The 229574-nt window shown below is 39.9% G+C and overlaps 16 protein-coding genes and 2 long non-coding RNA genes across 58 annotated transcripts; 8 read left to right on the forward strand and 10 right to left on the reverse strand.

Annotated features, from left to right (window-relative positions):
- Nucleotides 1–376: 376 nt before the first annotated feature.
- Nucleotides 377–9537, reverse strand: LOC108621342 (putative 2-oxoadipate dehydrogenase complex component E1 homolog). The gene is made up of 12 exons (XM_018018605.2): nt 8726–9537; nt 5320–5449; nt 5019–5190; nt 4684–4903; nt 3302–3463; nt 3106–3179; nt 2274–3044; nt 1755–2172; nt 1372–1695; nt 875–1063; nt 684–769; nt 377–612 (listed from the first exon to the last, which is right to left on the reverse strand). The coding sequence occupies exons 1-12, from the start codon at nt 8847–8849 to the stop codon at nt 508–510; spliced, it is 2775 nt and encodes a 924-aa protein (XP_017874094.1). The 5' UTR covers nt 8850–9537; the 3' UTR covers nt 377–507.
- Nucleotides 9538–10638: 1101 nt separating this feature from the next.
- mesh (sushi domain containing 2 mesh) lies at nt 10639–32421 on the forward strand. Of its 3 annotated transcripts, XM_089462523.1 has the most exons (16): nt 10639–10780; nt 11096–11670; nt 16371–16606; nt 16667–16854; nt 24298–24475; nt 24809–24946; nt 26110–26278; nt 26346–26940; nt 29062–29184; nt 29309–29467; nt 29533–30277; nt 30343–30761; nt 30827–31014; nt 31102–31344; nt 31414–31464; nt 31543–32421. In XM_089462523.1, exons 2-16 carry the CDS (start codon nt 11175–11177, stop codon nt 32028–32030), a joined length of 4416 nt encoding a protein of 1471 aa, XP_089318649.1. In that variant the 5' UTR covers nt 10639–10780; nt 11096–11174; the 3' UTR covers nt 32031–32421. The 3 variants fall into 3 exon arrangements, with proteins under 3 accessions (XP_089318649.1, XP_089318648.1, XP_089318647.1); XM_089462522.1 differs by having other exon boundaries at nt 31102–31464; XM_089462521.1 differs by having other exon boundaries at nt 31102–32421.
- bnk (bottleneck) lies at nt 12775–14088 on the reverse strand. The gene has a single exon (XM_018018612.2). It carries the CDS (start codon nt 14052–14054, stop codon nt 13125–13127), a length of 930 nt encoding a protein of 309 aa, XP_017874101.1. The 5' UTR covers nt 14055–14088; the 3' UTR covers nt 12775–13124.
- Nucleotides 16848–18710, reverse strand: LOC149270275 (uncharacterized). The gene is made up of 3 exons (XR_016268610.1): nt 17571–18710; nt 17242–17477; nt 16848–17174 (listed from the first exon to the last, which is right to left on the reverse strand). It is a non-coding gene; the product is annotated as an uncharacterized LOC149270275 (long non-coding RNA).
- Nucleotides 32422–32758: 337 nt separating the features above from the next.
- On the forward strand, nt 32759–35365 carry LOC149270276 (uncharacterized). Its single transcript, XR_016268609.1, has 2 exons — nt 32759–33605; nt 33973–35365. It is a non-coding gene; the product is annotated as an uncharacterized LOC149270276 (long non-coding RNA).
- Nucleotides 35366–44555: 9190 nt separating this feature from the next.
- Nucleotides 44556–96321, reverse strand: Gycbeta100B (guanylate cyclase soluble subunit beta-1-like). 7 transcript variants are annotated; one of them, XM_089462528.1, is made up of 18 exons: nt 96083–96321; nt 94729–94853; nt 93361–93548; nt 91483–91556; nt 75159–75259; nt 74916–75034; nt 74130–74279; nt 73758–74052; nt 72675–72929; nt 72490–72601; nt 72203–72368; nt 71783–71865; nt 70340–70510; nt 70052–70123; nt 69180–69345; nt 68716–68853; nt 63451–63608; nt 44556–45029 (listed from the first exon to the last, which is right to left on the reverse strand). In XM_089462528.1, the coding sequence occupies exons 3-18, from the start codon at nt 93361–93363 to the stop codon at nt 44702–44704; spliced, it is 2391 nt and encodes a 796-aa protein (XP_089318654.1). In that variant the 5' UTR covers nt 93364–93548; nt 94729–94853; nt 96083–96321; the 3' UTR covers nt 44556–44701. The 7 variants fall into 7 exon arrangements, with proteins under 7 accessions (XP_089318654.1, XP_017874097.1, XP_089318652.1 ...); XM_018018608.2 differs by lacking the exon at nt 94729–94853; XM_089462526.1 differs by lacking the exon at nt 94729–94853 and having other exon boundaries at nt 93361–93654.
- stops (SOCS domain-containing protein stops) lies at nt 48690–63712 on the forward strand. 3 transcript variants are annotated; one of them, XM_089462531.1, is made up of 9 exons: nt 48690–48833; nt 49385–49780; nt 50618–50717; nt 51966–52075; nt 52145–52248; nt 55836–55931; nt 59066–59222; nt 59960–60078; nt 63020–63712. In XM_089462531.1, the coding sequence occupies exons 2-9, from the start codon at nt 49562–49564 to the stop codon at nt 63414–63416; spliced, it is 1302 nt and encodes a 433-aa protein (XP_089318657.1). In that variant the 5' UTR covers nt 48690–48833; nt 49385–49561; the 3' UTR covers nt 63417–63712. The 3 variants fall into 3 exon arrangements, with proteins under 3 accessions (XP_089318657.1, XP_089318658.1, XP_017874100.1); XM_089462532.1 differs by having other exon boundaries at nt 48744–48868; XM_018018611.2 differs by lacking the exon at nt 48690–48833 and having other exon boundaries at nt 49205–49780.
- Nucleotides 76932–142110, forward strand: LOC108609340 (putative peptidoglycan muropeptide transporter SLC46). Of its 3 annotated transcripts, XM_089462529.1 has the most exons (11): nt 76932–76975; nt 139335–139511; nt 139570–139679; nt 139745–139895; nt 139954–140137; nt 140266–140900; nt 140980–141116; nt 141179–141368; nt 141425–141472; nt 141534–141642; nt 141699–142110. In XM_089462529.1, exons 2-11 carry the CDS (start codon nt 139385–139387, stop codon nt 141754–141756), a joined length of 1749 nt encoding a protein of 582 aa, XP_089318655.1. In that variant the 5' UTR covers nt 76932–76975; nt 139335–139384; the 3' UTR covers nt 141757–142110. The 3 variants fall into 3 exon arrangements, with proteins under 3 accessions (XP_089318655.1, XP_017856602.1, XP_089318656.1); XM_018001113.2 differs by lacking the exon at nt 76932–76975 and having other exon boundaries at nt 138493–139511; XM_089462530.1 differs by lacking the exons at nt 76932–76975; nt 139335–139511 and having other exon boundaries at nt 139737–139895.
- LOC108621260 (adhesion G protein-coupled receptor G2-like) lies at nt 101263–103913 on the forward strand. Its single transcript, XM_018018472.2, has 2 exons — nt 101263–102593; nt 102658–103913. The coding sequence occupies exons 1-2, from the start codon at nt 101417–101419 to the stop codon at nt 103800–103802; spliced, it is 2322 nt and encodes a 773-aa protein (XP_017873961.1). The 5' UTR covers nt 101263–101416; the 3' UTR covers nt 103803–103913.
- LOC108621348 (uncharacterized) lies at nt 104831–106466 on the reverse strand. Its single transcript, XM_018018613.2, has 2 exons — nt 105722–106466; nt 104831–105658 (listed from the first exon to the last, which is right to left on the reverse strand). Exons 1-2 carry the CDS (start codon nt 105758–105760, stop codon nt 105254–105256), a joined length of 444 nt encoding a protein of 147 aa, XP_017874102.1. The 5' UTR covers nt 105761–106466; the 3' UTR covers nt 104831–105253.
- LOC108621344 (uncharacterized) lies at nt 117214–120060 on the reverse strand. Its single transcript, XM_018018606.2, has 2 exons — nt 118722–120060; nt 117214–118668 (listed from the first exon to the last, which is right to left on the reverse strand). The coding sequence occupies exons 1-2, from the start codon at nt 119971–119973 to the stop codon at nt 117467–117469; spliced, it is 2454 nt and encodes an 817-aa protein (XP_017874095.1). The 5' UTR covers nt 119974–120060; the 3' UTR covers nt 117214–117466.
- Nucleotides 142111–142438: 328 nt separating the features above from the next.
- Nucleotides 142439–144254, reverse strand: LOC108621267 (uncharacterized). The gene is made up of 2 exons (XM_018018485.2): nt 143646–144254; nt 142439–143581 (listed from the first exon to the last, which is right to left on the reverse strand). Exons 1-2 carry the CDS (start codon nt 144252–144254, stop codon nt 142439–142441), a joined length of 1752 nt encoding a protein of 583 aa, XP_017873974.2.
- Nucleotides 144255–148999: 4745 nt separating this feature from the next.
- Nucleotides 149000–156603, forward strand: LOC108609285 (uncharacterized). Its single transcript, XM_018001040.2, has 5 exons — nt 149000–149454; nt 154375–154836; nt 154942–155029; nt 155124–155406; nt 155933–156603. Exons 1-4 carry the CDS (start codon nt 149325–149327, stop codon nt 155317–155319), a joined length of 876 nt encoding a protein of 291 aa, XP_017856529.1. The 5' UTR covers nt 149000–149324; the 3' UTR covers nt 155320–155406; nt 155933–156603.
- Nucleotides 156604–165226: 8623 nt separating this feature from the next.
- Nucleotides 165227–185185, reverse strand: Sox100B (SRY-box transcription factor 100B). The gene is made up of 3 exons (XM_018018951.2): nt 184320–185185; nt 169230–169376; nt 165227–168252 (listed from the first exon to the last, which is right to left on the reverse strand). The coding sequence occupies exons 1-3, from the start codon at nt 184505–184507 to the stop codon at nt 166995–166997; spliced, it is 1593 nt and encodes a 530-aa protein (XP_017874440.2). The 5' UTR covers nt 184508–185185; the 3' UTR covers nt 165227–166994.
- Nucleotides 185186–188985: 3800 nt separating this feature from the next.
- On the forward strand, nt 188986–198431 carry dco (discs overgrown casein kinase 1). Of its 19 annotated transcripts, none has more exons than XM_089462975.1 (5): nt 188986–189159; nt 190069–190151; nt 192970–193134; nt 193230–194633; nt 195156–198431. In XM_089462975.1, the coding sequence occupies exons 4-5, from the start codon at nt 193332–193334 to the stop codon at nt 195258–195260; spliced, it is 1407 nt and encodes a 468-aa protein (XP_089319101.1). In that variant the 5' UTR covers nt 188986–189159; nt 190069–190151; nt 192970–193134; nt 193230–193331; the 3' UTR covers nt 195261–198431. The 19 variants fall into 19 exon arrangements, with proteins under 19 accessions (XP_089319101.1, XP_089319108.1, XP_089319095.1 ...); XM_089462969.1 differs by having other exon boundaries at nt 188987–189159; nt 192967–193134; XM_089462971.1 differs by lacking the exon at nt 188986–189159 and adding an exon at nt 189179–189312 and having other exon boundaries at nt 192967–193134.
- Nucleotides 198432–198738: 307 nt separating this feature from the next.
- Nucleotides 198739–200002, forward strand: Chchd3 (Coiled-coil-helix-coiled-coil-helix domain containing 3). Its single transcript, XM_018018953.2, has 3 exons — nt 198739–198891; nt 198991–199146; nt 199308–200002. The coding sequence occupies exons 2-3, from the start codon at nt 199026–199028 to the stop codon at nt 199853–199855; spliced, it is 669 nt and encodes a 222-aa protein (XP_017874442.1). The 5' UTR covers nt 198739–198891; nt 198991–199025; the 3' UTR covers nt 199856–200002.
- An 81-nt stretch (nt 200003–200083) lies between these two features.
- On the reverse strand, nt 200084–205450 carry Alp4 (Alkaline phosphatase 4). Its single transcript, XM_018018949.2, has 3 exons — nt 205068–205450; nt 202517–202758; nt 200084–201600 (listed from the first exon to the last, which is right to left on the reverse strand). Exons 1-3 carry the CDS (start codon nt 205222–205224, stop codon nt 200239–200241), a joined length of 1761 nt encoding a protein of 586 aa, XP_017874438.1. The 5' UTR covers nt 205225–205450; the 3' UTR covers nt 200084–200238.
- A 1735-nt stretch (nt 205451–207185) lies between these two features.
- On the reverse strand, nt 207186–215566 carry CanA1 (Calcineurin A1). 11 transcript variants are annotated; one of them, XM_089462966.1, is made up of 13 exons: nt 215424–215566; nt 213951–214395; nt 211988–212319; nt 211802–211913; nt 210970–211115; nt 210643–210860; nt 210437–210530; nt 210054–210179; nt 209887–209968; nt 208980–209054; nt 208692–208776; nt 208533–208630; nt 207186–208013 (listed from the first exon to the last, which is right to left on the reverse strand). In XM_089462966.1, exons 2-13 carry the CDS (start codon nt 214153–214155, stop codon nt 207712–207714), a joined length of 1875 nt encoding a protein of 624 aa, XP_089319092.1. In that variant the 5' UTR covers nt 214156–214395; nt 215424–215566; the 3' UTR covers nt 207186–207711. The 11 variants fall into 11 exon arrangements, with proteins under 11 accessions (XP_089319092.1, XP_089319091.1, XP_089319087.1 ...); XM_089462965.1 differs by lacking the exon at nt 215424–215566 and adding an exon at nt 215024–215398; XM_089462961.1 differs by lacking the exon at nt 215424–215566 and adding an exon at nt 215024–215398 and having other exon boundaries at nt 213951–214401.
- Nucleotides 215567–229574: the final 14008 nt, after the last annotated feature.

The following is a 229574-nucleotide window of genomic DNA, read 5'->3' on the forward strand; positions in this document are numbered from 1 at the left end:
CTAGATACTAGATACTAGATACTAGATACTAGATACTAGATACTAGATACTAGATACTAGATACTAGATACTAGATACTAGATACTAGATACTAGATACTAGATACTAGATACTAGATACTAGATACTAGATACTAGATACTAGATACTAGATACTAGATACTAGATACTAGATACTAGATACTAGATACTAGATACTAGATACTAGATACTAGATACTAGATACTAGATACTAGATACTAGATACTAGATAATATACCTAGATACTAGATACTAGATACTAGATACTAGATACTAGATACTAGATACTAGATATTAGATATTAGATATTAGATAGATATGTTCAAGTCTATCAAGTGCAGATTAGAGCAAAATAATTTGTGTTTGCTGTTCTTTAATTTCGGCAGTTTTATTGAGCTAAAGTACTTTGTGATATATTTACGGGCGCATGGCGCGGGGACAACAGAGGAGGGGAGGGAAGGCCGTGTCCGGCAGCGGCGGCATCGTACTAAAGTTCAAATGGAGCTGCAACAATTTCATCAACTTCCCGTTTATGCACTTTGCCAATGCCCGTGGCGGGCGTGGGCGCCTCGCAGCGGCCGCAATAGTGGAGCTGTGGGCATGTGTGTGTTTAAATATGTATATATGTATATGTAAATATGTATGTGTGTGTGGGGGGCTTACTTGCTTGCCAATTAAATTTTCAAAGCGTGGCCGCACAAATGTCCAAGCGCCCATGTTACGATGCTCTTCCTGGCTCCAGACGAAACCTGGGTCAAAGAGCGAGTGAGAGAGAGAGAGACACGGAGACAGGGATAGAGAGAGGGGGCTTCAAGTCACAAACTTATTCCCTGCAAGTTTATGTTCGCACTTACTCTGCACATTGCCATATTGTGCCAGCTGGGCCTGCAGCTCCTGCACTGGGAATGGGCAGAGGGACTCTAGGCGCACAATGGCCGTGTCCTGAATCTGACGTTTGGCGCGTTCCTCGACCAGATTGTAGTAGTGCTTGCCACTGCAAATGATGACCTTGCGCACCTGTTCCGGCTGCACAGTGCTGTCACCTGGAAAATTGTGAGAGAACATGGGTCAAAGCGAGTCAGGGCAGTAAATGTGCTCTCTGACTCAGAGTAAGCTACTTTGAAAGATGAGGCATTTATCATACGCTACCTGTAGGTAAAAAGTAATCATACTATTGAGCAACACGAATAAAATATAGAAAAACATACAGACATACAAATAGGCGCCCAGATATGGAGTTAGATGTTCCTAATCGAAATGATATGCTCTTTGTGGTTAGCCCAATTTCCCTTTGCTTTATTCACTTCTCACCCGTTTGCAAAGATTTCCGGATTAAAGCCTCCACACTCACCTATGACATTTTGGAAGAGCGTGCCCGGCTGGAAGTCCTCGTGTGTGGAGGTCGCAGCTGGCAGACGGAGCAACGTCTTGGGCGCCACCACCACCAACGGCTTACGGAAATTTCTCGCCAGCTGGCGACGCAAAACGTGGTAGTACTGAGCCGGTGTCGTGGGATTAACTACATGAATGTTGACGCCGTCGCCATCTGGAGCTGTTTCCTTGGAGTCGCAGAGCTGCAGAAAACGTTCAATGCGGCAGGAGCTGTGCTCGGAGGCCGCCCCATCGTAGCCGTGTGGTAGGAGCATGACCAAAGCATTCGATTCCATCCATTTGCCTGTTTATGAAGAAGAGATTAAGCCAGTTTTAGCTTACTTATGGCCATCCCAAACTCACTCTCGCCGGAGACTATGAAAGTATCGATGATTATTTGGGCGCCATTGGCAAAGTCACCAAACTGCGCCTCCCATATAATCAAATTCTGTGGATTATCTATGGCCATGCCGTACTCGAAGCCCAGTGTCGCCTCCTCGGACAAAATGCTGTGCGCCAGCTCTAGTTTGCCTCCGTTGCCGCCTTCCATATGGTTGAGCGGCACATACATCTCATTGGTCTGCTGATCCACCAGCATGGCATGGCGATGCGAGAAGGTGCCACGCCCCACATCCTCGCCACTAAGGCGCACATTGTGACCCTGATATATCAGACTGCCAATGGCCAGCGCCTCAGCCGTGGCCCAGTCTATTTTGGCGCCAGCCTCCAGTTTCTTGAGTCTGCCTTGGACAAACGTTTTGAGCAGATGTGGATGAATGTTCTGAAATGGGGAATTTCCGGTCAAATCTGAACGACTTCTTTAAAATGTTAAAATCCTCCCAAAATGCAATCGGCAGTCTCTCTCTGTATTCTACTACTCACAAAGTCATCAGGGAAGGCGACGCTCTGCTGGCCAATCCAGTGCAGTAGACCGTAATCCAGACCCGTATCCCAATAGGTGAGTTCATTGACGGGCGCCAGCTGCAGTCCCGCCCACTGCTGCTCAAAGTAGCTTGGCGGCGGCTGATAGCTGGGCGCCAAGGACAATTCCTCGTTCAGATAGGACATGTACTGCTCCCGCATTTGCTTAGCTTGCTCGACGCTGAGCACGCCCTGCTTGGCCAGCTCTGCTGCATACAGGTCTGGCACGGACTGGCGTTGGTGGACAATTTTATAGACCAGTGGATTGGTGAAGGTCGGATCGTCTAGCTCGTTGTGGCCCCAGCGGCGATAGCAGTTCAGGTCAATGAAGACGTCCTTGCGGAATTCGCGTTGATAGCGGAACGCGAGGTTGGTAATGCGTATCAGTGCCTCTGGATCATCGCCATTGACATGGAAGACGGGCGCCTGAATGGTCTTGGCCAGATCGGAGGTGTATTCGGTGGAGCGTCCGCGCTCTCCGGGTGTGGTAAAGCCCACCTGATTGTTGACAATCAGATGCAGGCTGCCGCCCACCTCAAAGTGCGGCACGTAGGCCATGTTGAGGCATTCCTGATTGATGCCCTGACCGGCAAAGGCTGCATCTCCATGGAGGATCACATTCAAAACATGCTGGCCAAAGGGTTCGGCGCTCTCCGAATCTGTGTTGAAGGCGCCTTCCCTGCGACTCTGCTGCTTGGAGCGCGTCTTGCCCATGGCCACGGGATTGGCGGCCTGTTAAAGAGAGGCAAATGGAGTTAGGGGCGTCTCGACTTTGCGTAGCACTACGACCCACCTCCAGATGTGAAGGATTTCGCACCATGCTAAAGTTGATGCTTTTGCCAAGCACTTGGAGCTGCTCCGAAACATCTGCGTAAGATGTGGGTTTGATTAAATTACGCATACGTCGCGTCTGCCCGAAGAGCACCCCCTCCCTTCGCCATCGTCCCCTCGGCGCCCAGCAATCCATTTCTAATAAAAGTTTCACTTACGGAAGTGAGTTATGATGTCCGACATGGCCTCAATGTCGTCGGCAAACTCCGAAGCGCCGCTGAGTTTGCGAAAAACTTTTGCCGGCCGCATGTTCAGCAGCACCGCCTGCAGGGAGGTGCGTCCGCGGTGGGGCATGGCCAGCACCACATGCTCAATGTTAGCTGTTGTTGTTATTGTTGTTGTTGTCAGCGTAGGTGGGCGAATGGCAATGGAACAAAGTTTTTGGAAGAAAATCGGATTAGGGTTAAAACAAGCGTGCGGCGAAATACGCGTATGTGAGTATTTCACATTCTGCTCCTCATGAGCAGAGCATATAGATGTGGATTATATCATAAGCACGTACATAAATTTATAAATATATATATATGTAGGTTTGTATATGTATGTGTAAATGTTATTGTTATAACTACGCAACAGATCCTATAATAAACTGGAAACTGAACTTGGCTACAAACTTTTGCATGGATATTGCTTTCTACCTCTAGAAGTTCTTAGGACTTTGATATATGTACATGTGCTGTCCGAATGCCGGAAATGATATGTTAGGCAAGGATAGGAAAATAGATCGATGGAAGGGCAGAAATTTGTTGAGAGTTGATGTAGTTTAGCAGCAAGAAGCTGTCTGTCGACCAGTAATTTTTGTTTAATCGTTTGTACATAGGTCTGTTTATATGTAATTTTTAATTGCCAAGAATTCTAAACAGTCTATGCCGAAGCATGGCGAAATGCAGTCGAATCTTATTATAACGACTCCGCTTATAGCGTCTGGTTATGGTTATTGTCTGAAAAATTCTGATCCTTGAACAAACTTACGTTTGTTATAGAATCCGATTCTACTGTACTTCCATACATGAATGAAATCCATCTGTGATTTACTAATTTAATTATTCAAAAATCAGAAATTCGATTTAACCTTTTTCTTTGTCGTTGTCTCTACACTACTCTTCATACTAATTTCATATCATATCCACTCATCTATGTCATAAATTTCCTAATGCAAAGGCTTCGAGACATCTTCCTGCTTCTTCATTAATTTCAACAACCTCAGAAACTGTTTCTTCATTGACACCAGTGTTTAAGCTAAGTTAGGATAGTTCTTCGGTTCTTCTTAGTTATTCTCTTAAGTTCATTAAAGATAAGTACAGGTGAAACACTATTTAAATCAAATCTATCAAAAAAACATCGTGGGTCACATAGATAGACGTTCGAGCTATGTTCTAGTTGAATCCCCGCAGGAAAGTAATAAACATTTTCAATTGCCCCAAATTTTCGACTTGTTATGCATTATCCTCAATTATTGTTGACATTTTCTGTTAGGGTCCGATGAGGTGAGGCACATGTATTTAATTTTGTCACCGAATTGGGAGAGTGCTGAACTGACCTTGAACGCTGTCGCGCAGGAGTTGCCAAAAGAAGGCCAACATGGACTCGGCGCCCTCGCCGCTGTAGCGCTTGACCGTGGGAAATTTGAGGGCCATGAAATTATCCCATGCCTGGGACTTAATTAGCAGCTCGGCGATTTCGCAGCGCTCCGTCGACTGCAGCTGGCGCTCGGACAGAGACTCAAAGTTCTTGGCCAGCCATTCGCGCTCCTCGGTGTCCTGTCGGGCAGGTTTATATTACTTTTCTTTCGCTTCGCTTATTTGACTTTTCTTTTTTTTTCTTTTGTGTATAGCTGTCTCAGCAGTTTTATATATGAAATATACGAGTGCTTACCTCAACGTAGGCGAACTCGGCGCTGGCCGAGCTGCTGCAGTAAATGTCGCGCAGCAGCTGCTCCAGCTGGGCAACGTTCTGGGCATTCGCCGGCGCACTGAGGAGGCCAGCGGTGCGCACCGTTTGCTGTGTCTGCAGTCCATAAAATGCGGGATTTAATTCCTGCAGCTCGCTGCAAAAGGCCACATAGCACATTGACAATACAAAGGAGCCGGCAAGCGAATATACAAAATTATATGATACTTAAAATGGATCCCGGCTCGAGTTGGCTCGGCACGGCTCGATTTCCCGCATTATTTACCTTTGGCCGCCGGACACTTTGATGCTGATGGGATTTACGGCTGCCAATTTGTGCCCGTGCTGGCGAAATGCCTCCACCCAGCGGTAGACGTTGGCCTGTGCATTGCGCGACTCCTTCACCTCCTCGGGCACTGAAACACATGCGTAAACAATATATATATACATATATTTTCATTCTCAGTTGTAAATTATTAAAAAGTAAATGCACAGAGACAATGAAAGAGAGAGTGAGACAGAGAGGGAGGGAGAGAGAAAGAAAGAGCGAATTGTATTGCCAACGTGTGTGGCCTTTGCGAATTTATTGGCTTTTTATTTTTATTGCATAAACATTTGGGCTTAGGTTCAATGCGCGGCTAAAGTCAAGACGGGCATATTAGCTCTTGCAAGTCTTATGAAAAAAAAAAAAAATTATACAAATTATATCCAAGTGTATTTCGAAATTAATGTTGATGCGTATGCTAAAAATGTGTTTGTTTAAATTAAATTAAAAATGTCGTTCTATTTTGTTACATATCTAACTCTAAAGAGCATTAGAGATTCGTTGTTAAGCAAATAAATGTTTGGTTTGCAGCTATATTTAAGTGAGATATGGCATTTGGTGTGTGTTTTTTATGGGGTTCCCTTTTTATGGTATTTTTTTTCGGGGGCTAAGCCGTTGATAGCTCGTTGCTGCTTAGGTGTTTATGTGCCAAAGTGTTATCCTGCTTAAAGGATGTGTGAGTGTGCGTGTGTATGTGTGTGTGCACTCTAAGTCGATTACGAAGTGCTTGACGCAGGCAGGCAGGATCATTTGACAGTTTTCCGAGCACTTACTTGAAAATGCATTAAAACGTAATATGCTTTAACAATTTATGCAATGCGTTGACAAAATTACATTCCTTTTTGCCATTTTTTTGGTTGGTAATAAATCAATTTATTGTGGCAGGACATGCAGGTTCTGCCGCTGCTGTTGCGCAAGTCAAGCACACAATGAATGATGAATGATATTTGTGGCGAAGATATTTCATCTTGAGCGTGCAAATATTATTGAACCAACGAGCAGAGCACAGACATAATGGCAAACCTGACAGTTATATATGAGACAGATAGACAGAGAGTGAGAGAGAGGTAGAGAGAGTCAGAGGGAGAGGGCGTACAATAAAAAAGTGCAAGCAAGTCCTTGATCCCATCCATTGAGCAATGGCTACTAGGTTGTTGGATGAGAAATCCGAGCCGATGTTGGCCGTTTGATTGGACGCTGTCAACTGAATTAAAGAAGAAGCTCGCAGCGTGCATTGTGCAGCTCGCAGCTGGCAGCTGATGTCATACAATAAACTGGCATCAAGTCCACAAGCAATTGAGTCATGTCGTCGTGGTCCGGCAGGTTGTGCAGGCCAAGTGCTCAAAGGAACTGCCAAACAACATTCCAGTTGACTTCAGTCAAAGTCATGCCATTGTTCGCCGCTATTTGATCAAGTTGGCCACCGTGAACACGTACAGATAGAGAAATATCCGGGTGGGTTCTGCTCATTTCCAAAATAAGATGGGGAAAGGTGAGGGGTTAAGGAGGTAAGAATAGCCTAATTAGTGAAGTGTCCCAACTTAAGTTTGTTATCTAAAAAGTTGTAGCTGTACTGAAAGGGATTTTATTTTTTGGTTAGGTAAACCTTTAACTTGGTCAGATATCTTGATATATCTTGAAGGGTTAGCAAGTGTTGAAACCAGACTTTACATTCTGCATATACAATATACGCCAACTGTAAGTATGTACATACTTATCTTTTGCCTCGATTCTATCAAGGAATGATTGAGCTAGGCATTTGCAAAAACTATACCAAAACTAATGGACTATATCACATACTAACGTTTGTGCTATTTATGAACAAATCTGCATAATCTGCATATGTATTATCTAATACGGAAGCTGACTCTAAGCCGATTAAAGTTGAACTTATCAATCCATAAGCTTCTGAGTGTAAGAATCCAGTTTCTTTTCTGTCATATTGCGTGCCTTTCTCATTCTCATTCTCCCTCTCTCTCTCTCTCTCTCTCTCTCCATCTCTCTTTGCATGTTAATAGAAATTGACTTGCCTCGTGTTGATAAGAGTCCTCACCTAGCCCCTTCACACCTTTACACCTGCCCTCATTCACTGAGCACTGCCAATTGTGTGGCTCTTTCTAAGTCCTGGCTAGATGCTCAGAAGTCCAATTCGCAATTTTTGGGCTTTTGTTTGCACAACTTTGTTATTGTGCTGTGCACACACGCACACACACACGCGCACAGGCGCCCATACCTACGCATACACAGGTACACACGCATGTGTATTCATGTGCGTACGTGTGCTTTGCTTAGCTGGCCATCGTTTTTGCAACTGAAAATCGTTTTAATCATGGGCAAGCCCGATGGCAGAGCCTAATGATTGACTTTATTGGCAAACTCGGTTGCTGTCATGTTAGTTTTCCATTTAAAAATCTTAGCTCAGGAAAAACTGTTTCCCTGACTTCGAAAAGATTTGCTCTTATGTGAGATGGATAAATTGAAATTAGATTTTATAGATTTTCCAAGATCGATGCGGTCACACATATGGAGAGATGGACGGATAAACAACCGGTCAGACTATGCTAAATCGACTCAGTTCGTCGCCCGGACCTAGAATATATATTCGATGGGGTCAGCCACGTCTCCTCCAGCCTGCTACACACACTTTAACAAAACAATTATACCCTGATTTTCAATTTTCCATGGGTTCAGGGTATAAAAATATAAATTTTAAAATTACTTTATAAATGAGCTTATTTTATTTTATTAGTTTCTTCTTTGTTTTAAAGGCAGATTTTAATGAAGGGTTTTTTTTTATAATTAAACGTTACTTTAAATTTGTAAATTTTTTTTTGAGCAAACTTAAACAAACTGCAACAGGTTGCTGCACACATGTTCGATGTGCGTATGCAAAGTGTTCGAGCTTCGAGCCGATAATTGCATGCGCATCGAACATGTTTGAGTTGCGCGGCCGCTGTTTGTATTTGGTTTGTCCACAGCAATTCGCATTGTTGTCTTTGTCGCTCTTATTGTTGTTGTTGTTGTTGTTGTTGTAGGTGAAGGGTTTGCGGCTGCACTCAAACACGCATTGATAAACAGACAAACACGACGGTCAACAGAACTGGTCAGAGGTTGTGGACAGCGCCTGCCAGAAAAATATTTTACAACACAATTACTTTTAGTTTTTAGCTTCGTTCGGCTTATCAAATGCTAAAAAAATAGACGATTGTTATCTCAGCACACTGGAAATTTTATACAGCCAGATTATCAAGGAAGCAGCTGCAATCTTTTAGCTGTGAGCTGATTACACTTCTAAATTCGTAGCACAATTCACTTTCAGGTACAAATGTATAAATCGTCGCTTTATTATGTTTGTTTGTATTAATACCTTTGAAGACGCGCCTGGTCACTGGCCGATAGCCCCAGACGCCCACTTTGCTGTGATAGTTGCGCTGTGGGCGTGGCCAATTACTGGCCAGTTTACTTCTCGCACTCGCAAAGTTTCGCAGCATTTTATTGATTGTTAGTAAATATTATGTAGTATTTATTATTTTATTAGTTTTTTTTCTCCAGCTGATTTTATGCCCGTCGTCAACTGCCGTCGCTCGCGTTCGACCCAGAACTAAAAGTCACTTCACTCGCTTGGGACCCCCTTGGGCTTCTGCTTTTCTGATAAGCAAAGCGATCAGCGGAGCTCTTTTATATAGAGACAAACACATCAATATGCTCTCTTTTCTATTTCAGTTTCTCAGTCACTTTGCTTAGTTGGCGTCCAGCCTGGAAGTATTGCTCTCTCTTTCTGCCTTTTCTGTGGCAATGTTCCAGCTGAGTTGAGTATATACACAAATCGTGGTTAAATTTTCGTTGCATACTCTTAGGCCGTCAATGAAATTAAATATTGTGAAGCCAATTGGAGCTTGCATGTTTGATGAAACGGATTGTGTTAGATGGGATCAAACTAATTAAGTTTTTGTTATATAAGTGAGATATTCTGACTACTCTCCAATTTAAAGTGTTTAAGCGTGTACAGTGGGTTTGATGATATGTTGGGATATGAAATGATTCAATGTCTGCAAATGCGGTGTTGTTGATTCGGTTGAAAGTAGGGCTTCATTGGGGTCTCGCCCCAAAGCTTAAAGTTCAGACTTGTGTGTGCTAATTCAATAATTGATTTTCCTTTTGTACAACTGTATAATGTGCTATGTCATGGCCTCCTTAAATGTACTATGACATCCTATGTTGTACTTTTTTACGTATTACTTCTCTTAGTCTAATCTAGCCGGAAATTTATCGTTTATAGTTCAATATTTCAACTGCAATCTTCTACACCGAATGCAATCTATTCAGATTGCCTAATCTAGCGTTGTACTTGATATTGAATCTGGAAATGTCTATTATTATTTTATCAATTGATGAATATAAGTTTTTATATATCAGATATTCGTTTAACAAGCTAGTGTAGAATATGGATGAACATGTCTATGTATATGTATATGTATATATATATATATATATATATATATATATATTTTTTTTTTTTCAAATTTTTTTTGCTCATAAAAGTTAAATTAAATTTAATTGTTGTTTAATACGATTTTGGTTGTCGGTAATGAAACTTTTGGCTTATAATAAAACTTTAATTAACTGAGCGCATTCATCTCAAAATCAATTTAAATTATTTTTAAAAATTAGCTTATAATAAAATATTAATCAACTGAGTGCATTTATCTCAAAATCAATTTAAATTAATTTTAAAAGTTAAATAAATGCCCACGATTAATCAAAAACGGCTACATACAAATAACTTTAAAACGGTGGCAAATTTATGCGATTTTCATTGTTTGTTGAAATGAAGTGCGTTTGATTGTTGTGACGTTGATTTCATTCATAAATGGACAGGAAATGCCAAGTTGTTGTTGCTGCATGGCTCATTGTCTATAATTATATTAGCGGGCTAGAGGCTGGCCATAGGAGTAAGGAATAACGGTGATTAACTGTAATGGCAATGAATCATAAATCGTAATGCCATTAAAGTCAACGAAAGCTGATGCAAAAAGATATGAAGGCACCCAGAGAGATCAGGAGAGCGAGAGAGAGAGAGACTGAATCACTTCAATGAGAGAACATTGAATAAACAAAGGCATTTTGAAACGAAAAACACTTGCACAATAGCCCAGGCGATTCGACCTGGCCAACATAATGTGGAGCGCCGAATAGCGGAGGAATGCCTTATCAGTGCGCGGTGGTTTTACCTGATAAGATAACGCACGCACTAGCTATGGAGCATAGGAGATAACGGTGTTCCAAGATTTCACAATCGAAAAAATAGAAAGACAAAAAACACTGACAGGTGTAGGCAGTCGACAGGTTTTGGCAACGCCCCGACTTCAGTCTTAACTGAGCGTGGCGCCCTAACGAACGTACTTATTTAGCTGTCTATAAGGTTGGTAGTGCTGTAAAGTGATATGGGAATAAAATATATATAAATATATGTGGCTGATAAGAAATTGCTGATGATATCATCAAGTGAAAAAATGGTTTCGAAATAAGAATTTGACAGTGAAAAAACTGAAAATTAAATTTAAAATTATTTTTCGTATAATAATTACATTAACTGGCTGTACTTTAGTTTGGCAGTGTTGTAAAATGCGCTAAGACTGACTGTCTGTTGATGATGTCATCAAGTGAAAAACCTATTTTGAAAGTGCAAGGCTAGATAAATCAATTATCCTTTCCGCCCATGTGTGTTATTTTTCAGTACGAAAAACGAAAATCGAATTACGAATCGAGCGAATCGAAAATATAAGCAAAAGGTGTTTGGCGCAGCAGTTGTGAAAATGCGCCTCAAACTGTTTGTGGTCTGTGCGCTGGCCTGTGGCTTCATGGCCTATGTGCTGGCCAATGAGAATATCTCAGCGGAAGTGGAAGATCAAATTATAAATGCGCCAGCAAGCGCGAACAAAGCCCCCAAAAAGGCGCAGCCAGTGGAATTTGTGGAAATTATCGAGCCACCGCCGCCGCCAGCACCAGCGCCAGCCGCAGCAGCAGCACCAGCAGCACCAGCAGCACCAGCAGCACCAGCAGCACCCGCAGCTCCCGCACCAGCCGTCAAAAAGGCAGTCGCTAAGCCTGCTGCCACGCCCAGTCCGGCGCCCGCAGCTAAAGCCAAAGCAGCCCCCAGCCCGGCACCCGCCGTCGCCGCCTCCAAACGCGGCACCGATGACATCCTCACCGTGGCGGGCCTCAAACCGCAGGCCAAATCCGGTGCACTAGTCATGCCCTTTGACTATCTGGGCGAGCTGTACGATTTGGATTCCACTGGCTACAATTGGGGTAAGTGTAACGGGCCAACAGCTACCAGCCGCTGCTGATTCAGTTCATTATTACTCATACGCCGCGTTGAGCGTAAAACTATCTTATCAGCGAGCAGCGAGCAGCGCGTTTGGCTTGCATGCCTAACCAATATTTGCTCGATGCTTGGTTGTCTCTCGGTAGGGCGGACGGACGAACGGTCGGACGGCATCAGTCTTTAGTAGCAGATAAGATAAAGCTAACAGTATAGGTATTTAAAGCTAACGATTGTTGTGCCATTGCTGGGCAAACAAAACAAGTGAAATCAGAGAAGAGAGGGAGAGAGAAGGAGGGAGAGATAAAGAGAGTGAGAGAATCAGAATTTGTGCAGGTTGATATAAACAGGTGTGGCTTATTATATACATTTTCAATGATTCAGTTTACAGCGGCTCTGATAAGTTGTAATCGACGCTGATAATATATATGAAAGAGAACTGCTTTTCCAATACGTTAGTCATATCTGGTTACACATTATGACTAAATTTTCTTATATAAATTTTACCTACGTCCTTAACCTATATAGAGCTAAAGCTATGAAGGTGACCTGTATAGTATGTACATATATTCGGATATTAAATATATATACAATAATTTAGCCAAATTTTTAATTAAAGAAAAAATGTATTCAAGTGCAGCATGACAAAATTTCTCATATATATAGTATATATTATACCAATATATGGGATATATAAAACCATAAAAAAATGTCATTATGACTTAAACTTTTTATAATACAGTCAAGTCCCGATTATTCGATTTTCGATTTACACAGAAGTTCAAATTATGGAGAATTATCGAGAATGATTTTTTCAAGGAGATGTTTTTTTTTTCGATTAATCGCGATTTTTATTTAGTGGGTTACAAATTATCGAGTCTCGACTGTATAAGAAAGGTAACTGATTGTTTACATATAATTATTTGATATAAATTTTTACATGGTAAAATGCCCTCAAAACCCGACAGTACTGTACTGCATATCATATATATCATATATTATATGCAGTGCTTCACACACCCCTAAGTGTGCTACGCCACTGATCCTAGTATCTACCATAATCAGATTAACAATTTTCTACAACTGAAATCTGTTTAAATATCTTTTATATTTATTCGAATCCTGATACAAAGTTCTATAAAATTCTTGTATCAAATTCATATACATTTTTAATGTTTTTTCTTATTCTTTATATTTTTTTTTTTAATTTTATTTTATTTATTTTGTTATGTTTTACATTTTAAAATTTCATAAATTTATATTTATATATATGTGTGTATATTCCTATGCATATGTTGAACACTTGGCTATGACTAAAGAGCTAGTTAATAGTTAATCCTTGGGAGCTTGCACTAGTTTGACCCGTCCATCCAACATGCCATAGACTCAGATGGGTGTGGGGGGATGTAGGGCGTGGCGTCATTGGCTTCATTCCTGTGCACTATGCACTCATCGAGATGCGCTGCTCGTACTCGGCAATGCGTAGCCGGACGGGCACTACGAGGCTCAGGTCCTCCATCATGGCATGTCGTTGCGGTCGCAGCGTTGCATTTGAATTCTGTCGGGCAATGGTGGCTCGGGATTTCTCCACTGAGGGCTTGCGGCGCAGCGAGCTCTTTCGTTGTATGCTGCTGCCTCCGTTGCTGGGCGGTTTGGCAGTGGGCGTGGCAAACAGCGAATGTTGCGCCGCTGTGTTGTTGGGCGTCGAGGGTGTGCTGCCCAGACGCTTGGGCTTTGGCGGCGGCACCACACCATTGCTGCCCATGGTGGCCACGCCCTGTGGGCGGCTCGATCGCAGCAGCGATATGAAGTGATTGCTGTTCTTGCTCGAGCAGTGGCCACTGGACGATTCGTAGGTGTTGGTTAGCCTGTTGAAGAAGTTGATTTTGTCGCTGACGCTGCGCGTGATCACCGCTGCGGGCTCATCGGGCTGCTCGCTGCTGGCGCAGAATGTGGCATTGCAATCCGCTGACAGCGGCTGTGGCTGCGGCTGCGACTGCGGCTGCGGTGGCGACGACAGCTTCTCATCGGAGGCATTGTTGCGCTTGGACATTTCCAGGACTTTTTCACGCAATTCCATGGACCAGCGCTTCTGCGGTCGATGCAGCTGCGGACGCAGCGATGGCGTTGGCGTTTTGCTGACATCGGGACTGCCGACTGCCAAAGACAGCGCGCTGGTGTAACGGGGCTTGGCGAGCGGCGCTGGCAATGGGGTGGATGTAATCGGCGGCGGCGTCTGCTGCAGCTGCTGCTCCTCCTCCTCGTCAATGTCCATTTCCAGCTCGCTGAAGCTGTTGGCCGCATTCAGCTGCGGCATCGCGGCAGGCAGCTTGTAATTGTAGAACTGAAAGTTAAATGTGCTGATGCTCATCTTGCGTCGAGTGTTGCGTGTTGAATGTGCTGCATGCGACCGTGTTGCAAGTTTATATAGCGCAATGTTTAGCTACCTGGCAGCTGCCACAGTGTGGGGCAGCGCAGCGCAGCTGGCCACAAGACTTCAGGTACTTAACTATAAAGTTGCCCAGATTAATTTTGGTCACTAAATTTGACTTGCCTGTAAATGCGAATTCCGGCAAATGTATCAGCAAAAAAAGAAAACCCGTGCGAGATTTCCCTCGAACCGCGGACAGCGCACGCGAATTTTGCGTATTTTCCCAGCGGCCATAAATCAAGCTCTAATCCCGCCGCCCACAACCACCTACCTGAGCGACGAGTGTTTTTTTTTTCAACAGCAGCTACAGCACTCATCATAGTGTTGCCCGAAAAGGATTAGTGCCGGCAGGATAACATTTTATGGCCTGTCAACTCGACACTGATTCATAAATAGATTAAAAACTGATCCATTCTGCGACAGCTGCGCGAAAAACAGTTCAAACAGCTGGAACAAACTTGAAAAGGGACGCGCACCTGGCCCAAGCTTAGGCAGCCGTCCTCGCTGACTATTAATTAGCCACAACTGCCATCAACAATTATCGGGCATTATACTACTTATATATGTATCATCATCATCATCATCATCATTGAAATGCACTTAATAATTGTCTGCCCCGCCGGAGCAGGGCACGCCAGAGCTTAATGGATGAATAAATCGTTGCCTCAGTGGGAATCGATGTATTAATTGGCCACTGAATGGTTAAGCCCTGCTCGGGGAATAACTCTCATTGAAGCGTATAGGAAATCTTGATAGCCTCAATTAATAAGGATTTGTCAAAGGTGAAATTCATTTGTTTATTGATTATTATAAAGGGAAGACGCAATTAATTAAAAAATATATAAATAAAATGTGCAATATATAGCAGAGCAAGACCCAGAATTCATTTAGTAATTATATTTTAATATGCATATTTAATATGGTTCCCAGTGCGGTGCTCGGTTTAATAAATACTATGTCAACTCATACAGTGCTTTATACGCTTTTATATAATAATAATATTATATTATTATATAATATTTTTGTTATGCATCTGGATTTATAAGCGATGCAATGATCAGAGTGATTAGGTAATAAGTATATAATATATATATATATATATATATATATATATATATAATATTTAACCAAATTTAACAATAACTTCATTTCTATGCCTTAATCGAGTTACTCTTATGAACATGTTAGATATTCTTTTTCAATAGAGCATCCTAATCAATATATTTCTCATGGAATATTCTTCTAAAAACGATTCCCCAAAAACTAGAAAAAAATAACAGATAACAGATCTATAAAATTCCTTATAAATATACAAACTCTTGTTACTCTCCATAAATGCAATTGCTCTTAAAATTTAAAGGTATTATCTAAAATACAGAAAATAGTTTCAGCTACAAAGTTCTCAATTGAGAAGATATCACCCAAGGGTTGAAGTTGCAAACAGGCAAAAGCCACAGACAGGCTTTTGCCTACGAGCGATTCACATCCTTTGAATGTCCTGGTCTAAGGCCCTTGGCTTGCTGTGGCTGCTTTTTGTGTCCCTCAAACATTAGTCGGCTTAAATTGCTTTAAGAAGACAACGCGGAGAGCAAATAAAAAATAAGAAAAGAAATTACGAAAAACTGCCTGAAACGATGGCAAAAACGAGTGAACACACTCCAGACGGGTATAAGTGGCCGCTTAATACTTATAGATATATTAGAGGGAGTATAGCTTAGAATACAACTATAACTAGAGATAGAAAGCGGAAGCCTTAGGTGAACTCAAGGAGTTAAATCTCTTAAGATGCAACTGATCTCGAATCTAAAACAAAAGCAATATGCCCCGTAGGTTTTTGTGAGCGAGTACAACGTTAAGACGGAGAGAAAGTAAAAAAGGGAAACACCAGTGACCTTTAATGGCTAAGTGCAGTTGGGAGCGAGGCAGCAATTTTGTAAGTGAGTCAGCAGAAAGAAGCTGCACGAGGCTGCAGTTAGGCACGTGGCAAGTGGCAAGTGGCAAGTGGCATGCGGCTGGGCGTAGATTGCAATGCAAGTGCAAAGTTATTCAGTTTATGTGGCGAGCGTTGCATGCGACGGGCCTAAATTGAAATGCTGCCGACTCCTCCTGCAGGCGCTGGCATGGGCAGAAATTGAATACGTAATCTCCCAGGATTAGCTGCTGAAATGTGAAATTATTATAATGGCTTGCTGCAGACTTGACTGTAATACTAATATATCTATGTATATGTATTTCTTTTTTCATTATGCCCGGCAGATCCCAACAATAATGTGGCGCCACCGGACACGCCCTCGACGGCTGCCGGCGGATACACCATCACGCCCGCCCGCCTCGCCGAGCTGCGATCCACCTTCCTGTACTGGTTCTTCGACAAGGACCAGTACGGCGGACGCGGCGATTATCAGTTTGATATACACGCCTCGATGACGCAGCTCCACAAAAATCTGAACTTCCAGATGCCCTTCTACGGCTTCCGCTTCAACTATACTCGGGTGAGTTGACAATTTGCTGCTGAGTCAAGCAATATTATATTTTTCTATTCGCATTTGCAGCTCTCGCTGAATGGATACTTGGAGTTCTCGGACCCACCCGAGTATCTGACCTATCCCTTGGTCTTCCCCATCAGGGATTGGCCCAACAAGCGTGATCCCTCCTTCATTGGTATCTTCTTCAGCAAGTGCCGCGTGGGCCGCCAGTATCCCTCGGACCTGGACCAGCGCACTCCTGGCGTCTATTTCCGGTTAGTTTTGATTCACTTTGACCTTGTATATTTTACTCTGTTTACATTTTGCCATTTCTAATCACAGTTATTGTTAGTTCCTTATGCCATTTGCATTTTTAAAATCACTTTCCATACGTGCACTTCCAGTTATACTACATTTATTATACTCTACTCTTGAGACTAAAGTGGAGTATATTGGATTTGAGTTGAGAGTGTGAGCTAGATTTATTCCGGTCAGAGCTGATTAGATCTCTTCTTGTCGACTTGATTAGCATAGTTTTGATACTAGAGATATCATCTTTAGTATCTTTATGTAGAAGTATCTTCAAGTGGAACTCCTAATTAGAAGATACATATATATACTTAAAGAGGACATTCAACAAGATATATCAATCATTTATATACTTCTCTTCTACTGATCCAATAGCATTCCATTTAGTGTAGAGTACCTATTGCTTTTCCTCAACTATATTAGCTGCCCAGCTAGAGCATGTCATAGTCGTGCACAGCCTGTTGGCACGTCCTGATTTGTTTTAAGCACAGATTGTGTGAGGCGTGTTTGCCAATGCGAGCTCTCCATATCCGATTGCACATGGTTTACGTGTGTGTGAGTGCATGTTTTGCATTCATATTGTATATATCTATATATGTATATGTGTGTGCTGTTATTGTTGCTGACTAGTTAGTGTCATTTATTGCCGCATTTTGCATTGTTTGCACAGCTGCGTTGTTACCTGTTCGCTCTTACCAGATCCGGTTTTTGCTCGGTTCGGCTATCTGGCTCTGGCTGCCATTTGTTACCCATTGAGCTGTCACTGTTGCTGATTTCAGCATTCATTTATGCGTGCATCCATTTCAAAATGGCGGCGAGAGCAACAGCAGTCAGCAGCCGGCAGCCGGCAGTCAGTGTTGGCTAGTTTACAGCCAAAAATATAGCCAAAATCAAGGTATTCTAGACAAGATCTGCAGATTATGATAGCACAGCCCGTTGAGATTTTATCGTATGTAATTGATTTGAATGCATTATTCTCATTGTTTGCATCTCACTCTATCCACTTATCCGCTTACTTCTTTGAGCGCCTTGCACTGCGGCATTCGAGCAATGCCCGTCCAGGCATGCTTGCAACGCTTCTCTTGCTTCTCTCGTTGCTCGACTTATTGCATTCCTGCGCGCTTTGCTGTTTGTGTTTTACACTCGCTCTGCTTTTCCCACTGACCTTGGCACACGAAGGCGTTTCTCGGTCGAGTTGTTCTTCTCGCTTCTCCTCTTCACTTTTGGCTAGCATTTATCCTCCGGCATTGGCCAAATTGTCATCTCTATTTCCACCTGATCTCAGCGCGTGCCTATCGCACACGAGTCAATTTCATAATGTCGCCAGGGGGGGCTGCTGTTCGGCTTCGTATTGCATTTTTGATGGCCTCGAGGCACAGCAGAGCCGCAGCCCCAGCATAGGTAAGGGCAGGTAAGCGACAGCGTGCATGCAATATATTGCAGATTCGCTGCGCTGGCATTTCGCTATATTTTTTCGCATATTTTATTCATATTAATTTCGTATAATTAAATTCACAGCATTTTTTTATGAATAAGTTTTCATCACTCTTTTTGGTTGTTGCTATTTTTGCTGTTTATGCAAATTTCTTTTCAAACTTTGCGAGTTGCTGGCTTTGGATTGTAATTACCAGAAATATAACGCATTAATTAGCCGCCCTGTTGTCCACTGCTGCCATCCACTTAGCGTCGACCTATGCATATATAACGAGACTCTGCCGCCCACACTTCGAGGCTATATGCAAAGCATTTTGTGTATTTGCCCAAACAATGTTTAAACCAGACAGATACAACTAGGGCTGCTTATTTATGGTCGCCTCGCTCTAGATTGTTGAGGCTTGTTTAAATTTCCGACGTTCGTTGCTGACGGACAAAAAATGCGGTTAAAAAATAGCACATAGACCACATAAATAACATCCCAATTGCTGAGAGTGAGACCAAAACTGGGAAAGCGATGAGAGCACGTACATATATGCAGTCATAGGGGGATTTGGGAAACTTAATATAGAGAGTGCAGATTCGAAAAGTTGAATTGGATCAATATTTCTGGCAAACAGCTTAGTGATATACACTAACTATTATATTTATATAGGTATATCGATAGATATAATCGATATTTGATTCGATAGAAATTGTTAACTCCTTTTTGTCTACTTTAAAGTATTGCTCTTTATATATTCATACTGTTAAGTGAAATCTATATTCCTTTATATCGATGTATTTCGATACAATCTGTTTAGCTCTCCTCTCTGCCCCTCAAGAGATTTATGATTATATTTATTTTTGTGTAAGTCGATATGCGCAAATATTAATGTTATAGATTATTAAATATAGAAATAGGTTAAGTACTTTCTGGATTCCTGTTTATGTAATTTTAATCATTTATTTATTGGCTTCTAGTGCGATCCATAATTATTGTTTTAATTGTGAGTGGCTAACGATACTTAGATGATATATTTAATTATAGACTTTTTGTCATTAAAGCATGACTATTAAATTCTTCCCGTTCCCTATTTCAATTTCAATTATAATTCCAAGTGCTGTAACCAAATATAATATCTCTAAGTTGAGTGTTTTTAATGTGCTTTATGCTCCGCTCTAGCTTACGTTTCCCGCAGTCTCTCAGCATGTCCAGCAATGTTTGTCGCCCTTTGGTTTCAGTGTACTTTGGCACAGTTTGACAAATTGGTGCCACAAAGCAATTAACGGGCTGTAAAGCGCATTTATTGCGAGCAATTTAGTGAAAAAGAAAGAAAAACACGCGCATACACACATTGAGGAATGAGAGCGAACTGCGACCATACGCCTTGGACAATGGCTGTGGCACGCCGTATGCATTTCCATTTCCATTTCCGTTTCCGTTTCCATTTACATTTTCATTTTCATTTCAATTTTCACTTTGACAGTTTTCAGTCAGCTCTGGACAATATGTCAAAGATGCATCAGCTCGAGGACTCGCTTATGGGTTAGTCGGACTCCAGCGAGAGAGCGCTACGTCCTCTGACATTTAATTGTCCTGCACAAAAAAGAAAAAAAAAAGAAAAGAAAATGCTGGACGCCACTTTGAAGTGTGTGCGTGGGTGTAACGCTCGTAGGAATTTAATTTAAATAACTCGACTGAAGAGCTGAGCTGAAGCGATGTAGCAGCGTCAGTTCGACAGGCATGCTATGTAAATTCCACTTGCTTAACAGCATTTGGCTTTGCTTACACCCCTACTCACACACAAAGATAGTGGCACAGACACCCACACACACTTACTCATTCACCCACTCACTTTTATGTGCGACTATCAATTTAATTACATGCTTATAGTTAACACTCTACCCGGGATTAGCTGAAGTGTGAGTGTTGGAACTGGGGAGGGGGAAGCATGTGGCTTACTGCTGGCAGCTGCATTACGCATACGCCTCGTGAGTCGCTTGTTCAGTGCGAACTTCATTTGCAGCAAAATACCTCAGTTCCTTCTCACTCGCAGCTTGACCATTAAATTTGTGATGAGCGCAGGTTTAATTACACACATACACACACGCACACACACATGCATACATAAGCACAAACTCACACTCACAATTATATGCGCAAATTGTTGGCTGCGCAAATTAAACAACAATAAAGTAGAACGGCTTCTGTATAGGCAAAGTTTGAATGCACTCACTGTAGAATATTATAGGGTATAAAATAAGAAATGTTTATAAGATTTTATTTTATTTTACTTAAAAAAAAATTAATATTAATATATAAGACTAACTACAACTACTATTTAAGACTGATCTTATATAGATCCTTAACTGATATCCTATTGCCACTCCTCAAATATTCGCTTTGCCATTCCAAAAACGTTACACATTTCTGCTGAAAATTAATATGCCCGATGTTTTTTAGGGTATCATCTGAATGAATGGGGCTGTTTGGTAGTAAAACTTCCTCAAAAGTGTTTGCAAAGCTTTCAAGTGTGTAAATCAGCAGCGCTGAGCGTTTAATTGTTGTTTGCCAAGGGCAGCTACAAGTGTGGGCGTTGCTGCCACAATTAAAACATTAATGGGCCAGTGGGCGTGGCTTCAAGAAATATACAAAAAATAAGTAAATAAAACCAGAAAATCCCATTATATTTGACCTCATATTAGTCAGTTGATATTTCCCATTTGATTGATTTTTAATTCACTTGCTTAAACTTTGGCGTCGAGTGAAGTTGATCAAGTTTTCGACTTTTACAACTTTTGTGGAAATGTTTTCATTTCACAATATAGGAAATTGAGTTGTGGTTGGTCCGAGGCATGCGAAGGATACATTCAGCTTGCAGCTTGCATACAATTTTCGCCATTTTCGCCATTTGCTTTAAGTGCTGCCATTGTTTCACGTTCATTCACATACACACAGAGAAAGAGAGAGAGGGAGAGAGTGGGAGAATCCAGGCCAAAAGAAAAGTCAGAGATGGTGATGTGGAAGCAGCTGGCTGAAGGCGGGTAGAGCAGAGCAGAGCAGAGCCATGGAGCAAGCATTTCAACCCAAAATGCAGACAAAACTGTGGCGCCGCCGCCCAAATGTATGCAATAAAGTACATAATGGCGCAGTTCAAGAGCTGCGGGGAGAGGAGGCGCAAGGCGGTGCTGCTGGAGCGAGTTGACAGGGCGTAGGTGGGCTGGCCTGAAGCTGACGCTGACGACTAGCAAAGCGAGCAGTACGACGCGCTCTTTACATATATACTTTGTCTATATATAATATATATAATATATATATACATACATTCCATTACTGTTGTTACACTCATTCACAGCTGTGTCTATCTGTGTGTGTGTGTGTGTGTGTGTCTGTAGCTTTTTGGCTTACTTTCACGTGCAGAGCTCGTTTCGCTTTTGGCTGTTGCGCGCGCATTTTTAGGCCGTGTGACAATTTTGTGCTTTATCTTTTTATTATTATTGTTTTTTTTCTGTTGGTCTATTTTGGCTTGAATGTCAATTGCAGACATTTAAAGTTTCATGGCAAAAGCGCACAGCCGCCTAAGATGGAGGCAGCCTGCACAATGGGCATGGGGCTGTGCATAAATGATAAACTATGCAAGTGCAAGTGCAGCTACATCTGTGTGTGTGTGTGTATGCGTGGTGTGGTTTTTGCATGTCTGTGTGCAGTTGTCTCTTTGTGGCATGAGGTTTCTACTGTGCGGTTTTTTTGAACATGCCGTTTTTTGCATTCTCTTTTTTTTTCATATATAAAAATGTATATGCGCTGCTTTAAATGCAAGTTGCTCAAGGGGTATAATACATAGATATGACAAGAAATATTCGGGATTATTCTTTTCATAAGAATCGTTGCACATGTATGCCTAAGCTGGCTTCAGTAAATTTAAGAATATTTATATAGTAGTTTTAAAAATATTTCTATGAATTCTTTTTTTTATGCATTTATTTTCAAGTCTAAATCAGCTCAATCGACTAAATAGGCGGAAAAACATAACTTATTTAGCAATTTGATTCTATACACGCTGCCTGCAGCTTAATCACTAGTTTCTTGCCCTTAAAGCCTAGAATTTTCCATCAGTCCAACTACCTTTTCAAAGCTCCAATCAAATTGGAAATTCTCTAAGTATTAAAGGTGAGCTGTGATAATTCCTTTTATCAATTTACTGCAAATAGTAGTAGTTGAATTATATTAACATTTTGTACTTAAGTAGTTAAATTCAAAATATAAGTCAATAATACTTTTATAGACTTATATTTTATATTAACAAATATAATTATCATACGCGCGTCTTTTAAAAGTACATAAAATATAAATATATATATTTTGAATTTCTTTCTTAAATCTAGTTTAGTAAAAGTAGTTAAATTCCTCTTCTTCTAGTATATGAAAGCTATTCAACGAATTTCTCCTTCCTCCTTTTTCCAACCTCCAGCAGATTTAGGCCATTAAATTAAAAATGCTCTTGCAAATTTCAAGAAATGCTGTGTGCAATTTATGCAAACTTCTTTCGGGCCCCTACTAGATATCTGCTGGGCGCATACTGCCTGCTAGTTATGGCATCTATTTTTACATGCTGGCATTTCCGGCGGCTGCTGTTAGCCATTTTTCGCTTGTGTCTGTGTGTGTGTACGTGTATGCTTTTTTTGGGCCATGTTGGTAGCTGGTTGCGCTAACAATGTGGACAGCATGTGTTTTCAGTCAGTTGAGGCCGAAATGCAATTTATTTTCGATTGCCAGCTGCTGTCAGTTATAATTTATGAGAGCCATAATTGCATCAGCTGTATGCGAGTATGTGTGTCGGTGTGTGTGTGTGTACAATAGACATCGGATGTGCGACATAGAGTAATAGGATATATGCTAATAAGTTCCTTATTCTCATGTGCATTTGATGTGCATTTATTGCATTTTTACAAATTATTTGCATTCTGTGAACGCGTCGATGTGTTAATAAATAAACATTGCTCATACGCCGCCTGCGCCTCGCAGCTGCTCACATGCGTGATGAATGCATGTTCATTCATGGACACGCTGCACACCCAAACAAAAAAAACACAAAAGTGAATATCGGCCCACTTTGTGCCTGTTGTTTACATGCAGCACAATGTCGAGCGGCTGCTGCTGTTTAAATCAACAAAATCAATAAATTGTTGCCTGAATGCAAATCGCGCAAACATTTATCAATGATGGCGCCGTTGCTGCCGCTGCACAAACATTTCATTTCTTTTGGCATAAATATTTTGAGTTTCATTTAATTGCAATACAGTTCGTTTATCAGCTTTTTACATTTGTCTGCCATCCGAATGTCGAATCGCAAATGCTTCAAATTTAAATAAAATACCCATAAAAAGTTGTATCAACCATTAAAGAATTCATACGAAGCGCTGAGCGTACACAAAAGCAATTAAGTTTAGACATTCTGCGAGGCATACTAAATAGAGAGAGCAACCATTGTATACCAGGCCAAAACTGACTTCATAAATAGAACAGACCGAGAGAGAAGCATCAATGGAAATGATTCCGAGTATATACGATATGAAGGCTAAAGAAATTTCATTGCAATTGGCATCTCTTAATTGTCTTCTCGACAGAAAATGATTCTGTTTTTCTTTTATGCAAAAAATTTAAAATGGAAGTTGAAAACAAAGGGAAAATGCTCATTCGCATATACGTAATGAATAATTAAGAAATATGAATCATACGCCATGGTGGTTGGCCTCACATTTGAAAGCTTTAACATAACGAATATAAAAACATTATATATATATATATATATATATATATATATATGCTGATTTATATGCCAAACATCAAATCCATTTTTCTTCTTGCCTGCCAAATCCAAATAGCATCTGCTCTGCCCTGTTGATTTGATTTCGGCCCATTCAGCTGTTCGCTTATTACTTTTGCTCACACATTCGCATTCTTATAAATTCATATTTATTTCTGTTTGCAGTGTGGTACGTGATCTGATGGGACGCACGGACCGCTTCGGCGTCGAGGTGCGTGAGCGCACAATGTGGGACATACGCACGGGCGTTGTGGGCGCTGACACCTTTGTGCCCAAGCACGTGGTGATCGCCACCTGGAAGAATGTCTCTTTTGCCGGTGGCATTGATAACTCACTCTTTACGGTAAGCTGAGCGAACTTATACAAAGATTACTCTCTTATATATTTACATATATTTAAACTCTTTTACAATGAGATTCCTTAGCACTGCAATGAAAATTTTTCATCATAAAGATAACGGCTATAATTACTTTAAGTTATTTTTGCTAGCAATTGCATTCAAGGCAATTTCACAAAAAATTTCATAGCATACTTTTCTGCGCGAGTTAATTGAGTGCGAATGGCAGAAAGAAAGCTAATGGCACTCAGCTATGCTGGCTTATTACAATTATTATTTCTTTTCACTAACAACATTCTTTCTCTTCTCTCTTCCTCTTGCCCCTCTCGACGACTGCAGACAAACACTTTCCAAATGGTCCTGGCCACCGATGAGGTCTACACCTATGTCATCTTCAACTATGCAGTTCTCAATTGGCTCTCGCACACTGAGGCGGGCGGCGATACGACCAAGGGCGAGGGCGGTGTGCCCGCATTCGTAAGTCTCGCAAATAGGATAAATTCTATTGAAGCACTCTAATTAAACAACACGCTTTGGCATGCGTTTCGGTCGCACCTAATTAAGAAATTACATAATGAAAAATTTCCACAAATTTTCGCACACGCACAGATTCTAAGCTACAAGCGACGCGATTTTAATTAACGGCTGCCAAGCAACGGTAAAGTTTTCCATTGCACTTTAGGTGCACGTTGGCAGCTTTTCCCTTTGTCGAGCGCTTTCATGTTCGGCTTTGCTAACTGAATTTTCGCAGAACATTTTTTCTCAGATATTATAATATATATGCTCATGCATATGCTGGCCTTCTAACTGAAATTATGTGGGCAGGCATTTCGTTAGAATGCTCAAGCATGTAGCAGTTAAATGTGTGTGTGTGGGTGTGTATGAGTGTGTGTGTGTGTGTGGTTATGTGAGTTTACATTCAAATAATTTCTAGTTCAATCGAATTGTTTCATGAAATTCAATTCCATTGCCAAAGTCTACTGCTATGAATAGCTTGCAATGATATTGCTATGCAGTGCACATAGATAAGGCTCAATAGAAAGGGCATATTAGTTTAATGAATTTAGCTAGGTTGCAAGTAGATGGAAGGAAAAGAGGGGAATTTTAAGGCAATTGAGTTGAGTATAAATGAAGATGGTAAAGTAATGGCAGCTAGTGAACTAATATATATAGATATATACATAGATATAGATAGGGGATATATATATGTATCACAAAAAATGAGAAATATAATATAATGAATGAATATAATGATTTTTAACTGCTTCAATATAAATTTAAATCTATATTTCATATGCATATATAGATAGATATATATGTATATAGATATATGTATATGTATACATATATATCTATATATTTCAATCATTTGAGAGTAGCGCATTGCTTAGTCATCGTAGGCAAAGCTTTCTGCACTCTACTGTTTACTTGCTGTGTGAATATTGTTGATGGCAACTTACAAATTATAATTAAACGCACTTTGGCAACTTTGCCTGCATAATGGCCAACAAGTTGTTGGCTAAATTGCTGCTCTTTGGCCAAGCGTTACACAAACTCGAATCGAGCTGTTCGAGTTGGCTACTAATTACAATTTAATTGCGGCTGGATATTAATATCGATTTGCATATCTGTTCATATAGGTCGGCTTCAATGCGGGCAACGGCACTCAGGCCTATGAGTACAAGCCCTACAGCCAGAACATGGTCATACGGGACTTGGCGAATCGGGGCTGGGGCAATGGATTCCCTGGACGGCATATATTCCGCATCGACGAACAGATTTTGATTGGGTCGTGCAACAAGGATATCGGTGCGTATGATTAATGGCCTTTGTCGATTTTGGGTTTCACTTTAATTATGGCCTCTACCTACGACAGATGCCGCGCTTCTGCCGCTGACATTTGCACCCGAGTCGGGCAACATGCTGGGAGGGCAGGTGGTGAACATAACGGGACCCTGCTTTGACCCGAACATACGCGTTACCTGCCACTTCGACACGGAGTCTGTGCTGGGCACCTATGTGGATCGCAATCGTGTGATTTGCGTGCAGCCCTTCCTCAAGGCCGAGGGCTACATCCGCTTCCAGATCTCCGTGGGCACGCAGCGCTTCAAGTGGCGCGGAAAGTACTTCGTGGAGACACCTGCCGCTGCTACCGAGAAGATCTTCTTTGCCACCGACGATGTGCACAAGCGCAATCCCAGCGAGATTCGTATCAGCTGGAACGCCTTCAATTTGACCTCTAATCTGAATGCCAATGTCATGATCTCCCTGTGGGGCTACCGCGAGACCAAGATCGAGCCGCAGCTGGAGTACATTGATGTGATCGAGGCCAGCCTGACCAATTCCGGCAGCTATGTCATCACGCCTTCCAACTATATAAACCGCCACAACATCAACAACGACATGCAGTTCGGCTTCCTTCAAATCAATCTCACCCAGCCGGCTCAATACTCCAACCTGGCGCTCAGTCCGTAAGTAGTTGAAATCTTTAGCTTAAATTGTTTAAAAAGAAAGGGAATCAACATTTGCCCCATCTCACTAACTTTTCTTTATATTCAAGAATTCAATTTCGAGTTTTTTATTTTTAACCAATCGAATGATTTCGTTTTTATATTTACATTAACTAATGGAAATTTCTGTTATGCAGCAAAAAGCCGTCTAATTCGATTAGTTAAAAAATGTGGCAAACCGAGTTTGAATCTCTGTCTAGTCTTTAAGTGCTGTCTCTTGTTGCTCATACGCTCCGTTGGCTGGCTGGGACACTGTTTATTATATTTTAATTGACTTTCAGTTGTGTCAGCTGCTAGCTGGCTTCGACCCCTCCCCAGTTTCGCTCGTATTTTTATTCAATTTACCACAGCAATTGCAGAGTGCTGTGTGCAGCCACATAGCTCGTCCTCACGTCTTTGGGGACCAATCAGTAACCACTGGCATTGACTCCGCTTCTGGCTCTGGCTATGGCTCTGGCTTTCGACTGTGGCTCAGTTGGCTCAGTCATAGATGGCTTATTATGACACTTTGTAATTAGACGAGATGGCTAATCAATAGCTAAGTGAAATGTGTTCACCATGGCCACAGCCAGCTCAAATTGTTGGCTTCTTTGACGAGCGCCCGCTCGCCCGCCCACTCGGCCGCTCGATTTTTGCTAATTTGCATAGCTCTGTTTAGCACAAAACTCCCTGTGCTAGATGCATACCCTGTAAACACAAAAGTATAGCCTAAGGAGTTCATTTTTTCAAGCATACTCTGTTGTCTTTACTATATATATGATACAGAGGGTGCAGAGCATAGACTTCCTTATAGTACAGCAAGCAACAGGGTATCTGCCAATCGGATACACATCATCCACAGCTTTCGTACTTGTTTTTGCATTACGCCCTTGTAATTATTTCGCACTTAAGCCTGAAGTATTTGCATCAGTTAAAAGCTCACAAAAGACGCTCGTAATAACATTTAAGAGGCAATGAAATTTCTGAAAATGGTCGAGTTAATCGCACTGCAAGTGAATTACGGCGAATTCCAACAATAGCCAGGTACTCCGACAATACCTGGAAGTGTGTCAATGGATTAGACCCGAGCCGATTAGATCTATAATTATTTCAATACAGATATTTCGCAGCGTCTTGCTTAGGCATCTTAGTTGAAAGCGTATCTCAAGTTATTATGATGCTATGAATTGTGTAGGTCAGTCAAGGAGAACTGTTTGATGGCTTTGTCTACAAATCTTTCTTTATAGTTGTAGTTTTAGATTTGTCTAACTAGCTTGAAGCTACTTAGTTTTTGTGAGCGGCTTACCTTTTATTCATTTGCTTTTGCTTTCTTTATTTCAAATGAATTTCATTAAGCAGATCTATGTAAATTTCCTTCCTCCTTTGATTTCATATGTTAGAGTGAGACAGCTCTAGTCTAGTTTAGTCTTCAACCATTGTTAAACCTAGATATGACACTGTTAACTATATAGTGATGACAGTGTGAGCGGAATATTAGAGGTATTGATATCGGAATGCAACATTTATTATTAAACTTAATGCAAAAATTTAATTTGTAAAAAAAGTAGTTCAATATTTATTTATTTTATTCAGCATTTTTTTTCCATGAGGATGTTTTGTTTACAATCCTAAGCAATTGATAAGGTTTAACATAGCAATTGCAAAGTCAATTCCAATTCAAAGAGCATTCATTCTTCGATTCGCTAAATATCCCACTTCTTTTTTGGTCTGCTTTTGTTTTCTTTTCTTAGGGCGCTTTGGTTTATGATACCTTTGGGTGTCGTTAGACTGTGCTACAGTTTCAATGGGGCACGTGGCAACAGCCCATATCTCATTTCATTTTAGTTGCAGCTGTGTCTGTGTGTGCGCGAATTTAATTTACATTTGATGAGCGACACGCGCGCTTATAAATTTGAGCTGTTCGCATCGGGCCATTGTCTTGTGAATGGAATCCTATTAAGCAGGACTCCTTAATTGGGTGTTTCGCGCATGCACACATATGCAATTAGCATTTACAGTTGCTTTGTCAATTGCTGACAAGGCCAGCAGGACGTATGAGCAATGCGAGTGCTTAGCTAATCAAACATTGTCTCACTCCCGCAGCATCCTGTGGTCTCGCCCGATTCCATTGGCCTGGTACATGGCGCCGCAGTGGGAGCAGAAGCATGGCAAGCGCTGGCCTCGTGCTCTATGCGATAATTGGATACGCGCCGACAGATTTCTCAGGTAAGTCATGGCAACTGCAGCTGCTCATTAAAAGCTGAACGAGTTTCGGGAGAGCTCTGCTCCCATCTCAGCTCAGTTTAGCTTCTGGCTCAGGTAAAATACTAATCGAGATGTCAAATTGCAGAAACTTTGCCGCCGACCTGCCGCTGTGCCCCTGCACTCTGGAGCAGGCGGTGTTCGACCTGGGCCGTTTCCGACCGGACCGTGAGTGCGACAAGGACTCGAATCCCAGCTGCTTGCGCCACAGTGGTGCCATTCATTGCGTGGTCAGCGGAACACCAGTGTAAGTAGTAATATATTTTTCCACTCTCACAATCCACTTCATCAATGTCCCTTCTCCCCCTTAAGTGCCCAAGGTGCTGAGCAGCAGTGCTGCTACGATCGCTACGGATTCCTGATGCTGACCTACGACCAGATGTGGGGCTCGCGGCCACGTCGTATCCACAACCTGGGCAAGATGCCCTGGAATGAGGCTAGCAAGGTGCCCTCGCTGTCCATGTGGTTCCATGACATGCGTCCGTTCTACTCCTGCTGCTTCTGGCAGGAGGAGCAGTCCGTGGGCTGTGAGACCTATCGCTTCGAGCGTCGCCCCTCGCAGGATTGCGTTGCCTACCAGGCGCCTGGCATTGCTGGCGTCTTCGGTGACCCCCACTTGATCACGTTCGATGGCACCGCCTACACCTTCAATGGCCTGGGCGAATTCGTGCTCGCTCGCAGCACGGACCAGAGCGAACATTTCGAGGTGCAGGGCCGCTTCCAGCAGCTGCCGCCCAACTACTATGGCCAGGTGATGGCCACCCAGCTGACTGCCGTGGCCATGCGTGGCAATACGACAACCACGATCGAGGTGCGTCTGCGTCCGCTGCACGCGCGCTGGCGCTATCGCCTGGATGTCCTGGCGGACGGACGCAAGGTGTACTTCGATCGCGAGAGCTTGAAGTTCCAGCACTTCGATGGCGTCACGGTCTATACGCCCACCTACCTGCTGAACCAGTCGCAGGTGGTCGTGCAATTCGATGCGGGCATTGGCGTGGAGGTGGTTGAGAACGAAGGCTTCATGACCGGACGCGTCTTTCTGCCCTGGAAATTTATTGTAGGTCGCTCTCGCAGCAGAGAGGAACATCCCTATTAATATGTGAGTTTTTGCTGTTGTTGTAGAATAAAACGGCTGGCTTGTTCGGCAACTGGAGCTTCAATCCCATGGACGACTTCACGCTGCCCAATGGCCAGGTGGCCTCGATCAACGTGAACGACCAGCGCAGCTTGTACAACAACTTTGGCCTCAAGTGGATGCTGACGGATCGGGATGTGCCCAATGTGGGCGCAGCGCTGTTTACGCGCGAGTTCGGGCGCATGGCCAGCTACTACTCGAATGCCACATTCCAGCCGAACTTCGTCATGGATCCCGCCGACTTCCTGCCCAGCAATCGCAGCTATGATCTGGAGCGAGCCGAGGAGCTGTGCGGCGAGTGCTCGCAGTGTCAATATGATTATGCGATGACGTTGAATCGGGACTTGGCGCACTTCACCAAGAACTACTATGACAGTCTGGTCAACATGCAAGCCGAGAACGCCAAGTGAGTGGAGCTCAAGATATACTTTTGGCTAGAGGGAATCTTTACTTTACGAACTCCTCTTTCAGGCGCGTTATCTCCTGCGGCGTGTTGCAAACGCCGCGTTTCGGACGCAAGCTCAGCTTTGACTTTATGCCCGGTGCGAAGGTCTCCTTTGAGTGCAACGAGGGCTTCATTCTGATCGGCGATCAGCGACGCGAGTGCCTGGCCAATGGCCTCTGGAATCTGCCCGAGTATGGCTATACGGAGTGTCTGCGTAAGTTTTCATATTCCTGCTTGCATCTGAGTGAAACCATTTTGCCTTTGAGCCGCTTGAGCTGACCTTGTCTTGTGTTGCGCATAGGTGAGGTGTATTACACGCGTCGTATCGCATTCATTGCAATTGGCATTATCCTACTCGTTATATGCCCATTGATGCTGTGCATCGTGTGCGGCGTCTATCGCTATCGTCAGAAGCAGCTGAAGGAGGATCCACATTGGCAGATGACCCTGCCCCGCTCCCGTGCCGGTTCGGCGCGCAATTTGCGCGTGTTGAACTACGATCCCGAGGACGATAGCGATACCGATGCGAGCACGCTGAAAAAAAGTAGGTCCTACGATAAAGTATATCGCACGAACGAACCATTACCGGGCAAACCGCAAATTGATTTTCCAGCTAAGAAATGGGATCTGGACATGCAGGACGAGGATGTGACCTCATCGGAAGGTAGTGATAATAGAACTAGCACAAAACTAGCCAAGGATATTTCCTACATTAATCAAAATAACGTTGCCCACGCAACAGGTGAGAAACCCAAGCAGACCGGCCGTCGCTCCCTGCGCTCCGCATCCGGCACCGAACTGGACCAGCACCAGGAGGGTCAGCGCGAGCCGGAGGAGGACGATGACTTCGACGAGGCCGACGTGCACACTGGCCAAATCCATCCGGCTGGCTATCACCAACCGCTCTCGCCCGAGGAGGCCGACCAGCTGCACCAGCAGCAATACAGTCCCACGTTCAGCGGGGTCGACAGTCGCACCAGTGCAGCCAGCTCCATCAACTACACGCCCCAGTCGGCGGCCCAGAATCGCTTTGGGGGCGTGCCCGTGTTGCCCAGCAACACGCAGTACTACAATAGGCCAGCCTCGGGTGTGCCGGCGGCAACAACAACAACTGCCACGCCTCTGCGCGTAACGTCCGCAACAACACTGACGCAGGACAGCGGGTTGCCCTCGCCGCCGCCCTTCACCACATCCCCAACACCATCGGTGCAAAAATCCACAGAGGTTTAGCACACCAACACACACTCACACACACACACACACACACGCACACAAACATTTGCCTTCCCTGCACAGGCTAAAAAGTTCAAATTTTGTATAACTAATTTCATATATCGTATATATAACATGTATATTTTTATCTAAACTTAAATAATTATTATACACACTGCTAATTGCCCCACCTGTCATCAAAATACCTTTATTAATTTTTTTGGTTTGTTGTTGTTGCCATGACCTTTAAGCAAATACCTCCCACGCTGTGCTCAAATAGCCCAGACCGCATATAATTTGTATTTAAATACCTCATGAATAATCGGCTTAAGCGATTACAATAATGTGTTTCGTCAATTTTTATGCAACTTTCATCATTTTATAAATAAAATCTTTGTTAATAGACGTATTTTTCACTCTTTATATCTATAGCTTATAGCGTGCTCGGATAATGCCAATTGTTACATGAATCTTGACACTTCGCACCACATCTCTCGATATCAACTCAAAAAATTATATAAATTCTAAAATTCTGCTAGCTGGGTTAAAATACCTGTCTTAGAGCCAACGAGCGCGAATCGCATGTCAATTTTCTGTAATAATTTGCATAACGAGCGTTGCCAAATTGCATTCCCTACTTACACTAGACAGCAAAAGAAAGAAATGATAGTTGAACAAATATATATATATATATATATATATATATATATATATATATATATATATATATATATATATATATATATATATTTTTTTTTTTTTTTTTTTTATTTTTTTTTTATTTTTTATTTAATATTATGAGAATGAGTTTTAAAATTAAAATTCGCTTCATTTTACTAACTTACATATTTTGTATTGATTATTGTATTTAGTATTTTTTAGATAGATAGATGAAAGTAGATCAGCCATTATATTGAACCTTCTATCAGCTTATAGATTCTCTAAATTGATTATTAAGAGTATAAATGTAAAAAAAAAAAACGAGTAAAGCTGAGTCATCGAAGCTCTTAAAGAGAATAATGCTCGCTTGATAGTTAATATCTCCTCCTATTCACACTCTCAACAGTAGCAATAATAAAAACAGGCTAATCTCATCTCATTAGTAGGATCTGTATTTTGTTGCATAGTGTATTATGTGCATTTGCAGTGCAAAGAAATTGCTACGAAATTTATAACGAAGCAATAGGGTCAGAGCCAAAGACATTAATCTTGAGCCAACTGTCACGTGCTTTGGTGTCCGCCCTGGACGTAGCCATGACACGTACCCATTCCCTAGCACACACACACACACACACGCAGGGCGTACAGCCACGCCTCTTGGCAAATGTATTGTGTGCATTACGCTGTTGTCAATCAATCTTGAGCAAATTGATGGACAAGTTGCCGTTAGTTATCTCCGAGTGAGTATGTATGTGTGCATGTGTGTGGGTGTGGGTGTGCATGTGTGTGTGCTTTGGCATGTGTGTCTTGCCTGTCATGGCTATGAAGCACTCGCGAACGACAGTTACGCTCAAAAGTAGGCAACTAGTTAGAATCACTTGGAGCACTAATGGATGATACGTCTGAATGGTTGTTTAATTTTTGAAATATATAGTGAGTATATTTGTTTATAATTTATAAATATTTAATATGCTGGAAAAACTTCAGCAGCGGAGCAAATTTATCAAGTAGTGAATCTATGAAACTCTATTCTATAGTGTTTCAGATCCAAACAAAATATTCAAGTAATGGACATCGAGATCAGAGATTAGAGATTAGCATATTTATATAAAATAATATAATCAAAGTAAATTAGTTCATTATATTCAGAAACTACTGGGCCTTGCACACGTTAACCGCAATCAGGTGTTTTCCACTAGCCTTTATATTTAGCCAAAAAAATACAAAATGGTTTCAGTTAAGGCCGCCATTTTTACCATCAACTTTCGTTTTTTGACACCATTTGGCCAACATCTTACAGGTCACGAAGAGCACGCCGCACGTGTGGCAAGCATCTCGCTGGGCATGGTGCTGCTGATTGTGATACCCAGCCTGCTGCTGGTGGTCTGTGGGGCCAGCTATTGGATACGCGAAAGAATTGCCAAGGAGGAGGCGGAGGCAGCTGCCGCTTTGCTGCCGAAACGCCCCAAGCGCGTGCTGAGGGGGAATGTGGATGGGAATGGGAATGCAAATGGAAATGGAAATGGGATTGCGAACGAGATTGAGAATGAGCAGATTTGATTAGCACGCTAATGAGGCGTGTAACGCAAATCGTGTGATGGGATTTATCTCTGTGGTTGTGTCAGCTGTCGACTCGCGATATAAAATAAATTTAAAACACACATCAAATGTGCAGTATTTATTATTTATGTAGTTGATAGAATGTTTAAGATTGTAAAAAATATAAATATATAAAATAAATATATTTAATCTGAAATTCTTTTTGGGTAGAGAGTAAATATAATAAATAAAACATTGTTATAGGATATTTCATACTATACAATTTATATAATGTGTAAAGCAGACAAATGTATGAATAAGCTATGATAATTAAACAAAAGTATTTCGATTTTTTTTATTATCATATTAAAATATAAAAAACAACTTTCATAAATTTCAGGGTTCAATTAGATATTTTTATTAATATTTAGTTTAGGCTACATATATTCATGTATATATATATATATATATATTTATTTATTTATTTATCATTATATTATTAAAATATTTAACATTTACACATTAAGTAGGGCAAGAGAGTGAGAGACAGAACGAGAGACTGTTGAGAGAATAATTAGAGACAGAGATACCGTTTCAGCTTTACCTGCATAATTTACAATATATAGAACTTGCCACGAACTCTCTCAAACTGCGCCCAACTCTCTCTATAGAACACGTGCAACAAACGAACAGCTCTATGCGATCTATGGCCATAACTATATATTTCTTACAGGACTTACATAGAACTCTTTCAGCTGAACGGTTTAGTATCTAATGGATGCTTTATCTTGTATATATGTATATATATATATATTTTGTTTTCTTATAAATATATCTGTTTTTCGCTTTCTATAGCTGTGATTACACTGTTGATATTTCGGGATTATAATGCTTGCGTATTTCTTGTATCTCCTCCTCGAATCGGCTGGCTTAAGAACTATAAAGCTATTTTCAGTTTAAAGTATAGTTTTACTCGTAGAGATTTGTCTTCATAACACTTATAGATGTATATTGCCAATAGTTTAATCAATGTACAGGAAATTTCACAAATAATATATTTAGTATTTTAGTATATTTACTAAGGTATTTTTTCATTACTGGTTCTGGATGCGCTTTATTTAGTTTTTATATTCCTTTGGTTAGCTTTTTATTTACTTAAGATATTTTTATTATGGTTTGCTGTCGATATTACATACATGTATGCATCTATTTATATATATTTTGTATTTATTTGGTATTCTTGTATATAGTGAGTATTTATTTGGTACTTCATTTGGTATTTAATTGGTACTTTATTTGGTTATCTTGTGAGTTACTTGATTACAAGTTTCGTCTTTGGTGCATTTGAGTTAGCTAACATTTGGTTTTCTGGTCAGTAGCCCTGTATAGAAGTTGGGTGCAAAGCCATTCCATAGATTCCATGTATATAGCATTCAGCATTCAGTGTATTCAGCATATTCAGCATTAGGTAACCATCGACTGTGCTACAGTTGCTAACGTACATTTGGTGCCTTGTGGTATACTTAAGTATTAACAAGTTAAGTTTCGCTTAATTAGTGTCCAATGTGTGGATTAGAATATTTGCCTTACTCGACGGACTCATAGACATGTTTATACAGTTCTTTTTGCATATGAGCTCTTGTTCTGCATTTTCAATGAAGTTCTTGTTAAGCATACTTATACAGAGTTAGAGTTACATATATGTATGTTTGAGTAGAGCCTACATAAATTACACCTATAGTACAAAGCACAAAAAGTTCAGCCTAAGAAACCATCACAAAGTAGAAAAATAAATATAAACTCACGTCTCGAGCTTATTCACAAAATACACTCACAAAAGCCTCGACGCATAAATACATGTATATATATTTAACTCATTTATAATATCTTTCCTTTCTTGTTTTTGTTTTGGTTTTTGTACAGTTTGAAATACTCGTTCACACACACAAAACACACACACACACACACACTCCTCTCTACTTACTAATTACAACAGACGAGTAGTTACAATAAGGGCTCCCTTAATCTGTCGATTGCTGAAATGAGAAAAGAGCATATATGTATATATGAAATAGATATAGTCTATATATAATAACTGTATATAATTGAAGCCTTGTGCAAACGAAAAGTTCATAAAGTTTTTAGCTTGGCCATAAATGCGGTTAAATTAAAAATCAAAACCCAAAACGACATCACCTTTTATTTGCGCTCTATTGGGTTTTGTTTGTTTTGGCTTTGGTTTTTATTCTTTGTTATACCCTCTAGAATGGGTAAGTGGGTTAAGGGGTATCAGGGTTTTGCTGGAGTTTATGCAACAGGTCCAGAGAATTAGTAGAAAAAAACAATGTAAATTATTTTATTTATCATATAATATAGTTTAATATAGCTTATATAAGTTCTTAGGTATTATATAAAGATTACCTTGAGAAATATGTCTGCTTAATGATAGATACCCTTTGTGCTAATTGCAGAGCACCGTCTAGTCAGTCATGTTGCCTTGTTCTCAGCTCGTTTACCTATTTTTTCTGCTTCTGGCTTTCTATGCGCTTACAATTCAATTTGAACCCTTTACGGCCAATTACGTTGCCAAGCCGAGCCGAGGCAGGACAGGCAGGCGAAACCGAATTGAGCCAAGCAAAACAGAGCCGGGGCAACAGTGTCAGTGTCAAAGTTGAAACCTGGCCGCAGCGTGGCAACTTTTGTTGTATGCCTCGTTTCGTATGCCAACGGCGTGGCCCGAACAACAACTACAACAACAACAAACTACAAAGGCTCTAAACAACTTTTGTATGCCAAAAATAAAAAAGTAAAAATAAAATAAAAAAAAAAAAACAAGAAGAAGAAAGAAAAGAGTCAGTTCAAACAGAGCATAACGTTATCTTTATTTGCGTCCGTCTCGTCGTCTGACGGTCGAAAATTAAAAATTGCAATCACGTAAAGTTTCACTACAGAAGCCAACGAAAGCTCAAAGGTCTGCCAAGAGACGTTTATTTATACCGTTAGCCGAACAGTTTTATTGGCCAAAATATTTGATTTCTTACTTTTTTCTGCTGGCTGCCAAAATGTCTTTTATCTGCTCTGGCCAAGTACTAAATATCAAATATATATGTATTTGTTGAGCGGTAAATTAAAATAGAAAAATAAACTTGAAGGATTTTGGGGAATATTAAATGAATATAAACAGATTTTCTCAATTGTCTGAAAGGGGGGAAGGAAAAATTTTAAGAGATGTCAGTGGCACTCATTGCTCTTTCTCATTAGCTCCCTCATCTATAAGTTTATATATTTAGAATTGTTTCTAATGTCAAACGGAAGTTATTAAATTTGCAGTAAAGTTCACTGCGAACAAATTGTGCGAAAGCGTTTAAATTTTTAATGCATGACAATTGCTGGGATTGAAAATACTTGGGCGGTATGACATGGGGCGGTGCCTGAGTGGCACTGAGTGGTTGATCGTAATTGCACATGCATGTAAACCGTAAGCCGTTGACAGGCGAACACACACACACATGCGCAGACAAACACACGCAGACATACATAGTAAGAGAATGACACGCTAAGCAATTTAACAATTTTACAGACAATTAAACAACAACACGATGCTCGGGGGTCCTTGCGGACGGCATGTGTCCTTGGGCTGAGCTGTCATTGAATTGACTGGCCCGCTCTCCATTTGGCTTAAATGTACTTGCATCTAAGGCACATAAACTATCGATTAGTCGAATGCGCAAAAATAGCAGCAGCAGCAACAGCAAAAGCAGCAGCAAGTGACTTGGGCGGACAGCTGGCATTCGTGGAGCTTGGCCTGAGTTGGTTGGACATGGACTGCTGTGGAGAAAATTGAATTAAAATTGTAAATATCACAACTCGGGTGCGAACTTTATAGCCCACAAATCAAATGCACGCGCCGGGACCCTGTCTGACTGCACAGCGCTTTGGCCTTTTGGTTCATGCCAAATGTTGCGCATACGCCCGGTTGTGCGGAACTTTAGCCGTAAACCTGTAAACCTGCCCTCATTGTGGCTGTGGCCGCTGCTCTAGTTTTTTTATTTTATTTTTTTTTTCACTTTTACAATCTATTTGTGTCTGCTCTCTTTTATTGGTTGGTTTTTGTGTCACGTCGCTTTTGATGCGGACCTGAAACAAAAACCAGCGCAAAGATATCCGCTATCTATAATGCAATTGTGCACAAATAAATTAAATTGTTTTATTTGTTCCGCTATATTGGAATTTGCTTTGGATATTTTATGCTGGCGAATTGAAAGAAAATATAATGAAATTATTCTGCAGGCAGCTCATCTCATCTAATTAGTTTGCTTTAGCCTTTTGTGTGGTTTTTAGGTGAATGTGCATTTAATGTTTATTTATCAGCATTTAATATGAATTTATTAGGAATGTTTAATAAAAAAATTTCATTAAACTGTATAAAAAAGTGAAAATTCCAGTGCGAATTTTTAACAAATATAATTGTAATATTTCCCATATTATGCTTTTCATTAAATTGTGTATTTATTGCTCGGCAATTCCTGCATTTATTTCTCATTTTAAATCTCTATGGAATAAAATACAAATACAGAGAATTTAAGAGCTAAGCATTTTGTTTTTTGCTGAAATATTTTGCTCTCAGCTTTAATTAACTTTTCAAACGAAAATGTTTCTGTGCAGCTTATTGTTAAAACCATTTTTGTCTATTGTATAATATATTTAATTAATTTGCCACAGCTTTTAATTTGCATTTCACATTTAGTTGAGAGCAAGCAATTTGTAAATGCATTGCCATAATAATTATGGGTATACAGGTGCAAGCAGCAGCTATGTAAACCCACAAAGAGCGTTTAGAGCAGGGAGGGGAGGCAAAATGGTGGGTAAATTTAAACGCTAGTCGAATTGATAGTCGGAGCTGCCTCAAAGCTGGATTTTATTTCATATTGTTTTTATTGCAGTCATGGGACATCCATACTGCCAATTTTGCGCAGTGTATGCCAGCTGGCGTGAGCGCACCACAAGCTGGGCTGGCTGGGCGTAACAAGCATTGTAGTTCAATTAAATATGCTAAGCTCGAATCAAATTGATTTGTTGTAGGCAACATTTCGTGGCAGCATTCACTTGCAACGGGTGTATGTGTGTGTGTGTGTGTGTGTGTGTGTGTGTGTTTGTGGCAGCTGCAACAAATTGTGGCATAGCAATTGCAGCAGAGTGGGGCAGAGAGCGCTGCATGCGCATGTCCTTGGCAATTTATGCAAATGAAAGGCGTCTGTTTGTCGACTGTCTGTCTGTCTGTGCGTTCGTCTGTTTGTCTATGTGGTAGAGGGGCGGGCCTGAGTGGCGTTTAGTTAATGCTGTTGTTAAATCGTGCATTGTCGCCGGGCGGGTGTGCGTTCCAGTGTGTGTTTGCAGGCGTTTCAACTTTAATTGAAATTAGTGCCGAGTTTTCCATTAAGTCCTGACTCTCATATTTACACAGAGATTCAATGTAAGTGTGCGTAAGCCCACTGTTGTCTGTGAGTTAATTTGAATTGTGGGACAATCGCAATGGGAACTTAAGTTTGATCTACTGTTCGGCCACACACACACAAACACACACTCATACACCCACACAACTGTATTTAATGGAGTTGGGAGCAGGACTGAACTGAGAGACGCTTTATGGACACAGCTAGGTATCATTTATTAATGCTGCAGAGTTGAAGCCATAAAACTTTTCGCTAGCAATAATCAAAGGGGACAACTTTGGGACCAAAACTAAAAATGTGGCCCAAAAGTTTTTGCCCACGATTGCACAAGTGAAATGAAGCTATGGTACCTGAGTGTAAGGTAAATAGTAAAGGGCCTTAAGTTGCGTTGGCTCTCTCAAGAACGACATCAAAAATAATTCAATATGAAATGTGCCTTTGAGCTTCTTTCCGGCAGAGCTTTCGGGTCACGCAGCGGTGCCAACGTGTGAGTTATTTCTATTAGAATGCGCAACACATGCGCCAGATGTTTGTCGCCACTTACAGCCCTTTTTTTTTTCTTCTCGTGTTCATATTTTGGCATTGCACACACGGCGTATGCGTAATTTTTCTCTAAAAAGTCATGCCTGCGCGTGGGCCGCACCGGATGAAGCGCTCGAGCACATTATCATCATTGACATAGTCGTTGTCATCAGCATTAACGTTAGACATATTATTATCTGGCTCAGCTTTTGTGCCTTGCCGTATAATGAGTGGCTGCAGTAGGGCATATTAGTTATGCCAAGTTGTCTGCTTGGCAGGAGATAGAAGAGACCCTGACTAGAAATGAGATAAAAAAAAAATGTGCTCAAGGTTCCCTTGACTTCCATCAATATATGCCCAATAGAAAATATGCAAGGTTTGCCAATTGAATGTGGAATAATTGTGCAAAAAGAAAGCTTATTGTGGAAATCGAGAATCTGGTTATTCAACTACAAATTCATGTGAAACATTTGCATAAGAATGCCAGGGTATTTAAGGGTAGCTAGGGTAGCTATTCAATGGCAATTTTTCACAATTTTTTGTTGCTGTTGTGTGCCATCTGCGATTCTCGCCTGCCTCTGGTCTACTGAAAGGCAGCAGCATTGCCTCTGACATTTTGTCGTTGGCGGCTCATCGCAATCATAATTTCCATCTTTATGAATTTTTAATGAGAAAAACCCAACTCGAACTGGAGGACGAAACAGAAGTATAAGCAGCATCAGCGGCAGCCGCAGTGGCAGCGGCAGTGGCAGTGGCAGCCGCTTAGCCTGTCACTTGCAATTTAAACTAAATTTTTTATATGGCTCGACCTTGAGCTGAGAACTGGAAGGCTGCGTGAGAAGATGTTGTATTTAGTTAGGCAAATATTTATTTGATTGGTTTCGGGATTTGCATTTGAGTATTTGAAATGTGAGCGACGCGAACACACGAACACGAACCAAATTGTGCGCGAAAATAAAAAGGAAAATAAAGTAAATATAGAAATGCTAGAGTAAAGTACCTATATATATGTATATATAAGTCCATGAACTGTAATCAGCACGGAAATGTAAAGAAATTATACTATAAATTTTTGTAAGTATTTATATTTGAAAACAGGTAGAAGGATTATAAATGAGGGAGGGGCAAGCGGTTCGAAGACGCGCAAACCTAATTAAGAGCTCATTAGAGTGTTTTTGGTTTGCGCATTCAAAGCGAATGAATAATGCTGAATAAGTAAGTGCATTCAGCTAAATTAATTACATCTACAAAACTGGAGTGTCCAAGGGCCGACAGCATTCATTCACATCGAAGGCCCATCAAAAAATACAAGGATTGAAGCTCTTCGAATTTAAAGAGGCTAAAAGCGGACAACTGGAGTCAACATCCTGGCCAAATAAGCCGGATGTCAAATATATATACAGATATATATGTATGTGTATATATAGAAGAAATATGAAAAAAGTGCCGTTATTAGAAGGTAACAGCAAGCAGTAGCTGGGGGCAACCGGATGCTTGGAGCAAGCAGCGTGACGAAAGTGTTGCAAGAATTTTCAGGCAACGAAGCATATTTAATATGGTTTCCTGCTGGATAGACAAGCTTACTTATGCCGTGTTTCCCTAAGAAACGAGCAGGTGTATATTCGATTATGCTCATCCAAAAAGAGACACACTCTTTAAGTGAAAAGTTGTTGAGTCTATTAAATTTTTATTGAGTCTCTACCAATATTAAAGTCGATTGAAGTATTACTCATACTTATAAGAATGAAATATTGTATGACAGAATGAAGAGTTACTTTTAAAGACCTTCTCAATATAAGAAGTATTTTAATTAAGCAATCAGAAGAGGTTCGAATAAGGAAGTAGCTCTCGTACAGGCAAATCTAACTTTGTAGCTATAATAAATTTTATTTACCAACCGAAAATACCCGCTGTTATCACTCAAAGTTTTATGTTCAAGCTTAATAACTGATTTTCCTTATAATTTCAGTTTGCATTACATTAAAGTCTCGTTAGAAATTATACAGACAGGCAGTATACGCATCGCATATTTTATGATATTAAATAAAAGAAAATGCCAGGGCTTATTTTTGTAGCCTAATCCAAGTTAGAGCAGGCCGTTGCGCAGCTAAAAACTTTCTTTGCCCAAAACCAATCCCATTTCTGGCTAAAGACCTTAATTTGAATCTTTTGTGCTGCCTGCATTCGTTATGAATGTAAATGAGCTGCTGACCGAGACGGAAATGTGATTTATATAATTTATGTGAAATGTGCTTGCCAAGCATTTCTTTTACCCTTCTAATTATTGTTTGTGCGCTAGTAAAATAAAATATGTATATAGAAAAGAGAGAAAACTGCGACAACTAATCAATGTTAATCCATTTCTAACGAGGCATCGTTAGAGACACTCACACACACACACACGTCACACACATATTTGTTTGGCATCATCATCAAAATGCCTTCCAGCCTGCAAGTCATCAAATTGCATTATTGTTGCTGTTATTATTATTGTTATTGTTGGTATTTAACGATAATGTCGGTATATCGAGGCCATAAACAGACATTGAGAGCCAATATAAAATGCCACGCCCACACACGGAGACTCTCTAAACAAATCTGTATGCAAGTCTATGAGCAACTCTCGCCAAATCTGTCGCCAGTATTTGCCAATGTATCTGTGTATCTGTGAATCTGTGTATCTGTGTGCATGAGCCGTCTTTTGGGCGTTTAATGCGATTTGTTGTGCCTGTGTCTCAATGCCCATATACATTAACAAAGTTTTGTTGGCTTCAAGATAAACTTGAGTTACATGACAGCGCGAGGGTCGCTGACATTTTCCAGGCTGCCATTTGTCACACTTTTAACATAGCTGTTAACATAGCTGTTAACGCATAAATAACATATTTGATTTGTGTGCGTTTGCTAGATACGTGACATGATTTTGATTAAAGATCAATTCGGTTTTTTTTATTTGGCAAGGAAATAGATTTACGTAACGCAATATCCAATTATTATCATAGGGAGAATCTAAAAGAACTTTCTAAAATATAATCTGGGCCTAGGTCTGTACTAGAACCAAATATTTCTTTGAAGGAAAACACGTAAATTAATTACAAATTCCCTTTAGCATTTTTTTTTTATAATTTGAAAGTCCCAAGACGGGCTCAAAAGGGTCTAGGGATAAGTCATAACGGATAATTGAAATATAATATAGAAATTAATTTATTTAAAAGTATTCAGAGCATTCCATTATATTTCTCTCTCTCTCTCTCTCTCTCTCTCTTTCTGTGGCTTTCGGTAATTAGACAAACTTTGCTGTTTGCATTTCAATTATACTCTATAATTGGCAAGTTGTCGGGCAACCCTCGCAAATTTATATTTTTTTGTTCTGTTGTTTCTTGCATGGCAGCCTTTCTGCGTCTGCGGTTGTTTGCTCATGCCAAATATTTGATATGAAAATATGTGTTAAATTCCTAAACTTTGGTGCTCTTTCTTTCTAGCTCATGGCAAGGCTCATTTTGTTGTGGTCTACTGCTGATATCCTAAGTGTATAGATATATATGTATATATATCACGCTTGCAGTCACAGGCGCAGAAAGAGGCTAGCCGAACTTTTGTAAACAAAAAACAAATACACACACCCACACACAGACAAGATAAATGCAAACATTTCGCTCGTTGCTGTTGACAATCCTTTCGGCTGCTCCGCAAAGTATGCTACAAAATGTGAGAGAAGCGTGTCGTGCCTTGGTCCCGGCAGCTGCTACTGCAAAGCAGAGATAGACATACAAATACATACATATATATGTATGTGTGTGTATTTAACTGTTTGCCATATTATGGCTTTTATATTGAGTTGTTTTGGACTTATCTAGTTTACGGCACAAGCGGCGGCGTTTGGGCAAACAGCATGAAAACTTGTACAGGATGTGCTTCGCTTTTATGGCCCGGCAGCCAATCGCATAACACTTTAACTAATGGCCACAGTCACGGAGTGCGCCGGCATAGAAATGATACATAATGCTAATTTTGTAAACCAGATAGACGCCTTTGATTCATGCAGTACAAATAAGCCTTGTAAATATGCCCATAAATTACGTATACGCAGCGTAATCGCTGAAGAATTGTAAATCATTTGTAAACTAGCTTGTGCGAGCGCCACCCATTGACTCTAGCGCTCATTCCATATATCTTTTGTGTAGTGGTTACAGTTGTTAGAGCATTAACATAAATTACCTTGCACAGCGATCCATCCACAGCATCCACAGCACATCCCGATGCCAGCTTCTTGAGTCGTAGCCAGAGCCAGAGCCACAGCAGCAGCAGCAGCAACAGTCACACACAGATGCACACACACGCAGAGGACAAATGCATTGAAATGAAGTGGTTAAGTGGCTCAGTCACACACACACACACACACACACACACACACACACACACACACGCACACATCCATATACACATTCAGTTAGATAGTCGCTTGGCTGGTGAAGTCAAGGAGTTGCACGTAGATTTACAGTTTATTTGCATTTCCTATGCATCTGGTGGCACCACAGGACCCGTTGCGGCTGCACCGCCGCTACCACCGCCACCACCGCCACCGCTGCCGCTCGCCGAGGACGTACGTGAGACTGGGGCATGCCCCAAGCCCATCATCAGGCGCTGCGATGTGGCCGTTGGCGTTGTGGGCTGCAGCTGCGGCGAGTCGAGGCTGCCGTTGCCGCTGCTGCTCGCATTTAGCGCGCTGCTGGCACGTGTCAGGAACCAGCAGTCCATTGGCGTCGGCTTGCCTTTCATAATGACCGGTCCACGATATTCCAGATTAAACGAATCATCCTGGTTGATCTCCTGGCACAGCAGGCTACAAAGAGAGAGAGAGAGAGAGAGAGAGAGGGAGTGAGATAGAGATAACAATTTCCAATCAAAAGCTTACTTTAACTAGAGATAAGAATATGATTTAGGGACATTCGCTTAAAACTAGTCCCAGCGCTCGGCGCCTGCTGAGATTTAAATTGCGAGCACTTCATATTGACTACGTTTGAGCTTGGAGGCGGCTACAATCGTCTGCAATTTATTACCGGTACTTGGCTAATGTATGTCAACATTGAGAGACATCCAAAGGCACATACACACACCCACACACACACACACACACAGAGGAGCACTTGAAGCCACTTGAGCGTGTCCTGGCCATTGCACATAGTTGGTAAATGATTTCGGAAGTACTTCACAATTTACTGCGAGCACATTTTATACAATGCTGAGAAGCAGAAGAAAAATGATTGCTGTTGGATGTATGTACATATATATGCACGCCTGGTATATGTGTTATTAATATATGTACATATAACTGCGGTATATATATTTAAAGTCGTAAATGCTGCAGCCAGAGCAACACAAAAAGTTTTTGATTCATGGCTTAAAATTTACTCAATATTTATAATTTATTATTATATAAATTATTATAGACAAAACAATCAAACCTAAATTTATTTACGTAAAGCAGTATTTGATGGCATTTAAATTGAATACTCAAGTCTATTGCTGTTCATTTGAGATGAAGGGTTGATTACTAAGAAAAGCAAATTTGCTATTTATATATGTAGTAGAGAGCGGCATGAATGCCAGCAAAATAACGGGATTCCAATTAAAGAGTGTGCTCGTACATGACTCAGAGGCAGAATATTCAGCTGAGCAAAAACAAATTGAAGGAGTGGAAGTGCGAGCTAATGAGTTGAGTAAATGAGTTATCAAGTTCGCATATGGGCAAAATGATGTTTGTACATGAAGCACGGGACTGTAAGAGAGTGTGCATGCTCGTCGTAAGATCATATTCTTAATGCCCATCAATGCTTTTATACCCTGCCCACAAATAATCATGTAAACTCAAACATTTTGCATGCGCATAAAAAACTCTTACAAGAGTATATATAATTCTCATTGAGAAGGAACAGAATATGATCGTTGTGCACATAGAGGGAGTGAGCAAAGGGCGATAGAAAGAGTAAGAGAGAGAGAGAAAGAGAGAGTGATCATTCCTGTTTGAGTGCACTCATTTTGTCGTGTCTTATTATCACTGCTCGAGCCTCAAGCAGCCGAGCCGAGTGAATGCGAAGTAGTAATACGAAGTAGTTAATGCATGCAAAAACTCAAGTGACTCCACTGACGCCTTCTCATCTTTTTCATTTCGTTTTAAGAATTCAGTTTTTCTCGCTTTTTTTAGTGAAGACTCTAAGCCATTAAGAGTCATAGCCTAGAGCCTTCAGTAAAATGAGCGAGCGCTCTAAGAGCGCACTCAAAATTCAACTCACTCCAAATTCAACTCACTCCAGACGTTTTATGCCTTTTCCTCGTTCATTCGACTTCATAGCGAATGGACTCTATGTGACGTCTGTTGAGAGTGAAGTTAGGCATGTCATGTTGCTTGAAGACACAGACTGACAAATATGAATCAAATGTATTAAAAAAAAAAAAAAAAAATGATTATGAAATTAATAAAGACTCAAACTATATTCTCGGAAGAGTTGAGGCGAATTTTTCAGGATTGGCAAAGTTTTTTTTTTTTAGTTTAGCACATCCTGTTGTTTTCGTTAAAATTTTGAAATTATTTAAACTATAACAGCAAAATAATCATATTTGTTTCTTTCCAAAGCAACACAAAATCTCTAAAACTTTTCACATTTCGCTAGTTTTGCTGTCGCCAAGTGCAATTTATTTGTTTCCCGTCACAAATTTATGTAAATATCTGCATTGTGTGTTTTCCCATTGAATTTATTACGCACACATTTCTGCTCGATTTTTCAGATTTCAATACATTTCTCTCTCAGTTTTTATGTCTTTTTATTATATTTTGTGTATCTGCATATATTGAATTTGTCTGGCTGCGTACGTGGCGCTTGTTGTGGTCGCATTTCCGTTTCCGTTTTCGGTGCAGTTGCACCACAATTTATTTGAATACCTCACACAACAAATGTGTTCATGTGTGAGTGTGTGTGTGTGTGTATGGGATGCCTTGCAGCATCTAGTTGATTATAGTGCTCAATACCTGATTGCATGCACATTTAATTCAATTTATTTTACCGTTCGATACGCGGTTTACATTTCGGACACAATATTCGATGGGCCACCCCTTAAATGGAACAATATAATAAAAGTCACAGGTGAAATTGATGTCTTTTCACTTTTTAATGGACTGCACATTATAAGATCTTGCGATTTTATCAGCTGAATACCCCGTACGAGGACATATGTAGAATGGGGTATACTGTAAATTGTTGGTAAATTCATGAATTTTGTCGATTTTTCTTGTTATTTTGCATAACTTAGGGTTAGGCATTGAATTATTTGGACTCTAATGATTTTTAGCATCTAATATCCTCCTCATAATTAGTGTCTTATTTATCTACATTTATCCTTTGTCTCGGTTTTATTTGATTAATGAGTATATTTACGTCTGATAATATAAGCTTCCATGTATATAATTAGCTTCTCCTTATATATCTAAAATTTGCTTGTTCTTTTCATAAGGATATACCACTTCATACCAGATTACAGGGTATTTATTGTGTAACTTGAGTAGATTCAATATATTTCTATATCGTCTTTTTGTTTAATTAAAATACACATTTTTTGTTAAAAGCAAATCCCACTGTTAATCTGGGCTACAGGGTATATAGCAGTCGTGCAACTGTCACTAACGTCCATTCTTAATCAACTCCTGTTTATTCAAGCGATTAAGGAACCGCCTTCAGATGCAATCAGACAGTAGTAATGAAATGCTGCACGTGCCTGGCCCGTAACTGTGATTGGATTTAATTAATATCTTCATTAAAACGCAAATTTGCACAGAGTGTAATTTGCTGCGTAAATATTGAAGATATCGCGTGTATACATTATGAATATTGAAGCGGTGTAATTGATATGCAGGCACTGAATATGCATATATCACGATACATTACATTATGAACATAGCCATAAATAAATAACATTGAAGCGTTTCTCCTTACTCATATTCGAGACCCTCGAATAAACTGTGAAAAATGAGAAACTGAAATTGAATTAACATATGCAAATAAATTAAATTATCAGCCAGACAGGGCAAAAAAAAAAAAAAAATTATTGAATATATATAAATATATCAAAAAAATGTCTGCATTTCAATTGCATTTAATAAAATATATCATAAATATTTTGCGAGCTGTAAAACACTTAAAGCACTCTCAGAAGCCACATTTCAATTGAAACTATTTCCATACAAATTATGTGTGGAAGAGGGGGGCAATCAGAGGAATTTTCACAAAACTGTAATTACATATAAGTAAGTCGATTGCAATCTCAGTTTCAAACTTGATAGGGATTCCAAAAATTTAATTCAATAATAAAAACGAACCTTAAAGAAAAGAGACGAGAGTGAAAGCGAGCTGAAATTTAAGTACGTGTGGGTGAACCATCCAGAGAGACAGAGGGAGAGAGAGAGATAGAGAGAGAGAGCGAGCGGCGAGCAGGTAAAAACAGCTGAGCATTTGATATGAGCATTTGTTGGTTATGTTGTTTTGTTCAGTTCAGTTGCTTGTCGGCGTTTGAAGAGCTCGAATTATTGAATTGAACGTAGCGTGTTGAGAGTGAAGTACGGCAAATAATTTGGCTAAATGCTGCATGAAGTGATGTAAGTTGAAAGAAAACTGCAAAGGGACGCAAAGTGTAAGTTCCACCTGTTCCTGCATGAAATTCGCTCAGAATCACATATAAGGCCAAACAAATTACAAGTGGAATATAAAACTTGACTCAGCTCATTGCACGCTATTCCCTCAATTAATTAAATGCAAATAAAATGTGAATAGTTTTGTTTGTTTACGCATTGTTTTCGTTTGCCGTTTTGTTTTTGTTGTCTTCTTTCGTATCATTGCCAGCATGAAAAAATCAATAAGGAGAGCAGAGAACGCGTAGAGCAGAGAGTTGACGCTCACATACATTCGCTCACTCACGCTCTCTCTCTCTTTCTCTCTCTCGCTCTCACTGTGTGTGTGTAGCTCACCCCCTAGAAGCGAACTGTCGTCCGTCTCTCTCGCCCGCGTAGTTTTTCTTTCATTCAACTTCCGTGTGCCGAACTTTGTTTAACGTATTTTGGTGTTTTCGAAATTGGCCCATTAATTGGCCGGAAATTGCATTTGTTGCATATTAACCGTTGTGATTTGATTTGCTAATATGTTGTTGCAGCTGCTGTTGGCATTGCAGCAGTACGTAAGTCAATTAAAACGACAATTGGCTTCGCTGTGGCTGGCGACATTGCCGCAACATTTGTTTGGCTTCCGGCTATTGGTCGGCCAGCCCCGGGTGGCGAGCAGCCGAGCCAGTTACCAGCGCCACGGACAGCTGCCGCGACGCCGACTGGTCATGGACTACATCTTCGAGTGCTTCTTCAACGACACCTTCGAGCACATCACCCGCAACGGGCTCCAGGACCGTCAATCGCGACGCGACGTCCTCGATCACCTCAGCGCCATTGTCAAGGGCTGTGCCGATGGCCAGAATGTGGCCACCGATGAGGCGGCCAGCATAGCGGTCACAGCCGCCTTGCGGTTCCATCGACTGGCCAAGCAAAACAATGGAAATGTAAGATTCAAAAATCATTTGCAATATTTTAATGTACAATTTTTGTCATTCTTAGATTCCCATATCGATTTTAAGAGTCTCACTTTTCTGCATACAGTTCTTTATATGCTATTTTTAAATTTGATTAACAGTAAACTCCACAGGCAACTTAATAAAAGTAATTAATATAAAAGCATAGTCTCTGATATTTCTCAATATATGCTTGAAATAAAATCCTTATAATAGTAGTTTAAGTATTTCAAACTGCATATCTGTAATGTAGAGAAACAAAAGGTCAAGAGAAAGTAAATATATATGAGGAATTTAGAAGGAATTTAGATTTAGTTTCTCTTCAAGTATTTCAGCCTATTTTATTTCAAGACTTTTATAGCCAAAAGACGAGTATATTCATTTGCTTTTCTTGAAAATGTTTTCACTCTTATAGAACTTTACCAATTTCAACTTTCTTAAGAGCTATCAGATAACTCAAGTTAGCATTTTCTTATACCAATATTGCAAATCAAGTTGAAACAATTTTTTTGACATTAAATACCCAAAAAATTCATTTACATATTTGATGGCAAGCATCTAATTTATAACACATAACGAAGAATCAATATATCTATGTAGCCAAGGTATATGTTTCATGTAAGACCCGGTATTATGCCAGACACATGTACACAGCTAAGATTAATGCTTAGCTCTTAAGCCACGCCCTAATGCCAGCGTAATTTGTAGCACATGGTCCGAAAGCTTGGCTAGCATTTCATTTAAATTTAAATGCACTCTATGTGAGAAGACAACAAAAAAGGAACTTTTTTATTTTTAGATGAATATGTAAACGTGTCCTTTTTGCAGGTCTGCCTCATGGGAAAATATCACAACATTTTGTATATTGCGCTGCGCACCTGTTGGGATTGGGGTGTACGCGATTCTGAGGTTGTGGTTCAACTTCTGGGTAAGTCAAAGGCACAAACTTAATAATTTAATACCTACATATGCAGCTATGTGTGTGTGTGTGCGTGTGTATATGCTTTGGGGTCTGGCCTTTTATTTTGCATATTTTAATGAATTTTATGACGTCGCATCAGATTATGAAGCTCGCACATAAGCAGGCGAATCTCATTTAATCACGTGTTTGTGCTAATTGCGAGCCGGAATTACGTTAAGTTGATACAAAGGTGTTGCTAATGCGGCTGCTCCTGCTCCTACTCCTGCTGCTGCTCCTGCTTGTTTGCTTGTTGCATCGTAAAACTTGTTAAGTGCCTTAAAGTGTTGCAAGCTATTTGGGCCATGCCTCCAGAGGCTGCGCGCCTGACTATGTGGATATGTGGCGTGTGTGTGCATGTGTGTACATGTGTGTGTGTGCATGTATGTGTGTGTTTTCTCTAATTAAAATGCTGCGTTAAACTTGACAGCCTGAAGACGAGCGGAATTAATGGTATGCCAAGGCTGCAGGCCAACTGCTGTGTGTGTGTGTGTGTGTGTGTGTGTATTTTTGTGTGTGTCTAGCTTTCAGCAAGCGTTAAAACTTGCGTTTCTTTACCTATCATACCATGAGTATTGCTAAAATAATGTTTTAGGTAAGGTAGATCGATTATTGCATCAGAGAGTCTATCAAGCAGTGGAATAGGATATCTCCAAGTCAAGCAGCTCTATATCCTGCACTATTTAGCTAACAAAGAAAAGAGCTATTGCAAGTTATCCAGCTAAAAATAGAATAATTTCTAGTGCCACATGATCTATGCCCCGAGTTCAACTTTCTCGCATACAGGGTATTTGCTAGTCCTGCACTCGCCAGCGACACACACCTCACATGTTTTTTTTTGGGACATGCAGCAGCAGTCAAAATGTTGTCAACAGTCCTTTGCCTCGCCTGCGTGCAATGCGGCCCGCTCTTAGCCCAGTTAACTCGAGACCTGTGCTCGCTTTTACACACAAAATTCTGTTTTCTGTTTTCATTTTTTTTGGTTTTTGGCTGCTGACATTTTGCAAGCTTCCGTTTCACTATTTCCGTTGCGACTCCATTTTGTGGTAGTCGGAAAAACTGTAAAAGGGTGCGGAAGGGGCGAGCTGGCAACAAGTGCAGCTGGGTAATTGGCTCTTTTCTTTTTTTTTTTTTTTTTTTTTTTTTTTTTGAGGGAGATGGTATGTGCTGCAGCCTGTGGAGTTGAATGTTCTAATTGCCTCTCTTGCTGCTCCACAGTGTCGATTTTTGAGTGTGAGAAGACGTTCGAGCGCATCTTTTTGGGCGCTCTCTTTGGACCACACGCACCGCACTTCATAGCCGGCTGGCGCAGCGATTTTCGGGATCAGGTAAGCACTTGGAACATATACATACATATATATAAGTATGTACTTCATATCTTTGCCTTTGCTCAACAGAACGAAAATGTGCGTGCCATGGTCTACTTCCTGAAGCATGCCACACGCGAACAACTGACGCTGCCCGTATGGATACCGCGCTTCGAGCAGGAGCGCCAGCTCAGGTAAGCTGACAGTTCTCGCCAAATTTATGGCTGGCAAAGAGCAGAGCAAAAATAAAATATAAATGTATATGTATGTGCTCTGCAGTTGGCTTCAATCGAATGGGAAATACTCTAGAGAAAAAGCAATTTCAATGAGTCGAAAAGCTTTCGCCTCGTGACTTTTTAATTGATGGCAGTACATGAAAGCCTTCAATTTGGGATCATAAATTTCCCATTGAACTGTGCTGGAATGGGGTGTGGCGTAATTTATATCTTATCTATTAGGCAAGAGCATGGGCTCGTTTTTTAATTATCATTTAACTTCTGATTGAAAGCAATTTATCTAGAGCAAGTCTAGAGTGGACCAAAGTTCTTTACACTCAGCTTCATATTCTGCAGAAAGTCGTGAAAACCTACCACGTAGCTATGCTCTAAGTGCCGCCAGTGCTAGAGGAGTGACTTTCAAGTTGACAATGGCAACAATGTTTTGTTGCTTGTTGTGTTGCGTGTAGTCGGATGTTATTGCTGTTCAGCGCGAGTGCCTGAAGGCAGCCAGCCAAACTAGTTTTCAGGTCGTGTGTGCCAAAGTCTATGCTATTTTTGTTGTTTCTGCCTCGAGGCGTCAAGTTTTACGCAGGTTAATTGAAAACCAGCCAAACCCCTTTACATTCAAAGGTAAATCAGACAGTACCGGAATTCAATAGAAAATTAGAGAATTACTTGTAATTAAGTACAAATTCAATTGATTCACTAATTGATGCGGAATGCCAGAACGGAATCGTTGCTGATAAAGCCTGAAAAATTGAGGCAAATTTAATGAATCTGTCTGCCTTGGAAGGCGGGCAAACAAAGGAGCTGCCTGTTGCCGGCTGCCTGGTGGGAAAGCGAGAGAAAATTACAAATAAAAAGGATTTTAATTAAATTAATACATGCTGCATTGTTTGAGCGCTCGGCGCGTGTTTGTCGCCGTAATTGAGTAAAAGATGGCGACACTTTACCAGCGCGCATACACATACATACACACACGCATATATCTGTACATGTAGACACGCAGACACTGTCATTTATTTGAACAATGGTCGCTGCGGCTTTCAATCTGAAACTCGCCTGGGCTGCTGTTGGTGTCATGTATAATTAAGATTTTCGCTTCTAACATGAGCTCAACTTGCTGTCTCTCGCATTCCTTGTTTGTTTGCTTGCTTTTTTTTTGTCGTTTCTTAGTTGCCACAGATTTATGTACATGTGTGTGTGTGTGTGTGTGTTGCTGGCTGTGATAAGCTGCAAACCAACTGGCAGCAATGTAAACCTTTTGTTATTTTGGCTTTGTTTGCCAGCACTCTGGAGGATTAAAGTCAAAAATGCGTGTAATAAGCGCACATAGCCAACACTCAAGCGCTGATGCACACGCCCACACACACGCCCACATAGAGAGAGAGTGAGAGAGAGAGAGAGAGAGAGAGAGAGAGAGAGAGAGAGAGCAGTGAAGCTGTCTGACAAGCATAAGAACATTTATGCTGTCCTCCCGCCAGATCTTAAACTGTGTCTTCTCCAGCCAAACATTAACACAAATGAATAAGCATTAATAGCTGGCTCGATGTATGTGTGACTGTGTGTGTGTGTGAGCGACAGTAAAAGCAAGCAATGTGCCAATAAACATTGCTGTTGAGTGTCACTAAACTTGCACAAATCAGCGTCACAAACTAACATAAAATGTGTAATAACAAGAATTTCATGTAGAGCATAAACCTATATATATAAATAAATAAACAAAAATCTGTATATATATATCATAAAGAGATTAAGGCTGTTAGAGAAATTGTTTAATTTTAGCCGAGCTTAAAGATCTAAGGACAGCAGCTGTTAAGTATACGCAACGTAGGCCCATCGCATGAATGAAAATTCATTTTATGTTCAGCGCTTGAAGGCAGAATTAGCTCATAGCATAATGTGTGAAAATAGTTAACGAAGCTAAAAATAGCTATACAGCTAAAAGTAGCTAAACAGTAATTATTGCCTCAACTTAAGCGTAAAGGAAGACGAATGAACTTTGATATTTGATATCGAATTGCAACATTTCGCTGGAAATTTAATGTTTTTGAATTTGGAAGCTCAAAGAGGAAAACACACCAGCTTTAACTGAGGAGCTTTATTTGAGGCAGAAGACCTGCAACCGCATGTACCATAAAGAAATCATGCCATGTAAATATCCTCTGCAGTCACAGTTTAATTACGCTCATATGTGTGTATATATAAAGCATCATATTCACAGTTTAAAGTGCTGTTGCTTTTAAAGTTTATTGTGCACTATAAATGTAAATTGTAATTCCGTTATCATAAACGTGCTAAAGGACCACAAATTTGATAGACAAACTGGACTTTTGTTATTTTGTGCTTAGCTGTAAATTAATTTGCACAGGATTTTACAGCACAGGCAATGTAAAATGGGCAAATGCGCTTATCAACTGCGCAACAGCAGCGTGTGTGCGTGTGTGTGTGTGTGTGTGAGTATATCACCTGCATGCGGGCTGCTGTCGCTTTATTGTGGTTTTGGGCCCACTTTTATGCGCAGGCATAAAAGCCAACAGCAGCACACAAAATGCCGCACACACACACACACACTCAGACACACACACACATAGGCATTCACACACAGCTGTGTGCCATTGTGTCGCATGTGCCGCAAAGTGCTTCAAGTGCATATGCTGTACAAGGTAATGTCTCAATGGAGCTAAACGCCTTCTAACAACGCTGCGTATACGCAATATTGAAGTTGTGCACTCTAAGAGCAGGCTTTCGCCAGAGCTAACAAAGAACTATTTAGAGAGCATGAGAGTAATATGCGCGAATTAGATACCCTTTCAAATGATCAAATTATATATAAATATATATTACTATGTATTATATTATATATAAAAGTATTATACATATTCCCATATATGATTAATCTATGTTTATAGAAAATGTTAATAACAATATGTTACCTTTATAAAAATCTAAGCGAAGTTTTTATTCACTTGCATATTGTAGTTAACAAAATCATATTTCATATTAAATTTCAATAGCTGTCCAATTGAATAAACTCCAACTTGTTTCTAGTCTGTCCTTGAATGCATTGTGCCAGGAATTTCCTCGTCACAAAGGACGTTTCGTCTATCTGCACACATGCCAGCTGCATTTTCAAATACAATCAGTTGAGTTTGTGGGAAAATTTCCTGAGCTTGAGCAAACACAACTTTCAAAGCTGAGAGACTTATGTGCCTGCCGATGAGTGCCTCAATGTTAGATTACATTCCTAAAGCCCACCGCAGGCGCATAAGAGAGCAGCCCTAAAAGTGCCCAAATTGTGTCAGTAGACAGCAACAGGCAACAGGCAACAGACAACAAACAGCAGGCAGCTTAATTTCCTTTTGGCAACGCTCTGCTTTGGGCTAATGTAGTGGAGCCATTTGACTGGTAGTTAGGGACAACGCAGGGCGTGGCACGCATTAGGGTTGAGTCACTTGCCTTGGTCGTTCTGCTCACATTTCAGAGAATTATCTACGAATCCACTTAGTGGCATTGTCAACTAACTGTTTCACTTGATTTGTGTTTTTTTTTGTCATTTGCAGATTCATTGATGTGCCCATTGAGTCCTGTGGACGCTCGTCTCCTCTACGCATTGCGCTGCAGGCAAATGCTCCAGAACTGCTGCTCATTCTGCTCAGGTAAGCAAGGGCGGGGCCCTGGTTGGGTGCACACTTCAATTAGCACAAAAAATATGCATAGTGCCCTGGCAGTGGTGGCGTCATCATAATGTATGCAACACAAAACTCTATGCGGCGCTTAGCATAATCAAGTGGTACAACTGACAATGGAAGGCCCCCTTCGCCTGGACCCCTGCGCGGCACCCTTGACAGGCGTAACGGCTCTTGAGCGAGATGCAAATATTAACATTAAATATGAAAGTCGCTGCCAAAGCGAATTTGCATGACAAGGCGTCTCCGCTGTGTCTCATGGCCAGCAGAAGAGGCAGCCACAGCTACAGCCATAGCCAAGCAGCCTGCCACAAACTTGCGAGCATGCACTCAACAGCAGCAGTAACAGCAATAACAACAACAATAATATCATTGAAATATTCATAAAATTTATATGTAAACGCTTGCAGTTTCAACTAGTTTTAGCCCGCACAGACGTTGTCCTTGGAGCTGGTTCTACGTAGTTTTTCTTTTTTTTTGTTTTTTTGTTTTTTTGTTTTTGGTTTCTGCTTGCGGTTGGCAATTTATTGTTTTAGAACTCGATATTGGCCAAGTTGTTGGCCGTTTCCTAAACATTGTTGCTGTTGTTGCCACGGCACGCCCCAGTGCTCAGCGCCGCCCCTTGGCACAGGCGCCTCTCGTTGCATTTCTTGATGCAGCGCCAAAAAGTATGCGCATATTGATTGCCAGCCAAAAATCGAAGAGCCAAAGCGGCTAAAGGCAAAAAGGCAAAGATTGCAATCAAATCAGAGCCGGCCACTAGATATAACAATTTATGTCCAATTGCACGAAATGCAAATGCTCTCAGCAAGTGCCATAAAGCGTTGCAACCAAGAGAGCTTCCAAACCATTCAGATTCAATTGAACTATGCGAACTGATTATTATTAGGGCAAGGTTATCCTTTAGCACTGCATAAATACATTTTCAATTTCTAGATATGAATGTGAACGCAATGCAAGTTATGCTAACGATGATAATAACAATGAGAGTGCTTATGATAGTGGTGCCAGTAATATAAGCAGCCATAGTTGGTTTCTAATTTGACATTTGAATTAACTGTCGTAGAGTAAGCGCTTTCATAGTTAGTTAGTTTGTGAAACTTTTGCTTCGCTCAAGTTTCGTATTGCACAGCAGAAACATTTTCATAGCATACTTTTGTGCGCAACTGAAAATCAATTTCTTTACTATGTAATATTGCGCGAGATGATTGATAAGTTATAGAAGGCATTTTGTATCAGATTCTGCGAATCTGCCTCTCAATACTACTTGAACTGCGAGGCAGATAATTGCAGCAAAGCAAGCGAGAGTTGAAATCGAACAGAGCAAAAAATCAGAGGGAGGGAAGGAATGAAAGCGTTACGGTCGAACAAACAGACAAATCTCGGCGAGCTTGACTTAGAAGGCCAAGGAGAGCAAGGAATAATTATAATTAATGACGGACGAATGTAGTTAGATTTAAAAAAAATTGTTTTTAATCGCCTTTTTATGCAGTTTTTATGAATTCAAATAAATTTGAATTGATCAAATTTTAGAATTTTGAATTAAATGTTAAAATTTTTATAAAAATAAAAAAGAAAAATAATAATAATAATAAAAATATATTAAAATAAAAAAAATACTCTTGTAAATTGAAGTTCATAACTAAGAATAGCTATAATTTCGTTGCGTATATTATAACTAAAAATAGCTATGATTTGATTAAAATCTGATTCAGATCTCTTAAGCAAAGGTTAATATGATATATTAATATATAATATAATATAATACATCACTATTAGAATTCATCATGCACCTTATAAACCAGAGATTGCAAACGTTTTCGTCTTCTAGGCTAAGCATCCATGATTGAGCTCTCTTTTACTCGGATTACTCTTTTTGCTTCTTCATCTATTTTCCCATCTCAATTTAATGGAAATGCTTAAGCACATCACTTATTCATAATATAAATAGATACCAAAGCACCGTCTCAGACTGCATTCAGCTCTGGAGAGCTGGCTGGCTTATTATGACAAGAATTGTTAAGGGGACGGGGCTGGGGGGCTGTGTTGCTTTGTTTCTGATTTGCGTTCAGTCTCGTTTCTCGATTGATTTCGCTGATGATGCGGTCATTGTTTGTGGGTTTCGATTGTTTACGCTTTTCATTTGTGTTTGGCTTTTCGCTTTGTTGCATTTTCAATTGAAATTGGCCATGAAATATGCAAATTGACGCCATTCAACTACGTTTTGCCGCGCACCTGCATACATTTTCAAATATTCATGATCATGGTACTTCGCTTTGTGTGTGGCTGTGTGTTCGATGTGGTGTATGTGTGTGTGTATTAGTGTAAGTAGAGTAAATGTAGACAAGTTATTATATCATGTTATAGTTATTATAGTTAATGCCATAAATGTGTTATTTTTGCACTTAGGGAAAGTAAGAAATTTGTCTTGAAATTAAATATTTTTTTTTTGTATTATGATTTTTTTTTTTTTTTTTTTTTTTTTTTTTTTAACTCAACTTTAAATAAAATTTGCCTCTTGTCGCTTTTCCTTTTTCTGTCTAAGCACTTAAATATACATTACACAGCTTATCAGAGGGAAATGCAAATAGAAGAGTCGACGCAACGACTGAGACATTTTGACAAACATTTTCAATTTAAAATGTGACAGAGCCCTGATGCCCTTCGCCGTTGAACATTTGCCGTTTGCTGCCAGCTGGCAGCTGCTGCTGCTGCCACAGCCTTTGCTGCTTCCGCATGCCACATTTGCACTTCATTTGCAATTTACCACACATATGTATGTGTGTATGTGTGTGTGAATATGACAGGACGTCGACTACATGACCGCGAACCGTGTTCTGTTCATTATTTCATTAGCACATACTGTTTATCAGCGCTTCAAAGCTTTATCACCCCTTTCCTGCCGTACACGCCCCGCTAGCCACGCCCCGATTTATTGTATCTGCATTGTGCTGTTAGTGCAGCGTGAGCAATGTCGTCAACAAATTACAGTTAAGAACCGCAAGCATTTGCGCCGGCTAACCAACTACGTGCACCCAGCACATTGCACGTAAACCACAACTGTGACCCGTGACCCATAACCCGTGACCCGTCTTTCATTTCAGATACGGCGCCGCACCACAGCCACCCGACGGCGGCACCTCCGTGATAATTGCGCTGCTCGACAAACTCATCGAGAATGGACGCAATTATAGCTGCGAGCTGGTGCTCTGTCTCCAGATACTGATGCGCAATGTGCCCATGATTGAAATGCCTTTCAAGGTGAGTAGCAAACAAGCACTCAGCTGACACTCGTCGTGTCCGTCTTGCGTTGACTTCCCTGAGAATGTTCCCAGAAACAGTTTCTTCGATATTTCGAAAAGATTTTAACTAAGTAATATATGTGGAAATACATATATACATATAGTAAATATTAAATATATATTTTGAGCTTTATATAATATTAATGTAAATAATTTAATGCTAATAGTCATAATTTAAAAAAGAAATAATATTTACGTTACTTATAAAAAACTTAAAATTTAAAACATATATATTTGCATTAATTACTTAAGTATTTTTATAAATAATATTACTATATCTAATTTAATCAGAAAGGTTGTATTGTATAATAAAAATAATTAAGTAATTAATGCAAATTTGAACTTTAAGTTTTGAACTTTATGAATATAAAATATTAATAATTTAATGCAAATATTCATAATTTATATAAGGAATATTATTTTTAATACTTTTATAAAATTCAAAATTAAAAATTTAATATTATTAAAGATGTTATACAGTTTTAGGCCATCTCTTAGCTCTGTTAAGGGTTAAGAAATTTTTGTTACCAAAACTCAAATGAAAACTATTTCTGGGAACTAGGAGTTGTTTGTCTGTTTGTTTGGCTTGGCAGATGAAATGCGGCCAGATGCGGGCAGCCAGAGCTCTGTGCGTTTATCGGCCAACTGTGCTGCTTGCTCACTTTTAACTTGTCGCCCCCTCTCCACTCTTTGCAGCCGATGGTGTACGGGACACGCCGAGAAATGTTCTTCGAGCGCTATGGACGACTTCTAATGGACAAAATCGTGGGCAAGGAACAGGTCTATGGTGTGCCGACGCTGCGACATTTGTGCCGGTAATTATCAACTGGGAGCTGAAAGCGAACTTTGTTCCGCATAGGGGCATGGGCCGCGTCTACTACTGTCCACTTGTCTTTGAAGTCCTCGGCCTGAAAGGATGGCTGCTGGGTCAGGCGGGCTTGACAGGCGACAGGCGACAGGCGAAAGGCGAAAGGCGACAGGCGAGGCTGACGTTTGGCAGTCGAGTTCAACTTTGTTTTTTATTCAATTACTTTGGCTGAGATTGCTGCTGCTGCTGGCGCTCCACACTCAACTGTCGACGATAAGCCCGGAAAATTTAATAAGTACAAAAGTCGCAGCAGCAACGGCAGCAGCGGCGTTTGGTCCTGTCTGATTGACAGACAGTTTGACAAAGCATTTTGTTGACGCTCTTCTTTTGCTGTTGCGCCTGCCAACTGGCCTTAAATTTGGCTGCTCTTTGTTTTACTTGGGCTCTGTGTCGCTTTAATGACTTGGCTTTGGGGATGGGCGCCTTCCTCTTCCTTTGTCTATTATGTCAATCTCGAGGCCTTAGCGAGCTCTCAGCTTTGGCGCCGCTTCAGGCCGACTTGTGTTTCAGTCAACAGCTGTTGGCCAAATTTAATTGAATTTCGTACAAATTTGATTAGCAGTCAGCACTTTAATCGATAAGCTGTCAAGCTATTTACTAATTTGATAAGTTGCCTACAAAGAACTTTGCTGTGGCTTTTCCACATTGTGCTCCGATTTGGCTGCGGCTTGTGGCCAGGGTCCCAGGGGCCCAGGGGCCCAGGGGCACGCATTGACCCCAACTTTTTTCTATTTGCCTCGCATGTTTGCCATTTGCCAACTCACGTGTCACATAAAAATCGCAACGACTTTGACTCACCCACACAGGCGGCTTGTACTTGTGTGTGTGTGTGTGTGTGCTTAAATACCCTGTAAGCCGAGTGTGATGCTAGCTGGTGTTTAGTATATTGTAACGAACTGTATATTGTAGGACGGACTTTGCATATTTTGTTTGTATTTTAGATCTCAAATAAGTTTTTATGAGAATTCTGGCTTGGTTGGACTACATTTCATTATCTACTTTTATATCACATTAAGCAATAGAACAATATTGTTTGACTTTGTTATTATTGCCTCAGATTTATTGCTTTTGGAATGGAAGAAACAAATTGTGATCTACAAAGCAAATATATTTACTAATAACAAATTTGTTTAGTTATCAATTCCAGTATCATTACAGGGTATCTGTAGTGCATATATCGCTTTAAAAAATATATCCAATCTGTTTGCATATTTCTTCAGCTATTTGCCAGTTTATTTTCCCTTGGCCAATGTTTGTGCTGGGAAACTGCGCTCTTGCAACTGGACTAGCATATATGGCTGGTGAATATATATTGAGTCTATGTGCGCTCTACATACATATTATATGCAGCAATCAATATATATGCAGGCATTGCATTGAGCGCAGCGGCGACCGCATTCGTGAAACAGATTTCAATTTCAATGCCTGCGGCTGGCGCTTGACGTGCGATTTATGCATTTCTCAGCGACAGCTTAACTACTTTGCCCACCGACTATTTGAGTTCAATTAAGGGCTTATTAATGTGACGTATCGGCCACAGGACGCATTCCAGTCCCAGTTCACGTCATGGGCCCTCGTCATTTTCGTAATCGTTTAGCGGCAGTCGGTTGGGGACACGCTTCATTGATGTGGCCGGAAGAAAAGAAGGCCATAATTTACAGCTGTAAATAATGTTGACAACGCAAATTAACGGCTACATAAAAAGTTGCTCCCAGCTGACTGAGGGCAGCTTAAGCGAGAGATTAGCATATTCTAAGGCTGGCGTCGCCTCGTTTTATGATGCCAATTTTTTGTTGTTGTTTAAGTTTTTGCATTTCGCACAGAGTATTTCGCAATTGCCTCAGCAAAGCCCACTCTCACACACACACACACACACACACACACGCACTCGAGTAAGGTTCAGTAAGTTTCCTTTGGCCGCCTCGAAAGCAGCTTTCACTATGCCTCAAAAAAGACGCTTGATTGCGCGCGAATCAAGTGGGGAAAGTGAAAAAGTATGCGAACAAGAGAGGCAAGCAAGAAAAATCTACACACCATTTCCGCCACTCGAACTTCTCTCACTCAGTTGCTTCCGCATACCCTGCAAATCGAGCAAGGCTGTCTACATTTGACTCTGAAACTAACCACAAATCAAGTCAATCAAGGATCGTAGCTGTCTCTGCAATCAATGCTTATCCGGCTCTCAAGACTTAAATAGATTTTATAAAAAAACTGCCTAAAACATTACAAATTTTATATTGTATATTAAGGAAAATAAAGGTACTTGTAGAGCATATCAAATATAGAATACTCTACTATATAGGCATCAGCTTTCGACCCCACAAGAAAAAATTAACAAGCAATATTGTTTGCATCAAGTTACTAAATAAATGTAAGTTATATTATTTATAGTCAAATTATCAAACTACCAAAAATGCTCAAAAATATTGTATAAAAATTCCCGAGTGTTATTTTATAGAGCATCCACTAGTCATGTTAGTCTTTTCTCATTCCAATGCCGCAAAAAAAAGAGAGTGAAGAGAAACGCAACTTTGTGCGAAAGTAAAGTTTATAGAAATTTTCTTACAACAAAAGTTTTAAGCACATGAACTTTGCTGAGCTCCGCTCGGCGCGCATTTTTTTTTCTTGGCTGATTTTTTAGCTCTTTCTACTTTATTTCGTTATAGCAGCTTATTATGTGAAACTTAAATTAATTTATGAAATAGCTGGTCGAGATTGACAGGCATGCGAAGCGCCAAAGAGAAAGTTGCTGAAAGCAGCCAGCTTTACGGCCAATTCCGGGAAGATACTCCACAGATTTGCCTTAGAGATATGTCAGTTAGTTAGCTAACAAAGAGCCAAAGTCAAATATTAGTTAGATAACGAAATTTCTTTGCTCTGTCGTCTAGCTGCCGCATTCGGGATGTGCTGCGCGAGCATAATCAGCTGCCAAATGGCATCGATACGCTGCGCCTGCCCAAGCGCCTGCAGCGCTACATCGACCTCACCGAGGAGCTGGACGGAACGCAGCTGCTGCCGCCGGAGAAGCCTGTGCAGCGGCTCACAAATGCCATGCAGCGACTGGAGACCATCAGCAGCGGCACCGAGAGCGAGGACGAGAGCGACAATCATGTGCAGCTGCTGGAGGCTGTCACCGATGCGGAGAAGGCAGCTGTCGCCGCCTTTGTGGCCACCGCAGGCGACGGCGTCAACATTGGCGAGGCCAAGCAGGCGGCCATTGAGGCCTATGCTGCTGCCCAGGATGTGAACCCACCATCGGACCAAACCCACCCGCCGCTTAGCTAATTGTACAGTATTTCCACAGTCTTTTGGCACTCACCGATAGGTGTCCTCGCTGATGTTGATGCGGCCGGGCACGCCGGTTGTCTCGGTGCGACTCGTCAGGTTGACCGTGTTGCCAAAGAGGCAGTATCTGGGCACCCGATTGCCGATGACGCCGGTGACCACCTCGCCCGAGTGGATGCCAATCGTGATTTGCTGTGAATGGATAAACACAGACATACATATATTTAAGACAGTTTTGCAGAAGAGCTGCTTAACTTTGTAATTTATTAACTGAATAAAATGTTGCCTAACACCCAGCTAAAGTATGTGCCACGCGCAGATTACCAAGTCCAACACTTCATTGTGCTAATAAACTTTCCGAGCAGGCCAACAGAAATGACTCAAGTTCTGCACGAAAATGTGCCAAGTTGCAAGTTCGCAGCCAAGTAAAGCCGGGGAGAAGTTGCCACAATTACTTTGAAAAAGTTGCAGTTGCCATTGCCACTGCCAGTGCCACATTCTCTGCTGCGGCTGCTGCTGCTTCTGCTTCTGTGTTGGCCAAAACTTTTCTTTAATTAAATTTAAAACGAAATGAGCTGCGGTTGCGGCCAAAATGCCAAAATACTAAAAACGCAGAAACCAAAAACCAAAAACCCAAAAGCGAAAGGCGAAAGGCGACAATCCCCAGCAGGTGATGTTGCCCCAAAGCTGGTCAGGAATGTGTGGCAAGGTGAATAGATGCTTGACTAGCTGCTAGCATGTGTGCAATTGTTTGTGTGCGGCATGAGAAGCCAATGCAGAGAGAATTCACAATGAAAAACAGTTGAAGGACTTGAATGGCATTTAGATTGTAGTCGCAACTGAAGTTCTAAGAATATCCATAAATTTCTTGGTGAATGGAATTTCCTATATTGAAGATATAGACGAAGTTTCTGCCCAATAAGCGAGGGTTGTATGTATATAATATTGTATATAAATTATATATACTGAGCTTTATCATTATAGAGCTGCTCTCAGCTTTCAGCCTTCTCCGTTAAATTTTAGCATTACCTATATCATTGCTATACATATTATTACTTTAATTAATTGGATCGTTACAGAAAATGAAAGAGTCATATGAAATGTTTTACTTAGCAGGAAGCGCAATCAGCGTTAATTTAATTTACTTTTAATATATTTTAGAAGACTACAATACTCTAATTGCGTTCAGCGTATAAAAAAATAGAAAAAAAATTTAAATGATTTTTCAATATATTCTACAACAATAATTAGCTTCAATGCTCTTCTTTCATATATTATAATCGTTTTAGTAATACTCGCATAAGCATACTTCTCACAATAGTAGTATAAATAGTCAATCAATCCTTTCGCTCATCTGCTGGAATACAGGGTATATCAGCAATAGAGTGCGCTGCAGTAATTACGTGTCTTAGTTTTGCCAATTGAACGCGAGGAGGTCGCACAGATGTGGGTAGTGTGAGAGCTGTCGAAAACTTTGCTCCATTCATTTGTACGCCATTGAAGAGTGTGTCCGAAGCTTTTATGATTGTGCTATATATGTGTAGCTCGATTCGCACAGAAACTGCGGGTAACTGAATCAAATCAATGTCTGGTCGACCATGCGGCGGACAAATGTAATTTTGATATGTTGCTTTCGAATTAGAGTGAAGCAGTTTCTATTCAATAAAAGCTTAAAATGTACATATATAGCTCCTAAGTGCTCAGCAAGTTTGTGAATTGTGTGAATTTACTCAGAAAGTGCACAAAATATATACGAAGGATGACGTAAGTAGAAAATTGGAATTGTAGGTGTTTAATTTCAAAGAGGTGTGTATGTTAGATATTTCAGTAAAAATTATATAGAATGAAATACGATATACATATATACATAGTTATAATATATCAGCCTAATATATCAGCACATATACTTATAATATATCAGCATCGAAACTTAGTTCAAACTTCTTTAGGCAACTAATCAACTCGATTTCTGCATTTGCCATACAGGGTATTGACAAAGGAACTGCAGGCGAGAGTTTATTTGCACAGTTGTAGTAATATTTATTGATTGCAAGCAGCTGGCAGAACGCGCCAAAAGAATAGAAAGCTTTTTGCTAGGAAAACAGAATTGCATAATTGGCTACATGAAAAGGGTGTGGGTGGGAGGTGGTAGGTGTCAGGTGGTGGGTGGGGCAACAGTGCTGCAGGGTATTCTGTTACATTTTTATTGTTTTCACATGACTGTTGTTGTGCAGCTAATGAAGCGCGAAATAGCCACAGAGCAGCAGGAGAACGGATCCGGCTGGGATTTGTTAATTGCATTTTGAGCTATCTATCAATTTGGCTCTTTGCCTGTCGAAAGGCGAACAAGTTTTGTCTTTTTCGATTTTATTTTGTGTTTTGCTCCCTTTTTTTGGCATTTGGCAGTCGGTCGTACGCATCCACACATACTGCACATACTTCAAAGTTGGGCCAGAGTAAGTCCGGCTACGTGCATCCGGCTGCGTTACCAAGAGCAATCACTCATAAGATGAGCAACGGTGGCAGCCACAGCAGTTCACAGTAGTCGCCTTGCATGCAACACGAGTGGAAGACGAATGGGCCGATGGCTTAAGACGACGCAGTCGAGGTGCGCGGCGGGGGGTGCGAGGTGCAAGGCGAGTCGTGCTGTGCAATGAAAATGCTAGCAAAAACAACTTTGACAATAAAGTCGGGCGACATGAGCTGAGCATTCGAGGACGACTTCCTGCTGCACGCCTTGCCGCACATGCAGCAAGCAAGTGACTGCAACAAGCCACAAGCATTGTCCACACGTACAACAATGCTGACATCGGCGCCGACGTCGGGCTGGGCTGCTGTAATTGTGAAGGATGCCATCAAGTCGACATCCCCTTGTCCTCTCACACACACATACATAGATGTCTTTCCCTGTGTACATGTCTCTCGTATATTTTAAGCTCAAGCATTCAAAGTGTTTAAGCCCACAAGAGAGAACAGAAAGAGATCTTGGAAAAACAAGCGCGCACGGCCAGAAGTACAAAGATAGATACCCTATACCCTGTAGATCTATATATAGGTATTATAGGAGCTATGGAAGGAACTTATCGGATGCCGCTCTAAGGCTGACTGAAGGAATAATAAATATCTCACAGCAGGATGAAATGCAAGAGAAGTAGATCCAGTTCTTATTAACTCTGAGAACTGTATTCCAACTAAATCGTGGGATTAAAGTGCCGCCCGCTCGTTTTGTGTGATGGTGACCAATTTGCATACCCTTTAGCAAAACTCTTTTCAAATTGCAGCGGGCCGCAGCTCGACGCAGCTGACGGTCAAGTGGCACGGGCTGCCAAGGTCTTGGGGCAGAGATGGTGGCGGTGGTGCGGCGCCTGACGGGGATCGGAATGTGTTGTCAACCCAGGCACGTCACACAACTTGATGCTTGTGCTTTGACACGGTGTCATCAATTTGGAATTAATTTCAGCAATTTACACAATTTGCCACAACTTTTTGCTAGCTCAACTTTTGCAGCGTATCAACTAATTTTAGGCTATAATATATATGTATATAATATGTGTATGTAAAGAGGGTATTATATTTGTATATATTAAATGCCACAGACTGGAGCAGTTATTATAAATAATATATATTTGATGAGCATGGCAGGCTGAATCTGATCAACTTGATATGCGCTCAGTAGTTATATTTGTTTAAGGTTGCTCTAAATAGATTCGATTGAAATATAAATTAATGATGATCATACTATTCAGCAATATTCTCATACTGTTTAAATAACGGAGCTCTTCATTTGCAAGTTAAATTGAACTGCGGAAGAGCATCATGCTAAATACAATATATGAAGAAGAATGATTCCATTAGATGGGTATTTGAAGTAAGAGATATCGCCCTATGAAGAGATTCGTGTAGCACACTATATTGAAACTTACTCAGACTTGGTTCTTCGGATCTCTCTTTAATATTTTGATCAATAGATAAAAGTAAGAGATCAATACTACTTAGATTTTCGTATATCAAAAATGTGGCTATTCGAGTTGCTCAGAGCACTCTGAGTAGAGCATTGATTGCAGTAGCTCAAGCATCTGGTTCATCGACCCACTCTGAGTAGATTCTCAGAGAAAAACAGTAGTTTAGCACAAACCTCTACAACTCAAACATCAGAGTTCTGCCTAGATCATCATAGCTCACTTATCTGAGTGGAGCGTGCTTTGAATCAAGAGTCTTATGCAGAAATTCATGAGCTTTTGAATAACTATCAAGCAAATCTGCCAAAAAGTGTTCAGCTTAAATAGTTAAATCCTTTCCTTCCTTTGCTCATTTCCTAGAAGTAATTTGTCAAAGACTGAAAGTGTCTAAAGTCTCTAAAATTTTGAGTTTTTCGGGCCGCGTGAATTTCTTGCTTAAATTACTTTTCTGTCTCTTGTGGCGTTGCACGAAAAGCGAAAAGGCCAACTCTTCGTTCAACGTCTCGTTTATATATATGTATATACATACATTTGATTTATATATATACATTTTTTTTATCAATATTTTACGTGCTGCTTGTCACGGCAATTTGCGAGTCGTAGTCCTTTGGTGTCTGTGCCCCATTGATGTTTATGCAACATTGAGCCGTTGCCTAAATGCATTCAGCAACAAATTGCGCGCAGCTTGTTCAGCTTGCAACACGAATCGGGGGCAACTTTCGAATGCTTTCAGTGCGCACAATTAGCAGGCAGCCAAACGACTCGACACCAACTGGCAACTGTCTCTCTCTCTCTCTCTCTCTCTCTCTCTCTTGCTCTCTGTTTCTATCACTGTCTCTGTTACTGCCACGGCCCGTGCTGCCACTTGACAAAGTTGTACATTAGTTGTGCATACAATTTGCAGCATTCATTTAATATTGTCGCGCCTCGAGTGTGCAGCAGACAGCAGACAGCTGCGCTGTAAATAACTCAAACTTGTTACCAACTAAAGAGTTATTAATCGACCTTAACTGCATGTAATTAAAATTATATTTAAAATATCAAATTACATCCACTGCATTATTTCCTACATAAAGCTGACTTATTAGTGTCGCATTAATTACAAGGAGAATGCAAATTTCCATTAAGTCGAGAGATGGTTGATTGTCGATTATAATTTACATTGACTACATATCAAATTCAGGAAGTGACTAGAATTTGGCTAAATAACTGTGTGGCTTATTGGTACAATAATTTATATATAATTTATAATTTAATCATCATCAGATAATACACAAACAGAATATATTCAATCGGTGGCTATTTAAATATTTACTGAGCTTGGCTCTCATCAGACTTACCACAGGATTTGAGCCCATTTTGACGTTCTTGGCCATGTCCATCATATCGAGAGCGACGCGGGCCATGCACTTGGCATGATCCTCGCAATGATCCGGCAGCCCCGAGACGGCCATGTACTTGTCGCCCACAGTTTCCACCTGGCAAGAAAATAATACACACAGATAAGCGTGTGAGAGTGTATATGTGTGTGTTAGTGGTGAAAATAGATATTCAAGCGGCTGCCAGGCAAATTGACAGCTGACCTAAAAGCGAGCTGGCAAATTGCTTGACCCGGTTCAATTTTGCAAACACTCTGCGGCCGAGCACAAAAAAATGTAATTAAGTGTCAGGTTGATGGCCACGTTTTGACAGCCATTAGAGACGCATTGAGGCGAGTGCATTCAGTGGATTTTCATCAAATATACATCTATATGTATATTATAGATATAGCTATAGCTATATATATATTTTGAATGGCACTCACCTTGTAGACGTTCAGGTTGCGCTTGGAGTCGGTCAGCGCATCGAAGACCGTGTAGAGCTCGTTGAGCATTTTCACAATTTTCATGGCGCCCTCGGGATCCGTGTTGGCCGCGCAGTATTGGCCAAAGCCCACAATGCCAGAGAACATCAGCGTTACGGAGTCGTAGCTGTCAAAATAAATAGAAGCATTAAATAAATTGCGCAAATGGCGAATGCTTTGCGGCCATTGACAGCTCCGGGTTGAGCCTTAGAGCTGGCTGCGTGTCGTGCTGAGGCGCTCTAGATGACTTATCTATCCACCAGTTGTATTTAGGTTAATGAGTGCGTGTTGAGCCGAGTCGTGACACGACATTGTATATACCAAACGAGTATTAACACATTAGATAGGTATGTTGATCTGAATTACATTTGATGAGAGACACAGTTTGCCTGACTGAACAGCAACTAGCACCAACTAATAAAATATATGTATGTGTATATATTTGTACTATGCTTGGTAATCGAAGATTAACACAATAGATATTTGATTAAACACAGACTTTATTTGACTAATACGAATCCTCTATACATTCGTGACACTGTGTATGAATCGTGTTGACTCGTGTTAGTTTTATGTCAATAATTATTAATTTATTAACGCATTCGAATGCGTGTTACCAAATATCGGTTGCTAACACGCACTTGTCAAAGGTGAAAGGACAAGCCAACAACTTATATAGCCTGCTTAGTGTCGTATTTTCAATAAATACAAGTGCTGCTTAGCTAGCCTATAAATTTCATACACAGTTCTTCTTCATAAAACCTTTATATCATGCGGCACGACACGAGCCCAGCCTGGGTGGGTAATCGTCGGGTTGGGGCTTCTTGGCTTACCGTTTGGGCGGCACTGGACGCTGATGTCGTAACTCATTTGCCACCGACTTGGGCAGCACCGAGTAGAGCAGCCTGGCGAGTAACATCACAGCATCAGAGCAGCAGGGGGCGGCAGAAATACCAACGGCAACAAATGACAAACAAATGGAAAGAAAATGTTCGAGTAATTTTAATTTCGCGCCTGAAAGCATGCAACGATTTGTTCGTGTTTTTTTTTTTTTTTTTTTGAGCTCTCTTTGCTAATGTGTTTCTATTTGTGTTACGCTTTGGCATCGCTTCCCCTCTTACCTGTCCGTCTTCTGCTTCTCGCTCTCCAGATCGCGAAACGTTTGCTGTAGCTTATCCGTCAGCATTTCCAGGTTCTTGGTCAGCTTGTACTCCGCCTCGAATTTCTCGGAAAGCAGCACCAAATCTCTGGCCGCATCGTGCAGCGGCACATCCGAGATGTAGAGTCCCTTCCTGTAATAAATGATGTTGTTGTAGGGGTGAGTGAAATAAATACAAAAAAAAAAAAAAAAAAAAAAAATGACGCGCATTTTATATAACTTAAGTCTATTTGGATTTAACTTGGCTTCAGCTGAAATGGTGGAAAATAAAATAAAAAATTGCTGTGTCTAAGAAGGGGGAGTGCGCACGTGTGTGTGTGTGTGTGTGTGTGTGTGACCTCTCTTATAGTCAGGTGGCAATACATATTTGCTGTCACCAATAAATTTAAGCGAAATATTTGCCATTTCTTTCAATTTCGAGGCGCAAATAATAAACAACGGGCCGTAAAGTGCCAGCAGCTGCTCTATAAATCTACATTTAAATAAACAAATGTAAATTTTTATGCTTTAGGTAATTTTAATGCACAACAGATAGCAAAAGATCTGCCATGAGATTATCTGGCACAATGTCTGTATTCATTTGGGATTATGTTTTTTTTTTTTTTTCGGAGAAATCGCTTATAGAAAAGCCATATTATGTAACAATAGAAGAGCGAAGCAAACATTTATGAGTTTGCCTATAGAAAGAAGGGCATTTTAGTAAGAAAGAGAGAGAGAGAGAGAGAGAGAGAGAGAGAGAGGGAGAGAGGTAGAGCTAGAGCGAAATAGGAAAGGCTGGTTGTTTTGGTATAGGAGTAGGTCATGAAATTGTTGCTGTCGTAATCATTGATTACAATACACATTTCTGTGCATTCAATTGGAAAATTTGTGTACATTAGTTGGGAGCAGGAATAGTAAGTTACGAAATGACTGGAATCAGTTTTTTTTACTCATTCACGGAACAAGTTTGTGTAATATGCGTTCTGCTGTTCGCCCGGTTGTCTATAAGCCATTTTCTCGCTAATGAAGCCAAAGATATTTGAAAAATGCAATATATACTCTGGTCTGGTAAAGTCATACATCTACTCTGATGCACTTGTTAGAGGTGTGGCAAATCGGGAAATGTTATTTGCTGGATTTACGTTTCATTTATATACTATCAAAATCCCTCATTCCCATTTCACTTTCGTGAATGAGTATTAAAAAGATAAACATTTCCTCACATAAATAGTTATGGTAAGTCTATAATTCTATATCATGCAATGTTTAGTTGATTTTCTGCGTATTTCCTACAAAAACAGATTCAATTGCACTTTTTAGCGCTCGACTACAAAAACTTTACTAGTTTCTTTTTCCATTTCATTGCAAATATATACGGCAATTGGTCTTAAAATTTATATTTTTATTTATTTATTGCTCTACTCACTTGGTTAGATCATCCAAATTCATGACGCTCGGATAGCACTGAAACAGTATGCGATCCGTTTCGGGTATATACATCATTTGTCCCTGGAAGATGGACAGAAGAGAAACGGAGAGAGAAAAGCTTAGTAAAAATGTGAACGAAAAACAAAACAATTATCGTAAAATTGAGTTTAATGCAAAGCTTTTGTGGCAAGCCGCATTAAATTTAATGCAAAGCAATTTCAGTTTCAATTCCGATGGCGGCAGCGGCTGTGCTTAAGCGGCCATTTTGCTTATTCATTATGTGATATATATATGTGTGTGTGTGTGTGACCGCATATTGAAATGTGGTTGACTAAAGAGAAACAAAGAGTAAGAGAGAGAGAGACGGAGAGAGAGAGAGAGAGAACAGTTCGCTTTGGCAAATCAAAGCACAGCTTACCTTTAGTCTCAGAAAGCGCTGCTCGAGCCGGCTGCTCATGGCGCCCTGCCTCGTCTGGAGCACATAGATGGTGTTTATGTGCGATAGAATGTTCTCGAATGTTAGCTGCAGGTGCGGTCTAATGGCCTCCACTACCTCTATTAGCGAGCAGTTCTCCTCGGCCACTCTGCGGCGAACAAGAAGAAGGGGAAGGTAGAAGGTCGCTCATAATGGCTAATCGCAAACATGACAAAGGCCTGCACTGGCTGTGGAGCTACCTGGCCAGCGTCCATTAGTCCCTAACTCACCTGGGTATAACGCGGGATACGGCCTTGCCGGCCTGCACGATTTTCATTTGTCTATCGAACATCAGGTGGAAGGGGAACACCTTGCAGAAAGTCGCCGGCGAGATGAGGGGAGCTGTTGGCCGAAAGGGTTTCAACCGATTAGCCTGGCAATTAGCCAAATTAATAGAAAGCGCTTTTCGTGTTACCTTCGCACAGAAACTCCATATCATCGATGGCCGCCTGTTCATCCTTCTTGGCATCGACCTGCGACTTGGCAGCCACATTGATCTCGCGTATCAGAAACTGGACGTGGTCATAGCGCTCGATGTCGTCGCTCTTGTTCTTCAGCAGACGCAGGCACTTCTGCTCCTTGTCGCCGTCGCAATCGAAGCTATCCTGCACGAGTGGGCCACATGTCGCGCCGCCTGTGGCCTTCGATGTGGCCGGCAATTGCTCGCCAGCTGTGGATTGTGCAATGGTTGGGGCCATTACAATTGAAGATTAATAGCAATGGCAAAGAAGAAGCAGGCAATATATATATATGTTATATATGACCAGAGATGTGCAAAAGATGTCGTGACACGAAGGGATGTGAACTTGAATACGGACTTTGTTTGCCCAGGGCTAAAGATGTTTATAAGTAATATATTTATAAATCGATAAATCGATATATTGTTGTCTGCCATCTGAACTATGTGTGGTCCCTGCAGATGGCTCAAATTATTCAAAATTCAATCCCCTTCAGTTAGTCACCGATCGTAAGTCAAAGGAACTTGGAACTTTTAAATCTCATGTTAAACCGATAATATTATCATATTTAATCTGGAAGAGATGAAAAGACCATCAAGAGGCCATCTCTAGGGCTTTGCTCCAATCAATCTCCGCTAGACAATATATGAATAGGAGATCTATGAATATTCACTTCTAGAGATGAACAAGTACCAAAATATTTGATCAGTTAACCCTGTTCTCAATGTGCCTCTAAGCAATTCAACATAAAATTCTTAGCTGAAAATCTAATATCAAATCTATTATATTAGCCTCAGTCTTGCTTCTCACGAGGCCATCTCTAGTCTTTAATCGACTTAGTCAGAGACGCTGCCTGCGGCTGGCTAAGCTTTAAAAAGTTTTGCTTTCTGCTGACTGTGGCCAAAGTGTAATTTACAGACAACATCCCATAGCCATTAATTGCGGCATATTGAACGCGCTAGTCCATTATACCCGCTGCTAATAGTGTACGTAATGAGCCCCGAGCAATTTGCTGGCCTGAATAGTTGCGCCTCGCTTACCCGGCTCAATGGCAATTTGCTGAGCGTCGTTGTTGTTGTTGATGTTGTTGGTGCCGCTGCTGCTGGCATTGTTGTTGTTGGCATTGTGATTATTATTGTGTTCGGCTGACAGTTGGGCGGCTGCTGCAGCAGCATCTGCTGCCGCCTCATCGGATCCGCCAGCTGTCGTCTCAGTGTCCGACTGTTGCTGCTCGCGTGCCAGGGCGCGCTCCTTCTCGGCCTCGTCGATGGGCTCGCCCTTGCGCTTCACAATGTCAATTTCCACCTCGACGCCGTGCAGCTTCGATGCGACGGCCTGTAAGAGATAATGCGGCGTGTTAACTTCGTGAGCGCAGGTGTCAGCGCAGGTGGCTGACCAGCCCCTTCCTTTACCTTCACGATGCCGATGACAATGTGCTCGAGGCCAGGCCGTTCCGAGTAATAATGCAGCAGCAGCTCGCCGTCCTGTTCCGTGCAGCGAAACGAAGGCGCTCTCATGCCTGGATACAGGGTGCCCAAATGGTCGTGCAATGCATCTAGGTTCTATATGCAGGCCATAAAATTATTGTTGTTGTTGTTTTTACAAATGTTTTCCCATGAAAATGCAGCAAAAATTCAATTTCATTTTTCATTATGACTAAGGAATGGGGCTCAGATGGATGACGAGGACGCCTGATGATGTGCGCCGTTGATGGTGCGGTGAAAAGTGTGGAAAATTGAAAATAAATCGAATGTGAGTGCAACAAAAGGCCAGGCCACACCCCAAACGAGCTGCAGTAGTATATATAGGTGTGTGTGTCGCTCTCAGTTTCTATCTCGCTCTCACACACTCTGGGTGCAGTGAAGCAAAATAATGCTTATCAATGCGACTAAAAGCGAGCAGCAACTGGATGGCAACATGAAAAATGACTTGCATCGAAATTGGCACCAGCAAACGTAATGGCAATGGGCGGGCAGGTGGGCGAGGGCGGCATTGGCTCTTGAATGAGATGCTGTGTGTGTGATGCATGTGAAATGAGCGTTAAATGCGAAAATTGGGCTTTAATTACATGTAGGCAGGCCAAACGTAGGCCAAGCCTTGGCCAAAGCAAACGTCAAGTATTTTCATTTTTAATTATGCAGCGAGCTCAACGTTCTCTATGGCCAGGCTTGACTGCAGTTCAGTGCAGCATAGCTCACCTGTAGAAAGTCGCGCGGCGTAGCGCCCAGCACTTGCAGTATCTTATCATAGCCCGAGTCCTGGCAGAACTCAAAGAATGTTTTGCCAAAGAGCTCCAATATATCATCGGCAGGTATTTCTGTATGGGGCACATAAAAATAAATATATACAACATGAGTGTGGCTGGGGCGTGCTATGAGCCGTGTTTTATGTGGCATCAACTACAGTAATAACCAGCTAAGTGCCCCTCGTCAGCTACTTACTGAGTATCTCAACAGCTGCTCCAATTAGATTGTATGTTATTTCGTCATCGTAAATTTGACGCACCAGAAATTGTCCCTCCATGTTGACCATGGCCTTTTTTCTGCACGTTGTTGTTGTTGTTGTTTTTAGCCATCAAAATGTCGGACGAAAGAGAGAGAGAGAGAGAGAGAGTGAGAGTGAGGAGTGGGCGGACGCATGCAACAGCAGCCGAAATATGAAGAGCGCCAGCAACAGGAGCAGCATCAAGTAGAAAAAAAAGAGAAGAAGCAGAAAATACATACATTAATTTTAATTAAATTGCTTGTATGTGTGTGTGTGTGTGTGTGTGTGTGAGACTCTGCTTGTTTATGTGTATTTTAGCCGGGAGCAGCCATAAAGCTAACTGACGCGCATATGGCACTGGCTTTTATAACCGCCACGGAAGCCGGATCCAAAGTCTTAGCGGGCATTCGGCATGTTGCAAATGGTTTTCGGCATTCGTTTTATTTTAGCCGCCTGCCAAATGGATCAAAATCATATTTTTGATGCCAGCTAAAAAAATGTTAATTAAATATACATGCGTATATATGTATGTATATACGAGCTGCCAAGCTGCAGCTTTAAACCTATTTACTCAGTTTACTTTGAATTTAAGGTGTGTTGCTCTATAAATGTGAATAGAATCAGTTGCTGATGATTCACTTATGTGATTCACCAAAATTAAATTTACAAATTTAAGGTTCCTTTAAATTATTCATTCTCCTTTTCACAACAGCATTTTATTTAACCCCATATTTCCCGCATCATTAATTTAAAGAAATATGAACAACTCTCTAGAATTTCAATGGAAATATTATCTCAGCTTTTATGAAAGTCAACTGCTGCTTAAATTTGTATTTAAAGAAGTTTTGGCAATGATTGAATTCAGGACAAAACTTACGACGCTTTTGCGTTGAATAACAATGCGGAAAAGCAACCAAAATCCAATGGAATTCCCCGCTACCTATTGCTAGTTATTGTTGTTGTTGTTGTTGCTGTTATTCGCTGTTGTGAACAATGTGCGAATCGACTTTATTATTTAATAGAACTTGTGCCAAGCTGTTGCCAAAACAAATTGAATACAACGTTTCAGCCACAGCTCTGCAGTAAAAATAAATATAAATTAAGACTGACTGCGTAATACTCTATTCAGTTAAGACAGGGAAAAATTTAAGAAAAGAAAATCGTAAAGAGTAGAAAGTAAAGGCTTGCATTTAAAAAGAGAAACTATAAAAGTCTTCAGTTATATAGACTCTATAGCTCTATAAATTGCATGTGAGCTGAGCAACTCCTTTTCGCCTTGCTTACAAGTCATCAGAAAAGAGCGCACGCTGCAGAAAAGTAACAGAAATCGCATGGACAAAAAAGAAAAGAGAAAAAGAAAACAAGTCAAAGTCGATGTGCGAAAGTTTTTCCATTTTCTTGCAGGGCGTCTGCCTGCCAGTCTGTCCGTCCGTCTGTCTGTCGCCTGTACCTGGCCTAACTTTTGATATTCCCGCAGCAGCAGCAGCAGCAGCAGAAGCACTAAACAGCTGTCGACTAGTGGGGGCTGGAAGGGAATAGAGCGGGTTGACAATGGAGTGGGGGGAGTGTGGGAGCAGGCCATTTGTTGCGCATTGCTAGCGAAGTGCTGCTGCAGCCAGAAGCAGCTGTCAAATTGCAGCTGGCAAATGATATCAGCAGCTGTTTGCAGCGGCACGCAAATAAACTGCGTTGCAAAATTGTTTCGCACTTGATGCGATTTAGTTGACAACGGTGCACCGGCTTGAGCTCTTCAGCTGCCGAATCGAATCTGTGCGTAAGTGATAAAAATTGATTTCTAATTTCCTGTGAGCACAAAAGTGCGAGCAGTCAAGTGGGCGGCGCAGCTGTTGCGGTTCTCCACGAAATTCTCTGGGATTTCCGCATTAAATGGAAATTGATTTTTCGGTTGCAATTTATGATGCTGCCATGATATGTAGAGGCGTTCAGTGTGTGTGTGTGTGTGTAAAGAAATCGTAAATTAAAATTAGATTTATGCAGAGTCTTGGGCGTCTGAGCACGAATTCAAATTGAATGAGCGAGAACCGGCAAACTCTTAAGTTTGAAGATTAGATAGATTCAATTTAGATAAAGCTGAACTTTCGAGTTTAAAATTCATCAAACGGTTGCCTCTGCCAGCAGCTCGCAGCTTATTTGAAATGTGAACTTCATCGCAGAAGCGTAAAATTGTTTGATAATTTTATTTTAATTTTAATCTTTAAAAATGAGATAAATGTAACTTGGCTAAAGCTTCAGTTTGAAGTCAAGTGATAAAAAGTTCATCGAAATGTGAAATGAATCACATAAGCCTAGAATTGCTTGATATTTTAATTTTAATTCTTATTTTAATCCCTAAGTTAAATATATTCCATTTTTCTAAAGTTAATAACTTAATAAGAACATGATAAGGTTCAAAGATTAAAATAAATCAAATTTATTAAAAAAATTTTTTCAATTTTAATTTCTTTCACTCTTTGTTATAACTACATGATTTTGTGAATGGTATTTTACAATAATTTCAGAGTTTAGGCTTATACATGGGCCTTTTCTGCTAAGATATAAATCAAATTTTAAATACAATATTTGAAATGTGAGCTTAATCGCAGCAGCGTAAAATTGGTTGATAATTCTCACAGCTCAACTGCGCAAACAAAGTTGGATTGATATTTATTGACTTCAATGGAAGTGTAACAGTGTGTGTGTGTGTGCGTGTCTGGGTTTGTGTCACTCTCTGATCGACAGCTTAATTGAAAAAGTTAATGTGTGTGCGTGCACGTAACAAAGCGACACATCAAATTGCCCATTTGTTGTTGTTGAATTTGTCTTTTATGCCCGGGCTGCGTCGCGGCTTTTATTATCTAATCAAATTGCCGATAAATGTGTGAAATGAGGAGCGAAAGTTTTTTGTTTATTTAATGTGCTCTCCCTTTCTCTCTCTCTCTCCCTCTCCCTCTCTCTCTAAAAAAAGTAAACATTAATTTCGAGCATTTAAACCAATTTATGCTGTGCACATTAATTACCGGCGTGGCGAATTTATCACCTTGTTATTTGCAGCCACTCACGGCGGCGTTAAGTATACGCCACGTAAGCGTAGCGTAACAAATGCAAGGCGACATTTAGTAGCTCGCTTGTCTCTGTTGCCTGTTTACAAATTCAATTTCCCCACTTTCTCTCGTCTCATTTGAATATTGTGGGTGTGTGGGCGTGCGAAGTGTGGTGGGTGTGGTCGTTACTGTTGGTTGCCACTAAGTGCCCTAATCTGGCAAATGGCGCTGGCCGGCAAATGATATGCAAACATTTGACGGCTAAATAGCTGCGAACCAATGGAGCAGTCCAAAAATAATGCTCTTGTTTTTCGTGCACTTGTATTAACCTAGTTGCACGTGAATTGGCTGCCAAATGGCTCACCGAAAGCAACAAAAAAGGACCAAAATAGGAAAGTTCCATTTGGCAATTAGATATTTGTAGTCACGGCCAGGCTCGAGCTGGAGCTGGAGCTGGAGGTGGAGCTGGATTTTGTTTTTGACGCACTCGCGTGCAAATATTATTGTTTAATATGCCACAAGGCAAACACACACACACATTCACACACACACATACGCACGCTGGCAAGGATATAATCATTACGCACACATGCTTGTTTGGGGATTTTATGCGGCTCGAACACGCAGCTGCCTTCGTGCCTGGCATGTGTGCGTGCCGCCCCCCGCTTTCCGCCCCCTCTGCCTGGTCGGCTGGCTGTGTCTCTCAATTTTATGGCGAGCCACTAAATCGCTTTATTATGAACTACTTGTTGGCTTTTGGCAGCTTCAACTTACCCACTTTAAGTTGGCTTACAAACTTTTCGCTAAAGTCAACCGCAATTGATAACAAATCAATTAGCTAATTTGATTTGCCAGTTGCGGCTTTGAGCGCCTGTTCGCCCATCTGCCCTTCAGCCCATCCAATGCCCATTCAACGATTGCTTTGATGCCTACTCCACGCTTCAGTAAGTTGCGAATTTTTAATGAGCTGGCGCTGCTTTGCGAATTTAAGGCGATAATAGCCTTAAATTATGAGATTCTTTGTTGCCAGCTTTGGGCTTGGCTTTTGAACTTTCTCTCTCTCTCTCTCTCTCTCTCTCTTGCTCTCTTTCTCTGGCGCACATGCCCCTGACAGTTGCCACAAAGTTGCTTTGCTTTGCAGGCGGCTCAAAACTTAAGTTTCGCATGTGTGTCATCCGCACACACACACACACACAGAGACAGCTGATAGATAGAGAGAGAGAGAGAGTGAGAGAATAAAACTAGCGCAATGCCTGGGCACTTAGCTAAAGAGGCACGCCCGCTCCGCCCAGCTAAATATAAAACACATTCAGCTTACCTATGGCTTGTGGGTAACTTTGATTTTGTTGTTGTGTTTGTAACATGGGCTATAAGCTGCTGGCCTTTTGATAATGGGCAATGGAAAAACACAGAGAAATACTTAAGCCTTTTCCATATATATTTGTGGCGAATGAGTCAAAGGTATGGTTGGAGATTGCTTAAGCTAAAACACTTTCTTTTATGTTTGATAATTCATTTTTAGCATGTTCAGAGATTTGGTTTATATTTGAAATAAAAGCTTACAGATTTATAAAAAATAACATTAGAGTTTCAAGTTCTTCCAAAGCCATCAATGCTTGACTTTATTTGCTTTGAGAACTTTTCCTTTCACTTGCCTGGAAACAAATTGAGGCTCATTTATATTTCCAGAAAATTAAGTGCATTACATATTCGGCTCGGTTAGCTCTCTAAGGAGCCGTTGCAGCGACCCTTCAACCAAAAAAAAGAAAAAAAAGTGCCCACCGTGTGGCATCGCACTGCGGAAAGCTGCAGCGAAGAAACGGAAACGAAATAAGGTTAAAAGCCACTTAAGACTTGTGCAAGTTAATGTGGCGCATAACTCAAGTGAGTCACATGTTTTATTGTGCGCAAATAGAGAAGCACAGATACACACACACACGCACACAGCAGGACACTTGGACCATGGCCAGGGCTAGCTGTGGCATTAGCATTGGTAAAAGGAATCGCTGCCTGGCTCTGCTCGCACCTAAACGACAATATGGCCAAAAGCCAGACAATTGCATTGAGATTGCGAAACGAAGAAGCAGAGCATCAGTAAGCTGCTTTAACTGAGCATCGAGCACTGCCCACATGGGCTAACAAATTAACATTCAAATTGCAGCCAATGCAGGGGGAGAGAGAGGGGTGGAGTCAGTGCCACAGAGTGGCTATGTTTTAATACCCTGTAGTTAGTATGGAAAGGGCATTTCGATGTTGTGTAACGCTAAAAGTGGGAAAAAGTAGACAAAAGTATTTGATATGCTGAGGGTGCATCACAGCTGATAAAGAGGAATTCAATCAGAAATCAATTTAGAAATGCGAGAGTGTAAATACATTATGCTTAGGCTTAAATTGAAATTTAATTTAGAGAACACGACTTCTGTATTCCCTCGAAATTAAATTCCAAGCAGTAGAGGCCTTTAAAGGGTAACTTGAGGGCAATCATAGCCTACGGCAAATGCTCTTGTCCGTTGTTCTATGTGTTTAAGTGACTTGGGCGTCGTAATCCTTGAGGCGTGTTATTCAAAACAGGCCGCAGTGGAGCAGTGGGACAGTGGGGGAGTGGGGCAGTGGCAGGCCGCTCTGCAGCTGCACGTACTTTGCGAATGTTTGTGAAACTGCGTATTCCTCCTGAGTGTCGCCTGCGCTTCAGCCCCTTCAGTCCTTTCAGCCCCCTCTGCTGCTGAGGCCTTCATGTGTGTGCGTATTTGTATGCGATTAGCGTTAAACCGCTGCAGAGCAACCACAGGCAGACGTGATGTACGTCGTTAATGATGGAGGAGGCCACATGCCTGGCCGCCAGCTGGGAGCCAGTTTTAACCCTCATCATCCACATTCCTCACATTGCGTACGGCATTGTCATACCCGCTGCCACTCCCACTCCCCACTCCCTACTGCGATTGTCATTGTCATTGTCATTGTGATTGTGATTAGCCGACTCGAGTCCATTTAGCTGCGGCTTAGCATTTTTACTGTCTCTAAGCTAGCAATGCCACGTTGCCACGGCCACGGCCACGCTGCGTATGATTAGCCCTCAACGCAGTTTCAAGTGGCCCAGAGCTTAGTCTGCCACATAGATAAAAAGTAAACACCTTCCCGGCTGGCCAAATTAATGAATTCCACTTTTGTCCGGCACTGCAATCAGCTCATTAATAACTGTCCACATGCGTGGCGAACGCAGCTTTGTCAGAGCATCTCCATCTTGGAAATTTCCTTGGCCATTTGTTATGTCTGGCATTTTGTGGCCATCCGCTCATCGATTGACTTTCGCCCGTTCGCCTCCCCCAACATCCGCAAGCATTTTTATCTATGCGCACACTGTGACATCTCGAAATTAGGACATCATTAGCAACTGTCGATACGCGCTGATAAATGCGCCCAAATGCGGACGGACTGGGCCCGCCTTTGCCTTTGCCTTGCCTTTGCCTTTACCTGGGGCTCACTTGTGCCTCGCCGCTGCTGACTGGACGAAATTTCGGGTGCTCTCAGACATTCAGCCCTTAATTTACTTGGCATTTTTCTTTTTTTAAGCTGAACATATTCCGGGCAGCCAAAGTTTGTTAATAATTGTATCTTTTTATTCGCCGAATTTCTAGATTTCTTTTTAATGTCCAGTAAATCAATTTCCGTAATCGAAAACTTAAGAAATGCCGAGCATGCGAAATATGAAACGCTTTTTGTGCGCCTGTTGCAGCTTCCGTAATAAGCTACTTGGATTACCAAAAGGTCTTTCATGGAATTCTCGTAGATTAAACAGCAAGTGAATGACTGGCTGACTAATACCCTGTGTGAGTGTTAATATTCAATTATGCTCTACTTATTATAGCTAAATCTAAGCTAAATAGACAAAAATAAGACCATTTAGTTATCATCTGATCGACGATGTATTTATATAAGATATAAATATAGCAATATATTGCTCACGCCTCACACCTCAAATGTAACCAAATGAACTTTTGTACTTTCAATAAGCTAACTCGCTATATCTGCCTCAAAGTCTGCTTCGATTATCGCAATATGCACAGGGTATATATTGCTGTAATATTGTTGCCGGGGTGTCTGATTTAATGATGCCCAACGGCCAAGGCGGCACTCAAAGCAAATGCGAAATTCGAAGTGACATAAACGAGGCAGCTGCAGCAACATGGCAACACAACAGCGAAAGGAATAAAACGAAACAAGCAAACAAACAACAAAACAAAATGTCGCAAATTGACAGTGGCACAGTGGCAACACTTCCGGTCTGGCATGCCATTGCAGTTTACAAGTTTCCAGTCGCTATGTTGCCGCTGGCATTTGAATTGTTGTTGTTCTTAATGTCTGTGCGTGTGTGCGAGTGTGTGCGTGTGTGTGTGCGAGGCGGAAGCAAACAGTCGCAGACATGTGCGCGTTGTTGCATGCAAATCAGCAGATCAGAAAAAAAAAAATTCCTTGCACTGCCTGCTGCTGGTCAACGTCATCGATTTGCATGAATGGCGAGGGGGGGACGGGTGGCACGTAGTGTTGCTGGGACAGAAATCTCTGTTAGACAAACGAGAGGGGCTTTGCTTTGAGCTGGGACTCAAGCAGTTGCAGCTGCAGTTGCAGTTGCGCCAGCTGCCAGCACAGCTTGTGGCAGCAAATTGATGTGTCCGCTGTTGCAGGCACTTGAATAAATTTAATCGCATTCAATGCATTTTGAATTGCGTGTTCAAGTTGCATTTCTCACTTGAATTTAAAGAGAGAGAGAGAGACAAAGCGAGAATGAGGAAGGAGAACACAACTAAGAGCAAAGGAATTTATGAAGTTGCGCTTCGTTGATCTGCTGCATGAGCGCCATAAAAACTGCATTCAAGTGCTGCACAGCGTCCCAAAGGCAACGTTACACCCACACACACACATACACAAACAAAAACGCACAGCTGTTACACAATTCTCGAATGCAATAAATAAGAATTTTTCCACTGATGCATTTAAACGCCGAATACGTGGGTTGACCATCATGCCACGCCCTCCCACAGACTTGCCGTGCAGCTGACCACACACTGAAAATGTACGTAATTGTATTGCACACACACACACCCACACACTCACACACTCACGCGCACACAGTCGAAACTTTCCGCATAGCCAGCACAGGGCGTATGATTAACGCGATAGGCATTGCGTATACGCCCCGTCCACAGCACGAACAAGCGACCAGCATATTTAACTTATTTAATTAATATTTGTTGCCTGCCCGCTGGCGTCAAGGTATAGGCAGCGAGTCGACTCGCCCAAGGCTGTTCGATGGGGGCGGGGCGGGGCACAGTTGGCTTGCTGTTTGCCTTGTATCAAGTTATTATTATAATTTAATGGACTTTTTGTGCGGTCTTTAGTTTTGGCACGAAAGTCGATAAATTTATAATTAGCATTTGACGGCAAGTGAGCTGGAAATTAGTTAAGCACGGCCTACAACAGCTTTTCGCCAGAAATCCAACACAAACTGTTCGCACCTTAGGGCTGAAGTCGGATTTGATTTTCACGTTGGGGCGGAAGCAGAGCGGAATGACCTCGATTTCGCGTTGTCTAACGGAACCAACAAACAGCGTTTGGATATGGATATATATAGAATAGATGGTCTTAAAATAAGTGAATTATTTCAGGCTTAGGGTTATATACGTACATTTATGTATGTATATATGTATGTATAATATATCTCTATAGTTCACTCGATTATTCAATTCATTTATTTTTATAGAATTTTTTTTTAGATTTTTGTTGTTTGCATTCTGATTTAGCTGTTGAATAATCCAAGCAATTTTTCAATTTATACCCTTTCCATATATATTGAAATTCTTCTTATAAATTGTGATGCTCTGGTAGCATAAGATTTCATATCTTATGCTGCCAGTCTATAAACGTGTGTCGAGCGTACAACTCGATTATGCTTTGGTTTAGATTAATGTACTCGCTTGGAGTTGGACGCACGGAAGGGTCGTCTAAGGAAGTTATTGAGAAGTCATAACTGGCGATGATGAGAGCCATAGTCGACTTTTTTTTGCCGCTAGTGGCCGTTCACATTACGTATGCGCCGCGTGGCCAAGTTTTGAGCGCACGCACGCGAGGCGTTATTCATAAAGCGATAAAAGTGCTGCACATAAAACGCCAACTTACAAGCATAAATTGCGGACATGGGCGTGGCTACCACCTGGTGTGCCAATGCGCTGAATATGAAGCAATCAAACGAACAATAAATGAAGCAGCCGAAATAAAGAAGAGAAGAAGAATAAAAGAAAAGGGACGAAAGGAAAGTCGAGAAGTCGCCGCGAAGAGTCTTTGAGAGAAAACGGAAATGCAATCAATGGGAAAAGTAATCTCGGCGATAAGTGCGAAAACGTGTCAAATGAAGAGGCATTTAGGCTGGCATAGCTGAGGGAAAAAGTAGAGGGACAGATGACCCCGCCTCCCGACAGTCAATATAAAGATATTATTGGATGCGTTCAGCTGTCGAAAACAAGCGGCGACAGTTCGAGGCGAGATATGAAAATTTGACAAACAGAAGAGCGAAAAAGTTGAAAATAAGCTAGCGATATTTTATGTAGTCAGCAGGTGTAGAAAGGGTTGATTTGATGACTCTGCCCAAATACCCTGTAGCCACTGATGTGGCCATAAAAAAGTTTACGAAACTTGTGCCAAAGTTTGCAGCAATTAAATTGAGACTGAATTTAATATGGTTTCCTTCGTTCTTCTAATTTGTTTCAATACAATTTTGTTTAGCTGGTCAGTGTCACACTAACAGATACCCTGTAATCAGTCGTTTTTCATTATTTTGAAAAAGTTTGAGCATGCATAAAAAGAAAGCATCTAGCAGACTCACAGACTCCACTCCAAATTTGTTTGTTGTTGTGGTCTATATGTGTTGGCTTGCTATTTGTTGACGCATTAGCACACACACACATACACACACATATCTGCACACACACACACACACGCCCTCAACTCGTTACATGCCTGAGAAATGCCATTTCCGTCACTCACACAGACAAACACTTGAAAAGCGACTCGAATTTCCATAATGTCTGCCATGAAAATGCGATCGATTTTCGTGTGGCAAAAAAAAAAAAAAAAAAAAAAACAACAACAACAAAAGCAGAAAACAAAAAATAGAAAGAGGAAAACACCACATAATGCTGCGGGCGTGGATTTGTGTGCGTGTGTGTGTGTGTGCGAGTGTGTGTGCTGATATGAATATCTAAAGAGTGGCAGGGCCCACAAATGGTTGGCTAAAATAAAGCACTGTAATATGAAGCTCGGACAAGGCGGCTAATGGGCCTTCCTACGGCCATAAACCAAAAGGAAAAATTGAATGAAGCAAATATAGCGAAATCAAATTGTTATGCTCGGCATTTTAGGCGGCACTTAGCGAAGTGATTTTGTGTGAATACGCGTGTTAAATGTATATTTAATGACAGCCAAAAGGATTCAATTGCGTGTGCAGTCCCATCAGATTGAAAGTCTGCGCCTAGCTGACAAACTGGATGCGCCTCGCTATCCTTATCCCTTGGCCCAGCCGCCGTATGGCGGAGTGATGATTGATGATACTTTAAGATTTGTCAGCAGCTGCCGCAGCAGCCTCGCTTACAAAGTTAATAAGTTGCAAAAATGTGTTCGCGCCGCCTGCCAGCCTCCCAGCTTAGTTCTATTTGCATTTCACATGCCGCGACGTCGCACTGGGCGTATGCGCAATAAGCGAAGCGTAGCGAAAATTGTGTTGCCAGTGAAGGCGACGCGTGTATGTAGCTGCTAGCTACTAGCTAATCCATTGCTCTGTCAATATATCACATTTTCCATGCCACTAGCTGCGACCCAAACGACAGGGCCAGGTCGTGCAGAATTATGGCCCAATTTCGCTCTGGGGCCCTGATGACAATTCCAAACGCAACAGCAAGCTAATCAAAAAGAAAAAAAAAAAAAAAAACAGAAAAAAGAAATGTTCCCAGATGCAAAAACAACCCAGTTCCATCATTCCATTGGGCTGGCAGGGCAGGTGACTGAGCACTTTAGTTTGTCATCGATCTAATCAAAATTTCTATAAATTTGAATCATTTTCAGCCCAGTTATTTTCGAGCTGCCCCTCCAGGGCTATTTCGGGTCCAGGCGAAATTGAGTTGAAAGCGTTCTGAAGCGAGCCAGCACACAATGTGTGCATAATCAATCGCTGCCCAGTTGCCCGCATGCCAGTTGGCTGTGTGGTCAGTCCGTCAGTGTGTGGTGCAGGAGGGGGAGCGGGGGAGCGACACATTAGCAGTGAATTTTTGGCAGTAAGCACAGCAGCTCAGCTGAGCCAGCATATGCACAGACTTACGCACAAGCATGTTGACTGGAATACATACGGGCGGACAGACGGACAGACGGACGGACGGGCGAGCGGACAGACAAACAGCTGTGGGCGGGTGGCTTTAAGGGGGCGGTCCTTGAAGCTTAGACGCCATGCCGACACATGCAGCTTGGCCTTATTGTGGTCGTGTGAGTATGTCTGCGTATGTATGTGTGTGTGTGTGTGTAAAACATTTTATAGGCAAATCGATTTTTGTCTAAAGTGCCACAAACACGCATAGCAGCAACAGCAGCAATAGCAACGGCGGCAACGGCGACGGCGACGGCGGCGGCGACAACAACGATAACAATAACAAGGACTTTTGCAACAATAACAATAAAATGACACTGCGACAGCACAGCACAGCAGAGAGATGAGCGCCGCTGACGGTGGTAGGGGAGGGGGGATCAACTATATTTCCGGTCTCTGTGTATTAGCTAAACCACTGCCACTTTGACCGTGGCCAACAGTGTGCGTGTGTGCATGTGTGTCTGCGTGTGTGTGTGTGTCTCTCATGAGCTTTAATGTCAAGCACTGCGGCCTACACGAATGAATCAGCCAACGCGCATTGTGCCCGAGCCGCTACTCAATCTTTCTGATCCTTGTGCCACATCAAAGTCAAAGTCAAGCCGCAGGGCTAAAAAAAAAAAACTGAAAGTGTATTAGCTAAAGATTACTCGACTTAAAGATGCTCTCTAAGAAACTTTTTTCAGTTATGCACTTTTAATCTGCAATCCCCACCATTTGTTCATATAAATGACTTTATTAATATGATTGAATATCTCTCTCTCAGAGCTTTATACATACTGAATGATATATGTACTAATATAATATACCCAACTTAACCCATTTATGAAGAGCACGCGAAGAGACTGAAGCAAAATTCAAGCTAATATTTCCAAGCAGTTGAAGCTGCTTTGGGCTTAAGCTCAATCTTGTGTTTGTTCTTATTTATGTGGCAAATTAATGAAGCTCATTTGCAGATTGATGCTTTGCAATTATGCGGCAACAACAACAACAACAAGAACAATAACGATAAAGAGTAACAGAAGCGGCCCATAAAGCACTTAGCGCCGAGATTCTGATTAAGTGCAGGCGATGGCTAAATAGCCACGTCTTCTGGCTTTAAAGCTAAATAAAGCAGCTGTCAGCTTTAAAGGCAATCAACAAGAGGCCGACTGACACAGTGCTCGTTGCCAGCTATATAAAGAGTGAGTGGGAGAGAGGGAAAGAGAGAGAGACAGAAATAGAGCTAGAGATAGATAGTCAAACACATTCATTCATTTGCGGTCAGCAGTGCGTCAATCAAGGCAAATGCCACTGCCATTCATACTGAAGGCTCAGACCCAGACACACACACACACATTCACACACAGAGAGAAAGAGACAGTGAGACAGACTCAGACGCAGACACAGACAGTAGTTATAACGGGCACGCACGTATGCGCTGGCTCCTTGTATCCTGTCAATGGTATTCGCCTTTGGTCTTGCTTTCTTTTTAATGAACGCTTTGACAATGCCTTCGAGTGCAACTAAACGAGAGGCAAACGAGGACGTCAACTCTTGTCTGTGAGCGTTGCTAGAGATGCGAGTGTGTGACGATAGCTAATACAAGGCTGTGCACTCTGGGCTCTATATAATTGAATAAACAGTTTTCATACTAAATTTAGTTTTAATATATTTAAAAAGTTAAATTATAGTTTATATGATTTTATTTTTAAATATTTGTTAGTTTTTTTTTTTTTTTTTTTTTTTTTTTTTTGGCATAGGGCATAGGTAAACTTGGCATCGAAATATATATATTTTCAGCGCGGCTTAAGAGCTGCAAGTTGTGAGTTGATTAAACACGCTTGAATACTATGCATATGTATTAAATAGTAGTGAATCAAGGTGGGGTATTTCCCATTTTGAACATAGTAATTTAAGCACGAGCATACACAATATAATATTTAAAACACGGCAAGGCGTCTTCCTTGATTCCCAACAGTCCAAATGCACACACAAGTATACAAAGCGTCGTATTTTCGAAGAAATCGTTCTTAATCGTGTTATGTTCTGTAATAGATTTCGTAATGTCCTGCACGTTAACCTGTTGAAGGTGCGAGCGCACAGACAGTCACACAGACTTCAACTCAGTTCTTGGAATCGAAAGAAAACACGACACGCGCCCAGCGCCAATTGAATATATTTAAGTCTATCTCTGTCTCTTTTTCTCTCTCTGTGCGTGTGTGTGTGTGTGTGTGTGTCTGTTGACTCAAGTGTGGGCGAACGTCAATGCCAATGGCTGGGCGCCTCAAGTGGCTGTATAATAAGTGTGGTTCTTGCCACTGCCAACTGCCACACTGCTACACTACCCCACTGCCCCGCTGCCCCACTGCTCCGCTGACCCACTGCTTCTGCTGCAGTGATTGCCCACTGTCATTGCCGACGGGCTGCAATGTAATTAAAGTCATGTCATTGGCAGCGCCATTGGCAGACAGACGTTTAGTCCGGGGTTAAGCTGAGCGCCTTCTCGCTCAACAAATGAGAAAAGTTGGCTTTCTGGTTGTACTGCTTGTTGCCTTTCATGTAGATAATTAAAAGGGCTGCTTTCTGCTGGGCGCAGTTAATGTCGCCAGTTCTTCAGTCAGCTGACTTGCGGTTAGGCAATCAAAAATCATAAATCTTGCTCAATTAGCAACAGTCCGAGCTGCTCTCTTCACTGACGTCATGCTCGAACGGGTGACTGGTTGCCTAGTGGCGCAAAGACCCCAAATGAACAGCAGCAGGAGCAGCAGGAGGAGTAGGAGAAATGAACGCATGACTCAGGCAGAGCCATGACTACCAAAAGGCGAGCGCAGAGGCCGAAACGGGCGCTAAGCAAATACACACGCAATATCAATAACTTAATTAAGATAAATGCGAACTGTATTTGCCTGCAGACACTCACACGCACACGAGCTCACACACACACGTACACACACGCACAATCAGACATTTTTGGGGCGGATATCCGTTAATTCTAGCGCTGCATTTAGGCCCACAAATCGTTGTTAACATTAATGCGACGCGTGTTTTGCTTTGTTTATGCGCCACACACACACACACTCGCACACACACACATACTAATACAGCATATAACTAATTTATGAACTCTTGTGCGTAGGCGTGGCAGCACGTTCCATCCACATGAAAAATGGATAATTAGTTAATTGCGGATAGTGTTTGGCACACAATTACGCATAAATTTATGTTTATATTAGTTATTAATTAAATGCGGCACAATGCCAATTCGCAGCAGCATCTCAAACTGTAACTGATACCAGCTGCCCTAAAGGCAGGCCAACACCAATTGAATAGTAAATAAATAACATAAACAAACACGCACACACACACACTGACACTCACACGGGACACAATTGTTTTCACACACATCCGGCAGTTAGTAAAGTGTTTATGTGTCTGTGTGTGTGACATGAGGGATTCATTTCAAATGAGTCGGGATTCATTAGAGCAAGTCGTTAGCTATTACAGCGATGTCATTTGTTTAAGTCAGCCCTTGTGCTAATTACATTAGCGAGTGACACGTTATGGATATTGTGATAATGATCATTAGTATTAGCATTTACACTTTAAATTATTTTTGCTTTTATTGCCATTATTAATTAAAAATAATATTATTTAATATTTAATTTAATTTAATTTATAAATATTTAATTGATTCATTATCATTGTATTTGTCATTATTATTGCTATCTCTATTGACATCCTCATAGTCATTTTCATTGTCATTGCCGATGTCATTGTCATTGTCATCATTAATGCTATTTCCATTGACATCTTCATTATCATTGTCATCATCATTGACATCTTCAATTCCAGTGTCATTATAATTTCTATTTCAATTGATATTGGCATTGCCAAGGTCATTGTTAACTAATATCATTATTACACTCATTCACAAAAGTGAAATGAGTATATTGGTTTTGTACATGTTCGTCTTGTCGGTCCGTCCGTCTGTCTGTCCGTCTCTCCGTATGAACGTAATTTTTTCGGCGCTATTAAAGCTAGAAACTTGGAATGTGGAAGACATACTCGTGTATATCTTCGATCTATAATGTGCTAAAATTTTACGATCCGCCCAGTAGAGTGTGGCAAATCGGGAAAAACTGCACTTCCTACAGTATTAGAGCTACTAAATTGCTGATCGGATGTAAATGAGTAATCTGCAGTTGGCAAAGTCCGACTATAACGGTCTTACTTGTCTTTTTCAACAAAGTTATTACTATTCTCATTATCTTAAACCTTAATCATCATTATTCTCATTGTTATATGTTTTCGAATGATTCCAACTCATATTATAACAACAACAAAACTTAGTCAAAACAGATAATTTCTCTGAGCTTTTAAGGTATTTCGACACTTCTGTCAAGACAATCTGCTACCTGGCTTTAATTAAAAATGTACACAGTCAACTTTTACCGTTTGGCAACTTTCGCCCAAGTTAGTTCTGTGAGCTCCATTCAAGCTCCAACTCCAACAATTTTGCATAAAATATACGACATGCTAATAATCAGCAGCATTTGCATCTGTATCTTCATAAATACGTTTGCTGCCTTAACGAAATTAATGAACTTTCGCATAATACAATATGTTAATCAAGACATCCACTGCCCGTTTCATCCCGCAAAACAATGAAACACATTTCCAACTGTTTGTGGCGCCGGTTCTGGGAAACTTGCCTTATTTTTGTGGCGCACAATAAAAGTCGCCCATTAATTTCTGATGATATGCCAAGTTGTGGCTTAAGACAATGCTAGTTTTCGCATTAGACGTGTCTAATGAGTTTCCGTCTGTCTGTCCGCCAGTGCTGGCGCTACTTACTTGATCTTCTCCCATATTTCCTCGCCGAAATGCTTGAGTACCAGCAGCTCCAGGGCGTAGTTAACAAAGCCATACTGCAAATGGAAATAATAATATCATATTATTATGGGACAGTTGCATGATAATGCCAAATAAATTTGTATATATACAGACACATATATATATGTACATACTTAAATTGTTGGTATTCTATCTGGATTTCATTTATCTAAATGCCGAAATTTAACTGGCGACCATTCAGAAATTACAGAAACATTTTTATGGCCACTCAAAATGAAATCATAAAAGTGCCAGCTAAATTGAATGCTGCCAACATTTTAATTACATTCGCTGGCGAAATAAAGTGATAATAAAATGGACTTCAGCTAAGAATACACGGCTAAAAAAATTTAAAAATGAAAATATACACAAGAAAAAAAAAAAAAAAAACAAATTCAAAAAGAGAGAGTATGATGGAAAACTCGTTCAGGATTATTTTTTGGGGCCTGCGAAATGTTGTTAAAAATGTGAAATCAATAAGGATTGCGCATTTTATTTCTTTTAAATGTATCCGACGGGCAATCAATTTGATTTGTTATGCGAAATCAAGTCGCACACTGAGCGGGGGCGAGTGAAACACTCTAACGCTCTTACATGCCCATAGAGCATTGCAAGATGGCGCACAATCAATCGCTTCCGCCGGAAGTGATGCAAAGCAAGCCAGGAAAATACTTGAAATATATTTACATACATTACGTATACGTCTAGTGGGCCACAGTTGGTGTTGTTGCTGTTTGTTAGCTGCCTGATGAAGATATATCTAACCGATATTTGATGTTTATTGCCTTTGTTGTGCATATATTGAAATGTTCCAGCATTAGCACAAACAGCAACAGCAACATATACAAACAAAAGACAACAACTAGAGCCAAACAATTGCACACGGATGCCAGTTTGACGTAATTTAAAAATAGAATGGAAAAGCATGCGAAGAAATGCGAAAATCGCTATCATTAAATGAGGAACGCTGCTGATGTGGGTCCTTCTGAGTGCCTCTCTGTATGCGTGTATGCGTGTGTTAGCATGTGCGTGTGTATAACATGTCAACATGGGAAGTTTGTTTGCCTTGTCATTGAGTTGATATTCTTGCCAAGTTGAATTTTATCATTGTCCTTGGCATTTAATTTGTTCTACCTAAGGCCTTTAAGAGACGTTTTTGGTTTTGAATGTTTGATTTATGTCATAAAATCAGCATACGTCGGCATTTCTGCGTATTATGTGTATTAAATAACATTTCAAGTTTATTTATGCTGTGGTCTATATATACACATAAATTTTAATTTTTTTATTTAAGAATTCAATTTTTTATTTTCTTTTCGAAATTGAGTTGATGTTTTTATGATGTTTATAAGGTAGTGCTTCAATACTCTCAATTACTCAATTATGCATACCTGGAAATCATTTATATATATATATTTATTTTTTTAATATTATATTTTCTTGTTAATATTTCAAATTGAGATTTTTGTATTTTAATATATATTTTAGCCTAAATATTTTCTCTATTCTACCATTCTATTTTTATGCACAGTAATCCATCAATTCTATATTCAATATTCGACATCAATCATTTATGAATCCTCTCAACTATCTAAACATTTTGCCTCCTTCCAAAAACTGCATTTGTTTATTCTGTTCTCTCTTCTCCATTTTTTTGTCGATATTTTTTCCTTTGAAACATTTGGCATTTTTAGCTATGAAAATTTAATTTATCATTCAGTCGAGCCATCAATTAAATATTTCAATACATTGATGACATGCTATTTGAGTTAGTTCTCGGGTCTGTTCATGCATGAACTCATGTTTCGTTTCGAGTGCACTCTGAATACTCTAACTTACCATTTTGGCCGGCTGTTCGAGTTTCGGTTGGTTGGTTGAAATGCAAAGAGTTTTTGCTGGCGTTTTAATTCACTTGCACAAATTGCCGTTTATCATATGCGATGCATAACGTTTTGAATATATTTAATATTTATCGAATTGAAATGGATTTCAGTTTAGCACTTTAATTAATATTTTTCCATAGGGAGCTAGAGTTGAATTTATGTAATTTAATTGTTGACATATTTATAGTGAAATATTCGAGTTCAAGTTCAGCAAAGTTTCTGGGCAAGCTTTAAGGACTTGTGTGGGCAACTGAGATGACAACAGAAATTCCACAATGGACATGAATATTTCATGAATTTAAACATTGAAATCGGCTTAACAATGTTTTCAGCTTTGCATTTCGTTTCGCTCGTTCCGTTTCGCTTCGTTTAAATTTTGTTGGCCTTTGGCTTTATTTATTTTCTGACCTGGCCTAGCCTGGTCTGGCTTGGCCAGCGCCTTGCATATGTCAAGGGACCACGCCCCACCGTTCTTCATTTCTGGTGTTTTTTTTTTGTTTTTTTTTGTTTTGTTTTGTTTCTTTCTTATGTTTTGTGAAAACGAAATGCTAATCAAATATGCCAATGAGTGCGAGTGAGCTCTTAAGGAGCCGCTAGCTGCTAGCTGGTGCTTTGCTATATATGTTTCGCCATTTGCTGGCGGCTTATTGCAGCTGTTATTGCATGCCAGCCTGTTTGTTGCATGCCACATGCAACACGTGCAACTGCCAAAGGCGCACACGAAGCCAGGCCAACTGGGTCACAACAAAGGCATGCGAGAAGCAGCTAAAATGGCAACAACGAGCGGCACAAAGGATGCAGAACGCTGTTTAATTACACACACAAACTCGTGAGCGCACACACAGTTGAAATGGGCGTATGTGTGTGTGTGTGTGTATGTGTGTGTGCATGTGTGTGTATAGCAAGTCAAGCGTAGCACCAAAATTTATGCGCCACGCCAAGTGTGCGGCAATTAAGGCGGTACCCATTTCTAAGCCAGCAGCAACACTGCAAAATCCACACGTTGGGGCATGCAACTGGGTGGCAAACAGAAAGAGACGAAGAAGAGTAAGCCCTTGCTGCATGCTTAGCTGTTTGCTAGGATATGCCCCGTTTTGCCAAGTCAAATTTAAGACGAATGCCCTTTGGAGCGGCCGCAAAAGTTTAACAAGTTTTTTAAGGCCCAAGTTAAAATATCGATTTTTATCTTGCCCGCTCGCGCGCGTGTCTGTGTGTGTGTGTGTGTGATTGTATATGAGTTGTGTGTGTGCCATTAGCGCGCTCGTTAAGGTGCATAGCATGGATATTTATACACCGTTTATATATGTATATTTATATTCTGTACTTATTTCAGCTTTATTATTGCGAGCTGTGTATCATTGTTTGACTTTTGCTTTTCGGCCCGCGTCACATTTATCGCTTATCGCTTAGCGTTCGGCACAGTTGTTTGCGTTGAGCCACTTCTGCCAACTGATTTGGGCGTTATTGCATATTAATCAGACGAGTTTAGCACGCTCCACACCTGGCTGCCAGCTAAACAAGCAAGCAGCCAGGCGCCTAACCCACTTCAGCTGCCTTTCGATTCAGCGAATTTTAATTACGTGAAACATTTGACATTTTGCGAAATAGGAGCTCTCTTGCGCGAAGCAAAGTGTGACAATGCCGTCTCGAGTGTCTGTGGGAGCTGTGGGAGCCAACTCTTTGCCCTGGCTTAAGGAATGACAATGTCAGAGGGTGGCCGGATCAGGCATGCCAGGAAATGCCCTCGAAACGTTTTGTCAACCTAGTGATGCACGAAAGTGTTAAACACGCGAATATTAGTTAACTGTAATGATATTTTTGCTGCTTATTTGCGCCCAAATTGTCTGTCGATTTGGCGCTAAACGTGCAGTAACTAAGTAAACGATGGCCCGCTCATTCAGCCAAAGCTCAATTCATAATGAGCCCACAGCCGAGGCGGCTTAGGTCGTGCTGTGCGGCCAGTTGTTCAATTGGGCAATTGTATGTTCAACTGGGCAAACATTTATCAAAACTAATGGACGTTTTACTATCCGTGCCAGCCCGAAAAGCGGCAACACCAAACACCACAACCACAATAACAACTCGCAACAACTGTCCACAAATTGCCGCGGGCACGCAAAGCCAAATGTCTAATAAACTTTGACATATTGAGGCAAATATTTCTATTCGTTTTGTTCCAACGCTTTGTCCACTTGTGCTATTGTAATTTTTTTCTTATTCGTGGACACCAAAAACAGCAAAAAAAAAAAAAAAAACAAAAACAAAAACCGTAAAACATAAATTATGACACGCCCCCTTGCTGACGCCCCATCACTCGGTAGAGACAATAGCGACAGAAATATGCGCATCGAAATAAATTAGAGCCCTCAAAAGTATGCTTTAATTTTTGTTCAGGGAAGCGTTGCGCATACGCCGCTTTGACTCAGTCCTTTGCGGCGGGAGTCTCACACAATTCTTATGTGCTTTTGTTGTTGTTTTTGTATTTTTGTTTTTATTATTTTGCGATTTGTTTGCGCCGCTGTATTTACTTTAATATATTCGTTCACTCCCGGCCTTTGTTTTATTTTTGCCTTGTGATTTATTTGTTTTGTATTTGAGATTTGACTTTCACTTCAGTTTCGCTAAACAACATCCTGACACACACACACACAAACACACACACTCACTCAGCCACTCACAACTCTCGTATTTGGGTTCTGGGCTCTGTGATAAGCGAAGCGCGCGCGAGTCTTCTTTGAATAGTCGTTAGCTCAGGTTGGGCGAGCGCAATGCTTGAACAGTTTTAGCTTGAAGCAGCCATCGACGACTGAGCAGCCGCCGCTTGATGCTTGTTATATTAAAGGACGCCGCAGCTGGCGCCAGGACACTTGTGTGCGCTTTTCCAACAGCCACTAACGCGCTGGCTGGTGTCAGCTTCTGTCGCCTGCCAGCCGCTAGTCAATGTGCCAGGCACACGCTCAGCTGTTTACGAACAAAAGCTGCCGAAAAGCTCGCTCTCACGAGCACTCTCTCTCTCTTTCTTTCAAGTTGGCTTTGGCTACTGGCCAATAGATGGCTCTGCTAACATTCAAGTTTAATTGCTTATGCATTTAGCATATTTTTATTATGAACTTTAGATTTATATTATTAATAGATTATTAATAAATCATAAATATTTTATTTTAAAATAATTCAATAATTTCCTATAATGTTTTATTTGGCACTCTTTCAATTAAGATTAACAAAGACACAGCTAAAGCATGAGCGATGCTTCTAAATATAGTCACAGTGCTATTTATATATTGAGTACATTCACTTTGAGTTCACGCATGCTTCCATTAGCTCTGCTTAATTGTAATCAAATTTGAGTCACATTGATTATCTATCAAGGATAGAAATTTAGACACGGCATCACTGAGACTCCACACTGAACTCAGCTCCACAGAGACAGAGTATATTGCCGTCATAATCGGAGCAGCTGCAACGTTTTTTATTTGTTTTAATTCAGCTTTTATTTAAGACCACGCTGAAAGGCTGCAAGTGCAGCCGCAGAGACCACAACAAAAGTCAGCTGCGATGTCTGATAAATGTCGGCATAAGGCCAACGAAGGAGCTGCCGCTGGCAGGCTGACAATGCCGTTGACACTGATAGAACGGGCCTTGAATAGAGAAAGTGTAGCCAGGTATGGCTTGGGCATTAGCGCCCGCAGCAGACAGGAGTCTATTAAAATCAGAGCCAAATAGACGTAGACCACAAATAGAATACCCTAACCAGCTAACCAGCTTTGCCTTGAAATAGAATGAAATGCACTACAGCTGCTGCTCAGGCAGCAAAGTCAAATTAAGAGCTCTCGAGTTTGGCAAGTAAATGCAAAAGAATGTGAGCAGTGTAGCTAGGATACCTCAGTAGATACCCTGCAATTTTGATGGAATAACCTTTTTAGTTCTTCTAATCAAGTGCTCGCCGCAAAGATGACAATCTGCCTGACATTTAATTAACAAACAGGAAGCGTAGTGAAGAAGTCGAGCTACGAACCGAACACACACACACACAAAACCCAATGACAATAATGGTATTCAGAGTGTGTGCCCAGCACTTCGGTAGTTGCGCATAGAGACACAGGACAAGCGCAGCCATGATAATCGCATCACACTTGAGTAAATAAGTTCCTGAAGTGGAACCAGCCAGGCAAGCAGCGCACATCCCACAGACCCCCGAAAAAAGAGGAAAAACAAAAAACGAAAAGGAAACTTTGTAGCCGGTCTCGATGCGCAGCCTAATGGCTCCCATCACCTCCGCCTCTCCCCTTGCCCGTTGGAGTGACAGAGCGTGTGACAGAGACAGAGAGATATTGCATTTAGGTGCAATTCGAGTCACTGGGAAGAGGAGAAACAACTGTTTATCTGATTTAGAGCAGCATTGCACAGGTTGCGCTTGACTAAGCAGCTACTTGACCTCTTTGTATACATCATTCCTGCACAATCGTCAATCAATCAGGCAAATGCGCACACAATGACATTTCAACTCTAATCATTTCCTCTTATAACAATTGCAATTATAAATTTGTAAATTTAATTACCATGTCAGAGCATTTCATTCGATTAACATGGAAATCGCATTTCAATTTTCCACTGCTGCTATATAAATTCGTAAATCAACAACTATTTTAACGACAATTAGTTGCTTACATACCTACAGCTATGGTTATTATTATCCGTTGCTAAATAAGCAGCTTAAGTGTGGTGGGCAATAAGTTATATACGAAATAAGACAGTAAATATTATAAATACTTTTTAGGCGCTATAAAACATATTGAAAATTTTATTTTTGAATCTTCATAAGTAAAACAAAAATGTTAATGTCATAATTATCTTCAAAAATATTATAAATAAATAAATATTCTATCTGGAAAAGTGCTTATAGAAAACAACAAACACAAAAAAAATTATGAATTGAGCAGCTAAGAATATTACGACTATATTTTAGAAACTCAAGATATTCCGATGTTCAAATGTTCATTAGAACAGTTTACTTAATTTTTTAAATTGACTTGCATTCTCTGAACTATGGCAAAAATATTTTTACCGAAATTTGGCTATGCATGAAACAATTAATTTTCGCCATTAAGATTGTAGAAATTTTAATGTAGAAATGAAACACAAATTTAAAAAAAAAAAAAAAAAAAAAAAAAAAAATTAAACAGCTTCTGTTCTATCGCAATTTCATTGCGTTAGTTTTCAGTGTTACTCCAATATATTAAACTATTATAATATAATTTCTGTTTAAAAATTGTGCCTTAAATATTAACTTATTTTGCATATTCTCATTATTCTCATTTTTATCTACTTCTTTCTTATTCACATTCTTATTTTCTGCTTTTCACTATTCAAAAGTTACCATTCGGACTTCAATTCCTAATAAACTTCATTCAATTAGTGCTACAGGATATATTTGTTTCTTTCATCATCATCGCGAGAAATCCCATATATACACAACGCTTTAATCAAACTATCATAATAAATTACGATAATTTATAAAATGTGCAAGTGGAATTCTGACTTCTCTAGACTGTTATTTGATTTACTTTTAGGTTGCTTCTTAGCTTCACATATAGAGTTGAAAAATTCGATTTGAATTGGCAATCATTGGAGCTGAGCAAACATTTTATTTATTCTCATGGATGCACGTTATTCGCTTTGATGAAATTCTTTTGCGCTTCAGCACATTTATTGCATTTCGATGCTCACCTTTGCACTTTCCTACTTCGTCAGCGCACAAATATTTGAATATTCTGCAATTTTTGCATTCCACCCGCCCAGACATATTGACTCAAGCAGAAAAGAAATGTCCGACAGGACCTCAAACTGCAGTTGACCAGATGCAAAAGGCAAGAAATATGCAAGCGTTCGACTCCCTGCCGAATGGCCAAAGGCAAATCGTATCAAGATATGTATGTATATATAAATATATGTATATAAATATGAGCATTCGAAACAACATTCGCATGTATCATTAGTTGAAATGCATTGAGCCTGAGCCAGCATGTAACAAGCTCTAATGAGGATGACCTAAGGAGCTTTACATGTTCTTCAAGTTGGAAAATGGACCACTATAGAGGGATTGTAATATAGGGAGTGCAATACAACAATACAAAAGAAATTAAATTCTATAATAGGTTGGATTTCACTATCTACATGAATTGATTGGGAATATAAATAAGTCTTAATGCATTCGGGTACTGCTAAAGCTTTTTAAACAGATTCGATCTATATATTTTATTCATTATAATAATTATAGATATTGCGCTTGGATAAGAGATGTTCTCCTTTATATATATGTATATAAATACTTGTATTAAGGTATTTAAACCATATGTAGCCACATCTTTTTATTGAGGAGTTGTTTACTCAGTTCTTGACTTGTCGAGCAACGGAAATGGTTTTCGGAATGGCCGGAACGAATTAGACACAGATGAATACATATGATGGTAGCATATTTATATAACATATACATATGCTTAAGGTTATATTGTAAGCAAAATACTTTAAGGCCATTTGATTGAAGATGCTCAATTGTAGCATGTATTTGCTAATAATAAATAAATTTCTGTGACTGTTTTTCTAGGTTAAATATCCCCGTAGTATATCAGTTCATGCTAGTTCCACTTTAAGCATTGCTTAAGCTGCTTTTCATGAATAATTGATAGACTTTTTAAACAGTTTAGTCGATTTGCTAAGATAATCTATAGCGCACAAGTCATGAACCTCAGATGATCTTAACAAATTAACTTCCTCTATAAAATGACCTACAAATGTTTCTTTTAATTAAAGTTGTTATTCACGCAAGGAAATGTTTCGGATTGAGCACTAAATTGAGTTCGCTTATCTTTAATATCCGACCCAAATATTATTTAGTCGCGCTAGATTACAGCAATCTTTTCAAGTCTCTCTGACATGCATCGCAGATTCATCTGCCAAGAATAGCACAACTAATCAACAAATATTGGACTTCTCGTTGCCTTTCTTGTCGCTAGTGACAATGTCACAGCATATTTCCGTTATAAACAAAATCATGGTGGTCTATTTTAAAATACCAAAAGATAGCCTTCCGACAATTACCGTTATTTATCATCCATTGCCAGTTATGCAATGAAATGAGCCGCTCTAAATCGGAATATGATCTAATTTAGATATCTGGTTTCTTTAGAGAATGATAACTTAAATCGAATTTATTGTGCTGGAATAGTTATAAACGATTCGATATTAGAAACTTTTCAAGATTAATGTGAGCGAGGCGCTTGTTCTTGTGGATTTTAACAACTTGAGCCAGATGTTGGTCCATTAATTAAATTCGAGTAGCCTCGAGGCAAATAAAAAGTCAACTAGTTGGCACACTTGACCGCCAATAAAAGCAAAAACATAAAACGAAATAAAATTCCGCTTGAGCCCGAGAGCTCGAGAGGTTTCCGAAATTATGAAGAAGCTGTCGACAGGCCGAGGCGCTGCTGCTGCTCAATATATTCAATATATTATTGTAGAAATTATAGACAGATTGAATTGCTGAAATGGCGTGAAATGTGCATGGCGAGGGAGGGGCGAGAGGCGAGAGGCGAGGAGATGCCCGCACACCTCTCTGTTTATTGCTCTGACGTTGAGCAGCTACCGATCGAACTTGAACTTGAGTTTTTCTGCCAAGAGTCAGCAGCGAGAGAGGTCGCTACACACACATACACACACACACATACATATGTATGAATATATAAAGTATTTATTTATTTAAATATTTATGAATGTATGTATTCATTTATGAATGAGCAGGTGAGTAATTACGTAATGCGGATAAGCGCATCTTGGCTACAAATTTATGACTTCGAATTGCTCAAGTCGTGATGCCATTCAAGCTCGAGCCAGACGCGACAGTCGAGCGTGGCGCTAGCTGGGCACAACAACACAACAGCGGCTTAAACAGCTTAAATATTTTGGCAGCTTAACGGGTTTAAGTCATGTGTCGCCGTAATTAACCAGTCGGCGAAATGTTTTGGCAGCTTTGCTTCATCTTGGCTGCTCTGGGGCCCAGTCTGGCGCATGTGCGTCTGGCGTCCAGCACCACCGAGCGAAGTGCTCAACTGTTTCCACAGCAGCAATGGCAGCTTAGGAGCCACAGCAGCACAGTTAAGCCTGCTCAGAGTGTATTTTATATGAAGCTGCTGCCCGTGGCTCACTGTGAGCCAGTGGACTTCCAGCATAACTACAAAGTGTTGACTGCAGCTGGCGAGGTGACCTTTGAGCCGCATCTGAATCATTTCGCACGCACCAGAGCTGGAGAGTGGGCGAGCATGCGGGATCTCTGCTTGGATGAGCAGGGTCTGCCCTGGCGGCGACTGTGCAACGCAAGTGCTCAGTGGGCCGCCCTTGGCAGTGTGAACTGCAGTGCCGGCAGCCAGTTGAGCCGACAGCTCAGTCAGCTGCGCGAAGGTGTCCAGAGTAGGCGCAGCACAGCCTTCGCCTTGACCGAGCTGCGGCATTTATTGAGTGAGGCACGAGGCCAGCTCGCTCCGGTGGATGTCTACAGCACGGCGCAAATATTTGCAGAGCTGCTCGAGCAGCAGCAGCCGACGGAAGCGGTGAGCGCAGATCTGGTCGGCATTTGCCGGGAGATCATGGCAAGCGATGAGCAGGTGCTGCGGCTCTCAGCAGAGCTGAATGCAACCAACTCGCTTCTGAGCAAGTTCGAGGATTACATGGATGCACTGCCTCCGCAGCTGGTGCCGAGCGAGAGCTGTGGGAAGTCGAGAGCTGAGGCGGACAAATCCACTGAGAAGGGCGTGCAAACCGTTAACTATGCGGAGCAGGGCGTGCAGGCGCTGATGAGCCGCAATCTGAGCGTGTTCTATGTGAATCCGAAGTGTGAGAATATCACAGGAATATCCATATATGCAGCAGGAGCTGCGGATCGCAAGAGCGCCAGCAGCGGCTTCTGGTATCGCCTTCTGTATGCCAACGAGAGCCTGGAGCAGCTGAGAGCAGAGAGGGACTTGCAAACGGGCACCTACCTCCCGGCGCAGCTGTGGGAGCAGCTCAGCCAAAGAGGCGCCTCATATCTCGTATTCAAGGTCTACGCTCACGACGGACTCTTCGTGGAGAGGGCTCAGCAGCGTAGTCAGAGGCCACGCAGCCAAGTGCTGTCCATATCCATACCAGGCTTCGAGGGTAAGTCCAGCTAGCAAAGTCCAACTCAGCTATCGCTTGGCTAATCATCCTGCAATTCCTGCAGTTCAGTTGCCTGCGCCGCTGCCCTTTCTGCTGCCTCGTGTCGGAGTCTCTGCCAAGGGCAGCCATTGTGGCTATTGGAACTATGGGAGCTGGCTCAGCGATGGAGTGAGCACATGCGGCGGTCACTACGAGGAACCTAATGTGCTCTGCGAGGCGCAGCATCTGACGCAGTTCTCCTTTCTGATTGGCGGCAGCTTCACTCAGCACTCGGTGGAGGAATCGGATGTGCAGCTGGAGGCGGCACATGAGCAGCTGCTGGACCTGATCACCCAAGTGGGCTGCGGCCTCTCGCTGTTCGGATTGCTCTTCATCTTTCTGACTGCGGCGCTGGTTGAGAAATGGCGCAGTCAGGCCTCCACCAAGGTGCTGCTCCATCTCTGCCTGGCCCTCGCCCTGCAGCTGCTGTTCTTCGGCTATCTGGGGGCAGAGCAATTACCTCTGAAGCAGAGCTGGAACCGCTGCCTGATATCGGGCGCTGCGCTGCAGTACTCTGTGCTGGTCATCTTCAGCTGGATGCTGATCATAGCCTTTCTGCAGTTCCAGCGTTACGTGACAGTGATAGGCGTGGCTCGGCCCAGTCACTATATACTCATCTCGGCCTTGGTTGCCTGGACGCTGCCACTGCTGCCCACATTCTTGGTCGTTCTGCTCGACGCCGACTCCTTTCAGCCGTCGCAGCAACAGCTGAAAGGCAACGCGGCTTTGTGCTATCCCTCTGGCTATGGCCTGGCGCTGGGCGTTGTGCTGCCCATTGGCTTGGTAACCTTTGCCAACGCCTTCATGATGCTCTGCATCATTTATAGCATTCATCGTGCCCTCAATCCACGGCGCCAGCTAATTATACAGCAGCTGCGTTTGTCCGTCCTGCTGTTTTTTCTGCTGGGCCTCACCTGGATCTTTGGCCTGTGCAGCTATATGCGCCTGGGCATTATATTCTCCTATCTCTTTTGTCTCAGCGCCACGCTGCAAGGCTTTGTGCTCTTTGTTTATTTTGTGCTTTTGAATGCCTCAAATCGACACGCTTGGCTGAGTCTTATTTGTTCCAGGCAGATGAAAATAAATATGCCCAATGCGGAACGACAGTCTATGTCCACCTCGTCCAGCAACACTTCCAGACGAACCCAATCCTCAGTGAAGTCCATTTGAATATCGTTCAGCAGCGAATAACTATATCAAAAGTTGGTAACAAGTATTTTATCTATAGGTGTAAGCTTAACTATTGAAGTGCAATAAAATGTTGATAGTTTGAATAACTTAGTTCTGGTAACAGTGCAGCTCCGTTCTACGACTAAATCAATCAAAACTATGCTCAGATATATTATAAAATCGTGTTCATATGCCAGCTACTGCTGTAGACAGTCAGAGTAAATACCTGTATATCAATACTACTATATCATTTTTAACCCGTAGCGACCTCACTCACGAAATTCCTAAATATTATACATATTAAATACCTATCAAAGCTTAAAATATGTTTAAGCTTAAAAACTCACTTTAAGGTAATCATTTAGCCATGACACACAACCGACAACAAAAAGCTCCACTGACCTTTGTGCCAGTCAAGACACCAACCACTTTACAGAGCGCTTAAATGATTTAGCTGTGCATCAAACCGGTTTCCCAGTTTGACATGCACTGTGCCTTCGCTTACAAGCCCACCCAAACTGTATTTGACCTTTACACCGAAGAGAGCAGTTAAATGTTATGGAAATGAGTTTGGCAGAGTTAGTTATCATAGCAAATTATATATGCATCAGCTAGAATATATACATATTTTTTAATTTTATGTTTCATGCGATGAAATATATATTTATAATGATATGGAGTGGTTGAGGTGCGTCAACAGTTGGATTTTAGCGAATGTTAAATGTTAATCCACACATGTTTTCGGTCGTTTTGAATTGTTAATAAAAACAAAATGGATTTGGAGACATTTAATATTATATTGCTTTTGACTGAAGGGAACGCGTAACTGCTGCGACTAATCTGTACTACCAAATCCGATCGCGACCTTATATAGCAATTTATTGCAATTTCGAGTTCAGTTTCAGTTTCAGTTTTAGTTTCTGTTGTTTTTATTTTGTTTAAATAGTTTTTTCCGCTTTTTGTCGGTCGCGTTTTGGTGCGTTTTAATTTATCGCTTCTAAATTATGTAAATGATATGACAAAGTTAATTTTGGTGAATGTTTTTTTTTTTTTTCTGCGTGTGTTTCATTACGAACTATGCGTGGCTTTATTTATTTAAATTGGTTTCTTATCTAATTCCGCAATTTGGAGGCTGAAATTTAAAGCAGGCCGTAACTCAGAGTTATGCTTTGGTTGTGCTCTCAGTCAACAAATTGGCTTGAACTTATGTTAGGATACGGAACGCTTAGCCTATGCTCGTTATATTTAAATATATACATGTATCGTTAAATTATTTAACAACCAGTAGGATTATAACAAATTAACCTCGTTTACCGGCTGCTCATAGAGAACGGCATTCCGACTGCCATCGCCTCGGCTCATTTGAATAACAGACGATGCCGACGCATCTGCCTCCCCTCCTCCCGCCATTTGTATTTCTCCATCGGTCTCGCTGGCTCAAATATGTGTATTCAACGCCGTATCCGCACCAGCCTTAACGGTATGTAGGAAGTTCCGGGTGCCACATCCTTGCCCTCCGGCAGGAAGTTCATCGCATAGTTCTTCGGCGTCGGCGTATTCGGCGGCAGCATGAACTCGAAAATCAGCTGCTTGGTGGTCGGAGCTGATTGCAGCTGCCGATTCGGCTGCATCTGCACATCCACCCTGGCCAGCTGCCACTGCTGTAAACGCTGCCTGTCCGCCATCTGAAAGCGCTGCAGGTGGCCCTGGATGATGCGACGCAGCGCCGCCATCGTCGTCGCACTTGGCGGATCATAGAAGTATGTGCCGCTCTGGGTCGGCCGCTGCGTGGGCGTCTGGCGGGCCAGGTAGGCGGGGCCGGCGGCGCATGCAACGCCCAGCAGCAGGGCTACCAGCTGAAAGACAAATTACATTTATGGTATGGCATTATTGGCATATTGTTTGCCAGCTCCACTTACGCAAAGGCACGTCCTATGCACGTCCAAGTTGCCTGCCATGATTAGATATAAATATCACTCGACACCAGCTACTGAGTACACGACACTACCGACTCACGACTCTCGGCTCTCGGCGCTCGGTTCGCGACTATCGATTCTTGGCTCGCTGCTCGATATTCAATACGCACGCTCGCCGACTCGCTTGGCTCAGCAGTTGCTCGACAACTGAATCCGGAGGCAAAGTTTCTGTTTCAAGTTCACGGGCCACCGCAAATGCATTTACATAAATTTCCAACCGGTGCTCGATGCTAACCATCTCCATCTCCATCATCAACTAGATCTCCGCCTCTCTCTCTCGCTCTCTCGACTTCTGTCTCTATCTTTGTTTAGCTGGCAGCTGTCGCTTTATTTTTAAAAGTTAATTCTTCTGCTAATGCTGCCAACGGGGCACGTGATTTATGCAAATATTTATCTTATGATCATCTTCTTTTTTTTTTTTTTTTATTGCTCTCTCTCTATTTTGGGAATGTTTTACACTTCAACTTAAGTTTAGAATGATCTGGTTTTTAGTTTGCTTCCATTTCATAGTCATTACCATACTCATTAGATGGGCATCAAAAGGGTATCATAAAGCTTAGCCACATACTAAAATTCGGATATTTCTTGAATAGCTGTGGCACTTAAGTTGCTCTGGCCGTATAACACGCGCTGTTCTAAATGGACATAGAATGGGTTCTTAAATAGCCCCACTTGAGATAGTTTTGATTTAGATGAGTGAAGTGCTCTACATAAATTATATCAGTTTTAAATCGAGTTAGAATTGAATTAAATAGCTATTCATATTTCAGTAAATGTCTTAATTATGTAAAAACATCTTCTATTAGAAGCGGTAAATGAATTCAATTTAAATAATCGCCTAATACTCTACCATACCATAAAGGGTATCTCGAATTCAAGCAAACACCTCTCACTTTTCCAAGTTTATCAATCGAGTTGAATCGATCAGCGTGCGTAACGAACAAATTCTCAGCCCACGTACATAAAGCAAACTAAATAAACAATGAGTGTGGAGATTGTCGAGATAAACTGCACGTTCTGTCTTAACCCCAGCTTATGAACTGAGACACATACATAGGAACATAAATATATATATATATGTACATGCGTGTGAGCTTTAGACAAGCTTAGACAACGGGGCGACTTGTCCGCTGTTCACGCCATTATAATTATGCAAATAACTCAAGATATATCTGAATATATCATTTCTCTGGCACCGCGCCTTTACAATCTAAATGTACGTATTAATTTAGTATTTTTTAACTCATTTTTTTTTTAAGTATTTAATTAACATAATAATATTCAGTCGGCTTCAATGGACTTAGCACTCCCTATATAGGAATACAAAAGACGCTCGGTGAATAGACGTTTGTGACTTTATATTGATTTTTAATCGGTGCCCCTTTATGCTTCTTTGAGCTCGATCTTTCGGTTCATTTATCTGTGCTGCAAAACTTCAGATTTGTCTGCCTGACAACTTAACTGAAATATGTATATTGTATTGTGTGTGGCTTGCCTTGTTTGGCGATAACTGTGTTCAAATTACTATTTAAATGACAAATATTATTGAATAATAAATAAATATTATGATACTGATGCTTAAGCATAACCAATTGAATTATTTTTAAATTGCAGATTACTGAAATCTGATATCGATTAGCGTTCGTGATATGATTTCAATTCCATTGTATATGATGTGATTTAATTGATCAGTGAATCAGCAAGTGAATGAGCTGAATGGAATGAGCCCGTTGAGTTAACTGATTAACAAATATATATATATGTATATACTTGAGTTGGCCACGACTTGGTTTATCTGCTACATATGTTTTCGCAAATTATACTCTGAATTCACATTTTTGATGGGCTCAGGTTGTCTTCACTGAAGTGGACTAGTCAATGACTCAATTAACTGATTATGCAAGACAATAAAACTTTATGTTGTTTTGTAATTAAGACTCAAACGGACTTCTGCCAAGATGAGCTGTTGCTTTGCCTATCTCCATCTCTGTCTCACTTTAACTAATGGCTATACGAAAACAAGTTGGTATCATCTTTTTTTTTAAGATCAAAATGGCAATCTTTGGTTGACAGAATTACTGTTTTCAAATAATGGATATGTCTTATAAATAACATGTTCATATTTCTGTTGCAGATAATTGCCTATTTTTTACCAATCTGAAATGTTTATTTTTGGTTTCAGATAAGAATTTAGCTCGTTTCACAATCATTCTGAAAAATATATTTTGATTCTTGCTTAATTTATTTTAATTGCTCTGTGTTTATCATTCCTAAAATGAAACTTTTTATTATAGATGGATGCTAATTAAGGTAAGCCAGAGAATAACTTTCTATTTTAGCTTAGAATATTACTAGTATCAACCTATCTATCTGCAGCTATGAAATACAAATCGTTAGAAAAAGTAAAATGTTTCAAGCATAATTCTTTCAAAGTGAAAAGCGAACAGCATTTCATATATCTAGTGCTATTTAGCAGCGCAGATTGACTAAACAATAAAGATTTATCGCCTTGGGTAATTACTAAAGTAATCCACAATTTCTATATATTCTGTTGACTGCTAAATCTCGAAATCTGAAAAATAGATAACAAAAATATATGTGAAAACTCATTTGTATATATTGGGCGAAACTCAAACAACATATTTTTCACGTTGTAATATTTCCCCAAAGTAAATAACTATTTTCGCATAGCTGTGTGTTGTCAGACTAATTGGATCAATGAACATTTTTTTCGTGTTTGCACCTTATGTAAATATGAATGTGTGCGTGTGGCATTCGTTTGGTGTATTCAATTTTCATTTATTCGGTTTCACACATCAAGCATTGCAATTATCTAATGGAATTCGTTGAAAATTTCGCGAAAAAACCCGCTGAACGCCCACTCCATACGCCACGCCCCACATCCCACGCCCCAAGCTCGATGCTGTTTGTAGCAATCGGTGATTGCGAATCCCAACTACGTCTGTCTGGGTGGCGCGTGTGCCCTTCGTTTTTCCCGTTCCAATCATTATTGTGTGCATAATCGAGATAAGGTGAAAGAGAGAGTGTGAGAGAGAGAGAGAGAGAAAGAGAGAGAGAAAGAGAGAGTGAGGCGTGTGCAAAGAGTAGATGCTGAAAATGAGTTGGAATAAAAAAATGAGTAACCGAATCGAAAACGGAAACGGAAACGGAAATGATGCGCTACGTTAGCTTTAGGCGTACTCACTTAATTAAAGCGCTGCATTGGCATTGATCTAAGCAGGAGCATTACGTAATTGGAATTTGCTATTCCATCTGCTGGATTGCATTAACATTTCGATTTATATGCAAAATTGCGCAATGGCTCTCTAACTCTGTCTCCCTCTCTCTCTCTTGCTCACTCTTTCTCACTCGAGTATGCAACGGAGTGTGGAATGACGTGTTATGAAACGTTTAAGCTCGCTTAATTACTATGTAAATTATTTGTGCAATTAATTCACGCAGCTGGCAAGCAAATCCACGCATCCATCCGCATCCATCCGCATCCACTCCCCATATTGATGAGGGTATCTTCTGCTCAAGCGAACAGCATTAAGTCGGACAAAGAGCTCATATATATTTCATACGAGGCGCAAAGGAACCATCATAATCATCATAAAGCGGAGACTGTCTGCCCAAAATGTTATTTGAATACCCTTCAAGAGGTTGCCAACGAGGCATTTATGGGAATGGAGACTTGACTCGATTATATATTAATGAATTGATCTCTTTGAAGCCCAATGCTTGAGTAGTTGAATATGTTAGGCTAGGCATGTGGTATCCTTTATCAATAATTATTTTACTGTTTGCCACAGATATTTGAAGTTATCAAAGTTAGTTATTAAACCAATCTCAGAGTCGAATCGAATCGACATCGAGTTGGATATTTTCTTAACATATAATTATTAAGAAGTATCTTGCAGTCCAGCACATCATTTGGGCAACTGTGTGTTTCCTGTAGTGCCCCATGTCCAGCTGGCTTTGAAAGGCAATTTCTCAGCCCTTAAAATGGTCCGCCTGACTGTTATGTAATGAGTTTGATGAGCTTTTGAAGTAAACCCAATTGAGGAGCGGCATTTCATTTTGTACGGATTTGATAAAAATGACGAGGCCGTTAAACAAGCCGTGGCGTATGTGGCAGCAAAAAAAAGAAAAAAAAAAGGATGTGTAGCTGGATGCGAGCGGCAACAAACTTAGTTATGCCTGACAGGCAGCCCGCAGCACGTTCATATTTTATGCATGACCAGCTACAGCTCCACCGCCGCCTCCTGCTGCACTGCCCTCTCGCTCTAGTTTTTCCTTTCACTCAGCTGAGCTGAGCCGAGCTGGGCGGGGTTGGGCTCTGGTGGGCCGGCTTGGGTCGGGCTAAATTGCTTTCCAATTGACTAAGCGCAGCGCTCAACCAAGTACTCGTTCACGTGCAGCGCCTGCAGACGACCCTAGGATTGGGCGCGGTCAAGTAGACATTTGGCAATGCCATTTGCTGGGCGCGCCAACTGGCAGTTATCGGGGCCGATCAAATGGATCAGCGGTTTTTATGTTGCAGTGGCACGAAATCCGCACCAGACAAGACCTCACCTGTCTCTTGGCCCACGGCATTGACGTCTCTGGCTGCCGGCTTAACGAAATGACGGACACCCAAGCGAAATGTGAATAAACTTTGCCGAAAAGCCACGAAACCGTCGATAAACTAATTAAAATGTTTTATCGTCAACAGTGGGTCGAACTCCATTTAGTTGGGGCAAACACAAAAGTGAGGGAATGCGGAAAAATATATAAATTTAATCAAGTTAAGATAGGTTTAAACATATGTAGATATATGCCCGTTGAGTGACGCACAGATATTAAACAAATGTGCCAGATCGAAATTTTGACAAGAATTCGATCAAACTGAATGCGAATATTGATATATATATAATATATTGATTTTCAAGCTAAACAAGTCTTTAGGGTGTGTTGGCTGCAATAAACTCTTATTTCTGTTCAGACTTACTTTCGCTTTTAGTTCCACTGTGGAGCATCTGAATCGAATCAAGTGACAAAATACATTTTGTATAAAGGCAAGCGATGCGCCTTGCGGCGTAGATTTCGTCTTTGATCGTACGACTTCTGCATAATTGATGATGCCGGGCGACAGTGCTGACTGGCGGAGTCAGTCATCAGCAACAGTGGCTGACTTTAGTCCACGGCCTGCTCAATTTCGGTTTCAATTGCCAATGTCTGACAAATGGCGAGTGTCTCTTGCCGCGAATTTCACTTATAAATTTGCATATTTAATAAGTTGATGCGTTTTGTGCAATACGCGCCATACATGTAAATATATAAAATATGTGTATATATACATATATATGTATATATGTATATCTATATCTGTAGCAATTCCGCATCTGTGTGTAAATATGAATAGTCTCTCCGCTGATGTATGCAAATTCGGTTCACTCATTTTGACGCAGCTCCCTAGGGCCACGTTAATGCGGCATTTGTTGCCAGGGGCTAAAAGCACTCAGCTGGCTTTTAGCGACTCCCGGTTGTCGAGTACCCGACTGCATGACCAGCGGCTGCCTGGATGCCTGGATGCCTGGCTGCCTGGCTTATGCATAAATACATGAAATATGCAAATCCAAAATACACGTTACTCCAGCAGCCATAACAACTCACTAGCTACAACGGCTAGTCTATGATGTCTCAAAGTATTCCATTTCCATTTATACTTTTTTCTGGTCTTGTTCTCTAGTCTCTTTTGTTTTGTACACTTGCAGTTGGCTTGCCACCCCCCAAAGAGAGAGAGAGAGAGAGAAAAAAAATAACAGAATCGAAAGAACTCTCCCAAGTTGATGGGACTCTTGTGTATTTGGTTTCTGTTTTAGTTCACTCTGAACTTGTCCAGCTGAAATTGCAAAAGTTTGCTCCGCCACGTACAATAAACATTTTACGTGCGTGTGGTCATATATATACATGTATGTATGTGTTTGTATGTGTGTAGGTGTATTCTAGTTCTAGTTGTGCACACCTGAGCCGCTTTAAGCTGAGCTCCATTATCTTTAAAATGCAAGCATATAAATAAGTAAACAATGCAAATGACTTTGTGCAGCTCACCGCACAGCAGAGAAAAGAGTTGCATTCCTACACTGAGAGAAAAATGAATAATATATAGTTTACTTGGCAGTCAAGAGAATGCGAGAGTAGCAAATAGAATGCAACACTTTTAATGAAATGATTTCTTAAATAATTTATGAACGAATATGAACAGCTTTGAAAACATTGCAATAAATTAAATTTACCTAAAGGATTAAATATATCAAATATGTTATTGATATATTATAGACATTGTATAGTATAAGTGGAAAACATTGTAAGGTATAAGTGGAAAACATTCAGGCAAAGACCATTAAATTCCAATAATGTCTGAATTTAATTTATTTATATATATTTATTGTTCACATTCAGTGTTGTTGACCTCTTTGCTTTGAAGCTAAGCGAAATAATTGAATGAAAGACTAAAGGACATTACAAAGGATGCAATGTAGTCAGATGAATTCATTAGGCATAAACAATTGTAGGTGAAACATTGTTGGAATTTCAATTATGCTGTTAGCTTTGGAGCCAGATAAGTCGAGTGAATGGCAGACGAGATACAATAAATATCAAATTAAATGGCAACTTATGCTTGAAAGCAATTGTGGAATGCACTTTAAGCCAAATTAAATTCAAGCCTGGCCGACAAGTTGTCTGCGATGCCTTTGGCTTAGAGTACACCGACGAGCTAACCTCAATATAGACATCAGGAGACAAGAGCCCCTGGCCGTCGTAATTTCTACAGTGGCACATAAAAGTATGCTGCATAAGTTGGCCAACACAATTTCAGCTGGCAACTGGAGTGTAATCAAATTAATATTATGCTCCTACTTCAGAAAATAACTCGGAATTATATACTTACAAAGAGTTCCGCTTTGAATGGCGCTGACAGGCAGACAGACGGATAGACAGACAGCTGTAAAGCTTGAGCTCGAGCAGGAGTAGCAGGAGTAGTAGCTTGGGGAGGGACTTTGCTCGTGTTCTTGTAATAAGCAAGTATTTATCTCGCGTTGAAAACCTCATCAGGCCTAAGCACTGCGCTTAATTACCCACAGCGTCCTTCAGCAGACGTCTGTCTGACTAATGTGTGTATGTGTGTGTGTGCGTTTGTGTGCCTCTATCTATTGCTGTGTGTGTGTGCGTCCCATATTATTTCATTTACCTAGACATCTGTCAATCTGGGTGGCGTTTTAAGAGTCGCACTCAAATGAAAGGCACCACAGAAACCACAAATTACACGTGACAGACTTCTTGGAATAAAGCTGAAAGCGAGTTCTCGAATGTAACTAAAGGAAACGTGGTAATAAATTTAATAAATTATCTTATCAAAACCGCAACGCTTAAACCTTGATTTGAGCAAGAGAATTCAATTAAAGTTTCAAGTTTCCAACTGACGGAAGAGACAAAACGTTTTTATTTTTGCGTTTACTTGAATATATGTAGTTTAGAGACTATATATATACATATGTATATGTATTTGCTGCTATAAACACTTTTACTACTTAGTGCTTATTAAGTTGAACAGTACATAGTAATATATACAACTATAAATACTTATCGTAATACAATATATATATATATATATATATATATATATATATATATATATATATATATATATATATATATATATATATATATATATACCACTGTATACTCCCACATCAGTTATACTACTAATGTTCATATTACAGGAGCATATACTTCTATTATATATTACATAATTCAATTTTATGTACGACTACTATTAGGAAGAACAATTATATACTAGTGTAACATATTCTACTACTATATATTAATATGCATATACATATACATATACATATACATATACATACAAGCTACTATTGTATACTCTACTACTATATACATACACATAGTTCTACAGTACACTCTACTACTTTATACATACGCATACTACTACTTTATATTCTGTTACTTTATTCACTACTATACTATACTACTAAATAGTACTACTGTATACTCTACTACTAAATACATACACATAGCTCTACTGTACACTCTACTACTACGCATAATACTACTTTACATCCTGCTACTTTACTCTCTACCTTACAATTCAATATGGAGTGTAACTAAGTAAATAGTAATTTACGATAAGTAACAATAATTGACTGTCATTAAATGTAGTCAATAAATAAGTAGATAATGGTAATCTATGTCCCAACACGGACTGTTGGAGTCTATTTATATTACAGTATATTTACATGCTCTACCATTTATATATAAATTCAAATTCCATTCCAATATACTCTAGCCTTGAGTCCATAAACATAATCAGCCCAAGTTCAATAGCCAAAATCAATATTGCCTAATATAGACTTAACACACACATATACATATATCTCAATGTAGAGCGCCTCACGTGCATGACAGCCGTTAAAAGCATTTTGTTTCTATCGGACTGGGCATTGCGTGCTGTCGCTGACCTTTTCTTTTTGGCGGGCAGGTGTGCAAATAGGTGTTGCACGCGCTTCTATTTGCAGCAATTAAACGAGTCCCTCGGCTATTTTTGGCCGAGCTGGGTTCGTTGAGTTTCTTTGCAGCTCAGTCTCATACACGGCGCAGAATTTCTTGAACCGCCGCCATTTGTCAGCGCGTGGTGGGTGTTAAATAAATATTTTTATGCGAATTCCTGCTGTTGACCTTAAGCATAAATCTCGCGAGTCATTTATTTTGACTGGGCTCGGGCTTTTTAATTAATTCAACAGCTGGCTGGGCACCTTGTCTGCTTTACGCGCTGCTTTAATAGCGCTTTTATGAATATGCATCCACGAGCATATTAAAAGCGCGTCTAAAGCAATTTATGGCGCTGCTAGAAGCGCGATTAGAGTCCACGTAGCCCAAAAGTGATGGCCCCTGAAGCGAGATAACGCTCTGGTAGGGTAGCGGGCAGCGGGCAGCGGTCTGCGGACAGAAGGGCAGATGCTTTAAGATGCTGCCCGTTAACCCTAATCGGTCAGTTTCCTAAATTTGCTATTTGAGCCGAGCACTTCCGCTTGAGTACCGTCTCAATGTGCTGCTTGACGTCGACTGTTGAATGGGCCAGCGCTGCGTATACGCGATGCCTTACGTTTGACGTAACAGCTGGCAGGCGGGGCATCTGAAATGCCACGAGAGCGCCGCACATGCGTACCTCGAGTCTGCGATTTTCTCTTTGGCTCTTTCCGCTCTTAAGAAATTTGTAATTGTAATCAGTTGATTTTGATATCAGCAGCAGCAGCATCAGGCGAAAGGCCAATCTTGCGGCCAAGTGGCACATTTTCATACGCTAGCGGGCACACCTGAGCGCCAAGGTGCAATTAAATTCGCTGTCGTAGCGCCGCTGGCCCTCGGGACGCGCTAGATGCCGAAACCTGAGCAGCTTAGAGAAGCAAATTGTTGCACGCGCATATGAAATAATTGGAAATGTATATTTTTATTAGAATTTTAATCATTTAACGAACATTTGCAATAATTGTAATTTGATATGAGTAAGATAAAAAAAATAAATACAATATTCGTTTATAATTATAACTGTCAATAGAATTGAAATCTGAGCAGCAGAAGAAAATATTTTAAAATATCTAATATAATGAAAATTTATGGCAACATAATCAATTTTGCCCCAAAACAATTTCAGTTTTATTTATGTTTGACCTTAAGCACACATATGGATCCACATGAAAGGGTCTACAATTAGAAAAGTAACTCTGGGTCGAGAGTAAAGTTCATTGGGGCTGAAAGAGGCAACCTGAATGCCAAGCTAAGCCAAAGATTTTTGGGGCGAAGCATAAAAATTGGTGCGTGTCATCAAAATAGCTCATACGCCGCGTTGGCCATCAAAAAGAAATGTAATTAGATGACAGTAGATTGGGTGCACAGACGTAGGGCTCGCAGCTCTTTCGAAACTTTGTTGCTTTGTCTCTTGCTGTTTGTTGTTTGTTGTTCGTTGTTCGTTGTTTGCTGCTATGCGAGCAAATTTAATTTGTTTGTCCTGCAATTCATTTGCCGAGTCGTTGACTCCTAATGCACACAATCAAGACATTGTTTTGCCATGTTGACTTGTTGCCAATTTTAGCTTGAGTTGGCTCAGCGATTGTTTCGCCTTTACCGTCGGGTTCCTTGACATTCCATGACTCAAGAAAATTCTTTAAATATGTAATTATATCGATGCGCACATAGCCAGAGAGCCAGACCTTCCATATGAGTTTTTCTAATCTACAAATCTACAGCAGCTCCGCGCTTAAAGCTCACAGTTCACGCATCGCGCATACGCCACATGAGCACGTCCTTAATACGCCCCGTACGCTGTGTGCATTTGTCAAAACTGAAAGTTTTGCCGAAATGTGCTTTTCATGTCATGCCATGCCAAACACCGGATGCACGCTAACGCCCACCCCGCAAGCCACAAATAAGCGCACACATACAGTGGTAAATGTTGGCCAACTTTTCTGGAATTTATTTGATTTATATTAAATTTGAAACTATCTAGAAAAAACAAAAATGCAAGTTATGTATCGATTTTAGATATTAGATATATTGTCTGAGTCACATTTCATTCAACATTGATTCGATGCTTGCCAAGCTTGTTGAATATTTCACTCAGTTTAATGTGGCTGGGCTCACATAAGCACCTACATATATACACCTATGTATATGTGTATGTTTAGTAACAACTACTGTGTGCGGCTGTCACCTCCGCCCTTGGCTCCGCCTCTTCAGTGCGCACACTGACTATCAATCAGCTTCGAGCGCTACATTTATCACATAGCTAATCAAACAGAAAGCATTCTCTACTTCAATTACACACACGCGCATACCTTTTGCACATTCGCCCTTCTCCCTTAAACAGCAGCGAATATGCGAGTCTGTGATGCTGTTTATATGAAACACATAAATATTAAAGGACCTTCTCTAAATTTCTGCTTAATCTCAATTTATAATAATTTTATATTAAAGTGAATCGCAGCGTGGCTTGGGTATTCTGCTTAGAAGAGACTCATAAATATTGAAGGAACTTTTTCTAATTTTCCGCTTAATCTTAATGCACAACAATTCTATATTAAAGTGAATCGTAACTATATTCGACTTACCTTACACAAAACACATAAATATTAAAGAAACTTCACTGAATTTTTTCTAAGTTAATTTATATTAAGTTATTAAGTTAATCGTTGATCTGCTCTCTGCTTACAAAGGCATAAATATGCAGAGTTTTTATAAATATTTCGTTTAATCTTACTTTATATTTTCAATTGAAAGTGAATCGTGTTTATGTTTAAGTTTCATACATTTATCATAGATAATAGAAAATTTATATGTAGCATAAATTTTATTTAATAATTTTTGAATTTCTTATAATTATTTCAAATGAGAGACATACATGTGGGATAAAAAAAATATTGTGAACACAAAGCCCAAATACGATCGACTCTTTATATAAATTCACTCTCTTCACTGCATATTTTAATCATCAAACATGATTTTTTTCTGTATTTTAAAGACGGTTGTATTATATAATTTACACAATGTTTATTAATTATTGATTAAATATGAGTTACAATAAATTATGAATACGCAGCTAGTTAGAGTTTGTTCGTTACAAAGTTTCAGTCAGCAGCTGGTTGCCCCTTGCACCGGTCTGGAATAGTTGGTGGAGCTGGTGGTCATCGACTGCAACTCGGTAGTGCGCTTCTGCACGTCCATTTTCATCTTGGTGGGGCAGAGCAGGCCTATCCAGGCTCGCCGATTGACCTCGTCGAGCAGCACAAAGTAGATGAAGAGCACGAAGCCCTGCAGCGTGGCCGTTAGGCAGAAGAGGTACGAGAATGCCACGCCCGCCTGCATGTAAGCGAAGATGCCAAAGATCCAGGACAGGCCGAGCAGGAAGAAGAGCAGCACAGACAGACGAATCTGTTTGTGGACCAACTTGCGCTCCGCCCGCTGAATGCTCTGGCTGAGCGAGTGCGAAATGCTGTAGAAGACGTACACAAAGATCACCAGGTTGGCAACCGTAATCAGCGTCACGGGCAGCACGATGCCGAAGGTGAGCCCGTAGCCGGAGGGATAGCAGATGCCCGTGTCCGTGGCCAGCTGCTCGGCCGTGGGCACATACGACTCCGGATCGATGCACGCCACCAGCAGCGTGGGCAGCAGGGGCAGCAGCCAGGCCACGAGAGCCGCCTTCAGGATGTAGCGACGCGGCCGCTCGACGCCAATCACCGTGACGTAGCGCTGGAACTGCAGGAAGGCGATAATCAGCATCCAGCTGAACAGCACCAGAATGGTGTACTGCATGGCAGCGCCCAGCAGCACACAGCGCACGTTGTCGCCATGGACGACCAGCTGCTCCGAGATGTCGTCCGTGTTGATGAACACGAAGAGCACCATTTGCAGCATCATGGCCAGGCAGAGGTGCATCAGCACTTTGGTGGACGCCTGACTGCGCCAGCTCTTGAACAGCAGCGCTGTCAGAAAGATGCCCAGCACGCCGAAGAGCGACAGGCAGCAGCCCACAATGGAGATGATGTCCAGCACACGCTCATTGATTGGGGTCACTAGCACCTCGTCGCCAAGGTCGTTGCTGCGATAGCTGCCGCCCACCAGGTACGAGAACTGGGTCAGGTGGCGCGTTTGGCAGACGACTATCGGATCCCGCAGCAGATCCGTTCCATTGCTGGTGGTGATGCCGTCGCTCACCCAAGTCTGGTAGTTCCAGTAGCCACAGCCGCAGCCTGCGTTGACAGCCCGCGTGTCCGGCTGCCGATGGTTCTCGTTGCGCAGCAGGAAGGGAAGCGGCTGGGGCAACTGCGTGCCTAAAGCAAGATCAGGTTACACACGCATCGTAGCCATGGAAGGATTTACTTACCCTCGCAGCCGGGTATCGATATGGACAAGACTTTGCTGCGCGGCCTGCGACTGCGTTGCGGAGCTGTCTCCACAAAGAGCCCGTCGTGGCCATAGATCTTGAGTATCAAATACGTGGCGCCTCTCTGCTTCAGCTGCTTCCACAGCTGCTCTGGCACATACGTGGCCGTCTCCAGGTCCTGTTCCCGGCGCAGCTTCTCCAGGTTCTCGTTGGCATAGAGAAAGCGAAACCAAAACTGGCTGACGGCCTGCTTGCGATCTGGAGCTGCCGCTGAATATATAGCTATGCCCGTGATGCTTTCGCATTCGGGATTCACATAGAAGACGCTCAGGTTGCTGCTCAACATGGCATGCACGCCGAGATTGGCATTATTGAGGATTTCCATGCCACTGGCAGCCACCTCGCCAGCCTCGCCAGCCGCATGAACGACGACCCTGCCGCAACGCTCTCGGGGCACAAGCTGCTGCGGCAGTGCATCCATGTAGTCCTCGAATTTGTTTAGCAGCGAGTTGGTCGCATTCAGCTGAGCCGAGAGCTGCAGAACCTGCGCATCGCTGGACATGATTTCGCGACAAATGCTGATCAGATCGGCGCTCAGTGCGGCGTCTTTCTCCTGCTCCAGCAGCTCCCCGAACACCTGGCCCACCACATGCACGTCGGCTGGCAGCAGGGCCTTGTCGTGCTGCCGGAACATGTCGCGCATCATTGCCGTGGTGCCACGACGCTCCTGGGTGCTGTTGGCACGCCTCCTGCCCTCCAGCATGTCGTCGTGCAGGCTGTTCAGCTCCACGCTGATCGATCGCTCCCGGAATCTGCGCATGCACACCACGTACGGCCGCTGGTCGAGCGACTCCCACCGCGCTCGCATGCCCCACACCTCGCACTTGCGGGTCACGGGCAATCCATTGCGCAGCAGGCAGACGTCGTGCAGCGTGCCCACCTCGCCCGCTCTGGTCCGCTTCCAGCTGTTGACATGCGGGCTCTGGTCGTGATTGCGTACGATGTAATCGTGTTTAAACGTTTCCGGTTCACAGTGCTGGGCATTGCAGTAGACCAGGCCAGTTATGTCTGCCCTGAAGAGCTTCTCCACGCAGCGCACGGGCGTATTATTGCGGCTCTCTAAACTGCACAGCTGGTGCTCCACCGGACAGTCCTCCCACTGCGACTCGTCACTGTCATCGCTGTCCGAGTTCCCATAAGCTCTGCCCGCCGATACCGTCAGTGCCACTAGTAAATAGCCGAGCACATTCATAGCTTCTGACTCAGCAACGTCTGAAGCTCTCCAATTCAATTTGTCACGCGTCCGTCGCTCGGCGAATGTCGCGCTCAACTGCACGGCGGACTCACTCGCCTAGCTGACGATCGCTTTTATTTCTTATCACAGTTTGCAGGGCGATCGCTTATCGTCACATTGTTGTATTTTTGTTTTTGCTTCGAGCACTACCAACTAATTCCAAATAAGACACTGTTACCCGTTTTATCTGCGACCGATAACGCTCAATGCGAACTTCAGTCGATTGTTTGATTTGTTATTAGCACTCAAGCGCAAATTTGTTAGAGAGAATACCTCAAAAGAAAACAAAATTTAAAAAAAAAAACTCATGTCTCAGGGCTATCAATGTGACGTATGAAGTTTGTCTAGTCCACTAATTCATAAAACACGCAGCAAACCTTCAAACTATGACCTAGGCCATAGTAAATAGTCAAATTATGAATTAATATTATTTTACTTTAGTTGAGAAAAAGGTCTTCAAATATCCAAGCAAAGTTCATACGAATTATCGTCTTAAAGTCAGACCACAAATTCCTGCTAAATGTTCATTATTGAGGTTTGTTTCTGATGCGTCATAGTACACTATATATAGAAGACTTCCACATTTATATGATTCATAGGAATGTATATCTGGCCCAGAGAAGTTCCGCTGGGTGCTAGACCAAGACACAACTCATAACTCAAGGTGTTTGGATAAAACTCAAAAACCACTCACTCTTAACATCAATAACTAAACATTATAACATGCGATCGTAAGCATTTGTGCGACATGGAAATCCACTTGAAACTGTGTTGGGTTTACCAGGCTTAGGCTTAGCTTGATGGCGCTTTAGGTAAGCACTCGTTCGATAATCTATATTGCTGCGTTTCGTGACACGTTCGGCTTGAGGACCTGAAAGCTGCGTGGGTTTCAGCGTTTCCTATTTACAGAACTTGCCCAACTTGTTGACACGTTTTCAATTATCTGACGAATTCAAATACTATCTGCCATACAGCATAATGTATGACGAGTATGAATTTTATTAGGCTTCACAGAATGTTCACACACTTAACCCTCATACGCATATAAACATAAGCGCGTGTGTATGCGTGTGCTGTGAGAGTTGGTGTGTGTGTGTGCGGGTGTTAGCTGGCTTTCAATCAAAAGTGTCACATTCACATCTCGACATTTTTACTTCATCCCTTTATAGCTTTATGGCTGGCACTGTGAAAGGTGCCACGTGTCAGACGTGAAGCAATGAATTATACAACATTTTGTGGCTGCCACAACTAAAAACGCCTTCAGCTCGAGGTCGCTTGTGAATGGGTAATTTTTTTAGAGCTATATTTCCTAAATTTTTTTTTTTCACAAATAATTCAAATAGAAATCCAAAATGAAAAAATTGAGGAAGCATGACGCATATAGGATTCAAGTAGAGTAAGCTATAGCGAAATATGGTTTGATTAAGCCATAATCATTAATTGTATATGCATATGCTACTCAGTTTTAAGCCATTAAGTTTTACTCTAAACGGAGTTTCTATTATAGTCCTCTTAAAATCATTCTGTATTTCTGTTTAATATTTGACATATTGATAAATTCAAGAGCAAAACATATTTGCAGCACGCATTGTTTACCTGCTGCAAATCAAATATTTATAAACAGAGCATCAAATACTTTAAGCAAACGTCCTCTGAGCAAATTCAAATAAATTTTATCTTGAATTATTTAATTGCCAGCGTTTGCTCTGGATTAAATATTAAAATTGGGGCGCCGCAAGGCAAACGCCAATTAGTGGGCTGCAACAATAGCCGAAAATGCCGAATGCAAAGCCGTCAAGTAAACAAACTTTGGTCAAACGGGGCCAAGAGTCGGACTTTCTGGCAACCGGCAGCAGTTGGCGAACGAGCGGTCGACTAACAAACTCTCTGCTCATTTGAGCTGCTCAAACAGTTAACACAGTGCGGCCAAGAAAATCACTCCGCAAACCTCCGGCAGTTGCACAGGGCAGTGAAGGGCAGGACACGGGGTGGCTGGCTGGCTGGCTGGCTGGCGACTGGGCCACCAAGGAAAGTAATAAATTTTCCAGTGCCTCTTAACCGCACGACCACAACGCAGACGCTGACGCAGATGCCGACGCTGACGTCGACGTCGACGGCAAAGGCGACATTGCTGCATTGTTGCAATGCCTGAGCTACCCGAGGCTTGACAAGGTTAAAAGCTGTGCTGGATGTCGGGGGTAAATGTGATTAGGGTTGACTTTCACAGCGATAAGTTAGAGGTACGAGCTGACCCGTAATACCAAATACAAAAAAAAAAAAAAAATAAATAAATAAAAATAAATAAAGAAATGCATAAAAGTGGAAGCGAAGGGGAGGCGCTTGTTGCCAAAAAGTTGGCAAAAATTCAACTGTCATTGCCAGGCAATGATCCATATCGATATTTAAGCGTTTTTGAACGACTCGCACGCACATGCCATTTATATTTATATTAAGTACCTACACACACACACAGACACAGATACACAAGTGCGTACAAACACTCGCTTAATGTTTGCTCCATAAAAATTGGAAAAGTTGCGTTGACTTTTCAAGCACTTAAATGTCGCGTCTGCCATTAAGATGTTTTGCATCAAGTGGATAACAAAATATGCCCATATGTATGCTAAAGCTACATATAGAGAGTTGCATATATACAGGCCTATACACATATACATACATATACACATTCATTAACTTTTGTTAAAAGCGAAACCTTACCTCATTTGCTTGTATCCACTCAGCCATTGTGTGGCTGGCATTCCGCTGAAAACCACACGTCACCAACCACAATTTTCATTTGGCCCACTGCTAATACCCCTCTTGCCCCTCGCCAACTCCCGTCAATTGCAGCAAAGCAAAGCAGCTCACCCTGCGGCTGACTTAAATTGAATTCTTTCGCTGGCATCGCTTTACCCGCATTTTATTTTGTTCTTCTTCTTTTTTCTCCTTATTATTTTGTTGTTTAAGACAACAGGTTTCTGGAATTTAATGAAATTAGGCAACGGGCCTTGTTCTTGATGGTCTTAGCAGCTGCCTGTCTACATTTTTAAAACATACACAATATACAGGGTTACTGCGGATCATAAGCCGGAGCCCACTCCTTGTTGGCCTGCAGCTCAGACAGTATTTACACGTATCTTGATTGAAATTTTTTGTTGTTGTGATATACATATATGTATTAGGGTCATATATGATACGCAGAGAGCAATTGAGATACAGAGCTTATAAAAAAAACAGTCTCAAGTGAGTCTATTGGGTGTTAGGAATGAAAGAGTGAGTGTTTTATCATCTGTAAATTTTCAAAATGAGCTTTCTATATTTACTAAATATTTTCTGATGAAAATAAAAATTAACTAAATGAGGTATTTAATCTTGTCTTTTATGTGGCCCTAGGTTTAATGTAATGTAGTAAAAATTTGGTGTCTGAATGAATCAGTTATTTAAGCATCTACAACAATTTTCTCTCCATCTTTCTCTCGCTCTGTATGTAACCATATATTTGTCTATCCTTATCTTTCCCTGGCTATCTATCTACCGCTCTTTCTTTCGCTCTATCTATTTACCTCTCTCTATCTCCTCTCCCTTTTCTAACCTATCTCTTTCTCTCTCTCTCTCTCTCTCTCTCTCTCTCTCTCTCTCTCTCTCTCTCTCTCTCTCTATTTGTCTATCACCCTCCATCTTTCTCTGTCTAGCTCTTTGTGTTTCTCTCTCGATCAATGGATCGCTCTCCCTCGCTCTCTCGCTCTCTCTCTCTCTCTCTCTCTCTCTCTCTCTCTGTCTATCTTTCTCTCTTTCTCTCTTCCTTTTCCCACATTGAGACCTCTATTAAAATGCATTTAATTCAATGCAAACAGACAGCAGCTCAGACAGCATCAGCTGGCACATGAAATTGAATTTTTGTTGACTCAGTCTCGGCGTCACCCTGTATATGCAACGGATTATGTTTATATGGGCTTATACGTTTTTAGCTGCTTTAGTTTCGCACAATTCGTATGGCAACAGGCCTTATTTACGCACACGCAGCGTGAACTTTGACATAGGAGCAGCGGCAGGAGCAGCGGCAGGAGCAACAGCAGCAGCAGGAGCCGCCGCCACAGAAGGCGCCATAGGTGGCACCAAAGCACACATGTGGCCAGTCGGTCTACGGGTGTGCGTGTATGTGTGTGTGTGTGTGTGTGTGTGTGTGTGTGTGTTTCGGTAGAGTTGTGCCAACTTTTACAGTTTAATTTAATCAAAGCGTCTGTCGACTCTGGCTGCTGCCAACGACAGCATCTAATTTCATTTGAAAAAGTGATATGGGCAAAGAGGGAGGAGGGAGAGCGAGAGAGAAAGAGGGAGGAGAGAGAGCGAGAAGTTGGCTCAGCTAGTGACATATGATGCTGTTTGCATAAAGTCTTAACTGGATTAGCTTCTGTGTAACAAGTGCAGCCACAACATTTGCATAGACTTGAATGCCAGCTTTGATTTATGGACGGCTTTAGCTTGCACTTAAATCACAAATTTCATTTAACTTGTCTATCACCACACACACACACCTAGTGGAATCAAGTGAAATGAGTAGAATGTTGTTTTCCTTGAGATCTAATTAATTTCACTCACATACACAAAAATGAAAAACTTTTCAATTAAAAATTCGCTTTGCGTTCTGTTCCGCTGTGGGGAAAATAAAGCTCGCTCATAAGACAAAAACTTGTGTGGCGAGTTAGACAGAGAGCGAGAGAGAGGTATAGATAGAGAGAGAATGGGAGGGAGAGCGAGTGGGAGGCAATGCTCTGATAATGCATGAGAAACATTTCTAATGAAAAAGCACTTAGTCTCAGACAGTGAATTCCACTTCGGATGTGCTGCAGTTCATGTTCGAGAAGTCTAATCCGTGTCAGGATGGCGGACTGGCGGACAGGCTGACTGGCTGGGCGGGTGGCTGGGTAATGGCGAAATGAGAGCCAGGCTTTGAGCTAGTTCGAGTTTCGATTCAACTTTGATGGCCGCACATGCATTTTGTAGCTTGCTTAACGACAGCCAAATTGTAAAAACGAGCAACTAAAGATTGAAACGTGCGGTCACGCGCACAGATTTAGAGCTTAATGAGCCTACAAAATACAGAGCAGCGACTTACTCAGTTCGACATGGGGTTGGGCATTAAGTAAATGGCATTGCCTATAAGAAAATCTATAGATAGACAGATATGGTGAGAATTGAGTAAAATTCCTGAAATTTAATCGAAATGAATCACATTAACTTGAGCAGCAAATTTTGAAAGTCAGCTGTACTTGAAGAGCAATAAATTTCCTTTAAAGTTTCTTCATAGGCAGCTGCCACTGTACCATGTCATTTGCCCCTTTTTGGCCTACGTGCCGCTGCTTTACGATGTTGTTATTCTGCTTGTTCTGCACGATGTTTGCTCAACGTCAGCCAGCTCACTGCTTGGCACACATGTCGTATGCTTAATGTCTTGTCTTGCCCGGGTATGCGGCACATAATATACGTGTATTCCACCAGTTTTATCGCTGCCGATAGCCAATTAAGTATCAATGACTCCTTGCTTATATAGCATTACGCATACGCCGTGCTGGTCAGCTGTGTTCTCCTATGAATTTTCAATAGCTCTCGAACCGCAACAGCAGCCGACTCGCGCCATATCGATATGGCGATAGGCAACCCACTCAAGTGCCACCAAGAAAAACAAAAAGGTCCGCCAGACGGCGAAGTACAAAAGCGCTCGTCAGGCGTAGAATTATTGCATAATTGTGTGAACAAGGTTACGGAAAGGCCTGAAACGTCATTAAGTCCCAATTATAGAAAATAATGCAAGAATGGCGCATTATCCGCACGGCAAGCGTAATTAATGGGGAAATTTGTTTGCCTTGTGAAGTTACAAAAGCATCTTGCAGATGTGAGCCTATCTTTTATTATTAGATTATATTGACTATATTATTTTGGTTTTTTTTATTTTTATTTTTTTTTATGTTACACATGGAAGAGAATCTCGTTGCTACTCTTATACATTTATTGTTTCATTAATTCTGTTGCATTTTACATAGACTTTGCACTCTAAGAAGAATTAGTTAATTTTAATTTTTTTTTTTAAATATTTTTATTTCTATCTATATATATCTATATCTATATTTTTATTATAATATCTGCATATTCATATTGTTAAATTTTTTCATTTTATACATATTCCTGACTCGCGTATATTTATTCAATATTTTATAGTTTTCATTGGTATCTGAAAATTAATTTTTTTTATCTCATTTTTACAACTTAATGTTAGCATGCCACAAGTCCATGCTTTAAGCTTTATGTACAATAATATAGCAAGCATATATATACATACATATATATGTCTCAGCAGTGTGCCACTTGCTCCTGTCGAACTTTGAACTGCAGCGAACCGCCACAAGCATCAAATGGCAACAAGAAGCAGCTGATGCATTTTTTATGTTTCAGCATTACAAGTACAATTCATGTTGAGCGTGGCACTGTATGCGTGTGTGTATGTGTGTGTTGTTTGGGTGTGTGTGATTGTGTGTGTTTAAGCAGCTTTTATCACTTGTTTGCTTTGAGTTTCACGAGAATTTAAATACAATGAACACGAAATGACGTCGCACGAGCGCATGCACAAAGAGAAAATGTCGTCGAGTTGATGGTTTCGAGTGCAGATGCATCCCATTTGATTTAATAGATATGGAGTGCTGCATTCATTAGCTGCCCTACACGTCTGCCACTGACTAATTATGGCCGACATCCAACTATGCTAATTGGACAGCTTGCGCAGGTTTCGTAATGAGAGACAAACTGAGTGCAGGTGGGGGCAGCAACATTCGTCATTTGCTGGCACACTCCGGGATGTGGCACTGTCCGAGCAGGTACTCATTAGGCCAAGTTCACCTTCTTTCTGGTTCTTTTTGGGCCACTCGTGCTCTAATTCGCAGATGAGCATGTGAAATTGGAAGATTGCTTGATTGCCCACAGCAATTACTTAATACTAAAAATGTGGGATTATTTGCAAATTTATTGCAGCATACAATGTAAACACACACACAGATGGCTTCGTGGGTCAATATGGCAAAGCATGGCCGAGCACACACACACACACACACAAACATCGCATATGCATGGGCACACACACACACATGCATGACTTTATGCTGCACGTAGCACGCATAGTCTGCCCCGGGCAAAGTTTTCCATATTTAAGCATAAAATAGAATTTTTGTGGCGTGTGGCATGTGGCATGTGCAACAGCACGAGCAGCAGCAGCGTGCGGCCCACGGGGCAAGGTTTATACACCATGGCAACGATTTGCAAATTAAGTTGTAAATTTTAAGCAGAGCGAAACAAGCTAAATGAATAATTAACTATTATAAAACTGTAAAATATTTAACTGCTTAGTTGCTATGAAATGTTTTGTTTCAGACCAAGTTTCGTAATGGATTATTATCCTAACGGGGCATGAGCTGTAAATGCTTTTGAGCGAGCATATGAAATCATAGATAAATTACATTTACAGTAGAACCTCGATAATTCGAAATGACAAAAGAACTTCAAAGTATCGAGATTTATTAAGAAAAAATTTCATTCAAGGGGATAGCATATTTTCGATTTGGCGGGGTACAAATTATTGAAACTCGACTGTATTTATTCGATTATCCATTAATTCCTTTTCTTTTTTCAATTTTTAGTACACAAATAATATTAATTGATAAATAAAATAAATAAGTTATATATAATATAAAATATATAATAAAATATATAATACAAATAGATATGATGATTGTGATCTATTTATAATATAAATATTCATCTATTAATAATATCTGCCAGTCTATATTTGACCCATCTATCAATCTTCTGTTATCTACCCACTGTAACATTTTATACATTTTCTGATTTTTCTTCAAAAATTCTTTAATCAACATCTAATTGGGACCACTCTAGACTCTTGCTACGATACAGCTAAACCTCAAATATTTCAAATTTACTCGGCTCATTCGGCATCCCAATGGCAACGGGCACACAAAAAACTTTCATTTGGCTGCTAAAAGTTGCAAAATTGAATCCTTTTTATGCACTCTGCTGTGCACATACCAAAATGTACAACAGTTGGTTCATTAATTTTCGAGTGTTCTCTTCGTCTTGCTCTTGGCTTCGGAACAATGCTCGCAAGAGCTCCAACAAAACACAGACAAAAACGGAAAATGTGTTGGCATTCGACTTGACAAACATTCACTACAGTTTGCTGTCATGCACTCAATTGGGTTTCGCCTCAATGCCCTGTAAATGTGAAAGGACTTACATGCAGCTCATCTGAATGTCGTTTAGTTTAAAGTAGACCTGGATACCTGAATGAGTTAATCTAATCTAGCAATCGACCTGCCACATCCACATATATCATTCGGGCTAACTCTGGTCTGATTTACAAAGTATCCCTTAGTCAAGTACTCTTCAGTCCTTTGCATTTCAACATGTTTTGCTACAATTCGTGTACTTAATTTGCGCATATTATGTATACGCCATGCATGCCAATCTGCCTGCTGTTACTCCCCTCTCCCTCTCTCCCCCTCCCACTCTCTCTGTCTTTCAGTTTTTCTCCTTGCTTGTCTACATATTGTTTGTTTTTGTCTGCTTCAAGCTGAAAGCCAAAAACCACAGCAACTTTTAGTACTTGTTTTTTCGTTCTCTCTGCGCTCGTGGCTGTTGTAGTAAAATATATGTTTGAGGCAAGTGCAGCTGGGATTCTGCTGCTTGAGCAAGCGCGAGCGAAGTTCACTTCAGTTCAGTCGCTTGCTAATTTCACTGCAGCCATCACATCAGCCGCAACAGCGGCAGCAGAAGTAAATATTGATTTTGTAGTCAACTTTTGGCCAAAACGGAGCCAGAATTCATTTTGTGGCGTTTCGTGGTTGCGGTCAGACCAGATGAGCTACGCCGCAGGCAACGTAGGTGTCCATTTGCAGTTGCTGATATGAGTTCCGGCTGGCCGCTGGTCTAGTGGGACTTGCGGCTGGCCAAGCTGCACAATGCAAAACCAATTCGTTTCCAATTGTCCTTGGCGTCACTTGCATGCCACGCCCGCAGCCACACACACCCACACACACACACACACGCGTGGCACACCCTGAGCTCAGTTGAGTTCTGCTGACAATGCAAATGACAGGACAATACAAAAGACGCAATATGCAAACGCCACACAATGCAGGTGGCTCGAAACGGAAACGGAAATGAAAACGGAAACATTGAACACTCGAACTGATTGCACTTTGCACACAAATACCCACTCACACACACACATACACGGACTCAGCTTGGATTTGCGGACAGCTTTGCATACGTGATCGGCATAACGGTTTTACCACGCCCACTGCGGGCCAACTACATTTAATTGCCTATTAACACTTTATGGCACCAGCTTGCCCCCAAGCAGCTGTCGGTCTTTCTCTATCTCCTCCTGTCTCCTTCTCTCCCCCTCTCGCTATCTCCCTTTTGCTCTTTCTCTCTCTTGCTTCCTCAAAATTCTTTTTATATAAATACAGCAAGGCTTGAGCGCAATTGTCGCAGGTCACGACAGCGTTTGCTCAGCTGTTTGGTCAATACTCAATTTGCACACCTGCCACGCCTACCAGGCCCCCAGTCATGGGCCAAAGGTTACGCTGCACAAATCTGTCACCTTTAGCTGTCGTCTTCGCCTGGCTTTGGCCTTTTATTTTATTTCATTTTTATTTCGATTTTCATTTCCATTCATTTCATTTGTGCCTTATTCGTTTGTGAATGGAAAGTCTGCCGCAAACATTAAATGTTGCGTGAAAAGCGCGTGTAAAGCAAATGATTGGCATGAAAAAAATCGACTTGGGAAAATGTTTCCCAAACGTTCGCTTTGACAACATCATTTGCACATCCCACTGAGCCGCATCAATAATTCAGTCGATAATTTATTATGCCCAGTACACATCAAGCTGCCAACATGGGGTGTATTCACTTAGGTCGGCCATTTTAAATGATTGCCACTCAGACGAAGCGATTGCCAGTGAGTGAGAATTAATTAAATTAACATATTGAAGAACTTTAATATTATATTCGAGTAGTCTACAGGGCATCTTGCAGTTCCGTACTCCTGCTTATTCTATATATTTTTTCTCTTTTTTCTGTTTTGTTATTTGCTTTTCGCTTGGAGCAGCAAGAAATTGGCTTATAATTTTTTTTTTTTTATTTTTTTATTTTATTTTTTTTTTTTTCTGTTGAATTTTTACCTTGCTGCGTAAGTCAACAATTTGCTGACCAACTATCGCGAAATACCAATTAATACAATATGTAAATGATAGCTGTTTGCCAGGTAAACAAATTTCCAGCGAAGTCAATTTCCACTATGGAGCTGCCTTAAAAGTCTCTCATACGAAATCAATTAAAATGTTTATATAAAGATTTTAAATTTTCAATTTTAGTTAAAGGTAACTGAAACACTCTTGAAAGTGAAATTTAAACGAGCTGCAGTGGATTCAGTAGCTGACAGTTCGTGATGTCTTTTCCGCTGCATTTCGGTATTCCATTTCGCTGATCTAAATGCCGGCGACACTCGGGCGACAGCTATTTGCATGCAGACTCGATTCGTTTGATGAGCTGATTGGGCATTTGGCGCACCGTAAAACTGTCAACAGTGCAACAAATTCAAATTTCAATGCGAATTGTTAGCCCATTTGATTAAATTGCCTGCTGAATGGCATTGATTACAGAGGTCAGCTCCCCAGCTGCTAATTATACAAAATACTGAAAAGCGACTGATACGTGCCTAGCATTCCGAGTATTCCCCGGGGACTCCATTGAAATTCCGTAAATTTTTAGATGGGTTCGCATTGAAGTAAATAAGCTGAATAGCGAAACACACGGAATATCTAATTAGAATAAGCTGTATAGCGAGACACACGGAATATCTAATTAGAATAATGATTAAATAAACCTAAAAACGAGTAATTCTATTCATTTTGTTGTTGGTAGTAATGAACGGTGCGAGCGATAGGCGCTTGTGCGATTAATATTTTTACTGAGGCACGATATTTAAGAGAATATATATAAATCCTCTGAATTCTATGGAAATCAGGGACCGCAAATAAGAGTTATGAATTTAAAAAAATTGAGGGTCAAAAGAAGCCCAAAGGAGAGAGGGAACATAATACACACATAAGTTATTTTTTCACGGCAAATTAAAAAAAATGGATAAACTTTTATTTCCAATCTTTTGTAACAAAATTAGTTTTAATTATTATAAAAAATTTATATGATAAAAATCAAAAATAATTATTACAGATAAATTTTTGTATAAAAATCAAATCATAACTTTTATTCCCAATTTTTAATTTTTCGCTATAAAAATTTCCCTGATGGAAATTGAAGGGATATAAAGTAACTAACATTATTATTATTATTATTATTATTATTATTATTATTATTATTATTATTATTATTATTATTATTATTATTATTATTATTATTATTATTATTATTATTATTATTATTATTATTATTATTATCTTATTATATATTTCTTTTTTGTTTTTTTTTAATTTTTTTTTTTAATTACTAAAGAATTTATGGAACCAACCAGATAACAAAATCTGACCTGTTATTCTGTCCCAACATATATCTCAATCGAGCCTAAAGCTTGCCACATTTATATCGATATAATTTACTTTTATTGCACGCAATTTCAATTATTTGAAGTAGCATTTACTCAAACACACACACATACACCTACACCCACACACACACCATCACACACTCAGCATAAGCTAGCTGCCTAAGCCTTAAATGGAAGCAATGATAAATGCCTTTGCAGTGCCATCGAAATAGATTTCAATTGCTCGTTTGTCACAGAACAAAAGGCTCCAAGTTCGCATACCTGAAGCGACAAAGCGATAAGCTGCCTCTAACCGCTCGCATCTCGCTCGTCGGTCGTCGCTTGTCACAGCACTGCACCACCCAAGCCACCCGAGCCACCAATTGTGCTTAATGTTGGCATTTTGTAGCAGAGCTTTCAGCTGACTGTGGAGCTCGCATAGGTCATTTTATTGTCATAAGGAAATCTGTGTATGGCTCTCTCTCTCTTTCTCTCTCTCTCTCTCTCTGTCTCTCTATCTGTGTCCTGCATATTTAATATGTTATGCAAATGTGAAAAGGATTTGAATGGGCTGCTGTGGCCAGGCAAAAGGCTCATTTATTTATTTACATTTCGATGTATACAACACAAGGATGATACATTGTGCAAAAAACAGCAAAGAAAAATAAATTCTTAACTGCGCACGTTTTGCGCAGTCTTTAATATGCAACAGAGTTGAAAGTTCGAACAGATTGTGACCATATTTGTGGATCCCATTACAATATGTCTTGTACATACATACATACATACATACACACACACACATACATAAATATATGTAAATACATTTAATATATCTCTGCTGGGAAAGTCAACCTTTTTGGCTCTTGCCATTTATTTCGCATTGATTAGGGCTAAAGTTAAAGACTTGAGCCCTTGTATCAAATTGCGCTCTTGGCTTGACAAACGAGACGCAACCAAAGCCCGGGCAAGTTTCTGGCTTGTTAGTGGCCTGTTTGATATCAAAGCGGTTTTCCGTTACAGCACTGGGGATAAGCCGGGACCATATTTGTCATTTGAAATGCAAAAATGACTGCCTATTGAATTACCGAAACGGCGCCTGCAGCAATTTGTTGTTACTGCGACAACATTCGCATTATGCGGCTCACTTGCAATTAAGTCAAGTGTGCAGAGCATGGAACAAATTTGAGGCAAGCCTATGAAGTGTGAGAGACGAGAGATACCCTCTAGGCAGATATGAATTTCTGAATGAGACATCTTTTGATACAGCATTGCTCGTATATTTAACACGTATATCAAAGAAGAATAGGCTTTATTAAAGCTAAGCATACCAAACATATATAACATTCCAGATATCATACTAGATACCTTTAGTCTCTTCTATACTTGGGCTTCATGTGAGTGTACCCGATGCTGACCCAATTTATAGCTACAGGATATTGGGAGATATATTCAGCGCCCAAATCAATCGATATGCACAGCTCGTCCACTTGACACATCCAATTCACAGTTAAAGTTAATTGATTTTTTATGCCCACGCACACACATACACAGCTCACACACACAGTCACACTCACACACCCACACACATAGTCGATTGCAATCAATCTAAACATTGAAGCACTAAAAAGTTTGTGTTCAGAGACAGAGCAATTGAGGCAAAAGGAAAAGCCGAAGCATCCAGCATAAGCGAGCAAAATGCAATTTGAGTGCTTCGACTTCCTTTTGAGTGCAGCACTTGATGCAATAAAATGTATTGACATTGACTCTTGTTGCGAATGCATGCATAGACAGAGAAAACTTGCAGCCTGTTACTGTCATTTTCTGCTCACCTGTTCAGCCAGAATGCGAATAGCTTTAAGAGTTTTTCCGAATTAAAGTCGCCTCCTGAGGCCAGTTTGCAGAAAGTTGCATTTTAAGTGCAATTCGTTTGTTGTTGGCTGTTGATGCTTTTAATGCCACTAAAAATTAACTGCACTAGTTGCTGGCTGATCCCTTCTGCGGCGAGTGCTGACGCCATGCCATGCACTCGCCATGCTGCAAATTGCACTTGCGGCTGAGCTCGTAAGCCGCTTACAGGCAACGAAAATCGTAGCATACTTCACAGCGCACGGCATTTACAATTTTTATTTTACCACGAAGCGTCGAGCACCTGTTTATTGTAGCACGAATTGCTTTTGTTATTCGCTTAAAAAAAAAAAAAAAAAAAAAAAAGACAAAATGGGAAAAACAAAAAGCAGTATAAAAACAATGCTGCAAAACAAATAAAACAAATAATGTATGTAAGGGGCTTACTGGCTAAGACTTTTTAAAATCGAATATAAGAAATATCACACATAATGCTAGGCCCCATGCGCGTGGCTCCAGCCCCCACACCCCACTCATGATTGCTGTTTATGCGCTGCACTCCAACAAGAAGTAAGCCTGACAAAAGTTCCCCCAGGCATAAGGCGTAAGCATTCGTTTTGTAAATGCGTCCACAACATGAACTCATAAATATGTATTGATTTTCCATTCGCCAGTTTCTTTTCATCTCACACACACACATACACATGTACACCCGTGCACACACACGCCAACGCACACTCTCACAGTAAGTGCTTTCACGTGCTGGCGAAATTGAACGCTGCGTGAAATGCCAGACAATGGAAATTGTGACAGAGTTATGATTATGAAAACTTTTTTAAAGCTGCCAAAAAGTAGCAGAAGAAGATGAAGAAGAAGAAGAAGAATATAAGAAGAATATCCACAAGCAAATTGCTCGCATATGTAAATGCAAAACAAATACGTGCGACTTATCGCAATTTGAGACGCATTGCGGAGTCACTGAACTGCATAAATGTTATATGTAAAATACTTATGAGTTTTCTTGTTACGAATCCCGCATTGGCCCAAGCCCCCAGTTTCCATGCCAATAGTCAAACGGCAGCATAACACGCAAGCCCCAATGCAGCAACGAAGACAACTGCAGCACAAATTATGTGATTTATTTTCAGTCCGTCGGCATCTATTGTTTAATACTCTTAATACTAGTCAGGCCTTTAATATAGACTATATGTCAGATCATATTCTCGATTTCAGGTGCCATTTTTCAAATACTACAATAGACATTTAGCCTTTGTATACATATATCCATATCAAAAATCGTAAATAACTGACGAATCGAACTGACTGCAAACAAGCTAACGAAGTAGATGTGTCCAAAAATAGATGATATATAGATTACATTTATCATAAGTACACATAAAACCTAACTCTATTAACCTATATACCAAAACAGACAAACCGCCAACAGATGGCGCTTTGCTCGGCTTAGACAAATTGCGCATAATCAAAGCAGAACGCGTTCACAGCGAAACTTCATTAATTTAACACGCCACAAAGCAAACATTTATTTATATAAAAATATAACTGTGCATGAGTATATTTATTATATTCGCATATATGCTTACACTACATTTGCTTTGAGTAATTCGGGTTATTCGTGTAGCTGCGCGTGTGTGAGTGCGCCGTTGCGCCAAAAATTTGTAAAAGCGCTCATAAGCAATTTATTAAATGAGCGTAAATTTATCAGCCGTAACAGCGCGAGCTCTGCCCGCAGTTGTAGACTCCTTTAGAATTGCTTTGTTAAAGCTCGAGAGACATTAAATTCAGTGTATCATAAAGCTGTGCAAATGCGTGTGTAACAGGCTGAAGCCGTTTTTATCACACTGATGGCCATAAAAAACTGAATCAAAAATAACATATAAAAGTGGGCTAGCAGAGTATAATTGAACGTGTTGAATCTCTTAATAGGCCAAGACTTATAGGCAAACCCATATAAGTTCCTGTTCAACAAGAAGGCTTCGGCACAGTAGAGGATGACAAAGACTCTCTAGCTCCAACTATACCTAAAAATAAAGATATTTTTACATCACAACACGATGAAGCTAAAAAATGTATTTATTTTTTGATTGAATTTAATAATTTACTGATATACATTCATAAAAATATATTTGTATTGTTTTATATTACTATTTAACTGAATGTCCTTTTATTTTCAACTGGAAATTAATTACGCAGAAGTTTTATATTTTAATAATTTGTTGAACATAATCCCCAATTATTTATATTATCAATTAGCTGGTACTAAAACACATATTTCCATAATTCACTCTTTTAATCCATAGTTGCATTAAATTAAAATTACTCAACATATCACGCCCTAATTTACATGACAGCGCTTTATTCAATATTAAATACTAAACCACAAAGAGCATAGATCCCAATATGAGCTTAAAATGGAATGGAAACTGTATTGAACTTTAATCAGTTATAAATTGGTATAATACCTAATTAGGCATTCAAATCCATGTCCATGCAGCGATTTCTATACAAAAGCCCAGTGAATTTCTGGCCTTCAGTTCGTGGGATTGGGTGTGGCCACAAATGCAGCTGCCAATTTGAGGCTGTCAGTTGTGAAGCTTACCGGCCGCAAAACGTTGGCCGCACCAACAATTAGCGGACTTGGCTAAAAAGAGCTCGATGGCCAGATCGGTGGAGCCCGCAAGCTGGACCCAATTAACAGAAGAAGAAGAAAAGGGAGAAAAATAACCAGACATTGATTCAAAGGCTGGTTTTTGGGGCGCTGAATTGAAATTTGTAATTTCATAAAAGAGCAACGCAGCTGCAACGGCTCAAAGCGGCTTAAAAACTTTCGCACTCGCTAATGCCCATTGCCTAATTGCAACCCTCTTCAAACAAAAAAAAAGGGGTTCTTAATTGTTTACAATTTGCGCAAAGACAATACCCAAATTAAAACTCATGCCGACAGGCTCACAAAACAGCTTTAATTCATCGGGTGCGTAGAGAAAGGAATTAGCCGGAAATTAAAGAAGGAGGGCTTAAAGGCTGCTTTTAAACATCGGCGTAAGTAAAGTGCTTTAATTATACTTAGAGCAAATGTAGCTATCTATAATTTATAGCACAGTAAGTTCCGAAAATTATTTATTTATCATATATATCATGTAATATTTATAATTATTTTCTCATATTTACATTTAAAATTTATCTAATATCTCTGTTTATATTTAAATATTCAAGCCGCACAAAGCCGGGTAGCTGCCTCCAACGGTAAATAAAAGAGAAACATGCAAATGATATACAAAAAGTACGCCAAGCAACTGGAACTGGAACTGTCTCGGACAGAGCAAAATTCCAGTGAAATTCTCGGGCAGGTATCTGGCTAAGAGTTGTCCAATTGTTGGCCACTTTTTGCGCTTTTGGGCCCTTTAGTTCGTTTCGTTTCGAAATAATTAAGGATAGCGAAAAAATGAATTTAGGCACGTGCTGGCCCTAAGAAATTGCTTTTTTGCCCACTCTGGCCAACTCTTGCTGCGACGGCGTCTTATGTTTTTGTTTTATGTTTTACTGTTTGTGTAATTATTTCCCTTTATTTGCATACCCTATAAACAAAGTGGAACAGGAGCATACCATTTGCACACATACCCAAAGAATAATATTTGTTGAAAAAACACAACTGTGATAAACAAACCGAGAATTTCTATTTATATTCATCTACCTCTGTAAATGGATAGCTCCATCTGTCTTGAGTTGTTCCCCACAAACTGACAGAGTATTGCGCAGTTGATTGCTGGTGTTTGCTGTCTTCTTCACATTCCACCTGTGTAATTCTCTCATGCCGTTTTGAGCGCTTTCGGTTTGTAAGGCTTTTGTTTTTCTAGTGGCGGACAAAAACCGAATACAACACACAAAACATTTGCCCCAAACACTCGCAGTGCATGTTGCAAGCGAGTGGAGAGAGAATGGTTGCATGAACTTCTTTTCACGTATGCAGCATGTTTTTGCTTGGGTTGCCTAAATGCCGGGAGAGTCGCTGGCCGCTTTTATTAGATGGCCACACAATGTGCGGAAAACTTTACAGAATGGCTTGTCAACAAATGTGGAAGCGAATGCGTTGCGTATACGTAATATGCACTCAGCTGCGACACGAGCTGGCTATTAAGTCAGCCATGCAAAACCGTTTATTGCAACCGCAAAGAGCAGCGCTTGATATTTTCATTGATGCCACAAAATCCAAAACCTCAAAGCCTCACACTGAAACCCCTTGAAAGTGTAGATTGAAAAAAAAGTTGTGGCTTTCAATTTCTCGCCCGTAGCAACAAAAGTGCCAATTAAAGCAGCTTGAAAATAGTATTTGCAATTCCTTATGCATATTTTATGCAGCACCTTCACTGACTTTGAGGCGTGGCAGCTGCGGTTGCCGTCGCAATGCAGTGCAACAGCTTGCAAAGGTACTGAAACGGAGAGCTCAAAAAGCAGCTAACAGCTGGTCAAAGTTTTTTTGCTTCATTTTAACTAATTATGCAACGGCATAATGTGGTAAAAGTTCTTGACTTTTCCTCTCTATTTGATCAATTTAATATTGCAGGAATTCACTTTGAAGTCAACCTCCTGTCGAATGTCTGTATTTGCAGTCATTTGATGAACTGCTTGAAACAAACTTCATCGAGCTCAATTCCACGAATTTTCGATTACCATGAAGAAGGTTTTCAGACTGTTTTTGCTTAGGCTTGTTCCAATGCTATTGCTCATCTATTGACCAAGTGAACCAGCTGCTTATACCAAAGCAAAACATGCTAATTGACGCAATGTTGTGGATAGGTGTAAACATTATTCAAAAAGTAAATAACTCAGATATGCATGCACAAAAGCAGAGCCCAAATATAATTAAAATTCTCTGGGAAAAAATAAACAACCAAAAATTGATTTTAATTAAATACACTTCATTCATTTTCTGAATTTTATACAGATTGGAATAGCAGAAAAGCAAAGATGTGCCTTTTATCTAGAAGTCTAAAGGTAACTGAGCATTCGAAATGGCCGAACCGTTCGGCTGAAGTGAGAATAACGAGTATATATGTATATTCTGTGGAGATTCCAAATTAGCGATGCTTTTTTACACGTTTATGATAAATCGCGGCAAGTATTCATACTCTCTTCGTGCCACTAAATATTCAACATATAATTTAAATGCCAAATGTATTATAAAATTATTGCTTCTATACAAATAAGACAAAAAATATTGAAAAATGTGTATATAACAGAAATGAATAAGAATAAATAAAAATAAAAAATACACATTATTTATTAGCATTGAGAATTTGACACATGCCTGCCTTTACAAGGGCAAAGAGAACGATTCGACCATAGACATTCATTAAAATTGCTGTTATTTTCGCACAGTTTGACAATTAAATATATACAGCAACAACAACAAAAATCACTTAAATAGTATGTTATTCCGATTGTGAATATCAGATTATTTTGATTACTTGACCCATCATCACTGCTCATGCCAATGGGCAGTAGCGTGCTCGAGCTCAACTCTGTTTGATCAGAAAAGTTCCCCTAAAACCGATTTAACAGCCGGTTTCATTCTATATTAGCTCTGACTCTGACTGGCACCAGCTCAGTTCAAAAAGTCAACGCGATCTAACCGGTTTCGTGTTGGCCCAGTGAATAGTTTGGGTCTAGCAGGCATCTCTCGGACATCGAATGTGTGCAAAGAGCGTGTCGGACATATGATTATAGATAAATTTACATTATCAAATAGAAACTTTCGCTGGGAAAGCAAATCGAAATAATTATATGAAATTTGTGCCAAATGACTGAGTGAATATCTCAATATCATTTAATATATTTCAAGTAAAGCTAGAAATATTTTTCCCCAAATCGATTGCATAAGAGATAAATGCAATGGTCGAAAAAAATGCAATTGGTGCAGCCGTAGACAAGCTGAGAAGTCTGCCATGGCGCGATCTCTTCTATATGTTCTATATAGAGCCAGTTGTGGTCATGCTCATCTTCTCGCACATGCTCTCAGGTAAGCAAACATGCCATACATTACTTTTCATACTTCATTAATTGCCTACATTCCGCAGGCGTTGTAATGCGTAATCAGATTATATATCAGACATGCAGAGTGATTTTCCATTACAATGAGTCCGACTGCAGCCACCTGGATGACAAGGAGGCTAGCCCCGAGATCCATGTATGTGTATCAGAACTAATCAAGCCATGCGTTAGAGAATTATTCAAATACCATTAGGATTCCAGGCCATTGAAACGGAGATACAGTCCTACGTGGCCGACATGTTCCTCACGCGCACTCTAATGGAGAGCATCGTGCCAGCCGTGTGCGGCCTGTTCATTGGCTCCTGGTCGGATCACTATGGACGCAAGCCTCTGCTCATCGTCTCTATGATTGGTTTGACAATGCACAGAGCTTGAGATTTCTCAATTCTAAGCCCTTAATCCCCTTGCAGGCTTCGCTGGCTCTGCTCTGATAAATACCTTCATATGTGCGCTATCCAGCCATCATGACATTAATCCCTGGTGGTATACGTTGGCCGCAGTGCCGCACTCCCTGCTGGGCGGCATGTGTGTCTTTTCAGTGGCTGCCTTTTGTTTTCTGTCGGACATCACCGACGTTAAGAACAGGCCCTACAGGTGCGCATACACTTGGAGAAATTTTGATATACGTTTTAAGTGTATTGAGATATTTTCCATAATCAAATACAATCTCTTCTCTTTGGTTTGTGAACTCTAAAGCTCTTTGTTTCTCGCTCCTCCTATAGAATGATTGCCATAGAGTTTCTGGTGTTCATAGCGCTCAGCAGTGGGTCTTTGTTGTCCAGCTATGTGTATGAGGCCACAAGCGCCTCCATTACCCAGGGCATCTCAGCGGCAATTATCGTGTTTGCCACTCTATTTATCATCTTCTATTTGCCAGAGAGCTTGCACATACGCCTCGACAAAGATGCCAAACAGGAAGCCGAGAAAGCCGAAAAAGCCGAAAAGGACTTACCCAATATTGTCTGTGATACCCAACTTACTGGAGTCTGCACCAATGATGCAAAGCGAGAGCTCGACAAAGATGCAGATCCCACAGCCAAAGATTCAAAGCCTGAATCGGAGGTAGATGGCAAAAATATTGTTTTATTTGGCCTGAAAGCAAATGAGAACAAGAAGGAGAGCTCCGCGAGCGAGCTCTGTACCACCGAAATACATTTGGACGATAAGAAGGAGCCGAAACCCACGGACTCTGAAAAAGCGGACATGAAACCTGAGCCCGAGCCCCAAAACATGGGTCTGTTCAGCCTGACGCACATTAAGGAGATGTTCAAGACGTGCTGCAAGCCGCGTGAGCATCACGCACGCGAAATCATTTGGCTGGTTACCTTGACCATGTTCATGTCCATGTTCGTTGTTGGTGAGTTTTCCTAAGCCGGACAGCTGGACAGCTGCACAACTGCAGACATTCTCAATGCTCGTATCAAATTGTCATTTAGATGGTGCCATGACCGTCATGTACTTGTTTGTGCGCCAAAAGTTTCACTGGTCTGTGCGCGAGTTCACATTCTTTGAGACCATCAGCCAAGTTGTGCCCATGCTGGGCGCTCTGATTGGATTCCTGATGCTGCGCAAGGTAGGTGCATGAGGTTGCTGAGTGTGTCAGCTGTGTTAATATATGTATATGATGACTTCAAGGTCTTTGGCCTGTCTGTGGTGACGCTGGCGCTGCTCTCGCTCGGCTCGGAAATACTAAGCAATCTGACCAAGGGCTTCGCCATGCTGCCCTGGCACATGTATCTATCGATTGCCCTTGGCATCTTCCGTTCCATTGGCGGGCCTATGTGCCGCACCATCGTCTCGAATATAGTACCCGCCTCCGATTTGGGCAAGTCTATCTATTAAATATTTGCTTTAATAATCAATATTATCCCCAACTTACAGGTAAAATTTTCTCCATCAAAAATGTTTTCCAATCCTTTGCACCTTTTGGTAAGAGCGTCTCACCTGCACATCTCACAGACTTAACATTGATATAATTTCCGTTCAATAGTCGCTGCACCGCTGTACACACTGATCTATCAGCACTCGTTGTCCATCTGCCCCGGCCTCTTCAATTTCGTCAGCGCAGCGCTCTTCTTGGTGGCGTTTATTGCAATCGGGTGAGTCACAGATTCGCATGGCTTCAACTTTAACTAATTCCCAATTTAATTCACAGCTTCGTCTGGCGCTATAAGTTCATTCATAAAGAGCATTATGCCAAGCTGCTGAAATAAGACAAGGATCTATCGATGCATACACCCTAACAATAAACCAAAAATAAAACAGACTAATTAAACGTCTATTCAGATAGATCTTAGAGTGGGGCTTATATGAAAAGGACATCTAGCTGATAGGCTTTATAGTATAGACATTTGCGTGTTCTCGATACAATTTGAAAATCTGATATATGAATATACAGAGACAATTACTATATCATGCTCATCGTCTAGCTAAGTCCATAATTTAGAGTCTCATTCACAATAGCATTAATACATATAATCTATCTCAGATATATTAATGCTAACTAAAGAAGAGCAAAATAAAACTAAAAAATAAAAAAAAAAAATCTGAGGTATTCAGAGTATAAATTAGCTATTTAACTACAGATAAACATGCCTAATATAATAATCATAAGTCTAAAGAAATTCTCAATTCAAATTTTAAGTTACAAAAATGAAAAGTAGATCATATAATTCGCTATGAGAACATATTCGGATTTTTGTATAGCACACATCTGTCTGTAAGATTTTCTGATAAGCATACGATTCATTCACAGTTTACCAGAATTATGTTATATATTAATAATTTCAAACCCGTATTCATTTTTCTTAGAGTGCGCAAAGCAAGCAATATTTATTAAAGTGCTTAAAAGTGTTAAGGCAAATGATTATCTATATTAGCTAAGCAATCTAATACCTAAACTACAATATGATTATTGCGAATATGATTCCAGCGAAAGTACAGCCACTCCATCAAAAAAACGACAATACCCGTAAAGTTGCCAAAAGCATATATCCAAAGGGTGCTGATGTAGAAGTCCATGGGCAGTGGATAAAAACTCGGCAGATCGAGGGGAGCATATCCAATCAGGCCCATTTCCTCTGCTTGAGCAAATCCCGTGCGCTTCCATTTCTTAGTTAGGCCCGCCTCGAATGCTTGGCTTAAGAAGTGTCTCATTGGCTTCAAATGCAATAAGCCTGGCTGTACATAGAACCTTATATAACGCGGAACGCCGCACAATTTTTCGGGACCCGATATCAACTTAGGAAGGCGCAAACGATTTTGCTTTAACTTGAAGCTAAGCCACGTGTGCGACATCATCACATAGGCGTATGAATCGTTCAGGCTGTGTACATGCTCGATCCACGTATTTATGTCAACCACAACTAGGCGATTTCGTAGACTCAGCGGAATGTCATTGAAGAGGCTATCCACCTGCTCTGAATATACCATGATGCGGAGTCCACTGGCCAAAAAGGTTTCATCGTCGACGATATCGGGCATTCGCAGGCCTGTGACAAGAGCCATTGTCAGAACGCTGATGAATATGCTGAATGTCACCAAGTTGTAGATGTGCGTGGTGAGCTCTAAAAACTTTTCTGAGAGAGTCAGGGTGCGAAACATTCGTGTCGATATAGCTTGGGACATGAGGAGCCGGAAGTTTCCAAAGAGCGCCTCGGTCAGCGGCTGGCGGGGATTGGCAATGCGCTTGATCGCAATGAAGACGATGAAATTAAATACCATGAATGTGAGTAATGTCTTCCGCCTATCGAAATATGAAATATAGCTCTGCAAGGGAACCATACGTCTATAAGGCACAATCAAGCAAATTCGTGTGGTCATATAAAACGGAAAACGTGGATCCACAAATGAATATGGCTCCAAATTGGCTACAATATCAATAGGCCGATCATCTATTGAGCCTCCGTACATTACTTTCTGATATTCATTGTATGAAAGGGTCAAAAAATCCATTTTCCCGTTCATATAGTGCATTAGCTCCTGTAACATAAGCCCAATCTGACCGCCCAATGTCACACGACCATCGAGTGTTTTGTACTGCAAATAGGAAAATCTTTGGCATTGATATGACCATGTATATATATAAGGTCATCAGACTTACCAGAAATGTTTCCGTTAATTTCACGTGAAATGCGACTAAAAATCGGTGCTGTCCCAAGTCCGAATATTTACGATAATCTTGTGCTCGCATTGCCTTTATGTTTTTCAGCGATATTGTGATTGTCTTTACTTCTGAATGAAATACGTATGTCCAGATTTCAAAAGTGTTATTCAACTTTAGCAACAGCAAAACATTATGAATGTCTTTGTCCAAGCACCAGTTGAAGAGAAATTCCGCAAAAGATTTGTGTAGCATATTATCCTTGCCCTTGTACACAAATATAATAGACACATCCCTGATGCTTATCAAGGATTGTTCGACACTTCTTAGCAGGGGATCATGAAGATCATTTAAGAAAACCAATATCAAATTCTGATCATTAATGATTTTATTAAGTTTCCCTATCTCGGGTCCGGCCACAATCACGGGGCGGTAAAATGTTTCCATTAACGATTGCTGCAACGCTCCTAAGCTCCGCTTCTGGTGTCCAGAGTACGTGACAAAGTTCTTGTGTAGCACAAATCTATCCACCTCTGCAATAATCGAAATAAGTATTCCATTATCGTCTTCAGCTTCCACAATGGGCTTTAGTTGGCCATCCACCAGCATCAGAATGCAGCAGCACCAGAGACAGAAGCTTGCACACCTCATGACTGTAAATTTTCAACTAGTTTATTGGTCAATCGGGCTACCCATTTGAAAGCTCTTGATTCCTTGTTTATCTAGCTATTAGCTATCATTACGTTGTAACTGCCCCCTTGGCATTTCATTTTATTGGTTCCTATGGCAGAGTTGCTACTAGAATTACCATTAAGCCGAATTTTATGTATGAATTTGTATATATTCAGGTCTGCATTCATATATACATGTATCTATACTTATGTAAGTCACTATATACATATATATGGAATCTATATTCAAAGATTTATTTATTTAACTTTAATTTTTTTCCACCTTTCTACAATAAATAAACTTTGCTTGCTTCAAGTGCAGAGTGCACAATATTTATTAAAGTGCTTCGGGGCGTTACACAAAAATGATTATATACTTATAAGAACATCTTAGCCGAGTTGTTTTGCTTGACGCAGTCCTATTTCTATACACGTCTCGTGCATTTGCATTAGAAAGGGATTAATAACTTGTAAGTAGTATAGGCCCGGTCGTACATAGAGCCTCAGATGCTGTGGAACGGCGCACAACTTCTCAGGGGCCAGGCGTAGCTTGGGAGGAAGCAGGCGCTGTTGCTGAAAGTTCGTCAGCCATTGATGGGTCAGCATGACATAGGCGTGGCTGTTGTTGAGACTCTGAATATTTGCGGATCAACCAAGTCCACGCTTTCTTCGAGACTCCGAGGAATACGGTTGAATAGGCTGTCGAGCTGCTCAGGATATGCCATGATGCGAAGTCCACTGGCAAAAAATGTTTCGGCGTCCACAATATCAGGCTGATGCAATCCTGCTATAAGAGCTGTTGTCGAAGTCCTGATAAGGCTCACAATCACCACCGTATGGACCTCGACCTCTAGTATCATTTCGGGCAATCTCAGACGACAGAACATATGAGAAGTTATGGCGTGTACCATTAGTAGTCTCATAGCTAGATAGAGCTGCAAAGTGAATGGCGTCGGCGAATCACGGCAAAGCAAAAAAAGCCGAAAGCAAGCATCGAGTGACAATGGTGAAAGCATCTGCCATAGTCGTCAATGGCAATCTTTCATTTATAGGGCAGTACCAGGCAGATTTGTGTGGTTTTTATGTTTGGAAAATTTTGATCCATCAACTGGTGTGGGAGCAAATTTGCGCCAAGTTCTATAGCGCGATTGCCGAAATAACCTTTGTAAATTTGTTTTTCATATTCGTCATATTTCAGAATACATCAATCCATTATCCCATAAATCCATTATCCATTCGCAATTCTGTCAAAATTATCCCAGCCAAACCACCTAGTTTCACCTGGCCATCGCGGGCTTTGTACTGTCAATTAAATAATTGGAGTTTTATTGAATTGTATCTTAAGGTAGATCAATCAGAACTCACGTAAAATAAATCTACCAAGTTCGGATAAAAGACAACAAAAGAGGCGGTGCATGTCAATGACTTTTTGAAAAATCTCATTAGGTAGTATCCTAAGCTTCTCCATGTATTGACATGTCAGGTTTCATGATATATATCCACAGATCGTAAGTGTTCCAGTACTCATAAAATATATATGTACGAAACATCTGTTTCTCCCAGCACCACTTGAAGAAGGTTTCTGTGAAAGACGTTCCGGGTAATAAATGATCCATTATCTTGTAAACAAACACGAATTGTATTTTGGTATTGATGGCCACTGAGCTATGCAGCCAGCTGAGCAAAGGATCATTAATGCCATTAATAACGACAAACATCAAATTGCAATCAGGCGCGACTGAAAGTCTTCCGATCCCAGGGCCACCAATAATCAGCGGCCCAGACTTCTGCATCGAGCCCAGATTCCCTTCCCGTTCTCCAAAGCAAGTGATGTAGTTACTGAATCGAAAGAGTCGATCTAGCTCGTAGACAATCGAGATCCCTTTATCCCCTTCAGTTTCGGCTACTTCTGGCTGTATTTGGCCATCTACCAGAGCCAGAATGCAGTACCACCAAAGATAAAAGCTTGCACACCTCATGATTGTGAATTCTCGACTGTTCCGCTCTCCAATTAGCCTGGCTAGCCAGCCAGATGCCACCTGTGCAATGCTTGTTTGCACAGTTATTAAACGCCATTACGTTGCGGCTTCAGCTTTGTGGCGCTGTTCGTAAAATTTTATTCAACTGCAACTTTATGACGGGCTTATGGTTTTTATACTGGAAATATTCGAGCTAAATAAACAATATTGCTGGCTATTTGTGTGACTGTTTTAAAATTAGTTTGTGTTTATAAAAAACCAACTATCTTTGAATATGCTATGTCGAATGATGTGAGTATGCTCTATAAGGATATGGTCAAGAGTTTGGTCTGGTGAACAGCGCACAAGCTGACTAAATTTTAGTTAAGGGCTCTAGACGGGAGCAGCCGACTGTATTCATACTACCATCATTTAAGGATCGGTCTATGAGACGTCATCCTATTGTGAGTATTAATTGTTGATTATTATTATATTTTGGATATCTATTAAAGTTTCTCTTATTTATATCTATCGTCGATCGAGTAAGACAATGTTGAAAGATTAATGCCTAATACAAGTCATGGAGCTCTGAAAATTCAGGATATTTCCTAGTAGAGTATCCAAAATTAGGTCGTTCTTAATAGGAAATATCTGAAAATTCAGGATATTTCCTAGTAGAGTATCCAAAATTAGGTCTTTCTTAGGATTCCTTTCATTTATTTGACTGACTGTCGTTAAGATCAATCAAGCGCTAATTAAATTGCATGAAAATAAATCTTTGCCTGAACATTCCAATGTGAACTTTTGCTGCATATGGAATGCATTGCTAGAGGTCCGTATGCTGCCTGCCTTAAACTAGCAGAACTGTCAAACTGTCTAATTACGGAGAATGACAGCATTCGGATATGGTTTCATTTGGATAAAACATGCACAGGACCAGGGAAATGTATAATTCATGCAACATTGGCAACATTTGGAGTCAGGGATCAAATGGCATTTGATATGGATAACAATTCACTTGTCTCTTTGACTTTGGCACGCATCGAATGAATATTTCATGGCAGGCCAATGGCAAAAACTTTTACGCTTGGCAATTTGTGGCATATCAATAGTTAATTTGTACATCAATACATATTTAATGAGCCGCACACACACACACACACACACACACACACACACACACACACACATTTTGGGTCGCCCTCGATTGCCGTTGTGCTTATGCTAGAATTTATGTACAATATTTTGGACAATTGGCAAAAGCGCATTGCAGGCTGCGTGTCAATAATATAATCCACAATCAACTAAAATTGCACACATGGTACAATAATATCAAATACTCCTGCTGACACACAATTGTTTTGTGTTTAGCCAAATAGGCAAACAGAAACTAAAGCCAGGTAAATTGCATTGGCCTAATATGTATAGCATATTTAGAATTTAGGTCATATAAGGGGTAAAGATGAATAAATAATTAAGATGAAATATGAAATTTATGTACATGTATGTATGTCCGTTCTGCTTTCCATTCGTACATCTGCTTAAACGAAATGTTTTTGGCATGGAAATTTAATCAAAATAATAACTTAATAATTTAATTTGTTTTCTATCTAATTTGAATTTATTATATTAGAATTTCAAAAAGAAGTTTTGTAAGCGAATGCTTAACTCAACTAAGCCTATATATTTAATGTATTTTATCTAACGTAATTAAATTTTACAGTTGAAAGACTATTGAATTACTGTTTCTAGTCTGAAGCCTATCAAATATTACATCCAACTCATTAGGGCGTGGCGAATCCAATAATAATATTCCTCAATCAGAGGACTACATGCTGTTGCTCTTAAATTCGTATTATTTAAAATTTTTCAAAATCTCCTTCAATTACAAAGTTAAACATAATTTAAATGGAAATTAAATTTTAATAGTAAAATGGTAACTAAAATCAGCGTTCAAGGCCGTCGCGGCTTGAAATTCGAGTACAACTATGATGCTTGCCTCATGGCAGTGCTTATTCAAGGCAAACACATCGTTTGAACCCATCCATTGGCGTATCAAGTTTCAATTGGGCGTAGATGGGCGTGGCAATACAAACAGAATCGCAGCGCTAGGCTAAGTGCAAGTACAAGTTATTAGAGCGTAAGTCCTCACATTGCTTTGTTGTGTGTCCTGTGGCACTAAAGTCGCTGGTGTTCAACGCGTTTCAGAACGCAACTTTAAGCGGCAATTGACGGGGCATGAACCTGTGTGCAGAGCAAATGCTCATGTAAACGCCAAACTTTGTCTTGTTGCATGTGCGATGGGCGGTTAAGGTTTATGAGGCACGGGGCGTGGCATGGGCGTTTGGTGCGCTAAGTGCGTGCTGCCCAAATTTTAAATGCCGCTGAGAGGCGGCCGTCTTCCGGGTTGCTGCTCATTGATGGCCAGCACGGCGTACGGGCATTAAGCCCGAAATTCCTAGCATAGTCTTGCGCATTTACGTGACTTTAAGACTGAAGGAAGGCAAAACAATTGAGTGCAACAAAATATTTGGGATCCACCATTGTTGACGAAGGTCAAGTTCAGCGTTTAGCATACGCCAGGCCAGGCCAACGGTACGCTACGTAATGACTGGCCTTACGTTACGTGGCGCTCAACGTAAGCCAAAGGCTCGCTCGCTCTCTCGGCTCGACGCTCTCTTTATTCCTATGCTCTCGTCTGTCGGCTAGTATAAAACGGCAGCACCAATGCCAATGGCAGTCAGTTAGCTGCAGACGACGCGACGCCACGGAACAGCTGCCAGCAGCGAACTTTGGGGCAACGCTTCTTCATATCCTTGTCGCGAACGCGTCGGCATCTCATTCTCGCTCGCTCTCGCTCTCACTCTCACTGCTCGTTCTCGCTCTCGCTCTCAGTCGCTGTATCGCAATTTAGACGTGCTTATCAGCAGACGCTTTCGAAATGCCGTCGCTGCGTTGCGCTTAGTACGTAGCATACTTTTTTGGTGTAACATATCAGAGCAACAACATCAGCAACATCGACAACATCGACAGCATCTGCAGTTTGCAACATGTTTTGGATCTTACGGCGCACTGGCGCCGCCAATTTCTTCAACTCGCTGAACAACAATTGCAGCTTCAGCAAGAGCAGCGGCAACGGAGCCGCCGGCGGCAATGGCAACCACAGCAACAGCACCCAGGGTAAGTTGTACAGTCCAGGTGGCAATTATATTATTAGATTTCGACACCAGGCACTAATTGATTGGACTGTCCAATTAGTGTGCCATGACTCAGACTCGGTGCTCCACTCTGTAATCAAGCTAGAAGCTGAGCTAAGAAAAACCAAAATGATTGCTAAATTACTCAAGTGCTTCTCAGATCTCCAGTCGTGCTCTGTGTGTGCGTGTGTGTTGAAGCAAGTCGAACAAATTAGTTTCTACATTCAAGATGAACAGTTTTTTTAACGTGGCAGCATTAGAATTATTAAAATCTTTGCTTGAGCTTTATTAATTGAAGTGTGTGTGAGTGTGTGTGCTCTGAAAGTTTTGGTATAAACTTTTTGAGCGATTCGCTGAACTTATCACACAACCATGGCACGTATTCAGTATAACTATTTCAATACTAATGCCAGTTATACAATAAAAGAACAGTTAAATAGCTATTTAATAGTCCTCGAGGAATGAATGTTAAATATTACCTATTAAAGCTAGTATCATCATTTACTTGACTAAAGATATTTGGAAATATCAATATATATTCAAACGAAAAAGTATATATCGTATGCTTTTTTACTTGGCGTTTGTATTTTTCTTTTGAAATACCTACCTAAGTATTAAGCAGAGAAAGTAAATACTATTGAAATATTATGGTATATCTATATGAATTTCATTTCAGTCATTCAAACTATCTAGCCATAATCAAACTGGCTCTACTTACTTAAATATAATAATTAAATATAAAACTAATATTTTTAAAATCTTTGTTTAATCTTTGACTTGCTTAAAGCTTGCATTAAGCCAAAATCCAAGTAGTAAAGAATCCTGAACAATTCCCAAGCTATCTTAAATGGAAAACTTTAGCTGAAATTCATAAAACTTCGCACGTATCAAAGCAAGTTAATTAAAATGCGCAAAATGATTTGAGCACCACATAAGACACGCAAGCATATGTATGCCTTGTGCGTGTGTGTGTACTGTACTTAAGTACACACTTGTACCTATTGTTTGCACAAAATCCTCTAGCATATGGCCAGAGATACCGATGGCCAATGTAAAAATACGAGGCAGTTGAGGCAAAGCAAATACGAGCCACAAGCCTCACTTAATAATAAGCTGCTCCTTATGGGTTTACTTCCACATATGTCAGTGTGTGAACGTGTGGGTGTGTGTGTGTGTGCGGAGTATGAGTGGGTGCCGTAAACGTGCCTAGGATATGACTGTCGAAACAAACACTCCAGGCGTTGTCCCGAGATGCTTTTGTCTAAGCGCTAAGCCTCGCGCTAGCTTTAACGCCCAAAATAAAACTCGTGATAAAGCGAGCAGCAAAGGAAGCTCGAAACGGAAACTCTAGATAAATAGCCAAGTTCTCGTTGCCAACAATAACACATAGAAAGAAAAGAAAAAAAAAAAAAAAAAAAAAAAAGGAAACAATATTATACTACTTCTATTATAGGACGATAATGGATTGGGATTTATATAAATGGCGTCTCATTTGAAGATTAGTTTCAGTTAGGTAAATCTCTAATTAAATTTAATGTGAATGAATTTTTATTATATGATATATTAAATTAAACTAAATAAAATGAAATCAAGTTAAATTAAACTATCTTAAACTTAATTAAAGATAATCGGGGCCTTCAATATGCAATTATTTCTTAATAATTATTACTTACAGAAGAGTTAAAAATTTAAAGCAATTTTTTAACAATTTTTAATATTTATATTATTTTATATAAATATATTTTATATAATATACATATATATTCTCTCACTTTATGTTGATATTTAATTAAAAATATCCTTAACATATTAATAATGCAAATTTTAAGTAAATATTTCACTTTACCATAAAATTGAGAGCATTCAAATGAATTAATTTTCCAGTAATTGATTATATAAAGCATATAAAATATACTCGAAAAATTCCATTTCATGAATAATTAATAAGCTAATTAAGCCCTTTAAATTAATTAGCATATGTGAAAATATGTATAAATAAGTTAAATGGACAATGTGTCTAAAATGGGATTGTTTTTTATTCCACTTGATTGCAATTCATACGAAAATGTATTCTTTAAACTTGCCATTTGTAAATGTCAATTAAATATTTATATATACATATTGTTAATAGCAATTCAATTTTTAATTGGCTGTCCATATTTCATGAGCAACTGCAATAAACTAAAGTAAAAAATTCAATTTGATTATCTGCCATTTTGTTAAACGAACAACATATGTTCAACACACGTGTACACACTCACTCCCACACACACACACAAAGATGCAGTCGAGCACACAGAGGCCATTTATTATGCAAATGCTGGCCAACATATGTCAGCGGCATTAACCGATAATTATGACAGGCATTTGTCATTGATAATAATGCCCGCAATATTCCCATTTGTGCAGACAGATGCGCACTGCATTCAATTTACGACAATTGTTTAACAATAAAAACAATTATGCCCTTTTTGCCTATATATGTGTGTGTGAGCCAATTAGTTTCGGTACACGCACAAAAAACTTGGCAATTTTTGAAGGTCATGTTTGACTTTTTGCCTTCAATGGCGGCTAATTTTCCAAACTTTGCCTGCAGGCACCATTAGTGGAGCTCCATGTTGGAAAAGAGGAAACATTATGACCTCAAGGGAATCTATGAAAATCATAAATTATATTGCAACTAAATTATATTGCGCAGTCAAGTATCTAAGATGAATTCAAGTGGCTAGAATTGCAATTGCTAATGTGATTACTATTACTTTTATTATTATTATTATTATTATTATTATTATTATTATTAGTAGTAGTATTACTATTATTCTAATGATTCAGATTAGTATGTTCATTAGTGAAGTATTCAATTTATTTTATATTTCTTGAGGCTATTATCTCAGCTATTATCCATATAATACTAAAACTCAATATCAATATATTTCTAGGGTACTCACAAGTCATAGAACCTCATCTACTAAGCTTGCTCACATTTTCTTGGTATATTAAATGTCTATTTCTTACAATCTGGCAAATGATTGGGCGTTTATCAGAGCGTATTAATGTAGCCAAAACATGGCGAAGCCAAGCCACGCCAGGCCATGTTTTGGCCATGATTTATGTTGGCAACTCCAACAAGCTGTCAGCCGCCGGCGCATCATTTGTAATAATTTGTGTTGTAATGCGAATTTCCCTTCTATTTTCAGTTTGTTTTATATATTTTTTGGCACACACGCGAAAATAACTTAATCTTTGATTCGCTTTTAGATCGCATATGAGTCGCAGCAGACGCTGGCGCGTGCTAAACTTAAAGCCCAACTATTTTCACCCTACATATCCCTCTCTCTCTCTCTCTCTGTCCCGTTTTGCTACCATTTGTGTCATAAATTTCAATCTGTGCATAGCTAAAGGCCAGCGGCAACAGTCGCGTGCACACACACACACACGTAAACTCACTCACACACACATACTAACTGCTTGGCGTTAAATGCTTGGGCACAAAACTTGTTGTTGCATACTTTTTAGCGCTCTGCTCGCCCATATACACCTACAAAAATATACAAATACATACAGATATATGTATGTACTATATACACATAAATATATATATATATATATATATATATGCTAGCAATAAAAATGAGTTTTATTTGGCTTCATGGACGAACGCGTGCCTTCACAAACAATTTTCGCATTTGCCTCCAGCTTACAGCACCTGCTGTAAGCGTGTGTGTGTGTGTGTGTGTGTACGTTAGTGTTTACTTGTCCCGCTTTTTAATATTCATGCTCGCCTTTATTTATTTCACTCTGCTTTACCAGCACAGCGAAATTCTTGGAATAACCTTTTGACATCTCACTTTTGATATCAAACTAAATTGGGGCTTGATTGACTCAATGTCTTCACTCCTTGTACTATTTAATGCAGATCTATGTATGTAAGATTTTTTGCACAGAACACAGAGTCTTGATAGAAGCTAATGAATTCCTTTAAATTTAAAAATAAAAAACTGTCTACAAAAATTGAACTTTCTACGGAATTCTATTTTGGTTTATAACAATGGCGGAACCTCTAAAGATATTGCACTTCGTAGTTCTAGGGAATTTCCGTGAAATATTCATATACCACTCAAAGCAAATTCAAATTTGGTTTTAAGAATCCTAAACTTTTTCATACTTTACAATTGTCCGAAGGCGGGCTTAATTGTTCGACTTTCGATACGGCTGCAGAATAATGAGCTCATTAAATTGATAAAATCGGTTAGATAGGAAATTCCAATTTGGCACAATATTTTTGCAATAAAAATTATTGAAATATTCAAGCTGAATAAAAAACAGGAAAAATTCAAGCTGAAAGCGGAGTATTGCGTATACGCCTGGATACCCAGTTAGCCATTTGAAATAGGCTCGCCAGTCGATGCGTTAATGAGCGCTTCATAGCCAGTTGGCTGAAGTGTTCAGGTGCCACCACAAATAGGTTCATAAATAAAAACCTTTAGAGAATTTATAGGCCGCTGCTATTTATGGCGGGGCTCAGTCAGCATTCACACTCGCACAATAAATCTTATTTTATCACTTCACGGCTCGAGGACAAGCAGCAAAAACTTTTGTGCAGGACATGGTAGGCCAAACAAAAACCTGAGCCGAACTGAGCTGAACTGAGCTGAGACAAGGATCGAAACAAAGGCCGACGGCAACACAAAGACGCGCATAAATTGTCAGCTGCAGCGCAAAGAAATAAAAAACCAATTTATAATTTCAATGGGGCGCAAAGAGAAAGTTCTTGTCGGCCCCAGGCAGCTGACAAGGCGCATATGTGCACCACAGATAAAACTCGAACAGAGTCTCCAAAATACTTTGCACAAATTGATGGTGGTAATTAAATGTTTGGGTGTCCTTGCTGTTATTGTTACAGACAAATACGTGAAGCGGCCACCACGCAAGGCTTACGGCCGGCTGAGCGCCGAGGCTGACGATGCGGTGTCTCTGGGCCATAAAATCGATGATCCATTCGATGAGCTAGACGACTTTGAAATGCTGGCACCTGGCGCCGCCAGCAGCAGCAACAGCAGCAACATCAATAACAGCAACGGCAACAGCAACAATGCCAACCACAACCCGAGCACGAACAGCAACAACATCAATGGGCAGGACGAGGCCAATGGCAATGAGAAGGGCATGCAGCTATTGGCATGCACGAACGCCGATTGCCAGGGCAACTTTGTGGTGGAGAGCGCATTATGTGAGCTGGGCCTATGCCAGGCCAAAGGCAAATCATCAAAGGACCTCTCCACATCGGCCATGTCCAAGCAGATTAACGAAAGCACAATAAGCCGACTTCACGCACTGGCCATGGCCGACGATGACGATGACTACGGTGAGTTGGCAATGAGCAAAAAGTAAAAAAAAAGAAAACACAAAAAAAGTTTAAGTCATTGCCTGTAGGAATTTATACGAGTGACTCGTTACTTTTCACTTACAGATGAATCGCTTACCTGCAATGTGTGTGATCGCTCCTTTCATTGTCATCGGCAGCTGGCCTCGCATCAGCAGAAGAAGCGACACTTTGGGTAATCAATGACTCCAGCTAAAGCCAACCAATTCCAATGTCAAATCTCCCCTTCTCTCTCTCTCTCTCTGTCTCTGTTTCACTGTCTCCAACAGCTGCAGTGGATGCGACAGTTTGTTCCCATCGCTGATGCTGCTGGAGCATCACAAGGAGGAGTTTGAGCATTGGAGTGACGATGAAATGGGTCGACGCGTTTGCTGTCGTCGCAATCGCTGCGATGATGACTACTTTACAGACACCGACTCCTACATCAGTGATGCGGAGAGCGAGGACCTCGAACGGTTGTTGTAAACACTCTACAGCAACAGCTGCAGCTGCACGCTGATGAGTCGCGCAGCTGTTGCCGTCGCTAAAAAAAAAAAACAAGTGTGTGTGATGGTGCGTATACGCTATATTTCCTACGTTTTTCACGTTAAGCATTGCGCTAAAAATAAAGTGCAAATTTATTATACCTCAATTTTTTTATTTTACCACTTACAAATGTGATGTGTGTTTTAGCTTTTCTTTTTGTTAATTAAATACGATATACCCTAGCTCTACCATTCGATTAATTATCAATAGAGAGTCAGAGAATCAATAGAATTGCTAAAGCAATTTTTAGTATTGTTATAATATTTCATTTTTAATTTCAATATTATTCTTTCACGTTTCACAACTTTTCTTCAAAGAGCAAAAATTTCTGTATATTTTCTTTTTTTTTATGATTTTAGCATGCAAATACAGGTTTAATTTCTATAAAGATAAATCATTGCTGCATATAAATTACTTTCGGGCTCATTCAATTTAAAAGTTTATCGCCTCGAATTCTCCACTTGTGACTTGGTGAAAACAAAAAACAAGCGAGAAGCGAAAAATGTGAAAAGTAACCTTAAAACTGAAATGAATTTCTTTTGTTGTATTGCAGTCAAAGGCAAAGCCTTTGGGAGCTGGCATTGTGCGGCGTCAATTGTAAGGACAGAATGCTGGGTAAACGGCGCACCGGAAATGGCCGAGAGTACTGCGAGCAAGCGGAGTGCGAATGCGAGTGTGGCACATAATGAAAATAAATTAAACCCGCTGACAAACAAAGCTCGTGAACAATGGGAATGGAAATGTGTGGCACGCAACCTCAGCGGGTGAAATTCGAAAACAAGTCAAATAAATTCTTTGCGATGCAGCATATGGTATTATTTTATAGAGTCTAACTGCAGACCCATGGCGAATGGTCTTAAAACAAATACAAGAGCATATATAAACATAACATAAATACAAACATATATAAAACAGTATGTATGTATGTATATATTTGTATATATATGAAACACATATGTATATCGAACGAATAGTTGTGTGTATGCAAGTGTATAAAGAAAACAGAAATCTTAAAAAAAAAAAAAAAACAAAAAACAAAAACAAAAAAAAAACAAACCCTCGTCAAAAACAAAAATTGAATTCATATCATTTAATGCATATGCGTCAACCTAACTGAAAATATTTACGTGCATGAGAAGAAAAAAAACGAAAGATATATATAGGCAAATGAAACAAAATTGTATTTTTAAATACCCCAAATAAATAAATGTGTATATTGTAAGAGCCAGACCGTCTTTATTATGCTTGGTATATATTTATAAATGCGCAGCAATCAAAAGGAAATTAAAAATGCGTCAAAACGTTATTCAAATTCAACTGTCCCCGCCTGAATCAATACGCAAAGGCGAGATGCAATCAAGAAGAACAAGCAGCAGAGAGGAAGATAATAAAGAGCTTGGCAAATACGTAATGTCCCCTGCGGACATTTCCTAAATTATTCAACGGAACGAACTGTGAGACAACTGTACCTTCATTAAAAACTTGATTGACTTCATAAAGCCATCGGAGGGGCAGCAGCAGCAGCAGCAGCTACGACAATCGTTGTGAAAACTTTTTGCCACTTGAGGCCATTTCCCTATGTAAAGAAAAAACACACAAATTTACTTTCCTTTGCTCTCCCCGCCCAAATCAAAAAACAAATTTAAATGTGCGACAAAATAGGTAAGTTTACAAGGTAAGTATGAGAAACGACAAACAAAGAGCTTTCATGGTAGAAAATTAAGAAAACTTTTAGAAACAATATATATTTATTTCCAATAACAAAACAAAATATCTTAAGATGGAAACTTTAACATATTTGTTACAAGTTTGAATATGTCTTTAAGAAAATAAACCAAAGCTCTCTTTCTCTTAAAGATTTCATAAACATTTTTGTTGGGAAATTTATCTTTACGGAAATTAAAATTATTTTTTTTTTAGTATTTAAGCTCATTTACGAAGCTGCATCAATGCAAAGAATATTCGGCCAGAAGGAGAAAGACTGAAAGATAGGTAGAGGAGAGGGAGGGAGGGAGAGATTAGTATTTACGCGTACATACAAAATATAAAATATAAAATATAAAATATAAAATATAAAATATAAAATATAAAATATAAAATATAAAATATAAAATATAAAATATAAAATATAAAATATAAAATATAAAATATAAAATATAAAATATAAAATATAAAATATAAAATATAAAATATAAAATATAAAATATAAAATATAAAATATAAAATATAAAATATAAAATATAGAATATAAAATATAACATATAAAAAATATAAAAAATATATAAATTTATATATACTGCAAAGTATTCATTAAATTTATCAAATGTACCTTCCTACATTTCATCATAATAAATAATATTGATATTTGGAAATTAAAAATAATTTACGCCATTTCTTGGATATCTTGCATCCTGTTGTTGGCAAAAGGACGAAGGTTGAGCTTAAACAACCGGAAGAAAAACAAGCAACATAATTTGCCATTCTGTTTCGTCTCCTGTTTATTCAACGAAAATATATATATATGTGTGTGTAAACAAATTTGTTGTTACGGAATTTAAGCAAGCATCCGCGCTCGGGCGGGATTGAGTGGGGCGCCTTTGTATTTTGCCGGGACAGCAGAACGCTGGCATTCATTTCACGTAATTCATTTCCTGATTGCACAAAGGCACTGGCGACATCCTTTTTGATTGATGCGTGTAAAGTCGCATTCAGTTGCCATGCAAAACGCACCAACAACAGCAACAGCAGGAGCAGGAGCAGGAGCTGCCCGGCTCGGCCCGGCCAGCAACTCCCACGGTGAGCCCTGACATTCAGTGGACATATGCAAGCGTAGTGGCCAGCCAGGCGAGTGTCCTGCTGCGGACAGCTCATTTGACAATTTGATAAATGCAGGCGCATAAAATCTACAGCGTGTAACCAACCGGACGGGCCAAAAGCAGAGCCAGATGCCTGGTGGCTGGTGGCTGGCTGGCACATTGCTGGGACATTAAATTTTTGATATGATTTTATTACGGCACTCGTAAAGGCAAACATTTGATGCGTACATCATACGCACTGTTAGCCACACAACCATTTACCATTTACATAAAGCCAAAAGAGCCAAACGGACAGCAGACAACAGACAACAGGAGACAGCGAATTGTTTATGCGGCCACGCATCAAAAGCCGCTTTCAGAAAGCAATTCAAATGCAAATTTACATAAGCCATTAAATTTTTTATCCATTGTGTTGTGTGTTGTTGTCGTGTTGGCCAACAGATGTTGGCCCCAACCCCGGGCTGCCCGGCGACGCTGCCTAGCTCCCTTGTCATGCCGTCAGCTAAGAGGACAGCGGTCGCAGCCAGGGAAAGGATCTCCGGGTTACAGGTATAATCACAAAGGAGTTTGCTCGCCTTTGTTCGCCGAGTTACATAGCATATTTATATGCACAATATTTGTAAAGATGGCGAGATTTTTTTTTTTATTGTCGGCTCTCGTTTGCCTTTTATTCAACTTAAAAAAATCGCTTTTCGAATCATCCTTTGAAATACGCATAAATTCTCATATTGAATATGCTTGACTCGTGTTTGACTCATTTCTGCCTTTCAGTTACTAAATAGAAATGTGAAAGAGCTGAGATTGCATGGAACATACATCACCCTATATTGCATACTGGGAATCCGTTTATGCAATCTTTCCAAGCTTTTAAATACTTTAACAGATTTTTATTTGCATAGCATCAGCAGCTGTTCGCTCCAGTCTGACAGGGAGCAAGTCGGTGCCCAGCTGCAACATAGTGAAAGCTCCCATTGTCGGAGCTGCCACGGACGTGGAAAGCATATAAAAAACCGCGCAAACAGGCGAAAAGCGTGCATGACAGGCAGCTGGCAGCGGGTTGAGTCGAGTCGAGTCGAGTCGAAAGTAAAGTAGATGGAGCGGAAAATATTGCAATTTTAAAATGCAAGCAAAGTCCATTAAAAAAGAAGAGGAAGTGGGCTCAACGGTGAGCAAAGGCCGGCCCGACGTGCTGCATGCCAATCAGGCCAATTTACTGGCCAAAATTGGGCTGCAGTCTATGCCACGCTTTATGTGCAACTGATGTCGACAGCCATTAGCTAATTAAGCGCTCAAGGTGTCTCGCACACACACACACAATAAAGAGAGACAAAAGCAGAACGTAAACAGCAGAAGCAACGAAAAGGAAAAACAAAACAAAAATGTATTATAGTATGAAAGGAAAAAAATAAAAATAAAACTACTTTAGGAATGCAAAAAACTTGAGGCATACACTTAACACCTGGCTGGCGTTGAATATGAGAAGATGTTAAGAACTATTTGAGAAAAAAAAAAACCGTGAAAGTGTGCATTAAATATGCATTGTGCAGCAATTTAATAAACTCAGCTTCAATTTAACTTTGCGCAAAGTTCTGGGCTGCTGTTGGCGGCGTCTGGTCTGAAATAACTCTGCATTTGATTCTCTCGCCAAATAATTTCAACTTTACTTTCATCTTTTATATGTGGTAAATAGAGCATAAACGTGTTTAAAGTTAAATAAATGTATGGCAACTGGAAATAAACTGAAAGTTCTCAATGAGTCTTGCGCTTAGCTCAATCTCCCATGAATGCTTATTCCAGAATATATTTTGTTTTTCACTCTTAATCCTTAATTATAACTAACTAGGCAAATGCATCAACATATTTTGAGTCTCATCTAGAGCTTCATTCAATTTGATAAATCTTAAGTTCATGCTGGAGTATGAAAAGTAATTAGTTGCGGTTTTCATTAAATTGATGTCGTCTTAAGTTCCAACGAGTTAATTAAAAATCTAGCTGACTCTTGACAATGGCCCCGAGGCAGAGCGAAACCGCAGAGTGTTTATGTTTATAAATGAGAATATTATAGAAATGATGAATGTGTCAGCAAAATTCACAATTCACACAACTCGCACAATGCAGACAAATGAATAAGGCATGAAGAAAGCTGAATAAGAGAAAGTAATGCAGTCGAGGACGGATGGAGACGCTTAAGCAGCCGTTGCTAGGAACCCTTCAGTCAATACACAGTAGGCCTTACGCTTCTACTAGGCAATTATTTTTTATTATTTTTTTTTTTTTTTTCATTGACATTGTGAATCTGATTAGAGCCTGTTTTGTTAACCTACTAACTCGCCTACAAGCTGTGGCTCCTTGCCCTCGTAGTGTCTACACCTCTGCCTCAGATGTCAACATTGTCGAGTAAGCAATTTGTATACCCAGCAAATGGGGGCATATATGCGGTAGCTGAAGCTTGTAACGGGATTTGTGGATAATACTTTTCAATTAATTTTGTCTTAAGATCTCCTTAGAAATATAATACACATATTACTTATACATATACTTATAAGGAAACTTTATATAATATATGCAATATATATAGGGTATCTTATAGTATGCTTTCCTCTTGACTATCGAATGCAAACGTGCTTCAGAGTTCAGTTCCAGGAGAAGTTAACCCCAGCCATTACAGTCAAAAGTTACTCAATGTTCATTGACAAGCCCATACACACGCACACGCACACATACAGACACACCCACAGAGTTGTGCGTGCCTTAGTTTAGTTGCCAGATAATTGAAACAAGCTGGCTGCAAAATGTCTGTCGTGCCAGCTGCATCCTTGCAGGATAAAAGGATAAAAAAAAGGGAAGCGTAATCAGAGATGATAAAGGTGCAAGCAAAGCTATGTAATAATTACTGTTGCTCGTGCTAGTCATTAAATACAATTAAATAAAATTATTGCACGCGCATTGATATTATTTAATGTTTAATTTATTGACTTTGTGCATTATTAATATAAAGCTTTTACCGCTCATTTTATCTCTTGTCATTATTAATTACAAATAATTTGTACCCTGTGCTAATTAGCTTGACATTTAAGGGCTGTTTGTGCAGCTGGCACCTGGGGTCAAAAGTAAGCTCATTCACACACACACGCACACACACAGAGTCCGAACTGTAAATTGAATATGTGATTTTTCCGACTTCTCCGTGTTGTGGTTGCTTCTTCATCGCATACGCATGCATTAAACATTATGCAATTTCCGGCAGCGAGAAGAACTTTTTAATTGGCACGCACTCATTAAAATTACCACCTGCCTGCGAAAAAATAATCGCAGTTATGTTAAGCAAAGATATATATTCAACTCGTTTAAGGCAGTGCGTTAATGAGAAAAATATCGTACATACAGCACTTGATCAATTTTCATTTCATGCCTTTAACTTGAAAATAAAAAATAAAAAATTTTTAAAAATATTACATATTATTTATAACTATATAATATAAACCAGTTCTTTAAAAATTAGATAAAATCATTTTTCACACACATTGTCCTCATTTCTCACTTGACAACTTCGAAAAATTCGCAAAGTATCAGTTAGCTGAGTCAAGAATGCCATTAAGTGTGTTCAAAAACCTATTAAGCCAATAGCTTAATGTCAGCTAAAAGCTATTCAGAAGCGAGCAAAAATAGTTGAAAGCATATTTTAGCTCACTTTATTTACTTTGCATACGCGTGGCACATTGTTGGGCGACATTTTATGGCATTCACCGCATGATAACAAAAAATTATTGATAAATAATATCAATTTGAGTCATGGCAACGGACGCAGCCACACACACACACACACTCTGTTTTATGATGTGGATGCATGGATAAATGTGGATGCTTTGACACTGACTGATGCTGATTGATGGCACTTGTACTAACTTGACTAAGCTGCCAATCAGCTGGCCCTTAAGCACTTACCGCACGCTTATCGACTCTTTTGTCTATCTAAAATTCTAACGATTTTTATTTTCATTGGTTCACTTTTTTTTTTTTTTTTTTTTTTTTTTTTTTGTATATATATTTTAAGCGCTGAATCTGTACAATGCAAGTTTAGTACCTTAACAACACAATTCGAATTTTTATATAACACCTAACCTTCTGATGTATTCAGGAGGACTTACAAATATATATTTACAAGTATCCCTAAACGACTTATCTCATATTTTTGGCAAAACCCAAGCGTTTTAATCGCCTTAGTGGTCTCGCAGGAAGCAATCTTCTCGCTAGTCTGCTCCGGTGTCTAGCCAGTCTGTCACTATATCGACTAGTGTGTCTCCCAATCTGTTCCTCCACAGTAAACAGTTTCAGATCTCGATGTAGAGTTGAGCCGCGCACATACCATGGGCAGTTTGTAATTTGCCGCAATACACGATTTTGCAGGACCTGTATGCGTTTATAGTTTGATTTTGCGCATATTCCCCAAATCTGCACACCGTAGAGCCAAATTGGGGCTATACAGTGGACATAAACCGCTCTCTTAGCTCTGAGTGACATGGTGCTGCGTCTGTTGAGCAGCCACCGCAGTTGTTGCATGCGTTGCCCACATCATTGGTTCACTGGAAACAGTATCATGCTATAAGGGTGCCTCATACTTTATAGCACTTGATTGTGTTTGTTTCTTTTCTTTTTTGTTTGTATATATATTTTAAGCGCTGAATCTGTACAATGCCAGTTTAGTACCTTAACAACACAATTAGAATTTTTATATAACACCTAACCTTCTGATGTATTCTCTTCTGTTTTTTACTGTTTTAAATGTGAAATACGTTCACTCTAGAAATTTTAATTTGGCCGCCTGAAAGTATGCTACACTTTTGTTCAGATATTACTTTGATAATCTAGAGCATTTTGTTGGCTTTATTACACGCAATTACGCAACTTTGCTACACATTTTTCACTTATTATTACATAATGAGCTCCGCATAGGGTCCGAGCGCACATTAAATATCATTTGGGCCGCTGCCTAAAATTGAACTGAAATTTAAATTTACAAAAATTTGCAAGTCCCCAACAATTTCTCTTTCGCCACAGTTGCTTTCTGCCATTTCCCTTTACAGTTATAGTCAAATATATATAAATATATATGTATATATATATATATATATATATATATACATCTGAATGCTGGACTGTGTTTTGAGCATCGCAGCGGGCGTATATAATATGTAAACTTCGAATATACTTCATAACGAATTGTTAATACTCTCAAGAGGAACTCTATGCTAGAAAATGATTTCAAATTATATTATTAAGCTTCTAATACGTCATATAATCACAACACTAAAATATTTAATTATTAATTTTTTAATTTTAAATATTTTATTTAAGTTTTTTATTATTATTTTATTTGTAAATGTATATTTGCTTTAATCCTAACTATTTATTAAGGTCTTACGACTTTATCCACATGATCCTTGGCAACAGCATCGCAAAGCTAAGCCAAATTTTCAATTTGACTGGTACCAAGGCGACGTCTCTGCCGCTGTGGCTTTTACATTACATTTAACTTTTCTCGCCTTATATTTTATTCAAATGTTTTTGCCGCAGATAAGTTGCTGCTGCTTGAGTGCCTGACATTTCCCACTTGGCTGCCGTGAAAATGCTAAAGAAAAGCAGAGCCAGACGGATAGGGTGGACAAAAGAAAGAAGGAGGCAGAGAATGAGACAGACGGAGATGGACAGAGAGAGAGAGAGGGAGGGAGAGTGTGAGATTGAATTGCAGGCTGTGCGAAAAGCCAAGCAAGACCGGATTGTAGCATTATCAAAAGCGTCCCAGCGCGCACTCATTGTCCACGCCGACGACTTGACACGCAGCCTCGTTCGACTCTCTGCTCTGCTGTGCTCTGCTCATTTCATTGAAAATGCCATGCCTTGCTATTTATGGGTCAAGGAAGATGTAGTATGCCCTCTTCCAAGCCAGCTCAATGACCATTAGGCGGATCTTCTAGTCCCAATTTGGAAACATTTCTCGTTTTTGCTTCCCTCGCTCCAGGGCCAGGTGAGCCGCCTAAGCTGCTGGTCAGCATAATGAGCGAATTAAATTCGCAGCGAACTTTAAGTGAATTTAAAAAAGCAGAACTTTTGTGGTACCCCCCGGCTGGGGTCATTAATTGAGTTACAAAGCACAAGGTACACAAAATTTCATTACGTATACGACCCGGTTTATGACCAGGCCGAAATTGGTGGCAAAGCTAAACGAAAGCCTGACAAGAGTTCACCATAAACGTCATTAGTTTTAATAACATTTACGCCAAAGTAAACTCTGTCACACCAACACACACACACACACACACACACATACAATATATATATTATACCCAAGCCCACCCAAAGTCTCGCTGTCCGGGCATAAATTAATCCGAACAAATCATTTGTTGACTTGCGCCGCACTTTAATCGAGATTTAGCGCTTTCTAATTACTTGATATAAACAACTTTTAAAGCGATTTTTTTAAATTAGCTTAAATTAGTCTTGCCAATGTTGCTTAATTATTGTAAAATCAGCCAACTCTCTGGAAATCATTTAAATAAATATTCTGCATAAATTATGCGAGCAAATAAATGGCCAAGTGCCCGGAAACGTGTTAATTTGGCTAAGCGCACAAATACGTGTACGGCTCTTAACTTTCTAAAATGTGCGCAGATGTACAAATATATACATTGCATGAGCATGATTTCTTTTTTGAAACGAACAAACTATTTCAGCTAGGGTAGCTTAAAAAAATATATTATATATATATATATTAATAGATTTTATTTATATATAAAGAAATCATAATTCGATTTTATAGTATATGTATTTATGGTATATATATATTTTATAATTTTCTAATAATCTCGGAATATATTTAAATTTTCCCAAGGACAATACCCCTTTTACAATACTAACAATAAATTTCATCTGAATTTGATTGTGTTATCTATCTATAACTGTATTAATATTTATTTATTTATTATTTATATTATTATATTTATTATATATTATTTCACATGAAATCATTTTCACTCATTATCCTATCAAAAGCTGCTCTGGTGTTTCCTAATAAATTAAAATTAAAATATAAAATAAATAAACAATAAATTAAAATTAAAATATAAAATAAATAAACAAATTATCCCAAGAGTGAATCTTCTCAAATATATATGGTTATATCAGAAATGTTGAATGATTTTCTGGCTCTTCATATTCTCTCTCTTTTCTTTCATTCTCTCTCTTTCTGTCTACAACTAACAATAAGTAATCACTTATTTTCTTGTATAAAAATAAATTTAAAAAAAAAAAAATAAATTTAAATTCTAAATTTAAAATTCTAAATTCATGAATCCTGAACAGTGATAAAAGTTTTCATTTCAGTTTTTCTTTGAATTTCAATTACACCATTTGTTGTAGCTATTCTAGGGTATTCAAGCTTTATTACCTTAATTGTTGTTGTGATTTTATTTTATTTAGCTCTCGGCCATTTTGTGCTATGGCCATTTTGGCCATTGGTGCGGCACGGTTTGGCCTGCTAATTCGCATTTTCATTTGTTTTCTCGCCCTGTTTGCGCTTCAATTAACAACAACTTGTTACATGCGCAAATTGCACTAAGCTCTCAACAAAAACAGAAACAGAAATAAATAAATAAATAAATAAACGCGAAGCAAAAATAAGAAAACAGAAGAAACGAAAATATATTAACATTTATGTATATACATACATATACATGAGTATACCCATATATGTACATATATAACTGTGTACATCGGTAAAGCTGCGTAAGGTTTTCATTTTTGTTGGACTGTGCAAAGGAGAGGTGAAATAAATACGCAGGTAAATGGCCCATTTGCTGGGTGGGTGCTAATTTCAGAGGAATTTCGAATTTATGAAATTTACAGGCCTACAAATACACGCACACACACACACGCACACACACGCAGACATCGAGTACTTGTGGGAAACAATTGAAATACAGAGACTTAGACTAAATTCAATTACTAAAGACCTTTAAAATTATTGATATTTTATTAAAGTAATTTTTAAATAGCTTACACACATTTATTCACATGTAATAGCAGTTAAGAGCTAATGTCAATTAACAATAAATACAGCTAATTTGATTAAAAAGGCAACTAAGGCTCACAGGGCGTATGAGTGATAAATATAACAAAATCCATATTCTAATTATAATAGGCATTCACTTGAATTGATTTAGGGTGAAGCAAGTTAGTGTATTTCGTTAGGCTTATTGGCCAACGCCAAGTTGGTATACTCTTAGACTAAGTCCCTAGCTATAACTCTTAAGATCAAGCAACTATTGTACTAAAAGCGAATGCACATCTTTTGCTCGGAGTGCGTTCATGAATTTGCGATTGAATAAATAAAGATTTATGCTCGCATGCAGCATCTGAATGTCACTCGAATGAAAGCCAAGCAATCGATTCAATAATAATAAACTTATCGATTACCCCCCCATCCCCCGCCCAATTTGGCTAACGAAAATGGTAAGCAATGCCATATTCATATAAGCAATGCTGTTGCTCCGCAACTGTCATGGCACAATGGTATCCAATTTGCAAGTGGGGAATGCTCGTAAATAGTGCTATGAATGTCGAGCATCGTTTGTGCATTCATCAATGTTGGCTATTGGAGGTTGCATCTACAATTTGGCCATAAACGAGAATCGCTGCGATTAGCTTAAATTGCACAACATGCTCGGGCGATTGCACACACAATAAAGCAATAAACGAAAGCCATGGACTGCTCCCGTAAAGGTCAGCAGCAAATGAAGTGGCTTAGGGATTCACATAAGTGCCCCAAAGATGTTGCTGCTGCTGCTGCTGCGACAGCTGCTGCTGTTGCTCATGTTGCTGCTGGTGCTGCTGCTGCTGTTGCTGTTGCTGCGGGGTTTCAGGCACATAGTGAGCATAGCCAATATTATTAGTCTGGGCCTGCGCTGGGTAGCTGCCCATGTGGTCGTAGTACGCGCTCGGGGAGGCCAGGCACTCGACGGGCTGGGAGCTGGCGCTGGAGCAGGCCGAAGACAGCGAGGCGGATGAGTTAAGCGGCGGCGAGTGAGCGGCCACAGCGGCGGGCGCGGTTGGCATATGCTGTTGCGTTAGGGGCAGCATTTGATCCATAAGATACTGGTCCATTTCCTTGGGATCAATGTCGACTGCCGCCGGCTTGCCCAAGTAATTTAGCGCTCCATTGGCGTGTGACGCTGATGCCGCCGCGGCAGCTGGAAAGCTGCTACCGTTGTAGCCGTAGCTGGTGTAGCTGCCACGCGTGCCATAGCCATACGCGCTGATGTTCTCCAGAAAGTCCATCTCCTGCACACCGCCCACGCCTACGCCCACTCCCACGCCCACTCCGTTTCCGTTCTGTGCTGTGTAGTTCAGCTCGCCCAGCGCAATATATTCTCGACCCGCGTCCAGCAGCACGCCGTAGTCGTTGTTGTTGTTGCCGCCGCCGCCGCCGCCGCTCGGCTCGCTCAGCTGCCGGAGCAGCAGACTGTTGCCCGTCGTCGGCTTGGCCACGCCCGTGTAGGGCGTGGCTGGCGGAGTCAGCGATGACATCGAGCTGGCCGTCGAGCACGGCGAGTCGAGCAGCCCGCGCTCCGTTTCGCTGCCCATCGAGAGGCCCTGCTCCAGCAGGCTGGCCGCGCAGGCGCTGTTCAGCGACTTCATGAATGCCTCATTGCTGAAGACGTCGCTGGTGCTGGTGGCGGTGCTGCCATTGCTGCCGTTGCTGGTGGTGCACAGAGTGGAGCTGGCGCAGTTGTTGTTGTTGGCTTTGCTCGTGCGGCGCTGCGGTGGTTGGCCGCCGGAGCTGCGACGCGCTGTAGCCGAAGTTGCTGTTGCTGTTGCTGCTGTTGTTGTTGCTGGCGTGGCAGCAACTGTTGCTGCCGTGCTAGCTGCCTCCGACTGTGGCATGAGGCGAGCCTTTTTGCGACGCGGCTGATATTTGTAGTCGGGATGCTCCTGTTTGTGCGTCATGCGCAGCTTCTCGGCGAATTCCATGAACGGCTTCTTATCGCTATCCTTCAGATTTCTGCGAAAGAAAGAGACAAAGAGAGAGAGAGAGAGAAAGAGTGAGAGAGAGAGAGAGTGAGTGAGATGTAGTACGCAATCAGCGCTTTAATTTATGGCCACTTCCAGTCAAATGCTCGTTTATTTATTGGTCTACAAATTGGCCGCCGAGTGACAAGCCGTGCGGCCTTCTAATTAACTCAAGGCGGATGCTTTGCTTGCTCTGCACCCTTATCAGCGCATTCTCGACATTTCGAGGCGCTTATCGCGCACCCGCTGAACTGTGAGATTTTAATTTCCAAACCGATTTGTTCTTACAAACAATGTGAAGACGGCGCCGACATCTATCACACACACACACACACATAGTTCAAAATATATGTATATACAAACTGTCGCATTTAATTGCAGCTGAAGTGCGAATAGAAAAAGACTGTGAGCTGACCACAGGGCGCTACCTAAGATATGAATATAAGGCAGAGTTCAAAAGGCGATTTTATTTATTATTTTAGCTGTCTATACTTTAGACTTTTCATATATAATTTCCATCTATTTCGCATGGCAAAAATTAATTTGGGCAAATAGGAATTCTGTAGAGTTTAAAATTTACAAGAAGAACTAATGAGTATAGCCATGACTAGGCAATGAATTCTGTAGAAGCATTTCTGTTTGTTAAATTATACAGCATGATCTTTGATCTAAGCCTGAGCTAAGCTGTATATGATTCAGGGTATACATCATTGCCTTTAGTATTATTGACTCCTAGAAACTTAATGATGGCATGAGGCCTCCCACGTTCTCTTTGATAGAGTGTTCAGCCCAATCCATAAATAGTTTGTAATCGCTTCAAGCGATAGTCAATACTCAAGATATTTAACACTCTAGATAATTAAATTTGCTACTTTCATAAATAGAAAATTCATCTGAGTTTCGTATTTGAAAGATTTCTCTAATATTATTCTACGATCTATCTATAGACCCCATCCCACTTATACTTACTTCCACAGCTTGCCCAGTGACTTGCTCAGCTCCGAGTTTTGCAGATGTGGATATTGCTTGGACATGACGCGACGTGCTGCTTGGGCCCAGACCATGAAGGCGTTCATAGGTCGCTTGATGTGCTCCTTTTTGCGATCGGAGGGTGCTCTGGAAAGGTTAAGGCAACAGCAAAGTGAAATGAGATTAAATGGCATATTTTATGCAAGTTTCTGTTTTGGCAAGTGCAAATGCTTCACAGCCTTTACTTGACATTAATTACACGAGAAACAAACAGCGACAACAATAATAAAAACAACAACAACAACAAATGAGGAACAACAAAAAATTGCTCTGGCAAAGTGTTTTCCGTTGGTGGCGGTTGCTGCCGTTGGCGATGGGAAATTCGCGAATTATGTCAAACTATAAATTGCAATTAAAACTTTTATTTGTCAGGGGCAAGAAAGAGAAGCTGCGCCCGAGGCTAACAAACTTCTGGATTGCAGCAAAAACTTTGTATTGACTCAAATAAAAAAGACAACAACAAAAATACAGGAAACAACAAGATTGTCGGGAGTACTAGACTAGGTAATACCCAAATGCAAAGAGGGATAGATATGATAGATGTCACATGCAGTCATTAAGCCCGACTTTGAATGTAGAGCGTATTCATCCATGTCAAAGAGATCGATCGCAGCAGTTGAGTTCCACTTTCTTTATTCCGTGCTGCTCAAAACCTATATACCTCTTGCTCTGCCTGAAGCACATGAAAAGCAACAACAATAGCAGCAGCAACCTGCATAGGGAACCGCAAGATTGCAACGAATGGCTGCTGGGAGCCACAGTAATGCCAAAAGGCTTAACTAGAAATGAATCACCTATATATAGTATATGGTATATAGTATATAGTAGCTATTGTACATAGTATATAGTAGCTAGCAAAATATAAATGCAATTTACTGCCAAAGCTTTGTATTATTATCTAGCGTCTACAGAAATCTATTCAAGTTGTAAGCCATTTACAAAGGGGAATTGAAATCAAATTCTATGGCAACAGTCGAAATGTGCAATTGGCTGTCATTTCGCTTGATGGCCAACATGACCCACATCGCTTGGGCAAGAAACTACAATTTGCTGGCCTTTCGTATCATTCGGGCAGCATAACAAGAAAATTAAGAAATATGTGGCGCACCACACAAATTCTCTCTGCATATTTTTCCTTCTCTCTGTCTCTCTTGTTATCTATCTTTCTTTGTCCCTTTCTCTCTCTCTCTCTCTCTCTCTCTCTCTCTTTATTTTTCTGTATCTTTGCTTTGACAAACTCAAATGACAGTGACAATAGCTGCAAAGCTTAACTCATCTTGAGCAAATCAAGCTTTACTATATACCTATATATTCTGCATTATGTGTATGTGGTTACTGGAAAAAAGTGTATATATATATACACCCATCTAGGAGATTATATTATGATTATAATAAGACTTTATAAAAGTTAGTAACAAATTTCCTAAGTAAACGTTTTCTAAATTTATGTTTATTCAATTTCTCTTTATCCTAAATGTGATAATCTCGAGATATTACTTTTGTGCCTTATAAATATATTTGTTTTTATTTATTGTAAATTCAAATAAGTTGCAAAAGTAATAATTAAGAGTATCAAAATTTAATATAAATAAAAAGTTCACTATATAAAATACAATATAATCAAACTATATTCACTCAAACAGTTAGATTTTATGTATATATGTATACTCATTTAGTATTTGAGAGTATTTAAATCTCGAAAAATTTAAACGTGTTTAATCGCAGTATTACATAATATATTTCAAAGTAATTAAATCTCGAAAAACGTAAACATTTTTTTAACGAATTATTTTATATTACAGCTTAAGCAAACTGCAAGAGAAGTTAAAATGTTTTCAATATTTGATATAATTTATTTTTTTTTTTTTTTGTATCTTTAAAAAACATGATTTTTTGTTAACAATTTTATTCATACAAAGCACAACAAATATTAAAATGATTATTTAAGTGCCCAAAATATGTTGAGAAATTTCAGGTTTTAGCTACAAACTTTTTTTCCCACAAAGAAATATAAATTACACCTAAAACCAAGCAAAGCGCCAAAATTTCCCAAAAATTAAAAAAAAAAAAAAAAAAAAAAATCGAAATAGTTTTTGCTTTGGCAAGACTCACCTAACTGTTAACATACTTCAACATTCTTTGGCTTATATTAGAAAAACTATCTTTATAACTGTATTCTACAATTATATCTACATATTGTACAATAGTACAGATTTTAATACTGCACAGATTAATATTGTGCAAAATATATCATCATACTCCACACTAATACTAAAGTATCTGCTAGTCTGTCAGCCACCACATGTGTAAACCACATTGTGATTTAGCGTGTTAGGCAAAAAAAAAAAAAAAAAAAAAAAAAAAAAAAAAAAAAAGAGAGAGTGAGAAAGAGAGAGAAATAAAATAAAAATAAAAGATACTTTCCGAAACAAATTCAATCAAAGACATAGGCGTGACAGGTGGGCGTTGGATACAGGCTGTCTCTGCACGGATTACTTTTATAGAGAGTATGCTCGTTTCATGTATATTGAATTATTTATCCTAAATAAACATGAGCCGGCAACAGATTTTACTAGCTGAGGCAATGAATTTCGATTGTCGTTGCCCTCAGCTAAAACAGAGTGTGCGTGTGTGCATGTGTGTGTGCGTGTGCTATGTCCACACAGGTGCAAATTTGTGCCTCGGCCAGCAGGATTCTTGGCTTTAATCAAAGCAATTCAATGAATAAACAGAGCACGAAGTAAAAATCCAAGTCAGAAATAGTCCGAACCAAGTGGTAAATAAACATTATTTTAACTAACTGCAAGTTGGCAGCATTTCATATAATTTATGTGGCTGTTTACTGTACTGTTAACTGTAAATAAACTACCTGACTTTGTAGCTTTGTGTAGAAGTAAAACAACAATTGCTTAATTTAAGTCAATTTTATTTACTTTAAAAGTAAAATGATTGAGCAATGTTGATAAATATTGTGAGGAATTTGTGATTTACATTAAAGAATGTTAAATTTAAATAATTTTTAGTTTTCTTAGAATATATAAATGTCATAAGGCTTAATGAAAATGGGTTCATCTTGGTTCTTGGCAATTAATATTAATTATTATTTAATGAAGTAAGACAAAAACATTTTTCAAAAAAACAAATTTTTCAAAACATCGTATAATATTTATATTTTTATATATATTTAAAATTTATTGCAATTTTATTGCTTTAAAAATTTTTCAAAATTTCGTTTCAACTTTTGGGCATAGAAATTTAGCTTTAAATCAGCTTCAAGCAAAACAAAAAAGAGTTGAGTAACTGTTGCTGAGGTGGAGAGCAACAGTGTCTCTGAATATGTGTGCGCGTGTATCTGTGTATGTAAGAGTTTATATAAGTATGTGTGCTTAGGGCTGCTCACATCCTCTCTGCCATGCTGTTGCGCAGTGCCTGGGCTTAATTACAACAACTCGAGCTCGAGTTGGAGCTTATTAAGCGATTAAAAACGCGCGCAGACCGGAGGCCAAATGGCGGTTCAGTTGGACAGCCAGAGAAGCGAGAGGGCGAACGAGCGAGAGGGAGATGGCAAGCGGGAAGCTGCTTATCTGTAGCTGGTATCGTCGCGCCTCCCCTTCCATATACAGGCCCACCTTCCCCTTGCAAACCGTCAAAAATGACGCACAGCACAACAAGTGTAAATGTGTGTGTGTGTGTGTGTGTGTGTGTGTGTGTGTGTGTGTGTATGCATGTGTGTATATATATATATGTGTGTGTGTGTATTGCCAGCTCTCACGCTTGACAGCACGCTAATCAGAATCAAGTGATGTTCGTTTTGCAGCAAAAGTTGCTCCCAACGCCAGTTCCGAGCACTTGGCAACTCGAGCACGTCTTCATTATTATGCTCTTGTTGTTGTTGTTGTTGTTGTTGTTGTTGTTGTTGTTGTGGTCGTTCTTGTTGTTGTCGTTATTGTTGTTGCATTTGGAGATGCGCAAATCTCATTAAGTGATATCTTCAAGTGGCCCGTTAGCTGCGCGCTGCATATGAGAAATGAGCAATTTTGTTGCTGTTGTTGTTGTTGTTGCACATGCCAAAGTTGTTGTTGCTGCATCATTTTATCAGCAATGGACCATTTGCAGCTTTTGTTATTAAAATACACACACACACACACACACGAACGCACGCACACATAAACACAAGCAAATTGAACAAAATTATTCAGGCCCAAATATTTACACGCTGTAAATACAACAAATTTCCATTTTCCACTCTGTTTTTTATACCCTGAACCCATTGAAGATGGGAAATCAGGGTATAATGGTTTTGTTAAAAGTATGTAACAGGCAGAAGGAGGCGTGGCAGACCCCACAAAGTATATATATTCTTGATCAGGGCGACGAGCTGAGTCGATTTGGCCCTGTCCGTCTGTCTGTCCGTCCGTCCGTCCGTCCGTCCGTCCGTCCGTCCGTCCGTATGTATGAACGCGTCGATTTCAGAAGATATAAGAGCTAGAGACTTCAAATTTTTTTTAGAATGTCCGTAATTACAGCGCGCATATCAAGTTTATCATTAAAAATCGATAACTCATCTCGATATTTTTTTATCGATAAAAAACCTTATCGAAAACCAGTTATAAAATTATATCTTCTACACCCTTAATGCTAGAGTCTCCAAATTTTTAATGTATGCTTATATGCAATTTATACAATTTCGGTTTTTGTTAAAATTTACCCCCCACCCTTAAATTCACCCCCTCACCTTCACTTTTGTAAAAAGCGTATTTCAAATACTAGAGACTTGGGCTTTGGAATATACACACATATTCACCATATGATTACGCTCTAAAAGTTTCATTAAGATCGTATGTCTACAAAAGAAATTATTCGACAAATAAATTCTCATAATATTGCCCACACTGCAGCGCAGCCCAAGCGCAGTCGCTGCTTACTGCGCAGTTAGCAGAGCGCAGGCTTATGCGTGAGAGTGGATGCATGTGTATGTATGTGTGCATAAAAGAAGTGCAGAATGATTAGAATATCAGCTTGGAGGGTTCAGGGTATCTCCTAGTCGAGCAGTCTCGACTGGAGCTTTCTTACTTGTTTTTTTTTACACTCATCAATTTGTAGGCGAGCGTTAAGGAAAAGTATAAAAACACATTCGACTACAAATGCAGCCAATTAGCAACGTCTCACAGCGATTTTCACAAGCTCAACAAATATGAATTGTAGCCAACAGATACAAAACACAGAAGAAGAAGAAAAATGCGTGTCAACAAATTGCAGTCGACGGCGACAGCTACAGCGACGCCAACGCCGCTGCCGACGGCCAACTGCCAACTGCAGTTGCTTGTGTTTGCTTAGGCAGCGCTGCTCATCAATTTCCCACGCAGCCAGCGCCGCATTTTACGACACTTTTATTTTGTCGGAATATTTCTCACTTTTTTTTTTTTTTTTTTGTTAAACACTTTTGCGCCACATTCAAATGCCGAACGGATGCTGGGCCCCTCTCGCGCAATCCCCAGCTGCCCCCCGCTCTGCCCCCAGCTCTGCCGCCATCTCTCTATTTGCTCGCTTTTATTTCGCTCGAAAACGAAAACAGTCGAAAAATATCAAGGTGGTCAAACATTGCGAGCTACTGATAAGCCGATAAGGCAATAGTTGAACAGTTGCAGGACGGCTCATCTGCCTACCCTGCCACACAAACACCAGCAAACACACACACACACACACACACACACACACACACACACACACACACACACACGCACATGCAGAGCTACCGTGAGAGTTGCAAGCGAGAGGCGCATTTGAAGTTTACTCAGCTTTTGTTGTGACAAGAGGCGGGCAACAAAAGCAGCCGCAGCCGCAGTCGCAGCCGCATTCAAGGTCTCCTGCTGCTGCTGCTGCTGTTTGTGATCCGACTGTGGTCTCGCTTCTTGCTATTGACATTGAATGGCATTCTAAGAATAATGTCGTCATCTTTGGGGCAGGTTGCGGCAGGAATGGCAGGCGCAACAGCTGAAAGGAGCAACAGCCGTAACAACAACAATAACAGCAGCAGCAACAGCCTCAGTAGCAAATTCCTAAAATACCCCAACAACAAAAACGGAAAATTCATCTAGAGTTTTCCTGAAATCATGTGCCTAAAAATTCTTTCATTGCATTTGCATATTTCAGCAGAATTCAATTAAAATGAAAATTTGGAATTCCCATGCATACAAATTAAAAATAAATATCAAATTCTAATAACGCAATTAAAATATCACAGGTAATAATATTTTGCCAAGATATTTTCTTAAGAAAATTTTAATTGACAACTAGGAGTAAAATCCCATATATAAATGGTCATCTGCAATTTTCCACATCATTGGAAAATATATAAAAACATTTCCTTCATGCTGCACTTTTCGTTTGTTTTCTGTGTTTGTCAACTGGCAAGCGAACCTTGAACTTTCCATATCATTAGCTTGGCATCCAATATTTTCAGCCTTATGCGTAATTCGAAAAGCTTTTACTTTTCATATGAAGCATGGCGCGCGTCTTTCCCCCCACATCTCTGCCAGCTCGCCTCGTCCTGGCACACACTTGAAGGCCCGCTTTTTCGCTGCTTGTTTTTCAATTTCCAAGTCAATTTATTTTTACAGCCAGTCGTCGACGACGCACTTGAGCCGCGACAAGAGCAGCCCAAGAGGATGCGACCATCAGTGACCAGGGCACGCATAGAATACACTTTCAATGGGGGTCGGGTCACAGCAGGAGATGGATGAGAGGGGCGGGGGATTGGAGACGACTGGACGGCTGGACGGCTGGACGGCTGGACGGGGGCTTAAGCACTCTCGGTCTGCCACTCACAACTACGCAATGAAGAGCGACACTTTGAGTGCCCGAGCTCGTAGCGAAACCGAAGCAAACTTGTTAAATGCTCTACCTGTTGTTGTTGTTGTTGTTGTTGCTGTTGCTTTCAATTATTTGAAGGAGTACACACCATCGATGATATGCGATATGGCTTGATATGTCTCTGACATTGCTGTTTGCCTTTCAAAATGTCCCGCTGCCTAAATAACACTAAGCAACACAGGCCGACTTTCGATTGGGAACTGATATATGACACTAATGATAATGTTTATGGTATGCTAATGTTAATGTTCATGTTAATGGCAAGCATAATGTTAAGGCTAATGCAAATGTTAATAGCAAAAATTAGGTTAATGATAAAGTCAATGTTTTTGATAGAATAATAATGATAATCTCAAAACTAAAGAAAGAAATAATAATAATTGCAATGGTAATGACAATGACAATAATAATAATCATGACGATAATATATATAATAGTAATAATAATAACAAAAAAATACAAATTAATAATAATAGATAATAATAATAATAATAATAATAATAATAATAATAATAATAATAATAATAATAATAATAATAATAATAATACAAATTAATAATAATAAATAATAATAATATTTGAGACAATAAATAATATATATAAAATGAATTACAATTAAATTAATTTTATATTTTATTTTCATTACATTTCTCACTTAAGTCACATGCCTTGTAACACAGTGTTACACATACACAAAGCTTTTGGTTAGTCTATATCGAGTCGGAAATTGCTTAAATTGAACTTTGCTGTGCAGTTTCGTCGCCCAAAATACTTGAAACCACGTCGTGTTGGCACTTCAGCAGCATACGTCCGTGTCCTCTAGAAATGCGACATGGCCAATATTAGATGCCAGTTGAATGGCGTTTAGCCTCACACACACACACACACACGCACACACACACTCATGCAGAACATCAGACGCACATTCCTTACCCGTTCCAACTGTCAATTTGTTTGGATTTGAGGACTTGCCTTTTCGGTGCAGAATAGGCGCTCCAGTTTTGCTGCTTAAACTTTTTCGTGTTAAGCATTTTATGAAATGCTAAAAAACAAATAAAACACACATATGTAGATATTATCTCTGTGGGTGTGTGTGTGTGTATGCGAGATGAGCCGCTTGTCAACTCGATATTCCACTTCATTTCCCGCTGTGCAGCGGCTGGCCTTACATTGAAATCCCAGCAATCAGTGTGTGGATGGGCGTTTATTGCCCGCACCCAGAGCCCATTGTCACGCACCTGTGCCGCCTGGCCCCAGGCACCTGGTCATAAAACCGCCAGCAGAGCCATCGGCGGCCATTTTGGCAAGCGACCCACGCGGCGAGCAAAAACCAAACAACATGACAAAGTGTTTGTGGTGCGAGTAGATGTAAGGATGTGCACGTCTATGGGTGTGTGTGTGTGAGTGGTTTGGAGCAACGACTGGGGCAACGTTTTGTAAATTTACTTGCAAACAATTTGGGTACCTGAAAGCTCGCCAAAACTGAAGAGCCAAAACAGCGGGGAGCCCTGGCTGCCAGACCGAGTGAATGTGGGCTCCAAAAGTTTAGGCAGGGCTGTTGCGGTTATGAGCACCGCAAAGAAGCTAAGCAACGGCCAACAGCAACAGACCAGAACAGCACCACCCACACCACCCATACCACTCGAACCACTCATACCAGTCACAGCACCCGCATCCAGCAGCAGCAGCAACAGCACCTACAACAGCCACAAAATCAATATTTATCTTGTAAGCCGTACGTGTGTCTGGCCGGCGCTATTGTTGTTGTCCGAATGGATAGCGAGTAGGGTCCTGGCAGCGGGAGTTCCCTATCGGCAGCGCCAGGACCCAATACACACACACTCAAACACCCAAAACACTGGAGGCAAATTGCCAAAGAATGCCATGAAAATCGAGTGCAGAGCTATTTAACCAGCTGTTGTACTATTATTTATACGATTCAAAACGAATTTTCATTTCATTTTTTGCTCGTCTACAAAATGAAGTCAGCTTAGTTTTGGCAATTGGAAAAAGTTAACCAAAAGCAACAAATATGTTGCTATACTTTTTGCTATGTCAGCTATGAATCTAACCGAAAAAATAGAATTTTTGGCTGCAAAACAAAGTTTTCATCAAATTGAAAAAGCCAAAATGAAATGAAAAATGTTGTATATTCTAGGAACTTTGAAGAGAACATAGAACTCAAAAAAGTTTGTTTGCAGTCTTATATGAAGTCAAGAATAAAAGTCTGCTCTAAATGCTAAAAATAAATAAAATAAATCAAAAAAATCTCTATTCTGCTCAGGATACTCCCTTAGCAATTAGTCTCTCCCGAGAGCATAAAATTCTATAAATTTTCATATCCAATTTCCCATCACATGCTTAAACGTCTCGCTAGCCCAAACTTTCCCAAGCTTCTGCGGCCAACTAAAGAGTTCTATTAAAATCTGGTCTCATGTGAACAACAATTTTGACGTGATATGTGTCAATGTTCGGTGGATTGATTGGACGCGCTGGTCACGCCCAATGCGAGTCTGAAGTGTTGGTTTAGGCGAGATCCGTATGTTGTGCATGTAAATTGACTGGGCGGCTAAGCGCACCCCAGAAATAAAGAAGTAAGAACAAGAAAAAGAAAAGAAACTTAGTCCGCCCTGGATGATATCAGTGCCTGGAGCGAACACCCCACCTGGTGGTAGTTGCAGGCTTTGATAACTCAACGAAGCCAGATAAGCAATAAATTATTTATAACGTCGTCGCCGAAGCATAGCCGAAGTCCTCTTATCTAATCGCCGTGTAAATACACTTAGAGAAGCGCATAAAAAAATGAAGAAATTAAAGCTATTCCCTCAAAAAGGGGTTCAAATGGCTGCAAATGGGGTGCCTGGGGTGATATGCGATATGATATAAGTATATATTTATACATATAAATACATACATATATGTATTTAAAGACCACGGAAAGCGACTATAAACTTATGTCCACGGGGACAGGGTCTGCGGTAGGGGTCAGGGTAGAGGCAGGGCACGCGAAATTGCGACTTGCGACTCGCGTTGATAAAGGCAAGCGCCAATCATCGAGTTCCTCAAGTGTTTGTCACAATTATTTCTAATATTATTATTATTTTGCTGATATTTTATTTATTTTCGTAATATGTTTAGGTTCCAGGCGCATTTTGTCTGCATGATTCACGCGCTGAAATTTTGGACACACGAATTTGCGGTTTTCGTTTTTGAGGTGTTATAAAAGTTAAGTTGAGTTGAGTGGAGGCGGCGCCAGAGATCACATCTGAGTCTATTAATAACGATATTATTTTATCGACCAGTTTGCCGTTTTATAACACTTGTATTTCAGGTTTGCTATTTATATAGCAAGCCTTTGATATTTAAATTCATATCTTTACTATGAAAAGTAGTAAAATTTTAGGCAATTAAAATAGTCAAAAGAAAAAATTTTTTTGATTTATTTTTATAGATTTCAAATATTTTATAGATTTAAAAAAGCCAATACTAGAGCTAAAATAAAATAGCTAAAAATTTAGGCTGTAAACATATTTCTTGTTAATAAAAAAATATTAATTTTTTAGTATATTTTTTATTAATTTTTTTGTATATATATTGTTTTCAATTTTTAAAAAAGATTTTTGTATATGTCTTTTTTAATTTTTTTAATTTTTTTGTTTTATTTTTATTATTATTATTATTATTATTTTTTTTTTTTTTTTTTTTTTTTTTTTTTTTTTTTTTTTTTTTTTTTTTTGTTAATGAGATTGGAATAAATCTTCGTTTGATAAAAGAAAAATAATTCATCCACACTCTATAACTTTTTATAGTAATACCTTTTCTAAATTGATGTTGGTGAAACTTGGCATAGTTCTTAGTTTAATAAAAAAAATAAAAAATAAAAAAAATAAAAAAAAATATTTCATTACAACATTATTTAGCAATACCTTTTAAAAATACAATCTATATAATAAGACCTTCTATAGCTTATACAATATATGTTAACATCCTCTTTCAATTAAAAGCCCTATATTATCGCTTTATAAGCCATATAGCTAGATCTCCTATCACATAAAAGCCATGCAGTAAGACCTTCTATATCTGATATCCCATGTCTGATATCCTATAGAATTTCCTCAACAATCTTACAGACAAGTATTTGCTACCTCAAACACATAATTCCCGCATAAGTAAATAGCAGAGCTGAGCCCTTCCCCTGCCCAGGCCCTATGTGACCCTGTGCATGGGCTTTTTAAAGCGACTTTAAGCAAGAGCAAGCAGGCATAGATAAACAAAGTCTAGTGTATGTAAACGTTGGTGGGCCCACGAAGGGTTGCCTCTGGGTCTCGTTGGTCTAGCTGGAGGGGGCCAGGCGGCTGCGGGTTGGAGTCTAAGCATAGCCGTTACGTAGCGCAGATAAAGGCAACGGGCTGCCCGCCTCCTCGTCATATCCTTGTGCAAACACACACGTGTTCTTGACAGCGATTGCGCTTTTGCAACAATAAACACAACACGTAGTCCAAGGATGTTGCTTGTTTGCGACCAGCTGAGCGCACGTTGCTGATAACAGAGCAAAACTACAGTAGACCATCGCTATGTTGACATTTCGCTAATTAAGACCAAGCAGGCGGCGCTAAAGCAACTTCGATGCATTGAATAATCTACTGGTAATCATTAATATCCGATCTGCTTCCACTCTCATCCAACTAATCCCCATGATTTGCCCATGGCACTCGCCCGCTATCCACCCCGACGAGAGCGTAGTGTGGCAGCTAATCATATGAGTCGCCCGCCGAACCACAGCCGCGATAAATGCTCGGCAAATAGTCAAAGCGCGCTGCTGGCACTGCTGGCGCTGCTGTTGACCGTTACACAGGAGCACACAGCAGCACAGGGATCAGAGCGAGAAGGCCGCCAGGCCATTCTCACGACTCTGGCGCCCTGGCGCCAGCGAGTTGCCTCGTTGCACTTGCCCACATCTGCCATGCAGTGGCAAATGACAACTCCGACTGTCGCGAACGATGTGTTTCCACTGGATTTGGCATTATTTTCACACACGTATACACCTGTACCGCCCCCTCTGGCTGTCGTCTGGGCAGCTTGTTAGCAGTTAACATCTTTATGGTAAAAACATATTTATTCGCTTTTTATGCCTGAATTGATTTGTCGTCTTCATTTCGAACGTATTTCGTCTGCTCCCCCGTTTTCACTGTATTTTCTATACCAACTGAACCCTATAGATATATATATATATATATATGTGCGTGTATGTGTGATATACGAGAGCTACTACCATGTGTTAAGATGTGTAAATTCAGTTCACATATTTACATATGCCAGCGTATTCCCAAACGTTTCGTTTCTTCTTTTACACTTTTTGCTTTTGCGGTTCGCCAAGTTTGTTTATCCATTTAAATAAAAAGAAACAAAAAATGGTGAAAAAAACAGACACAACAACAACAAAAGAAACAACAACCGCAAGCTCATAAAATTGTGCTAATCAGCGACAAGAAGAGCGCCACGCTTAGTCATTCATAAATGCTTCGATTCCCGGTTATCCACATCACGAGATTTCTACGATGGAAATTTAAGGCTGTCTCCAGGGACAGATGAACGAGGACGGCTATGCTTACAGCTGTAAATGTGAATATATAGGAGTTGAATTCTTTTCAAATACTTTTTGTAATTGTCAATTTTCCTCCGATCTCAGTTCTTAAATACTCTAGGTAGTTCACGCCAAAGTATTCTTTAAAAAAAAAAAAAAATATAATAATATTAAAAGAGAGAAAATTAATGAATTTTTTGAAATTCTCATGCTGCCTTATATATCATCATCATAGTGAAGTTTTCACGTTCTGTTATAATATTAACTATTTTCAATTTTATTTTCCATACCATTTTTTCTTTCAGACTCTATTGTATTCTTATTAAAATAATATAAAACAAGTAAGAAAGCTCTAGTCGAGACTGCTCGACTACGAGATCCCCTGAACCCTTGGAGCAATAGATATTTCAATAATTTTTCGCGTCTTTCAGCTTACAGAAGAAACACGCACACACACACACAGACAGGCACGTACGCACACACAGGCACACATACACACACACGCATACAGACACACATACACAAACACACACGCATACTCACACAAACGCATACACACACACACATACACACACATACACAAACACATACACACACAAGCACCCACGTATAAACACGCATGGGCTGCAGTGTGCGCTTACTATGAGAACTTAATTGTTTAATAACTTTTTTTATGGACGTACGATCTTCATGAAACTTTCAGATTATGATTATAACATGAATATGCATGTAATTGCCAAAGCACAAGTCTCTAGTATTTGAAATACGCTTTTTACAAAAGTGTGGGTGAGGGGGTGAATTTAAGGGTGGGGGGTAAATTTTAACAAAAACCGAAATTGTATAAATTGCATATAAGCATACATTAAAAATTTGGACACTCTAGCAATAAAGGTGTAGAAGATATAATTTTATAACTGGTTTTCGATAAGGTTTTTTATCGATAAAAAAAGATCGGGATGAGTTATCGATTTTTAATGATAAACTTGATATGCGCGCTGTAATTACGGACATTCTAAAAGAAATTTGAAGTCTCTAGCTCTTATATCTTCTGAAATCGACGCGTTCATACATACGGACAGACGGACAGACGGACAGACGGACAGACGGACGGACGGACAGACGGACAGACGGACAGACAGACGGACAGGGCTAAATCAACTCAGCTCGTCGCCCTGATCAAGAATATATATACTTTGTGGGGTCTGCCACGCCTCCTTCTCCCTGTTACATACATTTCAACAAAACCATTATACCCTGATTTCCCATTGAAAATGGGTTCAGGGTATAAATAGGGCTACTATACCCTCAGTAAGTATTAAAAAATAATGTTTATAAAAGTTTACAAAACACAATTGCTAAAAATAAATATTTAGCATAACGCACCTCGAATTTAATTGTTAATTCACTTGTGAATATTTTACTCAATTTGGCAGTAACTAAATTTTTTGTGTAGGCCACAAGCCTCATATTATTTAGAAAAAAAGTACTATAGAATATGAAGTTTTATATTTGAAAGAGAAATCAATTATTATAGCATACATTAATTCGCTATACTCGTAAATGCCTACAGATATAGATAAGCCGTTAATTTACTTGAAAATTTTGTTAGCTACTGAAAATATTTTATTAAAAATAATAAAGAAATAGCAAAGATAAACTATACATAAGGAAAAATCCTCCGGTCCAGATATTCGAAAGGGAACTAATGTTAAAGACACGCTGAAGCTTTAGATTTATTGAAAAATCCAGATATCTGCAAAAACTAGTTGCTTTTATGTTATGTTATATAGGACATATCTTTGTTGACATTAGCCATAAAATTACTTTTGTTGAAAGTTTTAACCCGTGCACACAAGAACCATATACTATCTAAAATACTCTTTAATCTAAAAATACCATAGATTATAGTATATCCGATTCTAAATTAAGAGATTAGGTTGCAAAAGCTTTTATATACATACACGATATATTTTATAGAAGTATGAACTTAGTCATCCAAATTAGAAAGTATTATTAAGTATTTTGTTAAGTAAAAGGATTTTTAAGCCTGCTGTAGCAAATGATAAATGATGTTGATACCGATCTTTTCACTGACTGCAATATAAAAACTACATTCAATTCATTGTTAGCAGAAGCAGACAGACTGTCATTATAGCTATATCGATTATCTTATCAAATTTGCCAAAGTGACCATTTTGAGGAAGTTGGACTTGCTATAGATTATAAGTATGCTATAAGACATAAACTCAAAAGAGTCAAGAAACTACTTGTTGATCCAAAGGGTGAACGAAAATATAAGTAATCTATATCAATAAAGACCTATACCACGTTTATCTATCATAGAAAGAATTTGTCTATTTCTAATTTTAAATCAAGAATGTGAAAATCAAATTTCTAACGACTGGAAATCTGGAATCTAAGCAGCAAGAATTGCACTGAAAATATTTTATGAATCATAGAAATCAAGAATCAATAATCTTGTATGGTACATATCATTATCGAAGTTTGTATGAATATCACAAATTCAGGAATCATCTCAAGTTTGGTAAATTCCCTTAACATCTTCAACTTACTTGGCAGAGGCTTGGACTAGATTCCAATCGTATCCCTCCAGGACCTTCATGACGGCGCTGGTGATGCGCTCATCCTCCTTGCGTCCGCCTTGGCCGGCGGCGCGTTTCTGCTCGGCCTTCAGTGCATAGTTGGCCAGGACTAAAGTCTCCACGGGCTTGGCGCGTTCCGTATTCGTATTGGCGCTCATTTCGCTCAACAGAGTTTGCCGACGGCTGCGCGGCTTTTTGTCAAAGATACAGTTACAGTTATGGATACAGATATAGATACAGATACAGCTGCTCGGATCACTCAGAGACTTGGATAGACACCCACACGGCTGGCGAGGCGACGCGACGCGACTGACAAGCAAACTGCGACTGATCTGCGCCTGTTGACTGCTCGGCTCTCGGCAGTGTGTGTGTGTGTTTACATCGTCGGCTTGGCTCGGCTCGGTTGGGCTCGGCGATCGGAGATAAGCTCAAGACGCCGTTGGTTGGCTACTCGTCCGTCCGTCCGTTCGTCTGCCCCGGCTGACGATCCGCGGCGGGGGCGCGCACATAAAAATCGCGGTACGCGTGTAAACATTAACATGTTCATGTGAAATTAGGTGGCCCCAACCCCACAGATCCACCGAGACAGTTGCAAGAAACAAGACAGCCAGATGGAGAGAGAGAGAGAAGGGGAAGAGAGAGAGGGAGTGAGAGAGCGAGAGAGTGGGAAGATACGTACTGAAATTAGTAGACACTTTACAACCACATGTGGATTTATGACACCTCGACAAAGAGCGAGCCCGATGGAGCAGACAGGGCGACGGGGTTGCCCACTTGTTGCAGCTGTATTTGCGGCAGCTCGGCGATAAGAGCCACAAAACTGTTCGACATGGATAAAGGATCGTTAAAAAAAGGATGGGAGAAACCCTAAGAACGGGTAGCCCTGAGAAAATAATATTTAGTGAATGAAAATCTTGAATATGTAATTAAGATATTCAATTAGAAGTTATTGGGTATTAATTAATTCATGTACATTTAAAGTAGATTTTTTTTTTTTTTTTTGTAAATAATGTATATTAAATGTTGTATGAGTATATATATAAAAATAGCAAATAAATATTTAGTAATTTATTGAATAAGAAATATTTTATATGTCTTTAACATTTTTTATAAATTTATTTGTATTTCCAAATATATCAATTTTTTTTTTTTATATTTGTTGTTTGGTATTTTCTATAAATTGTTATAGAAGAGCTGATTAGATAATATTTTTAATAAGATTATCTCATTATATATTGATTATAAAATTATTAAAAGTATCTGATACATAAAGAAAAAAAATAGTCCATCTATCAGTCAAGTCTTCAATCTCAGCATAGACCAAACCTGAGACTCAATTCTACTTTAAACTGAGTTTAGTTAGATGCAGTAAAATTGGAAGAATATCGAATATAACTACACCTCTTCAAGGAACTGAAGGCTCAGACAAGGCAAGTAAACTTGAGCCATAAGCGGAACCTTAGGAACTCTTCTGACGGTCTTTCTAAAGGATATCATCATCATCATCAAATGCAAGTAATTGAGTAAGGAAAAGAGTAATTCAAGTGCAATACAAAATATTCCTAAAATTCAATTCTTTATCTATACTTCATATGATAGATGAATTCAAGCCAAAAACTTCTACTCTATGTGCATTTATTAATATATGAGCTCGCTCAGTAATACATATAACCTTAGTCAATCCCTTCGCCATTTCATTTGGATTGACACCAGATAATAACTTATATCCAAGAGATTATAAGCCACGCTTTTTGTTATTCTTACTCCTATTTCTAAATCTGAGTTCAACATAGTTGAAAACGCGACCATAGAATGCGACATCGTAAAATCACAAATCTTAAACGTGAAGAATAACTCGGTCGAAACTAGATGCTATTCATTTCATGGCCATAAAATGAATCGATGCGTATTTATGTTGGGCTTTTATTTATTACTGCGCTCTCTCTCTCTCTCACTCCCTATCTCTCTCTTTCTTTGTCACACTCCTTTTTACGTGGCTTCAACTGAATGTGACTTTTACCCGACATTTCTTCGTCTGCAGCCTGCTAGGGCTCGTTGGGGTTTTTTACAACTTTATAATTTTTACAACTCAATTAACTTTTTTCAACTCAAACGCCGCCGGCGAAACGAATAAAAAACAAAGCAAATCAAAAAGGAGAGAAGAAGAAGAACGCCGAAATGACCAAAAATTTAAACAATAAAACACGAAAATGCATAAACGAAATCATAAATACCTACTAGATACGATCGAAGCGATCGAAGACGCCTGCCAGATGAGCGTTTTATGCGATAAAAAGCAAAATGAAAACATTTAACGGTGGCCGCCTCGGGTATCCCCGACTGCAATGTACCCTACAGCCAGCTGGAAGCAGTGCTCCAGCCGTCCTGAAAGAAAAAGAGAGAGAAATTTAGAGATCGAACTTGATTTCGGTATAACTCTTCGAAACCAAAACTTCCATATTTATTTATAACCTGAAAAACTAATTAATAACTTAAAATTATTCGTTTTTTTAAACAATCTATAGAAGCATTGAGAAACATAGGTTTAATATAGAAATATCATATAATTTCTAGAGTATTTGCTTCGAATTTCATATCTTTAGTTTCTAAAGATATTGAAATCGATATTATACTGAATCGAAAAGTAACACAATAAAACATAAACATTCCCATTAGGTAGCCCCATTTAGTACTGTTCCAATCAGAAATCCATATACCCCACTTAGCTGTCACCAATATCTACAGGGTAGCAAGAAAATAACAAATAACAAAATATAAAAACAAAACTGAAGTGTCATAAAAGGCATCAAAATGGAAATAATACTCACAGCAGTCCCCACACTCCACACCTCTCCACCTCCCCACCTACCCCGCCACCCATTCACCCCTTCGCACACCTCCCCCCACTTCGGAAAATTGAATCGTGTCTAGCAATTTAATGGCAGCATCTAACAAGTTCCCCCATGCCATGCCCTGCCACGCCTCCCCCCTGACAAAGCAATTTTCTTGCCGGCGAACTTCAAAAGGCGCCGCCTTTGTTGATAAACAAAACGAGCGCCTGCAAAATGTATGAAAAAATGTATTAAAAAACAAAAAAATAAATACAAAATCGAATTAATTAAAAAATATTTTTATTTTTTTTTTTTTTTTATAGAAAAGCCAAAAGGCAAAATGAAAATTGTTTTTTTTTTATTATTATTTTTTTTTTTTTTAATTTTGCTGCTTCTTTTTCGTGTTGCTTTTGTTGTTGCAATCAAACTGGAGCAGCGCCAAAAGGTCGCGGAAAAATGCAGCAACATCAGCAGCAGCAGCGGATGCGACGACCGCTTGACAATTTTTGCGACTTGCCATGAAATCAAATTATTTGATCTAAGCCGCCGCCAGCAGAGCTTCAGCCTCTGCTCTGCGACTAAACGAAACCAAATGGCGCGTTCGTTGGAGCAGACGATGACGTTTGCAGCGCCAATGTTAGAAAATGCCCCTCTCTCCCTCTCACTCACTCACTCACTCACTCACTCACGCACGCACTCGCCAGCCGTACGACATGTGTTGCGGAAATATTTAGCAAAGCGAAGCGTCCGACAATACATGCCACCATCCCGCTCTGGCACTCAGCTCATTTGCAAGCAAAGACAATCAACGAAACGAACAACAACGAAAAATCGTTCGCTGCGCCGTCATTTTGTTTTATTGCTTCACACCTGATGTGAGTTCGTGTTTTGTTCGTTCGTTTGACCATCGGCACAAAGTCGGCCTCCCATTCGCCAGATCATTAATTGCCCCTAGTGTGTGTGTGTGTGTGTGTGTGTGTGTGTGTTTGTATTTGTGTTTGTACGAGTGGGTGTATACCAGTAGTTTTGTAGGTGTGGGTGTTTGTATGTATAATTTAGCGTAGATCGTAACCATTTACTCTTGTGTTGTTGTTGATTCAAATGACCCGTTGCTTTTCTTTGTTTTCTCCTTCAGCCAATCAGAGGAGGCTGGATTTGTAATCATTTAAATATAGCAACATCCATTAAATGTACCATATCAAGGAATTATTATATCATATGTACTAACTTAATATCTTACGTATACGTATATTACATACATGTGTTTATATTTGTATGTGTGCATGCATACATATTCATTTGTTTATATGTACTAAGAGAAATTGAATTCAAATACAATAAGAGTTGCATTATCTTTGATGTGGTGTGTGTCTTGGCTTATAAAAACATACAAAAGCTTGCTGCTGTGCGCTTATATATATATCGGCCGGCCGCCACAATTTAGTGACCAGGGACGTCATTTTGTGCAAGAACAACATGAAAATATATTTCAAATTCTATTGAAACACAAAACTGTATAAAAGCAGCCCTTTTAACAGTCGATTTTGCTTATATTTATTTATTTCTTTATTTAAGCATAATCACAATAGGCGAACCAATTTTTGATCGTGCGGACTTTGATTTTAATATCAACTTGATACATTCAGCAGCCAATTGACAAAATTCAAACCAGCTGCAGAAACAACTCGAAGTGAGTCATTAATACAAAAATATAATATTTGCTATTCGAGAAACTTATTTACGTGCATGAAAAACACAACCTTATCAATATCGTGTAAACAAACAGGTTCACCATCTAGTTCGCTAGCCACGAACCGATAGCTCCGCAACTATTTAAATGGTTCTCAAATGGAACTTCTGGTCGAGCCTGTTGTTGGTGTTGTTGTGTTCGAAAGATTAATTCTAGAAAATAATTTATAAAAGAAATTCAATTATTTATGTAAAAGTGCAAAGAAATACAATAAATAGAAGCGCAAAAAGTAAGTTAAAGCTGGTTTTATATAAATTTGCAACGTGCGCGTGCCAAATGGTGAAAATTGTGCGTAACAAAAAGCCAGAGAGACTGCTCCGGCCACAGTGCCCGTAGTGGTGGCAACTTTTTTCGTCTTGCTTTATGTGTGCTTCGTTATCGTGTACGTATACGTCGCGCTGACATACATGTGTTGGTGTGAAAACGTTGAAACAGTCAGGCTAGCAATGTGCTCGCTGTAAAACCAACAACAGTGTAAGAGAGACAACTCTACTGCAGCATGCATACGTGCGTGCGTGTATATATATACACACATATGTAGATATACGTGAGTGTATGAGTGCCAGGGCAAACGACTCGCTTGTATTTTTTCGTATGTCGCTGTCGTCGTCTCCGTTGTAGTTTTTTGCCTCAGTGCAATCTTAACAATATTTTAAAACATATTTGTGATATTTTTGGCGGTTCTTGTTGTTGTAAATGCAGAAAAATTTACACAAATTGAATGCTTTGATAGTGTGTAATGTGACAGACGTGCGAACACGTTCGCTCAAACAAAGCGCGGCTGAGAAATAAGAAAAAACAGTAAAGGAAAATCATTAAACAATACCTAGTTGAAAAAAATAAAACACCCAAAAAAAAAAAAAAAAAAAAAAAAAGAAAAATTGCCAAATGGCCAAAATGGCCCTGGCTTAAGCTGCTAAGAAATGTATAAAACGAATTGTTTTCGATATTGCGTAAATGTGAGTGCATCTGTGTGTGTGTGCTCTCAAAAACAAAAACAAAGAAAGTTGAAATGAATTTGTTGCCTTGTTTCCACTTATCATGACGTCGTCGTCGTCGTAGTCGTCGTCTCCAGTGTTGTTGTCGTAGTTGTTGTTCTTGTGAAATTGAAATCCAATTAAACGCAGTGCATTTTCAGCTGGAAATTGAAGCAAGCGTCAAGTGCAAGCAGCAGCAGCAGCGGAGCAGCCTGGCCACACTGTGACTCCCGAATCCGCCAAGGTAGGCATAAAAATACTCCTCATCCTTCTCTTTCTCACAGACAGACTGTAGCCAGACAGTTAGCCGTTACAATAGTTCGGGTTGAAAAAGAAAGAAGAAAAAAAAAAAAACAACAAAAACAAAACGGTGTATGCTGTTAGGTCGCCTCGTCCTCGACACCGAGGCCATTGACTGCAGCAGCGGAGTCGACATCGGCGTCAACGTTGACGTTGACTCCAAAATTAATTGCATAGATTGTTTTATTAGCCGTACATTTCATTGTGTTGTTGCTGTTGTAGTATGGCTATTGACTCTTGTTGAAACAACTGTTTGTGTTTGCGGCTTCTTCCTCTCCTCTCTGTTACCTTTGTGGCGACGGCGCTGTGTTTTACGGAAGTCTTTTTTTGGCGCCCGCCAACGCAACGTGCCGCTCATTGCTTTGCAATTGTAAAGAGGCCCCAAGAAATTAACATATTCGACACATGCATACATACATACATAGAAATACATACAAATATTGTATAAAAATTTGTGTGGTACGTCTGCCGGAACTAGCAGCAAGAACAGGAACAACAACAAGAAGCCGTCCCGCTGCACTCCCACCACGATCAGCTGTTGCTCTCACACGCAAGCATACAACAAACACCCACACATATGTATGCTTTGAGGGAGTAACAGAGACAGTGCGCGAGTGCGAATGCGAGCCTGCGACCGTCTCACTTGCGCACCTGTCAAATGATGGCAGCAACAAAACTAGAACGTGCATTTGAAAAGGCAACAAAAACGAACGGTAAACGTTACTTTTTTTCGGTAAACGAAACGACATGAGCGGAGTACTAATAAATCAACGTAGGCAAAGAAAGCAAACAACAATTACAAGCAGCTATGTGAATAGATATACATATATATGAGTGTGAATTTAAAAGCTTGACCAGTTTTGAGGTTAGAACTGGCCCAGCTTCATAGGTCACAAACCCACACAAACAGGCATACATATATACATATGTACACACACACACATGCACATGTAAAGATGAATTTTTGTTGTTATAGGTGCGTGTTGGACAACATCAAAAGAAAGCGCAGCAAATGCTGAGAAGAATGTAGATATCTGCAAGCCAAGGAAGGCAGAGGCACCTGCTATACATACATATTATAATAGACATCATAATCATTGTCTTCTATTTGAAGAAAGCAAAACTAACAACAGCAGCAAGCAAACATAATTTTGTCATTTATTTTGGTAGCGAGCTAGAGAAAATTTCAGCTCTACTGTTGCTGTGCGCCATTGGTGCCCAACTGCTTGAGATTTGTCTGTTTGCTGGGGCGCGACTCCATTTTAAATGTTTGTATGTATGCATATGTGTGTGTGCTGTGCTGTGATGTGCTTTTCACCACTGAAAGTGTCATTTAAATAGCATTTTTTGTTGTCTGTTTGCTGCTTCTTTTCTACTGTTCATCTCTAATTGTTTACCTACACACTCGCACACACACACATGCACGCACTCACACATACATACACACACAGATAGAAACATGCTTGTCTTTATTGTCGCTGCGGCTGGCAGCAGGTTATTGTTAGGTTTTTTCTTCTTTCGGTTATTTTATTTTATTTTTTTTTTAACCACCATGCATTTTTGCGCTGATTCATCGCTGAATGTTAATGTCGTCATGTTGATGCGCTGTTTCTGTTATTTTTAGATTAGAATTTACGCTGAAGTGGTGCCGTAAAAATCTCGTCGCCGATAACAACAGCGTTGCTATCGATCCGTCTACCGTTTAACTAGTCTAACTACGTAGTGAGCGCAAGCCTTTGAAGAAGTTCGTCCCCTTTTGCCAAAATATACCAGTGTGATAGGAACAAATTTCTCTTTTCATCAGTTTTTGAAGAATTCACATGTTAAGGTAAACAAATCTTGTTTTTATTTACCGTATCAAAATGCTGAATAGTCTTCGCCATTTGGGCATTACTGTTATTCGCAGCGAAGTTTTGCTTTTGCTGGAAACTGCAGCGTTTTGCATTTACAATTATCTTTTCAAGCTGATGTTGTTGTTTGTCTTCATCTTGTTGTTGCTGGGCGACGTGAGCGACGTTCAGTTTCGTTTTGCGTTCTTATCTAATTGACACATCGCACGTCGCAAGCTATCGTTTTGTTGTTCCTTTCTTTTTCAGTCATTTTTTTTTTTTTACATTTCGTGAGACTTACAGCTGTAGCTCAAAGTCGATATCTGTCACCAAGCTATCGATAATAACGCAGCTTGTAATATATTATTTTCATGTAAGACAAAAAATTAAAATGAAGAGAAACTAAAAAATATGTTTGTATAGATATACATCAATGTGTTGTTGTGCTTTTATACCCTGAGCCCATTGAAAAAAGTCAATCAGGCAGAAAGAGGCGTGTCAGACCTCATAAAGTATATATTCTTGATCAGATCCCTGTATATCACGCGCATATTGAGTTCAAAATATCGGTGACTACTCTCGTTATTTTGTTATCGATTAAAAACCGTATCGAAAAAAAGTTGTAAAATTATATCTCCTACACCTTCACAGCTAAAGCCTCCAAATTTTAAATGTAGACTGTGCGGGTGCAAATGCCGTTTCTTGTGTAAGCAGACAACTTAGAATTATTGAAATATCAGTTTGTCAAATGGTTCAGGGGATCTTGTAGTCGAGCAGCCTCGACTGGAGCTTTCTTACTTGTTGAAATTCATGTGAACATACATATACATATTTACATGTGTATATGTGGGTCGTTGTCATTTACCGTTAACTCTTCAAAAAGCGAATTATAATCGTGAGCTAATAAGAAAGAACTTTGTCTGATTGCAGCAGCCGGAGCGCCCGCGACTGGCACCGAAAGCCAACCAAACGCCTGAGCGTGCGCATAGAAAACGCATGAACAAAATACAACGGATCAGATAAAAGAGATAAGAAGTCGAAGAAGAGGCGCAGCAGAAAAAGCATCTAAAGCGGAAACAGACAAAAGGACTGCGAAAGGTTTTTATATACATATTTATTTAGTATAAAATAAATATGAATCAGATTCATATTGAAATTGAATGCAATTCCTTAATTCGTTTTCTTTTATGCAGGCGACGCCACACATATATAATATATATATTTATATATATTATATATTAAATATACATACATAACACAGCCACACCCACACTCAAATAAACACACAAATAAGCATGGAGCTGCGTGTTGGGAACAAATATCGCTTGGGCCGTAAGATCGGCTCCGGCTCTTTCGGCGACATCTATCTGGGCACAACTATCAACACGGGCGAGGAGGTGGCCATCAAATTGGAATGCATACGCACCAAACATCCACAGCTGCACATCGAATCAAAGTTCTATAAGACAATGCAAGGTGGGATTGGCATACCGCGAATCATTTGGTGCGGCAGCGAGGGCGACTACAATGTGATGGTGATGGAGCTGCTTGGTCCGTCGCTGGAGGATCTATTTAACTTCTGTTCGCGGCGCTTCTCATTGAAGACTGTGCTGCTGCTCGCGGATCAAATGATATCGCGCATTGACTATATACACTCACGCGACTTCATACATCGCGACATCAAGCCGGACAACTTCCTTATGGGCCTCGGCAAGAAGGGCAATCTGGTGTACATAATTGACTTTGGTTTGGCCAAAAAGTTTCGCGATCCACGCTCCTTGAAGCACATACAATATAGGGAAAACAAGAACCTGACGGGCACCGCACGCTACGCGTCGATCAACACGCATCTGGGCATTGAGCAGTCGCGACGCGACGATCTCGAATCGCTTGGCTATGTGCTCATGTACTTCAATTTGGGCGCCCTGCCCTGGCAGGGCTTGAAGGCGGCAAACAAGCGACAGAAATACGAGCGCATCTCTGAAAAGAAACTGTCCACATCGATCGTTGTGCTCTGCAAGGGCTTCCCCAGCGAGTTCGTAAATTATCTAAACTTCTGCCGGCAGATGCACTTCGATCAGCGCCCCGATTACTGCCACTTGCGTAAGCTGTTCCGCAACCTATTCCATCGGCTGGGCTTCACCTATGACTATGTCTTCGACTGGAATTTGCTCAAGTTCGGCGGCCCGCGCAATCCACAAGCCATACAGCAGGCGCAGGATGGCGTCGACGGTCAGGGCCAGGGTCAGGGTCAGGATGCAGCTGCTGCAGCGGCAGCTGTGGCCGCTGCTGCCTCCCATCAGCAGCAGCAACAGCACAAGGTCAACACGGCAATGGTCACAGCCAGCGGCAGCACACAACAGATGCTGGGCAGCAGTTCGGGTGCTGGCCAGACGCTCGCCATGCTCGGCGGCGGTGGCGGAGCCGGTGGCAATGGAGGCGCTGGTGGCCAATTGATTGGCAACGGGGGACTCAACATGGATGACTCGATGGCGGCCACCAATTCCTCGCGACAACCCTACGATACGCCGGAGCGACGTCCATCGATACGGATGCGTCAAGGCGGAGGGCTTCAAGCTGGCGGTGTTGTGGGTGATGTACGAAATGCTAAATAATATTTTATTGTTTAGAATGTTATATGCGAGGATGCGAAACAAAAACAGACGGCAACCGCCCCACACACACATACGCCTACGTACAGCAGCTGCAGCCTCCTACACACACATATATATACAAACACACATTTAGTATATTGCGCTCTTTATATATACATTACTATGTATATATATTGATATATAATTGATGTATGCGTACATAACATGTTATATGTATAGTTCATTCAGCGACCTGGTCGCTGACATGTTGCAGTAACACACACAGCCTACACCCCTCCCCACACACCCAGGCAACGAGAAGCAAACAGCTGCGCTTTCCTTTTGTATATTTTTGTTTGTTTTTTTTTTATGCTTAATTTTTTTGCTTTCTTGAATATTTGCGTTTTGCTTTGATGCTTCTGATAATGATGTGAATGATGATGATGTTGATGATGTTGCTGATGATGATGAATCATCAGGCAATGGTTATGATTAATATATGCTAAGTTTAACTTATAATTTTAGTTGATAAACAATTGCAAGTCGGCGGCAAAAAAGCGAAAGTATGCACTACAATTAATGCAAGCTCCACCTGCAAAATACCGTTATTCGTTAAACAACAATTTGTAATCTGTTGAAGCAGAGAGAAAAAAGGAGAGCGAGAGACAGGATGATGATATTGAATATGACAACAGTTGAAAACGAAGAAAACAACAGCGTAAAACAGAGACAAAGAAGAAAAGAGTGAAGGAGAAGAAGAGAAGAGCTCGAACTCAAAAACCAAGACACAAACACAAAGAGAAACCAACATCTACACCAACACCAACACCCACTCCAACTTCTACTCTAACACACACACGTATCACATCCGCTCTCTAGCTAGTTCTGCGTGTGTTTTGCATTTACACTGCTTAACAAAAAACAGGATAAACAAATTATTTGCATTTTGTTTACTTTTTTGCTCTGTACAACACGAACAACAAAAACAACAATAGTAGTAGCAACAGTAACAACAACAACAGCAACAAATGAGAAATTTATCAACCAACTCAACTGAACAAATGGCATTAACGATTTATATTAAATGAAAGGGCATATATATTATAAATTAATATTTAAATATTAAATACAAAAATGATGAGAAAAAAAAAGATAACGAAACATATTTTGAATATAAGTTGTAAGCTTTGAGTGTAAAGAAAACAAACAAAGGACACAATATGCGCCAGTGTCCCTAACTTTTAGACTAGTTACCTAGCATAAAAATATTCATATATTTGTATATTTATATGTATATGTATATACATTTATATATATATGTATACATATAAAATACAACTAATGATTAATTCATAAAACAACAACAAATTTAAGCAGACATTTCGTGCACCAACAACAACTACATACATACTTAAATCTAAGTGTATAATTCATTATGAAAACATTTTGAAAACAAGTAAAAAAAAAAAAGAAAAAAGAACTGCAAAAAAAATGTAATTAAATTCTATCCAACCCCTTGTAGCTTTAAGCAACTCTAATTTGTAACTAATTGATTGCAAACAAAAGGAATTTGTAAAAAAAAAAACACTTTATTTTTTTTTCGCCTGATTTACATTAGTTTTTAACTTAATAGATATGTGTTCAATATAATTTGCGAGCTCTGTTTCTGCGTATTTCTCAACGATATAATTAAAAAACGAAAGTAAATGGAAAAATAAAAACAAATATGTAACTAATAACTTAATACATAAACTATACATATATATACACACACTCACACCCACAAACACACACAAACACACACTACATAACAATGTACTTTGCATTATATTATATATTTTCAATTAGTTTGTTAAGTCGTTAAGGGGCGTCAGCTGCGCATTAAAATTATAACGCTAGCTAATAAATTGTAGCTATAATATGAAATTTGTCTATAAGTAATACCAAACCATTAAAAAAGAGAAACTACAATAAATAAACAAAATTGCTAAATATAAAAAAATCAAAATAACGAAAAACCAATTAAGTAAATATAAATGTAATTCGAATTCTGCGCAAGTCAAGATGATGAATTATGAATATAGAGACAAGAAATAAGAACGTGCAAAACAAAAGCAAACAAGCAACAAATTATCTTATGAAACACAACAAAAAAGGAAACTAAGCAAAAGATTTAAATTCTATTGATGTGAAACTCTATAAAACGTAAAGATTTCATGATTAAAATTTATATAACTTACGATCATATATACGTTTAGAAGACGAGCAAGTAAAAGCATAAAACAGAAATCTGAAAGTTAAATAAAAAAAATGCATTACGTGATATTTCTTACAAATTGTTTCATTTGTGTTCTTTTCTTTTCCTATAATTTTATTTCTTTCAATTGGTTCGAAAATTCTACCGTCGACTGAGCTGACTTTTAGTTTGAGTTGATTCCCCCAAACGCACGCCTTGTAACTTGACCAAAAGAGAAACAAAATTATAAAATAAAACATCATTTTCCATAGAAAACGGAAATGGAAAAGCCCGTTAGATAGTGTGTAAACCGGAGACGAAAGTTGGAGCAAAACGGAAACGAAAACGGAATTTAAAGAGTCCGTTAGATAGTGTATGAACCACTGCTGAACCACTGAACTAGTTCGCGAAATGCAAAAGCAAAAGCAACTTAACTGAATGTACATAAGAAATTTATTCAAATAAAAACAAAAACAAAATAACCTTGTGTGATTTTCCTTCTAAATAGCGATTTATCAAAGAAAACTAAACTAACTAAACATAATAATTCAACTCTGAATGGGAAAGGAGAACAAACTATATACTTAAACGCTAAATGTATGACAAGTCCATACGCCGTAAGAAAAATACAAATATATATATATAAAACAAATATAGAAAACGAAACAAATTATAAAAAAAAAAAAATAGAAAAAAAATGGAAAAAATATTACGAAAAATTTGGAAAATTTTGTAAAATTGAATGTATATGTATATTGAGATTAGAATTTTTGATCTAACCTAATTAAACCATTGAAAACTATGTATGTATATGCGATATATGAACATTAACAAACCACCAACAGTGATATGAGATACAAAATAACCAACAAAGAGTTCATAACAATAATGAAAGTAAAAGAAAGATGAAGAAGAAAGAAATCGGAAATCGGAAATCAGAAAACTAATTCAAATTAAACATAAAACAAATTATAAAAACAATAAATAGCTACGAGAGAACTAAAATAGCAACAACAAATTTCCATAAATATTATTGATGTATATTATTATTAATAATACATAATTAAAATTACATTGAAAATGTCAAAGAATAGAATTTTCTGGAGCAAATTTTAAGGCAGAGCAGCTAAAGAAATTAGGTACATATATCAAATGAACTCTGATACATGCACGCATATCTAGTATTTCATTAGCCAAACCACACACAAAATTCACACTCGCATCCACATTCAGACACACCCACACACATACACATCCCAACACCCACTCACAAAGTTCAATAGCATTTGAAACACATTGAACAAAGAACTCATAACAAAGATAAAACGAAAATTAAATAATACTAACTCACATTGCGAAATCAATGTTTAAGTCAAACTAGAAGCGAAAAAGGGTAAATGAATAAAAAAATAATTAATAAGTAATCCATTAAATTAACAAATTGCAACAATATTAGATACACGAAGAAAGCGAACGTCATTTACTGGTAATTGTATGTAATTAATGTCGACAAGAAAAACATAAGAAGAACGCTAAAATGAATAAAATCTATGATTTTGAAAATAGCTTAGCTGGCATTTTTCTTAAAAACAAACTGCAAAATGTTGTTCAACCAACTTTATATCCATTGGAGCAAGGTAATTTATTTTTAAATTTCGCGCCTAAGTCGAACCGCGAAACAAATATTTTTTCTTGCAGACGGTCACACTCATTTATCTGTAAATGTGGTGAAGAGGCGACTGCAACTGTAAACGATACATTGATAGCTACGACAAAAAAAGTATCATAAATATACAACACGTGTATATTTATTTTAGTTCAGCGAATTATTAAAGTTTGCAACAATTTTACATGTATTAAAAATTAATTTATTAATTTATTTTCAATTAAGCTGGGAACGTGACGTTTTCGCGTATATCGCTCATCTCTAGATATGCAAATTGCGCCTATCGCTCATCTCAATTACCACACACTGCTCCCTATCGCCCATCTCTAGTAGCCCAACACAAGTTTGCAAACGAAAAGGTATTATTTTGTAACAATTAGCCATAAAGTTTATACGATTGCTGATTATCAACAATATAAATAAACAATAACATTTGCAATACTTGCGCTGACATACAGGCTACCTCAGAGCGACCAACAACAACAGCTGCAACATGGGCGCAAGGCAATCGCGAGATCCACGTTCCGTTTCAATGGAAAATCCAACTCCTGCCGGCGTCCTCGATATATCCGACGATGTGGTGAAACGCCTGAAGCAGGGTATATCACAGCAGGGTAAAGTACACAGTCCGACAAAGAATTGCAAACAATTGCAATTGCGCCGCTAAGCTTTAAGAACTTACTGTGGCCAAGTGTTATGCAACAATTTGTCAAATGATCATTTATTTATATATAAATTGTATATGCAAACTAACGGAACTTATTGCGACTTGCAGCACGCGAAAATGCGACCGTTGCGGAGGTGTCGAAACCGGTGCCGAAACCCCAGGAATCGCCCAAGAAGGTGGTCGTCAAAGAAGTAGCCCCCGCACCCCCAACAGTTGTCTACCAGGCTCCCACGCCCATCTATGTGCAGGGCGGCGGACACACGATCAGTGCGGCTGATGTGCAGCGTCAAATGAACCAGGAGCTGGTCAAGAATGACGAGCTGTGGAAACAGCGTATGCTGAAGCTTGAGGAGAATCTGAAAAAGACCAACACCATCATGGAGACGGAGTATGCGAACGCCGTCGAGGGTGTCCACAAGCGGTTTGTGAGCACAGCGGCGGCGCATAAGGTCCCACCATGCGGAGACCTCAAGGGCCAGCTTCTCGCCTGCTATCGTGCGCATCCCGGCGAGACGCTTAAGTGCATCGATGAAGTGACCCAGTTCAGGCAATGCGTCGATGTGCATCGCATCAAGAAACTGGATGCCGAAGCCACAGCAGCCAAAGCGCCAGCTGCTGCTGCTGCTGCCAGCAAGGTTGCTGTTAAAGCTGGTTAACGACTTGTTGAACGTTTGAAATTGTTTCTTTCCTATTTGGTTACCCCAAACTTAAAAGCCTTCAGAGATATGTTTAAACGAGAAGAGCGCTATCAAGAGCGAGTGTCATTGTGAACCATAGTAAATTAATTTAATATACATAACAAAGATGTGTTTGTCTATTGCAGATTGTTCATTATCCATCAATGATCTTATAAGAAACGGAAACTGTCTAGTCGATCACTCAAGTTTAAATTGCAATAATTTCTTTTTATTTATGCTTATTTTTCTTTCTATTTTACTAACATTTTGTTAGAAGTTAACTACAAACCCGTAAATACTATATAGCTCAACAAAACACACACAGGCACATATATATATGCATATGTGTGTGTAAATAAGGATTACAGCAGCTGCACGATCAGCCAAGCGGCGAGTAGCGGCAGCAGTGTGAGTCTCAGAGCAGCGGCACTACTTTTACTCTTGCTGTCGCCGGCGGACGACAGATGGCGCTGGCACGATTCATCGAAACTTTTCACTGGACCCATGCAGCCGGCATAGCTCATCACATAGGCCAAGTAGTTCTGCTCGAAGACACCGCGCACCAGACTAGAGCCTGGACCGCTGGCAAACACAATTACATCCTCGCCGCCGTGCGTCTCGTCCTTCAGCGCCAGCGTGGCCATGTGGCGGTAGGTGGGTGATTCGATTTGTTCCTTGGTGTACATCTTGAGCGCCCGCCACACATTGGAGCTGTTTGCGGGCTTTGTCTCATTGGCCAAGTGGTCAAAATAGCCGGGTCCATTGGCATAGGTGATGGTCTCATACACCATGGGATCCTTGGGCTTGTGCAAGTTTGCAGCACCCAATATATCAGCGCCACGCTCCGGATAGCCATTGAATGTGACAGAATGTGAATGATCCGCCGTCACTATAATCAGCGTCTCATCCGAATCGGTCATCTTCAGCGCCGCCTGCACGGCCAGGTCCAGTTCGTAGACCTCGTGCAAGGCAGCGCGAGCATAGTTCTGATGATGACCCTGGTCAATGCGCCCGCCCTCGACCAGCAGCACATAGCCCTTCGACTTGTCGCCACGTTCCAGCACTCCGACCGCCGCCTCCGTCATGTCCTGCAGCGAGGGCTCGCCCTCCTCACGGGCAATCGAGTAGGTGATGTGATTGTTGCGGAACAGGCCCATCAGATGATCCACCTCCTTCACATCCACCTGGAGCAGCTGCTCTCGCGTGTAGACCAGCTTCGCCTCTTTGCTGTCATTGGCATGTCGCTGCAGCCACTCAGTGGCCAGATTGCGATTATCGCCGCGCTTGCAAATGGTCTCGGTGCCGCCCTCGAACTGGACGGTCTTCACCTCCGACTCGTTGAACGCGCCCATGGGCGACAAGCCGCCGCCTAGCACCACGTTCAGCTTGTTGCCGGGCGCATTCTCCACAAGCTGGCGCGCAATGTCCGCATGGATGCCCACTGACTCCTGAGGCACTTCCGTGTCGCACTCCCAGTCCCGATGATAGATCCTTGCATAGGTTGCCGCAGGTGTGGCGTGTGTTATACGTGTGGTAGTCACGACGCCGGTGCGCTTGCCCTCGCGCTGTGCCCAGTCCATGATGGAGTCGAGTCGGCCCTGGCTGGCGTTCGTCGTTGAGCGCGTCGAGTCCATGCCAATGGCTCCATAGTCGGTCTTGACGCCAGAGAATATGGCCGTGGCTGTGCCCGCCGAATCCGGCACCTGTTTGTCCACGTTGTAGGTCTGCCAAGGACAAAATTAATAGATTATATTTGATTTATGGTTGATGGTTCAGGATACTAATTCGACTCGATGACTGAATGAGCCTCTGATTGGCACGATATAAGGAGAGGTCCATAAAAAGCAATCAATCAGCATCAATCAGTTTAGTCTGAATAATATATTAATTGCATAACCTGATTGCTTAATAGACTGAATGATAAAATTACAAATATAAGGAGAGATTGAGAAAGTGCATTCATCAATCGTAAGCTGAGATGGCGCTTGATTGAACCATAGATTTCTGAAGTGATAGGCTAGACAATTGCTTGATTGACTAATTGACTCACTAAATGATTGACTAGCTAAATTATGCCTTAAGTTTTAGCAGTTTGATATGCTTAATAGACTGAATGATAAAGTTACAAATATAAGGAGAGATTGAGAAAATGCATTCATCAATCGTAAGCTGAGATGGCGCTTGATTGAACCATAGATTTCTGAAGTGATAGGCTAGACAATTGCTTGATTGACTAATTAACTCACTAAATGATTGACTAGCTAAATTATGCCTTAAGTTTTAGCAGTTTGATTTGCTTAATAGACTGAATGATAAAGTTACAAATATAAGGAGAGATTGAGAAAATGCATTCATCAATCGTAAGCTGAGATGGCGCTTGATTGAACCATAGATTTCTGAAGTGATAGGCTGGATAATTGCTTGATTTACTGATTGACTCACTAAATGATTGACTAGCTAAACTATGCCTTAAGTTTTAGCAGTTTGATTTTACTGTTAATAAACCTCTAGAATGGTAGACTGATTAACGTACAGATCACGTAATTTTTGCATTGAATAATCATGACTGTTTAATTTATTAACTGACTAGAAATTTGCATCATTGATCAACTTTCTGAAAGTACAAAACTAGCCACTTACCTTGGCTAAACCTGTGAAGGGAAACTCATCAAAGGACAGCATTTCCTCCTCGCCATGGCCATGCTTCAGATACTGTCCCTTGTAGATGCGACCGGCACTGATCGTGGACAGGCCCATGCCATCGCCAATGAAGATGATAATGTTCTTGGCCTTGTGCTGATACGAGCTGTCCTTGGCCCGTTTCGCCTTCTCAATAGTTTTGCTCAGCTGCTTTAGGCCCACTTGCCGCCAGAATTGTGCATCTATAATCGGAAATTGGAAATGAGTTAGGCACGATCGCAGCTCGTTGTCGATTTTTCTGATTATTACTGGTGAAACCCACTTGGCACTCGACAAGTACGACTCGTACGGCCGATCATATCTAGAATCAGCCGCAACGACTAATTATTTAGATTTACTTTGCCATAAAGACAACACAAATATCTGGAAGTCGTTCGTTGAGCACAAATGCTCCATTAGTAACGTTTCAACGGCACTGTAAATCCCCCACCATGCCGTTTTCACATCCATTGGTTATGCGAACGTGCTATTCTATTTCTGGAACTGGGTATTTATTTATTGCACTCACTAAGCTTCAATTAACTAGGATTTCCCATTTTCAAATGTTTAAATAATTCATTTGATAAACAGTAGTATTTATCTGTAGCTCTACATATATTCAGCCATTTGACATTTTATGGGGGTAGACATATGTATGTATATATCTAATGCAAATTTCTGATACCCAGTATACAGGCGTATATATCGAAAGGGTATACATACATACATATGTATGAGATCTTGAAAGATGTTTCGATTTATATTTGCATTTTAATACCTTGCTATTTTCAAAATAAGGTATACTCTCTTTTAACATTTTATATTTATTTATATTTATCTATTTTATAGGGTATGCATGCGTTTGCTCTCTTCTATAATTTGCAAGTAATATTTTTTAAAATTTATTTGTTTTATATATGTATGATCATCTTAGTTATGCAGTCGACGTTTGCTTGAACAGCACTCATCCCATATTCTTCTACCGCAGCTCCCCCTTCCACTACACCGACTACACCCACGCACCCGCACACTTCAGCTCCTGCCTATCGTCTCCCATAAATCGTGACACTGACGCACGTTACAGTTAAACCGCGTTGTCAGACTGTTAATTCGAATTGTCAATGAAATCGATGTGGATAATTAGAGGCTTTCGGCCGTTGCTAGTTTAATTATCACAATTATGGATAGAATACGCCGTTGGCTGTACCCCGAATGTAACACCTGTGACAAACTGTGAAAGGGCTCTAATTAATTGCTGTTTGTCTGATTCGATTGTGTTGATGTTGACATTTGGTTAGCACGCAGCTGAATCTCTTTATATCTTAATTAAAAACTGTTGTCGCCAATTGAAGCGCCGATGCTTTTGTAACAAAAAATTTCAGTCAAATTGAAGTTTTGCGGAATTTGAACAAAATAAAACTAATTATATTATTTCTATTTAAAAAAAATTTTTATTTTGAAATTTTTATCGCAGCTAAATTTTGGAGTTTTATATCAAGGATTTCCATATACTTATGTGTTTCCGGCATATCTTTCAGCTAAGTAAATAGAAAATATTTGGAATCTGCATTTGGCACGAGTGTCATGAATATTGAAGCGTATATATATGTATATTTTAGCTGATTTTTATATATGTATGATTTGATTATTGCATTTGTTATGGAACTAATTTGCTGTTATTATAAAATCCATTTAATACACTTTTGTCTAAAATACTAAAAATATATTAAGAAACATATTTTTATATATATAAGATATATTTAGTATATATCTGAGAAAGTCAATTAGAAAACGAGTTTTATTGGATAAGAAAGCTTCTTTTTGGCTACTTGAACAAGGTGGCAAAAAACTTGTGCAAGTCATCTAGAACCCGTATCTATAGGGTATTTTTGTTTGTATATTTTCTTTGATATGTGCTCACTGAAGAAGACAATTTTTGTTTATTTAATATTTCTAAAGAAGCAATTTAAATAAAGCATTTAACTTAGAATCATAATTGCCTGACATTTTAATTACTTAAGATGAAGATAAATGCCTAATGAGAATTGTAAAAAATAAATCTCTGATTTTTATTTAAAAAAACAAATGATTCATAAAAAAATAAATATGAAACTATTATGGCTGGAATTCATTAAAAAAAAAAAAAATATTTTATTGTTGTCTGGTTCGTATACATAAGGGAAGGAGAATATGTTGTACTTGAATATTTTAATAAAAAAAGTATTAACAATTATTTTTGCTATTGCGCAATTAGAACTTTTTCCGTTGATTTACCAATTTGCACATGGTAAATTAAAATAGTCATATATAATATACGTCCATCTATTTTTTACTTTTCGAAACGACACTTATTTAAATAGCATTTTCTATTTTTCGTTTTGCTATTGCATAATTGAGCTGGAGCTGATTGAGTCGAACTAACACGTAGCAATAAAGCGAATGCGAAATTTGTTCGCCTGCTCACGTGCCTAGACGCAGTTCCTCATATACCCTAAATGGCTCGCATATTTACCTTCCGAGGCGGGGTCCTGCTTCTCAGTGACTTGGAACTCGGGCCCAATGCCGTTGCTTCCCGATGCGCTCAGAGTTTGTATCACTGGCGGCGGCTGCACTGTGGCCGACCAGGCGCCCAGAGAGATGACGAGGAGTATCAATAGAACCGATTGCATCTTATATGTATGTAGAGGTGATTGAGTCGAAGCTGGGATTTATTTATTTATGGACCGTAATAAGTATATATTAATTATCACAGTTATTGTTACGTTCTAGCTGTCCATGTAGAGCAGTAGAGCTGAGAAAGCGTAAAACTAGTTCAATTTCACGGATCGCGGGTCTTGAGAACGGACACGAGCTCGCGAATGGGTCACAATTAGCGGATTTGCGACGACTGACGACTCGGCATACGCTGAAGCGCCGTTATATGGCAAGCACGATCGTTGACGATCGGCGGCTGTGCACGAAGCGGGCAAATGACGAGCGAACGACGTCTAGAACCGGGAGCATTACGAGCAAGCTGCTTATTGTTTTCTTTTGTATTGTTTTGTGTGTGTGTTTTTTACGAAATGCAGTACAGATAAACACATTAAAAAGCAACAACAATTGGTCGTCTGTGGGTCTCGACCGGCCATAAAGCATCGTTTGGTGTGTTTTATTATATTTGCGATCGACAGTTAACGGCCACGGGCCAACAACATGTGCCAATACGTTGAATTACGGCTTAAATGGCACGTGAATCTGGTGCCCAAGCAGCTGTCCGTCGGCTGACGGGCCGGCTCATCGCTTTATCAGATCTCGTATCTTATGCGTGCTGCTGCAGATGTACTATTTCAAGAATTGATAAAAGATTTCCTCTGACATTTGCGTATTGTTTGCATTATCCGAACTAAAGCTGAAAAGCAGAAACTCAAATAAAATTAGCTTGAATCAGACAAGGCTTTATTTGTCTTGGATTTAGCGGCGCTATCTACTAGGGTCTCTCCACTTCTTACAACCTCGATCAATGTCACTCATAATTCCATATGGGCGCCAGTCTCTTCAATCTGAACAACATATGATGGGTCAGGCGACTAGTCGGACAAAATTTTGACTAAAATTGGTTCTATTGTCCGATTTGCAAGTGAGGCTCTACTGAGTTAAACGAGATCGCGAGCTCATTCTAGATCAAGCGTAAATTATTCATTTGTCAGACGTCATATGTTCTTTTGGCTTGCTTTTCTTTTATGCAGTCTTATCACTAAACATAGACTTTTTATGCTTAAGACGTCATACATACATACACGTGTCAGTTTTGTGCTTTAAAATAAATATTTTGAACCTATTTTAGCTCTTTTTTCGAGTTGTTTGTTAAAGGTGAACATGAGGCATATATAATCTTACGTTATTTCCATTGAATATAAAGTAGATCTGCTTAATAATTTGATTAACTGCCAACAGTTATTCTGTGTTTGTAATTAAACCTGTTTTGATCAAATCAGATTTTTATTATTTTAAGTTAGTTTTTCCAATTACATCACATGGAACGAGCTACTCTATATCAAATGGCAGCTATAATGATTTACTTTTCAGCATATTACTTATTTAGGTAATATATTTAATAGCAAACAAAGTTATTATATATATAAAAACATTCGTAGACAATTAAATCACTCCATATACACAGGTGCAGAAAAAAACATATTTTGTACTTCAATTTTTTTTTTTTTTTTTTTTTTTATTGACAATAATTAACAAAATTATAAAAAACAGAAATCAATTAAAGTTTCCATTAACTAGGCCTAGCACAGCTTAGTACGCTATACATATATATACATATATATATATTCGCATATTTGAGAGAATTAAATTGAATTGTGGACTGGCAAATGTGGGTCAAGTCTGCCAGAGAGCACTGTAGAGTGCCCAAGCGTTCAGTGTTCTTTTCTTTATCTGTGTAACTGCATTCTGATTGTGCACGTTTTTAACGGGGCAATGTAGAGGCCGTAAAGACTGTAAAGAACAGTTGGAAAACGCAAGTGCAAAGAAAAGTAAACTTCAATTCGAAATGACGTTAAGTGACGATTGCCCGCGATGATTGCAGTTTTCTCTTTGCTGCTTAATTATCACACTGGATTGCTTTATGGCTCTCATTTCAGTATTTGTTGTTGTTGTTGTTATAGATCTGTTACGCATGAGTTGAGCTGCTGCTGCAGCTAACTGTTAACATGACAGTTATATTTGGCATTGTCATTGGCTGACGACCCCCGCACAGCGACCGACCGCAAATCAAATAGTAAATTCCGCCCACCTGGCCACGCCTCCATTATCAGCCCGCTCAGTGCAACATTTTTTTGCGCTATTTACTGTCAGGTTTATTAAAAATTATTCATGTCACGTAAAAGTTGCTGTTTTTTTTTTTTTTTTTTTTTTTTTTTTTTTTTTTTTTTTTTACGTACTACAAGTATAGTAATTCCATGAAAGGTGTAACAATTTTCACTAGCATTACAAACGAATTCCGTATAAAATTTGTGCTAACAAAATAATAATATATGTATGTATGCGTATAAGTATAAATAATATGTAAAGAAGATGTAATTGGGCAAGTGACTAGCAAATGAAACTGAAAATCAATTAAACTAAATATATGTATGACTCAGTAGTTCTAGCTCTGATCCCGCTGACTATGAGAATCTCTTCGAGGTGTAGCCGCTGCGCACGTTGCTTGTGGTCGCTGATCTAACGGTCGTTCGGCTCGTTTTTGTTAGCGTGGCATCACTGTTGCTATTCTTGGTGGATTCTGTGTTGTTGTTGTTGTTGCTGCTGCTATTGCTGGTGGTAGAGGTGCTGTTGATGGTGGTGATGCTGCTGCTGCTGGCGCTCATTGCCAGCGGACGACGCGGCGGCATCCGCTCATTGACAGCGTCTAAGCCCTTCGCCTCGGCAAAGGAATGAATCTGAGAGGCTGCGGTCAGTCCTTGCAGCGCTGTCAAATGGAAAATGAACAAGTTTTCATTTGACCAATTTTATAGCATTTTGAAAAGATACTGTACTTTATGCCTATTGCATAAATGTATTACCTCAATCTGACAACTACATAAATATATACAATGCTAATAATTTATTATTTTCATTATTTTATCACTTATTTTTTTTGCTTACATTATCTGAGATAGGAGCCTTTAAAGTTTCCATACTTCTATGTTCTATGTTCTATGTTCTATGTTCTATGTTCTATGTTCTATGTTCTATGTTCTATGTTCTATGTTCTTTGTTCTTTGTTCTATGTTCTATGTTCTATGTTCTATGTTCTATGTTCTATGTTCTATGTTCTATGTTCTATGTTCTATGTTCTATGTTCTATGTTCTATGTTCTATGTTCTATGTTCTATGTTCTATGTTCTATGTTCTATGTTCTATGTTCTATGTTCTATGTTCTATGTTCTATGTTCTATGTTCTATGTTCTATGTTCTATGTTTCATTGATTCGTTTTGGTTTCCTTACCCTCTTTGAGTGAATCACGCCCACCAGATAGAGCGCCCATTGGCAATGCGCCCGTGGGCGTCAGGCCCTTTAGTTTCAGCACGCTCTCCGACTCTTCCCTGCAAGGTGTACGACAGTTAATATGCTTAAATGCCAGGTTAAATGAGAATCTCTGCTTACCTCAGCACCGAGAAGACACGCGACATTTTGCCAATGGCGCGTATTTTGTTGCGAATTATCTCCTTGCGCAGCGCCGACATAGAAGCTGCGAATACGTAGAGTTCAATTACTTGGGATAATTCAAACGAAAAGCCATCCAATCAACTTTATATATATATACAGCTATATACATTTTAACAGCATATCTAGGCAACTCTGGTGCGGGCACGTGCTCGACAATATTTAGGCAAAGCTTTGTGCCAAAGCTGATCAAAGGTGTGCAAAGCTCTCTCGCAACACGGAGCTTACCTGGCTTACTGGGCGTATTATTGTTATTGTTATTATTCACTGTCGCCGGCACGAGCACAATTTTCTTTCGCAGCTCTACGTACGGCCGCCCCAAAATAACCCATATCCCAACAGCATCCCACAAATAGGGGGCGTGTTTATTCAGTGGTTGGTTGGTTGGTTATGTGTTGTTGTTGTCGTTGTTGATGTTGTTGTTGGATTATAATTATAAATTTTTTTTTTTTTTTGAAAATAATTTGTGGTAATATTAGATTAGTAATTTTTTGTGTGAATTCTTTGTTTTGAAACACTTTTGCAGAATGTTTTTTCCTTAATAAGTATGTAAACTTGATTAGATTAAACATATTCTTATAAATCATATTATCCCCTTATCAAGTGTGTCTTACGGCTAATACTTTAAGTCTTAGCTCTATACTATATTGTACTTATTACAATTTAAAATTTATGGAATTAGCTTGAATGTATCTGAAACCCTTGTGAATCCCCTATATTCTCATATGATCTTGCGTAGATCTGAAGCTCATCAAATATAATATGTAGCATAATAAATATGATTTAAGTAAACTGTTTAAAACATAGAATCAACGTTCTATAGTCAATCTCTTATATTCCCAGACAAAATTCATTTAATTATATTTCAATACTGCTAGTCAAAGATTATATCAGAGCTCCTTCCAGTTTGGATTATCTCAACATATAAATTATATAAAAAATCTCCTACAATAATAGCTTACTACTGCAAAGGCATTTCGATATCGATATGCCGATAATAATTGTTGTCTTTGTTGTATTGTGTTCAGCTATTGTGGTGCATACGACATTAAACATACATATATACACGCACACACACTTACACAGGCACATCATCAATCTACATGGATTGCATGGTATTAGCTGATATACATACCCTCCTCCAGCTCGTCATCGGGGCCTGCGACAAGCTCGTCGTCGGAGCAAATGTTGAGAACATTAACCAGCATCTCCGTGACCTAGGATAGAATGTGACTTGGATTGGAATAAGTGTTGCTTGACTTGGCCCCGACAAGGGATGGGCGGGCGAGAGGGGAGACTCACCTTTTCGCCAACAAAGGGCAGGGACCAGGTGAAGACATCCATGAAGTTGGGCAGCCAGTAGGGATGCGGAGAGCAGTTGAATTGTCTTATGTTCATCACGTTGTTCTCGTACTTGAGCACAGCTGCCTTTTGTCAAATGTTGACGATGCGTTTTGACAAAAATTTGTTGCGAAAATATGAAAAACAGAGAGAGCCAAACAATATTTACGGGGGAGGGGGCAAGACAAATAAAAGAAAAATACTCGATCTATAACAAGCGCAGCGCTGTGCAGCTAACGATTTCTTGCTGTTGTTGTGTAATTTAAAAATAGCCAACGACGAGCGAACAAATTCAAATATACAAATGTGGCTAAATAAAGTTGATCGTATTGGCCAAGTCATACCTTGTTGTTGTAAACATCCAAATAGTTGGGCGCCGAGAAGATGGTGATCAGCGAGGGGAAGCCCGTTACCTGATTTTTCCGATACATGCGATAGCTGCAAGTAAACGAATCGATTTGAGAAAGAGCCCCAGTCTAAACTTAAACAATCCAATGATAAATAATCAAAGCATATATTAAATATGTAGTTTCAAAAAGGAAAGCCTTACCCCGCATCCTGAGCCTCGTGCGCCCGGACTATGGAGAGCAGATTGTTCTTTTGCAGAAACTCACAGCAGGCCGCGTAGCTGAAGAAATAGGAACAGCCGCGCACCGAATTGTGTGAGAAGAACTCGGTGGTCTTCTCATTGCCAAAATCCTCCAACGGATCGGACCATAACAGATCACACATGGGCCCATAGGCGGGCGGCTCCCTGAATCGATTCAGCTGCAATTCGCACAAACGAGACCAAAACAAAACGAAACGAGAACCAACAACAATTTTGACAGACGATTGTAAACATTTCAGCGAGACAGTCGACTGCCAAATTTATTACCGTCTTGATGTCGTCGAGTGTGAAAATCTCGGGCGATAGACCGCCGTGTATGCACAGAAACTGTTGGTTGAGCAGCGCGGCGAGGGGCAGGCAATCGAACGCTTCCATGCACGCATCGTAAATACTTTCCGAATATTTAATAATGCCTGCAATGCCAAATGGATCGAAAACACAATAAGCAAAAATACCAATAAGGTGTTCGAGATTTATGCACTTCTTGTTGCTCTTATAATGACAGTAAGATATACATAATAAGTGCTAGCATATATCTGACTTTCTTGACAAGCTTGCAAAATATTGAATTAAGGATTTGTACATTCTTAATTTGTCAGGTAATTAGTTTTATAGCATGATTTGAAAATCAAATATTATTTTTGTGTTTATTAAGGCATAGGTTTATACATATAAGCTGGATATGAATTAGAAGGAATGATTGTTGTCACAGGCCAATGGCAATATTTCTACTATTGTGCTACAATTTCCATCATTACAATAAATTACTAACAGTACCAACCACAGTTCTGGGGTAGAAAAGTGGACTAAAAGGTTGCTTATGAAATCAAAGGGTAGTAGTAGGGTAGTAGGCAGTAGAATGTGATATATGAGACAATTGAATAATTGATACAGAGGAAGAAAGAATCGAATGCTATCAATTTATATGAATAAAAACAACTTGAATCTGATAATTGATAGGTAGATAAGGGTTTTCTAGCTAATCATAAATTTCTTTCAATTAGAGGTCCAAATTGTTCCATCAAATCAATAATATCCTTCACTTATCATTTATTGATCTCCTATGTGATATTTGCCTGCTCTATCAATCTCTACTCACACTCCTGTTTAAAGGTGAAGTATTCCGTTAGGTGGCGGCACTCGTGATTGCCGCGCAGCAGAGACAGCGTGTCGGGATAGGTGATCTTCAGGGCCCACAGATAGAGCACACACTGTGTAAAGTGCAAGGGGGGAATATTGCATAAGTAGTCTATATAACACGTGCACTGGCACAGCACTCACTCACCTCTATGCTGAAGTAGCCCCTGTCCACGTAGTCGCCCAGAAAGAGGTAACGCGTGGTAGCCGGCGGTCCGCCAACCTCGAAGAGTTTAACCAAGTCGAAGAACTGACCGTGAATGTCGCCGCAGACGGTAATCGGAGCCTCCACATCGATCATATTCTTCTCCTCACGCAACAGATCGGCGCCATCGTTGATGATGCGCAGGGCGACGGATTCCTCGATGCGGCCCTCGAGGAGAAAGTGCTGACGCAGTACATCGAAATTGGGCTTGCCCGTTTTGGGATCGTCGTAGACCTCGGACATGGTCAGTTTGTGTGTGGGCGGCAGGGGCACATCTAAATAGCAGCAGCGATTGAATTAATTAGTTTATATATACATAAATACACGTTGCGTATACGCAATGTGCAACGTCTGATGTACACTGTAGTTTATGTGAGTCTGTCTGTGCTTGTGTGTGTGTGTTTATGTGTGTTTGTATATGCATGTGGGTTAACGAGCTGCAGCAACTTATCGCCAATATTTGGCTTGGCTAAGCTGCCAGATTTACGATGCCCGCACATCTGCCCCTAGCGGCGGCATCTGCCAGGGGTAAATGCACATGAATTTTCTACGCTAATTACGAAAATTTTGAATGAGTGAATATAAAAGTCGCACATTGATTGGCACACACAAAAACAAACACGCACACACATACGTCCGCACACAATTTCAGATTGTCTTCATCGAAATGTTCAAATTACCGCGCATTATGCCAATAAAATGCCAATATTGTCTATGGCCCAGATGCTGTACATAATGACTGCCAAAGCATTATTTCAATTAAATTAAATCTTTATTTATTCAAACACATTTCATTCAGATGATGTTTTATGCAACATTAACTGAGTGTAAGGTGATTTTTATATTAAAGTATTTCACGTTTGCTATATCAAATATTTTTGGAACGTGGAAGTAAAAGTGTAAATTGGAGAGCGAGCGGGAGCAAGAGCGAAAGAGAGAGAGAGAGAGAGAGAGAGAGAGAAAGAAAAGGAAAGAGAGCGAGAGAGAGAGAGAGACACAGATATATATGTGTTAATTGTTTGCTATTCTATTTAGTTAAATAACAGTCAATTTTAGTAGAAAAATTCAATATACTATTAAAACTTTTAATAATCATATATGTATAAATATTCTCATCTAACTAAAAAACATAAGAATATTATCTTTTGCAGTTCATTAACGTAACGACAGAGCCTAAATCATTTTCTTATTGCGAGTATTTCAGATGTTCAATGATATTTATACATAAAACTAAAAATATATTTAGACTACTGAAAATGCGGAAATTGTCATCAGAAATGGGAAACTTGGCAATTTTTAAATTACTTTGAAATGTTGATTTGATTTCTGACGTTTGTCGATTTATTACACTCAACATCAATAAAAGTTCGGAACTGCATCATAAAAATTTGACTTAGGTTTACTTGAAAATGTTTCGTATAAGTATTTGGAATTCAACTGCAATGCAAGTCTACACTGAATAAAAATGATTTTTAAAATTAAAAATATAATACACAAAGTTTTATAAGGTATTAATGCAGTATACTGATATTTGTATTGAGAGGCTTCATAGTCAAAGAGAGAATTTAAGCACATTTGAAGTCTGTCATAGGACAGTTTAAATACATTTTTCAAGACATGTAAATTTTAGTATAATTCTTATAATATGTAGGTGTATAATAAAATAATAAAATAATAAAATACCAATAAAATTGGACATAATGTGAGCTTAATTAGTAAATATGTTGTACATATTGACATCTGGCTGTTGCAGTATCTTAAATTTACAACTTAAGCTAATGAAGAAAGGATTTTTATTGATGATAGCAATATTATTAAAGTGTGCTTGTAGTGGGGCTCTGGGACAGTCTTAAGATCATAGAAGTAGATTTCTTATGAATACAACAATTCTTGTTTTGTACTGTACCATCGACAATGCGTTCCCTCGTCTTTGTGTATTGCATTTTCTGTTTGCTGCCGGTCCCCGTTGCATCTGTTGTTGTTGTTGTTGCACTAATGCTGGATGACTTTGTTGTTGATTTCGTAGTGGATTTGGTTGTTGTTTTGTCCGTGGTGCTACTTTTGGACAGCGACGATTTTCTCGTCAGGGAACTTCGCGTCGTCGTGGACATTTTGCCTATATATTTATTAGGCTTTTGTTCTAGCTATTTTATTACGATTTTTTTTTATTTTGTATATTTCAGTTTCCGAAAAATTCACAATTTTATTAGATTTTCTTTTTAGTCACTTTGTTGTTGGTGCTAAATATTTTGGCTAATTTTTTATAATTCTTTTTTATTTGTATTTTTAATATGGGATTTTATGACACGATTTTTTGTTTGTGCTTTTAACGCTGAAAAAGTTAGTGAGCGCTAAAACTTAAAAAAAAAAAAAAATAAATAAATAACAAATTATTTGCCTTTGGCTGAGACACAAACACAACACTTACACACACGCACACACAATAACAGATACATATACAAACAAACATGTGTGTATGTATTTATGTATATATGGGGCAATAAATAAAATTTGTTGTTATTTGCTCTATGTGTATAAATATATATATCTATGTATATATATAATTTTTTATTTATTTATTTATAGCCAGGCACTAGCTATACTTATAGAGATATAGCTCTACTCGACAATGTGTATTAAGACGTATTCACGGTAGAATATAAATGCCTGGCAATTAATATATCAATTTTGTGCAATTATTCACGAAATTTATTAACTTTTTCAAAGAATCTATTCACAGATAGAGCACACTTGGCATAGACTGCTTAAGAGCTGATCCGTATAATCGCTCGGCACTCGATGCTAATTAGACGAACGACAGGAAGAGCGCGATTATCTTGTATTTATATATTTGGTAGACATTATATACTAAATATTATATTTATTTTTATTTTTATTTTATAGCATATATATATAGATGACTTTGGTCACACTTTTGCTGGTAATCCTTGTGCACACTAATTGAGCGCGTTCACGTACTGGCATTTCCCACCAAGTTGGCGCGTCGTGATTTCCCTCGATACTGAGCGAAAAATTTTCGTTTTGAATTTTCGCGAAAAGCTAGCAGCTAACCGAATCGTTAGACAACATCAAAGACACATTAAAAACAACGATCGAACGCATCGACAAATAGCGAGAGGCCGCTCGGCTCTATCGTCCGTCGTCGGCGTCGCCGGCGCCGTCGCTGCCGACGCTGCCGACGCTGCTGCCCTTGACAGCGGCGCTGCCACTGTTAAAAATAATAATGGAAAAGAAGAAATCCTCTCTCTTAAAGTTCTCTTGTTGTACTAGTACTATTTACAAATGTCTTATTTATTGGGTTAACGTGACACACGCGAGTGAAAAACAGAAGAGCAACAAAAAATGTTGTAGTTTTGACCTCCATAAACAAAAAACCGCCGCGATCCTCCAAGCAACATCCGTTACTAACGATCCGCACTCTCAATGTTTTTCAACTTGACCGTGAGTCTTTGCGAGACGTCGTCGTCCTCTGTCTGTCTGAATGTCTGTCCATGATAATATATATATTGTTTGTATGTGTGTGTGAGCGCTCGGGCCAGAAATTGGGCGCCGATAGGTGGGTGTCGCTATAATTATACAAAGTCTTGACTTTGTGCGCGCCTCGTGCAAAAAACATATGCATATGTATGTGTATCCTAAGCACTCAAACACACTCACACACAACCACATTTATATTTCATCTGCTGTTCTTTTGGAATATGCTGCTTAATTACTCGCCGGGTTGCACGGCATCCGCACCGAGATCAGCAAATATTATTCTAATACTAATGCTTTGACTACAGACAGTAAAAAATTTACATTTGTGTTCGCTTCCGCTATAATTGAATGGAATTTAAGAGCAATATAAAAATCGAATCTTGTACAATAGGAAATCGTGTAAAATAAAATACTTAAATGAAAATTACAATTAAAATATTATATAGAACAAAGTGATAGATAAAATAAAAATAAAATGGAAAATATCTCTCTTAAATCATAAACAAGTTGATAAATTGGGCTGACAAAATATTCGAAATATATTCAATTTATTTAATTATAGAATTTATTTACTATAGATAACATTAGTGTAGAAATAAAATATATATAAAAATAATAATAAATTAATTTTTAATATTAAAATCTTTCATCTATTAATTATTTATTATTAATATTATTAGCAATAAAAACCATGAAAATCAAAAATGTTAAATAATTATTTCAACGATTATAAAGTAAAAAATAAAAACATTCAAAACTAAATATAAAAAAAAAAAAATAATAATAATAATAAAAAAACAAAAATAATAATGATAATTAGAAAGCATTAATATTTGTTATAAGGATATAAAATATATTTTTTACCAATACCCATTAAATTTATATATATATTTTTTTTAACCATCTCAATCATAGTGTATTTTATCGTCTGCTTGCTAATTTCTTTAGTTTTCAAAGCAATTTCATGCAAATTTTATAAACAGCGACAACATAAGCTGAGAAAGCGTGGCGATATTTTAATAACACTTTCGTGCTGCTATTGTTGGTGATCTTGTTGTTGTAGTTGTTGTTGCTTTGTGGCAGTCATTGGTTGTTGTATTTGTTGTTAGTGTTGACAGCTCTTGATGGTCAATTAATATGTGTTTATCCCCAGCGAATTTCTCTCTCGTCAGCCAAGAAATGTGCTGACAACTACAGCAAATGACATTTGCTGAGATATCTATCGATAGCACAATTCGTAAGATCTTAGTGGATGCACTCCAAGGGTCTCTGAGAGAGCATTTGACCGTTGCTGGCCGTCGACACAAAGTTACATATACATAGAAATTTACAAATATACGTATATAGAAATGGAAATACTCCTAAAAGCAGCAAATATTTTTTATTTTTATTTTATTCTTGACAATTTTTTTAAATTTAATTTTTTTAATTTTTGTTTTTTAATATATTTTTTTTGTGTGTTCTTTGGCACTGTCTGCGGCTTTGTCTACACATTTGCACTTATTATGATTCGTTATATATGCGTAGAGGGTGGAGGGCCCGAGGGGCGTGGATGGATAGCTTTGGCACTGCTCACTGTCTTATATACTTATTTATAAGTATTTATTTTTATAGCCACAAAAATGTTGCCAGTATTTCTTAAACGCAATTAGAAGAAGGGGCTCCCAATGTCGTTGTTATACCCTGTACTTATCGAAAATGGGCAATGGAGGATATTAGTGCTTTGTGATCTTACTTGTAGGGGGCGTGAATGAGGGCAATGACTCTTGTTCTTAGCAACAGATTCAATTTAAACTATTCGACTGTGTATTTGTTAGTCTGTATAAGCACATGGGAGTATAAATAAGTAAGACGTAAATTAAAAATTGAGCAGTAAAGTAGTCTATAAGAGATTAAGTTTAATTTAAATCTTGGATATGAATTGCAGTTTCTAGGAAATAGGCAAAAATTTATAGCAAACTCAAAGTCAATGACAATCTCTTTGATAACTCCATTTCTTTACTGTAAACTATAAATAAAGTAATTTATACGGACGGAGCCTTCGGATTGGCCACGTAAATACATAAGTATCCCACATCAATGCATAGTAATTAATATAAGGTATCTTCTGGTTGTACCTTAGGCACTGACCACTCAGTGGCCGAGCGGTGCGCACTTGAAGACTCATCTTGAAGCCATCTGTATGTATGTGATTAATTTGAGCACGAGCTAAATTGATTAGAAAAATGTTTTGTTTGGTCGTCTGCCATTTCGCTGCTGTGGTCAGCAGATCGAGAGCAGTTCATATATGCAGCGGGTACACAATATGTGGGGCACTCTATTGCTAACCAATTTCGTTGCCTAATTTTGTGCAAAAAAAAAAAACATGTTGGGCTAAAATATTTGGCTGTCGCGCTGAGTCAAGTTGGTCGCATATCAAAGTTGACACTTGTACAATTCATTTCAGCACATGTTTTGCATTTCAATTTGAATTTGAAATTATATTTTTGTTTATTTTTGAAAGTATACATTGTACACACAGCGCGTATGCTAGGCCACTAAAATATAGTACTTATTTATAATACAATGTTTTTTACGGCTAGCTTTTGGCTTCCTGGCCTATAAACAAACCAACATCAGCAGCAGCAGCAGCAGCGGCAGTGGCAGCTAGAGAAGCTGAAAATAGAAAAGATAATATTGACAAGTAGCAAAAACAATTCATTCATTGTTTAAATTTGTTATTATGTGTGGGTGTGTGCGTGTGTTTTGGCATTTGAATTACCTAGACAATTTGTTTAGCTTCATGTTAAATTATGCGCTGGCATTGCGTAGCTATAGCTGCTAAATTACATTTGATTGACTGAACGTTTTTTATTTTGTAATTTACAACGCTTGAATTCTCACAACTATATACTGGTCATTAGCCTCATATGTATATATTTATATAAATATTTATGTACAAATTAACTATAATTAGGTGCTTAACATAGTCGTAAGCTTTTACATTTGCTTAGCGAGTGCGGCCACCGCTGCGTTGAGCTTTCTGTTAACTTAACAGCAATTGAAGCCTGGGCTCTGTTGACTTAACAGCGCGCGAGCTACTAATGTTGTTTTTGCTGCCTGTGCTCTGTTTGCGGCCGCCATTTTATAAATTGATAAAGTTTACAGTTATCATTGTTTATGTATCTTTGGGCCATGTGTTTCAGCCTCTTGACCTGCTATCATTGTTATCCTGCCATACAGTTTTCCTTTGCCTTTTGTTTGTTTGGGATTTGGCAAAAAAAAAAAAAAAAAGAACTTTAGATACGAAAAAAAGCTATATAAAATTATGTCGAATTGATTTATTGACTTAGTTATTTAGGTTCTCATAGACTTTATTTGTTGCTTTTGTTGTTGGTGTACCTAGCCCGTTTTGGCCAGGCTACAACCTTTTTTCGTCTCGTTCTCCCCTTTTGTTTTTGTTCCCTTGTAAGTTGGCAGCTATAACAAGGGCCCAAGACCCAGTGCAAATATTTAGTTTTCATTTATGCGTTTTTCTTTTGAACGCTTTTCGCTTGTTTGGGCCCATTTAAGTCTAACTCGATTTGCGCTGCGAGTAAATAAATATTTAAAAAATAACAAAAATTCCACTAATTGAAAAGCATCTGAGCTCACAATATTTGTTAGCCGGATCCGAAGTTGCTTCGGGGATTTGCAAGAGGTATGTTGGTTGGTTTTTATATTTAATGAAGATTAGTTATAAGCGAATATATACATGTGAATATAACTATAAATATGTGCTACTCCACTCTAATTTGAGCAAACAGTTTATTCATATGCATATGTATATATTAGGATATGTATATCATAATTTATTTCTCATAATAGTTAAATTAAAATACTTTTTCAATATTCTAAATGTTTCGTCACTTGTTAACTGTGTCTATTATTATTTTAGCCATAATCAGGCAATTATTTTATGGCTCTGATGCGCAGTCATTAACTGACCAATTCAGATTGTGACTGAAAGCTGATGGCTCAATTTTGATTTTGATTTTGATTTTCGCTCATCATCTTTTTTTCTCTCTCTTTCTCGCATTCATTATGCGTTGCACGTTGCCACATTAATTGACTCATCCACGATTCACTGGGCAGCAGCAGCAGCAGCGCCGCCGGCAGCAGCCCCTTGGGGGGCTGCAATCGCTGGGATATCTTTCTGCTAGATTTGATTTATATGGGCTGCAAATTGGCGCTGCGCTATCGACGCACGTAAATGATTTTCATTTTCCAATCATAACAACATGCGTGCCCGCACTGCCAATCAGCTGGCGCCACACCTCAACACTCAACACTCAGCACTACCCACACTCGCCTACTTACCTGACTTTAATACATACACAACACCAAAAAAAAAAAAAAAAAATAGAAAAAGAAGAGAGAAAAACATTGTGCCAATAGTCGTTTTGCCTTTTCTTTTGTTTTTGTTGCAATCAAGCAAATTGAATTAACATATTGAGCACGTGGGCGAAATTATGGGCCAAAGTGAGCAGGCAAATAGGCACACAGGATGCGGCAGGATGTCGATTGTATTCATAGTTGTTGTTGCTGCGGCATCTGGGTGCATCCTTCAATTATTTATGGCCTCATGCGCGACTTGTTTGCCTTTGTTAATGACGAGGCGAAAGAAAAAAAAGTTGCTCAAAGTGCCAACAATTGGCAGCTGCAGCAGAGAATTGCAACAGCAGCCAGCAGCAGGAGCAGCAGCAGCAGCCGTAGTGCTCGCAAAAAAAGTTAATTAAAAGTGCAATCAAGCAAGGACGAGGCACCAGGACGACATTTTGCCTGCAACGACAAAAAGACCATGCGAGGCTGAACTTCAAAAACGTGGCTAAAGCGGCCACCCCTTTCCAGCTGCCACGCCCACATGGCGTACGTATCAAAAATGGTTTGCTGTACGACATAAGCCTTAGCGCAAATACAAGCACACACATACACACGCACACACACATACACATAAATTGCTGCAATTATAGGCGTCATAAATTATAAACGTCGACGGCAAACGACAATTGGTGGGGCAACTTGGGCCGCAGTCGCAGCTGTGGGCGGGGCAACTATTCGTGGGATGGCAAAATGCTTTTAATTGATTTCCTTGGCTTTGGCTGCCCTTTGCTATCCATTTGGTGTCCATTGTTTGCCTCAGCCCAGCGCTAAGTATTTGACATCGCTTTTCTTCTGCTTCACTTATCGTCAATTTTTCGTCTTCTTCTTCTTTTTTATTTCTTAGGTGCAAGTCCATAATTGATTGCGTATTGTCCTTTAATATTTCAAAGTGATGCCCTTGGGTCCATAAAGCGCTCTTTTTCCTGCTCAGTTTAAGCAAATGCATTAGTTATTTCCCAACTAGATATTTTGATTCGCAGTGATCCCTAGTTATTAATTAACTTATTAGATGTCTTTTACTGATTAACTATGATATTTAAGTTTTTTAACCCTTCTGTTTCAGTATATATAGCTTTATATATATATTTTTTTTTAATAATTTAATTTGGTATGCGTTGAGTTTCAAGATTTTTCGTACTGCTTTAAGTCAGTCTCCTTCTATATCTTAGAGCCATACTCTTAGAGTACAATGACAAAAGTATGACCTAATATAAACTAAACATTTTTATGGAGTGAAGACTATATAGCAGAAGTAAACAATTAAAATTTCAATTATATTCATTATATTTAATATTTATTTATCCACGTATTCTAATTAAATGAAGCTTCCAACAAAAAAAAAAAAAAAAAACATAATTCAGCTCAGAATACTTTCCAGTTAGGCCATCTCGACTCTCGAACGCTCCCGCTTATTGACTTTAAGATTTATGAATTTCGTCTTTAAGTTTCATTCTTGAAATCTAATCGAAATTAAAATGAGACACTTTATTTTATTCAAAATGTTAAAGTGCTTAGAAATAACAGTAGACTATAGAAAATCTACAAAATCTAGTTGAAACAAGTAAGAAGGCTATAGTGGTGAAAGGGGTAGACCTTGAGAGTGCTATAACCTTGAGATGGCAACGATCTTGAGAGGGCAATGATCTTAGAGGGCAATGACCTTGACACCCTCAAAGTCACTGACCCCTCTAATATGTTAGTCGAATTCTATTATAATTAGTATGTAAACTTGTATATGATTTAATACATTAAAATAAAAACTAAATTTTAGCTTCAAACTAAACTATAATCCAAATTTAAATCACATATGGCTATTCCTCATCAACGGACTATATTTTGTTTCATTTATATTTAATACCAATTCGAGATTCAATTGATAATCCAATAAAATATGAATAATCCTCATCAATAAAACTAAGTTAATTATTTGGGCATTCCAATTGATGCGAAATATTCATTGATTCAATAAACTGTCAACATGAAATTGAATATGATATTTATATGTATGTACATATATGTATATCGGAATATGTTTATATCACAAGTTTTAGTTGGATTGACAATCCTTTCGGTGGACAGTCCAGTGTGAGTAGGCTGGAATAATTGTTTTCTTATTGGCTGCACAGCTGTCAAGCCACAAATTAATTACATGTTCAACCTGATTGAAGATTGATTCATTACAGTGCTAATTAGGACTGAAAAATGGAGTGCCCTAGTGTGGGTGGGAAAATAATATCAAAGTTTTCTGTGGAATCGAACGCGATGTGCCTCAAATACTGTTGACAGGCAACAATATCGGATAATTAGAAACTTTCACCTCAGGCAGCTATTTGACAGTGGGTGCGCCAAGTATTCGCCCAGCCAGCTGCGCCCGCCTTCGTGGGCGGCACAACTGGATGGCATAGCCTTTGACCTGGCCACGCAAACACTTGAAGGCGCGTGCGTTGAGCGGTTTTCGACATTTTGATTTAATTTCTCGTTGGCTGGTTGGCGCCTGCTGCCAATTAAAAATAACTTAACTGGGCGTTATATAATTTTAATTTTCAAGTTATACGCTTGGGCAAATTTAATCAGCTCGCACCCGCCGCCGCCCTCTCTGGCCTCTGGCCATCGTCTGTTTGCTAAGAAAATCATATTTATTTATTAATTGTAATTACATTGGACATCTGGCAGGGAGCATCTAGCAACCACAGTCCAACAGTCGAACAGTTCAACATCTCAAGAGTAATAGATATTGCAGATACTTGTTGTATGCTTCGACAAGGGTCAAATCGCTTGCGTGGCTTGGCTTGTTATCTCCCCTTCTGTTATAGCTTGTCTTTCGCTCACACTCTGTGTTTTTTACTCTTAGTGCGCATTTTGCTTGGCTACTCACTTGCATTATGGTTTTCGTGGCATGAGCAATGGCCTTGGGTCTTAAATGGCACAGCTTAAATGATAGCTACAATTTCCAGCCGGACTTGAGCATGTTAAAATTACAAACGCTTCAGATACTCTTGCCTTTCATATTGTATTTGAAAATTAGTGTCTGATCTCGCTTTTTTGAAAATTAGTTATTAATTAAAATAAAAGATATCAATAACAGTAAATAATTAGGCAAGTAATTAGCTGCATTTATTTATATTATTCGTCTCTGTTATCAGCTTTGGGTCTGTCCTCTATATCCTCTATAAGTATGCCCTCTCATCTCTGCCATCTACTTTGAGCCTGTAGTCTGTATCATCTATATGTATTCTCTCTATCAACTCAATTTCAATTCTCTGTTGCCTGCCTTAAGTCTGTACTCTATATCCTCTATAAGTATTCTCTCTCATCTATGTTATCAGCTTTGTGTTTGTACTCTTCATCATCTCTATCATATCTATTACAAAATTTGCATCTCTGTCATCAGCTTTCACTACTCTAAATTCTCTCCATCAAATCACTCATAAGGTGTATTCCCTTCTATTATTTATAGAAACACCTATTTCTCTTAATGGAATTGCATTCGATAGTGTATCAGAGATTCGTTCTAATGCAATTACAAATTCATTATATTTTTCCAATTTCGTTTTGGTACACTTATCTATACGAACGAGTTGTGTGCAACTGTCTGTCTCTCTCCCTCCCTTTCTCTCTCTCCCTCTCTGTGTGGGAGTGTGTATTTATGTCTGTGTGCTCAAGCACTCAAGTAACAGCTGCAGATGAAAATTGCAAACGGAACTCAACTTGGCTTTGGCTTGAAGTGCAGGGCAAGCAGCTGGGCAAATGCTCCTGCGTACGGCTCAGTTCAGCTCTCGCCTGGTCTGGTCTGGTCTGGTACTCTGGTCAGGTTTGGTCATGGGGTTCTTTCGTTCGTGCACAAATCAACATTAAGTGCATGTAACTCATGTAACTGGATAGAGCGCCCCCTTTGCTCTGATCCCACATGCAGCACATGCAAGTGTCAAACTTACATGTTATTGCATCAACATTATTTGCTCTATCGCCGACTCTTTCTCATTATGTATAGCTCCATCTCTTTCGGCATGCTCAGTCTCCATCGCCAGCTTCAGCTCAATCTCGAGTTAGGGTTCGGGTCTGTGACATAAAAGTGTCAAGTGTGCATGTATTAGTGAAGAAGAGAGATAGATACAGAGTGAGAGAGGGAGATGGAGAGAGTGTGTGCATGCGTGCTTGTCTGTTGGTTTATGCTTGCGGTCGATTCGTATTTTGTTATCATGGTCCAAAAACAGTTTCCTGCAATTTACACTGATTAATTGCATTTCAAATGCTTCGGCCTTGCAGCCGGCGCTGGCGATGGGGTAGCCTGGCTTTGGCTTTTGCGGTTGAGCCGCAGAGAGCAAACAAGCAAATTCATTAGCAAAAGGCTGAAGAATAAAAACGAATTATCGAATGCGAAACAGTTGCTGAACTCGAGTCTCGATTCTAGCTGAAAGTGTGGCTCAACTTTTTCAATTTCGTATGCGTTGGCCGCAGAACTAAAGCCACCTACATCCAAAGTGCACACACACACACACACACACACACGCTGACATAACCCACATTACAAGTGGGGCAGATTGGAAAAGGGGAGCGCGGCGCATCGACAAAGTGTAACTTTTGGCACAGTTGAACCAACACATTGAAACAATTTTATGCGCTATGCGTGCCCAGGCTACATGAACAGCGAATCGAAGATGAAGCAGCTAGAGCTACAGCCAGCTCTAGCTTGCTGGCTTACAACAAACAGTTAGGGGCAAGCCAGAAGTTAAGCACTGGCCACAACGAGCCCCACTAACAACAAAAATAAGGGAAGCGTGCGCGAGTCGCTGATGAACGACTAAGAGATACCCTGGGATCTACCAGAAGATGTCCTGGGTAGATTGGTATGAATATAAATCTGTTTTGATAAAAGTAAACTTGTTTCAAGATATTTATTTACAATTTTAATTATTCAGTCCATATAGAGTTATATATACTTGCCTCCCAGTCAAATTTGCCCTTTACCAAACTACCCTTTTCGGCCCATTGGCAAGTTATAAGAACAAGTACAGCGTAATAAGTTTGGGGCGCTCAGCACTCGAGCTTTAACTAACGGAAAAGTCAATTGACGCCATCTCTTGCCCCAGCTAGTTATGGGTGTGGGGTAAATTGCGAGTGTAGTCGTTAAAGCCTGATTTTTATAGACTGCAGGTCACAATTTTCAAATTAAAACACAAACTTGATTGTTAACCAAACTGGCTGGGTGCTTGAACTACAATCAAATTTGGTTTATCTGATTGAGGCTAGCAGGGTAAAGGTTGAACGATTTGTGTGCTATAAGTCTATTGTTATGGAGAAATGAAATTGAAAATTTAATTTGAACAGTTGTGTGGACTATTTTCAATATAATTTTATTTCTAATTCTTTTTAAAGTAAAAAAAAAAAAAAATAATAATAACAATAATAATAAAAAAAAAAAAAAAAAAAAAAAATAATAATAATCATAAAAAAAATAATAATAAATTAATAAAACATTTTATTAAAGTAAATACATTTTTTAGATTTTTATATTGACCTAATCTAAACAATCTGTTTCTTTACATGAAGATTTTCCCAGTTTGGTTTCCGCATTATTTTCCACTTTTCCAGTTTTGTTGCGCACGGCTCAAAATTCATTTTGAATTGCTCTATCAGCCGATCATGATGAAGGCAAAATCATTCCCTGGAGCTAAGGCAGCTTGTCTATATGAATATATATAGCCTGATAACCTACTCGCTCGCTGTATCTGTTGCTGAGTGTATGTGTGTGTGTGTGTGGGTGTGTGTCTGTCTAAGGCAAGTAACCTTTATGCTCTACACTTTGCCATGTGCCACATCCTGCGCTTTTGATGGGAAAAGTTTAATAGCTTTCGACAATAAAACTTCAACTATTATGTAACAAAGCAGCAACATTTGCCCCTCGATCGACTCTCAACTCTCAGGATGGAGTAGGCAATCGGAACGAGCACGAGTACCACGAGCATTGTGGAGCGCAAGGCAAATCAGACTCAGACTCAGACCCAAACCCAGACTGAGGCGCATACCCAGCCGCCTCTAATGTGGACTTTATTTGAATTGTAGCAGAGGCTACACAGCTAGTTGGCATTAGACAAGCAGCAACAATGAGAGGCACCTGAGGCGCCGCACAGCCTGTGGCGCTGCCCTCTCTGCCTGGGCTTGCCTTCCCTTAGGGGAGTTTGGGGCTTTTATTGCGCTGCGTCTCATTGCCTTCCAATATTAAATTTTAGCTCAGTTCCTGGGTTAAGCTCAGCACTCGAGTGTGTGTGTGTGTGTAGGTGGGTTGATGGTGTGTGTATTTGGCTGGCTGCTTATCAGGCTTTGCATCTGGTTATGTTTATTTTGCGCCTCTCTCGATGGCTCTATTTGGGCCATTATACTGAATGCCCCCATGCATATAATTAAATTTTTGCGCATGTTTATTAAAATTGTTTGGGCAAACTTTTACGAAACTCGAAGCGAGAAATATACGAAATACTCGTAGTGCTCGGCGCACACCTTCCGACACTTAATGAAAAAATTGCTCAAAATGAAAATAAAATAAAGCAAATAGCAAAGATAGTCCAGGGCAAACTTTATATACATATATATATTTATATATATTTTTTTTGTTTAACTGCAGCGTCACTACGGCTGCTTCGTTTGTTTTCCTCTTTGCGCTTCAAAATACTTTTGCTTTTTTTTTCGTAAGCGCCGCGACGCAACAATTTGCAATACAAAAGGAAAAAGTCAAATTGATTATAATTGTAAATTGTTGCGAGCCTTAACTCCCCAGTGTTTCCAGCGGCTTCATTCGCTTGGAATTCAACAACTTTACCAACGAATATTGTGGAGCTCGAATGATAAACAAATTTATTGATTGATTCTTTATCATATCTTATGTGTTCGCCAATAAATATTTATGAGCGGGACAATAAACAATAAACTTTGCATGAATATTTATTAATTGATTGAAAGACAGAGAAGAGAATTTGCTGATTATAAATGAGTAAATTTACTGACAAGTTAATACTCCAAGTGAGAAATCGTTTAAGTTTGCTAACCATTTTATAGCAAGTGATAAACAAATGAAAATAAATAATATAATAAAGATATGTATATAGGGTTCATTTTAACTGTCAAATGAAATCTCATATTCCACACGGCTTAAGGCAATGCAACGTATGCTTGAGAAAGGAGCTCCTTAAGTCCTAGCTGAAAGCCGAGTGAAATGGAAAGTGAGAACGGGCATGATTAACAATATTTATGACCTGAGACGTGTGTTTGTCGTCGACTGCCCGTTTGTTACAGTGTACAGCTTGCTAGTGGGCGGACAAATGTCGGCGAGGGGGTGTGAGAGGGGACGACTGGTGGCGGTGTCATTTCAATTTGGCTGTCACTTTGAGCTGAGCATTGTTGTTGACATCAAATATGCAGTGAGCGTAGCCCGAATGCTCGCCAAGCAGCAAATCACACAAAAGCACTGCAATGGCAATGGCTACAGCGACAGTAAGAGTAGCAGCAGCAGCAGCAGCAGCAGCAGCAGCAGTGGGCGTCATCCGGACGTATCCTTTTAACCCATTTAAGTTATCCATGGCTCGCAGCTGTCACAGTCTAGCAATTTTGTGCTTTTTGTCTTTGCCCCTAGGCCCTGCCCATGTCGAAGGTCATTTGCTGTTGGACGTGTACACAAACACAAACACATACACCCTCACACACACGCACGCAAACATTGCTGTAAAATTTATTGTTTCCCAATATATGCAAAGTTTTTGGCAGCTCCTACAGTGCGAGCCAATGTGAATGTATTGCGGTTGCCGCAATTGAATGAGTCCTGAATATATCTGTATGCATGTATGTGTGTGCGCGTGTGTGTGTTTCACTGTCTGTTATTGTTGTTGTGTTTGTTGCCACATTTATTGCCTGATCGTCTGTCAGTCACTGGGGAAATTTCAGCTCTCTTGTTCGCACAAGCAGTTGAGCGAACAGTCGCCCAGCTTCGCGTCGCCTGCCACACGTGTGCTGTGCCTCGCATGCTGATGTCAGTGGATACTGTTTGCCGCACTGCTGCTGCTAACAATGACAAGCATATTCCAACACACACAGATACAGAATAATGAGAAGAGCCACAGCATTGCGGACAGAGTGAGGGTAAACTTTACACATTTGCCGATTTATTTATAGCGTTTGCATACGTAACAGCAGCATGAGAATGCTTCTTTGATTTCAGCTACGTTTATGCGTGCGGAATACGGGATAAAGCTTATTTGGCGAAATAAAGTGGTTATTCAATTTGCTTTCCATATGCCCGCTTGCAGTCTACAAAAAACATAAAATATTGGTTGAAGATGTGGAATGATAGGAAATTATGATATTATTGATTATTAGTCGAAAGTGTTGGTTACGTTATAATAGGAGGCGTATTTTGTTTATAAAGTAGAGTTTTCATTTAAAGCTTATTCTATGAGAATGCTTCTCTAGAAAAAAGTATAAAGCTTCTTTAAAATATTTGTTAAATCGTGTGAATCAGTTAATTAAACCAATTTTGTAGTTAGAGTCTCGCTCTTCCTGCCTTTTCTCTACCTATATATGATAAACACATCTGAAGCAGCGCAGAATCAACCCATAGATAAATTGAAACATTTGATTGTTTTATTCAGAGCAAAGAAACAATCTGCTGCAGTCATATGCAAACAAAAGATTTCAGAACAATTTTCAACAAATCCCAGCCCAATCTTCATTTATCACGATAATTACAAACGTGTAAGTCGCACTTTCAAGTGAATTTGCTTTTTCGCAGCAATTTCAAATGTGTTTCTCTCCCTTGGCATTGGCATTGGCATTGGGAATGTGCGCTGCAGCAGTTAAGTGTATAACGTTGAACGATGGCGAATGATGATGGTGAATGTGATATGATTAGAGACGAATGAAATTACTTTTGCTTTGTCGTTGTTGTCTGGCAGTGGGAATGTGCTGCTGTTAGTGTTACTTTTATGGCCGAGCTGCTCGCCACATTTGTCTGGATAATGTGGGCAGCGCTTTATGTAAATGGCATTGAAATGCTAGCGAGTGCTTTAATGGCCATTGACACGAGGCGTGCGTCTCGTATTGGCTTACTAATTGCTGGCTCACTAGGACTCAATCTGCCAGTCTGGGTGACTAGATTCGTGAATAAAAACGAAAGGGATGCACAGCCGAAAATACAATCCGAACATGCCAGATAGACAGCCCCTAACCTCCCACGCCCCCCGGTTGGCCTTTGTCTTGAGCAGCGTTTAAAGCATTCTGCCAGAGAATGTCAAAGCCCGTAGCAGGGAAATTGAAATCCAATTTATTTGCAAACCATTGTAAGCTGGTCAAAGGGATCAGTGTGCATGTGTGTCTGTGTGTGTGGGTGATTGGATGTGCAGCTGTTTCTTGTGCTAGTCTTGTTTATTTTAAATTTGGCTGCCATCCTTTGAGACTGCACATCATTATACGCTTTGCCAATTACAATTTGACTACCAGCTTTCAATTTGGCCAAGCAGTCAGCCCTTTTAGCCGTTGTTATTCAATTTAAGAGCTCGGTCTTTAAAAACTTCAGCTATCTAGGGCTATCATCTGATAAGTTTTATTATTACTGGCGCGCATTGCACTAAGCGGCTTAACTGAA

This window comes from Drosophila arizonae, chromosome 2 (assembly GCF_054131065.1).
Source record: "Drosophila arizonae isolate 15081-1271.41 chromosome 2, UAZ_ARI_1.0, whole genome shotgun sequence".
Lineage (NCBI taxonomy): Eukaryota > Metazoa > Arthropoda > Insecta > Diptera > Drosophilidae > Drosophila > Drosophila arizonae.

Bases quoted from the DNA above. Each gene is read 5' to 3' on its own strand.
- Chchd3 (XM_018018953.2), top strand. From the start codon at position 199,026: ATGGGCGCAAGGCAATCGCGAGATCCACGTTCCGTTTCAATGGAAAAT. The intron at 199,147-199,307 runs GTAAAGTACACA...TGCGACTTGCAG, and splicing joins GCAGGGTATATCACAGCAGG to CACGCGAAAATGCGACCGTT.
- dco (XM_089462975.1), top strand. From the start codon at position 193,332: ATGGAGCTGCGTGTTGGGAACAAATATCGCTTGGGCCGTAAGATCGGC. The intron at 194,634-195,155 runs GTACGAAATGCT...TTATAATTTTAG, and splicing joins CTGGCGGTGTTGTGGGTGAT to TTGATAAACAATTGCAAGTC.
- bnk (XM_018018612.2), bottom strand. From the start codon at position 14,054: ATGAGCATCAGCACATTTAACTTTCAGTTCTACAATTACAAGCTGCCT.
- LOC108621344 (XM_018018606.2), bottom strand. From the start codon at position 119,973: ATGAATGTGCTCGGCTATTTACTAGTGGCACTGACGGTATCGGCGGGC. The intron at 118,669-118,721 runs GTAAGTAAATCC...ATCTTGCTTTAG, and splicing joins ATCGATACCCGGCTGCGAGG to GCACGCAGTTGCCCCAGCCG.
- Alp4 (XM_018018949.2), bottom strand. From the start codon at position 205,224: ATGCAATCGGTTCTATTGATACTCCTCGTCATCTCTCTGGGCGCCTGG. The intron at 202,759-205,067 runs GTAAATATGCGA...TTCCGATTATAG, and splicing joins GCAGGACCCCGCCTCGGAAG to ATGCACAATTCTGGCGGCAA. The intron at 201,601-202,516 runs GTAAGTGGCTAG...TGTCCTTGGCAG, and splicing joins CCTTCACAGGTTTAGCCAAG to ACCTACAACGTGGACAAACA.
- LOC108609285 (XM_018001040.2), top strand. From the start codon at position 149,325: ATGTTTTGGATCTTACGGCGCACTGGCGCCGCCAATTTCTTCAACTCG. The intron at 149,455-154,374 runs GTAAGTTGTACA...TTATTGTTACAG, and splicing joins CCACAGCAACAGCACCCAGG to ACAAATACGTGAAGCGGCCA. The intron at 155,030-155,123 runs GTAATCAATGAC...TGTCTCCAACAG, and splicing joins CAGAAGAAGCGACACTTTGG to CTGCAGTGGATGCGACAGTT.
- LOC108621267 (XM_018018485.2), bottom strand. From the start codon at position 144,254: ATGCTGGTGGATGGCCAACTAAAGCCCATTGTGGAAGCTGAAGACGAT. The intron at 143,582-143,645 runs GTAAGTCTGATG...TCCTATTTGCAG, and splicing joins AATTAACGGAAACATTTCTG to TACAAAACACTCGATGGTCG.
- LOC108621260 (XM_018018472.2), top strand. From the start codon at position 101,417: ATGTTTTGGCAGCTTTGCTTCATCTTGGCTGCTCTGGGGCCCAGTCTG. The intron at 102,594-102,657 runs GTAAGTCCAGCT...CAATTCCTGCAG, and splicing joins ATCCATACCAGGCTTCGAGG to TTCAGTTGCCTGCGCCGCTG.
- Sox100B (XM_018018951.2), bottom strand. From the start codon at position 184,507: ATGAGCGCCAATACGAATACGGAACGCGCCAAGCCCGTGGAGACTTTA. The intron at 169,377-184,319 runs GTAAGTTGAAGA...TAACCTTTCCAG, and splicing joins CTAGTCCAAGCCTCTGCCAA to AGCACCCTCCGATCGCAAAA. The intron at 168,253-169,229 runs GTAAGTATAAGT...TTTCTTTCGCAG, and splicing joins TCACTGGGCAAGCTGTGGAA to AAATCTGAAGGATAGCGATA.
- stops (XM_018018611.2), top strand. From the start codon at position 49,373: ATGTTGTTGCAGCTGCTGTTGGCATTGCAGCAGTACGTAAGTCAATTA. The intron at 49,781-50,617 runs GTAAGATTCAAA...TCCTTTTTGCAG, and splicing joins CCAAGCAAAACAATGGAAAT to GTCTGCCTCATGGGAAAATA. The intron at 55,932-59,065 runs GTAAGCAAGGGC...CTTTCATTTCAG, and splicing joins CTGCTGCTCATTCTGCTCAG to ATACGGCGCCGCACCACAGC.
- Gycbeta100B (XM_018018608.2), bottom strand. The intron at 75,260-91,482 runs GTAAGTAGCGCC...AACAACGTGCAG, and splicing joins GAAATATGGGAGAAGATCAA to AAAAAAGGCCATGGTCAACA. The intron at 63,609-68,715 runs GTAAGTCTGATG...ATCCATTCACAG, and splicing joins AAATGGGCTCAAATCCTGTG to CAAATCACGATTGGCATCCA.
- LOC108621348 (XM_018018613.2), bottom strand. From the start codon at position 105,760: ATGGCAGGCAACTTGGACGTGCATAGGACGTGCCTTTGC. The intron at 105,659-105,721 runs GTAAGTGGAGCT...TTTGTCTTTCAG, and splicing joins TGCATAGGACGTGCCTTTGC to CTGGTAGCCCTGCTGCTGGG.
- mesh (XM_089462521.1), top strand. From the start codon at position 11,175: ATGCGCCTCAAACTGTTTGTGGTCTGTGCGCTGGCCTGTGGCTTCATG. The intron at 24,947-26,109 runs GTAAGTCTCGCA...CTGTTCATATAG, and splicing joins AGGGCGGTGTGCCCGCATTC to GTCGGCTTCAATGCGGGCAA. The intron at 26,941-29,061 runs GTAAGTAGTTGA...TCACTCCCGCAG, and splicing joins TCCAACCTGGCGCTCAGTCC to CATCCTGTGGTCTCGCCCGA.
- CanA1 (XM_089462966.1), bottom strand. From the start codon at position 214,155: ATGTCCACGACGACGCGAAGTTCCCTGACGAGAAAATCGTCGCTGTCC. The intron at 209,969-210,053 runs GTGAGTCTCCCC...ATTCTATCCTAG, and splicing joins TGCCCTTTGTTGGCGAAAAG to GTCACGGAGATGCTGGTTAA. The intron at 208,777-208,979 runs GTAAGCTCCGTG...ACGTATTCGCAG, and splicing joins TAATACGCCCAGTAAGCCAG to CTTCTATGTCGGCGCTGCGC.
- LOC108621342 (XM_018018605.2), bottom strand. From the start codon at position 8,849: ATGCTGCGAAACTTTGCGAGTGCGAGAAGTAAACTGGCCAGTAATTGG. The intron at 1,064-1,371 runs GTGAGTGTGGAG...ACAATTTTCCAG, and splicing joins GCTCTTCCAAAATGTCATAG to GTGACAGCACTGTGCAGCCG. The intron at 613-683 runs GTAAGCCCCCCA...ACATGCCCACAG, and splicing joins AAAATTTAATTGGCAAGCAA to CTCCACTATTGCGGCCGCTG.
- LOC108609340 (XM_089462529.1), top strand. From the start codon at position 139,385: ATGGTCGAAAAAAATGCAATTGGTGCAGCCGTAGACAAGCTGAGAAGT. The intron at 141,369-141,424 runs GCAAGTCTATCT...CCCAACTTACAG, and splicing joins AGTACCCGCCTCCGATTTGG to GTAAAATTTTCTCCATCAAA. The intron at 141,643-141,698 runs GTGAGTCACAGA...TTTAATTCACAG, and splicing joins GTGGCGTTTATTGCAATCGG to CTTCGTCTGGCGCTATAAGT.